This window comes from Oncorhynchus clarkii, chromosome 23 (assembly GCF_045791955.1).
Source record: "Oncorhynchus clarkii lewisi isolate Uvic-CL-2024 chromosome 23, UVic_Ocla_1.0, whole genome shotgun sequence".
In the NCBI taxonomy this organism is placed as follows: Eukaryota; Metazoa; Chordata; class Actinopteri; order Salmoniformes; family Salmonidae; genus Oncorhynchus; species Oncorhynchus clarkii.
The window spans coordinates 4,951,075-5,239,432 of record NC_092169.1 but is presented as its reverse complement, the minus strand read 5'-3'; the positions used below and the strand labels follow the sequence as shown (position 1 = coordinate 5,239,432).

General features: G+C 42.8%; 4 protein-coding genes and 1 long non-coding RNA gene across 8 annotated transcripts in view; 3 read left to right on the top strand and 2 right to left on the bottom strand.

Moving 5' to 3' along the window:
• Window positions 1–3,824, top strand: part of LOC139381881 (PWWP domain-containing protein 2B-like) — a 7,303-nt gene extending 3,479 nt beyond the window's left edge. The window contains exons 2-3 of one of the 2 annotated variants that reach the window (XM_071125715.1): window positions 1–835; window positions 2,127–3,824. The exon at window positions 1–835 is cut by the window's left edge and continues 887 nt beyond it. In XM_071125715.1, the coding sequence (XP_070981816.1) occupies window positions 1–835; window positions 2,127–2,133 (842 nt within the window). In that variant the 3' untranslated portion in view covers window positions 2,134–3,824. Of the gene's footprint in view, window positions 840–2,126 lie in introns of both variants that reach the window. The other variant, XM_071125716.1, reaches the window with a different exon arrangement.
• A 29,684-nt stretch (window positions 3,825–33,508) lies between these two features.
• Window positions 33,509–48,970, bottom strand: LOC139381207 (cysteine sulfinic acid decarboxylase-like). The gene is made up of 16 exons (XM_071124654.1): window positions 48,891–48,970; window positions 48,498–48,558; window positions 45,350–45,450; window positions 44,965–45,101; window positions 43,620–43,746; window positions 43,304–43,394; window positions 42,988–43,210; window positions 42,828–42,907; window positions 42,677–42,731; window positions 42,292–42,408; window positions 41,732–41,796; window positions 41,431–41,512; window positions 37,644–37,843; window positions 34,212–34,263; window positions 34,034–34,123; window positions 33,509–33,894 (listed from the first exon to the last, which is right to left on the bottom strand). The coding sequence occupies exons 3-16, from the start codon at window positions 45,432–45,434 to the stop codon at window positions 33,721–33,723; spliced, it is 1,578 nt and encodes a 525-aa protein (XP_070980755.1). The 5' UTR covers window positions 45,435–45,450; window positions 48,498–48,558; window positions 48,891–48,970; the 3' UTR covers window positions 33,509–33,720.
• Window positions 48,971–59,604: 10,634 nt separating this feature from the next.
• On the top strand, window positions 59,605–66,917 carry LOC139381072 (uncharacterized). The gene is made up of 3 exons (XR_011628521.1): window positions 59,605–59,639; window positions 59,745–59,833; window positions 66,893–66,917. It is a non-coding gene; the product is annotated as an uncharacterized lncRNA (long non-coding RNA).
• Window positions 66,918–100,345: 33,428 nt separating this feature from the next.
• LOC139381922 (inositol polyphosphate-5-phosphatase A-like) lies at window positions 100,346–282,098 on the top strand. 2 transcript variants are annotated; one of them, XM_071125783.1, is made up of 16 exons: window positions 100,346–100,824; window positions 166,983–167,024; window positions 177,384–177,484; window positions 178,783–178,870; window positions 212,392–212,455; window positions 214,183–214,286; window positions 221,156–221,208; window positions 222,095–222,214; window positions 230,137–230,221; window positions 251,723–251,818; window positions 252,211–252,285; window positions 267,755–267,828; window positions 276,249–276,360; window positions 279,346–279,414; window positions 280,216–280,303; window positions 280,466–282,098. In XM_071125783.1, exons 1-15 carry the CDS (start codon window positions 100,753–100,755, stop codon window positions 280,294–280,296), a joined length of 1,236 nt encoding a protein of 411 aa, XP_070981884.1. In that variant the 5' UTR covers window positions 100,346–100,752; the 3' UTR covers window positions 280,297–280,303; window positions 280,466–282,098. The 2 variants fall into 2 exon arrangements, with proteins under 2 accessions (XP_070981884.1, XP_070981885.1); XM_071125784.1 differs by having other exon boundaries at window positions 100,389–100,824; window positions 280,216–280,252; window positions 280,466–282,097.
• A 1,754-nt stretch (window positions 282,099–283,852) lies between these two features.
• LOC139381616 (NK6 homeobox 2) lies at window positions 283,853–286,355 on the bottom strand. Of its 2 annotated transcripts, none has more exons than XM_071125281.1 (3): window positions 285,571–286,355; window positions 285,034–285,206; window positions 283,853–284,646 (listed from the first exon to the last, which is right to left on the bottom strand). In XM_071125281.1, the coding sequence occupies exons 1-3, from the start codon at window positions 285,980–285,982 to the stop codon at window positions 284,398–284,400; spliced, it is 834 nt and encodes a 277-aa protein (XP_070981382.1). In that variant the 5' UTR covers window positions 285,983–286,355; the 3' UTR covers window positions 283,853–284,397. The 2 variants fall into 2 exon arrangements, with proteins under 2 accessions (XP_070981382.1, XP_070981381.1); XM_071125280.1 differs by having other exon boundaries at window positions 285,034–285,227; window positions 285,571–286,200.
• Between the last annotated feature and the right edge of the window lie 2,003 nt (window positions 286,356–288,358).

Below are 288,358 nucleotides of genomic sequence, written 5' to 3'. Positions count from 1 at the left end.
CCAAACTCAAGCTCCCCAGGCCCCTAACGGCCGGCCTGGACCTCCCCTCCCCAAAGATCCGTGTGACGACCCTGGGGGACGGAGAGGACAGCCTGACGGTGTACGAGGCGGAGCTGGTAGAGGGGTCGAGGAAGAAAGGCCCCAGGGTGCCGGTCCCTGGTCCCCTGCCCCACTCGGAGGACTCTGAGGAGAAGACTCCCATGGAGCTGTGGTCGGGGAGCTCTGGAGAGGAGGCCGACCGAGGCCACAGTGACCTCACGCTGCTCATCAACTTCCGTAAGAGGAAGGCGGACTCCTCCAGCCTGTCTGTGTGCAGCACCGATAGCCTGGACGAATCAAAATCCTTCACCTCAGACGGCACGCCCCCGGAGCTGTGCGACCTGGCTCCCGGAGAGCACATCTCCTCCGTGTCTTCCTCGTCGCTCTCGCGAGACGACAGCAAGACTGTGCCGCCACTCACCGTGCGCCTGCACACGCGCAGCATGACCAAGTGTGTGACGGAGGAGGGCCATGCGGTGGCCGTGGGAGACGTGGTGTGGGGGAAGATCCATGGGTTCCCCTGGTGGCCGGCAAGGGTGCTCAGCATCAGCGGCAGCCGCAAAGAGGAGTCCGTTAACTGCGAAGCCCAGTGGCCAGAGGCTAAGGTGGCCTGGTTTGGCTCACCCACTACCTCCCAGCTCTCCGTTGCCAAACTCTCTCCCTTCCGGGAGTTTTTCAGGTCGCGGTTCAACCGCAAGAAGAAAGGGATGTACCGACGAGCCATTGTGGAAGCTGCCAAGGCCGTGGGCCACATGAGCCCTGAGATCACCTCTCTACTCACCTCTCACTGCGAAACGTAGGTGAGTCCACAACACTCAGACAATTTGAGTTTGATCACTAAATACACAGTAGTCTGGTACCTTGGATTAATGCTACATGCTGGACAATGGTTTGGGCTCTGAGCTCATTCAAATCTTCACTCAGAATACATCCTCTCTTTTAATGCCTAAACTAAGTTGTTGCTCACCTCATTTTGGTTGACTGAACCCAGGAACTTATGATTTGGTCTCAGTCTGCCTAGCAATAGTTGTCATAAAACATTAGGCCTGATCATATAGATCGAAAGCACAAGCCCTTGTTCCCTTGGTATTCTTTTGTTGATAGGTGTGTGGAATCAGATCCCATGTAGCCAAGCACCAGGCCGTTCACCTACACCTAGGTTAAATATTGTCTTAGGGTGATATGACACTGCCAGACAGCTCCCATCCACTGTTTGCTGTGGTGAAGGCCCAGTAGCCATGTGAAGGTACACCTGTACTGAACTATGTTCATAATGCACACCAGACTCTTTTTGAGAATGCCATTCTTTCCGTAACTCATAAATATTTTTGCCACGTCAGCTGTCCAGAGATCTGGCTGTAAAGTGTCTGGAATACATTGTTTATTACTTGAGCAGTGGTGTAAAGTACTTACGTAAAAATACTTTTAAGTACTACTTAAGTTGTTTTTTTGGGGTATGTGTACTTTACTTTACTATTAATATTTTTGACTATTCTACTACATTCCAAAAGAAAATAATGTACTTTTTACTCCTTACATTTTCGACTCGTTACATTTTGAATGCTTAGCAGGACTCTGGCTCTGTTCTGGCGAACTCCCTACACACAACAGCTTCATTTGTAAATTATGTCTGTGAGTGTTGGAGCGTGCCCCTGGCTATCAAAAATCAAATTTAAAAAAACAAGGAAATCGAGACTGGTTTGCTTAATATATACGGATATGATTTATACTTTTACTTTTGATACTTGAGTAAATGTATTTGTTATTAAATGTACTTAAGTAGGATTTTACTTGGTGGCTTTTACTTGAGTGATTTTCTTTTAAGGTATCTTTACTTTTACTCAAGTATGAAAATTGGGTACTTTTTCCACCACTGCTCAAGAGTGACTTCTGAAACGGTTCAGTTAGAAATGTTGCATATCTTGAATGGTCAAGTGAGAATCCATCTTTTCTGTAAACATGCAGAACTCTTCCAGTGCAAAGTCTAGGCCTGTAGTTAGAATGTCCCTCCATTGGAAACCATACTGCCATTATTTGCCTAACCATTATTTGCTCTCTCTCCCATCTGTCTCTCTCTCTCTCTGTAGAGTCTGAAGACTGAAGAATAGTCTCCTTTCAAAGGCTTCACGGAAATCTGACTCCCCAGGAGAGAAAGGAAGCGTGTGCAGTTGCTAGGGTCACTATTTATACAGCGCCCCCCCCGCCCTCCCCTCCCACATGGCTGGAGGAAAATGGCCACCCAGGTGGAGTGTTGTTGACTGGATAAGGGAGCAAGAAATGCCAGTTTGAGGCATCTCATGGACTACAAGGAACAATTCTTCAATAATTGTTTATTTTTAACCATATCAGTAGAATCTGAATAGCAACACACAACAAATCAGAATGTATTTATTATCCATAACCATTTAAGTTTACCTTTCTACAATTCCTTAAGATCTCCATTACTGCTGCTTTTGTGAACGTCCTCTCGACCGATTGGTCGTGAAGTGGTTCATCGACAACCAGTCAGAGGGCCTCGTCAGGTCTGTTCAGTCCCAGTGCCATCCTCATTGGAAGCCCACCCACTTTCTTCCCGAACAGACCAGGAAATGTATATCTGCATTTCTGGTGAAAAGTCGTACACTAAGTTCTTTACTTTCCAAATATGAGAATGTGAAACTGTTCCATCTAGAGATAGTACTGTAGTTTATTCTATTATACAGTGATTCATCCTTGTAGCCTTCTTCAGCATTGCTAGTTGGACATGTCGACGTAATGTTATTTATACTTTTTTTCAAATTTGTCTCTTCCATTTTTGGTTTGATTACCTTTTAGAAGTGTGGTATGTATTGGTCGTTGTTGAGAGATCCCCAAAGTTAATTTCTACTCACTTTCATTATTTAATGTGTCATGTAAAGAAAAAGCACTTTATCTGTACCTTGGTGGCCTGCTGTAAGCTCATTGTCCTTTCACTAACTGGAGTTACAGCACTGCCAGGCAGCGGGAGTTCATATCACGGTTGACTATCCATGGCCTTGGAGAATAGTTTTTTTAAATTTAAGTTTTGGGACACCAGAGATTGAACCTTTTCAGGGGTGGTTGTGTACACTGTATTCTTGCATTTATGTCTCGGGTGTGTATTTGTACATTATTTCAACTCGCTCCATCAAATGTTTCCACTGGAGAAAATGATCAAATGTCAAACCCTATCCATCAATTAAAGCTTTATATTCACCCGAAAATGCTGTAAGAATACTGTGAATTCAACTCTTTGAGTGTGCTGGTGAAGGGGGGGGAGGGGGGCTACTCTGTATGCTCAATACTGGTTGCAGTCTGGAGAGGGAGAGACTGCAGGATCAACCTTTATTGACCTTGGAGTTGAAAGCATCACTGTTGGAAAGTAGGGGGAAGGGAGGGACCGCAGGAACCATGGGTTGTTCAGTAGGCACTAAAAAGAAAACGGGCAAGGACTAACTGGACTTGTCCAATAGAAATCCCTTATTTTAGTTTTCTGTTGCAAGCCCTAATGAACACTACCCAGAGCTCCTGTCGCATTTGTGTTCCGTTTTGAGTCCCTTTGGTTTTGATTGACTCTTTAGGAAGAATGGGGAAGGAGTGTGCCTAGCTCCCCCTTTCACCTGGTTTATGATTAAGATGGAAGCAGATGTCAGGAAATTCCTGTATTTGATGAGCTACATGGCTGTCTGCTGTTGCCCACATTGGTCAATGTTATTGGCTATTTTCAGTTTATTTTTTTTTATTTTTTTTTACATGTACATAAAATAAAATATACAGGCAATATGTGCGCTGGCTGGTTTGTGTATATTTCAATGTACTTTTATTAATTTTGACTAACTTGATGTAGTTTAGCTCTCACCTGTGTGTCAGCACCACTACTGTGATACAAGTCTGGTCCAGCCAGGTTTACCTTTATGTAACTTTATGCAACCATTCACCACCTCGCTTAACTCAGTTAAGTGAAGCACTGTCTGTTACCTAGTGTAACTCAACTACTCGTCCTCCACTAGCCACACTGGTCATATGATAGCCATACTCTCCTCATTATCACAGTGATTTGCTACCAGCTGACTTTGTAAATGGTGGAACTGTTCAACTCTCTTGCTTTTTCACGATTTTCAGTAGAAAACTGCTAATCGAATTGAAATCTGAACTCTCATCCACCCTAAAAATAAAAAAAAAGTCAAACTTCTACCTCGCTGCCCCTAATTTAAGTTGATATTAGCGTGCTGCTGTGTTGCTCTACTCTCCCCAGCCTCCTGGATGGCTCTCATTAATTTGAAGTCATGTCAGTGTTGATTTATTTGACCCCTGCCTGCTGTGCGTTGGGCTGTCATGAGCCGCCAGAACAGCTTCAATGCGCCTTGGCATAGATTCTACATGTGTCTAGAACACTATTGGAGGGATGCGACACCATTCTTCCATGAGAAAGTCCATAATTTGGTGTTTTGTTGTTGGTGGTGGAAAACACTGAGGCACCACTCCAGATTCTCCCAAATGTGTTCAATTGGGTTGAGATCTGGTGACTGAGACAGTCATGGCATATGGTTTACATCGTTTTCATGCTCATCAAACAATTGAACACTCGTGCCCTGTGGATAGAAATGATTCATTATAGGTTGAATGTGATAACTTAAAATGGCTGTGTATTGGTGTTACTTGCCCTCTAAGGGGTTGAGTGGACCTACAGTACCAGTCCACAAAGTTTGGCCACACCTACTCATTCAAGGGTTTTTCTTTATTTTGACTATTTTCTACATTGTAAAATAATAGTGAAGACATCACAACTATGAAATAACACATATGGAATCATGGAGTAACCAAAAAAGTGTTACATCAAAATGTATTTTATATTTGAGATTCTTCAAAGTAGCCACCCTTTGCCTTGAAGACAGCTTTGCACCCTCTTGGCATTCTATCAACCAGCTTCATGAGGTAGTTAGTTACCTGGAATGCATTTCAATTAACAGGTGTGCCTTGTAAAAAGGTAATTTGTGGAATTTCTTTCCTTCTTAATGCATTTGAGCCAATCAGTTGTGTTGTGACAAGGTAAGGGTGGTATACAGAAGAAGGCCCTATTTGGTAAAAGACTAAGTCCATATTATGGCAAGAACAACTCAAATAAGCAAAGAGAAACAACAGTCCATCATTATTTTAAGACATGAAGGTCAGTCAATCTGGATAATTTCAAGAACTTTGAAAGTTGCACATATACAAAAGTGCAGTCGCAAAAAACATAATGCGCTATGATGAAACTGGCAGAAGACCAAGAGTTACCTCTGCTGCAGAGGATACGTTTATTAGAGTTACCAGTTTCATTAATTGCAGCCCAAATAAATGCTTCACAGAGTTAAAGTACCAGACACATCTCAACATCAACTGTTCAGAGGAGATTGTGTGAATCAGGCCTTCATGGTTGAATTGCTGACAGAAAATACTACTAAAAGACACCAATAATAAGAAGAGACTTGCTTGGGCCAAGAAACACGAGTAATGGACATTAGAAAGGTGGAAATCTGTCCGGTCTGATGAGTCCAAATTGGTTTTGGTTCCGACCGCCGTGTCTTTGCGAGACGCAGAGTAGGTGAACAGATGATCTCGACATGTGTAGTTCCCACTGTGAAGCATGGAGGAGGAGGTGTGATGGTGTGGGGGTGCTTTGCTGGTGACACTGTCAATGATTTATTTAGAATTCAGGGCACACTTAACAAGCATGGCTACCACAGCATTCTTCAGCGATACGCCATCCCATCTGGTTTATTCTTAGTGGGACAATGACCCAACACACCAGCAGAGTGTGTAAGGGCTATTTGACCAAGAAGGAGAGTGATGGAGTGCTGCAGCAAATGACCTGGCCTCCACAATCACTCGACCTCAACCCAATTGAGATGGTTTGGGATGATTTGGACCGCAGTGTGAACGAAAAGCAGCCAACAAGTGCTCAGCATGTGGGAACTCCTTCAAGACTGTTGGAAAAGCATTCCAGGTGATGCTGGTTGAGAGAATGCCAAGAGGGTGCAAAGCTGTCATCAAAGCAAAGGGTGACTACTTTGAAGAATCTAAAATATAAAATCGATTTTGATTTGTTATTAAACACTTTTTAGGTTACTACACGATTCCATGTGTTATTTCACAGTTTTGATGTCTTCACTATTATTCTACAATGTAGAAATTAGTAAAAAATAAAGAAAAACCCTTGAATGAGTTGGTGTGTCTAAACCTTTGACTGGTACTGTAAATAATGCCAAGGAAATGCACCCCACACTGTATCCGAGCTGCCAGAATCCTCATTTACACATTTTCATAACCAGAGGACAGCAGCACGCCGGCCAATCCAGTGTTAGGTAACCCCCCTCCCATCTCCAAATCAGATCATCTTACCAGGAACTTCAGAAAGCTCAGCCCACCCCTCCCATACCCCTGACTCCTCTCAAACTACTGAACTGCTTTTCCTCACTGTTGCCAGATTTCATAGCTCTCATTCCAAGCCGTTTCCTTTGGCCCTTAACTTGTCCAAATATGATGCTGACCATCATGCTCAGAGCTGCGCTTGGCTCTGTGTTTGTTTCCTAGCATCCATTCTACTCCCAGACCCCATTCAAACGCAAGTGAGGGGAAGGAATGCAGGCTTGCAGCATTTTCGAAACCCTGCGGTGAGAGAGAGTGTGGTTGCACCATTGGTTCCAAGAATCTGTATCTTTATACTAGGTTGCGCACAGAGGGCCACACAACTTAAACAAAGATACAGTATTAGGAGCCTTGCATAATGATGGTAATGGTGAAAGGAGAAAAGGTATGTTCCACAGATAGTGATATCCAGTGAGGTGTAGCCTACATTCGTCACAATCTCACTAGCAGCCTACATTCCTGCTTCGATTTACTTTAGTGCAGTGGCCATTTTGTAACAAACACCAAAGATTGTCTGTTGCATTGACAATATAGTCAAGTGACCTCTCCAACAATTGAAATACATGTCCTCAAAGATATAGAGAAGGATGGAGGAGGCGTGATCAGGTGGGACCATTCTAGCCAATGAAAGGGCAGATACGTGTGTGAACAACAGGCTATAGAGATATATCGAGGACTCATATTTGTATCTGTGCAATTATAGTGTCTGTGAAAGCATGGTCAGCGCCATTGAGGCTATCTCCATTTTAAAGTTGAACCTTTTCTTCTTAATTGGCTGATTACTCCCAACTCATAGGAATCCCCACCCAGTTGACTACTTTAAAATGGTGAAGGGCAATGTCCATGCTAAAATGGGTTATAGCCATGATGAGTCCTCTATCTATCTCTGAAAACAGGCACACAAATAGTTTTTTGTTGCAAAGTTTTCTGAAATGCCATGTGGGTCCACTTATATCAATCAATCAATCAAATTTATTTATAAAGCCCTTCTTACATCAGCTGATGCCACAAAATGCTTTACAGAAACCCAGCCTAAACCCCAAACAGCAAGCAATGCAGGTGTAGAAGCACGGTGGCTAGAAAAAAAACTCTAGAAAGGCCAGAACCGAGGAAGAAACCTAGAGAGGAACCAGGCTGAGGGGTGGCCAGTCCTCTTCTGGCTGTGCCGGGTGGAGATTATAACAAAACATGGCCAAGATGTTCAAATGTTCATAGATGACCAGCAGGGTCAAATAATAATAATCGCAGTGGTTGACGAGGGTGCAACAGGTCAGCACCTCAGGAGTAAATGTCAGTTGGCTTTTCATAGCCGATCATTCAGAGTATCTCTACTACTCCTGCTGTCTCTAGAGAGTTGAAAACAGCAGGTCTGGGACAGGTAGCATGTCCGGTGAACAGGTCAGGGTTCCATAGCCGCAGGCAGAACAGTTGAAACTGGAGCAGCAGCACGGCCAGATGGACTGGGAACAGCAAGGAGTCATCAGGCCAGGTAGTCATAGGGCCCAGAAAGAAAGAGAGAAATAAAGAGAGAGAAAAATAGATAGAGAATTAGAGAGAGCATACTTAAATTCACACAGGACACCAGATAAGACAGGAGAAATACTCCAGATGTAACAGACTGACCCTAGCCCCCCGACACAAACTATTGCAGCATAAATACTGGAGGCTGAGACAGGAGGGGTCAGGAGACACTGTGACCCCATCTGATGAGACCCCGGACAGGGCCAAACAGGCAGGATATAACCCCACCCACTTTGCCAAAGCACAGCCCCCACAACACTACAGGGATATCTTCAACCACCAACTTACCATCCTGAGACAAGGCCGAGTATAGCCCACATAGATCTCCGCCATGGCACAACCCAAGGGGGGGCGCCAACCCGGACAGGAAGATCACGTCAGTGACTCAACCCACTCAAGTGACGCACCCCTCCTAGGGACAGGATGGAAGAGCACCAGTAAGCTAGTGACTCAGCCCCTGTAATAGGTTGAGGCAGAGAATCCCAGTGGAGAGAGGGGAACTGGCCAAGCAGAGACAGCAAGGGTGGTTCGTTGCTCCAGTGCCTTTCAGTTCACCTTCACACTCCTGGGCTGGACTACACTCAATCAAAGGACCTACTGAAGAGACGAGTCTTCAATAAAGACTTAAATGTTGAGACCGAGTTTGCGTCTCTCTTATATCAGTGCATTCATAACAACCTAACGATTACAAAACGTATATACTATCAAATAAGTCTTACGTAGGATTAGCAATAAAACATGTTGTTGACCAAATTCGACCCTGTCATTGACCTCAATACAAAAATTCCTCACTTCGTGGGCTTATTTTCGTGGACAGATTTTGGGCTGAGTAAAACTTCTTGCTTTGCTTTTTCCTCTCTGACAGCACTCATTTCAGAACCACCTCTGTTACCATAACCATAATCCAGTAGAAGGATAGGATACTGATTTCCTTTGTCTCAGCCAGAGGGTCTCTCCCTCCCTCTTGGTCTCTGCTGGTGCCCAGCCTAGTGGGACATCACAGTGGGCTTCATCGCTGCTGAGTGGGCCCCAACCATCTGCTCATGTAGAAAGGAGAGGGGAAACAGGGTAATTGTGATTAAATCAGAGAAGCCTGGTGGGAGGAGCTATAGGAGGACAGGTTCATTGTAATGGCTTAAATGGAATCAATGGAATGGTATCAAACACATCAAACACATGGAAACAATGTGTTTGACTCCGTTCCATTGATTCCATCCCAGTAAAATGAGCCCATCCTCCTATAGCTCCTCCCACCTGCCTCCACTGGTTTAAATCTACAGCTCCTTCTGGTCCTGCATGTCCCAACCTGTAGCAGGGAAACAAGCGCCATCAAGGTTGATATAAAAACACACATGCTCACACAAGCACACTCTGCTTCTTATTAATCTCCATACATTCTGACATTGTATTAAGGGCTCGTTCACATGTGCTATCAACTGCCACACATACATAAAGCCCACTCACATCCCAAGTACTGTATTTGATGTACTACCACGTAATAGGAGTATGTATGCAAGTAAGCACACATACACACATATGTATACTATACAGTGCCATCAGAAAGTATTCACACCCCTGGACTTTTTACACATTTTGTGGTGTTACAAAGTGGGATTAAAATGGATTTAATTGTAATATTTAGTCAACGATCTACATAACATACTCTAATGTCATAGTGTGGGAAAACATCTAACAATCTAACCAAAAGTATTCAACCCCCTGAGTTATTATATCACCTTTGGCAGCATAATCACCTTTGACAGCAATTACAGCAGTGAGTCTTTCTGGGTAAGTCTCTAAGAGCTTTCCACACCTGGATTGTGCAATATTTGCACATTATTATGTTCAAAAATCTTTAAGCTCTGTCAAATTGGTTGTTGATCATTGATAGACAACCATTTCCAGGTCTTGCCATATATTTTCAAGCAGATTTCAGTTAGAACTGTAACTTGGGCAATCTGGATCATTCACAGTCTTCTTGGTAAACAACTCCAGTGTAGATTTGGCCTCGTGTTTTACGTTATTGTCTTGCTGAAAGGTGAATTAATCTCCCAGTTTCTGGTAGAAAGCAGACTGAACCAGGTTCTCCTCTAGGATTTTCCCTGTGCTTAGCTCCATTCCATTCCATTTTTTATTCTGAAATACTCCCCAGTCCTTAATGATTACAATCACACCCATAACATGATGCAGCCACCACTATGCTTGAAAATATGGAGAGTGGTACTCAGTAATGTGTTGTATTGGATTTACCCCAAACATAACACTTAGTATTCAGGACAAAAAAGTGAATTACTTTGCCACATTTGCCTTGTTGAAAACAGGCTGTACAGGCTTCCTTCTTTTCACTCCATCAGTTAGGTTAGTATTATGGAGTAACTACAATGTTGTTGACCCATTCTATCACAGCCATTAAACTGTAGCTGTTTTAAAGTCGCCATTGGCCTCATGGTGAAATCGCTGAGCGGTTTCCTTCCTCTCCGGCAATTGAGTTGGGAAGGACACATGTATCTTTGTAGTGACTGGGTGTTTGAATACTTATTGACTCAAGACATTTCAGCTTTTCATTTTTTTATACATTTGTAAAAAAATAAAATACAAATGATAAACATAATTCCACTTTGACTTTATGGGGTATTGTGTGTAGGCCAGTGACAAAAAAAAAACTAAATGTAGTCCATTTTAAATTCAGCCTGAAACACAACAAAATGTGGAAAAAGTCAAGAGGTGTGAATACTTTCTGAAGTTACTGTATATTCCACCAGAAGTTAGACAACTGTTCACCTCAAGCAGCATGTGCGGGGTAATACAATGCTTTCGTGAATCACTGATACCGAAGTCTGGAATGAAAAGGGAGGCACATGGCAGTAGGCTAATGTGTGCAATTACTGCTAATGATATGCCTCCATGCAAGCTGTGGCCACGATCAACTTAGAATGAGCCAAGGCTGGGAACCAAACATTATTTAAAATATATTTTACCTAAACCATCCCTGAACGCTTGAAAAAATAAATAGTGACCCTTCCCCTATAGGCCTACCCAAAATAATCATTAATACAAAGTGGATAGCAGAGAACATGTCTACCACTTACCCTTACTTCTTGGACAGACCAGAACCTTTGATATGCAATTTTTACAAATCTGTTCTTCGTCCTGTAAGCATTATATGGCAATGCAGGCATTTTGAAAGCACACATGGCTGCGGGACAGATGGTTTTGGGTTCGCAGACCACCGTGGATAAAAGTAGGGGTGGAAAGATCTCCTTGATAGTAAAAGCATAGCATGAATCCATCATCGTCTTTTTAGGTTCGAGAAAAAAATGCCCCTTTTTATAAAAATTTCATGCAATTCTACGTGATTTTAGACATTAGCAGAATATTTTTTTAATACCACACAAATTACCGGAGTTATAAGCTAAGTATGGACAGAGAGATAGGCGTATGTGTTCATTTTATCACATTTCTCCAATGCCAAATCAGTGCGTCTTGTTCGCAACGAAACTGTCCCTGTTTGCAAATAATTTAATCTGAGACATCATTGGGAATATGTACTTTCAAAAGTTAGGCCTACCTTTCCACCCCAGATATAATAGGTCTACTGACAAGTGGCAGATCTGTGCTTTTGCCATTTTCTTTAATAAAAAGTAGGCCTAAGGTATACCCTCTCATACTCCCTCAATTCAAGTCTTGGTTTTAATTTAACAGCCCTTCACTGACAAAGAGGTAGGCTATTTAAAGAATGCATTGTGGGTGGAAGAATTGACAGAAAAATCTATGGATATATCAGACTATAGCCTAATTTCATCTGTCAAACAGGTAGGTCTACATCATTTAAAAAAATAAAAAAAGCTCAACACAAAGCCCTCGTTAATAAAGTCGAACAAAAATGATTTTGCCTGCTCTAAATTGCCTACTTTCAGCACCATAAGCTGTCCATTTCCGATTGATTGTGTCTCGGCTGCTGCTTCAAATTTCAGCACCACAATGTAAATTACTCAAATCAGGCGTATTGTGAGGTCAATAACTCTGAAAATAGGCCTACATTATGGCCAGAAACATATGGTTTTTAATCAAATAAATTATAGTAGGCTAGAAGCAAGCTATAAAAGTTGGCCTCCACAGTCCTCATCTTCACGCTCTTTTTCTCAAACTGAACATAACATAAAATGAACAATTGTGAATTGTTTTGGACTAGGCCTAATCTAAATGTATTTTAGGAAGAAGCCTTTGACTCTCCTCCTGAACGGCCTCTGTCGGCTTAGACAGCACAGCCATTGGTTAGGCAGCACACAAAAGTTCAGCAAGGGCCCGATCCCGATTTAAGAATTTATGCCTGTCCTTTTCAGTCATGTAACGCGCTCTGCGGGTGTGGCTACCTTGTGCGCTCGGGATAAATGTCATTCAACTGCTGAAAACCCTCCCACTTGCTAGCCAACATATTTTCTCGTGGAGTTCATTCAAATGGGGTTTTCAGTACATTTATCTTAAGTCATCCCTTTAAATATGGTTCACCTTTAATTAGAATACATACTGAATAAAATACATCCAGAAAACAGGGTCAGAATATAGAGATCAATTAAAGAAAGCCATATATGCATATTTGTCTCCGTTTCAGCACCAACTGGTAGATTTAAAAATACTCTGATTTTGTAGATTATTTAGGCACATTTTGGGGTTTGGCCAGACAAAATTGATTCAATGTTTAACAGATTTTCTCACCAGAAAAGTGAGGCGAGTGAACGAAATAAACTAACAAATACAAACTTAAGTGGATAAGGAATAACCGTACTTTACTACATTGTCCTAGGCACTTGTGCATGCTCGAGGCCTAATTCTTAAAAATAATGCATTTGTTACAATGTTGTTACGAACATGACAAATTAAACCCAATAGGAAGTATAACTTGTGACAGTTTCTTTATTCCTGTTTTTTTTTTTTTTAAATGTCTGATAAAAAAATCAAGAACAGCTTCACAAGACACCATAACTAAAGTTGGTCGTGTGCAGTAGATCACCTACTGGATGTCAACAAACATTGGTGATTCAACATGTATAATTGTCTCGAAATGAAAATGATGGCCAGTGTTCTGTAGTCCGAGGCAATAGTACAATCACCTGCTTCTTTTTACTGTTCAACAGCGCGACCTGTTCTGTCCTTTATTTGTTGTTTATTCTGGTCTCTAGGGTGTCCATTTATTTGTACGATTTATCTCTTCTTGCTTACACACGGGGCACATTGGCCTGACATGTTGGAATTGTTGTTTGAGCCTCACCACCTCTTCCCCCTCAAGATCATCTGGACATCCACAATGGACACGCACATCTGGGAATGACACTGTGATTGCTGAGTAATACCGCGTCTCCACTTGCATTCCGCAGGTTAGCCCCTTGAAAGCAACTATCAGCTCGTGATATGGGATTGTCTTCTTGGAAAAGCTCTGAACCACATGTAATGATGTTCTCACCCCAGATGCGTTGGACTGCTTTCTGTTCTTCTTTAGACAACTTGCTATTGGCATACAAGCACCTTGGTTTCTCACATTCAACACAGTTGATGGTTGCACTCACCTTTGCACTGACCATGGCAGCACTCCTCTTCACATGTTCTATATTTGATGTCAGAGAAGGCCTATCCTTGTCAGTGTTGTCCAAGCTGTACACATCATATGTCTGGTATTCACGTCTGTCTGCTGTAAATGTTGAATCGGGCACAAACCTTCATTTCTTAAAATTGTTCTTCTGGCAAGTGTGGAGGACTCATTAAGCAGTACCAGCATGGATCTTCTCCCTTGCATTTCTTGATCTGTACCATCTATTGTGACATCTCGGAATGTACTGTTCCTTGTCAAGGTATTTTCTGCTGAGGTCATGCATCATGTCAACTTCTGGATCAATGATGTTGAATTGTTGTGCAATATTTGCAATTTCTTCCTGTGTTGCAGGCTAATGTACTTCTATGGGTGTTCCTTTCCAGTTCAGACGCTCAAACCGGCCAATCACGAGCTACAACAGGATGCATACGCTTTTCAAAAAGCCTCTTTCAGCGCTGGTTGTTTGGTGGCTGTTTCACGTAGGCGTGTCATTGTGCTACACTCCTTCAAACGCTTCTCATTTGATTCTTCCATCTTCTCCCTTGCCAGGGCTCTCTTGGCAGGGTTGGCCCAGCTGTCATCTGGTGCTGTTCTACAGGCGATAAGCATGTCAAGATCCAGTTGAACAAACAGGAGTGTGTGGAATGCATGAACAGAGGCATATGTGGTTCTGTGTGGTCTGGCCCACCATCAGATTGAATGGTCAAGATTGTGGAAGGCCCTCCGAGTGGCGCAGTGTTCTTAGGCACTGCATCGCAGTGCTAGCTGTGCCACTAGAGATTCTGGGTTTGAGTCCGGGCACTGTCGCAGCCGGCAGTGACTGGGAGACTCGATTGGTCCAGCGTCGTCCGGATTAGGGAAGGGTTTGGCCGGCAGGGTTGTCCTTGTCCCATTGGGCACTATTGACTCCTGTGGCAGGCCGGGCGAAGTGCACGCTGATACAGTCGCCAGGTGTACGGCGTTTCCTCCGACACATTGGTGCGGCTGGCTTCCGGGTTAAGTGGGCATAGTGTCCAGAAGCAGTGCGGCTTGGTTGGGTTGTGTTTCGGAGGACGCACGGCTCTCAAACCTTCGCCTCTCCCGAGTCCGTACGGGAGTTGCAGCGATGAGACAAGACTAACTACCAATTGGATACCATGAAATTGGGGAGAAAAATAGGTATACATTTATTTTTTATTAAAAAATAATTTGTTGAGAGAGACATCTTCACTGTACTGTAGTTCTCTCCTCTGAGGATGCTGAGATTTTCAACTGTGTGTCGAAGGGGTCTGGATTGCTGGAAAACCTTGACAGTGACATGAACATGAAGTAGATGGAGATGCTGGGATCACATGACAGATGGTATATGTCCACTGATGTGGTAATCATAGTCGGCAGCTGCTAGAACTGGCCCACTCACAGGAGCAATGCTTGGATGTTACAGGTCCCTATAGGCTGGCCAGGTACTCCGACAGGGATGATTGCCTTATCATCCACACATAACATTTCACAGTCCTTCTGCCACATGCAGGCAAACTGTTTATTGTAGTTCCACTGTGCTGCAACAAACTGAGTCTTGATGTCCCTTTCTTATCACCCGAGACTGGACCATGAACCTGAGGTCAAACCTTCCTGTGTACTGGAGAGCAGACATGGACCATGGATTCTTGGGTGTAAACTGCAGTCGTAGCCACTGTATTGATGGGATTTTAGTTTCTGGTGGAAGCCACTTTTCCACTATTTTTTTTTTCACCTTCATTTAACCAGGTAGGCAAGTTGAGAACAAGTTCTCATTTACAATTGCGACCTGGCCAAGATAAAGCAAAGCAGTTAGACACATACAACAACACAGAGTTACACATGGAGTAAAACAAACATACAGTCAATAATACAGTAGAAAAATAAGTCTATATATGATGTGAGCAAATGAGGTGAGATAGCACCTTTTAAACAGCATTTAAATACATGATTTACAAAGTCCAAAACATAATTCCAGAGTGTTATTATTCTAGTACAAGACCAAAATAATATGTATGTAGTTTGCGAACAACTCCCCACATTTTCTCCAGCATTCACTGGTTGTTTCTGGTCTTATGTTCACCATTTTGTCTGGAGTTAGAAAGTACCTACTAATAATTTCCTATAGATATCCTCTCCATGTGGTTGAGTGTGTAATGGTATGAGCATTCCTACAGACTGCCTCCCGAGTTTCCTTTTCAATGTTCTCCCCAAGTTCAGATTCCCACTTGCACCTAGTTTGCAGAGTATTGTTCTGTGTCATGGCGGCAATAGATTGGAATAGATGTGTTATTTGTTTTACTATTTGTTGCACTTTTCTGAGTATTGATTAGGTGTGTTTCTATGGGAGAGGGCTCACTCTTCATTTTGACCCAGTTTGGGTGTTTCAGTAAATTGTCTCTTAGCTGTAAATAGCTAAATAAATCCGACTTTGGCAAATGGAAGTTTGAACTTAGTTCACCAATTTTTTTTATTTATTTCATCTTCATTTAACCAGGTAGGCAAGTTGAGAAAAAGTTATCATTTACAATTGCGACCTGCCCAAGATAAAGCAAAGCAGTTCGACACATACAACAGCACAGAGTTACACATGGAGTAAAACAAACATACAGTCAATAATGCAGTAGAAAAATAAGTCTATATACAATGTGAGCAAATGAGGTGAGATGAGGGAGGTAATGGCAAAAAAAGGCCATGGTGGCGAAGTAAATACAATATAGCAAGTAAAACACTGGAATTGTAGATTTGCAGTGGAAGAATGTGCAAAGTAGAGATAGAAATAATGGGGTGCAAAGGAGCAAAATAAATAAATACATTAGGGAGAGAGGTAGTTGTTTGGGCCAAATTATAGATGGGCTATGTACAGGTGCAGTAATCTGTGAGTTGCTCTGACAGCTGGTGCTTAAAGCTAGTGAGTGAGATAAGTGTTTCCAGTTTCCAGCAATAATTTTGTGCAATAAAATAACATCAAATTGATCAGAAATACAGTGTAGACATTGTTAATGTTGTACATGACTACTGTAGCTGGAAACGGCAGATTTTTTATGGAATATCTACATAGGCGTACAGAGGTCCATTATCAGCAACCATCACTGCTGTGTTCTAATGGCACATTGTGTTAGCTAATCCAAGTTTATCATTTTAAAAAGGCTAATTGATCATTAGAAAACCCTTTTGCAATTATGTTATCACAGCTGAAAACTGTTGTCCTGATTAAAGAAACAATAAAACGAGCCTTCTTTAGACTAGTTGAGTGGAAAATGTGCAATAAAAAAAAAAAAAAGTGCAATTCAATCTCGTAATTTAATGTGACGTGTAGGGTAATGGAGTAGACTACTTTTAAAAAATGATAATCGAGAATGATTGACAATAAATAATTGTAATCAAATTAAAATATTGATGTATAATGAGTTCATTCCCTGAATGCATCTCTATAACCGCTAACAAAATATTCATACACATATGAACTGAAGATAGGAAACACTGTCACCACTGATAAATCCACCATAATTGAGAATTTCAATAAGCATTTTTCTACGGCTGGCCATGCTTTCCACCTGGCTACTCCTACCCCGGTCAACAGCACTGCACCCCCCACAGCAACTCGCCCAAGCCTTCCCCCATTCTCCTTCTCCCAAATCCGTTCAGCTGATGTTCTGAATGAGCTGCAAAATCTGGACCCCTACAAATCAGCCGGGCTAGACAATCTGGACCCTTTCTTTCTAAAATTATCTGCCGAAATTGTTGCCACCCCTATTACTAGCCTGTTCAACCTCTCTTTCGTGTCGTCTGAGATTCCCAAAGATTGGAAAGCAGCTGTGGTCATCCCCCTCTTCAAAGGGGGGGACACTCTTGACCCAAACTGCTACAGACCTATATCTATCCTACCATGCCTTACTAAGGTCTTCGAAAGCCAAGTCAACAAACAGATTACCGACCATTTCGAATCTCACCATACCTTCTCTGCTATGCAATCTGGTTTCAGAGCTGGTCATGGGTGCACCTCAGCCACGCTCAAGGTCCTAAACGATATCTTAACCGCCATCGATAAGAAACATTACTGTGCAGCCGTATTCATTGATCTGGCCAAGGCTTTCGACTCTGTCAATCACCACATCCTCATCGGCAGACTCGACAGCCTTGGTTTCACAAATGATTGCCTCGCCTGGTTCACCAACTACTTCTCTGATAGAGTTCAGTGTGTCAAATCGGAGGGTCTGCTGTCCGGACCTCTGGCAGTCTCTATGGGGGTGCCACAGGGTTCAATTCTTGGACCGACTCTCTTCTGAGTCTCTGATCCACCTCTACGCAGACGACACCATTCTGTATACTTCTGGCCCTTCTTTGGACACTGTGTTAACAACCCTCCAGGCAAGCTTCAATGCCATACAACTCTCCTTCCGTGGCCTCCAATTGCTCTTAAATACAAGTAAAACTAAATGCATGCTCTTCAACCGATCTCTACATGCACCTACCCGCCTGTCCAACATCACTACTCTGGACGGCTCTGACTTAGAATACGTGGACTACAAATACTTAGGTGTCTGGTTAGACTGTAAACTCTCCTTCCAGACCCATATCAAACATATCCAATCCAAAGTTAAATCTAGAATTGGCTTCCTATTTCGCAACAAAGCATCCTTCACTCATGCTGCCAAACATACCCTTGTAAAACTGACCATCCTACCAATCCTCGACTTTGGCGATGTCATTTACAAAATAGCCTCCAATACCCTACTCAACAAATTGGATGCAGTCTATCACAGTGCAATCCGTTTTGTCACCAAAGCCCCATATACTACCCACCATTGCGACCTGTACGCGCTCGTTGGCTGGCCCTCGCTTCATACTCGTCGCCAAACCCACTGGCTCCATGTCATCTACAAGACCCTGCTAGGTAAAGTCCCCCCTCATCTCAGCTCGCTGGTCACCATAGCATCTCCCACCTGTAGCACACGCAGGTATATCTCTCTAGTCACCCCCAAAACCAATTCTTTCTTTGGCCGCCTCTCCTTCCAGTTCTCTGCTGCCAATGACTGGAACGAACTACAAAAATCTCTGAAACTGGAAACACTTATCTCCCTCACTAGCTTTAAGCAACAACTGTCAGAGCAGCTCACAGATTACTGCACCTGTACATAGCCCACCTATAATTAAGCCCAAACAACTACCTCTTTCCCTACTGTATTTAATTAATTTATTTATTTTGCTCCTTTGCACCCCATTATTTTTATTTCTAATTTGCACATTCTTCCATTGCAAATCTACCATTCCAGTGTTTTACTTGCTATATTGTATTTACTTTGCCACCATGGCCTTTACCTCCCTTCCCACCTCATTTGCTCACATCGTATATAGACTTGTTTATACTGTATTATTGACTGTATGTTTGTTTTACTCCATGTGTAACTCTGTGTCGTTGTATCTGTCGAACTGCTTTGCTTTATCTTGGCCAGGTCGCAATTGCAAATGAGAACTTGTTCTCAACTTGCCTACCTGGTTAAATAAAGGTGAAATAATAAAAAAATATATATATGATTAGGCCTCTCATAGACTAGGGTCAATCAAATTAAGGTCTGCCAAATTACTGTAGCATTGGAAAAAATACTTAAATCCAGCCATAGGCTTTTCTCTATCATCACCAAAATAAAAATGGCTAACATGCACAATTAGAAGCATCAATTTATATTGAGCAAGCTTGACTAAATTCGAGCCCAGTAACTTTGCTCACCACATCCTCCTTCGATTGTCTCGTCTGGCTGCCACAAAAAGCCCCCACTATGGGGGGTGATTAAGATACTTTATAAAGCCTCAACAACAGCACCTTACTAGCTGGCTTACTAACGGCTCCGTCGGGTGTTAATGAAAGTCATAACGTGCATAGTTTATATTTATTCAATCTCAACCATAAATGTTAGAAATGTTTCCTGTGCAAACAGACTTTCCGACGTAGCCACCTTGAAGGCTACGCTTGTGTATTTCTGGTTATCGCTAATGGCCTAGAAAATATTATGTCCAATCTTTAGGTAATCTGTATTTCCCTCAACACCTCATTCGAGCCCAGTAACTTTGCTCACCACATCCTCCTTCGATTGTCTCGTCTGGCTGCCACAAAAAGCCCCCACTATGGGGGGTGATTAAGATACTTTATAAAGCCTCAACAACAGCACCTTACTAGCTGGCTTACTAACGGCTCCGTCGGGTGTTAATGAAAGTCATAACGTGCATAGTTTATATTTATTCAATCTCAACCATAAATGTTAGAAATGTTTCCTGTGCAAACAGACTTTCCGACGTAGCCACCTTGAAGGCTACGCTTGTGTATTTCTGGTTATCGCTAATGGCCTAGAAAATATTATGTCCAATCTTTAGGTAATCTGTATTTCCCTCAACACCTCATGGTATGTTATATTATATCGCCCCAAATGTAGTTTTCCAGTCACAGTCGTGTCTTTTTTTTCATAGGCTTTCCCAGATGGTCCGTGCTATTTGGGATCCTTGGGATGTCCCTACCCCTATCAAGTATACATGTAAAATGGTTAAGTTTAGTGTTAGTTTAGGATTTAGGGTTCAGGGTAAGGACGTCCCAAGAAATACAGATAGCAGTGACCGTTCATAGAGTGAGAGACTGGCACGGTATTTCACACAGACATTAATTTGTGTTTTTTTTACAAGCGGCAGAAGCTATTTTCGAGCGTCTGCCACAGATAGTTTCCTTAGAGACAATGAAAATAATTACCAAGATGTCCTTGATCCAACTGAGAAATAAGTAGGCTATATTTATTTAAGTTGTGATATTGTTAGGAAATATTTAGGCCTACTCTGTTGATAAGGCAAATTTGGTTTATTTGAAAATAATTAATTTTTGTTGATAATGAGTTGATAACGTATTGTTGAAAGCACTTAGGCAATTTTATTTACTGTTTCGATAGGGGAGTAGGCTAGCAATAACGTAATTTGATGTTCTGGTATTATTTATTACATGGATTAATTAAATTGTAAATGAAAATATACACACGTGGTGCTATAGGATATATACATATTTTGCATTATAATACAATACCCCTACATGCCATTGTACTATAAGATATATACAGTTGAAGTCGGAAGTTTACATAGACTTAGGTTGGAGTCATTAAAAGTTGTTTTTCAACCACTCCACACATTTCTTGTTAACAAACTATAGTTTTTGCAAGTCGGCTAGGACATCTACTTTGTGCATAACACAAGTAATTTTTCCAACAATTGTTGACAGATTATTTCACTTATAATTCACTGTATCACAATTCCGGAGGGTCAGAGGTTTACATACACTAAGTTGACTGTGCCTTTAAACAGCTTGGAAAATTCCAGAAAATTATGTCATGATTTAGAAGCTTCTGATGGGCTAATTGACATAATTTGAGTTAATTGGAGGTGTACCTGTTGATGTATTTCAAGGTCTACTTTCAAACGCTGTGCCTCTTTGCTTGACATTATGGGAAAATCAAAAGAACTCAGCCATGACCTCAGAAAAACAATTGTAGACCTCCACTAGTCTGGTTAAAACTTGGAAGCAATTGCCAGACACCTGAAAGTACCACATTCATCTGTACAAACAATAGTACGCAAGTATAAACACCATGGGACCACGCAGCCATCATACTGCTCAGAAAGGTGACGCGTTCTGTCTCCTTGAGATGAATCATACTTTGGTGTGAAAAGTGCAAATCAATCCCAGAACAACAGCAAAGGACCTTGTGAAGATGCTAGAGGAAACAGGTACAAAAGTATCTATATCCACAGTAAAACGAGTCCTATGTCAACATAACCTGAAAGGCCGCTCAGCAAGGAAGAAGCCACTGCTCCGAAATCACCATAAAAAAGCCAGACTACGGTTTGCAACTGCACATGGGGACAAAGATGGTACTTTTTGGAGAAATGTCCTCTGGTCTGATGAAACAAAAATAGAACTGTTTGGCCATAATGACCATCATTATGTTGGAGGAAAAAGGGTGAGGCTTGCAAGTCGAAGAACACCGGCCCAACCGTGAAACACAGGGGTGGCAGCATCATGTTGTGGGGGTGCTTTTCTGCAGGAGGGACTGGTGCACTTCACAAAATAGATGGCATCATGAGGCAGGACGATTATGTGGATATATTGAAGCAACATCAGTCAGGAAGATCAAATTTGGTCGCAAATGGGTCTTCCAAATGGACAATGACCCCAAGCATACTTCCAAAGTTGTGGCAAAATGGCTTAAGGACAACAAAGTCAAGGTATTGGATTGGCCATCACAAAGCCCTGACCTCAATCCTATAGAATATTTGTGGGCAGAACTGAAAAAACGTGTGTGAGCAAGGAGGCCTACAAACCTGACTCAGTTACACCAGCTCTGTCAGGAGGAATGGGCCAAAATTCACCCTACTTATTGTGGGAAGCTTGTGGAAGGATACCTGAAATGTCTCGATACAACATTTTGAACAGAAATACAATGGTTCATTGGATCAGTCTAAAACTTTGCACATACACTGCTGCCATCTAGTGGACACAATCTAAATTGCACCTGGGCTGGAATAATACATTATGGCCTTTCTCTTACATTTCAAACATGGTACAAAAAATACAAATAAATTGTTTTTTTTCTTTGTATTATCTTTTACCAGAACTAATATTCTCCTAAATTCCTTTCACATTTCCACAAACGTCAAAGTGTTTCCTTTGAAATGGTACCAAGAATATGCATATCCTTGCCTCAGGGCCTGAGCTACAGGTAGTTAAATTTGGGTATGTCATTTTAGGTGAAAATTGAAAAAAAGGGTCTGATCCTTAGAAGTTAAAATCATGCCTGACAGGACCAATGAAATCAGAACAGTGTCCTAATATAGTGTGGATACAGGAATAGCGTATTCTACAATAATGTAACTATGTGCTTGTATTATTTGTTTAATTAATGAATTCAATTGGAAATGTGGATTGGTACGCTACTTCATTCAATGATTACGGTATTGTACAAGGTAGATACAATAGTAGCCTATAGTCTACAATAATGATGTCGTTGAATGTGCTATAGTATAATTTATTTCATTAATTTATTCAATTGTATACTTCATTCAGTGAATACTGAATGTCTTGCTATTTCTGGGAGTATGTTAATGAAAGCTTTTCAGCTGTTGAACTATGGCAAGGTTGAACAAATGTATAATTTCTTTAGGTCAAGAAGATGAGCCTGAGCAACCAATCAGTGTCACTCAAGCTGTTCTACCCACCACCCTCACTGTTTTCCCTCCACAAGCAACCACATCCTCTTCTCCTGTTCAATTCATTTGCCGCCACACTGAAAAGGACTGCACACACACACACACACACACACACACACACACACACACACACACACACACATCTGTGCCCATCTCATTGCAACATGATCCATCCAAGGCCAAAGCTGGACTCCTAAAATGTGAGAAATGTAAACAAGATGTTACAGTAGTATGTGTGTATGGATGGAGTTCCAAGAAAAACATGACAAGATGGCAATGGAGATAGTGATGAGAGTGAGAGCATGCGGTATGAAAATAAAGACCCCTTGGGATCTAAAATGAGTGTGCGGTTCCCTCTTGTGTCTCCTTTTTGTCCGTTTGAGGATACTACAGTCACCCATGGTGGAGGTTCTTGGAACACTGCTATTTAAGTCTGAGGAGAGTTTGACGAAAACCTTCAAAGGTGGTGGTGCTATGTTGCGCCTTTTCTTGAATACCAGGCAGATGTTTGAATACAGAATGAAATGGTGTAAACTTAACAGGCTGAACTTGTTGAGTACACTCTTTGAGTAGGGGTTCCAACAGGGTTCTTTGGCTGTCACCAAAGGAGAACACTTTTTGGTTTCAGGTAGAAGTATTTTTGGTTCCATGTAGAACCCTCTGTGGAATGGAGCCCAAAATGGTTCTACCCAGACCGAGAAGGGGTTCTACCTGGAACCAAAAAGGGTTCTCCTATGGGGACAGAGGTGGTTTCTGAAGGGAAAAAATGAATTGGTGGTGGGGAGTTAAGATAATCAGAAATACTATGAAACATCCCCACTTTTAGCACACATTTGCAAGCAGGAAAAGTAACCTGTGTGTGCTGAGGCATGTGTGATCACTTAACTTTGACAGGACCGACAAAAAAAGACATTCTCACATGCAAACAAAAGATAGCATGTGCCTAACTTGCACCGTTATGCAATTATTAGGAGACTAGATACAAATATTTAATCCTGGCTACTAATGTTCTAGCATTAATGTATTGAGGCAAGCAGATCCGAAATGTCAAGGTAGTACCCAAGCATATGCCATGTGTAAATGTGACACACACATTTGTATGGTCATATTTTTGATGTCTTTATTTGTTATTTTATGGAGCCATCCCTTTTTGGAGCCATTTTCTACACATCCCAGGTATTTACATTTGATATATGTACATGATTACTGCCGCTAGGGGGAGCTGTGACGTCAATGGAGTGCATTAGTGAGATTGAGGTCTTGGAGATTTCTTCTTCAATCTTGGAGAATTACTATTTCTCAAAACGAATGTTTCTCCGTCTCATAATTTAACCCTATTAATTCAGGTATGTAATGTGCAAAAGTGCAATATGACTCAAAATATTGAGGCAACATGTTTAATTACATAGTCTGGTGATATTTGAAGGCAATTGAAAGGAGTTTTAACCGAGTGAAAAACTCTGGTATTTTCCCCATTGTATGTAAGGGAGTTAGGTTTGGTTGCTAATGGTTTACATACATGTAAGAGAAAGGATTAAGATGGCGTCCAAACTTTCTGTACTTTTTTCAACAATGTTTTAAATCCAATTTGTTTTATTTTCTATGAACAAAGGCTCAGTTTACTTTAGGTAATATATGTAAATATGTGATGTCACAATAAAATGTGTTAGTGTTAATATTTGTACGAAAATTGCGTTTAACAGTTCGCAAGCTTGATGCTAACCAAATGTAGCTTGGCTAAGCACTAGTAAACTCTAGTCAATGCCAGCTTACATGTTAGTGGTTAATAATGAAATGGTTGTAGCACTGTTTCGCATAGGCGTCCAATAATTAAGAGTTTTTTTCTGAAATTGACACTGATAGTACAGTGAGTTATATACCATGTGAATGTGTATGGTGACTCCAAGTTTGGATGATCGGACCAACGTGACTGCCATGGGCAAGTCCCTTAACGGGTACCAGGAATGGTGGGAGGACAATCTGAAGGTAATTATCTTTGCACACAACAGCAGCTTCCAGGCCGCTAGAGTACTCACCCTATCGCCTGCTGTACTAACGGGAGCTGCAGCTGTTTACTGAGGTAAACAATGCAATTGTATATAAAATTATTGCCTATACTGTAGTATATACAATTTGTGATTGACTTAGTGTTTTTCTATTGCTATTTTTGTATAACGTACTTGAGATCACTGATACTCCACCTGATGTGGTGGAAGTTGTCGAACCAGATCAGAATGCCTTCCAGGACCACCATCAGGCACAGACTGAGAAGGATGTGAAGATTTTTGACCAGGTTGAAATTTATTGTCTGCTGTTCATTTATTTTCTGGCCTTCCAAGAGATTTAAGATATGCATTTGTAATAATATGAAATACAATTGCATTTAATTATATTATCAATCAGGGTGAGACTGAACATGGACAAGGCTCAGGAGAAACAGAAGGAGAGCCACCGGAGGAGAATCAAGGGGACCAAGTGCTTCGACAGCTGGTTGAATGACTTGGCTTTAGAAGAAGGATGAAAGGAAGGCAAGACCTGGGAAAGCTTGGTGCTCTTTCGCTCCTAGCTGGGGTCACCATCCGTTAAGGTGAATATAAAAATCTCAGATGATAACTACTTGCATTTGCCGGCACGTGATGCTGTCAGCAGTACCAACGCTGGCCCAGGGGTTTCTCCAAATAGTCAATCTCATGGCTAACCCTTTTGGGTCACGTTAAATAACCGCCGCTTCCAGGTAGGTCGTGTTAAGGTGCATGATTACAGTGGTCATAACACCACCCTGGAGTTTCTCTCACCACTCATCTCTCTATCTTTTCCAGGGAACGTACCTTACCTCCCTTATCAACCCCACTGACATAAAACATCTGACAAGCTAAGAAAGAGCAAGAAAACTATCATACTGGGCACATAATGTGAGATGCACAGATCCGCTTAAAACACTCAGAACAAAGAGGGCAGCAGCGTCTGGACTTTGCAGTTTCCCTCTTCGGGTCCACCTTCCAAGACTGACTACCTGTTGAAAACAAGTGCCAGGCAGAACCTCCCATCCACATAGCACCCACCTCCTCTCTGTTCCACACTACAGAATTCAGTATTTTAGTCTGATTGCCATGTGAGTGTACAAACAAATCTGAAAGTAAATCGACACACTTGTACCCCAGAAATATCAACGTTTATGTATTTAAATCTAAAATATTGCCAGATTGGTTATCACAGCTGTTTTATAAGGTGTTCAGTGTTGTCAATTGTAACATATCCCTTGGTGGTATTTGTTAGTTAAACATTATTAATTGTTGTATCATGTACTATAGATATATATATTCAACCACGAGGGTGTACTAATGAGCTATGATTTCTTTTTCATAGAGGACTATTGCTCGGCCTCCGACCTCAAGGCACTTCAGATGGTAGTGCGTACGGCCCAGTACATCACTAGGGCAAAGGTGCCTGCCAGGCGGTGTCAGAGGAAGGCCCTAAAAATTGTCAAAGACCCCAGCCACCCCAGTCATACTGTTCTCTCTACTACCGGAGTGCCAAGTCCAGGACAAAAGGCTTCTCAACAGTTTTTACCCCCAAGCCATAAGACTCCTGAACAGGTAACCAAATGGTTACCCAGACTATTTGCATTGTGTGCCCCCCCAACTCCTCTTTTACACTGCTGCTCCTCTCTGTTTATCTTATATGCATAGTCACTTTAACTATACAATCATGTACATACTACCTAAATTGGCCCGACCAACCAGTGCTCCCACACATTGGCTAACCGGGCTGTCTGCATTGTGTCCCACCACCCACCCAACCCCTCTTTTTACGCTTCTGCTACTCTGTTCATCATATATGCATAGTCATTATAACGATACCTACATGTACATACTACCTCAATAAGCCTGACTAACAGGTGTCTGTATATAGCCTTGCTACTCTTTTTTCACATGTCTTTTTACTGTTTTATTTCTTTACTTACCTACACACACATACCTTTTTTTCCCCCACACCATTGGTTATAGGCTGTAAGTACGCATTTCACTAAGGTAAAATTGATTTGACTACTACTGAAATAATATTATTTCAGTGTAGATAAGGAAAGGCCTGTTCAAAATGAAAACATGCCAGCCAGACAAGCCAGTGTATGAATCAAATGTATTTACATATGTTTGGAGTGAAAATTAGCTGACTTTGTGATCTGTAAGGTAAGTAACTGGGGAGTGGGGGCATTTAAATTATATAATTTTTTACCCTTGATGCCCGTTTATTAATAAAAGATGGTAAATATCATTAATTGCAAAGGTTAGCCTATGCAAATGAATAGGAAAACAAAAGCTTATTAACAGGAATACATTTAGCCTAATTGGTAGCAAATATGACGTGGTGGAAAGTCAGAATCCTAGTCAGGCATTTGTTTGTCAAATCTAGATTAAATAGAAGTCTTCATGTTTATCAAATCTGTATGCGATTGTGGACTAAATCAATGACAAACAGCTGAAACGTTCAGGCTTCATGATCTGTGATCAAAACAGGTTGGCGTGTTTTCGGTTCTGTTTAGGCTAAGGTTATGCATAAGAATGCAACTGCACTGAAATGAATAGCCTGATTCAATGGAATTCTCCTGAATAATAAATATTTTTCATCTGTTAAACTGTTTGGTCTATGCATAGACCCATACCGATTCAAACTTTCTGGTATTTTGCGGTAGGCAAAGCTCTAAATTGCAGAGCATTTAATACACCAACCACATTTTCCTGTGATGTTGAGTCTGAGTGAGACCTTCGATGGTCTACTAGCCTATTTGGAAATAATCGTGGAGTTAATAATTGTTATAGCCTAGATCACTTTATATAATCTGGACCGTTGTTTTTCCTAAGGCTAAGCAAACAAGTGGTAGCATATGCTTTTTGACCGTCTCTTTAACAAGGGTTAGGCCTATATCCTCATATACCCCTTCAATTCAAACGTTGCTTTTGACCATAAGGCATCTCCAAAACTAGGTCAAATCATGACATCAGTGATTTTCAGGTCAGAGTTTCTGAATTGGAATTGCGAGCTGGATGACTGTTAAAAAAAGATAAAAGCCCATCCGTAGTTTTCAGTGTTCACAGTTGTCTTGAACGCAGTGAAGTTGTTTTGAATGTGCCACTGGAGACCTAGATTACCTCTTAATTCTGAATAGGGACACCTACAAAAAAGAAGCCCTTGTGTCTGTATTGATGTGAGAATAGGCATATATACACAGTAATGGTGGCTGGCTGCGATATCAACTAGCCTAATAATTTTTGTATTGAGGTGATAGGCCTGTTATATTTTAAATGAAATTGATTACATGTACATGTAGACGTTTGTAAGGCGTTCATGGTGAGATCTTTAATAATAAACTAAACAGACACTTAAATCAACATGTGGCGCATAACACATGTAGATGTTTTTAAGGAGTTAATTGTAAGATTGTTCGTAATAAACTGACACATGATGTGTACGTGTGACGTGAACGCGTCGGCAATTAGACGCCTTTGAAAAAAAAACTTGTCTCCATTGACAGTCCATGTTAATTCATGGCGCTAGAAACACCTTAGGTGACTTCGTGAGACGAATCAGTAGCTTCACGAGGCTTCATTATGGCCCTTATCACCCCCCATACGCGTGTGTTTCACTGTCCGATCCGAGGCTCGAACATGATCCGAGCGTGTGATCTGAGGCCGTTTGGACTCTTGCGCATCAACTTGAGAAAGCATCAAGGTAGAGCGGACAGTGCATTATAAACAAAGCGCTGCATATATTGCCATAAAAATTTGGGAGAATTTCTCCCATTCTTCTTAAGCTCTGCGAGGTTGGATGGAGAGCATCGCTGCACAGCTATTTTCAGGTCTATCCAGATGTTCGTTCGGGCTCTGGCTGGGCCAATCATGGACATTCAGAGACTTGTACTGAAGCCACTCCTGCGTTGTCTTGGCTGTGTGCTTAAAGTCATTGTCCTGTTGAAAGGTGAACCTTCGCCCCAGTCTGAGGTCCTGAGCACTCTGGACCTCATCTTTCTCTCAACCCTGACTAGTCTCCCAGTCCCTGCCACTGAAAAAACATCTCCACAGCATGATGCTGCCACCACCATGCGACACCGTAGGGATGGTGCCAGGTTTCCTCCAGACGTGATGCTTGGCATTCAGGCAAAAATAATTCAATCTTGGTTTCACCAGACCAGAGAATCTTGTTTCTCATGGTCTGAGAGTCTTTAGGTACCTTTTGGCAAACTCCAAGCGGGCTGTCATGTGCCTTTTACCGAGGATTGGCTTCCATCTGGCCACTCTACAATAAAGGCCTGATTGATGGAGTGCTGCAGAGATGGTTGTCCTATCTCCACAGAAGAACTCTAGAACTCCGTCAGAGTGACCATCGGGTTCTTGGTCACCTTCCTGACCAAGGCCCTTTTCCCCCGATTGCGCCTGACCTCAATGTCAAATATCATAGTAAAGGGTCAGAATACTTATGTAAATGTTTTTTTTCAGTCTAGTTTTTCAAAATAAATTTGCAAACATTTCTAAAAACCTGTTTTTGCATTGTCGTTATGGGGTATTGTGTGTAGATTGATGAGGGGGGAAAATGGGGTCTGAATACACTGTTTGCTCTTTGCCAGCACCTGAAATTAAAGGGAGCTGATCCAGGTCTAGTGGCTGTTATTTGAAATATCCCACCTGGTCCTAGTATAGAGTTAGAGTGCTAGGCAAATGACCCTGCTATACAAACAGAGATTCTGGCACTTGTCCAGACCCTGATAGACAGAAATCTGTCTTCTGTCCTTAATGCTTTGGCTTACGTGTACCTTTCTTATATGGTTTGTATTGATTGATTGGCTTTCCCGTTCAGTTTTTTTTTGTCATTGTTTTTTAATCATATTTTATTAATTCAGGCTTATTGATCATTTGAGGTTTATTGCTGAAAGAGATTCTCACATTGAAATTCTTTGAAACCCGGCCGACCAATTCTGCTTCTACTGTGGTGGTTGATGCCGTTTAAGATGAGGAAGGACGCCCATTTTCTTGTGAGCATGGCCATATTTATATTACAGCATATTGGAGGACTTTCATTCATGTTCCATTCACCCATCTCAATGTAACAGCATTAGGTTTAGATTACTACATGAGGAGAATTTTCCCTATAAGGTTGTTACAACCTAGCCTATGAATGAAAGTTTACAATGTAGATGCACAGGTTGAGATAAATTTGAGTAATCAAGGCGACAGACATCGACACATTCAAAACCAACTTGCACAATCTTGCCTGCATCTAGCTGATTGCGCACCAATGTGTCGGAGGAAACACCGTGCACCTGGTTAGCGCGCACGCCAATTGTTACGAAAGAGCCTGGGCGCAAACCCAGGTGGAAATAAATTAACTAAACCTAAAGCTTACCTTGACTTGGAAGAGTTCCAATGCAGGGTAGCCAACTAGCTGCATTCCCTAGCTAAGTAAGTTAAAAACTACAAAATAGCTAGTTAGCTCTCTTTCTCGCTTCTCTGTCATTTTTTAACAAATGAATTTGTTAAACTGTTCAACTATGGTTTTTCTCTGAGTCAACTACTCACCACTTTTTATGCACTGAAGTGTTAGCTAGCTCTAGCTAGCTTATGCATTCAGTACTTGATTCCTCCTCTGATCCTTTGATTTGGAGCACAACCTGTCAGTTCATGCTGCAAGAGCTCTGATGGGTTGGAGGATGTCCCCCGGAAGTTGTCATAATTACTGTGTAAGTCTATGGAAAGGGGTGAGAACCACAAGCCTCCTAGGTTTTGTATTGAAGCAGTGGCAACAGTCATTCAGCAAAAATATATATATTTTTGTGCCTGTTTTGCATGTGTCATTTCAGTGTCACACATCACTTAGCAAACAATGTAAAAAAAAAAAAAAATCAATCAATCATTGACTTCATAAATTAAATGTTGCTTTCTTAAGTAAGGCAGCTCCAAAATGCAGGTGTTTCAGCCTAGCTCATTGCTTTCTGTGGTGGTGACGCAGCCAGTGGAAAATACAGAGTGTAGGGGTTGGTAATGTTCTGAAGTTGCACTGTGATTGGCTCAGTATTCTGTCACTCATGGGGACACTGTCACCACAAAATCTGTTATATCTACTGTAGTTTTGATTGGACTTATGTCAACATCATACTTCAAAATCTTAGCTTTTCAATCCTTGTCATATCAAGAGACATTATGAAGATAAATTACAGATAAAAAGTACCGGTGCTCATCGGCCAATGGGCATAAACATTATACCCAACAAGTTGGAAATCGCACATTCAACAATGAGTGGTTTGAAAGGAATCAGTGGCTAACTACAAGCATTGCAAAGCAATCACATAGCCTGCTATTCAGTGGAGTGGGTGTGTGGTCCAGGTCTGGGTTTAAGGGTCTCTTTTCAAAGCTTAAAAAGGATTAACATTCAACATTAGCCATGCTGTCAATCCAGTATAACTTCTGCCGCGTTCAAAACAACTGGAAACTCAGAATTGGGAAATGTCAGACTTCAGTGAGTGCAAGACAACTGGGAACTCGAGAGAGGAAAAAAAGAGCTCTCTGGGAAAATACGTTTTAAACGGTCATCCAACTCAGAATTCCAAGTCGGGAAAACTCAGGCCTCTTTCTAGATCACCGACCTGAAGATCACGGACGTCTTGATTTTACCTTGTCCGTCCGAAAATCGGGCCTGGAATTTCTAACACACCGGCTCTCTCTTTTCCTTGAAGCCCCCAGACTGATCCATTATTTTCCTTGAGTCCCCCATTATTAGCCAGATAATAATTTGCACAAAAAAATTATTTACTCAGACCCACTGGGCTAGAAATGGACCAGCCCATCTGGCATTTGTCCGAAATGCCATATGGCCAGTCTGCCCCTGCTCAGTTAAAATACATGGCGGCCCCTTAGAACACTTTTTCATGGACTTAACCCCAGCAGTGTTTGTGCATCACACCCATGTCAGCTGTAAAGCCTCACCTCCCTTCCCGCTGTACACACTCATATACAACTGCTCAAAAATTAACATATGCAGACAGATTTAATAAACATTCACCCTTCTCAGCTAAGGTCATCTTAAATCCAGGCACGTTGGGTCACGAAAGTTCACTTTTTATGGCTGTGCAGAGAAGACTATCACTCTATGAGGCCTCTAGTGGCCAAAAGCCCATATTAGCATGGGTAGTGCCATTGATGGCTTCCACCATTTTAAGGCAGTCAACTGGGTGGGACTTCCAACTTCATTGGCTGATCCCTCCTCATGGCCCAGTTGGAGTCATGTCCAACTGGGTCAGAGATCGCCTCATGGTGCTGCCTGTGCGCTCAAAGACGCCATAGAAACTATACTTAACAGAATGTAAAGTGTTGGTCCCATGTTTCATGAGCTGAAATAAAATATCCCAGGAATTTTCCATACACACAAAAAGCTTATTTCTCAATTATTTTACACGTGTTTACATCCCTGTTAGTGAGCATTTATCCTATGTCAAGATAACACATCCACCTGACAGGTGTGGCGTATCAAGAAGCTGATTAAACAGCATGATCATTACACAGTACACCTTGTGCTGGAAAAAAAGAGGCCACTCTAAATTGTGCAGTTTTGTCACAACACAACGCCACAGGTGTCTAGTTGAGGGAGCATGCAATTGTCATGCCGACTGCAGGAATGTCCACCAGAGCTGTTGCCAGAGAACTGAATGTTAATTTCTCTACCATAAGCCACCTCCAACGTCATTTTAGAGAATTTGACAGTATGTCCAACCGGGCTCACAACTGCAGAGCACATGTAACCACGCCAGACCAGGACCTCCACATACGGTGTCTTCACCTACAGGATCGTCTGAGACCAGCCACCCAGACAGCTTATGAAATTGGGTTTGCAAAAATGGTGGTTTTGCACAACCAAAGAATTTCTGCACAAACGGTCAAACTTTCTCAGGGAGGCTCATCTTCATCAGGGTCTTGACCTGACTGCAGTTTAGCATCGTAACCGATGTCAGTGGGCAAATGCTCACCTTCGATGGCCACTGGCACGCTGGAGAAATGTGCTCTTCACGAATGAATCCTGGTTTCAACTGTACAGGGCAAATGGCAGACAGCTTGTATGGAGGTGTGTGGGTGAGGTTTGCTAATGTCAACGTTGTGTATAAAGTGCCCCATGGTGGCGGTGGGGTTATGATATGGGCAGGCATAAGCTACAGACAACAATCAATGGCAATTTGAATGTACAGATAAAGTGACGAGATCCTGAGGCCCATTGTCATGCCATTCATCCTCCGCCATCACCCCATGTTTCAGCATGATATTGCAGGGCCCAATGTCACAAGGATCTGTACACAATTCCTGGAAGCTGAAAATGTCCCGGTTGCATACTCAAGACATGTCACCCAATGAGCATGTTCGGGATGCTCTGTGTTCCATCTCCCGCCAATATCCAGCAACTTCGCACAGCCTTTTAAGAGTGGGAAAACATCCCACAATCAACAGCATGATCAACTCTATGTAAAGGAGATCGTATGCTGTCGCACTGCTAAATTGTTGCGTTTAAATTTTTTGTTCAGTGTATATAGGGACGCTTTCTCTATGGAGTTCTGCTGCAGCCCATGGGCTCCTCTGTCTACACCAGGTATCATTGCAGTGATCAGGCTTCCGTCAGCATCTGTCATGGGCATTTCTTAGAATCTCCTACATCACGTTCTACAACCGAATAATACGTCAAGTATGCCATACAATAAGTCACTGGACTAGGTTTATTACTGTGTCACATACCACATTTCAAACACTTTGTTTGGCATCTTTGTCCACAATCAGTGCCATTAGACTAGTGAAATGAGCATTAGACTGATGAAAAATGTATCATATTGTTAAAAAAAACTAACATATCTGTTGAGAGTCATGACATAGATGGAGGTGCAAGACCATATTTAGGTATAATTACAGATCACTCCCAAGCCTCTCAATCTCATTCAGACAGAATGTCATATCTTGGTGGGAGAGCTGCGGTGAGATTACTATCATGCGGAAGAAGTTGACTCGTCCACCCTGAGGCTGGTAGCCCAACATCATAGTACCCTGCTTCATCATTCGCTCCTTAATCACTGGAGCCACCTGTTGATGAAGACACAAGATCACCCAAGAATTGTATCAGCCAGACAGACAAACTAACTGGATTAAAATGTAGATATCATAGCAATTGAGGTAAAACAAATAAATAACTGAAATCATAGTAAGCACTTCACACACCAACCTTTGACAATCTGTCATTGTAGTCTGGACTGTTCTCCTTTCCCCTCAGACTGGGTGGTATGAACCAGAAACACACGTTCACAAACAACGGCTGTTCAACAGAACAAAAGCGGAAGACATAGGTGAGATAAATGGGAGAAGAAAATGTTTTCTATGTATTTGCTAAAACAATGACTCACCTTCCCTATAAGTTCAAAGCCCTCTCTTCTCTTCATCTCCTCCACCAGATATCTATGGTTGGACGGTCAACACACAGATCAGTGTTCCACATCATTTGAACATCTTTCATTGACATACAGTACCAGTCAAAAGTTTGGACATGTACTTATGCAAGTTTTTTTTGTATTTTCCACATTGTAGAATAATAGTGAAGGCATCAACTATGAAATAACACATGAAATCATGCAGTAACCAAAAAAAAAAGTGTTCATGGTCAAATTGCTGCAAAGAAACCACCACTAAAAGACACCAATAATAAGAAGAGACTTACTTGGGCCAAGAAACACAAGCAATGGACACTAGACCGGTGGAAATCTGTCCTTTGGTCTGAAGAGTCCAAATTTGAGATTTTTGGTTCCAACTAAGAATACCGAAGAGTGAATTAAATTATTTTGAAAACGCAATTAAGGGAATTGACTGGAATGATATTTTGTCCTATACAGATGTGGAAGCTGATCGTCAGGTTTTTCTATCCACAATCCAGACTACAATAAATTGTTTCCTAAAGAAAACCAAATCCAAACCTGGCCAAAAGAGCACTCTTCCTTGGCTAAATGGAGAAATCTGGAAATTGATGAAAGAATGAGATTATGCTCCAAAAACAGCCCTAAAAATCCAAATTAGAGCATGACAGACGTAGGTTTATCATGTTGAGAAATAAGGTGATGAAAGAAATCAGACAGGCCAAGGCAAACTTTTTTATTAACATAATTGGTGAAGCAAAGGGAAATTCTAAATTGGTCTGGGAGAATCTAAAAAAGTTAACAGGGAAAGACCATAGTAACACTGCAAAAAGAAATCATGGTGAATAACAATCTAACACAGGATGCAGTCGAAATAGCAATAGCCTTCAATTCCTACTTTATTGACTCGGTCAGGGTACTGACACAGAACCCCTCCACTGGTTTCTTGGGCTCAGTGCTAGTAAATGATGCTCAACCTGTCTTTATCATAAGGGAGGTTTCTGAGTCAAAGTTGAGCAAGGTGATTAGCTCACTAAAGAACTCAAAAGCCAAATATGTGTTTGGGCTGGACTCTACCTTTCTTCAAAACTACAAAGAGTCACTCATTGGCCACATTACTAAAGGTCACCAACACATCTATTGGTCTGGGGGTGTTTCCAAGGGTATGGAAGTTGGCCATAATAACGGCCATCTTTAAATCGGGTGACCCTGCAGACGTGAGTAACTACAGGCCCATTAGTATACTACCTGTGGTGTTGACGGTTGCTGAAAAGTGTGTAGCAGAACAACTGATTGCCCACCTCAACAACAACCTCTTCACATTACACTCGACGCAGTTTGGCTTCAGAGCGAAACACTCCACAGAAATTTCCAACTGCTTTCTTCTGGAAAATGTGAAGTCCAAGATGGACAAAGGGGGCGATGTTGGGGCTGTGTTTCTGGACCTAAGGAAGGCTTTTGATACTGTTAACCATGAGATTCTCATCACAAAATTGTCCAAGTTCAACTTTTCCCTAGATGCCTTGATGGATGAAATCATACCTTGAAGGCAGAACTCAGTGTCAGAGAGAGCAATGAGCTGTCGCCCACTCTTAGCTATGTGCCCCAAGGGTCAATACTGAGGCCCCTCCTGTTCAGCTTGTGCATTAATGATCTGCCTTCTGTCTGTACTGGGACTGAAGTTCAAATGTATGCAGATGATACAGCGATATGTGCACACAGAGAGCAAACAGCAAGCTGCACAAGAACTCACTACGGTAATGGTCCAGGTTACAAAGTGGCTCAGTGACTCGTGTTTGCATCTCAATGTGAAAAAAACTGTGCATGTTCTTCACAAAGAGGGCAACAGATGCTACTGAGCCAGATGTCTATGTGTCAGGGGAGAAGCTCCAGCTGGTATCTGATTTTAAGTACCTTGGCATCATACTTAATTCCAACCTCTCTTTTAAAATCCATGTGAAAAAGGTCATTCAAATAACCAATTCAACCTAGCTAATTTCCGATTTATACGTAATTGTTTGATACAGAGGTAGCAAAACTGTACTTCAAATCTTTGATTCTCCCCCACTTAACATACTGCTTGACTAGTTGGGCCCAAGCTTGCTGTACAACATTAAAACCCATTCAGTCTGTCTACAAACAGGCTCTCAAAGTACTTGATAGGAAGCCCAATAGCCATCATCACTGTTACATCCTCAGAAAGCATGAGCTCCTGAGTTGGGAAAATCTTGTGCAATACACCGACACGTCTTCTATTCAAGATCCTAAATGGCCTGGCTCCCCCTCCACTCAGTATTTTTGTTAAACAGAAAACCCAAACATATGGCAGCAGATCCACAATGTCTGCCATGAGAGGTGACTGTATAGTTAGTTCCCTTAAGGAAAAGCACCTTTAGAAAATCTGCTTTCTCTTTGAGAGCTTCCCATGTCTGGAATACACTGCCATCAGACACACAACTGCACCACCTATCACACTTTCACAAAAAACATGAAGACATGGCTAAAGGTCAATCAGATGTGTGAACATAATCCCTAGCTGTGTATTGCCGCTTTCCCTGTTGTCTGTAGCTTGTGAGGTGTGGAAACACTGTTGCTTTTATGGATTTTGTCTTGTTGCTTTTTGTGCTATGTTTCTGTCTGTACGCTGTCTTGCTTGTCCTATGTTGCTCTGCGTGCTCATTGATTGTCTGTATTGTAATTGTTTTTAATAACCTGCCCAGGGATGGCGGATGAAAACTAGCCACCTGGCTAAAACCGGCACTTTTACTGAAACGTTGATTAATGTGCACTGTCCCTGCAAAAATAAAATAAACTCAAACCGCTGTATCTTTGTGAGACACAGAGTAGGTAAACAGATGATCTCTACATGTGTGGTTCACACCGTGAAGCATGGAGGTAGTGGTGTGATGGTCTGTGATTTACTGTCTGATTTATTTAGAATTCGAGGCACATTTAAGCATTCTGCAGCGATACGCCATCCCATCTGGTTTGCGCTTAGTGGGACTATCATTTGTTGCTTTTCAACAGGACAATGACCCAACACAGCTCCAGGATGTGTAAGAGCTATATGACCAAAGAGAGTGATGGAGTGCTGCATCAGATGACCTGGCCTCCACAATCACCCAACATTAACCTAATTGAGATAGGTTACTTTGAAAAATCTCAAATTAAATATATATTTGTATATAACACTTTTTTGGTTACTTCATGACTCCATGTGTGTTATTTCATAGTTTTGATGTCTTCACCATTATTCTACAATGTAGAAAATAGTAAAAATAAAGAAAAAACCTTGATTGAGTAGGTGTCCAAACTTTTGACTACTGTAGATTCGATACATTAAAAAAAAGACAACTCTTAGGTGTGTTAAGTAAGGAGCTTGACTAGTCAGACTTACAGCAGTAGGTTTGTGAATGTCTATGTTTGTACCTTGTATGGGTGAAAGCCCTGTCAACACGCTCTTCCAAGCCTTTTGACCCTACAGCTTTCCACATCAACCACAGCTTCAGGCAGTCAACCTTACGGCCACATTGTATCGACTTGTCCCCTGTGTCCAGACTCGTGTCATAGAACTTGTCCTGCTGGAAGAGGTACTTTGCATCCGCACTGTGGCAATGTTTCAATAGGTGCTGTGGAAAAGGGGAAGAGATCAAGAATAGCTGAGATTTAAAAAAAAAATAAAAAATGGCAACAGACCAACCATAACTGAAAAGACAAACAGGTATCAAACGGTCACGACAGGAAAGGAGAACTATAGAAAGCATGGTCTTTAAACCTGTGGTGCCCAGGCCCCTGCCCAACCCCACGGACCCGTGGTACTGGAACATTCCAGGAATTCCTTTGATTGGCAGAGAGCAGGTTTACTGGCATGCCAGACCCCACGAAACCTGGGTACTGGTAAAGTACCACAACAACAAGGGAACAATGTAACTCAGACACACATAGCAGTCTGTCTATGCGGGTCGCTACAACATCCTTACAATTTTTTCAATGTAATTTCCCTTTTTTTGGACACCAAATTATTGGGCTTTTTAGCTAACATTCCACTCTGTGTCACTTGGCACATAACATGGAGTGGAATGTTCGCTAAAAACACTAGCAACCAGGTTACCAAATTATAAATGGAATCTTCAAATTTATGACATGAAAGGATGTGATTAGCCATTTTCTTTAATATAGACCCCCTCCCCCGATTACAGTTGACTACTGGAGGGAATGCTCACAAAAGTATGTGGATACCCCTTCAAATTAGTGGATCCGACCATTTCAGCAACACCCGTTGCTGACGTGTATAACATTGACAAACATTGGCAGTAGAATGACCTTACTGAAGAGCCCAGTGACTTTCAACATGGCAGTCATAGGATGCCACCTTTCCAACAAGTCAGCTTGTCAACCTTCTGCCCAACTAAAGCTGCCCAGGTCAACTAGAAGTGATGTCATTGTGAAATGGAAACATCTAGGAGGAACGACACAGCCACGAAGTGGTAGGCCACATAAGCTCGAGAACAGGGTGGCAGGGTAGCCTAGTGGTTAGAGCGTTGGACTAGTAACAGAAAGGTTGCAAGTTCAAATCCCGAGCTAACAAGGTACAAATCTGTCGTTATGCCCCTGAACAGGCAGTTAACCCACTGTTCCTAGGCCGTCATTGAAAATAAGAACGTTTTCTTAACTGACTTGCCTAGTTAAATAAAGGTTAAAAAAAATACATATATTTTTAAAAAACAGGACCGCCGAGTGTTGAAGCATGTAAAAAACGTCTGTCCTCGGTTGCAACACTCACTACCGAGTTCCAAACTGTCTCTGGAAGCAACGTCAACACAAGAACTGTTCGTTGGGAGCTGCACACAAGCCTAAGATCACCATGCACAACGCCAGGCGTTGGCTGGAGTGGTGTAAAGCTCACCGCCATTGGACTCTGGAGCAGCGGAAACACATTCTCTGGAGTGATGAATCACGCTTAACCAATCTGGGTTTGGCGGACGCCAGGAGAACGCTACTGACCCAAAAGCAGTGCCAACTGTAAAGTTTGGCAGAGGAGGAATAATGGTTCGGGCTAGGCCCCTTAGTTCCAGTGAAGGGGAATAACGGAAATAATACAATGACATTCTAGACGATTCTGTGCTTCCAACTTTGTTGTAACAGTTTGGTGTTTCCTGTTTCAGCATGACAATGCTCCCGTGCACAAAGTGAGGTCCAAACAGAAATGGTTTGTCGAAATGTGGAAGAACATGACTGGCCTGCACAGAGCCCTGACCTCAACCCCATTCAACACCTTTGGGATGAATTGGAACGCCAACTGTGAGCCAGGCCTCATCACCCATCAGTGCCTGATCTCACTAATGTTCTTGTGGCTGAATGGAAACAAGTCCCTGCAGCAATGTTCCAACATCTAGTGAAAAGCCTGACCAGAAGAGAGGAGGCTGTTATAGCAGCAACATGGGGGGGACCAACTCCATATTAATGCTCATGATTTTGAAATTAGATGTTTGACGAGCAGGTGTCCACATACCTTTGGTAATGTAGTGCACCTTTGTAATGAGTGATTCTCAAGACGGCAACACCAATGACATACAACTGAGGGACATTTATCTTAGTAAAAAAATAAAATTATAATAATAATATCCTTTAATATCAGTGGTGTAAAGTACTAAAGTAAAAAAAATTGGGTAATCTGTACATTAATTTATATTTTTGACAACTTTACTTCACCTTTTTTTACCCCTTTTCGTTATATCCAAATTGGTAGTTACAATCTTGTCCCATCGCTGCAACTCCCGTACAGACTCAGGAGTGATAAAGGTCAAGAGCCATGCGTCCGCCGAAACACGACCCTGCCAAGCCGCACTGCTTCTTGACACACTGCCTGCTTAACCCGGAAGCCAGCCGCACCAATGTGTTGGAGGTAACACCATACAACTGGCGACCAAAGTCAGCGTGCATGCGCCCGGCCTGCCACAAGGAGTTGCTGGAGCGCAATGGGACAAAGACATCCCGGCCAGCCTAACCCTCCCCTAACCCGGACAACGATGGGCACCGCCTCATGCTTAGCAGGACAGGAAAATTGTCTAATTCACACACTTATCAAGAGAACATCCCATGTCATCCCAACTGCCCCTGATCTGGTAGACACATGCCTCATTTGTAAAAGTGTTGGAGCATGCCCCTGGCTATCTGTAAATGTTTGTAAAAAATAATTAAAAAATAAAACATTGCCATCTTGTTTACTTTATATAATAAACCAAAACATTTTGTTAAAATATTTTTTATACTATACTGGGTGACTTTCACTTAAGTCATTTATATTAAAGGCATCTTTACTTTTACGCAAGTATGACAAATGAGTACTTTTTCATCACTGTTATATATATATATATATATATATATATATATAGATCTTTACACACATGGTTGTCATCACCCTACCTTCACATTTCTCACTGTCAATCGTGAAATGTAATCGTGAATTATAAAGTTTTACTTGTGAAACAACCAACCTGCCAACCATTTGATCTCAATCAGTTTCATGGGAAAATGCATTTAGATGTTAGTTATGTAGTTTTTCAATTATGTACAGTGAGTGGATTTTTAGAGTTGATGGCATTAAACTGTGGCATAGCTGTGTTTTGTTTCAATCAAAATCACATTTTGCCTCGTGGCGGCGCGCACACGTGAGCTGTTTTCTTTTACATTAACGTTATACTATTTGGTTCTGTTATGTACAATAGGCCTACTATCATTATGTGATCTTGCAGACATTGATTCAGCTTTGCTCTGAATTTATTAAAACAAACACCATTCAGAGTAGCTTGTTCCGTACAAGTAGAGCAGAGACTGTGCGCAAGTAGAGAATCCCGCACATGCGCAGACGTGTTGAGACCATTAGACCCTGGGAATATGGATCAAGAAAAATGGGATCCGCAGCCAATACGTTCACTCCAAACTGCATGTCGACATATAAATTGTATCCAGCAGTTAATCTGACTATGGGTAAGTAGAACAAAACGGATTACTTGCCCAAATATCCCTTTAAACAAGTATAAAGGACTTGCATTTTATCATAGACAAACAGTTCAATACATTAAAAAAAACATGTATGATGTGTAAATATTTGTCATTTTAAAGTGAATTTTATGGTTGCAAAGGCAAGGGACGCAAACGTCATCGCATCTCAAGAACAACCCTTTGGTGTGGATCTCGTGAAGGGGTGTCTTACTGTGGTGTCCTTGAGCAGAATGGCTGAACACTGCAAGCCCGTCAGCATCATCTTGTGTGGATTCCAAGTCACTGAATCGGCTCTGATCACAAACACATCATTACACTCGAGTCAAAGTCCTATGTTGAGCCATTCAGAAGGCTTGCCCAGTCATGCGAGACATCAAGACACCTAATCTATACTTTGGTACACAAGCACACACAGGCTGAATTCATTTAAAATCTTTTTGCAGCAGCAGCACATTTAGATGTTTTGTGTACAACTTCAATCCAGTAACTGTATTCTGAGCATGCAGTCCTACCTCTCAACTCCTCTCATGAGGTGTTTGTGTTCCTTTGAGAAGAGAACACTCCCTCCCCAGGCTGCCTGTGCCAAACCACAAGAGAATGCCAGTCAGTACAGATGTAGGATCTTACATTTGATTACCCCGTTGCAGAACAACTTTTGTGCAACGCAGGAAACTTTCATTTGCATTTGAGGTTTAAAAAGGCTTCTGAAATTCATTAATTCAGACTTGATTTTCCCGTATGAGAAATGCATCAACCCCTTCAAAAACCCATGAATTCTAATCCAAATAATTTTCCTGCTATAGCAAACTGGCTCAAATTAAGATCCTACATCTGTATTCTTCAGGTCAAAATACATGGGAAAGCTGGTCAACTGTTGAAAAGGATGTAAATTAGCCACTGTCGATCTTTTACATTCTTTTGGGAATGGGGTATGAAGTTTTGATCAACATAATAGATGCCGTCAGGCATAATCTTGACAGAAGACTACTTTTGTGATCTGAAAACATTGGACAAAGTTGGATTCTGGAGTGAAAGATCACTTAATTAAAAAAAATAAAAATGTAAAACTCACATCAACATGCATCCACAACCCCTGTTTGTCACAGATGTCAGCGATGGGCTCCAGTGGGTCAAAGGCTCCTTGTACAGTCGTTCCTGATGTGGCATGGACAAAGAATGGCACTGCCCCCTGGTAGGTGAAGAGGGGTAATGAAAGATGCCCTTGCATCTCTACTTGCTGCCTTGTAGTGTGATATGTGCATTGCCGACAGACAACTAGGAATTGCAGATAAAATATTTTAAATGCTAATAGAGTACTAGGAATTCATCAGATCCTTGTGCAAGATATCACTGATTGTCTATTGGCAATTCCTACTGTTATCGATATAAATACTGAATATCACAGCACATAAAATTGAATTTACACAGTAAATTAAAAAGGTAAACAGTAAACTTGCTTGAGATTTCGCCAGCTCAATTGTCTCACCAAGGTCTTCTGGAATCATGCAACCCCTTCAGGACAACAGTGTTAAAATCTGTAAATCATGTATGCCTAAGAATGATGAGATGACTGACAAGAGTCACAAAGAAAGGTTCTGATCACTTTACCCGTCATCCACTTTGACCTTAAACACGTTCTCGGTCCCAATACCCTGAAATGCAGCCGCTTTCATCACAGAGTAGTGGCTCTGGAGGAAAGTTTGGGTATAATGAATGAATGGGAAGTTGAATAGTGTATTACTTCAACCATACAGTCCATTTTCCCCACCTGTTGAGATGTAAAGACAGCTAGTCGAGGGAGGGACCACATTCCCTTTAGTTTTACTTCTGGGAAGGCCCGGTAGCGTGCTACGTTCATGGCATACATGTTAGACATGGTACCGCCTGGGCAGAAGATGCCATCTCCCTCTGCCCACCCAACTAGAGAACGTAGCTTGGAGAGTACCTCGTCTTCCATCAGAACAAACACTGGAGCCACCTCATAGGTATACCTGTAAAAGAACAGTCCATCACAAGCATCTTCATACCAAAACATACTTTATGGTATGTATATGTGCAAATAAATATATATTGCTTTCTCCTACTGGCTAGTGTTAAGAGCCTCCGTAAGGAATCGTCCTGTCAAGGCATGGTAGTCCACCCCTGCAAAGAGCTGATTGAAGAACCGCGGATGATCTGGAAAGAGACATGCGCTTTACTGTAGTGCATGCATTCAGGACCGTCCCAAGCCATCGCATTTACCAAGAATCTAATGTAACCAAAAACCACACTCATCTCCGTCTGTCTAATGTTTCCCTGTGGGGTCGGGTTAGCTGGTCCTGGGCGCTAGTGCGGCTAGCAGCAAACCGCCCTAACAACCTGGACAGAGCTAGGGAAGGGGGGGAGGGGGGGGCAACTTACTGGTCTTGACACTGTACTTGGCCACATCCCGTATTCTCTGCAGCAGTTGGTGTTGCGGCTCCCCATTCTCTCGCAGCTCCAGATCTAGCAGAGCAGCTAACTCCTCTGGCTCGCGCCACTCACACACCTGTGACCAGGGGTAGAACAAGCACAGGCAACCCATCAAAATACAGCACTGAGTAGTGTGTACCTCCATGTTTGATTGTGATGCACACAGTCAGGTGTGAAGAAAATGTCAGTTAACTTACAGGCAATTCCACAGTAAGTGACAAAGATTCTGATTTTTCACTTTAAAATGTAAAAAAAAATAATGATTGCAAAGAAACTACTTATAACAAACGGAAAAAATCATCATTCTTTTACCAAACTTTGCATCTGCACTCTTCAAGTAAATGTGTTTTTGTAAAATTCTGTGGAAACTGTTAAAAGTAGTCCTTGTGTAGTATGGTCTGGTTAACTTTGCAATCATTGGTTTTTGTTTGCCATACGTTTTAAAGTGAAAACGGAGTCTGTGTCACTTACCGTGGAATTGCGTTTATTTTTATTCAACAAGGCACTTAAATAACACTGGAAAAAATGTTTTGCCAAAGAAATGAACTTTTTGTCCTGAATACAAAGCACTATGTTTGGGGCAAATCCAAAACAACACATCACCAAGTACCACTCTTCATATTTTCAAGCATAGTGATGGTTGCATCATGTTATGGGTATGATTATCATCGACAAGGACTAAGGAGTTCAGGATAAAAAGAAACGGAACACAGGTATAAGCACTGGCAAAATCCCAGAGAAAACCCTGGTTCAGTCTGCTCTCCAATATACACTGGGATCCTAATTCCCCTTTCAGCAGGACAATAACCTAAAACACAAGGACAACTATACACTGGAGTTGCTTAACAAGACATGGAACGTTCCCGAGTGCCATGGTTAGTTTTGGCAATGATCAACAATCAACTTGACAGACCGTGAATAATTATTTTAAGAATTAAGTACAAATATTGTACAATCCAGGTTTGCAAATCTCTTAAGAGACTTACTCAAAAAGCCACCAAAGCTGCTTCACCAAATATTGACTTAGGGGTGTGAACACTTATGCAAATGAAATATTTCTGTACTTAATTTTCAATAAATTTGCAACAACTTGTTTTCACTTTGTCATTATGGGGTATTGTGGGTAGATGGGTGATAAATAAAATATTGAATGCCATTATGAATTCAGGCTCTAACAACAAAATGTGGAATAAGGCAAAGGGTACAAACACTTTCTGAAGGCACTCTATATGGCACAATGCAGAGAACAGGCATGTTAGGCTAGAGATTAAGACAGTTAACAGGGATGTGAGACCTTCTCTTTGACGTCTGTGCCTTTACATAGCACCTCCTCAACGATGACTTTAAAAGCCTCGGTCAGGAAGAGCTGGCCTTCACTGTTGTCCAGGAGAGGTTCATTCATATCCTGCTGACCATACAGGGTAGAAGGTCCTGTAGTTGTCCCATCGTCCAACCAGGAAAAAGGAGAGAGGGTTGAATAGAGTTGTAGTAGTTTCATGATACTGCATTGTTGAGTCAGTAGTTAAAGTCAATCATTAGAACTACCAACAAGTTATTTGCATGTTTACGGTCTTTACACAATAGCAATTCATGGTATTGTAGATATCTAGTCACAGGCTCTAGAACCCTGGACAGTGCACCCTCCTCCCGTCAGATAACACACAAACATTCCAAATCACCTTGCTCTGAAACAACACTCTGATTACTCCACCAGTCAAGAAAGGAAGACCATCCCAGGTTCCAGAATCTAGGTAGGTGACTCATGACTTAAAACCACAGTCTGCAAATAAGACCAAACAGAAACAATTGAGCAAATGCATCCCTTGACATTCCACATTTCTAAGGGGTCATTTACACTACATACATTTATGGAAGCAAAACAAAAAAATATATACCCTGCATATTAGACGTCAACCGATTAATCGGAATGGCCGATTAATTAGGTCCGATTTCAAGTTTTCATAAATCGGTAATCTGCCTTTTTGGACACGATTATGGCTGATTACATTGCACTCCACAAGGAGACTGCGTGGCAGGCAGGCTGACTACATGTTATGTGAATGCAGTAAGGAGCCAAGATAAGTTTAATGCTAGCTAGCACCTTATCTTAGAAAAAAAACTATGAATCTTAAACATAATCACTAGTTAACTACACATGGTTGATGATATTACTAGTTTAGCTTGTCCTGCGTTGCATATAATCGATGCGGTGCCTGATAATTTATCATTAAATCACAGCCTACTTCGCTAAACAGGTGAATTAACAAGCGCATTTGTGAAAAAAAGCACTGTCGTTGCACCAATGTGTACCTAACCATAAACATCAATGCCTTTCTTAAAATCAATACACAGGTATATATTTTTAAACCTGCATATTTAGTTAACATTGCCTGCTAACATGAATTTCTTTTAACTAGGGAAATTGTGTCACTTCTCTTGCGTTCCGTGCAAGCAGAGTCAGGGTATATGCAGCAGCTTTTTTGGTCCTCCAATAATCGGCATCGGAGTTGAAAAATCATAATCCTCGACCTCTACTGCATATACACATAATTGTAGAGTAAAGATGCAAATCTCGTGCGTCCCCTTACCTAGTAGGTAGTGTGCGAGACAGCCCCTAGACTTGCTCCCATCCGAGCAGTAACATGCATAATTGGGCACATTCCTCTGTGTTGGACTCATGCCAGATCTCACAACGCCTGGATAGGTATTTGAAGTATCATCATATGTAAGAGCAATCTGTCAGTTGATGACATAGCACACAACCATTGGTGGATGCTTGCAACATCTGAGCAGGGGAACGCGATCAGAGTCTCCTCAAGCCAAATGCTCCTACAGTAATTGGTTGCGTTGCCCTGCTCAGACGTTGCATGCATCAACCAATGGTAGAGTGCCACGTCATCGACTGACAGATTGCTATAACATATGATGTGCTTAGCTGATACTTAAAATACCTATCCAGAGGTTGTAAGATCTGGCATGCAATCAGCACCCAAAATCTTAATAGCAGAGCAATCTTTTTAAAACAGCTGAAATATACAGAATAAAAATAAACACAACATGTAAAGTGTTGGTTCAATGAGCTGAAATAAAAGCTCCAAGAAATGTTCCAGACGCACAAAAAGCTTCTCTCAAATGTTGGGCACAAATTTATTTACATCCCTGTTAGTGGGCATTTATCCTTTGCCAAGATAATCCATCCATCTGACAGGTGTGGCATATCAAGAAGTTGATTAAACAGCATGATCATTACACAGGTGTACCTTCTGCTGGGGACAATAAAAGGCCACTCTAAAATGTGTTGTTTTGTTGCACAACAATGCCACAGATGTCTCAAGTTGAGGGAGAGTGCAATTGGCAAGCTGACTGCAGGAATGTCTAAAAATAGTTTTGAAAGGTCATCAAACAGGGAATTCCTTGTCGTGGAAACTGAGGCAACTTTCTAGAGATCAGACTTCATGATTTGACCTTGTTTTAAATCAGAATTCCCAGTTGTATTGAAAGCACCATATATCCAGAAATACTGTAAATAATTTAGAGATGGTCTTGTCTCCGCCCTATCAAATGGGAGTTGTTGTCCAGCAGACAGATTTAACTGGAGTGGACCCTGTTGCTTCGCCCCCTCCCCTCTGGTATATCTCTTTCGCCTGTGTGACTCGGACTGTGAAATCTGACACCACTTGAAGCTGGGATGTTTCACCTACCATTTCAGTCGCTCTTCTAACTGTCCAACTATTGGCTAAACGCGATGGTCACATTCCCAACGGTTGCGTGCTATGTCATTAACAGTGTCATCGACTGATAAATTGCTATAACATATGATGTGATTAGCTGATAGGTTAAATACCTATCCATGCATTGTAAGATCTGGCATGCAACAACAACGCCTGGTCAGAGGAACACACCCTAGGTCACAGCCACTAACAATGCACATGCCTGCAATCCTTAGATCCTAGCAAAGCAGGATGGATTCGTCGCTCTAGCACATTCAGAGATCGATTTATAGCAAACTTTATCAAAGTAATCAAAAAAATAATATATATATATATATATATATTTTTTTTTTTACAAATAACACTTTCAGTTATTCATAGTCAGACAATATTAATATGAGCTGAAAGGTCAGTTCCTAATATGTTCAGAAAGCCAAGCTAAAGCCCTGTCTGATGTTCAGAAGAGAGGGGCATAAGTTTTGATCAAGAGAGACCTTTAGAAAATATGCAAATGTTCTCCAAGACTAAACATACAAATATGTATTTTACAGTTATAAGCAAGGTAAAATCTTAGTGAGTCATTTAATAATTTGATTGTACTATATTTTGAAAACATACAAGTCACTTCAAGCCTTATATGTTTTGTTGAATAGGAAATACATAATTCAGATTTAATATTTTCATATTTGTACAGTGTACTTGAGCTTGTGTCCTCAAATGTGACTAACGTTATACCCCCGCAATTTATAAAATTTTTGGGAAAAAAATACCAGAACAGTATTGGAGTATGGAGCATTAATAGTTGTTTATCGCCCTCATGATAAATAATCACCTTTGGGATTACATAGATTAGCCTACATTTTATTTACGCTAAAATTCTAATGGTAAAATCAATTTAGTAAAGGTTCAGCTGCTAGCTAACGTTAACATTAAGCTAACTAGCTAATCATAAGCAGCACGTGTTTCAAGTTAGAAAAAAGAATAACGAAATAAAAATCACCTTTATGATTAAGTATTGCATGCATCATCGAATTTGCAGACTAATGTGAAATGACCTACTATTAATAATGTGATGAGTAGGTTGGATAGTCAGAAATGAGGCTAATAATATACTCACGTTCACCAAAGACAATTCTGCTTTTCTTCTTTCTTTGCACACATCCAGAGCCCAACCCCAGCTAGAGAGACATTTTTTAAGGATGGTCATTTTTAAAAGAGGACCCGAGAAAAACGTTCCCTTTTATAAACTAAATTCATGCAATTCTACAACTAATTACTTTTCATGACTAAATAGTCTTTCATACTATAACAATTACACAATAAGAAACTCTACTGACAAACTGAGATCAATAAAAACGATCTTGTATTGAATGCAAACATCTAATCGATGCCTTTGAAAAGGGGAGACATATTGTAGGCTATGACGTCCATCTAGATTAATTTATTGTCCTACAAAAAAACTTTCCAGAACCCTGGACTCCTACTATAAAGATAGAATATACGCACTCACCGAAAATATGGCTGATGCTCTCCACTATAGTGTCAAAACTTTAGTTTTTCTGGATCAAAATGGGGTTTAGGTGGTGGGCGTGGCCAAGTGCGTGGTCACTGGTGCTGTTTCCGACCGAACATTTTCGAGACTCGCCTGTTGGCCCCAGTGACACAATGTAGCTGTTTTAAAGCTAATTTCCTGCAATTCTACACATTTTTTCATGTGGTGGAGATGAAATGTTGCAGTTTTAAAACAAATTTGCTGCAACTTTACACATTTGGCCATGGTTTATGCTATCTGAGCGATTCAAGCATTATAACAAAATCAATGGCCCCCATGCCATGACAAAAATTCTTCTGAATGCAGTTTTGAAATTTTTTGATTCTCCTTTACTGTCTAGCTTTTACTTAGGTCATTGTTAATTCTCAAAGAGGATCTTATTGAAAAATGTACTGGTCCATTATCTTTTCTACATAGTTTATATCTGGTTTTAGTCATTCAAGTTTACTCTGAAAACGTTTTCCACACATTTTTTGTTTTTACTGTTTTTATTCATTTTATTTATTTTGCCTATTTAACCAGGTAGGCTAGTTAAGAACAAGTTCTAATTTACAACTGCGACCTGGCCAAGATAAAGCAAAGCAGTGCGACACAAACAACAACACAGAGTTACACATGGAATAAACAAAACATACAGTCAATAACACAATATCAAAAAAAGTCTATATACAGTGTGTGCAAATGAGGTAAGATAAGGGAGGTAATAAGGCAATAAATAGGCCACAGTGGCAAAATAATTACAATTTATCAATTAAACACTGGAGTGATAGAGACTGGAGTGATGTGTGCAGAAGATGAATGTGCAAGTAGAGATACTGGGGTGCAAAGGAGCAAAAAAATGTTTTAAATAACAGTATGGGGATGAGGTAGTTGGATGGGCTATTTACAGATGGGCTATGTATAGATGCAGTGATCTCTGACAGCTTGTGCTTAGGGAGATATGAGTCTCCAGCTTCAGTGATTTTTGCAATTCGTTCAAGTCATTGGCATCAGAGAATTGTAAGGAAAGGCGGCCAAAGGAGGAGTTGGCTTTGGGGATGACCAGTGAAATATATCTGCTGGAGCACGTGCTACGGGTGGGTGCTGCTATGGTGACCAGTGAGCTGAGATAAGGCGGGGCTTTACCTAGCAAAGACTTATAGATGACCTGGAGCCAGTGGGTTTGGCGACAATATGAAGCGAGGGCCAGCCTATGAGAGCATACAGGTCGCAGTGGTGGGTAGTATATGGGGTTTGGTGACAAAATGGATGGCACTGTGTGATAGACTGTATCCAATTTGCTGAGTAGAGTGTTGGAGGCTATTTTGTAAATGACATCGCCAAGTCAAGAATCGGTAGGATAGTCAGTTTTACGATGGTATGTTTGGTAGCATGATTGAAGGATGTTTTTTTGCGAAATAGGAAGCCGATTCTAGATTTCATTTTGGATTGGAGATGCTTAATGTGAGTCTGGAAGGAGAGTTTACAGTCTAACCAGACACCTAGGTATTTGTAGATGTCCACGTATTCTAAGTCAGAACCGTCCAGAGTACGGGCAGGCAGGTGCTGGTAGCGATCGGTTGAAGAGCATGCATTTAGTTTTACTTGCATTTAAGAGCAGTTGGAGGCCACGGAAGGAGTGTTGTATGGCATTGAAGCTCGTCTGGAGGTTAGTTAACACAGTGTCCAAAGAAGTGCCAGAAGTAATACAGAATGGTATAGTCTGTAGAGGTGTATCAGAGAATCACCAGCAGAAAGAGCGACATCATTGATGTATACAGAGAAAAGTGTCAGCCCGAGAGTTGAACCCTGTGGCACCTCCATAGAGACTGCCAGAGGTCCGGACCACAAGCCCTTCGATTTGACACACTGAACTCTATCTGAGAAGTAGTTGGTGAACCAGGCGAGGTAGTCATTTGAGAAACCAAGGCTGTTGAATCTGCCGATAAGAATGTGGTGATTGACAGAGTCAAAAGCCTTGGCCAGGTCTATGAATACAGCTGCACAGTATTGAACATAGGCAGCTCAACCAAAAAAAACAGTTAGGTGGCCCACCCAATACTTTTCTATGCAGACAAAAAACTGCATTAAGATAGGCTGTTTGCTCAATATTGGCAGTTGAGAATTTCGGTAGCCTAAGTCAAGACAGGTTGCATTTTTTTTTACATTTTCAAATATTGAAATGAGATGCTTTTCACTGACAACCGCAAATTTGTTATGCTATTTGTTATGCTGCATGCAGCTGCCCAAATTGCGAGCTTCCCATAGAGAATGATAGAGGCCTCTAGTGGCCAAAAGGCTGTCTTAGCATGGGCAAAGTCACTGAGGGATTCCACCATTTTAATGTGGTCAACAGGGTGGGACTTCCAACCACCGGAGGTTGGTGGCACCTTAATTGGGGAGGATGGGCTCATGGTAATGGCTGGAGCGGAATCAGTGGAATGATATCAAACACAACAAACAAAATGGTTTCCATGTGTTTGATGCCATTCCATTCCCAGCCATTATTGTGACCCATCAGCAGCCTCCACTGCTTCCAACTATATTGGCTGATCCCTTCTGATGACCCAGTTGGTCCGCGCATGCTCAGAGTACACGTCCTGGTAATCTGTCTGGCCCTGCGGCCTTGTGAATGTTGACCTGTTGATCGGCTGCGGCAAGCATGGTCACACAGTCGTCTGGAACATCTGACGCTCTCATGCATGTTTCAGTGTACTTACCTCGAATCGAGCATATAAGTTAATTAGCTCGTCCGGTAGGCTCGTGTCACTGGGCAGCTATTGGCTGTGCTTCCCTTTGTAGTCTGTAATAGTTTGCAAACCCTGCCACATCTGACGAGCATCTGAGCTGGTGTAGTGCGATTCGATCTTAGTCCTGTATTGATGTGTCACGTTCTGACCTTAGTTCCTTTATTTTGTCTTTGTGTTAGTATGGTCAAGGCGTGAGTTGGGGTGGTCAAGGCGTGAGTCGCCAGCACAGCCCAGTGTGGTCTGTTCTACCCCGCCGCACTGGCCGGGCTACGAGGAGTATCCAGCCAGGAAGGGTTGTGCAGGGGCGCCACTTATGTGGGCTGAGACTATGACGGAGTGGGGTCCACGTCCCACGCCAGAGCCGCCACCGCGTACAGACGCCCACCCAGACCCTCCCCTATAGGTTCAGGTTTTGCGGCCGGAGTCCGCACCTTTGGGGGTTACATGATGCTCTGCCTGTTTAATGGTTCATCGGAGGGCATAGAGGGATTTCTTTTAAGCTTCCGGGTTATAGTCCCGCTCCTCGAAAGTGGCAGCTCTACCCTTTAGCTCAGTGCGAATATTGCCTGAAATCCATGGCTTCTGGTTCGGGTATGTACGTACAGTCACTGTAGGGACGATGTCCTCAATGCACTTATTCATAAAGCCAGTGACTGATGTGGTGTACTCCTCAATGCCATCGGAAGAATCCCGGAACATATTCCAGTCTGTGCTAGCAAAACAGTCCTGTAGTTTAGCATTTGCTTCATCTGACCACTTTTTTATCGACCGAATCACTAGTGCTTTAATTTTTGCTTGTAAGCAGGAATCAGGAGGATATAATTGTGGTCAGGGGTGTGTGCTTAGTCCCCTTCTGTACTCCCTGTTCACCCACGACTGCTTGGCAACGCACGTCTCCAACACAATCAAGTTTGCTGACGACACAACGGCGGGAGGCCTGATAACCGACAGCAATAAGAGTCAACAGGAGGAGTTCATTGACCTGTATTTTGGAGTACCTGTTTGAGGCTGTTTGGGTGATTAGTTGGACCAAATGTTATGTGTACAACATCTAAAGACCTACATTACTTCCGAGAGCATTACCATTCCTAAAAGTATGTATTATGATGTTCTTGGAGCCTTTGTTTATGTTTATATCTCTGTCCCTTGAACTGCAGAACGAGCATTAGGAAGTCTATCGCTGGTGAGGTAAGTTTCTCAAAACCTAGTGAAATCTCAAAAAAAGTGTCTGGCCACCTCTACAACATGCCACTTCCAGCAAAAATAGAGATTTGGTAAAAAAAAATGTTAAATTGTCCTTTAATTGTCTGCACATGGTTGTGAATTGTTGCATTATTCAAAAGTGTAATATGGTTTAGATGAGATGTTGTTTGTTAAAAGCATGCTTACTGGCTACTGTGATAGTTATGCTAAATATTGCTGCCCAGCAAGAAGGGTGGCATTACCGAGTCACATCCAAAGGTAAGGCAATGATGTCATGTAAATGAAAAACTAGAACTCTGTTTGCGACACCTCTGCTATGTCTCTACTCCACCTCTCATCAGTCGGAATAAAGCTTTAAATTCCACGTGAGCAACATCCCTTTTTTAAACCTGATTTGAAGTACGGATGGACATTTGTAAGAATGCCTGTGCTTGAGTAATCTCATGAAAAAAAAATTGTACTCAAGTACTTGCATGTCAGTGTGAAATGGGGCTGAAGGCCAAAATGTTTTCAGGTATGTTATTGGTTGTTCCTACACTCTAAGAAAAAAGGGTTCCAAAAGGGTTATTCGGCTGTCCTCATTGGAGAGCCCTTGTTGGTTCTAGGTAGAACCCTTTTGTTTTCAAGTGGAACTGTTTTGGGTTCCATGTAGAACCCTTTCCACAGTGGGTTCTACATGGAACCTGAAATGGTACAACCTGGAATCAACAAGGGTTCTTCAAAGGGTTCTCCTATGGGGACAGCCGAAGAACGCTTTCAGATTCTCGATAGCACATTTTTTCCTAAGAGTATATTACTGGTATTTCTGATACACACCTGGAAACAAAATGTAGCATATTTTCACATACTCAAAACAATTAACATGTTTTTTTTGTTTAAAATTGTGTTAGTGCTGGTAAATAGTTATATTTCAAAATGTTTGAGTACTTTACTAATAATCAAATACGAACCTTGAATCTAGTACTCGAGAACTTGCGTCCATCCCTGATTTCAAGCTACATCATTTGTTTTCAGTTTGCCTGGAAACCCAAAGTTAGATTGCTTTGAATTCTACGTTGGGCAGAAATGAGTGTTTGAATCAGGAAAGTTTCCTCTCACGACCTCTACAAGCCAGAATGTTGAATACAATTATATTTTAACCCTCCTGTTGTGTTCGTTTCATGTTAATTAATTCTGTGTTCACGGTCCAAAATGACCGCCCGATTATAGCTGATTATAAATCCATAATAATAAATATATTATCACCTAATGTTGTGTTAGATATTTTCATCAACTCAAGTTCTTGTGAACATTACAAGTTTTGAACTTCTACTTTTTTTGAGTTTTTGAGTTTTAAAAAACATATTGTATGGATTACAGAATGAATTGTGAGCAAGGCCTCAAAAAAGCTTTATATACCAGAGTTGCGAGAAAAGTTCTATATATTATTGAAACAATGTTGCGTTTGTTTGTGAGAATGCCAACAGGTGTGGTTCCCGTGGGGGAAAGATTCTATTGGGGAAAGGTTCCTGTGGGGGTTGCCATGGAAGCCAAGAAGGGGAGTGAGGTGTTTGTGTGTGCGTGTGCTCAAACACACATGCATGTGGGAGTCTGGGAGAGGAAGTGTGTCTGGGCATGTGTCTGGGCATGAATGGGCATGTGCATGAACTCAATTTTATACACTAATTGTACATTCATTTCGAATGACTGGTCATTTTTGACCGGGAACACCACAGGTGTACAAAAGTTAAATAAAACACCCAAAATGTAATGAAAATCATTCAAATGTATTTTGTGTGTTCAGATGCCCTGTGTGGACAAAGTCATGGAACCTTATGACAATCAGATTAAATTAACTACATTTTTCAGAGAGAAATCTTGTAAATCGGTCCAATTCGACATATCCACAGTAAAGTATAATCACATACATTTTTCAAAGCACTAGTAGTGAGTTCAGATTTCTGCACGTGTTTACATGGTTCTGCCCGTGCTTCTGGCGATAGAAAAAGCATTTAAAACATACCTGGTAACAGAAAATATACAACACAGTATGTCGTAACTGTGCAAATCTCAGAAACAACATAGCATAGTTACATAACATAGTTAGCATCACCTTTAAGAGTATGAAAGACACGGTACTGTGCTGAAGCTGAAATTGCAGGGCCGAGGCCACCGAGGAAGACAGGGAGAAAATCTGGAACCAGATAAAATAAGGTTATTATATTTTGGGTTAGTATTGTTTTAGTTTCTCAAGCACATCTGTTAATTCTTTTTTAGACTGGATAAGAGCAACAGCTATGCTGGGATTTGGCAACAACAAAAAAACATGCTACAATGTGCAGCATGCTCTGTTCACAGAAGCGCAGTGGAGAGGGTGATCACGCCTAGAAACCAAGGTTATAATAGAAAACTGGCTAGATTTAGTCTGCGTTTTAGTTGCTTACTGTTGGCTTTGCATCTGCTATGCATCCAGCTCAGCAAGGTACACATGCTCAGACCCCCATGGGAGGGTCTCGTTGTCTGGGCAAGTCAAGTGTTTTTAAATGCAACATACAATGTTTTTGTGTAATGTCTGGGTCTTATTGTTTTGGCCTAGTCGTGGTTAATGTGTCTAGTTATTAAGTGAAGCTTTTTAAAATACAATGTGAGACAGGAGGGGAGTAGGCCTACAGTGCCTCTACTGTGGGCTCTTGTATTCAAGTGGCCGGGGTGCCTAACACAAATGCCTAACACAAATGCCTAACACAAATGTACATTGTTTGAAGCCATCTTAGTCACAAATGATGGTTCCCATAAGCCCCCTATGATTCGTTCACATTTCTTGTTCAGCGTTCGCTGGTAAGGGGTCCTGCGTGCTCTGGGCATTAATAAATGAAATGATTTGAAAGATTTGTTATTTTGACTGAACAAGTTGAACAGATCAGACAGAGTCAGTAAAAAAAAAGCAAAAACCTCCCATCACTAGGAGCTGTGGAGGTGGAAACACAAAAGTCTGAGGCTTTTAAGGTAAAGCAGTGAAAAATCCACAAGTGGAAAATCCCCAGTACAAAGTCTATATTCTTATCATGTAATGACAATGCAGTGTTGTGTTGAGCCTGACCATTCCATTTCTAGGCTTGTGGCTGAAGCGTGACATAAGGTAAAATGACCCCACTGGGGTCACATCACCACATCATTTCAACGTGGACAATTGGGTCATATTTGGTTGAGACCTATATTCACCCGCTCAAAAAAAGAGGACACAAGTTTGTTGAATTCCCAATGTGTTATCACTTTGCTTTCAACCATCTAAAAACACAACCAAATTCCAATGGATGTCTGATTTTTGGTTAAGTTGTCACCTAAATGTGTTATCACTGCACTCTAAACGATTTAAAAGCTCAACAAAGTTCAAATGGGAATACAATGGCAGATATTTTGTTTATATTTCTACACAACTTAATAATTTAGATTTTTGGTTGAGAGGGAGACGTGAATCCAACATATGAATTATTACCTCATAGATTAAATTGAAATCAACCCAAGCTTGAAACTCTAGGCCTATACATGCTTTTATTTCCTCATACCTGGATTACTGTAACTCTTTGTATGTCTCAGTCAGATATTGTCTCCATTCACTTCAAAATGCTGCAGTTCAGCTTTTAATAGGCACCAGAATATTTTAACATACCACACCTATTTTAGCTTTTTCTACACTGGCTACCAGTCACTTTTAGAATAGATTTGAACATGTTTATTAATCACGTTTAAGGCTAGGCTTAGTTAAGCCCCATCCTATGTCTTGGATCTTTTATCTCGGGCACGGCACTGTTGACCATTCCAAAGTCTAGGTTTGAAACAAAAAGACTTTGGAATGGTCTGCCAGATGAGATTAGCTGATTCAGTGCCTCTTTTTAAATCCCTAATGAAGACACACTTTTATAAAGATGCTTTCAATGTATGATTTCAATTAGCCATCTTTTCTAATTCTCCATCCTGCTGTCGTTGTTTCTTTGTTTGTACTTTTATTTCATTATGTTAGGATGTGAAGCACTTGTTTAATTGTATTAAAAAGCCCTATACAAATTAAGCTATTATTATTATTATTATTATTATTATTATTATTATTATTATTATTATTATTATTATATGTATACACTCAATGACCCCAGGTTACATCACTGATGATGTGTTCAAGAGCATGGTGAGATGTATTCTTCCATTCACTTTTCTGGCAAAACCAGTGATGACCAGGGACAGACTGGTTGACAAACAAGAATAGTGTGGTGACGACTGGAGAGACAGTGGACAGCTCGGAAAGACAGAACCCGGGCCGGGGCTGGTTGGCAACTCAAACCGCATCCCCTGTGAGATGGAGACACAAAATAAGCAGATCGACTCATGGAAACATACTCCCAGGAGAGCCCGAGAGGGGGGAGAATGTGACGGTCCAAAGGTTTATGATGCATTGAAATGGACAACCGACTATGAGCATGGAATGTGTTTGCGGGAAAGGTCTGCAAGAACGGCCTTAAAGTTCATCAGTCCCGGATGAAATGTTTGGAGGGAGAAGCAGGGGCACAACGCTCAGGTAGCGAACCTGGTGAGACGCAGGAGGAGCCAGGCCCAGGGTCACCCCACCTTACAGACCCTGGCGCCTCCACGTGTCTCTACTAGATCCGGCAGGCTACACTATCCTGCTAGTGCCATGTGAAATCATTTGGGTATTTTAAATGTGGTCACCATAATCCCAAACGAAGAATAGTCCAAGAGAATTGACCAGTTCGGGATCATCTTCTTACTAAGTGTCAAAGGGAAGATTTTCTTCAGCACTGTAGCTAGGTGGCTGGCAGACTTCCTCTCCAACAACAGCTACATTGACACTTCAGTGCAAAAATTAGGCATCCCAAAAATGTCTGGTTGTCTGGAGCACACAGGAGTGGTGACCTAGCTCATCAGCAATGCGTGAGAGAACAAGGGAGAACTGGCTGTGCTCTGGCTACGGATTGATGCCCCACAAGCTGGTGCAGTATACAATTACCAAACACCATGTCCCAGGCAAAGTGGCAGACCTCATTCTGGTCTACTACGGACGGTTCAGCATGAGAGTCTCATCAGGGTCAGTAACATCAGAGTGGCACAGACTGAAGGTGGGAATCACAGGCTACACCATCTCCGTTATCCTGTTTGCCCTGGCAATGAACATGATTGTGAAGTCTGCTGAAGCTGAGTGCCGGGGACCCTGAACCAAATCTGTGGTGCAACAACCACCCATCAGAGCCTTCATGGACAACCTGACAGTCACCACAGAGTCAGTGCCAGCTGATTGGATGGGAAAAATTAAGGTCGCTGGTGTTGAAGGGCAATGTCGTGGACAGATTCCGCTTCAACATCACAGGAACACCGATCCCGTCCATCTCAGAAAAGCCAGTGAACACCTTGCCTGAAAGATCCAGGCCACCTGTCAGGAGCTGGAGAGTTGGCTGAAAGTGGTTCGCTGGTCAGGACTGCCCGGCAAGTTCAAGGTGTGGATGTACCAGCATGGCATCCTCCTGAGGATACTCGGGTCTCTGTTCAGCTACTATCTACCCATCTCTACTGTTGAGAATGTGGCGCGGAAGGTTGTAAAAATGTTAAAATCTTCCCAGAGTGAAATCATTCCTAATCGTTCTGATTGTGTTCTGATTTTGACATCATGTTGTCAAATCATGTTTGTGTGGATGGTTGAGCGCTTGCAGATGACTCTCAGGATCCAAACAACCTGTTTTTTTTTACTGTTATTATAAATTTAGATGAGTATTTGCCTTTGATATATGTAATGTACTATGTTTTCTCATTCTATTTAAGGTTGAGGAGTGCCCAGAGTGTCAACTCTACGATCACATGAAAAAGCGGGCCCTTGTGATGCATTACATCGAAGTTAGACAGGCATGGTCTGCCCTGGGCATCAATCTAATAGGCCTTTTTGAGAAGAGAACCGCAGCTGGTAACCAGTATGCCCTAACCATGACTGACCTCTTCAGCAAATGGGCGATTGCTGAACCACTGGAGGGAAAATCAGGAACAAAGAACGCTTCAACAGTCATCAATAAACTTCTTGATTTTGGACCCGTGGGACAAGAAGTTTATTTCACCTTTATTTAACTAGGCAAGTCAGTTAAGAACAAATGATTATTTACAATGACAGCCTACACCGGCCAGACCCTGACCAGGACAACACAGGGCCAGTTGTGATACAGCCCGGGATCGAACCAGAGTCTGTAGTGACACCTCTCGCACTGTGATGCAGTGCCTTAGAATGCTGCGCCACTCAGGAGTATCATCACTGACCGGGGAGGAGAGTTGTAAACGATGTACCTAGTCTTACTGTCACTGATATCAGACATTGGCCATGAAAAGTCAAACACTTTCGAATCATAACCATGCAAGTGCTATGTTTGTCACTTTTTCATTTTCAGCTCAACAGATCCATAATAGACACAAGGTTTTCCCAGCTAGATGCCATAACGGAGATAGTAGCATAAATGGAGACCAAAGACGTGAGTATACACATATATTAGAAGTGTAGTAATTAAAGTAATGTCTGTAACACAAACATCTCCCCTGGTACACAACAGAGTAACACTTTCTGTCAATAGGTGAAAACACTTCCCGTGTGTACATTCATATTCTGATTGTGCAGTTGGACTAACAGCAGACATGTCCATGTCTTGTTACCTGAAGGTCTGAAATGCAGATTGACTGAACTGAATTACTTTACCTTCTTCCTCGGTGCGTGGGAGCTGATACTGAGAAAGGGGACCATTACATCCTTTAGGTGCGTGTCCACTTAAAATTTGCGACATATTGAAGACCTAAGACTAATTTCATGTCATGTTAATGTCATGTCATGAAATACGCATGTAGTTAATATATTCGACAGGTCTTTGATGGTGCGTCCAAGCAGATCAGAGTGTACAACTCAAAGGGCTCCCGCCAAGGCATCAGGTCAGAGGGTCTGGACTTGCTGAGGTACCTCAACCATCTCCATATTTCAATTCCAAAACACATGGGAAATTGTGGTTGTGGTATATTAACCCTTGACACTAGTGGGAATTGGCTGATATGGATAGGGCTAAATTGAAATGTTTCTTACAAAAGAAATATGAAATGCATATGCATAACCATGGTAGCAATTGAAAGGGAACAGTTTGGAAAAGTATTAGACAAAGATGAGGACACAACAGTAAGAGAAGCAGAAATATTTACCAAATCTGAAAATACTCTGGATATAATCAGTAACATAATAAGAATATTTCTTGGGTAGGTATGAGACAAAAAAAATGACAGACAACAAAACATTTGCTAAAGTTGCAGGGTACAAGTGTAAAGGGCTACATAACAAATTCTATATTTATTGCAGCAATGCCTTCAGGAACGTCTGGGATCTGAGTGAATCATAAAGGAACCGGATGGGATGGCTGCCGTTTTACGGGCTCCTAACCAACTGTGCTATTTTGTGTTTTTTTTTCATTGTTTGTAACTTATTTCATACATAAGGTTGCTGCTACCGTCTCTTATGACCGAAAAAAGCTTTTGGATATCAGAACAGCGATTACTCACCTCGAACTGGACAAAGATATTTTCTTTAATGAGTCTGACGCAAAGGATATACGTCTTCTCCGAGACCAGGCCAAAAATCCCTGTCATTCACGTGAAGAAAAGACAGAAATACAGGGGGCGGAGATCAGGTGCCTTGTGAGAATTCGTTGGCGAGTGGGTATCCCGCCTCTACAATCTCCATCCAAAACTATCCTACCAACGGGACATTAAAAATTGTAATTTCTTATGTTTTACTGAGTCGTGACTGAACGACGACACAGATAATATACAGTTGGCTGGGTTTTTCGTGCATCGGCAGGACAGAACAGCTACGTCTGGTAAGACGAGGGGTGGGGGTGTGTGTCTATTTGTCAATGACAGCTGGAGAGCAATGTCTAATATTAAGGAAGTGTCAAGGGATTGCTCGCCTGAGATAGAGTACCTCATGATAAGCTGTAGACCACACTATCTACCAAGATGCTGGCACTAAGACCGAACTCAACAAACTGGATAAGGCCATAAACCAACAAGAAAATGCTCCAGAAGCGGCGCTCAAGTGGCCGGAGACCATAATTCTATCCTCCTGATTCCTGCTTACAAGCAAAAACTAAAACAGGAAGTACCAGTGACTCGCTCAATATGGAAGTGGTAAGATGACACGGATGCTACGCTACAGGACTGTTTTGCTAGCACAGACAGCGATATGTTCTGGGATTCATCCAATGGCAGTATGCCAACTCAGTCACCGACTTCATCAATAAGTGCATAGATGACGTTGTCACCAGAGTGACCGTACGTACACTACCGTTCAAAGTTTGGGGATGACTTAGAAATGGCCTTGTTTTGAAATAATACATTTTTTGTCCATTAAAATAACATAACATTTATTATAAATACAGTGTAGACATTGTTAATGTTGTAAATGACTATCTTAGCTCGAAACGACAGATTTTTTTGGATTATCTATATAGGCGTACAAAGGCCCATTATCAGCAACCATCACTCCTGTGTTCCAATGGCACGTTGTGTTAGCTAATCCAAGTTTATAATTTTAAAAAGCAAATTGATAATTAGAAAACCCTTTTTGCAATTATGTTAGCTCAGCTGAAAACTGCGGTGCTAATAAAATAAGCAATAAAACTGGCCTTCTTTAGACTAGTATCTGGAGCATCAGCATTTGTGGGTTGGATTACAGGCTCAAAATGGCCCGAAACAAAGAACTTTCTTCTGAAACTTGTCAGTCTATTCTTGTTCTGAGAAATGGAGGCTATTCCATGCGAGAAATTGCCAAGAAACTGAAGATCTCATAGAGCAAACTGGCCCTAACCAAAATAGAAAGAGGAGTGGGAGGCCCCGTTGTACAACTGAGCAAGAGGACAAGTACATTAGAGTGTTAAGTTTGAGAAACAGACGCCTCACAAGTCCTCAACTGGCAGCTTCATTAAATAGTACCCGCAAAACACCATCTCAACGTCAACAGTGAAGAGCCAACTCCAGGATGCGGGCCTTCTAGGCATAATTCCTCTATCCAGTGTCTGTGTTCTTTTGCCCATCTTAATTATTTATTTTTATTGGCCAGTCTGAGATGTGGCTTTTTCTTTGCAACTCTGCCTAGATGGCCAGCATCCAGAAGTCACCTCTTCACTGTTGACTTTGAGACGGGTGTTTTGCGGGTACTATTTAATGAAGCTGCCAGTTGAGGACTTGTGAGGCTCAGTTATTTTAAATGGACAAAAAAAAATGGTTTTCTTTCAAAAACAAGGACATTTCTAAGTGACCCCAAACTTTTGAACGGTAGTGGTTATATCCCAACCAGAAGCCATGGATTGCAGGCAACATCCACACCGAGCTAAAGGCTAGAGCTACCACTTTCAAAGAGTGGGACACTAATCGGGACGCTTATAAGAAATCCCGCTATGCCCTCAGACGAACCATATTTTAGCCAAAAGGCTAAACGTCAATACAGGACTAAGATTGAATCCTACTACAGCGGCTCTGACGCTCGTCGGATGTGGCAGGGCTTGCAAACTATTACGGACTACAAAGGGGAGCCGCGAGCTGCCCAGTGGCGTGAGCCTACCAGATGAGCGAAATGCCTTTTATGCTCGCTTTCGAGGTAAGCAACGCTGAAGCATGCATGAGAGCACCAGCTGCCCAGGCAACCATGTGATCACGCTCTCCGTAGCCTATGTGAGCAAGACCTTTAAACATGTGTGGAAGGACCACCAGAGGGCAGGCTGGGCTCATGGATAGTAATTAAGCACAGCTGACGGTACTAATGACATACTCTCCTTCCCCTATAAGAGAGAGAATGGAACCAGCAGAGAGGGGGGAAAACTATCTCTGGAAGATGGCCACCGAGAGAGAGGAGCTATCCAGGAAGAACCACTAAGACGGTGACAATCCCGTGACTTTTTGTTGTAGTTTAAAGATAATCCTATTATGTTCTTGTTTCATCTGGAGAAGAAGATGTATGTTTTTCCTTGGAAGATTTTCATTGATTATGTTGGAGTGTTTGTGTTGACCCAATGCCCTCAATAGAGAACTGTGTTCAATCAAGAAAACTTACTCCTGACTCGTTTATTCCACCTTCCCGCTTTAGAGTGACGCCCAATTACTTGGTCCGCTCACATTGGTGGAGAATGCAGGTATTAGGTGGACGAGTGACACAAGGATAAGTGAGTAAATCAAGATTCTTCCAGTAGACCCGGAGGAACCATTCAAGAACGATGGATAACGCCCTACTACAACAATTGATCACGGCACAGCAGACAACCATAGAACTCCTGCAACAACAGCTGAGCCGACGAGAAGAACCTAGAGTTAAGCCAAGAGCGGCTGCTCACGCCATCTTACCTCGTCTCTCCAAGGAGGATGATATTGAGGCCTTCCTCATGACCTTCGAAAGGACGGCCACCTTGGAAGAGTGGCCGCCCACAGAATGGGCGAGCGCATTAGCCCCTCTTTGACCGGGGTGGCTCAGGAAGCCTATTTTGACCTGGATTCCCGCGAAGCTGCGGACTATGGGCGACTAAAAACCGAGATCCTGTCCCGGTACCAGCTGACTGCCAGAGATAGGGCTGTAAAATTCCATCAATGGACCTATACAGCTGATCAACCCGTCCTTGCCCAGATCTTCGCATTAATACGACTGACGAAACAGTGGCTAGAACCTGGAAAGGGAGTAGGACACGTGATAGAGACTCTCGTAGTGGACAAGATATTGAGAGAATTACCCAGTGACTTAAAAAGGGTTGTGGGGCAAGCCAACCCGTTGTCAGCCGACGACATAGCCCAGGCGGTGGAAACATATCGGTCTACAGGGGAGTTGTTAAAAAGTGACAAGGAGGAACGGAAGGAGTCTTCCAATCCCGTACCACGACTCACCCCGGCGCGCCCGCCACCGAAATGTCCAAACCCCCCCCGGAGGTGGGAGAAGTCAGCCACCACACAGCAGGGTCGGTGTTATAAATGTCAGTCTCCCAACCATTATGCCCCACAATGTCCTAGCAAGGATGAGCCCATGGTCACGGAGTCATCACTGCCTATCCCCACATATCCCGTTTTGAGGGGGCAGGATCAACACTGTTGGTTAGCAGAGATAGCCCCAGCCTCAGAGATTCCGGTGCGAGTCGAAGGACAAGATGTGGTAGCTATTCTCGACTCGGGAAGTATGGTTACGTTAGTAGAGGAGCGGATGGTGACCTCCGCAACACTGCTACCAGACAAAGTAGCCGTATCCTGTATCCATGGAGACACCCACTATTACCCCACTGTGAATCTGCCTATTCTCACTCCAAAAGGAAGGTGTACAGTCAGGGCAGGGAAAGTGCCCCAGCTGAAGGTGCCATTATTGATCGGGAGAGACTGTCCCCTATATAAGAAGCTTCGGCAGATGACGTTATGCACGGGAAGAAGAGGGACAGGAAAGAACAGAAAATCCAAGCCTGAGGTAGTAGTCCTACAAGGAGACGTAGCCGCGTCCTCGTCCTCTGCAGCAGAGGAAGAAATAGCGACCCAACGTTTACGACAGATATTCCAGGAAACCACAGATGAAGACACGTGAAGGGTTATACACAACGCAGGAAGAAAGGAGCAACCAGGCGCTAAGGGATATATTTGAAGCTCCATCCGAGGAGGGAACCTGGAAGGGATTCTCCTCGGTCACCCCTGATGGGGATGTGGAACATCCTCCACATCCCTCTACCGAGGTCGACCTGCCCCAGGAATTAAAGGGACAGTTCGGCACCTCGCAGCATAGAGACCCAAACCTAAGGGAGGCCATGAGGAAGGTGAAGGTGATCGACGGGAGGAACGTCGACGGATCAGGTGAGCCCCCTCTTCCTTACTATGCAATCAGGCGGGGTCTCTTATACTGGGTCGTACGACGAAGGGGGGAAAACCAGGAATTACTAATGGTGCCTAGGCCATACAGGGATACAGTTCTACAGTTAGCCCATTCCCACGTCCTAGGAGGACACCTGGCACGAGACAAGACTATTGACAGAATCATGCAGAGATTCTATTGGCCCCGGGTCACCCGGGATGTGGCCAGGTATTGTAGGACGTGTGATCAATGTCAACGTACAGCCCCACGGCCACACCTACGTAACCCTTTGATTCCTCTCCCCATCATAGAGACTCCCTTTGAACGCATAGCTATGGACCTCGTAGGACCCCTCCCAAAATCCGCCAGAGGACACGAGTACATCCTAGTGGTTATAGATTACGCTACCAAGTTCCCGGAGGCCATACCCCTGCGTAACATGTCGTCAAAGGGAATTGCCAAGGAGTTATTCCTGATGTTCTCTCGTGTGGGCCTCCCCAAGACTATATTAACCGATCAAGGAACCCCGTTCATGTCACGGTTGATGAAGGACTTGTGTCGGTTATATCAGGTTCAACAGATACAAGCATATTCCACCCTCAAACAGACGGGTTGTGTGAACGCTTGAACAAAACGATCAAAACCATGTTGAGAAGAGTGGTGTCCCGAGACGGGAAAAACTGGGACATGCTTCTCCCACACTTAATGTTTGCCCTGCGAGAAGTACCCCAGGCATCCACTGGATTCTCTCCGTTTGAATTGCTCTATGGCAGACCCTGTCGAGGGATCCTCGACTTAGCCAAGGAGACCTGGGAGACCCAACCATGCCCCTTTCGATCCACAATAGAACACGTTACCCTGATGAGAGACCGCCTGTCAGCAGTGTGGCCCATAGTCAAGGAGCATATGGAGAAGGCCCAAAGGACCCAAGGCCGGGCCTATGATAAGTCCGCGACCCCCCGTGAGTTCACCGTGGGAGAGAAAGTGATGGTGCTTGTGCCCACGGCGGAACATCGCTTGCTGGCGCAGTGGAGGGGGCCCTACGAGGTAATGAAAAGGGTCTCACCGGTCAATTACCTCATCAAGCAACCTGACAGGAGGAAGAAGGTCCAACTCTATCACATAAACCTGCTGAAGACGTACCATGGACGAGAGGAGGAGGTGGCTTTGATGGCCCTGGAGGGCAAAGGAAAAGAGGAGGCTCTACCACAGATGCGCCGTGGCCAAACTCTCCTACCGGAGCAGTCAAGACAGCTAGACAAGCTGATTATGAACTTCGGTCGAATATTCTCTCCATTCCCAGGACAAACAGATGTCCTGTTCCACCATATCCAGAATGAACCCGGCAAGAAGGTACATATCCGCCTTTACAGGATTCCTGAGGCTCGCCGAGTCATCGCTAAGAAAGAGGTGAGGGAAATGTTGAGGATGGGCGTGATCGAGCCCACGACGAGTGAGTGGTCCAGTCCCATAGTCCTGGTCCCCAAATCCGATGGTAGTATGAGACTCTGCAACGACTTTAGGGGCGTGAATGCCATCTCTACATTCGATGCGTATCCCATGCCCCGCGTGGATGAACTCTTGGAGCGCTTAGGAAAGGCCAAGTTCATCACTACCCTGGATTTGACGAAGGGATATTGGCAAGTGCCGGTGGCTCCGGAGGATCGCCCAAAGACTGCCTTCGCCACCCCAGAGGGGCTTTTCCAGTATGTGAGGATGCCCTTCGGACTGCACGGTGCCGCTGCAACTTTCCAACGCCTCATGGATGCCATTCTACGGCCCCATCAAGAGTATGCAGCGGCGTACATAGACGATGTGGTCATCCACAGTGAGGACTGGGATAGTCACCTCCTGCGATTACGGGCGGTGCTCGTGAGTTTGGAAGCCACAAGGTTGACAGCCAATCCAAATAAATGCTGCCTGGGCCTGTCCGAAGCGGAATACCTGGGGTACACTGTGGGGAATGGGAAAATACGCCCACAGGCAGAGAAGACCAGGGCAATTCGTGACTGGCCTCGACCCCGGACCAAGCGAGATGTTCGGGCCTTCTTAGGGATAACAGGATATTATCGCCGTTTTATCCCGGGATATGCAACCATTGCCAACAGAATAGCCAGATGGTTTTTGTCTTTACAACCGTTCTCTTTCCATGTCATCCACAGGGCCGGATCGAGGAACGGGAATGCAGACGCGCTGTCCCGACGCGACCAAGACAGCGCGTCTGGCGCCCGACCCTCCGGTTCGGTCCTGGGGGGGAAGGTATGTGGAAGGACCACCAGAGGGCAGGCTGGGCTCATGGATAGTAGCCCAACAAGGCATGGGAGACAAGGTAACCAGAGGCAATTAAGCACAGCTGACGGTACTAATGACATACTCTCCTTCCCCTATAAGAGAGAGAATGGAACCAGCAGAGAGGGGGGAAAACTATCTCTGGAAGATGGCCACCGAGAGAGAGGAGCTATCCAGGAAGAACCACTAAGACGGTGACAATCCCGTGACTTTTTGTTGTAGTTTAAAGATAATCCTATTATGTTCTTATTTCATCTGGAGAAGAAGATGTATGTTTTGCCTTGGAAGATTTTCATTGATTATGTTGGAGTGTTTGTGTTGACCCAATGCCCTCAATAGAGAACTGTGTTCAATCAAGAAAACTTACTCCTGACTCGTTTATTCCACCTTCCCGCTTTAGAGTGACGCCCAATTACTTGGTCCGCTCACACATGTCAACATTCACAAGGCTGGGGGGCCAGACTGATTACAAGAACTTGTACACAGAGCATGCGCGGACCAACTGGCAAGTGTCTTCACTGACATTTTAACCTCTTCCTGACCGAGTCTGTAATACCTACATGTTTCAAGCAGACCACCATAGTCCCTGTGCCCCAAAAAATTAAGGGAACCTGCCTAAATGACTACCGCCCCCTAGCACTCACGTCGGTAGTCATGAAGTGCTTTGAAAGCCTGGTCATGGCTCACATCAAAACCATCATCCCGGAAACCCTAGACCCACTCTAATTGGCATACCACCCCAACAGATCCACAGATGACACAATCGCACTCCACACTGCCCTTTCCCACCTGAACAAAAGGAACACCTATGGGAGAATCCTGTTCATTGACTTCAGCTCAGCGTAGTGCCCACAAAGCTCTTCACTAAGCTAAGGACCCTGCGACTAAACACCTCGCTCTGTAATTGGATCCAGGACTTTCTGACGGGCCACCCCAAGGTGGTAAGGGTAGGCAACAACACATCTGCCACACTACTCCTTAACATGGGGCCCCTCAGGGGTGCGTGCTTAGTCCCCTCCTGTACTCCCTATTTACCCACGACTGCATGGTCAAGCACGACTCCAACATCATCATTAAGTTTGCTGATGACACAACAGTGGTAGGCCTGATCACCGTCAATGATGAGACCTATAGGGAGGTCAGAGACCTGGCAGTATGGTGCCAGGACAAAAACCTCTACCTCAATGTGAACAAGACAAAGGATCTGATCGTTGACTACAGGAAAAGACGGGCCGAACAGGCCCCCATTGACGGGGCTGTAGTGGAGCGGGTCGAGAGTTTCAAATTCCTTGGTGTCCACATCACCAATGAACTATCATGGTCCAAACACAGTCCAAGGTGGGAGCAGGCAGTGGAGAGGAAAGTCATGTGGACTGACCTTTGGCAGGCAGAATCAAGTTCCTGATCCAGGCAGTGTACAATGTCCTTCACAGACCATTTAACCTGTTCTCCTAGGTGCAAAGTGGAGTCTTCTGCATGCTCGTTATGCTCCAAGAGATTAACATTGGAGCACATCCTGAGCTGCTGTCCAAAAGTTCTGGGAGTGGGCTGTTACCGCTGGTGCTATTACCAGGTTCTCCAGACTATCACAGAAGCAATCTGCACAGGAATTAGCAGCAAGTAAGTACGGCCCACCACTCACAAGATTGCTTTCATCAGAGCTGGAGAGCAACCAGGGTCCCGATCCAATCTACCAACAGGGATCCTAGTGACTACTCAGGCTGGCAGTTTACAGCCAATCTGGAGAAACAACATAAGTTCCCACAACACATTGTCAAGACAACTCTGAGACTAGACATTATCCAGGAGGCCCACAACAGGGGCTGTTGAGGTACACACTGTTCTCGGCCGAATTATCATCCATGCATTTAGATACCATCTGTGGTCACCTTCGTAACCGAGAGAGAGAGAGAGAGAGAGAGAGAGAGAGAGAGAGAGAGAGAGAGCGAGAGAGGACAGAACAGTTTCGTTTTGGGCATTTTCAAATTCAGGAAATCCAGACTTCTAAGACAAATGTCTTAAGAATAACAACACACAGTTTTAACCATTTTTATTTAACACTGCAGAGTTACAGACCAGGGAGTCAGAGGGCTAATCCTTAGGAAGAAATCCCGACCATCCAGCAGGCCCAATCTGGTGAGATGTGTTATTGCAATACACATATATCACTCAAGGTGGGGAAACGGGAGGTGGTTTATGACACCTCACGCCCATTCTAAATCTTAACGCAGCAGACGAATCCTTTGTCCTCTCAGTATGGAGGATTGGAATTTCTGAGCGGGCCCTATGCAGAACTTACCTCAGAACAGCAACATGCAATAAATGGACTTTGCGACAATATATTTCACCAGACAAAATGGTGGTTACAATGATAGATGGAATATGAAAACTAATGTCATTTTTGTTATGTTATTTAAAGTTAAATGACGATATTATAACGAAAACATTGTAACTTTAAGAGTTTTCATAAAATGTAGCTGATGTTTGCATACTGTGCATTGTGTGGAAAGTGTCCAGATCAAATAATGTTTTTATAAAGATGAAATGTGAAGTTAGTTGTCTAAAATAGATCTGAGTCAAATCCATACCGTGCCTCCTAACTAGATATGCCCAGAGAACTTTGCATAAAAACGGAAACTCCCCTTTGTGAGCCGGGGGTATAAACTTGTGAGTTAAGAAGTTACAATTGAGACTAGGTGACCACGCGCTGCAGCCAAGGTCCGAGTAGTCGCAGCCAAGGTTCGAGTAGTCGCAACCCCAAAACGCAACACGAGGTTGAAGATGACAAAAGAACCTCAACAATCTATGCTACAGATCAGTAGCTGTGTCTAAGAGGGTGAATTCAAGCATTCAAGAATTGTGTGTCTACACTGCTTTCACTCCCACGCTGGAACATCTATACACTGCTGATTAGCCATTCGGAGAAGACCCCTTTTCAGAACAAGGGTGAGGAAACAGACCACTAAGAGAAAGAACACTGACATTGTGTGGACAATCAGAGACTTACACCCGGTAATGAAAGAAGTGCCGCCATCAGAGGAAAAGAGACACCCCATCGGAGACCTTCAACAAGTAATTATATCATTATATTCTGACCCATAAGCGCGGCAGTTTGGGGCAAGGTGTTAGGGCTAAACTAAGTTTCGTTTACAAATGTATCCAAGTGTTCTTTTCTCTCGTGCACCCTCTCTTTCTAAAATCCCAATTTTGTGTAACACGGGTCATATTGCGTTGGCCCGCAAGGGACCTGTTTCATTGTACTAAGTTATAATCAATAATCAACTCAATTGGTGTGTTACGGAATGATTTAGTGAGAGACTCGGGTTTGTGCAGATTTACGAATTTGTAATGCGATGCTACTGGCGGCAGAGAAGTCAAGCCCAGGAGAGCGGAAACTGATTTACAACAGTTGTGTTTAATAACCATAAACCACCATCAACAGAATAATAATAATAAATGAGTCAAACAAAACCCGGTAAATACCAGCATATCGTGCACAAGCACTACAACAAACAATTACGGACAAGGACATCGGGGGAACAGAGGGTTAAATACACAACATGTAATTGATGGAATTGGAACCAGGTGTGATGGAAAACAAGACAAAACCGATAGAAAATGAAAAGTGGATCGGCGATAGCTAGAAGGTCGATGACTTCGATCGCCAAACGCCGCCCGAACAAGGAGAGGGACCAACTTCGGCAGAAGTCGTGACAGAATTATGCAATGTTCAGGATGAGACTAGAGGAAATTGATTAATTAGCGACTGCTGTAAAATCGATATTCTGATATTCGTTTAGTTAATTTGGGAAATGGAAACTCAATAAAAACAAAGTTTTCCCATGGTGCCCCAGGTTACGGAGTTAATAATTACCTGATTAATTGAATCACGTAATTGTAAACAGGTAATCATTCGATGAACAGCAGTCGTCACATTAATCAATACAATGTTAAGACATATTTATATGGTGGCCCGGGTGAGGAGTCTAAGATAAAACTAGGCCTCACTTTTGAATGAATTCCATACCAATTGTGTAGCAAGATACGTATACGCCAATAATAGCTATAGGCAGGATTATTGTTGAGAGGGGCGTGTGCGTGGTTTTTCCTTTTCACCACGATACTGGTAGGTAGAGAACCACTCATGTTGCATATCTGACGAAAATCAGTGTGTGGGGGGATTTACTGAATGCTACGAGCTAGGGCAAATGTACCAGCCAATGCAGGCATTCTGAGAGTAATCTTAGTTGGGCCCAACATAGTGTTATTTCTGTCGATCGCATTCAGAAGCAATTAGACTCGGTCATAAGTCATTTCTAGAGCAGAGGACATATGAGCCGGCCATTACGGAAATGTAGATATATTTGTGTCACCGAAACAAAGCATTATCTCTCTACCTCTCGCGTTTTGGTAACGTGAAGAGCTCAAGGGTTGAACGTGAGATGTCTCTTAGTAAGCCTGTTCCCTTGTTGGAGGGACATTTCCTTGTGCTGGGAAAAGGAAATCCCGCACAAGTGAAGCTAAGCATTGCACCAGATGCTAAGCTAACAAAGGGGGAGCATCCATTTTTGTTTTCCCCCTTTGTTCAAAGTGAAATCCCCCCTGGGCGGATCCCGTGTGATTTCAGCTTGTGCTATCAGTGACCTCTGGTGAAGAATTGGCAGTAATTGCTTTTAAATAATTTGGGTTACACTGTATGGTATCCAACAAATCTCAACTGATTGGATACCATTGTCTCATTCAATGTAATACATAAGTTAAATTGCCATACTACCTTTTCAGGTCGTTTATTGAGGTAATACACAAAGTGATGTGTTCCAACCTATGAGACATTGTTAAACTTTTCCACATGAACTTAGATAAAGTTTTCAGGTTAATTAAAGTTTAATTCCCAAATAGCCTAGACAGGTATGATTCATTAATAACATTGATTAATCGATTAAATTTGCATTTACCAGCTCATTGGTGTCTACGACCACATTACTAACAGTACTGTAAAATTCCACCTTTGCTGGTACCCTGTCGATTTCAGCTTGTGCTATCAATGACCTCTGGTGGTGAAGAATCACCAGTAATTGTTTTGAAATAGTACAGGTTACACTATATGGGAGGTATTCCCAAACTGGGGTACGCGTTTCCATCGGGGATACGCCAAATAAAAATGTGATTCACATTAAAAAAATATATAATTTTAAGTAACTTTTCTTGAACATTTTTCAAACAGTTAATTTACATTTTCCAACGGGGCTACACATTTGGGTGAGTTTTTTTTCTCGCCTGAGTAGCCTCATTTCACTGCCAAAAAGAAAATTAAAGCATCTATTGTTCAGCAAAATAACAACACAATGTCAAATACAGGTAGCCTAGTCAAATAATTAACATCCAATCACATTAACTGTTACTCTCTCACAGGAATTCTACTAACCGTATGTAGCCAAACGTAGCTGCTGCTCATGTTGGTATCTGTACTGATGGCGCAAAAGTGATGACAAGGTGACATAGTGGAGTGGTAACGCGCATGCAAGCAGTTGCTCTCGACGCCACTTGGGTACACTGCAGCATCCACCGAGAGGCTCTTGCTGCCAAGGGAATGCCTGACAGCTTGAAAGACGTTTTGGACACTACAGTGAAAACTTTGTTAAAGAAGGCTCCTGACCTCTCGTGTATTTTTTGCACTATGCAATGATATTGGCAGCAACCATGTAACGCTTTTACAACATACAGAAGTGTGCTGGTTATCAAGGGGCAAAGTATTGACACGTTTTTTTAGAATTGAGAGACAAGCTTAAAGTTTTCTTAGCTGACCATAATTTTCACTTGTCTGACCGCTTGCATGATGACGAGTTTCTCACACGACTGGCCTATCTGGGTGATGTTTCCTCTCGCCTGAATGATCTGAATCTAGGATTACAGGGACTCTCCGCAACTACTGGCAGCTTCATTAAATAGTACCCGCAAAACACCTGTCTCAACGTCAACAGTGAGGATGCTGGATGCTGGCCTTCTAGGCAGAGTTCCTCTGTCCAGTGTCTGTGTTCTTTTGCCCATCTTATTATTTTATTTTTATTGGCCAGTCTGAGATATGGCTTTTTCTTTGCAACCCTGCCTAGAAGGCCAGCATTCCGGAGTCGCCTCTTCACTGTTGACGTTGAGACTACCAGACGCTACCAGTTGAGGACCTGTGAGGCGTTTGTTTCTCAAACTAAACACGAATGTACTTGTTCTCTTGCTCAGTTGTGCACCGGGGCCTCCCACTCCTCTTTCTATTCTGGTTAGAGACAGTTTGCGCTGTTCTGTACACAATTTCTCGCATGGAATAGTCTTCATTTCTCAGAACAAGAATAGACTGACGAGTTTCAGAAGAACGTTATTTGTTTCTGGACATTTTGAGCCTGTAATTGAACCCACAATTGCTGATGCTCCAGATACTCAACTTCTCTAAAGAAGCCCAGTTTTATTGCTTCTTTAATCAGGACAACACTTTTCAGCTGTGCTAACATAATTCCAAAAGGGTTTCCAAATGATCAATTAGCCTTTAAAAATGATTAACTTGGATTGGCTAACACAACGTGCCATTCGAACACAGGAGTGTTGGTTGCTGATAATGGGCCTCTGTAAGCCTATGTAGACATTCCATAATATCCAGCTACAATAGTTACAATAGTCATATACAGCATTAACAATGTCTACGCTGTATTTCTGATCAATTTGATAATATTTTAATGAACAAAAAATTTGCTTTTATTTAAAAAACAAAGGACATTTCTGAGTCACCCCAAAATTTTGAACGGTAGTGTATATTCAATGTGCGGGACAAAATTGAGGCTATGATTAAGAAGTTGGAGCTCTTCTATGTCTGTATTAACAAGGTCAACACACAGGTCTTTCCATCATTGTATGATTTTTTGTGTGCAAATTAACCCAAGCATACAGTCAATGTCAAATGTGATATAGCGAAAACACCTGAATGATGTCGTGTCTTTGTTATGCCGGATTAAGTGAAATGACATGCTATTCTATAAAATAATTTCTCTGTAATTAATATTACCTGATTGAACTAATCATGTAAATGTAATTAACTAGAAAGTCGCGGCACTACAAAATAATGTTTATATAGCTGTTATCTTCCGAATAAACTCTTAAAGACCTGGTAATCTTTTACATCAATAGCAGCCAATTCTTAATCGTCACCTTATTCAGTCTCATCTGAAGTCGTAGAATTCTTGGTTATCTTTACGAACCCTGGCTAACAAGTTGAATCAGTAATACAAAATTTGGTTTAATTATTTATTTACTAAATACTTTGGTCCTCATCATGTTCTGGGTATGGACTGGGAAGTACAGGTTTCCTAGAGGAAACCTGGTTCAGTCTGCTTTCCACCCGACAGTGGGAGATTAATTCAACTTTTTCTTTGTTTTGACTATTTTCTACATTGTAGAATAATAGTGGAGACATCAACACTATGAAATAACATATGGAATCATGTAGTAACCAAAAAATATTTTAAATTGAGATCAGAATATATATATATATATATATATATATTTATATTGAGATCCTTCAAAGTAGCCACCCTTTGCCTTGATGACAGCTTTGCACACTCTTGGCATTCTCTCAACCAGCTTCACAAGGAATGGTTTTCCAACAGTCTTGAAGGATTTCCCACATATCAAATCAAATCAAATGTATTTATATAGCCCTTCGTACATCAGCTGATATCTCAAAGTGCTGTACAGAAACCCAGCCTAAAACCCCAAACAGCAAGCAATGCAGGTGTAGAAGCACGGTGGCTAGGAAAAACTCCCTAGAAAGGCCAAAACCTAGGAAGAAACCTAGAGAGGAATATGTGGGGTGGCCAGTCCTCTTCTGGCTGTGCCGGGTGGAGATTATAACAGAACATGGCCAAGATGTTCAAATGTTCATAAATGACCAGCATGGTCAAATAATAATAAGGCAGAACAGTTGAAACTGGAGCAGCAGCACGGCCAGGTGGACTGGGGACAGCAAGGAGTCATCATGTCAGGTAGTCCTGAGGCATGGTCCTAGGGCTCAGGTCCTCCGAGAGAGAGAAAGAAAGAGAGAAAGAGAGAATTAGAGAGAGCACACTTAAATTCACACAGGACACCGAATAGGACAGGAGAAGTACTCCAGATATAACAAACTGACCCTAGCCCCCCGACACATAAACTACTGCAGCATAAATACTGGAGGCTGAGACAGGAGGGGTCAGGAGACACTGTGGCCCCATCCGAGGACACCCCCGGACAGGGCCAAACAGGAAGGATATAACCCCACCCACTTTGCCAAAGCACAGCCCCCAAACCACTAGAGGGATATCTTCAACCACCAACTTACCATCCTGAGACAAGGCTGAGTATTGCCCAAAAAGATCTCCGCCACGGCACAACCAAAGAGGGGGTGCCAACCCGGACAGGAAGATCACGTCAGTGACTCAACCCACTCAGGTGACGCACCCCTCCCAGGGACGGTATGAGAGAGCCCCAGTAAGCCAGTGACTCAACCCCTGTAATAGGTTTTGAGGCAGAGAATCCCAGTGGAGAGAGGGGAACCGGCCAAGCAGAGACAGCAAGGGCGGTTCGTTGCTCCAGAGCCTTTCCGCTGTGCATATGCTGTGCATTCGTTGACTGCTGTCCAAACTTTTGACTTGTACTATATGTACATTTGATATTTCTGTATTTCATTTCAATACATTTACTAAAATGTCTAAATACATGTTTTCACTTTGTCATGATGTGGTATTGTGTGCAGATTGGTGAGAATATAAATCAATTTAATCCATTTTGAATTTGGGCTGTAACAATAAAACGTGGAATAAGTCACGGGGATTCATTATTTCTGAAGGCACTGTATGTACTGTATGTGTGTGTGAGAACCTATTACAGTAATTTACTGTAGCTCATTCAGCCACACTAGTTTGTCCGCTGTAGCCTGTGGGCTCTTGAAAATGTTCTAGAACCTGCATCCTCTGGCTAATCTGTACTCTTTTATCAAGGAATTTGACCGGAGCATTGTCCTAGATCAAACAGTCAAACACAATGGGAAACAAGCATAGCATACAAGTCAAGAGATACCACGGAAACTTCCCCATGAATCATATAGCCATAGCCAGCCAATCCTAATATTTGATAAAACCTGATATATGAGCGTTGCGCATGGGTGTGATGTTAACAGGATCCAGGGGATGGGGGTGTGTGTCCCTGAATGCGTGCATGGGTGTGGCAGTATGCATGATATTGGAAATGCCACTCCTTAAAGGGAAAAATGCTCTGTTTACTGTTTTGTAAATAGCATATATTATGAAATTACAGCGCTGGCCAATGCAATTTTAGTAAAGCATATCAAAAGTAATGTGAGAGAAGTTATAAGGAGAAGTAATGAAGCGGAAAGCAGAGGGAGAGGAGGTGGAGAAGGAGGAGGGGGTAATAACAGCTGTCACAAAGGCACAAACACCTCCCTCTGTGAGAGAGGACATTCAGAGGGGGCCAAACAGCTGTCCCAGACCTGTCAGATGTGACATTATCTTACATATCAACAACCTAATTTGATTTTACCCAGCACCCATTGTGATAAATTGATACCACCCTGTTTCAACCCAATACACCTGGGGTTAACCAGGTTTGGGAAGCCACTTTCATTGTGTAGGCTACTGTAGGCTAAATAATGTGAAATTCCAGTTTAGTATCTACATCTCTGTCCATCTGCTACTTTATTGAAACACAGCTAATTGTAATGCATGTTATAGGAATACACTTCATATGTTAGCATGGCAGAGGAAAACTCACAAAAACCGAAACAAACAACCCGTAATGCTTTATGGCTGTCGACTCACTGGGAGCACACAGGTTGAATCCACGTTGTTTCCAGGTCATTTCAATCAAATTACGTTGAACCAACGTGGAATAGATGTTGAATTGACATCTGTGCCCATGTGGGGAGTCTATGGCCTAATGTTATTTAGATTACCTCCTGATTACTCCGTTAGCCAAAGGTTTATTAGAGCCTGTGAAGAGACTGCCACCCAGTGGACATAAAGGTAAAGCGACGTCAAAAAGTAGTCTCGGAAATTGTCGAAAAACTTGTTCATGCGGAAGACATCCGGCATGCCTAGGAAGACGGCCTTTCTAGGGTTGCAAAATGTCATAAATGTTCCCAAAATGTCCAGGTTTTCCAGAAAACAGGGTTGGAAAATTCCAACAATCAGGAGGAAATAAGCAGGAAATCCGGAATACTCAAACCAGGATTTCTGGAGAGAAAACATTTTTTTTTGAGGAAAGTTGCCAGACTTTTGCAACGCTATGCCTGTCACTCACTACCACATAATTATCCTCCATTACTATTCCAGTCTTAAATAGATCATAAATCAATTGACTGATCAGATCAAGGGAGAGGGGGCTTTCTCTGATGCTGTCGGGGTATAGAGTTGTCTTGGCTATGATAAAGCACATAGGTGTGGAGTTGAATGGACCAAAATACAGAATGGACCAGTACAGTATAGGGCCTATGATTCTACGATAAATCCTGTGATATACCTAGGATTCCCCAGGTTCTTCCCTTCTCTTTAGGGGCAATATGCACCTCTGTGGCAACATAAGCAGCAACAGTATAATGTTTAGGTTGTATCCTTTTGTCTCTACCTCTTGTATTTGGTGAACAATTATAGTTGTAGTTGGTGGCCAACACTGTTGACTGTGTTGTGTGTGTTAATCATTACTGCCATCCCCTGGAACAGTAAGGTTATTGCAATGATAAAAATGCTCACTTACTTTGTCTGAAAGTCACAAGCTGTCAAATCTTTGCTTCCTCCATCCTTCATTCCTTAATACCTCTCAAAGCTCGGTGGAGGAGAGGATCAGAGAAGAATGGGATAAACTCTCAAAATACAGGTGTGCAAAGCTTGTAGCGTCATACCAAAGAAGACTCAATGCTGTAATCACTGCCAAAGGTGCGAAAACAAAGTACTGAGTAAAGGGTCTGAATAGCAAGAATGTACGTTTTTCAGACAAAGCCATTGAGTGTATTAATTGACACAAGTGGCACACTAATGTAATGGACATCTTTCACCAGTATTTGACATTTATGTCACACTGTCTTTCTATACAAATTCAGCTTGTTTATCGTAGCAGTGAAATGTATACCAATTCAATGATATAGACAGTGTCCTGTGAAAGGATGTTTATAACAGTAAAGACTAAAATCAAATGTTGTCCCTTTTATGATTATCCAGTTTGGTATTGTCTGTATGTAGTCATAATGCTTTATCTGCCAGAATCAGTTGACGGTTGACTAAAATGAGCTGCAGCGCAAACATCTGTCAGTCACAAGGTGGAACAAGCCCATACATTTGTATCTGGGCAAGGCCATAAGTTAATGTCAATGAAGACTAACTCTGTTGGGCATAAAGGGTCTGAGCAGAGCACAGAGAAGGGTTTGTTTCCAGTTTGGCAATGGTGGTTACCTAGCTACACAAGCCAGTTTTCAACACCTTCACGATCCCATAGCTAGACAAGCGACAAAAAGTCTAAATCCTGCAGAGTATATTTAGAACACACCTTCTCATTACCAGGATTCTGGATTGTGGAGGAGAAGGTCGCAAGTCATTTGACAATTGCCAGTTAAGGTTTTGAATGAGGCGGAAAATAAATAAGAGAGTGGGAAGGGGGTGGTCTTGGTCTGAATGCTACCTCTTCTCTGTTTCTTAGTAAGGGTGGCTATTTCTCTAGGGTGGGAATGAGAGTGTGAGATTGACTGTTTGCTAATGAAATATATTTTGTACAGTTATAGTTTTGAACAATTCCCACCCCAAATAGTTGTTTACACATTTCTTGCGGCCAAGAATTGGTATGGCAAGACAACAACAGGTCAAGCATGTTCTCTGTGCTCCCAATTACAGTGCATTCGGAAAGTAATCAGACCCCTTGACTTTTTCCACATTTTGTTACGTTAATATTTTGTTACGTTACAGCCCAAATCTAAAATTGATTAAATAAAGAATTGTCCTCCATCAATCGACACACAATATCCCATAATGACAAAGTGAAAACAGGTTTATAGAAATGTTTGAAAATGTACACTTTAAAAAAACCTGAAATAACTTATTTACATAAGTGTTCAGACCGTTTGTTATGAGACTCGAAATTGAGCTCAGGTGCATCATGTTTCCATTGATCATCCTTGAGATGTTTCTACAACTTGGAGTCCACTTGTGGTAAATTCAATTGATTGGACATGATTTATATTGACACCTGTATAATATATAAGTTCCCACAATTGACAATGCAGAGCAAAAACCAAGCCATGAGGTGGAAGGAATTGTCCGTAGAGCTCCGAGACAGGATTGAGTCGAGGCACAGATCTGGAGAAGGGTACCAAAATATTTCTGCAGCATTAAAGGTCCCCAAGAACACAGTGGCCGCCATCATTCTTAAATGGAAGAAGTTTGGAACCATCAAGACTCCAGCCGCCCGGCTAAACTGAGCAATCGGGGGAGAAGGAACTTGGCCAGGGAGGTGACCAAGAACCCGATGGTCACTCTGTGGGCACATGACAGCCCGCTTGGAGTTTGCCAAAAGTCCCCTAGACTCTTAGACCATGAGAAACAAGAATCTCTGGTCTGATGAAACCAAGATTGAACTCTTTGGCCTGAATGCCAAGGGTCACGTCTGGAGGAAACCTGGCACCATCCCTACGGTGAAGCATGGTGGTGGCAGAGTCATGCTGTGGTGATGCTTTTCAGCGGCAGGGACTGGGAGACTGAGATCCTTGATAAAAACCTGTTCCAGAGCGTTCAAGACCTCAGACTAGGTCGAAGGTTCACCTTCCAACAGGACAACAACCCTAAGCACACAGCCAAGACAATGCAGGAGTGACTTCGGGACAAGTCTCTGGATGTCATTGAGTGGCCCAGCCAGAGCCCGGACTTGAACCTGATCAAACATCTCTGGAGAGACCTGAAAATAGCTGTGCTGCAACGCTCCCCATCCAACCTGACAGCGCTTGAGAGGATCTGCAGAGAAGAATGGGATGAACTCTCAAAATACAGGTGTGCCAAGCTTGTAGCGTCATACCCAAGAAGGCTCGATGCTATAATCACTGCCAAAGGTGCGGAAAAAAAGTACTGAGTAAATGGTCTGAATACTTATGTAAATGTTATATTTCAGTATTGATTTTTTTTGCAAAAATGTTTTTAAAAAAAGTTTTGTTTTTATGGGATATTGTGTGTAGATTGATGAGGGGGAAAAACTATTTTTCCACATTTTGTTACATTACAGCCTTATTCTAAAATGGATTAAAGTCAATGGGTCTGAATCCTTTCTGAATGCACTGTATAAACTCTATAGCACAAATGAGGGAGTATCCATAATTTACAAGTGGAAACCAGAGGTTTACACAGGACACAAACTCATGATTTCAAGAGAGTTCAAACTTTCCAAATGTTCCTTCATTGGTTCAGATAATGTTCTGGTGAAAGCCATGTGGTGGAGCCCTTGCATTCATCTGTCAAACCATGCTGAATTTGTGAAATGATAAAATAAGTACAGTAGCCACTTTACAGAAGCAAGTACATCTCATTAGTCACAATCCCTCTCGAATTAACCTGATTTAGTCCACCAGCCTCTTTCAGAAAATAACTGACATTTATTTTGTCCCACTAGAATGCAGCGTTCCAAATTAATTGGTGAAAGAGGGTAAATTAGAAGGGGGGGATATTATAGACCTCTCCTAAGGGAGCACCAAAATAGGTCGGCCTCACAGTGGGATCCACCCAGGCCAAGAAAGGGAGTAGCAGAAATGTGTCATCAATTTAAGGGTACAGTTCAGGCAGAGAAGGCAGACTTTGTGAACTGCTCAAATTGAAATCATGGACGGGGTTAATTGCCGCCCCCAGCATCAGAAAATAGACTTTGTGGCTATGCTGTGTGGAGCGGGATGGGGGCTGTTTCCAGGTTCCAGATCAGTAGAGGGACCTCCCTAGTCACTCAGAGTACACGTGCTGAATTGTGTGCGTAGTGTGTAGGAAAAAGACATGAATAGCCTCAGTGTAGCCTAAGCCATAGATCTACTTCAACAACTATGCGGAGAGTGAGAGAGAGACCTAATTGTTTGCATGAGAAACACACCACATCACAGGCCTTTATTACCTACTACAGTTGAAGTCGGAATTTACATAAACTTAGGTTGGAGTAGTTAAAACTCATTTTTCAACCACTCCACAAATGTATTGTTAACAAACTATAGTTTTGGCAAGTCGGGTTAAGACATCTACTTTGTGCATGACACAAGTCATTTTTCCAACTATTATTTACTGACAGATAATTTCACTTATAATTCACTGTATCACAGTTCCAGTGGGTAAGAAGTTCACATACACTGAGTTGACTGTGCCTTTAAATAGCTTGGAAAATTCCAGAAAATTATGTCATGTCTTTAGAAGCTTCTCATAGGCTAATTGACATCATTTGAGTCAATTGGAGGTGTACCTGTGGATGTATTTGAAGGCCTACCTTCAAACTCATGGGAAAATCAAAAGAAATCAGCCAAGACCTCAAAAACAAAATTGTAGACCTCCACAAGTCTGGTTCATCCTTGGGAGCAATTTCCAAACGCCTGAAGGTACCACGTTCATCTGTACAAACAATAGTACGCAAGTATAAACACCATGGGACCACGCAGCCATCTACCGCACAGGAAGGAGACGCGTACTTTGGTGCGAAAAGTACAAATCAATCCTAGAACAAGAGCAAAGGAACTTGTGAAGATGCTGGAGGAAACAGGTACAGTAAGACGAGTCCGATATCGACATAACCTGAAAGGCCGCTCAGCAAGGAAGAAGGCACTGCTCCAAAACCGCCATAAAAATGCCAGACTACGGTTGGCAACTGCACATGAGGACAAAGATTGTAATTTTGTGAGAAATGTCCTCTGGTCTGTTTAAACAAAAAAAATAACTATTTGGCCATAATGACCATCGTTATGTTTGGAGGAAAAAGGGGGAGGCTTGCAAGCCAAAGAACACCATCCCAACCGTGAAGCATGGGTATGGCAGCTCATGTTGTGGGGGTGCTTTGCTGCAGGAGGGACTGGTGCACTTCACAAAATAGATGGCTTCATGAGGAGGAAAATTATGTGGATACATTGAAGCAACATCTCAAGACGTCAGTCAGGAAGTTAAAGCTCGGTCGCAAATGGGTCTTCCAAATGGACAATGACCCCAAGCATACTTCCAATGTTGTGGCAAAATGGCTTAAGGACAACAAAGTCAAGGTATTGGAGTGGCCATCACAAAGCCCTGACCTCAATCCTATAGAACATTTGTGGGCAGAACTGAAAATGTGTCTGCGAGCAAGGAGGCCTACAAACCTGACTCAGTTACACCAGCTCTGTCAGGAGGAATGGGCCAAAATTCACCCAACTTATTGTGGGAAGCTTGTGGAAGGTTACCTGAAACGATTGACCCAAGTTAAACAATTTAAAGGCAATGCTACCAAATACTAATTGAGTGTATGTAAACTTCTGACCCACTGGGAATGTAATGAAAGAAACTAAAGCTGCAATAAATAATTATCTCTACTATTATTCTGACATTTCACATTCTTAAAAAAAAGTGTTGATCCTAACTGACCTAAGACAGGGAATTTTTACTAGGATTAAATGTCAGGAATTGTGGAAAACTGAGTTTAAATGTATTTGGCGAAGGTGTATGTAAACTTCCAACTTCAACTGCCTCTTATTTACCCTCTTTGTAGTTAGGTGTCAGATGAAGATATAAAAGGAATATGCTGCTTATAACATCACATGTTTATGTAGATTTCCAAGTTGATAAATAATGAGGCACACTGTCTTTATCAGAGAGTTCAAATGATTTTATGCTGCAGGTCATTCCCACGCGATTGAAAAAGTTATGTCTTGAGACTGGGATTTGGGACTCTGAAGTATAGTGAATTCCAAAATAATATAAATGTACAGTTGAGACATTGTTGTCACAGTCTTAAAAGGGCTGAATCACAGCTCTTGAAACCTGAGAAAGTGTTATTATTTCCAGGTTTTTCTATTTTTAGGTGAGTGAATTTTAGCAGTGGAGGAATAGGGGTCAAAGTGCACATATTTGCTCTCAGACTGGAATCCCTACATAATTTTTTCCATTACCCAAGGTGGAGAGGGAGGGGCTGCCTTCAGCCAGTTGGAAGTTGGAGTCCGATATCAGCAAAAGGGACAAAAACACACACACCCACGCACACACAAACACGCAAATGCAAACAACAACCCTACTACCCCCCCACCCGTCATTCCCCTGTGGGATATCCTGTCCAGGGCTAACAATGTAGTATTTAGTGGGGCCCATGGAAAACATGACAGTACCTGAACCGTTATCACGTTCTACGCAAACCTCCTCACATATCTATACTGTTTTTTTAGGGCCATTTCCACTTGCTTTCCCCCCCTCTCTGTTTGAATAATAAAAGGAAAGGGGCAGAAGGCTATTATAAGCTTTGCAAAGACAACCCCCCTAGCCCCAGCTAATGTAAATGGCAAATCACCAACTTTATTTTCCTCTACTCCTTCTCTCTGCCTCACTCCCTCCTCTTTTCTTCTCCCTATTAAGGGCACTGTTAATGGTCTCTTTTCTACACAAAACTGTTAACTCTCAATCACCCGACCACAGCGCAATTGCAGTGAGTGTGCCGAATTGCTGACTAAATGTTGCTAACTTTATGAGAAACATCAGTCAGTTTGATTACGAACCCTTCGGTAGAGCATAACCAGTTTCAACAACTGGACTTGTACTTGGCTTCAAAGGAATAGAGATATCAATTTCATATAGTCAGAACTATGAAAGAACATAGGCTACTTTGTCATGTTCTGTACTGTTTACTGAGTAAAAAGTAGAAACATCTGGGGAATTAATCACTTGGAACAAATAGAAAAACAAATTAAATGAATAATGATTTGGCAATACTTAATAGGCTACAACACACCCACAACAACCAGCTCTGACTGAGAACAGCAGGATAGTAATGGAGTGTTATTACCCTCCTCATGTCTGTGGTTGAGAGGCCAGCTGCCGGTCACACCTGGTGTGCCATGCCAGCTCCAACACATGCAAAGTAGCTGGAGATCGTGTACACCGTCCCGTCTGCAGCGGCTGTTCTACAGTGTAAGGGCCTGGCACCCAATCTTCTCTCCCTCAACACACACACACACACACACACACCAGGGGAGAAGGACTGTCGGTAAGACGAGGGGTGGGGGTGTGTGTCTATTTGACAATAACAGCTGGTACGCAATGTCTAATATTAAGATAGGCTAGCAATACCTTGAGACTGAGGTAGAGTACCTCATGATAAGCTGTAAACCCCACTATTACCAAGAGAGTTATCTATATTTTTCGTAGCTGTCTCTTTACCACCACAAACCGACGCTGGCACTAAGACCGCACTCAACGAGCTGTACAAGGCCGTAAGCAAACAAGAAAATGCTCATCCAGAATCGGCACTCCTAGTGGCCAGGGACTTTAAAGCAGGCAAACTTAAATCTGTTTTACCTCATTTCTACCAGCATGTCACATGTGCAACCAGAGGGGGGAAAAAAACAACTCTAGACCACCTTTACTCCGCACAGAGAGACATGTACAAAGCTCTCCCTTGCCCTCCGACAATACTGGGAGCTGGGGTCCAGTGGTGGTCCACTTGTTGATACCTGGAGGTGGTCTTGAGAAGGGCCAATCGGGCTCTCTTCCAGGTACCACGACAGCGGCGGACAAACGTCTGGGTCGAAGGTATTCCAACATCATCCTCTTGCTAGGGGAAGATCGGGGGGGTTGATAACCCAGGGAACACTCAAAGGGCGAGAGACCCATGGCAGAGCAAGGAAGGGTGTTGCGGGTGTATTCAACCCACTTTGGTTGCTGGCTCTAGGTGGTGGGGTTGGAGGAGACCAGGCAGCGAAGAGTCGTCTCCAGGTCTTGGTTGGCTAACTCCGACTAGCCCTTGGACTGGGGCTGAAACCCGGAGCACAGGCTGGCCGACGACCCAATGAGTGTGCAGAACTCCTTCCAGAACCGGGACGAGAACTGAGGACACAGGTCGGAGACCATGTCCACTGGAAGTCCATGGATCCGTAAGACGTGCTGCACCACGAGTTAAATTAAAGGTTACACTTTTTTTAAATGAGCTGGGCTGTCTCTTTGCCAGAGGGTAGCTTGGGGAGAGGAATGAAGTGGGCGGCTTTGGAAAACCGGTCCACTATTGTCAGGATGGCGGTGTTGCCATCAGATGGGGGGAGACCCGTGACAGGGTTCCAGGGATATGCGAGACCAGGGGCGGTGAGGGACAGGCAGGGGTTGAAGGAGACCAGCCGGAGCTTGCCGAGGAGTCTTGTTCTGCTCACAGATCGTGCAAGCGGCGAGGAACGCAGAGACATCAGGAACGATAGTAGGCCACCAAAAGCGTTGTCGCACAAAGGCTAGGGTCCGACCGGGGACCGTATGGCAGGCAAGCCTGAAGGAGTGGGCCCACTCCAGGACCGAGGAGCGGACCATGTCAGGAGCAAAACATCCGGTTATCTGGGTCCCCCTCCGGGGTTTGGCTGGGAACCCTGCGCCTCACTAACCTGCTTCCCTATTCCCCAGCTGAGTGCCGTCGCCAGGCACGAGGTGAGAAGGATGGTCTCAGGTTCCGGGGTTGTAGCCGTGGGGCTATAGCGGCATGACAGCGCATCCGGCTTGACATTCTTGGATCCAGGTTGGTATGAGAGGGAGAAGTTGAACCGGGTGAAAAGCAGGGCCCACCTCGCTTGCCTGGAGTTGAGACGCTTGGCAGTGTGGAGATATTTCAGGTTCTTGTGGTCGGTCCACACAACAAACGGACGTTCCACCCCCTCCAGCCAGTGCCTCCACACCTTCAACGCCATCTTCAACACGAGAAGCTCAGAATTCCTCACATCGTAGTTCCTCTCCGTGGCATTGAGGTGATGGGAAAAGATGGCGCTGGGATGTAACTTGAGGTCCATGGCAGAAAGCTGGGACAGGACAGCCCCCATTCGGACATCCGAAGCACGGCCCCCACCACGAACTGGCAGGACGGGTCAGGATGAGCCAAGATGGGAGCTGTGGTGAAACGGTGTTTGAGATCCCGGAACGCCCGATCAGCAGCTGGGGACCACGTGAATGGAACCTTGGGAGAGGTGAATGCAGACAAGGGGAAGCCAGGGTGCTGTAACCCTGGATAAAGCAGCAATAAAAGTTGGAAAATCCCAGCAAACATTGCAACTGTAGCCTGGATGTAGGCTGGAGCCAATCCACCACCACTCTCACCTTCTCGGGATCCATCTGTACACTCACTGCAGCGATAATGTAACCCAGGAAGGGGATGGTGGAGAAATGGAATTTGCATTTCTGTGCTTTCACAAAAAGCTAGTTCTCCAGGATGTGTTGGATAGCACGTATAGCACGTGTTCTTGGGCGGAAGAGGAGAAGACGAGGATGTCGTCGAGGTAGACGAAGATGAACTGGTTCAACATGTCGCAGAGAACATCATTAACCAGAGCCTGGAACACAGCTGGGGCTTTGGGTTAGCCAAATAGTAGTGACCGCTGGCCGTGTTGAAGTCAGTCTTCCACTCGTCCCCTTCCGTATCATCACCAGGTGGTAGGCGTTCTGCAGGTCCAGCTTCGAGAACACAGTGATCCCTAGAGTGGAAGGCCGAGGAGATGAGTGGTAGTGGGTATCAGTTCTTCACCGTGATGTCGTTGAGGCCCCGGGAGTTAATGCACGGGCACAGGGTTTTGTCGTTCTTCTCCACAAAGAAGAACCCTGCGCCGGTGGGGGAGGCAGAAAGACGGATGAACCCTGCAGCTAGGGAGTCCTCAATGTAGAGTAGAGTCGTCCCGGGGGGGGGGGGGGGGGGGGGGGGGGTGGTGCCTGGGAGAAGGTCAATCCCGCAGTCATAGGGTCAGTGTGGTGGAAGCGGAGTGGCCCAGGCCTTACTGAACACGTCCCGGAGGTCCTGGTACTCTGCAGGAATGGTGGAGAGGTCCGGGGTAACTTCTGAGCCCCCAGGAAGATGCCCTCAGGCAATGAGCATGGCAGAACGGGCTCCAGCTCATGATGGAACCAGCAGACCAGTCAATAAAGGGATTGTGTTGCAGGCACCAGGAGAATCCCAATACCACGGGAACCTGAGGAGACTTAATGAGCAGGAATTGGATCGTCTTGCTGTGGTTGATGGGTTGATAGGTTGATGAGGGTGGTATTGTGGTTGACCCGGCCTATAAAGCACCCGTCCATCACTCTAACGTCAATGGGAATGGAAAAGGGCTGAGTGGGGATGACCAGCTCGGACCCAGGGTAACGTCCATAAAGCTCTCATCGTCCTCAGTTGATGAGTACCCGGAGAGATTGACTGGTTCCCCCACAGCAAAATGGTATGAAAAGGGGTGCGAGTAAGGGGAGAAGAAAAGTTATCCGTATGGCCCACCAGAGTACTCGCACCTACCGGTGAGGCTGGTCTATTAGTGGACAGGTAGAGATAAAATGACCAGTAGTCCTGCAATACAGGCAACTCTTATTGTGAAGCCTGTATAGCCGTTCGTCTGGAGACAGCCTAGCTCTGCCTCGTTGCATTGGCTCGGGAAGAGGTGAATTGGCAGACTTCAGAGACTCTCGGGGGAACTCTCGGCAACGGAGTCGTCAGGGACTTCCAGGATGCCTCGGAGGCGAGGTGGAATCCTTGGGCGGGCAAGTGAAATTGAATCTCCTCTCCTTCCTTCGTTCCCGTAGTTGCCCATCAATCTGAGTGTTCAAGGCGACGAGCGAGTCGAGATCCGTCGGTAGTTCCCGGGCTACAAATTTGTCCTTTACTTCCTCCGAAACTCCGTGCAGGAACATGTCGAACAGCGCTTCCGGGTTCCAGGCACTCTCAGCTACCAATGTGCAGATCAGGGTGTGACATTCATCAATAAATGCATTGACGACGTCGTCCCCACAATAACCGTATGTACATATCCCAACCAGAAGCCATGGATTACATGCAACACCGCCTACCACCTGGCACTGAGCTAAAGGCTAGATCTGCCGCTTTCAAGGAGTGGGACACTAATCTGGACGCTTATAAGAAATCCCACTTTGCCCTCAGACAAACCATCAAACAGGCAAAACCTCAATACAGGACTAAGATTGAATCCTACGACACCAGCACTGACACTTGTCGGATGTGGCAGGGCTTGCAAACAATTACGGACTACAAAGGGAAACCCAGCCACGAGCTGCCCAGTGAGGCAGGCCTACTAGACGGGCTTAATCCCTTTTGTTCTCCCTTTTGTGCTCGCACTGAGGTATGCAGGAGAGCACCAGCTGTTTCGGACGACTGTGTGATCATGCTCTCAGTGGCCGATGTGAGCAAGACCTTTAATAAACAGGTCAACATTCACAAGCCCGTGGGGCCAGACGGATTACCAGGCGTGAACTCAAAGCATGAGCGGACCAAATGGCAAGTGTCTTCGCTGACATTTTCAACCTCTCCCTGCCCGAGTCTGTAATACCTACAGTACCAGTCAAAAGTTTGGACACACCTACTCATCCAAGGGTTTTTCTTTATTTTGTACTATTTTCTACATTATAGCATAATGAAATAACACATCTAGAATCAGGTAGTACAGTGTACAAATTAAAATATATGTTCTATTTTAGATTCTTCAAAGTAGCCACCCTTTGCCTTGATGACAGTTTTTCCAAGGAGTTCCTACATGTGCTGAGCTCTTGTTGGTTGCTTTTCCTTCACTCTGTGCTCCAACTCATCCCAAACCATCTCAATTGAATGATTGTGGAGGCCTGGTCATCTGATGCAGCACTCCATCACTCTCCTTACTGGTCAAATAGCCCTTACACAGCCTGGAGGTGTGTTTTGGGTCATTGTCCTGTTGAAAAACAAATGATACTCCCACTAAGCGCAAACCACATGGGATGGCGTATTGCTGCAGAATGCTGGGGTAGCCATGCTGGTTAAGTGTGCTTAAATCACCAACAGTGTCACCAGCAAAGCACCCCCACACCTCCTTCATGCTTCACTGTGGGAACCACACATGTGGAGATCTGTTCACCTACTCTGTCTCACAAAGACAAGGCGGTTGGTACCAAAAGCCTAACATTTTGACTTTCCACCGGTCTAATGTCCATTGTTCGTGTTTCTTGGCCAGAGCAAGTCTCTTCTTATTGGTGTCCTTTGTGTGAATTGCTGCAAAGAATCCACTACTAGTCTCCTCTGAACAGTGTCACGAACCTGCTCGAAATTCGTAACAAAAAAGGAGACAACGTGGAGATAAGGAATAACAAAATATATTTATTAACTGAAATAACCTAAATACAATAAACAATGGTGTGTGTATTCATTAGTGTAAGTGAGTGTTTGTGTGCATAGATGTGATAATGAGGGGTGTTGAAAGGTGCCTAAACAAACAAAATGGACAAAAAAATGCCACAACCAAACTCTATCAGTGTGTCTGCATAGAGAGAGTCTCTTCAATGAATAGGGAAGAGGTGTATTTATCCCGGGAGACACCCGGACCAAGGTGTGTCCCATGTCGCTTACGACCCTCCCAGCTCTGCCCGCCGACACCCTAATTAGGAAAACAAGAGCAAAGAGAAAGTATATGGCAGACAGAGTGGGAGGGTCGTCAAAACAGTTCATGTTAAGATGTGTCTGTTATTTAAACTCTGTGAAGCATTTATTTGGGCTGCAATTTATGAGGCTGGTAACTCTAATGAACGTAGCCTCTGTAGCAGAGGTAACTCTGCGTCTTCCATTCCTGTGACAGTCGTCCTGACAACCAGTTTCATCATAGTGCTTGATGGTTTTTGCGACTGCACTTGAAGAAACTTTCAAAGCTCTTGAAATATTCCGCATTGACTGACCTTCATGTCTTAAAGTAATGATGGACTGTCGTTTCTCTTTGCTTATTTGAGCTGTTCTTGCCATAATATGAACTTGGTCTTTTACCAAATTGGGCTGTCTTCTGTATACCACCCCTACAACCCAACTGATTGGTTCAAACACATGAAGAAGGAAATAAATTGCTTTTAACAAGGCACACCTGTTAATTGAAATGCATTCCAGGTGACTACCTCATGATGATGGTTGAGAGAATGCCAAGAGTGTACAAAGCTGTCATCAAGGCAAAGGGTGGCTACTTTGAAGAATCTAAAATATGTTTTTATTTGTTTAACACTTTGCTGGTAACTACATGATTCCATATGTGTTATTCAATAGTTTTGATGTCTTCACTAATTATTCTACAATGTAGAACATTTTAAAAATAAAGATAAACTCTTGATTGAGTAGGAGTCCAAACTTTTGACTGGTACTGTACATGTTTCAAGAAGACCACCATAGTCCCGGTGCCCAAGAAAGTGAAGGAAACTTGCCTAAATGACTACCGCCCTATAGCACTCACGTCGGTAGCCATGAAGGGCTTTGAAAAGCTAGTCATGGCTCACATCAACACCATCATCCAGGAAACCCCAGACCCACTCCAATTCGCATACCAACACAGATAACGCAATATCAATCGCACTCAACACTGGTCTTTTCCCACCTGGAAAAAAGGATGTGAGAATGCTGTTCATTGACTACAGCTCAGCATTCAACACCATAGTGCCCACAAAGCTCATCACTAAGCTAAGGACCTTGGGACTAAACACCTCCCTCTGCAACTGGATCCTGGACTTCCTGACGGGCCACCCACAGGTGGTAAGGGTAAGCAACAACACATCTCCCTCAACGTGAGCAAGACAAAGGAGATAATCGTGGACTACAGAAAAAGGAGGGCCGAACACGCCCCCATTCACATCGACGGGGCTGTAGTGGAGCGGGTCTAGAGTTCATGGGGGCCACATCACCAACAAACAATCATGGTCCAAACAGACCAAGAAAGTTGTGAAGAGAGCACGACAATGCCTTTTTTCCCTCAGGAGACTGAAAAGATCCTCAAAAAGATCTACAGCTGCACCATCGAGAGCATCCTTACCGGTTGCCACCGCCTGGTATGGCAACTGCTTGGCATCCGACTGTAAGGCACTACATAGGGTGGTGCGTACGGCCCAGTACATCACTGAGGCCAAGCTTCCTGCCATCCAGGACCTATATTCTAGGCAGTGTCAGAGGAAGGCCCAAAAAATTGTCAAAGACTTCAGTCACCAAAGTCATAGACTGTTCTCTAGCTACCGCACGGCAAGCCGTGCCAGAGCTTTAAGTCTAGGTCCAAAAGGCTCCTTAACAGCTTCTACCCCTTCTAAGACTGCTGAAAAATCTATCAAATGGCCACCCGGACTGTTTGTATTGACAATCCCTCCCCCCTTTGTTTTTACACTGCTGCTACTCGCCATTTATTATCTATGCACAGTTACTTTACCCCTACCTACATGTACAAATTAACTCAACTAACCTGTACCCCCACACATTGACTCGGTACTGGTACCCTCTGACAATAGTTTCATTATTGTTATTTTATTGTGTTGCTTTTTTAACTTTATTTTATTTAGTAAATATTTTCTTTACTTTATTTCCTTAAAACTGCATTGTTGGTTAAGTAATCATTCCACGGTAAGGTATACATACACCTGTTGATTGATTTGCCCTCTCTCACTGAAGCCACGGAAGTTCAAGTCCGACCGCGGTACTGCAGGAATTGTTAGCAGGAAACAGGGGCTGTTTCAAAAATACCCCCCTCCACTTACTTACTTACTTCTCGCCTTATGCCCTTGGGGAAATCCCTTTGGCCATCTTTGCCATTGGTCCAAATGATTAGCCAAGCAAGGGAAGTTGGCAATGTAAGCCCCTCAGCTCTCGTTTTTTGATCGAGTTTGAGTGTGTACAATTATGTTCACTCCGGGCCTGAAATGTCCCATAATTCAATTCGTGATGATTGTTCATCCGCTAAGAAAAGTCAGCCAAAATTTAAAACCAACATTAATATGGAGAAGTCAACATACAAGTGTAAGTAAAAACGAATGTGACTAAGTTAGACATTGTGCTACTACATGACGGCTCAAACAAGTATCATAAAAATAATGATGTTTTTGTTTATTTAGCTTTTGGAAACGTTAACTTGTGCACATAACTTTTCCTGACATCACACTTATACATTGTAATTTTCGATTTACCTGATATAGTAGGATGGCTAACATTCAATGTCTCCGGATGCGTTGTCTTCTAGCCAAGATATGACATGCAATCATAATTGACTGTAGCGCATATAAGGCACACACAACAGTTCCATGATCACTGAAAACACAACCGTGGGATGAACGAGCCACAACTTTCCGGGCAAGAGTGGTCCATTTCAAATGAATGAATTCTTCCCTCGCCCTGCAAATGTCAACTCGTCAGACGTCATGATACATCATCAGAAGTGTTCACTAAATTTGAGGGCTGAGGGGAGAGGGTGCGTCTTTTAAGTGTTTGGAATCCAGACAGGATCCCCCATTATAATTAATGGAAAAATGTCGATCTTCGTGGTCAATCCTCATGAAAAAAACAAATCAATGAGAAGACAATCATGGTACTAATAATTGCTTCTAATACACCAGATGTTTGTCCTTGAACCAATGATGTTTTTATCGCACACAGAAGAAGTTATAAGGATACATTTAGTTGCTAATGGCAGCCTGCAGTACTCTGGTCGGCCTTCAATTTGAGTTACTAGCTGCATTTCAAACTCAAAGTAGACAGCCCTTGGCCCTTTTTATTTTTTATTTTATTTCACCTTTAACCAGGTAGGCTAGTTGAGAACAAGTTGTCATTTACAACTGCAACCTGGCCAAGATAAAGCAAAGCAGTGTGACACAAACAACAGCACAGAGTTACACATGGAATAAACAAACATACAGTCAATAACACAATAGAAAAGTCTATATACAGTGTGTACACATGAGGTAGGATAAGGGAGGTTAGGCAATAAATAGGCCATAGTGGCGAAATAATTACAATATAGCAATTAAACACTGGATTCATAGATTTGCAGAAGATGAGTGTGCAAGTAGAGAAACTGGGGTACAAAGGAGCAAAATAAATAAATAGCAGTATGGGGATGAGGTAGTTGAATGGGCTATTTACAGATGGGCTATGTACAGGTGCAGTGATCTGTGAGCTGCTCTGGCAGCTGGTGCTTAAAGTTAGTGAGGGAGATATGAGTTTCCAGCTTCTGTAATTTATGCAGTTCGTTCCAGTAATTGGCAGCAGAGAGCTGGAAGGAAAGGCAGCCAATGGAGGAATTGGTTTTGGGGTGACCAGTGAAATATACCTTCTGGAGCGCGTGCTACGGGTGGGTGCTGCTATTGTGAACAGTGAGCTGAGATAAGGCGGGGCTTTACCTAGCAAAGACTTATGGATGACCTGGAGCCAGTGGGTTTGGCGACGAATATGAAGCGAGGGTCTGCCAATGAGAGCATACAGGTCGCAGTGGTGGGTAGTATATGGGGCTTTGGTGACAAAACGGATGGCACTGTGATAGGCTGCATCCAATTTGCTGAGTAGAGTGTTGGAGGCTATTTTTTAAATGACATTGCCGAAGTCAAGAATCGGTAGGATAGTCAGTTTTACGAGGGTATGTTTGGCAGCATGAGTAAAGGATGCTTTGTTACGAAATAGGAAGCCGATTCTAGATTTAATTTGGATTGGAGATGCTTAATATGAGTCTGGAAGGAGAGTTTACAGTCTAACCAGACACCTAGGTATTTGTAGATGTCCACGTATTCTAAGTCAGAACCGTCCAGAATAGTGATGCTGGACGGGCGAGCAGGTGTGGGCAGCGATCGGTTGAAGAGCATGCATTTAGTTTTACTTGCATTTAATAGCAGTTGGAGGCCACAGAAGGAGAGTTGTATGGCATTGAAGCTTGTCTGGAGGATAGTTAACAAACTGGCCAAAGAAGGGCCAGAAGTATACAGAATGGTGTTGTCTGCACAGAGGTGGATCAGAGAATCACCAGCAGCAAGAGCAACATCATTGATGTATACAGCGAAAAGAGTCGGTCCGAGAATTGAACCCTGTGGCACCCCCATAGAGACTGCCAGAGGTCCGGACAACAGGCCCTCCGATTTGACACACTGAACTCTGTCTGAGAAGTAGTTGGTGAACCAGGCGAGGCAGTCATTTGAGAAACCAAGGCTGTATGACTGCCGATAAGAATGTGGTGATTGACAGAGTTGAAAGCTTTGGCCAGGTCGATGATTATCGTGGATTTATCGGTGGTGACAGTGTTTCCTAGCCTCAGTGCAGTGGGCATCTGGGTGCTCTTATTCTCCATGGACTTTACAGTGTCCCAGAACTTTTTAGAGTTTGTGCTACAGGATGCAAATTTCTGTTTGAAAAAGCTAGCCTTTGCTTTCCTAACTGCCTGTGTATATTGGTTCCCAACTTCCCTGAAAAGTTGCATATCGCGGGGGCTATTCAGTGCCAATGCAGAACGCCACAGGATGTTTTTGTGCTGGTCAAGGGCAGTCAGGTCTGGAGTGAACCAAGGGCTATATCTGTTCCTGACTCTACATTTTCTGAATGGGGCATGCTTATTTAAGATTGTGAGGAAAGCACTTTTAAAGAATAACCAGGCATCCTCTACTGTCGGAATGAGGTCAATATCCTTCCAGGATACCCGGGCCAGGTCGATTAGAAAGGCCTGCTCGCTGAAGTATTTTAGGGAGCGTTTGACAGTGATGAGGGGTGGTCGTTTGACCACAGACCCATTACAGACGCAGGCAATGAGGCAGTGATCGCTGAGAGGTGTATTTGGAGGGCAGGTTGGTTATGATGATATCTATGCGAGTGCCCGTGTTTACGGATTTGGGGTTGTACCTGGTAGGTTCATTGATCATTTGTGTGAGATTGAGGGCATCAAGCATAGATTGTAGGATGACCAGAGTGTTAAGCATGTCCCAGCTTAGGTCACCTAATAGCACTAGCTCTGAATATAAATGGGGGGCAATTAATTCACATATGGTGTCCAGGGCACAGCTGGAAAAACATCGAAACAAGGCAATAATCACTAACCAAAACAGCAATGGACAAGGCATATTGACATTAGGGAGAGGCATGCGTAGCCGAGTGATCATAGGGGTTCAGTGAGTAGCTCAGCGGGTGATTCAGACAGCTAGCGGGCCGTGGCTAGCAAGCTAGCAGAAGTGCCTTAGAGGGATATCACGATGGAAGAAGTCTGTTGAAGCCCCCTCGTGCTGTTACGTCGGCAGACCAGTCGTGATGGATCAGCAGGGCTCCGTGTGGTAAAAGGGTCCAGGCCAATTGACAAAATAGGTATAGTGGCCAAAGAATTGGTCCGATGGGCCTCTTCAGCTAACAGTCCGATAATCTCTAGACAGCTAGCAGGCTAGCAAATGGGCATTCAGGGAACGTCGTGACGGAGGAGCCATTTGAAAAAAACCCTCTGGCATATTACATCAGTAGTCCAGTCGTGATGGATCGGCGATGCTCCGTGTCGGCAGTAAAAGGTGTCCAGGCCAATTGGCAAAATAGGTATTGTAGCCCAAGGAGTGGCTGATGGACCTCTTCGGCTAGCCGGAGATGGGCCTAGCAAAGGCTAGCTCTAGGCTAATTGGTTATTTGCTATCGGGACAGAGACGTTAGCCAGGAGTGGCCACTCGGATAGCAACTAGCTAGCTGCGATGATCCAGGTGAGAAAGTTCAGAGCTTGTGGTAGGAATTCAGAGATATGGAGAAAAATAAGTCGGATTTGCTCTGGTTTGAATCGTGCTGTGCAGACTGGCTAGAGTTGTCCGGGCTAAAGGTTAGCTGATGACTGCTAGCAGTGGCTAGCTGACTACTAGCTAGTAGCTAGTTAGCTGGCTAGCTTCTGTTGGGGGTTCCGGTTAAAAAGTAAAGAAAATAGCGGATCCATACCACATTGGGTAAGGCGGATTGCAGGAGAGTATGTTGAAGTTGAGGTTAAGAAAAATATAAAAAAATACATGGGAAGAAAAAATATATACAAATAAATATACACGGGACATGGCAAGACGAAGACAAAGACGTCTGACTGCTACGCCATCTTGGAAACATCACGCCCTAAACCCTCAGTCCTTAGAATGACGTTTTACATCGTCACATCCGAGTGTATATTAAATGTCCCTTGCCCAAGCGAGGGAGAGCGATGATCGGAGAGGCAACGTCCTTGGTGGAAATCTTCAAGTTGAGCTTAAAAACAACCAACCTAAAGCTATTAAATGTACCAAGTAAGCTAACGTATCTAGCTAGCACTCCTGACAGGTAGCTAGCTACAGTTACCCATAGCTGGCTAGCTAGTTTTATAGTTTGGTAATTTATTCCAATGCATTTCAGAATTACTACAAATATATTTATGTATCTATCTAACGTTTTATAGGCTCCTCACTACGAGACTAAGCCAATTTGCCAACGCTAAAATCAATGTATATACACTACCGTTCAAAAGTTTGGGGTCACTTAGAAATGTCCTTGTTTTTGAACGAAAAGCTATTTTTTTGTCCATTAAAATAACATCAAATTGATCAGAAATACAGTGTAGGCATTGTTAATGTTGTAAATGACTATTGTAGCTGGAAACAGCAAATGTTTATGGAATATCAACATACATAGTTCCATTATCAGCAACCATCACTCCTGTGTTCCAATGGCACTTTGTGTTAGCTAATCCAAGTTTATAATTTTAAAAGGCTAATTGATCATTAGAAACCCCTTTTGCAATTATGTTAGCACAGCTGAAAACTGTTGTCCTGATTAAAGAAGCAATGAAACTAGCCTTCTTTAGACTAGTTGAGTATCTGGAGCAACAGCATTTGTGGGTTTGATTACAGACTCAAAATGGCCAGAAACAAAGCACTTTCTTCTGAAATTCGTCAGTCTATTCTTGTTCTGAGAAATGAAGGCTATTCCATGTAAGAAATTGCCAGGAAACTGAAGATCTCGTACAACGCTGTGTACTACTCCCTTCACAGAACAGCACAAACTTGCTCTAACCAGAATAGAAAGAGGAGTGGGAGGCCCCAGTGCACAACTGAGCAAGAGGACAAGTACATTAGAGTGTTTAGTTTGAGAAACAGATGCCTCACAAGTCCTCAGCTGGCAGCTTCCTTAAATAGTACCCGCAAAAACACAAGTCTCAACGTCAACAGTGAAGAGGCGACTCCGGGATGCTGGCCTTCTAGGCAGAGTTGCAAAGAAAAAGCCATATCTCAGACTGGCCAATAAAAATAAATGATTAAGATGGGCAAAAGAACACAGACACTGGACAGAGGAACTCTGCCTAGAAGGCCAGCAACCTACAGTTGAAGTCGGAAGTTTACATAAACTTAGGTTGGAGTCATTAAAACTCCTTTTTCCACCACTCCAAAAATGTCTTGTTAACAAACTATAGTTTTGGCAAGTCGGTTAGGAAATCTACTGTGTGCATGACACAAGTAAGTTTTACAACAATTGTTTACAGACAGATTATTTCACTTATAATTCACTGTATCACAATTCCAGTGAGTCAGAAGTTTACATACACTAAGTTGACTGTGCCTTTAAACAACTTGGACAATTCCAGTAAATGATGTCATGGTTTTAGAATCTTCTTATAGGCTAATTTACATAATTTGAGTCAATTGGAGGTGTACCTGTGGATGTATTTCAAGGCCTACCTTCAAACTCAGTGCCTCTTTGCTTGACATCATGGGAAAATCAGCCGAAGAACACCATCCCAACCGTGAATCACGGGGGTGGCAGCATCATGTTGTGGGGGTGCTTTGCTGCAGGAAGGACTGGTGTACTTTACAAAATAGATGGAATCATGAGGAGGAGATTTATGTGGATATATTGAAGCAACATCTCAAGACATCAGTCAGGAAGTTAAAGCTCGGTCGCAAATGGGTCTTCCAAATGGACAATGACCCCAAGCATACTTCCAATGTTGTGGCAAAATGGCTAAAGGACAACAAAATCAAGGTATTGGAATGGCCATCACAAAGCCCTGACCTCAATCCTATAGAACATTTGTGGGCAGAACTGAAAATGTGTCTGCGAGCAAGGAGGCCTACAAACCTGACTCAGTTACACCAGTTCTGTCAGGAGGAATGGGCCAAAATTCACCCAAGTTATTGTGGGAAGCTTGTGGAAGGTTACCTGAAACATTTGACCCAAGTTAAACAATTTAAAGGCAATGCTACCAAATACTAATTGAGTGTATGTAAACTTCTGACCCACTGGGAATGTGATGAAAGAAATGAAAGCTGGAATAAATCATTCTCTCTATTATTATTCTGACATTTTACATTCTTAAAATAAAGTGGTAATCCTAACTGACCTAAGACAGGGAATTTTTACTAGGATTAAATGTCAGGAATTGTGAAAAGCTGAGTTTAAATGTAATTGGCTAAGGTGTATGTAAACGTCCAACTTCAACTGTATGTAGATATTCCTTTAAAAATCAGCCATTTACAGCTACAATAGTCATTTAAAACATTAACAATATCGACACAGTATTTCTGATCAATTTAATGTTATTTTAATGGACAATTTATTTATTTTTCTTTCAAAAACAAGGACATTTCTAAGTGACCCCAATATTTTTTTAGCAAGCTAGCTTCATACTTTTTTTCTGACATGCTGAAATTGCAGCCTTGTTGATTACATTTGACACTTCACACCCACCAGAGTTTACATGTGACAACAGTTTGCATTGAATTGTGGGTAATATCAACCCCGCAAGTGACCAAAGTTGTTCAATCACTCCCGCGATTTCTAAATTGAGGGCCGAGGGAGCAACGTTAGTGAATTGGACTTCCACTTAAGATGGCAATCAAACTTCATCCGGTTTCGACGGGGATTCCCTCGAGGGAAAGTGGATAGCGCAAGGGCTGAGGGGGTGTTTGGACTGCAGCCACTCAATGAGAAGCAGCACTGAGCTAGCCTGCAACGTCACTTCCTGGATTAGCTCCATCTGTGCGAGTTCTGTCTCCATTAGACACCCTCTGGACAGTTTTAATTTGGCTTCAATGTGCTATTGAGTCTTCACCTAAAAATGAATGGTGTCATGTGATCAGTGGCTTTGTCCATTCATATACAGTCATTGACACACACACACACTGCCAGACACAGCTGTTGACGCTGAACAATTTATGGTGATAATCTTCTTGCTCTCTTCACAAAATCTCAATGAGCCATGTATCCTTCCCCACTATCCCACAACCGCCAAAGTTGGAAACATTCCAAAACATTAAGGAACTTCCACCGTGTCCCCGTTTGCTTATCTCCCCTCCCCTTTGGATCATGCCTCCACCATCTTGTCATCTCCTCACAAAATATGACCCTCTCTGATTGGTTTTTGTATGTTCTCATGTATCTAACCTCTTGCCAGCAGAGAACTATTTGAGCGAAGAGGCCAATTTGTGACCTCACTTGTTCCTCCAGACCATTAGGGGAGGTAATGGCGTGTAACAGGAAAGTCTTATTGGACTACAGCAAATCACTTTTATGTCATGGGCCATTTAGTAAGATGAAGGTTGCAAGGCCTTCACAAACTTGTTGTCTTTTAGGTACATTTTGAATGAGCATTGAGAAACCATCTTAAAACTGAATGACGATTAGAGATAAAAAAGGCCTCTAACCACTTTGATAACTTTTGAAGAAAATAAAAAAAGTCAGGTGGGCCCCACCAAATTCATACAATGAAATGGCATGGGAGGCACTGGTCTCTTAAAGAGGTAAACGTTTCTATTTCCCAGCTTGTAGATGTAGAAATGATGGTAGCCTATATACGCTACTCAATGCTATCTAGGCATATATGTAAATTGGAAAACAAACAATGTATCTATTATCAGGTCAACAATAACTACTGGTTTAGAAAAGAACATTAAAGATAGTGTAATCTGCAATAAAAATGTATGTAGGCCATTCATATCTCCTACACTGAATCAAGCACACTGCAGCTGCAACACCAATTGCTTGCAATTTCTAACAACCCCGTTTTTAAGTAAGGTGTTGACTATAGTGCTTTCATCTTGCTAATAAGCTTACCAGCAGAGTTTTCTATCATGTAGCTTCTGTGTCACTACAGCAGGTCAGTAATAACATGTATATGTTGTCTTTGTTATGATTGTCATGACAGAAGCTTCATACATAGGGCATTAAATTGTTTAGGTAGGACAGTTATATTCTTCCCATTTTAGGTGAATTGTTTTTATTGAGCAACAACAAGTCAAGTGGCCTATGCAAGAGCTCTGAAAGGCAATCTCTTGCTCGGCGTGTCTAGTGGTGCGTTGCCCTTTTAAAAAAGCTCCATCTTTCCATTCGCTTGGTGACGTCAGGACAGTGAAGGACTCTAGCCTATCCTCTCTAAACAATCAAGGCAATGGTCCTGACTGAGTCGCGGCTTACGAGTGAGACTTTTTCACTGCAAAAGCCAGGGAAAAACACTCCACGTTGAAATGAACCAGAAGCCAGCAGTCGCTATGGATTAAAACGGAAACTTTTACGATGGCTGTTAATGTGAAAAAGTAGGCAAAACATCAGCAGACCTTCAGCAAGCAACTAGATGCACGAGCCTTGCTAGTATGAGCGAGCAGAGCGGTCACAAACCTGGCTGCAGTATTTTCCTCTGTATTTTAACCGAATCAGCCTCCTTAAACCTTTAACGACTTGTGTTACTTTAAATTTTAAAACAGTCAAAGTCCGGTACACTTTTGATTCTGAAAGAGTTATGGCGGGGAAGGTGACAGCAGGCTCGGGAATACTGCTCGTGACAGCCAACGTTGGATCGCTCTTTGAAGATGTGAGTTGCTGCGCCTGCGACAGCTTGAAACATGGTGTCTGCTGCACTATTTCTTTGTAACTAATGTGAATGTTGTCCTCATTTGTTGATTACAATGTATTCAACAATGCCGCTTTCAATTTGTCTTCCCTGGGCCCTCGATATGTCAGGTAGTCTTTATTATAGCGTCGTAAGTAACCTACCTTACTTCACGTATGAGCACAACCACAGCGTGGGCCTCTTTAGCCATCAAGATTGATCATGTTTGTAGCCTCTATCATTGCAGTAACAGTGATTTGGGGAAACCACGATTTGTTCATTCTGTCTTGCAGCTTGCTGTAAAACGGTAGAAGTAGTCTACCATCATGGCCTAGACTACTTGAAAACATTATTGTGACATAGCTAAGGAGTGGAGGCGGAGATTTAGCGTGCCTGTTTTGACTTTCACCTAGGGGCTTTAAATTCTCATAGAAGTCCACTATTTTGTAAAAAAAAATATATATATATATATATATATATATATATATATATATATATATATTTAATACAGATATATATATATATATATATTTAATACAGATATAGGTCTGTTTTTTGTTGTTGTAAATGTTTCTCCATAGATAATACATTTTTCTCATGCATTCAGATGGGCAACATATACATTGCCTTCAAAGTATTCACACCCATTTTTAGTTTTTCCAAATTGTTACAGTCTGAATTAAAAATGTATTAAATTTATATTTTGTGTCACTGGTCTACACACAATAACCCATAATGTCAAATAATGAAGTTTTTAGAAGTGTTCACAAATGAATTAAATGAAAAGCTTAGATGTCTTGAGTCAATAACTATTCAACCCCTTTTGTTAAGACAAACCTAAATACCTTCAGGAGTAAAATTGTGCTTAACAAATCACATAAGTGTGCAATAATAGTATCTAACATTCGTTTTTTAATGACTACCTCATCTGTAGCCCACACATATAATGTAAGGTTCTTCAGTCGAGCAGTGATTTTAAAACACAGGTTTAACCACAAAGACCAGGGAGGTTTTCCAATACCTTGCAAAAACGGCACCTATTGGTAGATGGGTAAAAATAATTAAAGCATTGAATATCCCTTTTAGCATGGTGAAGTTGTTATTAATTACACTTTGGATGGTGTATCAATACACCCAGTCACTACAAAGATACAGGCATCCTTCCTAACTCGGTTGCCGGTGAAGAAGGAAACCGCTCGGGGATTTCACCATGAGGCCAATAGTGACCTTGAAATAGAGTTTAATATCTGTGATAGGAGAGACCTGAAAATAGATCAACAACATTATAGTTACTCCACAATAAAATAATTCCAACATATGCATCCTGTTTGCAAAAAATGTGGCAAAGAAATTAACTTGAATACAAAGCGTTATGTTTGGGGCAAATCCAACACATCGCAGAGTACCACTTCATAGGACTAGTTTATACTTGTTCAGTCTGCTTTCCAACAGACACTGGGAGACAAATCACCTTTCAGCAGGCTAATAACCTAAAACACAAGGAGAAATATACACTGGAGTAAGTTACCAAGAAGACATTGAATGTTCCTGAGGGAATGTTCCTGAGTTTTGAATTAAATCGTCTTGAAAATCTTTAAAAAGACTTAAATGGCTGTCTAGCAATGATCAACAACCAACTTGACAGAGCTTGAAGAATTAAAACAATGAATAAAGTGCAAATATTGTACAATCCAGGTGTGCAAAGCTCTTGGACTTACCCAGAAAGATTCACAGCTGTAATTGCTGCCAAAGGAGATTCTAACATATTGACTCAGGGGTGTGAATACCTATATAAATTACATTTCTGTGTTTCATTTTCAATACATTTGCAAATACATTTGTCCAACAGAGCTGTTGCCAAAGAATTGAATGTTAATTTCTCTACCATAAGCTGCCTCCAACATCGTTTTTGAGAATACAACCGCAGACCACGTGTAACTGCAGAATTGTTTGAGACCAGCCACCCAGACAGCTGATGAAACAGTGGGTTTGCAGAACCAAATAGTTTATGACAGTTTGTAGAAATTGTCTCAGGGAATTTCATCTGCTTGCCATTCTCACCAGGGTCTTGACTTGACTGCAGTTCGGTGTCGTAACCGACTTCAGTGGGCAAATGTTCACCTTCGATGGCCGCTGGCATGTCAAATAAGTGTGCTCTTCACGGATGAATCCCGGTTTCAACTGTACCGGGCATATGGCTTCGTGTGGGTGTGCGGTTTGCTGATGTCAATGTTGTGAACAGAGTGCCCCATGGTGGGGTTATGGTATGGGCAGGCATAAGCTATGGACAATGAACACACACATTATCAACACATTATCAAGGACATTTTGAATGCACAGAGATACTGTGACGAGATCCTGAGGCCCATTGACGTGCCATTCATGCGCCGCCATCACCTCCTCTTTCAACATAACGCATGGCCCCATGTCGCAAGGATCTGTAAAATATTTGGAAGCTGATAATGTCCCAGTTCTTCCATGGCCTGCATACTCAACAGACATGTCACCTGTTGAACATGTTTGGGATGCTCTGGATCAATGTGTACGACAGCGTGTTCCAGTTCAAGCCAATATCCAGCAACTTTGCACAGCCGTTGAAGAGGAGTGGGACAACATTCGACAGGCCACAATCAACAGCCTGATCAACTCTATGCGAGGGAGATGTGTTGTGCTGCATGAGTAAAATTGTCACACCAGATACTGACTGGTTTTCTGAGCCACTCCCCTACTTTTTTATAATTTTTTGAAGGAATCTGACCAACGGATGCATAGCTGTATTCTCAGTCATGTGAAATCCATAGATTACAGCCTAATGCATTTATTTATATTGACTGATTTCATTATATGAAATTGTTACGTTTTACATTTGTTGTTCATTTTTATATTTCTTCCATTTTGAATTCCGGCTGTAACACCACAAAATGTGGAATATGTCAAGGGCTATGAATACTTTCTGAAGGCACTGTATCTGCTATTCTGTATGGGTCCAGTGAGAAGGATTTGGAATCCTTTTCTTGACAGGTATAGCCTGCAGGCAAATCATAGTAATGATGTACAAAGTGAAACCGACATGTTGTTGGAGTAGACTGTAGATTATTTGAATTCGAGTTTTGTTGAAGTTTCTCATGCTGTGTTCAATAAACCGGTTTCTATCCTAGTTCCCTTCTAATAGCTGCTGGTTCATCATTTTCACCACCATTTGATGATCATAGAGGCATATTTGGCAAACGACTTGTTGTTATGGTCTTTGCTTCGGCTGCTCCTACAACTTCAGCATCCAGTATAATTTTTGATAACACTTTTTACATTACCATGTTCTTATTACTGTGTATTTCCTTTTAGTAAATTGCAATAGCTATGGAGTACCCTAAGTGCAGTGCAATGACAATTGGATGGGTTGGAACAGAATTGCAAAGTAAGCCCAGTTAGGAATAAGAGCTGTATTTAAAAAAAATCTACTGGCATAATTACTGTGTTAATACTGACCTTTTTATATGAGCGCTTCATCTCCAAACACCTTGTATCACTTTCAGTGTTGTGTCAACATTTTTAAGAGCCTCTCTCCCTCTAAGGGTTTTTTCACTCTGGCTATTATTAGACTGCCTGTCATGACTGCTGAGTTATGGGTGACTTATGGATACTAGGCTATTGTTTTAAGAACATACTTTTAATGTGAGCCATAATGTACATTCAACTAGTAAACACTGGGCATGTTTTTAGTGGGCGTGCAGTTGTGTGCAGTGACATGGAAACGTTAAATGTTTTTCCAGACTCCAGACGTTGAATTTGGGCATTTGGATGGACTCTTTGACTGTAAGTTGTTCGTGCTGTTTAAAAAAAAATGACACACATGAAACAAATACAGGCTTTGTGTTGAGATCACAAGTTATGGTGTTTTGTGACCTATTTGGCAGAATTGTAACATTAGGGGATCAGCTGATGTTAAGGCGATACTGGTGTCAAAAGCGCACTCTTTTGAAATTTAGACGTATAAAATCCAGCGCCCTGCTTTTTTCCAACCCTGGTGACAGGATTGGTAATTTACCTGCCTTAGATCAGCTCGCTTGCGCTGAGGGGTGGAAATATTTGAGGTGTGTCCTTAATGTGTGCCAATTTCAAGCAGCGCTACTGGTGATATTTAAGACACACCAAAAGCTTGTCTTAGCAGTAACGTAATTGGTTATGGCATCGATTTTTACCAGCGGAGGCGCACGGTAGCCTAATTGGTATTGTTTTATTAAAATAGGAAAATCAGCAAAACTGTCAAGACATTCCTCTTTTTTTTATTATCTTTATTGGACACTATTTTTGTCCATGCAGCTTCTGTGAAAAGTTTGGACTCAGTAGGCCTAGGTACGATTCCCATTGAAAGAAAGGTGTCGGTGACTGTAGGAAGTATGTTCATTGATCATTTTGTAAAATAATAGCATCTTACACTTTCATCTGTTGGACCTAACTGTCAAATCGCAGGAATTCCGATTGCTGTCCTTGGTGCTGAATCCGGCCCGGGCCTAGTCTACACAAGAAAAGTAAAGTAGACCATCAATGTAGGGTGTTCCAGCAAGAGTGGACATCGAAATGTTTCTTTATTGAGCATCGCTGTCTTGAAAGACTACAACTTGTCCCGACACTTCCAGACGAAGCATGCAGAGAAATATAGGAATATGTCTTCTGAGCAGAGGGCAAGCGCATCGAAATAGTTGCTTTCTCAGTTGCAAAAGCATGGAATTGCAAGAGGTAGCTATGTACTGTCCAATAAAATTGCTGAACATAGCAAACCATTCGCTAATTCATGAATGAATACTTAATTGACTCCAGAAACAAGAAAGAGCTGTTTGAAAATGTTTCCCTGTCAAGATGAACAATGACACGGCGTGTTGAGGACATTGCAGAGAATATGGAACAACAGTTGAAAGACCAGGTAAAGGATTTCACATATTTCTCCTTGGCCCTGGATGAGGGCAGTGATGCACTTGACATGGCACAGTTGTTGATATTCTTACGAGGCATAACCCCAGACTTTGAAATTACAGAGGAGCTTGCTTCAGTGCAGTCAATGAAGATCACAACCACAGGGAAAGCTTTATTGGAGGAGGTTAATAAGAGTGTGGCAAGCTGGGACTGAGTTTTGAAAAGTTTATCCAGTGTGACCACTGATGGGTGCCCAAACTTGACAGGAAAAAACGTTGGCCTTTTGCAAAGGATGCAAGATCAAGTAGCTGAGCTGAACATAGATAGGGATGTTTTCCTGCATTGCATTATTGATCTGTAGGTGTTCTGTAAAGGTGTTCTGAAAATGAGCCATGTTGTGGATACAGTCACTAAAGTGGTGAACTTCCTAAGAGCAAAATCTTTAAACCACAGGCAGTTTGTCTCACCTTTTGAAGAGACAGAGTTGGGTCATGTAGATCTCCCCATCTACACAAACAAGAGATGGCTGAGTTTCGGAAAGGTGCTTAAAAGGGTGTGTGACCTGGAGTCGGAGATTGGTGAGTTTTTACAAGTGAAAGGAAAATATGTGGATTCCCCTCAACAGCAAGATAAAGAATGGTTGGCAGATTTTTGCCTTCACCGTGGACATCTTGGCCTCATGAATGAACTGAATTCCAAACTACAAGGGAAGGGCCTTTTTGCACATCAGATGTACAGCCTTGTCAAAGCCTTCAAGGGAAAATTACTCCTCCTGACCCGCCAAGTAGAAGCCAATTATCCCACACACCTTCTGACACTACTAGTCTGTTCCCTATCAGATGACCAGTGGGAGAAGTATACATCGCTTCTGTGTGTTCATTTTGAGGATTTCAAAGTGTTAGAAAATGACATGCTGTTGGTTTCCTCTCCTTTCACCTTCAATGTGGATAACACTCCCACTGACCTGCAACGTGAGCTTATCCATCTTCAGTCTGATGCAGTGATTGTTTTGAATAGTTCTCCAATGTCACTGACAAGGTTTAATGCATCTCTCGATGAACAGAACAAAGATTAGGAGTCATGCTCCGATGTTTGTACTGTTTGGGTCAACCTTTGTATGTGAACAGACATTTTCAGTGATGAAATATAACAAGTCAAGGCACAGATAATCTCTTACTGACTCACCTCTCAGCAGTCCTGCGCAAGGCGACATCAGAAACTATACCTGACTTCACTGCTCTAGTCAATGCCCATCAGAGGCTTCACTCCTCACACTGATTGAGTAGTTTAAATGGAATGTTGAGCTCTCTTTCTTGTGCTGAATTCAGTGTACTTTTCCCTCCGTGTAGTTCATTGCATGTTTAATAATGAAAATACCAATCAAAAGGAGAACATGGATGAGGTTAATTTCTGTGAATGTTAAATAAAAGTTAAATAGGTAGCATATCTGGATGTGATTTACAGTAGATATACCTGCCAACACAGTCATACACATGGCCCGCGATGGCTAGAATATATACTAATGTGGCCCTCCATGGAAAATAATTGCCCAGGCCTGGTGTAGATGTTGTTGACATTTGATTGGCTACATGTTTGTTATAACTAGGCCTATTGTAGGGTTAGTGTATACTTTTTAAAATAACTATATGGGCAATTCCACAGTAACGGATTTGCGTTGAGACTCAGATTTTTCACTTGAAATGTATGCCAAACAACCATTGATTTCAACGTTTAACAAACCATACAACTCTATGCACAAGGACTACATTAAACTATTTAGGCAGATTTATTTTTTACAAAGACACATTTGTTGGAGGAACTTTGCAGCTGCGAAGTTTGGTAACAGAATTTTGGTAAAATCTCTCAATTTGTGACCACGCTTCCAAAACTGTGTTAAAAATCTGCTCCGAATTAGGATTAAATATGTCTGCTGAAAGAATGGGATGTCGGCTATGACGTGACACCTTGAGTTTGAATTTTTTTACATTTTCGTTATTGTAAGTGAAGGGGATTTACTCTCAACAGAAATGCGGTAACAATTTCATCATGGGTCCCTGATCTGTACTACACAGAAATTGCAATTCTCACATTTCTATATGTATTGTGATTTGAGGGTCGAAACATATTGCTCACCATATGTCTGCTGCAGAGGAGCAAGAGAGAGCCATGAGAAAATTCATTTTGATCAGTCATGGAAATAAAAGTGCTGAAAACATATTACCTACCTAATTTGAAAAGAAGGGAAAATACTGGTATTTTGGTTTAGGTGAAGGCCAACTAATGCATAATATTGCGATATTGTCAAAATGATACAATATGATATTGTCAAGATAATACCCCGACTTCTAACTGTATCAACCCCCCCATTTATAGTGTACTCAACTCTAGTATGATCTGTGTACTGTACTGAACTATACTCTAGCATGCTATATACTACTGTTCTTTACTGTACTCAACTGGGATCGACTGTACTGCAATGTACTGATCTGAACTATCATACATTTTCTTTACTGTGCTCTATAGTACTGTCCAAGCTTGTGAAACATATGATTGGTTCAGATGATCCGGCCAAATGAAGGCCTGTCCAGACATCTGTGGTCCAGGTGTCTGTGCGTCTGCGGACTGACCAAATTTCAATGTCCACGGACGTCCGGTGCCGGTCAGTCCACAATGAGCAAGAGAATGGTTGCCTAAAGAAGTGTTAAACAAATTCAAATATATTTTAGATTTTAGATTCTTCAAAGTAGCCACCCTTTGCCTTGATGAAAGCTTTGCACACTCTTGGCCTTCTCTCAACCAGCTTCACATGGAATGCTTTTCCAACAGTCTTGAAGGAATTCCCACATGCTGAGCACTTGATGGCTGCTTTTCCTTTGCTCTGCGGTCCAACTCATCCCAAACCATCTCAATTTGGTTGAGGTCGGGATTGTGGATGCCGGTTCATCTGATGCAGCAATCCATCACTCTCCTTCTTGGTCCAACACTCTCCTTCTTACACAGCCTGGAGGTGTGTTGGGTCATTGTCCAGCTGAAAAATTATAGTCCCGCTAAGCGCAAACCAGAAGGGATGGCGTATCACTGCAGAATGCTGTGGTAGCCATGCTGGTTAAGTGTGTCTTGAATTAAATAAATACATCACAGACAGTGTTACCAGCAAAGCACCACCATAACATCAACTCCTCCATGCTTTACGGTGGGAAATACACATTTAGAGATTATCCGTTAAACCACACCGTGTCTCGCAAAGACGCGGTGGTTGGAACCAAAAATCTCCAATTTGGACTCCAGACCAAAGGACAAATTTCCACCGATCTAATGTCCATTGCTCGTGTTTCTTGGCCCAAGCAAGTCTCTTCTTCTTATTGGTGTCCTTTTAGTAGTGGGTTCTTTACAGCAATGGACCATGAAGGCCTGATTCACGCAGTGTCCTCTGAACAGTTGATGTTGAGATTAGAGGTCGACCGATTTATGATTTTTCAACGCCGATACCGATTATTGGAGGACCAAAGAAAGCCAATACCGATTAATCGGCCTATTTATTTGTAATAATGACAATTGCAACCATACTGAATGAACACTTATTTTAACTTAATATAAACAATTTAGCCTCGAATAAATAATGACATGTTCAATTTGGTTTAAATAATGCAAAAACAAAGTGTTGGAGAAGAAAGTAAAAGTGCAATATGTGCCATGTAAGAAAGCTAACACTTAAGTTCCTTGCTCAGAACATGAGAACATAGGAAAGCTGGTGGTTCCTTTTAACATGAGTCTTCAATATTCCCAGGTAAGACGTTTTAGGTTGTAGTTATTATAGGACTATTTCCCTCTATACCATTTGTATTTCATTAACCTTTGACTATTGGATGTTCTTATAGGCACTTTAGTATTGCCAGTGTAACAGTATAGCTTCCGCCCCTGTCCTCGCTCCTACCTGGGCAAGAACCGGGAACACAAAGACAACAGCCACCCTCGAAGCAGCGTTACCCATCGCTCCACAAAAGCCGTGGCCCGAACAACCACTCAAAGTTTCAGAGCGAGTGGCGTTTGAAACGCTATTAGCGCTCACCCCGCTAACTGGCTAGCCATTTCACATCGGTTACACCAGCCTAATCTCAGGAGTTGATAGGCTTGAAGTCATAAACAGCTTCTGGCAAACGCACGAAAGTGCTGTTTGAATGAATGCTTACGAGCCTGTTGCTGCCTACCATTGCTCAGTCAGACTGCTCTATCAAATCATAGACTTAGTTATAACACGATAACACACAGAAATACGAGCCTTAGGTCATTAATATGGCCGAATCCGGAAACAATCACCTCGAAAACAAGACGTTTATTCTTTCAGTGAAATACGGAACCGTTCCTGGTGGCATCCATAAGTCTAAATATTCCTGTTACATTGCACAACCTTCAATGTTATGTCATAATTACGTAAAATTCTGGCAAATTATGTGGCCCAAACTGTTGCATATACACTTACTCTGCGTGCAATGAACAGAAGAGAAGTGACACAATTTTACCTGGTTAATATTACCTGCTAACCTGGATTTCTTTTAGCTAATTATGCAGGTTTAAACATATATACTTCTGTGTATTGATTTTAAGAAAGGCATTGATGTTTATGGTTAGGTACACATTGGAGCAACGATACACACCGCATCGATTATATGCAGCGCAGGACACGCTAGATAAACTAATATCATCAACCATGTGTAGTTTTACTAGTGATTATGATTGATTGTTTTTTATAAGTTTAATGCTAGCTAGCAACTTACCTTGGCTTACTGCATTCGCGTAACAGGCAGTCTCCTCGTGGAGTGCAATGAGCGGCAGGTGGTTAGAGCGTTGGACTAGTTAACTGTAAGGTTGCAAGATTGAATCCCCCGAGCTGACAAGGTAAAAATCTGTCGTTCTGCCCCTGAAGGAGGCAATTAACCCACCGTTCGTTCCTAGGCCGTCATTGAAAATAAGAATGTGTTCTTAACTGACTTTCCTAGTTAAATAAAGATTAAATAAAGGTGTAATTATTATTATTTTTTTAATCGGCCAAGTCGGTGTCCAAAAATACCGATTTCCGATTGTTATGAAAACTTGAAATCAGCCCTAATTAATCGGCCATTCCGATTAATCGGTCAACCTCTAGTTGAGATGTCTGTTAATTGAACTCTACTGAACTTGTCCTCTGCAGCAGAGGTAACTGGTTCTTCCATTCCTGTAGCAGTCCTCATGAGTGCCAGGTTCATCATAGCGCTCGATGGTTTTTGCGACTGCACTTGAAGAAACTTTTAAAATTCTTGAAATGTTCCATATTGACTGACCTTCATATCTTAAGGTAATGATGGACTGACATTTCTCTTTGCTTATTTGAGCTGTTCTTGCTATAATATGGACTTGGTCTTTTACCAAATAGGGCTTTCTTCTGTATTCCACGCCTACCCTGTCACAACATAGTTGATTGGCTCAAACGCATTAAGAAGGAAAGAAATTCCACAAATGAACTTTTAAGAAGGCACACCTGTTAATTGAAATGCATTCCAGGTGACTACCTCATGAAGCTGGTTGAGAGAATACCAATAGTGTGCAAAGCTGTCTTCAAGGCAAAGGGTGGCTACTTTGAAGAATCTAAAATTTAGATTTGTTTAACTTTTTTTATGTTGGTTTCTATGTGATTTCATGCGTAAAATAATAAAAGATTTGAGCTAATCTAGGTTTATAATTCATCAGATGTGTTGCACCACTTAATCATTGATCCAGATTTAAAATTAACTGTTTTAAACTATGATTGGTGACCTGTTACACCAATATGAGGTATTTTATGAGTTGAAATGAAGTAACTAGCCTACTTGACAAATGAGGCCACAAATTGCTGTTCGTTGATAAGATAATAACAATGTAACGTTAGAACTACTGCATCTCCATTTTGAAAGGTTGTCATGGGTTGGCTGATTTGAAATAAAATCTGTTATTTGCCAGTACTAGAAATAACTAATTATTTAGCCAACATTAGCTACTGTAGCTAGCTAGTTTCTAAACCAAGCTAGCTAGCATACAATGTTATTTATTATTGTCATTACTTAACGTTTTTTAGCCATTATTTGCCCGCTAGCCACCTGATCATGGCACGCCAAAGCAGTTCAGATTTCTGGGCTGATGGAAGTATTTTGTAACGTACTGGAGGATAAAAAGACAGACAACACGACCGTCAAAAAGAAGACCGACACCTGGGCCATTTTATGCAACAAATATAATAGATCAACACAGAATTTAAAGAGAAGAGGGACCCAAATCAGATGAAACAGTGCTGGAAAAAAATGACAAGCGAAAGCCAAAAACGATGCGGCAGAGGAGAAGCATGGGCTATTTCTGACCGGAGCCGGAGGGGGGCCTCCGTCCAAGGGAATTGATCCTATCACCCAGAATAGATGCGAGATTTCCCAGCAGTTTGCTCCTCTCTATAACCCCTATGACGATGACCGACAACTTGACCCACCATTATTTAGTAAGCATAAATAACTGGTAAATATCAATGCCTATAATGCACGTTAAAACTAATGTTAATGCTACTTCACTACAATGTTATCAGGCCCTTTACAGCATGTTGCTTAACATCATAATTCGTACCAAGGCTGGGCATATCATAAGCCCCAATTCAATTGTTTACAAAATGGGCACGTAAATAGCCAACTGATAATTAGTTAATTATCAGAAAACTCAACATGATTCAACTTGTCTAATTATTCCCTTAGGAATTAGTTTTGGTCTCTCCACAGTAAATATTATCAGTTAAACCACCTCAGTTTAGAATTTAATCTCCAATCTACATTTATATATTTTTAATTCATTGAGCAACAGGCTTAAATTTAATCTAGGTTTAACGTGAAAACTAAATTTAGATTAGAGGAAGGATTTTTTGCTACATTTCAGGCTTCAAACATAAAGATATAAAACTGTTTTTTTGTGAAGAATCAACAACAAGTGGGACACAATCATGAAGTGGAACAACATTTATTGGATATTTCAAACTTTTTTAACAAATCAAAAACTGAAAAATTGGGCGTGCAAAATTATTCAGCCCCCCTAAGTTAATACTTTGTAGCGCCACCTTTTGCTGCGATTACAGCTGTAAGTCGCTTGGGGTATATGTCTATCAGTTTTGCACATCGAGAGACTGAATTTTTTTCCCATTCCTCCTTGCAAAACAGCTCGAGCTCAGTGAGGTTGGATGGAGAGCATTTGTGAACAGCAGTTTTCAGTTCTTTCCACAGATTCTCGATTGGATTCAGGTCTGGACTTTGACTTGGCCATTCTAACACCTGGATATGTTTATTTTTGAACCATTCCATTGTACATTTTGCTTTATGTTTTGGATCATTGTCTTGTTGGAAGACAAATCTTCGTCCCAGTCTCAGGTCTTTTGCAGACTCCATCAGGTTTTCTTCCAGAATGGTCCTGTATTTGGCTCCATCCATCTTCCCATCAATTTTAACCATCTTCCCTGTCCCTGCTGAAGAAAAGTAGGCCCAAACCATGATGCTGCCACCACCATGTTTGACAGTGGGGATGGTGTGTTCAGGGTGATGAGCTGTGTTGCTTTTACGCCAAACATAACGTTTTGCATTGTTGCCAAAAAGTTCCATTTTGGTCTCATCTGACCAGAGCACCTTCTTCCACATGTTTGGTGTGTCTCCCAGGTGGCTTGTGGCAAACTTTTTAAAACAACACTTTTTATGGATATCTTTAAGAAATGGCTTTCTTCTTGCCACTCTTCCATAAAGGCCAGATTTGTGCAATATACGACTGATTGTTGTCCTATGGACAGAGTCTCCCACCTCAGCTGTAGATCTCTGCAGTTCATCCAGAGTGATCATGGGCCTCTTGGCTGCATCTCTGATCAGTCTTCTCCTTGTATGAGCTGAAAGTTTGAGGGACGGCCAGGTCTTGGTAGATTTGCAGTGGTCTGATACTCCTTCCATTTCAATATTATCGCTTGCACAGTGCTCCTTGGGATGTTTAAAGCTTGGGAAATCTTTTTGTATCCAAATCCGGCTTTAAACTTCTTCACAACAGTATCTCGGACCTGTCTGGTGTGTTCCTTGTTCTTCATGATGCTCTCTGCGCTTTTAACGGACCTCTGAGACCATCACAGTGCAGGTGCATTTATACGGAGACTTGATTACACACAGGTGGATTGTATTTATCATTAGTCATTTAGGTCAACATTGGATCATTCAGAGATTCTCACTGAACTTCTGGTGAGAGTTTGCTGCACTGAAAGTAAAGGGTCTGAGTAATTTTGCACGCCCAATTTTTCAGTTTTTGATTTGTTAAAAAAGTTTGAAATATCCAATAAATGTCGTTCCACTTCATGATTGTGTCCCACTTGTTGTTGATTCTTCACAAAAAAATTGTTTTATATCTTTATGTTTGAAGCCTGAAATGTGGCAAAAGGTCGCAAAGTTCAAGGGGGCTGAATACTTTCGCAAGGCACTGTACAATGAATGAACATGCACCTGTGGAACGGTCGTTAATAATATCCTCTTAAGTCTACCCCTTCCTTTTTCGAACATTCTGTTAAAAATCGCGCAACTTTTCAGCGTCCTGCTACTCATGCCAGGAATATAGTATATGCATATGATTAGTATGTGTGGATAGAAAACACTCTGAAGTTTATAAAACTGGTTAAATCACGGCTGTGACTATAACAGATCGTGTGTTTCATTGAAAAACGCAAGAAAAACTGCTCTCTGAAAGCTAAAAATAATTTCCATAAGTCACTTCCACGAATTGTTAAAAGAGAACAGAATTTAATATCGACATGCCTGCAATTCATACAAATTCCACACGATGTCGCCATTGTCGTCATTTTCAATTGAATTAATTGTTGGAAAATCCATCTATCTGGCATCCATTTTCCCAGTCTTCACCCGGATGTTGTTAATGAAGACATTAGCAGCCATTGATTTGCAAGCGAAGACCTATTGAATATACATCGCCCTGTAATCATTTTGATAGATTATAAACGTTTACTAATACCTAAAGTTGGATTACAAAAGGATTTCGAAGTGTTTTGTGAAAGTTTATCGTCGACTTTTTTAATTTAAAAAAATGACGCAGCGTTTAAAAACAATGTTTTTTTCTGAATGACACAGCTTCCATACAAAGCTATTTTGGGTATATATGGACCGATTTAAACGAAAAAAAGACCCAATAGTGATGTTTATGGGGCATATAGGAGTGCCAAGAAAGAAGCTCGTCAAAGGTAATGAATGTTTTATATTTTATTTCTGCGTTTTGGGTAGCGCCGGCTACCGCAAAATCTGTTGTTTACGTGTCGTGCTGGCATTTTGGGGGGTGCATGCTATCAGATAATAGCTTCTCATGCTTTCGCCGAAAAGCATTTTAAAAATCTGACTTGCTGGCTAGGTTCACAACGAGTGTAGCTTTAATTCAATACCCTGCTTGTGAATTTTGATCAAGGATTGAGTTGTAACGAGTACATTTAGCATTTAGCGTAGCGCATTTGCATTTCCAGGTGCATACTTGAGACGTCTTGAGACGACGTACAGAAGGTAGGCCTTTCTACTGACTATGAAAAACACCAAAAGAAAGATCCCCAAGGTCCCTGCTCATCTGTGTGAACATGCCTTAGGCATGCTGCAAGGAGGCATGAGGATTGCAGATGTGGCCAGGGCAATAAATTGCAATGTCCGTATTGTAAGATGCCTATGACAGCACTACAGGGAAACAGGACAGACAGCTGATCGTCCTCGCAGTGGCACCTGCACAGGATCTGCATATCCGAACATCACACCTGCAGGACAGGATGGCAACAACTGCCCGAGTTACACCAGGAATGCTCAATCCCTCCATCAGTGCTCAGACTGTCCTCAATAGGCTGAGGAAGGCTGGACTGAGGGCTTGTAGGCCTGTTGTAAGGTAGGTCCTCACCAGACATCACCGGCAACAACGTTGCCTATGGGCACAAACCCACCGTCGCTGGACCAGACAGGACTAGCAAAAAGTGCTCTTCACTGACCAGTCACGGTTTTGTCTCACCAGGGGTGATGGTCGGATTCGCGTTTATCGTTGAAGCAATGAGCGTTCCACCGAGGACTGTACTCTGTAGCGGGATTGATTTGGAGGTGGAGGGACCGTCATGGTCTGGGGCGGTGTGTCACAGCATCATCGGACTGAGCTTGTTGTCATTGCAGGCAATCTCAACGCTGTTCGTTACAGGGAAGACATCCTCCTCCCTTATGTGGTACCCTTCCTGCAGGCTCATCCTGACATGACCATCCAGCATGACAATGCCACCAGCCATCCCGCTCGTTCTGTGCGTGATTTCCTGCAAGACAGGAATGTCAGTGTTCTGCCACGGCCAGCGGAGAGCCCAGATCTCTATCCCATTTAGCACGTCTGGGACCTGTTGGATCGGAGGGTGAGGGCTAGGTGCCTTGGTGGAAGAGTGGGGTAACATCTCACAGCAAGAACTGGCAAAACTGGTTTAGTCCACGAGGAGGAGATGCACTGCAGTACTTAATGCAGCTGGTGGCCACACCAGATACTGACGGTTACTTTTGATTTTGACCCCCCCTTTGTTCAGGGACACATTATTCCATTTCTATTAGCCACATGTCTGTGGAACTTGTTCAGTTTGTCTCAGTTATTGAAACATATTGTACATACAAATATTTACACATGTTAAGTTTGCTGAAAATAAACACAGTTGACAGTGAGAGAATGTTTATTTTTTTTGCAGAGTTTACATACAGTGCCTTCGGAAAGTATTCAGCCCCCTTGACTTTTTCCACATTTTGTTGTGTTACATCCTTATTCTTAAATTGATTAAATTAAATGTTTTATTACAAATAAAAAATCTGAAATAAGTTATTTCCATAATTGTTCAGTCCCTTTGATAGGAGACTCGAAATTGAGCTCAGGATCATTCTGTTTCCATTGATCATCATTGAGATGTTTCTACAAATTAATTCAAGGGGACTTTCAATGCTGCAGAAATTTTTTGGTACCTTTCCCCAGATCTGTGCCTCTCGTCTCAGAGATCTACAGACAATTCCTTCAACCTCATGGCTTGTTTTTTTTAGCCTGAAATGCACTGTCAACTGCGGGACCTTTTATATAGACAGGTGTGCCTTTCCAAATCATATCCACTCAGTTGAATTTGCCACAGGTGGACTCCCAAGTTGTAGAAACATCTCAAGCATGATCATTGGAAACAAGATGCATCCGAGCACAGTTTCGAGTGTCATAGAAAAGGGTCTGAATACTTAAGATATTTATTTTATTTGTATTTTTTTTGTAACAATTTCTAAAAACCGGTTTACGTTTTTTCATTATGGGGTATTGTATGTAGATTGATGTAGAGAATTATTTAATCCATTTTAGAATAAGGCTGTAACGTAACAAAATCTGAAAATATCGTAAGGGGACTGAATACTTTCCGAATGCACTCTAGGCCTAGCTGCTGGTCCTGCTGGATTGGAACCCTGAATGACTCCATAATCAAGCACAGCGTGTGTATTTGGAGGTTAAGAGGATTTTTCATGTTGCTACCTACCGTAAGTGGGCCCACTGCTAACACTTTGTTAACAATCGGAGAGGAGGGCCTGTGGCAAGAATTGTGCTTTTCTGTTAAACATAAAAGAATGTTATAGTTTAATCTCAGATGGAACTTAGTTTGTGGAAAATCTGTGTTTATATTTAATCCCAGATCACATGGTTGATGCTAGGTAATGGTGCAGGCTAAGTGAATAATATGATATAATAGTCTGCAGTAAGTCTTTAGAGTGGTGGAGGGGTATTAGACTGCAATATGTGTGTTTGGATTATGGTGCTGAGCATTAAATCTGTTGTGAGCATGATTAGAATTTTTGTTTGTTTGTTTCGTCACATTGTCTAGAAGGGCTGGGCGATATGGCCTAAAAATGATGTCAATTTTCTTCTTCAAACTTGTGTGATTCACGATATACAGTATTTTCTCTAAATAAGCATTGTTGTACAATTAAAGATCAAATCTGCATTTCAGACAGACAGAAGTAATGTAATGAATTCAGGGCTTGTGAAATTATACCTAGGCAAAATATAAGCCTCCAACAAACTTTAAGACCCACTAATTTAATTGATTAAAAAACATGTTAACCTGCTTTTTTTTGCAATTATCATTGATTTTGCTTTCAAGTCTGAAAATTCCAGTTTTGTTAAACATTTTACCAGAATGCATGCAGAATGCACATTCACCAATAATGATTAACTTCTTCTTGTTGCAGTCGTTATAAAAAATTAACACAGGTCTCATACACTCGCTCAAGCACAAGCCTACATGCTAGTGTGTAGCCAGCTAATCTTATTTTCCATGTTTAGCAAACCTTTTTGCTAACTAACAATTTTAGAACAGTTGAATTGTTTTGAACACACCCTTCTGTCTCCAACTGTTTGAACAGCATGCTAGCCTGTCCACTTTGTTCAGATGTTGAAATCAAGTGGCTTAACTTATTTCTCAGAATGAGAATGAGTTGCCAATTCCTTATGTAATTGTGTTTTTATGCTTATTGAACATTTATGAAACAGACTAGACAGCTAGTATAACCGTATTTGGCTAAATTGCTGCTAGCCGTGCGTGGTACTGCTTGACAAACTAAACCTACATTTTCCAGAATCAATGTTCATTGATTCTCCCGTTTTAGTAGTGTCTGCTCTGCCCACAATTTGAGTTGAGACATAAAAAGTGTATCGTTAGAAAGGTTAACTTCTCTATAACACTAAAATAATGTCTCAATGCTTTTCGGTGTCCATATGACCGATTTTCTGTTGAACCAAAGCTCAAATGCAAATATCGAGTTGAAACCACTTGTCAGAGAGGAAGAAGTGATCTCTCGTCTTTGTTGTGAGTGGCAGAGGGAGGAGCTTGGTGTGTGTAAGTGGGAAGGTGCACACAGCCTACAGTCATTGTAAACAGCACAGAACTAGCGAAAGAAACGAGACCAAAGACAACATACACGCTTGTAAAAAGGAGCCAGCCCTAGTGTCTAGCCCAAAGTTCAGTCAGATTGAAGAGATTTCAAGGCTAGCTAGATATGTTTAATAGTGTATTTGCAGCGAGGAGGTTGACAATGAAAAGTTTTGACAAAAGGGTAGCTAATAATGAACTCTATAATGGGTGAAGAGCTTCATGTGTCCTGACCAATTGACTTCAAATGACTAGGCTAGCTGAATCACTGACCTTACCAGCCAATGGTTGACTTTCCACATTGCAGAGTTCCTGAAAGTTGAGACTTTAAACAATTGCTTTTGATGACACCACCATCTCCTTGTGTTTTCAGTCTTAGAGTTCCAGTATGTGTTTAGATGTTGGAATGGAAGGTTTCTGAAAGAAATATCAGATGGTGCTATTTTGGTGCGCATTTCAGCAGCATTCAACAAACTGAGCGTTGTTATTGAGGAGTCCACCATTCAATAGAAACATGAATACATTTTTATTTCAGGTGGTTCTGCTCTGTATCTGCATGGGAGGTATTCCCTTTCTGTATCACTTAGTGCTTTCCTGTCATTTCCATGTAGTATGACCCATGAGCACCAATGTGAAGTTCATAGGAGTGTATCAAAATGGGTGTCAAATGAATGCTAAGAGTCTATATTTTGGAGAAATGATGGCACAAACAAGGTTTCCATCCAACCATTTCATGCGGATGAATTATTTGACACATGAAAAAGTCACGACCGGGCTCAGGGAAACGTTTGGTAGACTCGGTGTATATACAGACAGTTTGTGGGCCTGGTAACAGATAAAGACTGACTCTGATGCTGTTGAAATACAGTTCTTGAGGAGAAACGACCACACAGGATGTGTGTACATCTTGCCAGCCAAGGATGACAAGGCTTGGGTAGCTGTAGGTCAAGTTGTCCAGTCCCTGTGTCCTTTTGTGGACAACGGGGAGGAGGTACCATTTCATAGAGCCTGTACTGGCAGATTAAAAGGTGTGAGATTAATACAAAGCATGAGTTTATAGAAATACTTTCAATTGAGTTTGCATGTTTATTCTGTTACTCAGTAGGTGATTGATAATAACATTTAATATTGAAATAAGACATTTGTCATTAATCTAGAATATCATTTTTATGTTTGTGCTTTTCTGTAAACCAATTTCTGTGTTCATGCAAGTGACTGACTGAACACCTCACTTTAGTATCTGCAATTTGGCAGTACGCTCAGACCCTTGTTTTGAGAACAATATCTCAGTTTCAAGGTCTCACCTTGGCGAGAAGAAGCCTTGTGAGGTATTGGTCTGCCACATGCATGAACCAGTATTGGCCGGTCATATGAATGAAGCAAATGTTAGTTAATTCTGAATGATGAATAAGCTTAATCATGCAAATATGACTTGTCTGCAGTATGTAAGAGAACTGCCTGAGAGAGCTCCTGACAGACATTCACTGGTGCGTTGAATTTGTTGGAACCTCTCCAGAGCGCTGATAATAAACAATGATTCATTTACTGTTGACTGAGTGTCCCTGGGTAGTATTTCCACGACATTTTGTTGAAGCACCTTTGGCAGCGATTTCAGCCTTGAGTCTTCTTGGGTATGACGCTACAAGCTTGGTACACCTGTATTTGGGCAGTTTCTCCCATTCTTCTCTGCAGATCCTCTCAAGCTCTCAGGTTGGATGGGGAGCGTCGCTGCTCCGCTATTTTCAGGTCTCTCCAGAGAGGTTCAATCGGGTTCAAGTCCGGGCTCTGGTTGGGCCACTCAAGGACATTGAGACTTGTCCCGAAGCCACTCCTGCGTTGTTTTGGCTGTGTGCGTAGGGTTGTTGTCTTGTTGGAATGTGAACCTTCACCCCAGTCTGAGGTCCTGAGCACTCTGGAGCAGGTTTTCATCAAGGATCTATCTGTACTCTTCTCCGTTCATCTTTGCCTCGATCCTGACTAGTCTCCCAGTCCCCGCCGCTCAAAAACATCTCCACAGCATGATGCTGCCACCATGCTTCACCGTAGGGATGGTGCCAGGTTTCCTCCGCACGTGACTCTTGGCATTCAGGCCAAAGAGTTCAATCATGGTTTTGTCAGCCAAGAGAACCTTGTTTCTCATGGTCTGAGAGTCTTTAGGTGCCTTTTGGCAAACTCCAAGCGGGCTGTTGTGCCTGTAACTGAGGAGTGGCTTCTGTCTGGCCACTCTACAATAAAGGCCTGATAGGTGGGGTGCTGCAGAGATGGTTGTCCTTCTGGAAGGTTCTCCCATCTCCACAGAGGATCTCCGAAGCTCTGTCAGTCACCATCAGGTTCTTGGTAACCTCCTTGACCGAGGCCCTTCTCCCCTGATTGCTCAGTTAGGCCGGTTGTCCAGCTCTAGGAAGAGTCTTGGTGGTTCCAAACTTCTTCCATTTAAGAATGATGGAGGCCACTGTGTTCTTGTGGATCTTCAATACGGCAGACATATTTTGTTACCCTAACCAAGATCTGTGCCTCAAAACAATCCTGTCTCGGAGCTCTACGGACAATTTGCAATAATGTCTAAACCTATTTTTTCTTTGTCATTATGGGATGTTGAGTGTAGATTGCTTAGATTTGTTTTATTTAATCCTTTTTATAATAAGGCTGTAACGTAACAAAATACTGAATACTTTTCAAAGGCACTGTACCTAATTGAAAGGTAGGCCAAAGTGATGGTATTAAGACTAAACAGGATGTGCTCTTTGTCCTACAGCTTGATGTTTGTTATACAAGGCTGCTATACTAAGCCTGCCAATTATACTGACATTACTTATTATAATGTGGATCAGTATAAAAATAGTCATAATGAGATCAAGAAAAAGGACAATTATTATTATACATATTATTTTTTTGGACAATTTGGAACAGCGTAAACAACACTAAATAAATGATAGACAAACTGTACAAAAATAGTAAGTAAGTAAAACATGCAACAATTTGAAAGATTTTGCTGAGTTACAGTTCATATAATGAAATCAGTCAATTGAAATGAATTCATTAGTCCCTAATCTATGGATTTCACAGGGGTGCAGCCATGGGTGGGCCTTGGAGGGCATAGGCCGATCAGAATGAGTTTTTCTCCACGAAATGGCTTTATTACAGACAAATACTCACTTGGTAGATCATGGCCCTTGCGGCGCCAAGGTTGTCCGTTCGATTCCCATGGGGGACCAGTAAAAAAACAAATGATACACTCACTACTGTAAGTCGCTCTAGATAAGAGTGTAAAATGTAAATCTTTTTTTTTGCTAAATCTCGGTCGACCAACAGTCTACAGACCAAACAATTGACCAGTCGACTAAATTGGGTCAACCCTACTGAAGTCCAAATCACCTGCTGGGTGATACTTCATGTCATTTTTTTCTTTACTTTTGCAAATGTTTTGTCTGTCTTGGTGTGTGTATGTGTATGGTGCATTTTTAACAGATGTCAAATCTACATGTTGGAAAAGGTGATGTGTGTGTGCTGCTGCCGTGTCTGGTTTCCCTCACTAATGAGCAGAACCATAATCTAGTTGAACATTATCTCATTGTTTTGCTATATACAGGTGCCCATTTAAGGAAGAATATACACTTACGTGGCAATACATCTACGCTTGTCTGTGACCACACACACATGACGCATGCTCAAACTTACGCACACAGACACACACACTGTTTGTACTCCATCTTATACGTTCTATGATTTTATTTTGATTTCACCTTTATTTAACCAGGTAGGCTAGTTGAGAACAAGTTCTCATTTGCAACTGCGATCTGGCCAAGATAAAGCAAAGCGGTGTGACATAGACAATGACAGAGTTACACATGGAGTAAACAATAAACAAGCCAATAACACAACAAACAAGTCAATGACGTAGTAGAAAAATTAAGTCTATATACAGTGTGTGCAAAAGGCTTGAGGAGGTAGGCAATAAATAGGCCATAGGAGCGAATATTTACAATTTAGCAGATTAACACTGGAGTGATAAATGAGCAGATGATGATGTGCAAGTAGAGATACTGGTGTGCAAAAGAGCAGAAAAGTAAATAAAATAAAAACAGTATGGAGGTGAGGTAGGTAGATTGGGTCTGCTATTTACAGATGGACTATGTACAGCTGCAGCGATCGGTTAGCTGCTCAGATAGTTGGTGAGGGAAATAAAAGTCTCCAACATCAGCGATTTTTGCAATTCGTTCCAGTCACTGGCAGCAGAGAACTGGAAGGAAAGGCAGCCAAATGAGGTGTTGGCTTTGGGGATGATCAGTGAGATATACCTGCTGGAACGTGTGCTACGGGTGGGTGTTATCGTGACCAGTGAACTGAGATAAGGCGGAGCTTTACTTAGCATAGACTTATAGATCACCTGGAGCCAGTGGGTCTGGCGACGAATATGTAGCGAGGGCCAGCCGACTAGAGCATAAAGGTCGCAGTGGTGGGTGGTATAAGGTGATTTGGTAACAAAACGGATGGCACTGTGATAGACTGCATCCAGTTTGCGGAGTAGAGTGTTGGAAGCTATTTTGTAGATGACATCGCTGAAGTCGAGGATCGGTAGGATAGTCAGTTTTACTAGGGTAAGTTTGGCGGCGTGAGTGAAGGAGGCATTGTTGCGAAATAGAAAGCCGATTTTTAGATTTGATTTTGGATTGGAGAAGTTTAATATGAGTCTGGAAGGAGTTTACAGTCTAGCCAGACACCTAGCTATTTATAGGTGTCCACATATTCTAGGTCGGAACCGTCCAGGGTGGTGATGCTAGTCGGGGGGCGGGTGCGGCAGCAAACGGTTGAAAAGCATGCATTTGGGTTTACTAGCGTTTAAGAGCAGTTGGAGGTCACGGAAGGAGTGTTGTATGGCATTGAAGCTCATTTGAAGCTCATATTAATGCCTAGCTGCTGTTTTTGTGTCACATACCTGTTTACAAAGTTTGGCAGAGTCTGTTGTGCTCAAGAAAGAAAATTGTGTGTTTTGTATGCGTGCAGGTGTTTGTGTGTTGATTGTTTGGTGGGGGTTGCCAGTCCTCCTGCTGTATCTAATCTGCCAACGCTGTGGCTTTATTCAGGAGTGACACAAATAGAAGGCCAGCTGCAGGAAGAAGGAGGGAGAGAGGCGAGAGAGAAGCAGGGGACAACTAATGGTTCTCTCTATAGTATTACTCACCATGGACGTGGGGCTGTTGTATCCTGGCGCCACGCTTAATTACTGCATCATTACTCCTCCCACTGAATCCTGCAGTCCCTTGTTAAGGCCCCTCCTAAGTGATGTGAATGTGTGTTGTCCATGTACTCAGTCATGAGAGGGCAAATGAAATAACAGGATGTCTAACTGTAAACCATTCTATGTGCTGATGACTGCGCCCGCACTGCGCCCGGCCCGCCACAGGAGTTGCTGGTGCGCGATGAGACAAGTATATCCCTACCGGCCAAACCCTCCCTAACCCGGATGACGCTAGGCCAATTGTGCGTCGCCCCACGGACCTCCCGGTCGCGGTCGGTTACGACAGAGCCTGGGCGCAAACCCAGAGTCAAAATCGCTATCAAACAATTTGGCTACTCCGATCAGAATTGTATTGAAAGTGTCCTTCGGATGCGATGTGTTACGTACGCACTTAACACCCAATCTCTGCAGACCACATTGGAGTCTGAGTATTTGAGCAGAGCTGGAGCAGAACAAACCAAATTATGCCTGGAGACCCCAGCGAGATTTCCAAAGGCTGGAGCATCTGCCTTTTCGCCCGCTCCAATAGCGCTCACTTCATGAGCTCAGGGCATGCCTGGCCCAGCATGCATTTGTAGTCTACTTTTGTAGTCTGCTGCTATAGCCCCTTGCTTTAGCTACTGTCATGGAGTTCGTTAAATATTTTCATAAAGAAACTGATAAAACCCACAGGTGCGAAATCAAGGTGACTGACAATGTCTTGTCTAAAAACCTTGAGGCCTACACACACACTACTGGTCTCGCGCTCTCTCTCTCACTCACTCACTCACTCACTCACTCACTCACTCACTCACTCACTCACTCACTACTGGTCAAAAGTTTTAGAACACCTACTCATTCAATGTTTTTTCTTTATTTTGACACTTGGCATTCTCTCAACCAGCTTCATGAGGTTGTCACCTGGAATGCATTTCAATTAACAGGTGTGCCTTACCTCTAGGGTATGTGGGACGCTAGCCATCTGTCCAACATCCAGTGAGGTTGCAGAGCGCCAAATTCAATTACAGAAATGCTCATTATAAAAATTCAGAAAACAAAAAAAACATATTTTACATAATCTTTAAACCTAACTTCTTGTTAAACCAACCACAGTGTCATATTTATAAAATGCTTTTCGGCGAAAACATACCTAGCCCAGAACATACCTAGCCCAAAACATAGCCCAGTTGACAAATTATTACAAACAGTAACCAGCCAAGCAAAAACGTTACAAAACTCAGAAATAGAGATAAAATGAATCCCTTACCTTTGATGATCTTCATATGGTGGCAATCAGAAGACATTAATTTACTCAATAAATGTTCCTTTTGTTCGATGAAGTCTCTTTATATCCAAAAACCTCTGTTTTGTTAGCGCGTTTTCTTCAGTAATCCACAGGCTCAAACTCAGTCAAAACAATCAGACAAAAAAATCCAAATTGTATCCGTAAAGTTCATAGAAACATGTCAAATAATGTTTATATTCAATCCTCAGGTTGTTTTTTAGCCTAAATGATCTATAATATTTCAACCGGACCGTAACGTCGTCAATATAAAAGGTAAACAAGAAATGCACATGAAAACTCTGCGTTACGTTCGGGTCCACTCGTTCAGACTGGTCTTACTCCCTCATTTCTAAGAACTCTGCAAATGGAGTCCTAAGTCAATGGATACTGTAATGGCATTGAATAGAAAACTACAAAACAAAAACTACTTCCTGAATGGATTTTTCTCAGGTTTTCGCCTGCTAAATCAGTTCTGTTATACTCACAGACACTATTCTAACAGTTTTGGAAACTAGTTTTCTATCCAAATCTACCAGTTATATGCATATCATATCTTCTGGGCCCGAGTAGCAGGTTGTTTAATTTGGGCATGCGTTTCATCCAAAATTCCGAATGCTGCCCCCTACCATAGAGAGGTTAAAAGTTAATTTGTGGATTTTCTTTCTTTCCTTAATAATCTTAGGGCTGCAATCCCGTTAACGGGATCGATATGACAACAGCCAGTGAAAGTGCAGTGTGCCAAATTCAAAACAACAGAAATCTCATAATTAAAATTCCTCAAACATACATGTATTTGATACCGTTTTAAAGGTAATCTTTTTGTTAATCCCACCACTGTGTCCGATTTCAAATAGGCTTTACAGCGAAAGCACCACAAACTATTATGTTAGGTCACCACCAACTCACAGAAAAACCCAGCCATTTTTCCAGCCAAAGAGAGGAGTCACAAAAAGCAGAGACATAAAATTAATCACTAACCTTTGATGATCTTGATCCGATGACACTCATAGGACTTCATGTTACACAATACATGTATGTTTTGTTTGATAAAGTTCATATTTATATAAAAAAATGTCAGAACATTGGCGCGTTACGTTCACTAGTTCCAAAAACATCTGATGATATTTCAGAGAGCCACATCATTTTACAGAAATATTCATTATAAATGTCGATGAAAATACAATTGTTAGACATGGAAATAAAGATATACCTCTCCTTAATGCAACCGCTGTGTCAGACTTCAATTTTTTTAACGGAAATAGCAAACCATGCAATAATCTGAGACGGCGCTCAGAAAAAAATAATATCCGCCAGAAATCAGAAATAACATAAATATTCCCTTTGATGATCTACATCAGAATGCACTCCCAGGAATCCTAGTTCCACAATAAATGTTTGATTTGTTCAATAATGTCCATTATTTATGTCCAAGTAGCTACTTTTGTTAGAGCGTTTTAGTACACAAATCCAAATGCTCATGCAGGTCCAGCCGAACGTCGGACGAAAAGTTCAAAAAGTTTTATATTACAGGTCGAAGAAACTTGTCAAACTGCAAGACACATCCGGCCCACATCACAGTAGAAGCCTCATTCAAGTTTCTAAAGGCGGTTGACATCTAGTGGAAGCCTTAGGAAGTGCAACATAACCAATATCCCACTGTGTATTCAATAGGGGCTGGGTTGAAAATCGACCAACCTCAGATTTCCCACTTCCTGTTTGGATTTCTTTTCAGGTTTTGCCTGCCATATGAGTTCTGTTATACTCACAGACATCATTCAAACAGTTTTAGAAACTTCAGTGTTTTCTATCCAATACTAATAATACTATGCAAATATTAGCAACTGGGACTGAGGAGCAGGCCGTTTACTCTGCGCACCTTTCATCCAAGCTACTCAATACTGCCCCTGAAGCCATAAGATGTTAATGCGTTTGAGCCAATCAGTTGTGTTGTGACAAGGTAGGTAGGGTATACAGAAGATAGCCCTATTTGGTAAAAGACCAAGTCCATATTAAGCAAAGAGAAATTACAGCCCGTTATTACTTTAAGACCGGTCCGTCAATACGGAACATTTCTAAAACTTTGAAAGTTTCTTCAAGCGCAGTCGCAAAAACCACGAAGCGCTATGATGAAACTAGCTCTCATGAGGACCGCCACAGGAATGGAAGACCAAGTGTTACCTCTGCTGCAGAGGATAAGTTCATTAGTTAACAGCCTCCTAAATTGCAGCCCAAATAAATGCTTCACAGAGTTCAAGTAACAGACACATCTGAACATCAACTGTTCAGAGGAGACTGTGAATCAGGCCTTCATAGTCGATTTTCTTCAAAGTAACCACTACTAAAGGACACCAATAATAAGAAGAGACTTGCTGAGGCTAAGAAACACGAGCAATGGACATTAGACCGGTGGAAATCGGTCCTTTGATCTGATAAGTTCAAATTTGAGATTTTTGGTTCCTACCGCCATGTCTTTGTGAGACGCAGAGTAGGTGAATGGATGATCTCCATGTGTGGTTACCACCGTGAAGCATGTGGTGGTGTGGGGGTGCTTTGCTGGTGACACAGTCAGTGATTTATTTAGAATTCAAAGCACACTTAACCAGCATGGCTACCACAGCATTCTGTAGCATACGCCATCCCATCTGGTTTGGGCTTAGTGGGACCTTTGTTTTTCAACAGGACAATGAATCAACACACCTCTAGGCTGTGTAAGGGCTATTTAATCAGGAAGCAGAGTGATGGAGTGCTGAATCAGATGACCTGGATTCCACAATCACCCGACCTCAATCCAATTGAGATGGTTTGGGATGAGTTGGACCACAGAGTGAAGGAAAAGCAGCCAACAAGTTGTTTGAGAGAATGCCAAGAATGTGCAAAGATGTCATCAAGGCAAAGGGTGGCTACTTTGAAGAACCTCCAAATATAAAATAGATTTAGATTTGTTTCAACCTTTTTTGGTTACATGATTCTGTATGTGTTATTTCATAATTTGTAGTAAAAATATAGTAAAAATAAAGTAGGTGAGTAGGTGTGTCCAAACTTTTTCCTGGCACTGTATATTATCTATGTCCTTGCTCAGCCACGACTCTGTTCTTCAGGTCAGGTTGATAGGATATTCTCAAACGGAGCTCATCCAGTTTGTTCTCCATTGACTGTACTTGCCAACATAGTTTCGTCAGCGTACCTGCAAGTTGACCTCTTACACATCCGGTGTGAGCAGTATGTCCTTGAAGAAGAAATCTTCATCCAAAACAAGGTTAAATCTCTTCTCGGTCATAGGAAACTCTGGCGGAAACATGTACAAAAAATTAAATAATTTGCAGAATTTGTCAGGAGCCTGTAAAACAGCTGCTGTGTATGTGTATCCGTGTGCATGTGAATGAGCGTGCGTGTGTAGTTTGTCCCCCTCCTGCCCCCTGGCCTGAGGGAGCAGGTAGCTGCCTGGTGTTGGCTATTCAGCAGCCTTATGGCCTAGGGGTAGAAGCTATTGGCCAGTCTGACAGCTTTTGCCATGATGCTCCTATAGTGCACGCGTCTGAGTAATGGAAGCAGGGAGAACGGGCAGTGGCTCGTAATTCTGAGGTCCTTGATGATCTTCTTGGCTTTCCTGCGACACCTGGTGTTGGTGTCATGGAGGGCATGCAGTGCGCACCCAATGGTGTGTTCGGGATGAACGTACCACCCTCTGTAGAGCCTTGTGGCACTGGAGTTGCCGTAGCAGACTGTGATGCAGCCGATAGTATGCTCTTGATTGTGCTCCTGTAGAACTCTGTCACGGCACTCGGGGATAAGGCCAAATTTCACTGTCATGCTTTCCTCACCACTGTTAGTGTGGTTTGCCACGTTCAACTTCTCGGAGATGTGTTCACCGAGGAACTTGGAGGTTTTTGATTGTCTCCATGGGATGGGAGGGTGTTCCCGAGGCTGGTTCCTCCTGAAGTCCACAATCAGCCCGTTTTTTGGGGGGGCTGACGTTGAGGGAGAGGTTGTTTACCTGGCGCCATGGCGTCAGAGTTTCTTTGTTTTCTCTGTAGGTCGTCTAGTCGTTGTTGGTGATCAAGCCAACTATTGTTGTGTTGTCAGTGAACTTGATGGCGCTGAAACTGCGTGAGACCCTCTCTCCCGCCTATATCTCCTCAGCTTTTTGGCCCAGAGGGCTTATCCCTTTACTGTTTCACCCAGCCCTGTTTAGTCTGCACGCCAATGTTTCCACTCTGGACCACTCAAACAATACACGACCCCCTCTGAAACTTTTTATCCCCCACCCTTCCTCTCTCTCTCTCCCTCCCTCCCCCCTTCTCCTTTGGGTCTATTTAAAGCTTCCACAAGTGTATCTTTGTTGAAGACGTCCTTTTATTGGGCGTTGGCGGCGGCAGACAAGGTCCCTTGGCCTTGCCCTGGGAAAATTGACTGACAGTGAAGAATTAGTCCCTAATTTCCTCTCGTAGTGAGAGGAGAAAAAATAGAAGTTTTGGGGTCATCTGCATTTAGCTGAGATTTGGATTGTACAAAATGTAGCTTCCTTGTTCTCTCTCTTTGTTGGATTTCCCTCTTATACTGTGATATGTTTCCCCCCTTGTGCGTCATGGAGCACAGATGAGCACTTCCTCACAGCTTGGTAGAGTGAGAAGGCCCCGTGTGCATTTTTGTTGTCGCTACACAGAATACGGTTACATGCACACAATAATGCGATTATTGTGCATAGTCTGATAATAGTTTGATTAAAACATTTACATGCTTTGCAAGAAGACTGATTTCCCTTATAATCCCGTTTACATGGACACATCTGAAATCAGGCTACCTGATGGCACTCTGATTAATGCAGAAAATCGGCAATCAAAAAAAACGTTCTGCCACAGCAACATTGATTCTGATTCCGAGTTCGGACGTAGTTCACATGCAAACTTTCTATTTCTAAGACGCATGCATTTAGTTGTTCCGAACTCACTTCACTCGTGCTAAAGAGTGAGGCTCGCTTGGATGGTGCTAGCAAATGCGCAGATGAAATACATAGCTGGAATTCGGATTCAGGTGTTTTACAGGTCCTAATAATTCGCAAGATTGCAGAGTAAGGTGTTTTTTTAATGACTATTGCATAATCTGCCTACTGCCATGATCAGTTTAATATCAAATTATTATTGTGCGTGTAAACATGCTCACTGAGTGGTTCTAAGCAGGACTGTTCCCTCTCTGTGACTTAGTTTAGGGCTAATATATTGTCCTTTTTTATGGTGTACTGGTATGGATTTTTTAAAATACTGTTTATGAAGTTATTTTGATACAGTGCTAAATAAATGAAACGTTGTGCAAATTGGACTACTTCACTGTCAGTTTTGTCCTAGTTTGGTTGAGTATTAAACAATCATAATGGAGAGGAGCCCATTAAAACCACTTACAATTCATTGGTTGTCATCCAAGGGTGATGCTCTACTCATGAAACATATTTAGAACTTTACTATTCAGAAAAAAGAATACTCAAATACAGCCATACCGCCTAGAATTAAACATTTTGTGATATATTTTGGTTATATCTCTCAGCCCTAGCTCAGTTGTCTCATGTAACTTGAGACCTGTCATTGTTGTTTATGTTATATGTAGACCTTTAGTTAATTGGTGTCTGTGAGTGTATAGGCTAGCATCTGTGGTTTGTGAGATGTCTAAGTATGGATTTATGAAAAAAAAAAAATCTATTTTGGTTATTTAGCTACTGTGAGTAAAGTGGATTTACACCCGGTAACGGAATTGCGTCATGGGTCCCTGATCTGTACTACACGGAAATCCATATATTATGGATATGAATGTCATTCTCTTCATGGTGATGTGTACCTATTCAAGACAGAAAGGTAGAAATATGCAATATCATCCTTTGCTGAATATGGACATTAGTCTACACCAGTGGTTAGGCAACCCTGTTCCTGGAGTGCCATAGTTACTGCAGGATTTTGTTCCAACTAGGCACCACACCTGGCCAACTGAGCTAGTTCAGTGATTGCCTGAATTCAACACACCTGGTCTTCCAGGTCGGTTAAATCAAAAACCTGCAGCAATTTTCAGACCAGGGTTGCCTACCCCTGTTCTACACACTGACTTTTTTTAATGAGCTCTGACCCCAAACAAGGCCTAATTTGGTTGGTCCAAAAACCAAATATGAACCAATCATAGACGTCTAGGTTTCACAAGTTTGGACAGCACAGCAGAGTTCTGTACAGTACATTAGACAGAACTTTACTCTAGTGTGCTCTTGCCCAGGGACACCTGACCAGGCAAACCGGCGACCTAGGGAGCCCCATCATATATTAGCAAAAAATAATACTAATATCACATTGTCTTATCAGGTGAATAATAATGGCAAGTAGAAGTAATCAACATTTAAAAAAATAATAGATTTGTTAGACAGTTTTATTATTTTGACCTCCCCACAGTTTATTGGAAGAGGAAGTGTAAACTAACATAGCCTATTAGCTAGAAAGGTAAAGGTATCTTGGTAACAAAAACAATTCCGATGAGCGGAGAGAAAATGTTTTAGTTTTGAAGCTAATTTCTACCAATTATACAGTTTGGCATGGAGCTGAGAGACAATTTTGCCATTTAAAGCTAATTTCCTGCAGTTCTATGCATTTTGCCATGGTTAATGCTGTACTCCTCTGCTCAAACATTATAACTAAATCAATGAGCATGTGCCCTGAATGGGTAATTCTGATTAAACCAGTTGTTTGAAAGTCTGTAGCAAATTGAGTTGACGCATCCTGCAAAAATTAACTATCATTCTGAGGACTAAGATGTCTAGTTTTTTGTCAAAGTGTCTTATTTTAAATACACTTAAAAAATGTGCCTGACTTTGGTACATTTTAAATTCTTGGGTCATTTTATACAATTGTATTTTTGAAAAATTGATCTTATTTGAACAAAACACATGTTGCTGTGGTTTGTCCATAAATCATAAAAATGGTATACTAGTTGAAGTTGACATTTTAACTACAGTATTGATTACGTACAATTTTTTCAAGTTCCAGTAAAAACTCAAATTTTTTACATAGTTTTATTCACCCATCATGGAGAGGAGTAGTTAATTTATTTGCTTATATACCATCAGAATTAGGTTTTTATTCTTTAAAACCCCCTTTACCCCACGTGGCCTTCACATTAACAAAATGGCTAAAAAAGGTCAAATTGGGGAAAAGTCTGGTAAAATGTTTTAATAATTTATTTTCAAAGTTATATTTAACTCAGGCCTTTTCATTAGGGGAGCAATGTTCAGTAATGAGAGTGGACACTGTTGTAAAAGTCACAATAGAAAGAGAACAGTTATGAGCTGAACATAACAGTATGCCAGTGGAAGGGAGGACAGTAAGCAGCTGACCCAACAATGGTTTGTGACTATTATGATTTCCCATTGTAGCCAATTCAATTGCAGTAATTCCGTTAAAGATTTTTCATTAGTTCTGTCCCCAATTTAGTAAACAGAATTAAGTTTTAATAACTTCATAAACAAATTGATATCAGTAAAAACACTAACTAATTGGTAGGTTTTCCTTTACTTGTTACTTCTGGGAACTCTCATTATCCTCCTTCCTCATGAGCGAGAGAAATGAGAAAATATCTTAAAGGTATGTGGGTTTTTTGTAACGGAATTACAAGGCAAATAACTTGTCAGGGGTTGTTATTTCAACATTACTGTGTTTTGATGCATTTCTAATACCTTTAACACTTTTACTGGTGGATGTTTTCTAAGACCCCTTTTCCACCTGTTTGACCAGAAATCGAAGCCATTACATATGCCTTGTTTTTAAGATTTGAAAATGGTAGAAACACGTGTCTCTGACTTTATCTTCCAAAAATGTGGACTCCTCGCTTTTGATATGCTCCTATGAACTTCACGTTGGTGCCCGTGGGTCCTTTTACATGGAAATGCCTATTCTGGTTTCTCTTGTTGGAAGAGGCAAAGCAGGTGAAATTCCTCTAGTCCTACTCACCAGCTGCACCAATTAATTTTGACTCTGTGTATGGCTGAAATGGTTTTACTCAGGAAACCTATATAAACCTATATACAGCTGCTTTGTTGTACATTTATATAAGCTAATGTAAATAATACGTCAGTGAAGCAAGGCAGCCCTGGGCTTTGAGTTTCCACCTCACTGAGGTGTTGGTGACAGACCTAGTCTTCATGTAGCGACTATTAGGGCAGGCTACTGAAGCAATAACACAGGAGAGGCTTCCATAAGGCTCTCATAAGACCTGGGTCCTATTCATTAGGCACCGATTATAAGAGAACTGACTGAAACAGGGAAGGGACTCCCTGGCCTAGTCTAAGAATCACTCATTTTTGTTTTCCGTTTGCGAAATGTTTTAGACCGTTTTCCATTGCGTGCTCTTATGAATATATTTTTTTATTGAACCTTTTATTTAACTAGGCAAGTCCGTTAAGAACAAATTCTTATTTACAATAATTGCCTACCAAAAGGCAAAAGGCCTCCTGCGGGGACGAGGTCCTGGGATTAAAAAAATAAATACAACAAATAAATATAGGACAAAACACTACATAAAGAGAGACCTAAGACAACATAACAAGGCATCAAAACATGACAACACAGCATGGTAGCAACACAACATGGTAGTAGCACAAAAACATGGTACAAACAGTATTGGGCAAAGTCAACAGCACAAAGGTCAAGAAGGTAGAGACAACAATACATCATACAAAGCAGCCACAACTGTCCGTAAGTGTCCATGATTTGAGTCTGAGTGTTTGTTGCAGCTCGTTCCAGTCGCTAGCTGCAGCGAACTGAAAAGAAGAGCGACGCAGGGATGTGTGTGCTTTGGGGACCTTTAACAGAATGTGACTGGCAGAATGGGTGTTGTATGTGGAGGATGAGGGCTGCAGTAGATATCGCCGATAGGGAAAGTGAGGCCTAAGAGGGTTTTATAAATAAGCATCACCAGTGGGTCTTGCGACGGGTATACAGAGATGACCAGTTTTACAGAGGAGTATAGAGTGCAGTGATGCATTGGTGGCAAATCTGATGGCCGAATGGTAAAGAACATCTGGGCCGCTCGAGAGCACCCTTACCTGCCCATCTATAAATGATGATCAGGGATGCATACTGGTGAGGGCCCAAAAAGGTGACACATGTTGTTGTTGCACTGAAACTGGTCAAAAAAATCCCCGCTGGGGAAATGCAGATTTTAACGAATTAAACAATGAGTATGATCTAAATGATCAGCTTCTGGGTGTAAAATTAAAAAGTGGTTAATGCGAAGCTAACTCACAGCTATACAAATGTAAAGAAAGCAATCCAATGTCATTTGTTGCCTAGACTTTACTGCAAATGACACAAGTCTTGAGAAAAAAACGATACTAATATTGCAGTTAGCCATGACAGCCTTTTATAATAGAATGCTTGTGACCACACACATCTAAATATTGCACTTGGAGAAAAAAAGTAGAAATAGAATGAAACAAACTGGCATTCTATTTTTGCTCTATTATGGTGGCCACTATAGTAGACATCGATCAAGTGCACATGTGTTCAAAAATAAAATTCACTGAGTAAAAAAATGTAAGCCCCCCTCACTCACACACGTGTTACTGTCAAGTTCAACACAACAAAAGCAATATATTTGGGCAACACTGCGTTGTATACTTTCTGGCTGTGGACATCTGTTCTACAATGTGCCAGCTGAACATGATACCCTTTTGTTGACATTATTGATCTCGTTCAGGTACACCCTTTTTATCCACTGTATTGAAAAGGTTTTGAAGAGGTTTTGAAGAGGGAAAGTGTTTGTTCCTTTCACCTAGTGGCATCCAGCTTAAGCCAGGCCCAGCTCCAACTACACTTGTTTAACCTTTCCGGCGCAGGCATTCCGCTAACAACCCACCTCAACAACATCCGGTGAAATTGCAGAGCGCCCAATTCAAAATACAGAAATAGTCATAATAAACATTGATAAAAAATTCAAGTGTTATACATCAGTTTAAAGATTAACTTCTTGTTAATCCAGCCGCTTTGTCAGATTTCCAAAAAGCTTTACGGCGAAAGCATACCATGCGATTATCTGAGGACAGCGCCCCGCTTACAAAAGCATACAAACATTTTACAACCAAGTAAAGGCATTACAAAAGTCAGAAATAGCGATTAAAATTAATCACTTACCTTTGAATATCTTCATCTGGTTGCAGTCACAAGAGGCCCAGCTACACAATAAATGTTTGTTTTGTTCGATAAATTCCCTCTTTATATCCCACTGGGTCGAAGGCGGTCAAAACATGCAGACGAATAAATCTTAATAGTACCGGTGATGTTTGTCGAAACAACATGTCAAACGATGTTTATAATTAATGCTCAGGTTGTCAATTGTCTAAATAATCGATAATATTTCAACCGGACAATAGCGTATTCAATAGAAAGAAAAAACAACGAAGGGCGCGCACTCGGTCACTCGCGCAAACCAGCTCTGCATTCTTCCTCAGTCCACTGACAGAAAGGTCTCATTCTTCTTCATTTTTCAGAAAGAAAGCCTGAAACAATGTCTAAAGACTGTTGACATCTAGTGGAAGCCATAGGAGTTGCAATCTGTGTCCTAACCCATTAGATACTTTATAAGCATTCAATTGAAAATACCCACATAAATATCAACTCAGGTTTTCGCCTGCCATATCAGTTCTGTTATACTCCGACATTATTATTATAACAGTTTTGGAAACTTTAGAGCATTTTCTATCCAAATCTATAAATGATATGCATATCCTAGCTTCTGGGCCTGAGTAACAGGCAGGTTACTTTGGGCATGCTTCTCATCCAGACGTCAAAATACTGCCCCCAAGAAATAAGAAGTTTTAACAAGCAACATCTCATTTTCACCTAATTCTCTCATTCTGAAAATTAACCACATACTGTATAGGGAAAATATTAGTTCACAGATAGTTCGTTAGCTAGTTAACATGTCACACAGATGGCCAGGGTCCAGTAAGCAACTAGCACGTTATAACTTGAGGAACGGCAAGGAGTCGTACAAAGTTACCAGTTAATATTATACTGAATTGGTTAGCTAGCTAATATTAGCTGTCTGACTTTATTAGCCAGCTAATTTTCACACCATGAACTCAATTCTTTGATCAGTAAAGTTGGCTAATGTTTGTTGGCTCTGACGATCAGTATTTGTTTACACAGGCATCTGGAAGACGAGCCGCTTGCCGCCCGGCTCTCCAATCGACCGTGTCATGTTTGTGATAGTTGGGATAAGTGTGTGGAGCGATAGGCTAGCTACTTGAGACAGCCTTGACTGAGCTGTGATGTGAGGAGAGCAGCTCACCGTGATGAGAAAATACTCTCTTCTGTGTGTGCTTTCACAGCTCGATAGACTGTAGCCATTTTTTAATTGTTGAAGAGTTCGGCTGAAGTAATAAACAAGGTTAAACCATGCAGTGGTCCTGCTGTGTCAGAAATAGTCTGCCTGCCCATCTGGGTTCTGTGTGTGTGTGTGTGTGTGTGTGTGTGTGTGTGTGTGTGTGTGTGTGTGTGTGTGTGTGTGTGTGTGTGTGTGTGTGTGTGTGTTTTTTTAGTACCTCTAGGAACCAGAAACCCTTCTCCCAGCTGTCCCCCTCTCTCTGTCGCCTGGCCTCAGTCAGCACAATGTGTGATACACACCGTAGTGGAGGTTTAGGTGCTCTGAGATTTACATCTGTCGAAATGACTTTATTTGCTTCGTGTGTGTGTACACTTGTGCATCTGGAACCCAGAGATTAGACAACACTTTGTCTCTCAGTTCCTGTTTACGACTCTCTCATGATATTAAGTGTGTACTCCACATCCTGTGTGTGTTTTCCATTTCATTCTGTTTTATTCCTGGTCTAGATGTTGGGATGTCAGTGGAGACGGAGAGGGCTGTCAGTGGTGTGGTTAGAGCAGATGAAAGATGGGAGCAGACATCTGCGGTGAATAGGTGGCCGTCTGGCTGGACCTGTGAAATTGATTAGGCTGAATGTGAGCGAAGGCCCACGGCACTGAGCTGAGATGCGAGGTGACCGTCACAAATAGCGTGAAGATGGTTTTGCTAGATCCTGAAGCACAGTTGTAGGGCAGGGATAGAAATGAGCTTCCCCCTAGTCCATTCTGTCACATATCTCAAGTGACCAACGGCTGGCTATATGATCCTGTATTTCTAAATGACACGAAACGCCTAGCTCCAAAATAATCCTTTAATTGATGGTCTTGTCTGAGACACTTTACGTTTCCACAGAAACTTAGACCGCCTAACACTTTCATGACTGGCTTTCCTGTGATGACAGAGTTGTGACTTGGAATTGCAACATTGCTAAGTTGTGTGTCATCATACACCATTTCATTAAAAGTGGAAGCGCACCTTCAAAATATATTTGAAATTGTACTATAAGATTAGGGGTTGTGTTCGACAAGAGGGAGTTCCTCGAGACTCATATCAGTCCATTTGCGTACACTCTGAACCACAGCGTAGTTCAGATAAACAACAGCTTACACAACTCCCGCAGATGGGAATTCTCAATATCAAAGAACGGGGCTCACCCCTCTTTTCTAAGTTTGGGCTTCTGAAGCAGTTCAATGTTTTTTTTTCCAAATATATTTTATAGGAAATGTCTGAAAATAGCCTGGGAGGGGCCAGTGGGAATGAGTGTAAGAGGAAAGACGGGAATGGGGGGGAGAGGGAGGGAGGGCTAGCTAAGTTCAGTGACAGGGCACAGGCCATGGGAAATAACCAGCAGACATGGACACACGCACAGCAGAGTGAGAATAGAGAGTAGACGCAGCTCACAAGTTCCTTTCCCCTAGCCTCAGTAGCCTGGGCTATACTGAGAACCACAGCTGCTAGACCCATCCATGATCCAGCATGCAGACATCCACACCATAACCACTCCCATCACAGTGGGGGATAGACCCAAGCTGTCTGTCCGTGTCTTGGCCCAGGTCCCGAGCCCTCTACTGTGGTGGTGTCTTGAGGGCATGACTCGTATAAGGGGCGGCAGGGTAGCCTAGTGGTTAGAGCGTTGGACTAGTAACCGAAAGGCTGCAAGTTCAAATCCCCAAGCTGACAAGGTACAAATCTGTAGTTCTGCCCCTGAACAGGCAGTTAACCCACTGTTCCTAGGCCGTCATTGTTCTTAACTGACTTGCCTAGTTAAATAAACGTAAAATAAATAAAAAAAGATATACAGTGACATCGGAAAGTATTCAGACGCCTTGACTTTATGCACAATTTGTTACCTTACAGCCTTATTCTAAAATGTTTTTTCCCTCAATCTATACACAACACCCCATAATGACAAAGCAAAAACAGGTTTTTAGATATTTTTTTTTTGCTAATGTATAAAATATAAACTGAGCACATTTACATACAGTAAGTATTCAGACCCTTTACTCAGTACTTTGTTGATGCACCTTTGGTAGCGATTAGGCCTCAAGTCTTGGATATGATGCTACAAGCTTGGCACACCTGGGGAGTTTCTACATTGTAGAATAATAGTGAAGGCATCTCAACTGTGAAATAACACATGGAATCATTTAGTAACCAAAAAAGTGTTAAACAAATATATATTTGAGATTCTTCAAAGTAGCCACCCTTTGCTTTGATGACAGCTCTGCACACTCTTGGCATTCTCTCAACCTGCTTCAGGATGTAGTCACCTGGAATGCATTTCAATTAACAGGTGTGCCTTGTTAAAAGTTGATTTGTGGAATTTATTTCCTCAATACATTTGAGCCAATCAGTAGGGTTGGTATACAGAAGATAGCCCTATTGGGTAAAAAAAAACAGGTGCATATTATGGAAAGAACTAATAAAGGACACCAATGAGAAGAAGAGACTTGCTTGGGCCAAGAAACACAAGCAATGGACATTAGACCGGTGGACATTTTTGGTTCCAACCGCCGTGTCTTTGTAGGTTGCAGAGTAGGTGAATGGATGATCTCCCAATGTGTAGTTCCCACCGTGCAGCATGGAGGTGTGATGGGGTGGGTGTGCTTTGCTTGTGACACGGTCTGATTTATTTATAATTCAAGGCACACTTAACCAGCATGGCTACCACAGCGATACGCCATCCCATCTGGTTTGGCCACCTCCAGGCTGTGTAAGGGCCATTTGACCAAGAAGGAGAGTGATGGAGTGCTGCATCAGATGACCTGGCCTCCACAATCACCTGACCTCAACCCAATTAGTATGGTTTTGGTTGAGTTGGACCGCAGTGTGAAGGAAAAGCAGCCATCAAGTGCTCAGCAAATGTGGGAACTCCTTCAAAACTGTTGGAAAAGCATTTCAGGTGAAGCTGGTTGAGAGAATGCCAAGAGTGTTCAAAGCTGTAATCAAGGCAGAGGGTGACTACTTTGAAGAAACTCTAATATGAAATATATTTGGATTTGTTTTAACCTTTTTTGGTTACTACATGATTCCATATGTGTTACTTCATAGTTATGTCTTCACTATTATTCTACAAAGTCTACATTTGTAAAAATAAAGAAAAACCCTTAAATGAGTAGGTGTGGCAAACTTTTGACTGGTACAGTGTGTGTGTGTGTGTGGTTACCTAGCCTAGCTCTGGGTGAGGTCTACTAAACCCACTGATTTCTGGTGTTTATTTTGGAAGGCCCTTTATGGCAGGATGTGCCCAGGAGGGTATGAGAGAGATTTGTGGGGGATTTGGACCAGATTTTGACATATTTTGGACATGCATGTAGATGGGCTTATTCTTTTCTGTGCCGGTCTTAGGCTCCTCGGGGGGGGGGGGGGGTGTAGACGTAGCTATTACCTTATATAATGATATGGAAACAATGTTGATTTTCGTGAGGGTAAGGCAGTGTGTGATGATGGAAAGACTTGTGGAAAATTAATGTCCTTGTCTCCATTTCTGTCCCTCTTCACTCACTCTTTCACACTCTCTCTCATACCCCCCCCCCCCCCCCGGCCAGCAGGAAGGGCCCAATTATAGAGATATCAGGCCAATGCAGAAAACCTGATACCCTGTGAAATGTCTTCCGCGCCACAGAGACGATGTTTGTCCTGCTCCAGTGCAAACAGGATACAGTGTGCAGGAGAGCAACACCAGATAAGAACAACGGACAGTCAACTTAAGGCAGGAAAAAGGGAGGAGAGGGCGGAATGGGACAGACAGAAAAAGTAGTGGAAAACAGGGCTAGTGACAGATAGCTGAATCCACTAATTTGAAGGGGTGCCCTCTCGCTTTAATGCTATTCCAGCCACACCCGTTGGTGATGGATGTATAAAATCGAGCACACAGCCATGCAATCTCATAGATAAACATTGGCAGGAGAATGGCCTTACTAAAGAGCTCAGTGACTTTCAACATAGCGCCGTCATATGATGCCACCATTTCCAATAAGTCAGTTCATCAAATTTCTGCCCTGCTACAGCTGCCCCGTCAACTGTAAGTGCTGTTATTGTGAAATTGACATTTCTAGGAGCAACAACGGCTCAGCGGTGAAGTGGTAGGCCACACAAGCTCACAGAACGGGGACCGCCCGAGTCCCCGGTTGCAACACACAATACCGAGTTCCAAACTGCTTCTGGAAGCAACGTTGGCACAAGGGAACTTCATGAAATGTGTTAACATGGCCTTACAGCCACACACAAAGGCCAGGCCCCTTAGTTCCAGTGAAGGGAAATCTTAGCGCTACAGTATACAATGACTATTAGTTTTGTGTGTACAGCAAACTGAGTAGCATTTTTGAGTTACTTGTATAGTTTGTCAGAAACTGTACCCCAAGGTCCAAACAGAAATTACTGTTGAGATCAGTGTGGAAGAACTTGACTGGCCTGCACAGAGTCCTGACCTCAACCCCATCAAACACCTTTGGGATGAATTGGAGTGCCGACTGTGAGCCAGGCCTAATCGCCCAACATCAGTGCCTGACCTCACTAATGCTCTTGTAGCTGAATGTAAGCAAGTCCCTGCATTAATGTTCCAACATCTAGTGGAAAGCCTAACCAGAAGAGTGGAGGCTGTTATCGCAGCAAAGGGGGGGACCAACTCCATATTAATGCCCATGATTTTGGAATGAGATGTATGACAAACAGGCGTCCGCATACTTTTGGTCATGTAGTGTATCTCCCATCTATGAATTATGCATGGACTGCTAAGTATAGCCATGTTTGAAACAATTTCCACTTTGAACATAAAGGACTACTTTTGGTAGAATCTGGATTTGTCACTTACTGCACCACATGGATTTTGGAGACTGTGAAGTGCCTTCTTGAGAGAAGTTTTTTGATGGGCCTTGTATTTTGAGGACATTGGAGGTCAGATTGTTTCTGTCCTGACCTGGGGTTACTAGAGGTAAAATTATTAGGGAGTGAAGGCCCTGTACTCTCCAAATGCATTTTAAAAATACAATGACCTGGTTGTGGCTTAGGTAATAAGACTCCTACAGGTAATTCCATTTGAATTCAAGCACTTTTTGCCAGCACCCCTTTTTGATTTGAACTAAACATACATATTTGCACATTGTAGAAAACGTTGAAGAGATAAAGGCGCTCAAAGACTACCCATTTTTCATATCCCACCATACCATGAGACATCCCTGTCTTCATCACTGAAAAAGGTAAATGGTTTGAGATTGATATCATTTAAAAGCTTACAAACAGTTATATGAAATGGGGGCAAATTTGTACTCACTAAATATGATGATTTTTATTTTATAGTTTATTAAAACCTCAGCAATTTATTAAAAAAATTACTAGAAAGGTGATTTCCAGATCTTTTTAGAATTATGCTTGCTGGTCATTGTTCATGGCCATCTCAGGAAAAATAAAGCCGGCTGTAAAGCTTGGCTTGCGTGGTTACTTACACGTGGTCTGCAGTTGTGAGGCCGGTTGGACGTACTGCCAAATTCTCTAAAACGATGTTGGAGGTGGCTTATGGTAGACAAATGAACATTAAAACCACGGTGTCAGATTCCCACCTCGCCAACAGCCAGTGAAAGTGCAGGGCGCCAAATTCAAAACAACAAAAATCTCATAATTAAAATTCCTCAAGAATTCAAGTATTTTACAACATTTTAAAGATAAAATTCTTGTTAATCCAGCCACAGTGTCTGATTTCAGAAATGCTTTACAGCGAAAGCACCACAAACGATTATGTTAGGTCACCACCAACTCACAGAAAAACCCAGCCATTTTTCCAGCCAAAGAGAGGAGTCACAAAAAGCACAAATAGATATATAATTAATCACTAACATTTGATGATCTTCATCAGAGGACACTCATAGGACTTCATGTTACACAATACATGTATGTTTTATTCTATTAAGTGCATATTTATATCAAATCTCATTTTACATTGGCTCGTTATGTTCAGTAGTTCTAAAACATGCGGTGATTGTGCAGAGAGCCACATCAATTCACAGAAATACTCATCATAAATGTTGATGAAAATACAAGTGTTATACATGGAATTAGAGATATTCTTCTCCTTAATGCAGTCAGATTTAAAAAAAACTTTACCGAAAAAGCAAACCATGCAATCTGAGTACAGCGTTCAGACAACAAAGGAGCCAAAAAGATATCCGCCATATTGTGTAGTCAACAACAGTCAGAAATTGCATTATAAATATTCACTTACCTTTGATCTTCATCAGAATGCACTCCCAGGTATCCCAGTTCCACAATAAATGTTTGATTTGTTCGATAAAGTTCATCATTTATGTTAACAAATACAAACGCGCGGTCAGGTCCCGCCGAACGTCGGACGAAGCGTTCAAAAAGTTATATTACAGCCCGTAGAAATTTGTCAAACTAAGTATATAATCAATATTTAGGATGTTTTTATCATAAATGTTCAATAATGTTCCAACCGGAGAATTCCTATGTCTGTAGAAAAGCAATGGAACAAGAGCTAACTCTCTTCAGATCCTGTGGCACTCTGCCAGACACCTGGCTCAATCAGCTCTCATTCTCTCCCCCTTCATAGTAGAAGCCTGAAACAAAGTTCTAAAGACTGTTGACATCTAGTGGAAGCCTTAGGAAGTGCAATATGACCCAATTTACACTATATTGGAATGGCAAAGAGGTGAAAATCTACAAACCTCAGATTTCCCACTTCCTGTTAGGATTTTTCTCAGGTTTTTGCCTGCCATATGAGTTCTGTTTATACTCACAGACATCATTCAAACAGTTTTAGAAACAGTGTTTCCTATCCAATACTACTAATAATATGCATATATTAGCATCTGGGACAGAGTAGCAGGCAGTTTACTCTGGGCACCTTATTCATCCAAGCTACTCAATTATTGCCCCCTGTCACCAAGAAGTTGCCCCCCTGTCACACTAAGAAAGCTTTGTTGTGGAGCATTTAACACAAAATCCGGGGAGGGGCTAGCAGAGTATAAGACTGTATCTGCATACAAACGGATGAGAGAGCTTCCTTCTGCCTGAGCTATGTTGTTGATGTAAATTGAGAAGAGCGTTGGGCCTAGGATTGAGCCTTGGGGTACTCCCTTGGTGACTGAGTGGCTGAGACGGCAGATTTTGTGAATTTTTTACACTGCACTCTTTGAGAGGGGTAGTTAGCAAACCAGCCCAAAGACCCCTCAGAGACACCAATACTCCTTAGCCGGCCCACAAGAATGGAATGGTCTACCGTATCAAAAGCTTTGGCCAAGTCAATAAAAATAGCAGCACAACATTTCCTAGATTCAACGGCAATGGTGACATCATTACCAGATTGCATACCAGAGAGAATACTATAGACATCAAGAAAGCCAAGTTGATTATTATCAAGTTTTTTACAACACTTGATAAACATGGCAAAATAGAAATAGGCCTACAACAGTTAGGATCAGCTTGATCTCTCCCTTTAACTAAAGGACGAACCGTGGCTGCCTTCCAAGCAATGGGAACCTCCCCAGAATGGAGAGACAGGTTAAAAAGGTTGGCGATAGGTTTGGCGATGATAGGGGCAGCAACCTTAAGACTCAAATTGCACTTCCTATGCCTTCCACTAGATGTCAACAGTCATTAGAAATAGTTTCAGGGTTGTATTCTGAAAAATAAGGGAGTAAGAGCACTCTGAATGAGTGGACCCTACAGTGTCCCAGAGCTTTTTCATGCGCGAGACCGAGAGCGCGCCTTTCTTGTTTACCTTTTATATTGACAACATTATTGTCCGGTTGGAAAATTATTGATTATTTTGGCTAAAAACGACCTTAGGATTAATTATAAACATCGTTTGACATGTTACTAAGATTTTTCGTCTGCCTGTTGTGACTGTGTTTGAGCCTGTGGATTACTGAAGAAAACGCACAAACGAAAGGGAGGTTTTTGGATATAGAGACACTTTATCGACCAAAACAAACATTTATTGAGTAAATTAAGGTCTTCTGAGTGCAATCATATGAAGATCATCACAAGTAAGTGACTGACTTGTGTAACTCCTCTACTTGTCTGGTTACTGTTTGTAATGATTTGTCTGCTGGGCGCTGTTCTCAGATAATCGCATGGTATGCTTTCACCGTAAAGCCTTTTTGAAATCTGACACCGTGGTTGGATTAACAAGAAGTTTTTTTAAACCCGTGTATAACACTTGTATGCTTCATTCATTTTTATAATGAGTATTTCTGTTTTTGAATTTGGCGCTCTGCAATTTCACTGGATGTTGGCCAGGTGGGACGCTACCGTCCCACGTCCCCTAGTGAGGTTAAGTCAATAGATACTTTAAAGGCATTCAATAGAAAAAAAAAAAAAAAAAAAGATGGATTTTTCTCCGGTTTTTGCCTGCCAAATCAGTTCTGTTATACTCAGACATTATTTTAACCGTTTTGGAAACTTTGGAGTGTTTTCTATCCAACTCTACCATTTATATGCATATCCTAGCTTCTGGGCCTGAGTAGCAGACTTTTCATCCAAAATTCAGAATGCTGCCCCCTACCCTAGAGAAGTTAAAGAAGAAGGGGTCTAAACCATCTGACCCAGATGTTTTTTTGGGGTCAAGTTTCCAGAGCTCCTTTTAGCACCTCGGACTCAGTGACCGCCTGCAGGGAGAAACTTTGTTGTGGGGCAGGGGAAAAAGAGGGAGAAGCTTCGGGGATAGTCACATTAGAAGGGGTGGGTGATGAGGAAATGTTGGACGGGCAAGGAAGCATGGCTGAGTCAAATAAGAATCCTGACTTATTGAAGTGGTGATTAGAGCTCAGCCATGTACTTCTTGTCTGCTACCATAAGCTACATAATAATGTGACAGGTGAAATGAAGAATGCAATGTTCTTTGTCTCCTAACATATTGCACAATTTCACTGCAGGTATTTACTTAAACATTAACTACAAATATTCACATTTATTTAAACTTCAAAGAAATAGTTTCAACATCCTGTGGCTTTTTCCAAATACCCTGGTATACGGTATACCGCCCAAGCTTAAACCACACCTTTGTTTTAAGATGCTTACTTTTTTTTTACCAGGACATTTAACTGATAATGATCATGGACTGGTTCGGTTGGGCAATGCTTGCAGGAGAACTATTTCAAGATGGACCCTCTTAAGAATGTAGGCCTATTTGTTGTTGAGCCCTGAACCCTATCTCTCAAGCATAGTTAATAGGAAAAGACAAGAGGGGATTCTAAAAACAAATGGGCCGGGAAGACTTAAGAATAATGGGTAAATTTAGTAAAGACAAGTGTAATCCAATTTTGTTACATTAGACACAGCTTGCTAAAGAATGAGTCACCTAAGCATGCCGCCTTCTGAATGGTTTTATTGATGTATTGTTTTATTCGGCTCCCTGGGGTTCACACAAAAACATAGAACACGACAAGTAACAAAACCTTGATAGACGAGAACAGTCACTCAAATTTAAAATACGATATACAAACAACACAACTAAAGAACGTTCGTGTAGATTGTGTGCATGTTTGAGTGTCATTTCAGTCCCTGTTGCTCTTGAGCAGTGTGCGGGTTTCTTCTAATTTCTCATCTTATTCAACTGTTACCATGCATCCGCAAAGAAGATAAGCACTCGCATATCTGAGCTTTTTGAATTACATTCCCTGTTGTGCCATGGAATGTTTAATCCATTTTCTTTAAAGGTAATTTTGCTGTTTGCTCGAGTAATTGAAGATGGGAGTTCCATGCGATCATGGTACTGTATAAAAGTGTGCATTTTTGGGGGGACTTGGACCGCGGAGAGACCTCTGGTGGGTTTTGTGGGGTATGTATGGGTGTCTGAGCTATTTGATTTGAGCTTAGTCAGTAAAGTTCTCTACTTTTTATAGATTTAAACAAACACTATTTAAATCACCATGGTCACAACCATAAAATGTCAACTCCATCTGCTAGATTAAGATGTAACATATTTGAACCAAAAGGCATATTCTATTTAATTAGGATTTAAGTTCATGAACAAAACAAAATTGCTACTTTGTACAACACTTGAATTAAGAAGAAAACTCAGTAAAATGTAAACTGTGTCAAATTTTTGTGGAACGTCAACTCCGTCAGTGCTGAAAGTTCTATTAGAATGGTTGTTTTTATTGCTTATTTTCAAATTAATACTTTTCCATATGTTTGTCTTGTAATTAAAAAAATTAATAAATTGGATGCCAAAATATGTCTGTTCTGAGTATCTGTTGTTGACTCTGTCAGTGGCTTGTCAACTCCGTCACTGATGGCTAACCCTTTGAATATAGATGTTTTGTCAGTATTAAGAAAACACTTTTTTTTATCACTTGTTTGAAGTATTTTCTCTTGACTTGAGGGATAATGTTTTCTTTATACATTTTTTTATGTTCTAAAACTACATGGAGTTGACAAATCGAGTTAGTTTCATTTTATGACAGAGGCCTGTGAAATGGTGTGATAGCTGATACTTTGGTCTAACAAAATATATATTTCAAATTTGCTAATATTAAGAAAAATGTTTGTGGAAAAAAACTGAGATTGTTCTGTTTTTCACGAGTCCCTGTAAGAGCAGATCTAAAAACCAAGCAGCTCTCCTGTCAGCTGTACAGTCTGTCGCAGTGACACCCTTTAATTACACAATCCTGCCATACATTGTGTGTATAGGATAATGAATGGGCTTGTGAGCTTCCAGACACTGCGGAGACCTCGACTGACCTCACATCCTCAGTACTTTCTCACAGTCTCTTGTCTTATGTGCTATCTATGGTCGTCTTAGACCCTCCTAGGAGACAGACCTGGGTTCAAATACTATTTGAAATCACTTCAAATACTTTAGCTGTGCTCGATTTAAGCATGCCTGTTGCATTGGGACCAATTGACAAGTCCCAAAATTGCAAACCCCGCCCACCGGGCACTCCAGTTAGGCTAAAGCAAACACTCAATGTATTTAAAGGATTTTAAGTTGTTTGAACCCAGGTCTTTTGGAAGAGTTGTGGTTATTCTTTAGATGTCTCTTGTGCCCAGAGCTGAGTGGTATGCACATGCCTGCTCCTCGAGCTCTCATAAGCTAAATTACACACACCATTCATTTGGACATTCACAGGCCTCTGTCATATTTTTAAACTCATGGGTCTCCATGTGTAAAGCTTCTGATTGAAGCATTTATTTACTGTAAGACTAAATGCATGTCTGATAGATGCTGTATGACAGGGTTTCCTGTTGCTTGTTTGTTTAATGTGGGCATAGAGAGTGAAACTACTGACATTTCAGCCACTTATTTACTGTGAGGAAAAAATGCTCATTGATGCCTTGTATGTCTTTAAATCTTTGTTTTGACGTCTTCGTTTCCACCTTACTGTGGTAGGCAGAGGTGATTTCTTAGATACAGTAGCTGCAGCATATTGATTGTGGGAGACCTAGCATCTGTGTTGAAGCACAAGTGGCTAGCAGTGTCATTCTCTGGTCTAGTGTGTTTTTTTTGTGCTGTGATGGCTATTGTATTCATTTTTGGCAAAAATAAACAGGGGAAGTCTTACTGCGGCAGAACAGTCATGTGTGCTGCTGTAGAGACGATGTTGTGAGACTGAGCCTGTATCCGCCTTCACCAGTCACCACACAGCTGTTGTTGTTCTCTTTGCTGTAATTTCCTGTTCGCATGACACTCACCTACTCAGCCTAGCTAATTGCACTATTGATTCTCTCTGAGGTCTACAGTGGGAGTCTCTCTACTGAAAGGATGTACACTAGTCCTCCACCTCCCGGGATACAGTACAGGGGCCAAGGGCTCTTTCTCAATTAACAAAAATCTATTCTCTTCTACAATGCGCTGATATTTAAAGAACTGACCAGATGAAAGCCAGCCTAATGATGAGTTTATACCATCACTTGTCTGTCTTTTTTCAATAAGCGCAGATGAAGGGGTTGAGACGACGAGACCATTTGAGCTAGACCCATGCTCTACCCTCTTCCATACTGTCTACCTCCAGACCCCTAGTCCCCCACCCTGTCAGTTGGGTGGGGAGACCCCAGAGGAGGCGGGCTCATTGAGGTTAATTCCGAATGGTCTCCGAGTGGGTCTGTTCTAATTAATTCTATAATGAGCTGCTCTATAACGATAGCAAATGATTATGCAACATTGTGAAGGAAACCCCTAGTCACTCGGCCTTTACGGTTACATTAGAACCGCTAAAGCACTGATTTGGACTGCTCCTAACATTTTCATTATCTGACATTTTTAAAGTTATGCCCCCATCCGTCAGAACTGTAAGTCTAACCAATTTTAGGAGGGCATGGCATTTTTTGGAATGGTTTTCCCCTCCTCCCGACAGTAGGGCCTGATCCTCTCCTTCTCCTGACAGCTGGAGGTACCCTGCCCAGTTTATAATCATCCCGATAATTGCCTCAACTGAACATAAACTATTCCAAAACTAATTTCACAAATATAACGGATGACGTAAAGTATGATGAGGGGGAATGGGTGAGTTGATGAACGAGGGAAAGCGAACAATGCATAATTATGTAATCACCAATTGTGAATGATGAGCAGGGCGGGCCATTCTGTTGCTTTGATGTATTCCTATTCCAGTCCACCGAATCCAAGCAGTCTTATAAGTCTACTCTCACAGTGAGAGTGTCTGTCTAATTTACAATGGCAAGAAGACGAATGGATGCACATGCTGCGTTAGCGTTGCTACAAAATCTGAATGAAAATGTTTCAGATGGTGGGAAGAAATTAATCATGACATTTCTGATTATTCTTCTGTTTCTGAGCCTCTGTCTGAACCTACACCTCTGTGATCTAAGCAACAAAAAAAAGCCAGAACGATGCGTACTAAGCAGGTGCCCACGCCACCAAATTCAACGAAGAGACCGGAGAGAGGAAGGGACCGCCCCATTTGGATAGAACAAGCTGGTACCTATACTACGTACCTATTATCGCTTTAAATTATGTTTAGGTTTCATAATTTGACGCAAGTCTTGCTGACCATCCGTCTTGGTGGTAGGGGTATTTTATTTTGTTGTTATTAAAAAGCAGTTACCGTGTTCCAACAAATATGCTTTCTGTTTAATAGTTGTAACAAAGGCACTCCACGAAGAAAGCTGAATGAACACTGACATTTTTTGTTTTGTTTTTACATACAGTTGAACTCGGAAGTTTACATACACCTTAGCTAAATACATTTAAACTCAGTTTTCACAATTCCTGACATTTAATCCTAGTAAAAATGCCCTGTCTTTGGTCAGTTAGGATCACCACTTTATTTTAAGAATGTGAAATGTCAGAATAATAGTGGAGTGATTTATTTCATCACATTCCCAGTGGGTCAGAAGTTTACATACTCTCAATTAATATTTGGTAGCATTGCCTTAAACAATTTAAACTTGGGTCAAACGTTTCAGGTAGCCTTCCACAAGCTTCCCACAATAAGTTGGGTGAATTTTTGCCCATTCCACCTGACAGAGCTGGTGTAACTGAGTCAGGTTTGTTGGCCTCCTTGCTCGCAGACACTTTTTCAGTTCTGCCCACAAATGTTCTATAGGATTGAGGTCGGGGCTTTGTGATGGCCACTCCAATACCTTGACTTTGTTGTCCTTAAGCCATTTTGCCACAACATTGGAAGTATGCTTGGGGTCATTGTCTAATTGGAAGACTCATTTGCGACCAAGCTTTAACTTCCTGACGTCTTGAGATGTTGCTTCAATATATCCACCTAAATTTCCCCCTCATGGTGCCAACTATTTTGTGAAGTGCACCAGTCCCTCTTGCAGCAAAGCACCCCCACAACATGATGCTGCCACCCCTGTGCTTCATGTTTGGGATGGTGTTCTTCTACCTGCAAGCCTCCCCCTTTTTCCTCCAAACATAACGATGGTCATTATGGCCAAACAGTTCTATTTTTGTTTCATCAGACCAGAGGACATTTCTCCAAAAAGTACGATCTTTGTGGCGGTTTTGGAGCAGTGGCTTCTTCCTTGCTGAGCGGCCTTTGAGGTTATGTCGACATAGGACTCATTTTACTGTGGATTTAGATACTTTTGTACCTGTCTCCTCCAGCGTCTTCACAAGTTCCTTTTGCTGCTGCGGATTGATTTGAACTTTTCGCACCAAAGTACGTTCATCTCTAGGAGACAGAACGCGTCTCCTTCCTGAGCGGTATGACGGCTGCGTGGTTCCATGGTGTTTATACTTGCTTACTGTTGTTTGTACAGACGAACGTGGTCCCTTCAGGTGTTTGGAAATTGCTCCCAAGGATGAACCAGACTTGTGGAGGTCTTGACTGATTTCTTTTGATTTTCCCATAATGTCAAGCAAAGAGGCACTGAGTTTGAAGGTAGGCCTTGAAATACATCCACAGGTACACCTCCAATTGACTCAAATTATGTAAATTAGCCTATCAGAAGCTTCTAAAGCCATGACATCATTTTCTGGAATTTTCCAAGCTGTTTCAAGGCACAGTCAACTTAGTGTATGTAAACTTCTGACCCACTGGAATTGTGATACAGTGAATTATAAGTGAAATAATCTGTCTGTAAATAATTGTTGGAAAAATTACGTGTCATGCACAAAGTAGATGTCCTAACCGACTTGTCAAAACTATAGTTTGTTAGCAAGATATTTTTGGAGTGGTTGAAAAAGGAGTTTTAATGACTCCAACCTAAGTGTATGTAAACTTCCGACTTCAACTGTATGTGACCCGTTTCAAGAAGCTAGGCGTATGTCGCATGTCACTATTTCACAGGAGAGATATTTGAACGTTATTTAATTAAAAATTAAAAATCAAAATGCTTTTTTTTTCTCGCAGAAATGACTTCTCGAACATGTGACCTTTCATGTGCCTTAATAATGAACTTGTATGCCATCTGTAAATATGAATTCAATTGTTAAATTATGAGCCTAGTTGGTTTAGCCATGGAAGAAGGCAGGAACCTTCCCACAAGCTATGATTGGCTGACATAATGGATGTGCTGGACATGCCGAGAGATGAGTTCGGATTGGTCTGCCATGTAGTATGCTTCTGTCTATAACGTGAGCTGCTCAGTATGTGTTGATGATCCTTGCTCCCGTGGCTTTTTGGAAAGATATAAGGTTAGCCATGGAGAACTGCAAAAGTGTTGCTGCTGCTCTCAATAACATTGCTGCCCAGATTAAGCAGGCGCTATCGACAAAGATCCGTAGGAAGAAGTTAACTTTCTGCACATGGTCAGTGTGAACCGGAGTGACTTCACATAATGGCTAAACAAGCTGTAGCTTGCTACGAACCAAACGTAAAAGACACGCTGCCGTGAAGCGGTCATCCATGTATACGGATGAGAGTCTAGCTAAATGTTCAGATATTATACGTTACAAATTTAGTTTTCATTACAAGTTAAAGTGTACTGTTAGCTCGCTAGCTACCATTATGATCTGTGTAGTAATATTATTTGTATCTCAGAAAGCCGTTTGGATTGCTAGTTATAGCCTAATGTTTGCTAGCTAGATAACATTGACCCTAGTTGGTTAGCTTTAGCTTCCTGCAGATTCATAGCCACCATGCATGAAATGCTGTACTAACTATGACAATCTGTTTGTACTGTAGTTATGGGTTAGTATTATAATACATTTTTTAGCTACCAGTCTAAACAAAAGACTCCACTTCGCTCAATGTTAGTCAGGTGTGATATAGGGCTTCAGATATATATTTTTTTCAATAGACATAAATTTCCCTTCATCTTTATTTGCGCTAATATTCTATTTAGGCCTGTATCAATTTGTGCTAATTCGACACCTGAGGAAGTGGAAACTCAAAACACATTAGCTAAATCTCAAACTTTAAATATAACCTACTGCTAGTAGGCATTTATTAATATAATAGTACATGTAATGTTGCTATGAGGCCTAGTGCACTTGCAATGGCCGATGCGCAATTTCGCACACTGACCAACCCCCTTGATGCGATCTTATGTAGCAAAATTTGAAATGTTTTTTTCCCATTGGATAAAGAGACACAGACTTACAAAATTGTATGTCATACACTGCATTTGAGGAACAATGGGAAAATAATTCTGCTTTGAAAGTTGATGAACTTGTAACCTCACTTTTGAGAAAATGGCCTTTGAATGTTTTGGTACCGACTGGAGAGCTCTTTGTCAAAACCCATTCAGCATCGTTCCTACCCTCTTAAACTTTAGCCCCAACAATCTCTTTAAGGGTTCATCTGAGCGTTCTGTCCCAACAGCAGTCAAGCACCCAAGCTAACTGGCTAAGGTTGGCTAGCTTGTTAGCTACTTCCTGAGACACAAATGAGAGAACTGCTCACTGACCATTTTACTCACCCTAGCAGAGTTGGTTCGGCTGTTTTTATGTTATCCAGAGCGTTGGTACACTAACTGTGCTGCTGGCAACAATTAACATTGTTTGCCAACATTTCCTGACACAGGCTATATACAGTGCCTTGCGAAAGTATTCGGCCCCCTTGAACTTTGCGACCTTTTGCCACATTTCAGGCTTCAAACATAAAGATATAAAACTGTATTTTTTTGTGAAGAATCAACAACAAGTGGGACACAATCATGAAGTGGAATGACATTTATTGGATATTTCAAACTTTTTTAACAAATCAAAAACTGAAAAATTGGGCGTGCAAAATTATTCAGCCCCTTTACTTTCAGTGCAGCAAACTCTCTCCAGAAGTTCAGTGAGGATCTCTGAATGATCCAATGTTGACCTAAATGACTAATGATGATAAATACAATCCACCTGTGTGTAATCAAGTCTTCGTATAAATGCACCTGCACTGTGATAGTCTCAGAGGTCCGTTAAAAGCGCAGAGAGCATCATGAAGAACAAGGAACACACCAGGCAGGTCCGAGATACTGTTGTGAAGAAGTTTAAAGCCGGATTTGGATACAAAAAGATTTCCCAAGCTTTAAACATCCCAAGGAGCACTGTGCAAGCGATAATATTGAAATGGAAGGAGTATCAGACCACTGCAAATCTACCAAGACCTGGCCGTCCCTCTAAACTTTCAGCTCATACAAGGAGAAGACTGATCAGAGATGCAGCCAAGAGGCCCATGATCACTCTGGATGAACTGCAGAGATCTACAGCTGAGGTGGGAGACTCTGTCCATAGGACAACAATCAGTTGTATATTGCACAAATCTGGCCTTTATGGAAGAGTGGCAAGAAGAAAGCCATATCTTAAAGATAGCTATATAAAGTGTTGTTTAAAGTTTGCCTCAAGCCACCTGGGAGACACACCAAACATGTGGAAGAAGGTGCTTTGGTCAGATGAAACCAAAATTGAACTTTTTGGCAACAATGCAAAACGTTATGTTTGGCGTAAAAGCACACAGCTCATCACCCTGAACACACCATCCCCACTGTCAAACATGGTGGTGGCAGCATCATGGTTTGGGCCTGCTTTTCTTCAGCAGGGACAGGGAAGATGGTTAAAATTGATGGGAAGATGGATGGAGCCAAATACAGGACCATTCTGGAAGAAAACCTGATGGAGTCTGCAAAAGACCTGAGACTGGGACGGAGATTTGTCTTCCAACAAGACAATGATCCAAAACATAAAGCAAAATCTACAATGGAATGGTTCAAAAATAAACATATCCAGGTGTTAGAATGGCCAAGTCAAAGTCCAGACCTGAATCCAATCGAGAATCTGTGGAAAGAACTGAAAACTGCTGTTCACAAATGCTCTCCATCCAACCTCACTGAGCTCGAGCTGTTTTGCAAGGAGGAATGGGAAAAAATGTCAGTCTCTCGATGTGCAAAACTGATAGAGACATACCCCAAGCGACTTACAGCTGTAATCGCAGCAAAAGGTGGCGCTACAAAGTATTAACTTAAGGGGGCTGAATAATTTTGCACGCCCAATTTTTCAGTTTTTGATTTGTTAAAAAAGTTTTAAATATCCAATAAATGTCGTTCCACTTCATGATTGTGTCCCACTTGTTGTTGATTCTTCACCAAAAAATACAGTTTTATATCTTTATGTTTGAAGCCTGAAATGTGGCAAAAGGTCGCAAAGTTCAAGGGGGCCGAATACTTTCGCAAGGCACTGTACAACGGCTGTTGAGTGTTCGTAACTCGTCAGATCTTCTTTGCTCTGGCACACACAGATGAGAGTGCTCTGAAATTGGAGTAGACAGCCAGAGCAAATTTACCAGCCACGTCTATCAACAGTTGTCGAAGTGACATTCTATTGAAATGGATACTTGCATAGTGGAGTCTTTTTTTAAAGACATATGGCTAGCTTTCTGTCAAAATTCTAAATGTGTAATATCTTAAAATGTAGCTAGCTAGACTATTGATGGATGCTTCTCGCTGTCACGGGTGCCATGGTTGCCCTTAGTTTGAAGATGTAATCCGGAGACAGGTGTTTTCTCAATCTCCATAGCTAAGCTTAGCTCTAATTCCGCTGATTTCAAAGCTCGGTCCTCCAGAAAGTGGATTTCAAAACTCAGTCCTCCAGAAAGTGGAGAGCAACACCTATGCAGTTCTGCTACGCAATATATTTTTTTATTTAAAGCCTCGTTCGACAGGATTACCTACACATATTATATTATAGACCGATGTGTGCTACATGGCAGACCAATCCAAGTTCATCTCTCAACATTTCCAGCCCACTCATTATCTCAGCCAATCTTGACAAAGAGGGAAGATTGCTGACTTTTTCCAACTAGGCTCGTAATTTAACAATTGTATTTGTATTTACAGATGGCATACAACTGTGTTATTAAGGCATATGAAAGTTCACGTGCCAGAAGGCATTTCTGCCAATAAAATGCATTTTGAGAAGAAAACAAAAGTTTATGTTCAAATGGCTTTCCTGTGCAGTAGTGACCCACGACATAAGCCTAGTTTCCTGAAACAAGTCACATCAGATATCTTGATTGTAAAACAGTGTGCTTTGAGCTCAATAATTATTGTTCAAAAATAGAAATTATACCAACAAAGTTAAGACCATCCTCTCTTTAGTATGGACAACTTGTCTTCCAAAATTGTGTATCCAAGCAGCTGTGGCCTATTGCTTGGATTCCTGTACTGTACTTCTATCCCATTGCTGTGGTTGTATTCTACAGTGGTTGATGCAAAGGGGTGAATGCGCTGGCTACGGGTGTCGGGGTAGGGGGGGGCAAGGATTGGGGAGTCGTGAAAGGATTTGAGACTCAAAGATTATGGCCTTGTCGAGCCTGTACTCTTTTATAGCGGAAAGTGCAAAAATAACTCCAGTCATGGTTTTATTGCATGTCTCTCACCTCTTCCTGACACATGGACGTAAACAACTCCTCCGACCCTCACGTTCTCACTCGGTGACGTGAAGAAAAGAGGAAAGAACACAGAGAGCAAGAGTGATGGGAATAAGAGAGTTAGATGATTATCAAGAAAGAAGGCGCAAAGTACGGGGGAAGAAGTAGAGGGATCGTCAACATGCCCAGATTTGACAAAAGTGATAACAGAGGCGAGAAATGGAGTGAGGGAGAGGAAAATAGGAAAATAAACCTGGGAGAAAGGATTATTGAGTGACCTATGAGGCTCATGTGGTGACCATGTGTTCCCAGCTGATCAGCGGGTCGGTCTTTGATGGGCAGAACCATGCCGTAATTTCTCATCTCCACAAATCTCAAATTACATGCTTTATGTCTGAGCCAGGCACGCCATGCCATGGAAACAGAGAGGAGGGCCTCGGAGGGAAGCAGCATGAGGAGGCTCTGTTATACCTGGAACAGGGGGTCATGACCTCTGGTTTACTTGTTGGGCTCAAAATGTCATGGTCAAGTTTATTATTTATTATATACAGTATAAGTTACGTGCGGTGACGAGCTCGTATAGATGACCTCTTGACTTGTTTAATAATGAAGCTTTAGATAGCTACTCCGTGGAAAAGATCAGCGAAAACCCAAGAAAGTTATCTTTGTCTCAATTTTTTTTTTAAAGTATGCTTTCGCTTACTGTAGCCTCTGATGTTATTTGTGGACTGAACCCTATAAGTTCCTACAAACTTGCTTATATTCTGCTGAATTATGTACTCGTCTTTTGCGTCACCATTGTGCTGCTGAGCTCAGTTCAAGGTTGCCTGTCAGTGCTCTTGACCACTGCCTCTCTCTCTCTCTCTGTGAGGATACTTTCACGCTTGACAACACTGAGCATCTAGTACTTTTATAGTCGCTTTAAGAATTTACCACTTTGACAGCAACCAAAGTAGATTTTCACTAAAACCAGAGTGGAATATTTAATTGCCCGTGCTGTCTTGGAGGCAGGCCATCGGCCGAGAGAACGGAAGAGATGGGCAAAGAAAGAAAGGGAGAAGGTAGGAGAAAGAGAGGGGGTGTAAAAAAAGATAAATAAAAATAGATCTTCCTTTTCCTCTGTCTGCCAGTGTAGCCCGTCTCTAATTAACTGCCAATTAACTTTTGATAAGCTGTGGGAGGGTACCGAGGTGCAGGGCTCACATTTATATCACCTAGGAGAAGCCCAAAATGTTCCTACTTTAGCCCTGTTCTCTTTCTTTCACATTGCAGAGGGCCTGGGGGAGGGAGGGGGGTGGGCTGTCTCTCCTTAGGGCCAACATGCCAAGGTCATTGTCTGTTCCTCAGGACCATCACAGCCATCCGAGATGGTTCATCATCCTAGTTGCCTCAAGCTAGGAAAGAGTTCCTGCCCGGCCACCTGAAATTAGTTGGGCTTTGTTTTCTCTTTCCTCTAGATCTCTAGAATGGGTACTTTCAAGTCCTGATTTACTCTAGGGTTTGTTTGGAGGACTGTCAACAGTTGAGGTTTTATTGTCTCATTAGTGTGTTACGCCAGAGCTGGCTCATTGTGAACACACTGCAGATGTACCAAGTGGGACGGCTCATGCAAGGTTTTTTTAAGCTGTAGAGTTTTAATAGACAGACTCGCATTGATTAGCCCAGTATAACTACTGCGGTGGACTATTTGTGTGTACATGGTTGTTATACACAGATGGAACCCTTTGAAATGGCAGAGCGGTCCACTATCACAGATCCTAGAGGGAACTAAACAATAGAAAGACCTATAAATAGAGAATAAGCCCTAGTTAGTAATGGACCGGATGACCATGGTGTACACACAATGGATGGTGGTATTAGGGGAGATGAAGAGAAGAGAGGGGTGACTTTGTTAAAACCAGTCAAACATGTAACTACACACACACACACACACACACACGTGCGAACACACACACACACGTGCGAACACACACACACACACACGTGCGAACACACACGTGCGAACACACACACACACACGAACACACACACACACACACGTGCGAACACACACACACACACGTGCGAACACACACACACACGTGCGAACACACTACTGTACACGGGTGACAATTGGTCCACCTGACCTGTCCACACACAGGGGTCACTGCGTTTAACACCATAAACAGACAGTCAGGTGGCTTTAGACACTTGTTCACTGTGAGACCCCCACTACCTCTGTGTTTCTATGTTTTTCTCTTTTTTTCTTTCTTTCTCTCTCCTTCTTTTTCTCATTCTCTTCCTGTGTGACTAATGACAGGGTCCAGTGCTCATGTCCTTATATAGCCCTATGTTGTGATCTGGCTGGGTCCGGGACCACGTCTCTCACCCTGGCACCTGTGGGACACAGATGGCGCTCTGGCTCTCTCCAAACACACACACACACCAAACATACGGCCCTATAGTGGCCATGATGCTGATGCTAGCTTGCCAGGCCACTTTCTCTCCCTCAGTGGCCAGTGTACTCTGTCAGGCTCTGGAGAGGCTCAGGTACTCCCTGAAACATCAACAGACCGACGGACCCCCTAGTGACGGTCCGCTAGAGCACATGTGGGGAAATGCTAGCCTCCGATCAAATTTGACAGTAGGTTCAAGGATAAGCAAAGTGTGTTTTTAACAGGAAAACAAAGGCCTCATGGATGGTTACAGTGGGCCGATGTTGCATAAGATAACGTTTTTGATTTAAGATGGTTGCCATGGTGACATTTTTGTTGTCTTTAAGATTTAAGAATGTAAAGGTATGCTTTCTCCCCTGTTGATGTTTTCCAGGGGTATTGCACCGCAGCCTACTACTTACTGTACAGTACTCTGAAGTCACCAGTTGCAGGGCTTGACTTTTCTCCAGCATTCTTAATATAGTCTCTCTGCTGCAGAATGAACTCACAACACACCAGTTCATCAGAGCCCAGTTATCGACATGGGGAGATCTTTCCTTAAATGGTAGACTGCCCTGGGCTTTATTTCCACCACAGCACAAATGAAATGAAGTCCAGGTTCCCTGGGAATGGCCTTTTAGAGTGGAGAGGCAGAGTGAATGGGAATCTGTTTGAAAGATGGACAGTAGAGCCAGAGCAGCAGACTGCATGGATATTGCCTTCCCATGGAGAAAGGCAGTTGATTGGATGTGGGGCGGCTCTGTTAAAACAGATTATAGGTCTAATAGATTTATACTGTGTATGGGTGATTTCCGGCATTATGCACATCATATATGCACGTACAATTCCAACTTTAATGTCTCTCAAAATGGACAAACAAAATATAAATTAAACTGTTGGTGTGTGTCTGTGTGTGTGTGTGTGTGTGGGGGGGGTTATACCCGAAAGAGCAGACTTAAAAATAGTGACATGTTTGAAACATAAAGCAAATAAGAAGCATTATGGATGTTACATCAAAACTCTTGAGTTTGTAGTTTAAGTCTTAGGTCAACACATGGATAGCCATTTCAAAGGAAATGTGTATTTACAGATGGCATACAAGTTTGTTATCAAGGCACATGAATGTTCACATGTTTCAGAAGGAATTTCTGCCCCAAACCTTATTTTGATCAAATGAAAATAATGACATTCAAATGCCTTTCCTGTAAAGTAGTGACGTGCGACATACGCCTAGCTTCCTGAAACAAGTCACAAATGTCTTGGTAAAGTTCAAGATGCTGGTAACCGTAACAATGGTCCCAGGACCGGAGGAAGCAAAATACCACAATAACATCAAAGATTTGTCACCATAATATACATTAGGGATGAGGTATTTTCTGCATATGCATTGCTCTTTTAAAGGCCTAATCCACCCCTGGTGTGCATGTCCAAATACCTCTCTTTTCGTGTCATATGACCATAAAGTATTACTTGTTAAGCAAAATCTCATGTGTGTGTATGTGTGCATGTGTGCATGTGTGCATGTGTGCATGTGTGCATGTGTGCATGTGTGTATGTCTGTATGTATGTGTGCGTGTGTTTTTATTTAAAGCACACAATATAGCTCAGTATTAGAATTATTTATTTTATACTGTCGTTTTTGCTCATCTTTTCAAGGGTGTCAATCATTTTGGACCCCACTGTGTGTTCTAAGATGATCTTAGCTATAGGAACATAAACATTTTCAAGATATCAACAATTGCTTCAGTTAGTCTGAAAAATAAATCTCAGAGCAAGTACACAAAATTTGGTCAATGCACAAGCTTCTGAAGCTAAGATATGATACATCAATATCTCTCACATTGACGACCGTTACGGATTTAACTGATATCATGATGCTGAAAACAATACTGACAATGAAAAGAGAAACAATTATAGACCGTATTAAACTTGGATGAAAATTAGCTTTACGTGAGAGAGTTTTAATATGCTCCAGTGGAAGGTCTATGTTTTACAACAAAAAAATATTTTAAAAAGTATGTACAGTATGTTACATTGCCTGTCCTGGTCACCACCTATACTCCAGAGAAATGTAGAACTCACAAACAAAAGCACTTTAATTTTGTCTGTGTTGCTTCATTAACATCTCAACTTCATAACTAACATGACAGTTGTGAATGGAAAAAAAAGCTCTGTGAGCCATTTCTAAAAGCCATGAAATTTGATTGACTGAAAAGTATTTTTTTAGACTTGGCGTCCTGCTCTGTAATGGTTAAAAGTCATACAATTTCCTATTTAAACTTTTCAAATAAAGTCTACACGCCAACATATGTGACTCGTTTCAGGAAACTATGCGTATGTCGCGTGTCACTACAAATTGCGTTTTTTGCCAGATATGCCTTCTAGAACGTGAACTACCATGTACCTTAATAACAAACTTGTATTCCATCTGTAAATATGAACACAAAATGTACATTTCGAGCCTAGTTGGTTTAGCCATAGAAAAAAAGAGCAACCTTCCTGCTAGCCATGATTGGCTGAGATAATGAGTGGGCTGGACATGCCGAGAGATTACTGGATTGGTCTGCCATGTAGCACTCTTCTGTCTAATTGAGCTGGTCAGTATGTGTAGGTAATCCTTTCTAACACAACTTCTTTTTGAAAAATATCACGTAGTAGAAATGCAGAAGTGTTGCTCTCCACATTCTGGAGGTCCGAGTTTTGAAATAAGTGGAATTATAGTATGATAGCTAAGGGGATGGAGAATATGATTTCAAATATGCAAACGGAGTTGAAAGAGAACACACAGAAGGCTGTTGTATAAAACACCCGGATTACATCTTCAAACTAGGGGCAACCATGGCATCCGTATCAGAGGGGGAGAAGTGTCCATCCAAGTGAGATTAGTCTAGCTAACTAATATTTTCAGATATTACACGTTTCCGATTTTGTCAGAATGTTGTTTTTATTTTGAGTTAATGCGTACTGTTAGGCAGTTAGCTAATGTTACGTGCATGATATGTGTAGTAATATTATTCGTATTTCAGAGCCATTTGCTATTGCTAGTTATAGTCTAATGCTAGCTAACATTGAACCTGGTTGATTAACTACCTGCAGATTCATGCAGGGTAGTAACGTAATGAGTTGGGATTATGGTTCATTGTTTAGCTAGCTAGCTACATGACTTAACAAAACTCCACTATGCAAGTAACCATTTCGATAGAATGTTCATGATGTCACTGTGACAACTGTTGAATTCGTTCTCAGAATAACTGACACATTTATGAACGCTCAACACCTGTTGAATATGGCCGGTGTCAGTAAACGTTGGCAAAAAGCATAATTACATTTTTGCCTGCATCACAGTTGCAGTCACCAACACCCTGGATAACATAGAAAAAGCCTAACCATCTCTGCTAGGGAAAGTACAATGGTCAGTGAGCTGTTCTCTCATTTGTCTCTGAAAGTAGCTAGCCAGCGTTAGCCAACGGTGCTGCTGTTAGGACAGAACGCTTGGATCAACCCTACTCCTCTGCCAGAGCGTCCAGTGAACACTTCAAGAGTGAAACACTCAATTTACAAACAGACAATCTGACAGCGCACTGAGTTTTCGAATGCCCAGAGAACACCTTTAAATTTACAAAAACACCCATAGTATATACCAGCGTTTAGACTTGAAGTCTTTGGTTGTTTAGTACATGGCCTCGCGTGCAAATCCTTAAAGAGATGAGTGGGGCTAAAGCATAAGAGGGTGTGAATGATGCTGAATGGGTATAGACATAGAAGAGCTCTCTAGTAGGTGAACCAAAACATTCAAAAGCAGAATTACTTTCCCATTGTTCCTCAACTGTAGTGTATGAATATACACTTTTCTAGCTCTGAGTCTCTACTTTTATCCAATGTAAAACACACAATTTCAAATTTTGCTACATAAAACCAAATCGAGTTGGTCGGTACATATAGACCTTCAGGATGATTATGAACATGGTTTTATTTGGAAATGACTCACTTTATTTGGACATGCTCAGGTTGACTTTTCCATGGAATCGGCCGCATGCCACTAGGCTATTTTCCTGTGTAGTACCATGATATGACTGAATGCTAAGCGTCCCCTCATTTGTTAGACGTGTGTGTGTCAAGAAAAATAAAATATATGTTTTATTATCACATACACCATATAGGTGCAGTGAAATGTGTTGTTTTACAGGGTCAGCCATAATACTATGGCGCCCCTGGAGCAAATTAGGGTTAAGTGCTTTGCTCAAAGGCACATTGACATGTTTTCCCGCCTTGTCTGCTGGGGTATTCGAACCAGCGACCTTTTGGTTACTGGTTCAATGCTCTAAGCGCTAGGCTACCTGCCTCCCGCCCGTCTTGTGTGAGAGAAGTATATGAGAGTGTATTTGCAACAGTGAGAAAAAGGGAGGAGAACAGAACGTTTCTCAACAATGTGTCATTTAACCCTATTCTCAACCAGCTGGTAGAGCATGTTTTCAAATGGATTTTGAAAAACATTTTCACTTGACCTTGATTGGTCAACTCCTCCAGCCCTCCTGCATCAATTAGCATAATTTGTACCCGATCGGTTGCTGCAGTTCTGTGTCATGGCACTTTAACTTTGCCCACTCAGAGGGCAGTAAGAAATCTCAATCATCACCAATGGGATAAAAAGGCAGGAATTCAGTTGGTGAGGGATTAATATTGCACCATTCCTGTTAGTAGTGACCTTGAAGAGTAGGAATATTACAATAAATAGTTAATGTAAAAATATGTGACTGACGATTTGGTCTTATGTAGCAAAATTTGAAATGGTGTGTTTTTACATTGGATAAAAGTAGAGACTCGGCTAGAAAATTGTATATCATACACTGCAGTTGAGGAACAATGGGAAAGTAATTCTGCTTTGGAAGTTGATAAACTTGTAACCCCACTTTTGAGAAAATGGCTCTTGAATGTTTTGGTACACCTACTGGAGAGCTCTTCTTTGTCTACACCCATTCCGCATGGTTCACACCCTCTTAAGCGTTATCCCCACCCATCTCTTTAAGGATTCACATGTGAGGCCATGTGCTAAACAGAGTGTGTATGGTAGTGTACTAAACAACCAAAGATTTCAAAACTAAAGACTGTTTAATACTACGTCTATCTACATGTCTGTAGACAGTTGTCGCAGGGACATCGTGAACATTCTACTGTCTACGTCAAACTTGTCGTTGTCGTTATGAAAAAGCATAAACACAAAAACAAAATAGCATACCTGGTGTATTTTAACACCAATAAACCCATCAGTTTAAAAATGAATTTACTATGTCAATCTAACAAACCAGTCAACTAAAAGCAACTTTCTAAACAATGTTTAGGTTCGTTTATAGTTTAAGTTAGCGGATTAGCCAGTTCAAATAATGACCATACCATATAGCTGACATCGTCTTAACTCTAGCTCATTTTGATTCATTATTACATTAAAATGAACTCACAAGATCATTACTTTCAAGTTAATGGCGAGCTAATTACAGAAAATATCTTACCGTTCTGAGTGTGACGAAATAAAAGCAGAGCATTCTACCGGAGAATCTTAGAACTTGGACACTATCGTTGGCCTAACGTTATATCCTTATTTGACTTTGGTGCAGGTCATGTTGTTATTCACATTACCCTCTCTGGTAAACACACACTGTATCAACATTTATTTTTCACGTGCACAGGATACAGAAAGTGTAAACGGTACAGTGAAATGGTTACTTGCATTAGTGGAGACTTTTGTTTAGACAGCTAGCTAGCTAAAGATTAAACCATATACCTATCTCATGACGTTACTACCCTGCAGGTAGCTAACGCTATCCAACTAGGTTCAATGTTAGTTAGCTAGCTAACATTAGACTATAACTAGCAATGCAAATGGCTCTGAGAAATGAATAATATTACTACACAGTTTATACATGTAACTTTAGCTAGCTAGCTATCAGTATGCTTTAACTTACAACAAAACAACTTTCTGACAATTAGAAACTTATAATAAAAGTAAAATTTTGCTATCTAGACTCTCTTACCTGTTTACATGGATGAACTCATCTCCCTCTCTGTCACGGAGGCCATGGTTGCCCTTAGTTTGAAGATGTAATCCGGAGACATGTTTTATACAACAGCCTGTCTGTTCTCTTTTCGTCTCCCTCCACACATTTGCAATCAAATGCCAGAATTGTCTTTACTATCATACTCTGCTTCCACCGGACGTTCCACTGATTTCAAAACTCGGTCTTCCAGAAAGTGGAGAATAGAAGTGGGATGCCCCGGTGCACAACTGAGCAAGAGGACAAGTACATTAGAATGTCTAGTTTGAGAAACAGACACCTCACAAGTCCTCAACTAGCAGCTTCATTCATTACTACCCACAAAACACCAGTCTCAATGTCAACAGTGAAGAGGCGACTCCAGGATGCTGGCCTTCTAGGCAGAGTTGCAAAGCCAAAGCCATGTCTCAGACTAGCCAATATAAAGAAAAGTTTAAGATGGGCAAAAGAACACTGGACAGAGGATGATTGAAAAAAGTGTTATGGACAGACAAATCTAAGTTTGAGGTGTTCGGATCACAAAGAAGAACATTTGTGAGATGCAGAAAAAAGGAGGAGCGCTTGATACCATTTCTCAAGCATGGTGGAAGCAATGTGATGGTGTGGGGGTGGTAAAGTGGGAGATTTGTACAGGGTAAAAGGGACCTTGAAGAAGGAAGGCTGTCACTCCATTTTGCAACGCCATGCCATACCCTGGCTTAATTAGAGCCAATTTCCTCCTACAACAGGACAATGACCCAAAGCACAGCTCCAAACTATGCAATAACTATTTAGGGAAGAAGCAGTCAGCTGGTATTCGATCTATAATGGAGTGGCAAGCACAGTCACCGGATCTCAACCCTATTGAGCTGTTGTGGGAGCAGCTTGACTGTATGGTACGTAAGAAGTGCCCATCAAGCCAATCCAACTCGTGGGAGGTGCTTCAGGAAGCATAGGGTGAAATCTCTTCAGATTACCTCAACAAAATTGAAACTAGAATGCCAAAGGTCTGCAAGGCTGTAATTGCTGCAAATGGCGAATTCTTTGACGAAAGCAAAGTTTTAAGGACACTATTATTATTTCAATTCAAAATCATTATTTATAACCTCAACGTCTTGACTATATTTCCTATTCATTTTGCAACTCATTTCATGTATGTTTTCATGGAATCAAGGACATTTCTAAGTGACCCCAAACTTTTGAATGTTAGTGTATGCCAGTAAAAAGTATGGGTTAAATCTGGTGAAAAATATCATTTGAATTGTTGACAACACACTATATTAATAACAAATTGGTTAAACCACATTTCATGACCCATGTGGTCAATTAATCAATATTCAGATGAAAAGAGGCCTATAAAATAATGCCTATAATAGTAAAAAAAAAAAAACATCACTGTCATGTATTGTCTGAAAATGTAGAAACATGGTGGAAGAACCTCAATCATTTGAAAGTTAACTTTTTATGGCTGCATGGGCAGTATTGAGTAGCTTGGATGAAAAGGTGCCCATTGTAAACGGCCAGCTCCTCAGTCTCAGTTGCTAATATATGCTAATATATTATTATTAGTATTTGATAGAAAACACTCTAAAGTTTCCAAAACTGTCAAAATATTGTCTGTGAGTATAACAGAACTGATATTGCAGGCGAAACCCTGAGGAAAATCAAAACAGGAAGTGGCTTCTATTTTGAAAACTCCATGTTCCATAGCCTCCCTTTGCTGGATTTAAAGGGATATGAACCAGATTCCTTTTCCAATCGCTTCCTCAAGGTGTCAACAGTCTTCAGACATAGTTTCAGGCTTATTTTGAAAAATTTGCCAGAACGATAACATCGCGTCAAGTGGTCACATGAGTTTTGCTCGCGCAACAGCGTTCGGATAGGTATTGCTTTTCCCTCCTACTGTGAAGGACATTTGCGGTTGATATATTATCGATTATATATTTTAAAAACAACCTGAGGATTGATTATAAAAAACATTTGACATGTTTCTGTGGACATTATTGAAACTATTTGGAATTTTCGTCTGCGTTGTCGTGACCACTCTTTCCTGTGGATTTCTGAACATAACGCGCCAAACAAACTGAGGTATTTTGGATATAAAAATTATCTTTATGGAACAAAAGGAACATTTGTTGTGTAACTGGGAGTCTCGTGAGTGAAAACATCCAAAGATCATCAAAGGTAAACGATTAATTTGATTGCTTTTCTGATTTGTGACCAAGCTACCTAATGCTAAGTGTACTTAATGTTTTGTCGTGCGATCAATAAACTTACACAAACGCTTGGATTGCTTTCGCTGTAAAGCATCATTTCAAAATCTGACACAACAGGTGGATTAACAAAAGGCTTCTGATTTGATGTTTGGACATACCACATTTGCATAATATGTTACAATTTGAAATCAGTTCTCATTTAACAATACTTACCTACCTGTAAAAGCTGTTGAAGCAGACCCAAAGTCATTTTTGTAATATTGTTGAGATCTATTCTATTATGGCATTGCTGGTATGACCCTCTTTTGATCAAGAGGAATTCTTTTTTTTATACTGGAAGTTCTTATTTAAGTCGCTAGTAATAGGAATTTAAGGTTGAAATCATGTTTTTCAAGAATAGACAAAGTAATTTTTTTCTACAGTCATATAAAATATAAAATACATGTCAAAATGACCTGACTGACAGAGTTTATCTTGTGTTTTCAGCCTGATAACCTACAGAAGACATGGCTGCGGGAATTCTACCAGGTACGTTGAACCTATCCTCTTCATATTGACACAGTGCTGAATACAGACATGTACAACTCTTCTCTAGGCCCATCTGCTCTTTGCATTTCTAGCACTCTATCGTAGTCATGTGGCTGTGTTTGACTCATTGAGTGATAGTTGCTTTGAGGAGAAAAGAGCACAGGCTGTGTCATATCTTACCTTTGATCTACATAGGAACATCTGAAAAACCACAACTTTTTCCACTCTAGCAGGGGAAGTCAATTCAGATAGATAGATAGACAGGCAGACAGCTGTTGCACCAGCCTGGTCTCATAGACTATACGTAACATAGTATAAGTCAATTCGGGGCACGCAAATTAGTATGATATGTTATGGTTGGTATGGTTACATAAGACCGATGGTTACTTAAGGCAAAAAACAAAAGTAGGGTGGTCAGTCGTGGTGGATGGGAACCCAAAGGTTGCAAGTTGGAATCTCACCATGGGCAACTTTAGCATTTCAGCTAATTAGCAACTTTTCAACAACTTACAACTTTTTAGCTACTTTGCAACTACTTAGCATGTTAGGTAATCCTTCTCCTAACCCGAACCTTAACACTTTTAGCTACCGTAACCCTAACCCCTAGCCTAGTTAACATTACCCAACTAGCTAATGTTAGCCACCTAGCTAGTTACCATACAAAACTTAACATATACTAAATGGAATGTCTTGGATTTACATTTTTCTCGTATATTTTCTTTACATATTTTCCTCACCAGCACCATTCCAGCAACTGTAGCAGATGCGTAACCAAGCGAATGCAGTACAGCTCAGCTTGATCTGGCTTAATTTGGCTCAGTAGTGTGAAGAGGGTACTCCTGTTCTGTATTCCATTAGGAAGATGGACCATTGCCTTATATGCCAATAAGAGTAGCATGAGCTTAGTTGTCAAGTGTGTATTAGAATGATGCATGTTTGTGCCTACTGGTTATGTGCCAAGCCAAGGTTGTGGAAGCACAGAGAGCAGCTACAGGTCAGCTGTTTAATGGTAAGAGGATTAGACCTAGGCTTAATTCAGGTTAACTGCACACACACACTCACAAACTACACTGCATTACACCAAATACCTTGCCATGTAACTTACAGTAGTACGCCACAGGTTAATGTCTTGGAACAGTGCACTTCAAGGTGTGCGATTTCTCCCTTAGCACTGTGTTTAAACTTAGACACAGCTTGGCTGTAGTATCACTATGACCGACACATCGGAGAAGTCATGGTGGCGATGAGTGAGTAGAGATGGTGTACTCTACAGTGGTGTGCAGTGAGGGGTGACTCTGACTAGAAAGGGAGGGCTTCAGTCGGCCCATGTCTCTCCTAGCTTGTGGAACGGAATCACTGCGGTAGCAAGTGGCAGTGAGCGAGTAGAGATGGTATCCATGCGCAGTGGTGTGCAGTGCGCGTATCCAATGAGTGATTCAGTGGGCTCGCGTCTCTCTTGATCTCCTATCTGGTGGAAGTAAGGGATTAGAGGCTGCATGCTGCCTCTCCTTATCGTCCCTGGTCGCCATCTGGCCATGGTGTGTGTGATAGTTATGTCTCTGGGCTGCTGAGGGCCCTGCTGCTGCCTCGCATCTATGGATACATACGCAGTCACACACAGCCAGAGAGAAACGTTGATAGTGCTACCCGTACGATCACTGAGTCATGAGACGCTGATACACACGTTCACAGACAACCGTAGAAACGCGTTGATAATGATATGCATCCATTCGCACAGAGCCATAGAGACGTGGATACAAGCACAGCCGTAGACACAAGGATAAGCACACAGTCACATTCACAGTGAGAGATGTGGATTTACACAGAGCCAGAAAGACCAGGATATATATATATATATATATATATAGTTACACATGCAGACAAACAGCCCGAGAGAGACACTGATACACGTGGAAGGTTAGACGTCACACACCGTATACATGTTTTATACAGGAAACCTGTGTGTAATGGCTGGCGATGCATTTTTATCAGCCTTTTTGAAATCCTTTTAGAACACGCGAGCATAGATGGTCTGCCATCGGATCAGCCTCATTTTAAAATTATTATTATTATTTTTTAAATACACTGTTGCCTGCTTTAAACAGGTGTTTGTGCTGACAGAAGTATTTTCTACCTAATGCTTTCTGTAGTCATCATTCAAGTCACCTGTTCTTTGATTTAAACTGAGTAGGTCAAAAAAAGAGGTTACTGTATGGCTTATTTAAGACTTAGGTAAATTAACTTTTTGTTGGTTCAACACACATATATACAGTGGGGCAAAAAAGTATTTAGTCAACCACCAATTGTGCAAGTTCTCTCACTTAAAAAGATGAGAGAGGCCTGTAATTTTCATTATAGGTACACTTCAACTATGACAGACAAAATTAGAAGAAGAAAAATACAGAAAATCACATTGTAGGATTTTTAATACATTTATTTGTAAATTATGGTGGAAAATAAGTATTTGGTCAATAACAAAAGTTTATCTCAATACTTTGTTATATACCCTTTGTTGGCAATGACAGAGGTCAAATGTTTTCTGTAAGTCTTCACACACTGTTGCTGGTATTTTGGCCCCTTCCTCCATGCAGATCTCCTCTAGAGCAGTGATGTTTTGGGGCTGTTGCTGGGCAACACGAACTTTCAACTCCCTCCAAAGATTTTCTATGGGGTTGAGATCTGGAGACTGTCTAGGCCACTCCAGGACCTTGAAATGCTTCTTACGAAGCCACTCCTTCGTTGCCCGGGCGGTGTGTTTGGGATCATTGTCATGCTGAAAGACCCAGCCACGTTTCATCTTCAATGCCCTTGCTGATGGAAGGAGGTTTTCACTCAAAATCTCACGATACATGGCCCCATTCATTCTTTCCTTTACACGGATCAGTCGTCCTGGTCCCTTTGCAGAAAAACAGCACAAAGCACGATGTTTCCACCCCCATGCTTCACAGTAGGTATGGTGTTCTTTGGATGCAACTCAGCATTCATTGGAGGACAAACACGACGAGTTGAGTTTTTACCAAAAAGTTATATTTTGGTTTCATCTGACCATATGACATTCTCCCAATCTTCTTCTGGATCATCCAAATAGTCTCTAGCAAACTTCAGACGGGCCTGGACATGTACTGGCTTAAGCAGGGGGACACGTCTGGCACTGCAGGATTTGAGTCCCTGGCGGCGTAGTGTGTTGCTGATGATAGGCTTTGTTACTTTGGTCCCAGCTTTCTGCAGGTCATTCACTAGGTCCCCCGTGTGGTTCTGGGATTTTTTTTCTCTCACGGTTCTTGTGATCATTTTGACCCCACGGGGTGAGATCTTGCGTGGAGCCCCAGATCGAGGGAGATTATCAGTGGTCTTGTATGTCTTCCATTTCCTAATAATTGCTCCCACAGTTGATTTCTTCGTACCAAGCTGCTTACCTATTGCAGATTCAGTCTTCCCAGGCTGGTGCAGGTCTACAATTTTGTTTCTGGTGTCCTTTGACAGCTCTTTGGTCTTGGCCATAGTGGAGTTTGGAGTGTGACTGTTTGAGGTTGTGGACAGGTGTCTTTTTATACTGATAACAATTTCAAACATGTGCCATTAATACAGGTAACAAGTGGAGGACAGAGGAGCCTCTTAAAGAAGAAGTTACAGGTCTGTGAGAGCCAGAAATCTTGCTTGTTTGTAGTTGACCAAATACTTATTTTCCACCATAATTAGCAAATAAATTCATTAAAAATCCTACAATGTGATTTTCTGGATTTTTTTCCCTCATTTTGCCTGTCATAGTTGAAGTGTACCTATGATTTCATCTTTTTAAGTGGGAGAACTTGTACAATTGAACACTCTTTGACAGTCAACACATTTTCGTTTTACTTTCAGATGCACAAAAACACAGCCAAAATCAAATGTGAAAATTTGCACATTGTTCTCAATTTGCATATTATTTTCTTTACTATTTTTCGCGGTTTGGTTTCGAAGTGACTCAAATGCACATGAGCTCAAGATGATCACAAACACAGAATTTCCTATTGGTCTCTCCCCTTCATACATTAGATATAGTAGTCGAGAAGTCATGGAGTCAGCTGGGTTCTTCATTTGCGCCTTAGTTTGTCAGTTGTTCACCATGCTCTCGCTGTGTGCGATTATGACAGTGAATTAACCCTGAGGCATGCGTGGACAGGTTGATTGCCTCAGGATTTAAGTGTTTTTCTGTGTGTGTTTTTCTCTGTGTGTGTGTGTGGGGGGTGTCTTGTGTGTGTGTCTGTGCGTGAGAGAGTGAGAGAAAGGAAGAATGAATGAGATAGAAAGAGGTGTGCCCCTGCTGTGTGAGCTAGGCAGGCCTGCAGGCTCATGCCAGCTATGTGGTGTGCTGCTGGGTGACGTCATGGAAAGCAGCACCATACTGTGTACTCCTAGGGCAACTGGGACAGAACAGCACCAGTGTATGCTAGAGCTCATAGTGTAGCGTTGCAAGGCTCACGACTATGTTAGCCTGCCCCTACTCACACGGCTCTCTAAGTTACTTATATATCAGCTTAGCACACATATTGTAATCTCTCTCATTCACACACACTATCAACAGATGAGAGAAGACCGGTGTCGGTTGTAAGGAAGTTTGTGTGGTAAGGAATAGATGATGCAAGCAATTTTTGAATTGCAGCATCAATATCATCAACAAGTGATCTTTGCCCCGTTGGTATACATTCTTTAAAACAGTTGACTTTGTGGTTGGAAGTGGTACAGTTTAGACAGTGGGTCAAAAAGAGTTCATATTGAGAAATAGTCCAATGTCTCACTATACTTGATAGTGTTGGAATGCAACTCGCACTGCAACAAACCACATCTGGAATGACTATTTTGTTCAGATTGCTTATGTTTTTATGGAGGGTAGTTTGAAGGTCCTTGTGAAATCGGGCCATCAGATACAGAAAGGTGGCAACGGCAACATCCTGAACAAAGCTGTTTAACTGCTTTTTCGGTTGTTACAATCGAAAGGACATCCTGCAAGTTTGCCCTGCTGTGTCTGTGGGTGTGTGTGTGTGGGTGTGTGTGTGTGTGTCCCACTCAAGGAACTAGCTTACTGTTGATACAAGCCCTTGCTTCAGGGTGTTCCTCGAAAGGCAGCTTCAGGAAATAAAATGTGGTCTTTGGACAACGCTTGATTAGTATCAGAGACATACATTCTGTTCAAACACTCCCAAAGCAGGCATGCGGTCACACTCCCTGCCTGCAGATGAGACCAGAGTATACAAATGACAAGTGTATACCATCATGCAAGGCTAGGCATTAATAATTGTAATAATATGAAGGATTTAATAATGTGTGTTACTGTTTGTTCAGTAAGCGTGGATCTGATGGGCATCCAGGCAGATTTCACTAGTCCACTGGGCTGGCACACAGCAGAGTGGCACCGACTGACTGGAGTAATCTTCAGGCAAAGCAGGGCATTTGCCTGCTCCACATGTGCAATGAAGTGAAATGGTATCCCGGCACTAGAGTGCAGTATAAACAATGCTTTGAATTGCGTTATGCTGAGTTGATTGATCCCTCAATCTATTTGCATTGGAAACCTTACCCGGCTGTCACGGGCCACTGGCATCACAGGATACTCCCGGGCTCATCCAAACACGTGACTTGTTAGATCTATTAAATAGGAGTTATTTCTAGGGTAATTAGTACATGGCTAATTTATTCTAAGTTATAACAATATAATTAATACTTCAACATAATGTGTTTCTTCTGATTTACTGTGTGTGTGTGTGTGTGTGTGTGTGCACTTTCTCACATGTGAGGGGAGAGTGACTCAAAATGTATTAAAAGACTCTCTGTCTGTGAGCGATTGTGAGTGTGAGTTGTAGATAGAATCAGTGTTGTAAAGACTGTTGATTGAATGTACAGCAACAGGTGGACAGAGTTCAGTGTCTAGGAAAGACTTCTCATCACATCACGTGCCCGTTCAGAAGCCCATTTTATCCCCCCTCCGCACACTGTGTCACACTCTCCAGCCACGTTATTTTCCCCCTCCTAATCAGTACCATGAAGTAGTACTCAGCCTCCCTAGATTACAACCCATCAAAGGCCCACTGTGAGAAGATCCAGATAAAAGTGGGCTTTTTTTTGTTGCCATATGCATCGTGAGTCTTTAAAAAACATCTGGCATGGAATTCACTTGTAAAAACATTCAATGGTGTGTGTGTCTTGTGCCATAATTGATAGGATACACACTACATGACAAAAGTATGTGGACACCTGCTAGTCGTACATCCCCTTTGCTACTATAACAGTGAAGACACTTGCCAGTCGGTCAGCGCATGCTAGGAGTACATGTCCTGGTAATCCGTCTGGGACTGCGACTTTGTGAATGTTGACCTGTTTAAAGGTCTTGCGTTGGCTGCGGAAAGCGTGATTACGCAGTTTCCCCAGAACAGCTGGTGCTTTAATGCATGTTTCAGTGTTTTATGCCTCGAAGCGAGCATGGAAGTAGTTTAGCTCGTCTGGTAGGCTTGTGTCACTGGGCAGCTCTCGGCTGTGCTTCCCTTTGAGGTCTGTAATGGTTTGCAAGCTCTGCCACATCCGACGAGCGTCAGAGCCGGTGTAGTACGATTCAATCTTAGTCCTGTATTGACGCTTTGCCTGTTTGATGGTTCATCGGAGGGCATAGCGGGATTTCTTATAAGCTTCCGTGTTAGTCCCTCTCCTTGAAAGCGCATCTCTAGCCTTTAACTCAGTGCAGATGATGCCTGTAATCCATGGCTTCTGGTTGGGGTATGTACGTGCAGTCACTGTGGGGGTGACGTCATCGATGCACTTATTGATGAAGCCAATGACTGATCTGGTGTACTCCTCAATGCCATCGGAGGAATCCCGGAACATATTCCAGTCTGTGCTAGCAAAACAGTCCTGTAGCTTAGCATCTGCTGCAACTGACCACATTTTTATTGATCTAGTCACTGGTGTGTTCTGCTTTAATTTTTGCTTGTAAGCAGGAATCAGGAGGTTAGAATTGTGGTCAGATTTACCAAATGGAGGGCGAGAGAGAACTTTGTACGCATCTCTGTGTGTGGAGTGAAGATGGTCTAGAGATTTTTTTCCCTCTGGTTGCACATTTAACATGCTGATAGAAATGTGGTAAAATGGATTTAAGTTACCCTGCATTAAAGTCCCCGGCCACTAGGAGCGCCGCCTCTGCCTGAGCGTTTTCCTGTTTGCTTAGGGTGGAATACAGCTCATTGAGTGCGGTCTTAGTGCCAGCATCAGTCTGTGGTGGTATGTTGACAGCTACGAAAAATACAGATGAAAACACCCTAGGTAGATAGTGTGGTCTACAGCTTATCATGAGATAAGTGTGTAATTGCACTTCTGATGTCTAGCAACATTATGTACAAAATAAGTTACAAACAACGCAAAGAAGCGAACAAAGAAACCACAATTGGATAAGGACACGTAAAACATCAGCCTTATGCAGAACCCAGGCTCCTGTGGCGACACACATTGGACAATTTGGTCTGATAGCAGCCAAGTTAGGCTATCTGTGGACGTGGTGTGTTTGAAACGTTGAGCCAGTGTTCACTTAAGTTATACCCTTTTTACACTGCTAAGCCAAAACTGTGCCAAGCCACTGAGCCAAGCTGTACTGGGCTTGCAAAGAAAATATCAGACCCAATAAACGGCGCTTCGTTCAACCCCGTAGTGTGAATCGGCGTGAGCTTAGATGTAGGCACTGGTGTGGATTTGGACTGGTGGAGGTCAATGATGTGTGTTGTGTTCCAGTTAGGTATTGGTCGAAATGTAAAATGTTTCCAAACTGAGAACCAGAATTATGGGCTAAAGCCTAATGATTATTTTATATTGTGCTCAATGGTAATGGCATATATGACATTGTTTGGCCGTCAAAGAAATCCAGTGCTTTCCGTGGTTTGCAATTTTAGATGATGGTGATATGTTATTGCCATTATTAAGGGAACCTCCGAGGAATCAGGATGGAGGGGGAGAGAGGACGACTGGACGCACCCATTTGACAAACAAGATGGATAGATTATCCCCGTTTTGGTACCTGTGTCCATCACCACTGTGTGGTCTAAAGGCATCACCATATAGCAACTGTCTCGCTACCAAGGGAGTTCCTTGCATCTGATCGATCTTTACTGCTCTTAAAGGGATGGTTCACCCAAATTACATATTAGTTTCCTCACCCTGTAAGCAGTCTATGGACAAGGTATGCAATCCATGATTTGGTTTAGTTTCCCTGGCATTGTTTCAACATGCTAACATTTTAGCATTTGGCACAAATCCTGTTCAAATCATGGGACCAATATTTGAATTTTTCACGCACCATGTTTAATAGTCTATAATTGACTTAGTTGAGCTTCAAAATACATTTTAAGTACTTTTGGATGACTTGGACATGATGTGCGAAAAAGTGCTAATATCAGTCCCCATGACTCGAATGGGATTTGTGCCACAAAAGCCAAAACATTAGCATGGGGAAACCGTACCAGGGGAACTTAACCTAAAGCATTAATTGCTGTCATACCTTTTTCCATAGACTGCTTGCAGAGTAAACCAATGTATAATTTTGTAATTTGGAGGAACTATCCCTTTAAGGCTGACCAGACTGTACACAAAGTGTGTTTTATTGCCCTCATATTGAAAATCAATCTGTCAACTATAACTCTTAGTCTGAAATCAAAATGAACCGATAGAGTAAAAAGTGCTGCTGAGGGTTGTTTGGTTGGCCTTCAGAAAGATGGAGGAAACTTGAATAGTTGTTCTTGTTTGACCTTTTCTATCAATAGCATTTCTGATTAAAGTAGTAGGATTAAATTAGTCTTCAGGATTATGAGTCTGCATGGGAATCGAGAGCTGGAGTTACACTGCCTGGAAAAACAAACAGAAAACCCACACTTGGACAGATGCAAAACACAAAATACACACAGTCTTGCATTCTCCCTCTCACATGCCCACAGGCTCACACACAATGTAACTTCTAGCTAAAGCTCCTTGAGAGTCTGACCTTTTCAGTGGGAGCTGATAGGTCCACTAATCTTTCTAAGTTTGAGAATCCTGGTTCTTAGGGGCCCAGTCTCTGGGTCATCCAGCTAAGTGACAAGCCATAGGTGGATGGAAAATCCATAGTGTTATTGCCATACATTACTTTTATTAGATTTTGCATTTAGTGAGAATAATGCAGGCGGGGGAGTGAAGTAGGGCCCAGAGTAGGCCTCCAGGCCTGGAGCTGTCCCAGGCTTAACGCTGTCCCAGGCCACACATCCTGGGTGACGGTGATCTATGGCCTGCCCACCATCCATAGCTCGACCCTGTGAGTGCCTCTGAGCACTGTAATTCACTCAGCAATGGATTTTCCGTTACGGGTCAGCACCCCTGAACACTCTGGGCTTGGTGGCAGTGCACTCACAAACACCTCTTAGTGTTAGGGGAGGGGGAGGGGAGGGGGGGGGGGGGGGGCACGGGAGAGGTCATGTGACTGGAGTGGAAATGACTGTGTAACGTCTCTCCCTCTGCTCTGAGTGCTCTCCTTCTCTGACCAGGTATTTGTTAGCCTGATCCCAGATCTGTTTGTGCTGTTTACCAATGACTATAGATATTGCCGAGACGACCCCAACAGATCCGGGACAAGGCGTTTGTGTAGCGCAGTGTAGATCGCCAACATCTCTTCGTTCATGTACCTTATATTTTATGACAGGGCTATGTTCTGGAACATGTATTTTCTGTAGTGTTTCCTGTATTCTGACATAACATTTCCCAATGGCGAGAGACTCGTTATTGATCTAGTGAGACGTCTAAAACTCCCGACGTTGTCTGTCACACCCTGCACACAGACACATCTGTCTGATACTCTACTGTACAGTAGCTGGGATGATTTTTCCCTGTTGGCTGTAATGTATCTTGGCCTCTGCTAGTTGTTTGTCCCCCAGTCTTGGGTGTTACCCAGCTTCTGTCAAACTCCAAAACCACCAGACCTTATTATAGGGTTCCTATGTGCTGTAAATGGGTGCTTTTGGGTTTTTTGGTTAGGCTTGTTGCCTGGTTGTGACTTTAAAATCCCTTAATTCAGCTATTTGTGGAGATCTGACTCTGTAGAATGTTTAGAGAACAGTGTTCTCTTGAGGAAGGCAGTATCATTTCTGTTCGCAAACTTAAGTTCAGAATGATAGATCATTTGGGTGGGAAGTTCCTTGTGTTGTAAATGATTATCAAATCCAAGTTTATTTGTCACGTGAGTCGAATACCTTACAGTGAAATGCTTACTTAACAGGCTTTAACCAATAGTGCATGAAATGATCTTTTTCATACTGAAACCATCACGTAGTGGATCTAGACAGTTGTTAACTCCATGCCTTGTTCTCTTCTTTGCAGACGGTTCAATCACACAGGCCCCACTTCATCGCAGTGCACTGTCAAGAGGTGGGTGGGAAGAACTACGAAGCGTCCATGTCACACGTGGATTGTTTTGTCAAGTAAGTGTCCTCGCAACCTCAACACTCAATGGTCCCACTTCAAATTGCCCTTCACTGAAGAGGTGCAGCCAACTCTAGTGTTCATACCCCATAATCATCACTAAAGTTGGCTATTTTTCTGTCAAGGAAACACCCACTACCTTGGTCCACTGGAAAACTATGTCCAAAAACTCTGTGAAAATGAGTGAACAACTCCACCTTCTGGTGACATACCTTATTTGGTTTAATTTTTGGTGGTTCTTTAAAAACAAACATTTTTTAAGGTCAGAAGGTTATGAATTTAATATAATTAAACGGATGTACTAGAATACCATTAGCTTATTTGCATGGCCTGTTTATGTAGTCTATCTTGTTTATTCATAGGATGGAATAACAAAGTTTTATGTCAATGGGGATTTGGAAAGATTCTTTTGATGAATCTTTTTTCAACCAATTTAGGGTGTCCAGGTGTACACTGCATCTCAATGCTAGAGGTGTCACTACAGACCCTGGTTCGATTCCAGGCTGTATCACAACTTGCTGTGATTGGGAGTCCCATATGGTGGTGCAGCGTCCAGCGTCGTTAGAGTTTGGCCAGGTAGCCGGTCATGGTAAATAAGAATTTGGTCATGGTAAATTTGGTCATGGTAAATAAGAATTTGGTCATGGTAAATAAGAATTTGGTCATGGTAAATAAGAATTTGGTCATGGTAAATAAGAATTTGGTCATGGTAAATAAGAATTTGGTCATGGTAAATTTGGTCATGGTAAATAAGAATTTGGTCATGGTAAATTTGGTCATGGTAAATAAGAATTTGGTCATGGTAAATTTGGTCATGGTAAATAAGAATTTGGTCATGGTAAATTTGGTCATGGTAAATAAGAATTTGGTCATGGTAAATTTGGTCATGGTAAATAAGAATTTGGTCATGGTAAATTTGGTCATGGTAAATTTGGTCATGGTAAATAAGAATTTGTTCCTAACTGGCTTGCCTGGTTAAATAAAAACATCTTTAAAATAAGACTGTCTGAGGCCTCAACAGATTTAGCAGAATATCCCAATACTCTCAAAATATCCTCTTCCTCATCTCTTCTCCCTCAAAGGGATAGTGTGAGATTTTGTCAATTAAGCCCTGCCCAGAGTCAGAGGAAGTCATGGACACCATTTGTATTTCTCTGCGTGCCGTTTGAAGGAAGTTGAAGGTAGTTTCGTGAGCCATTGCTAACTAGTGTTAGCGCAATGACTGGAAGTCTACCGGAAACAACGAACACGAAATAACTACATTTTCATATTGTGACGTGTGTCCTCTGTCTTCTAGAGAGCTGCTGTCCAGTGATGCCATGAAGGAGTACAACAGAGTCCGTGTCTACCTCGACGAGAACTACAAATCCCAGGAGCATTTCACAGTAAGTGCGGCTGGTCCATTTGCCCTTGCTAAGTGGTCCTCTTCCTTTCAGTCTCAGGAAAGCTTTGTTTACTGCACACAGTCTTGACTCGCTACAGAGGTGCTGTATTCTCCTGGGTGTTGCACAGCAGCCATTTCCATCAGAACGCTCTACACACATCGGTGACATTTAGTTAAGATGGCAGAGGAAAGATGGAAGCTGAAGCTGGGGAAGCTCAGATGGTAGTAAGACATGAATTAGGAAATTCAATCAAGTAATTATTTGAGGGACTTCAACCCTCAGACTCATTTTCCTCAGCTTTGTGGACCCCAGTATTTTATTAGAATGCGCAATAATGGTAGACCGCCACAAGGCGGTGCTAGATGGTATGGAATGTCTTGTGGATCTGCAAACCAGCTGCAACTTTTCAAGTGTTATCAAATTGTGTTTGTCACATGCTTCGTAAACAGGTGTAGGCTTACTTACGGGCCCTTCCCAACAGTTCAGAGAGAAAAATATTCAGAAAAATTGTAACACAAGGAGTGAGTAACAATAACTTGGCTACATACACAGGGTACCAGTACCGAGTCAATGTACACAGGGGTACGAAGTAATTGAGGTAGATATGTACATATAGGTCGGGATAAAGTGACTAGGCAACAGGGTGGATAGTAAACAGTAGCAGCAGCGTATGTGATGAGTCAGAGTTAGTGCAAAAGGGGTCAAAATGCAGATTGTCCATGCAGCTATTTGGTTCACTATTTAGCAGTCTTAGCTTGGGGGTAGAAGCTGTTCGGGGTCTTTTTGGTACCAGACTTGATGCATCGGTAGCAGAGAGAACAGTCTATGACTTGGGTGGCTGGAGTCTGACACTGCCTGCCATAGAGGTCCTGGATGGCAGGGAACCTCGGGCCCCAGTGATGTAATTATCACAAAGATGTGCAACGCTTGGGCCAAATTGTTGCTCGGTTAATTTTGTGGCCTGTTCCCTCTATAGATTATGCGCAACTACACGTCAGTTGCATTGCATGGCCACTAGGTGGAGCCAGATACTCAGTGTTGACGATACCAGTTGAAAGTTTCATCCTGACACCGTGGCCCTTTCCCCCACGTTGGACACACACACATTTAATGCTGCTAACGTTGCACTCCCAACAGTACATTTGGAAGAAGTGAAGTGATGGTTCATTCTCTGGCTCTGGAGCCCATAAAGAGAAGGGAATAGATGTGGTTTAAGGAACCCGCTAACAATCAGTGTGGCCTTGACTGCTGAGCCGTGTCTGTCGTGATTTTCCTTTCTATCCTAGGAGGTATTATTACCACGGTACACTGCTCTCCCTCCCTAACAGCAAACAGTGGTAAATCACACCACCACCACCAGTCAAAAATGCTATTTTCATAAACCTATTATGAACGTATTGGAACCATTTGCCCTATTGCTAAAATAATTAACTGCCATTTCGGTTAGGTGATGATGATTTTATCCACTTGTTTTTGATTTTATTTCTCCCAAGTTTATTTAAGGCTCCGACACGCCAATAGCGTTTGCCGGGTCGAGAGTACTTAGCATTTCTGAACGGAGTGCCGGCTGTAATTTGCGAACCAGGTGCAAAGCAATTTTGAAGGTTGAATCGCATGAAGATGTTGGCAGTCAGACATCCACCAGCGGGTGGTCCTTAAAACACAGCGTGCTGAACGGTCGGCAGACGAACCGAAGATCAACATTCGGTGTGCTGTGTGTGGTCCTTTTTAGACTCTCACACTTATTCAAGATATATGTATGTATGTATGTATGTATGTATGCATGTATACAAACCACAAAATAAATATGTTTATAGATATTCAAATCGGGGCGACGGTAAGGATACAGACTCTCTCCAGTGCGCTTCACACAGGGCTTGCCATTTAGTCCGGATGACATCACTCCTATTTGTTACTCAAACTTCGATTTCTGCTCGTGGGTAATTGTTAGTTGTCCGCTCTGCCTGTCAATTTCCAGATAATGTAAGTGGCAACCCCGGTGTGGCTCCCTGAGCCTACCAGTAATGGCAGCCGGTGTGTGTTTTCCTTCGGGGATATCTATGTGAGTGCGGCAGCGAGCAGGTGTGCTATAATGTAGTGAAAGTGTATGGTAATGACCTGAGGGAGTGTTTACTTGACCTGTCTGTCTCTTTCGGGTACACTGGCTGGATGGCGGTGCCATATGCTTCCCTCTCGCCACAGCCAGCCTCACCATACCTAATGAAGCACACGGCTGAGTGTGTGCGAGCTGTGTCAGTGAGGTGTATCTCTGTTTGGGTCATTTGAGCACACCTCTTAATTTACCAAGAAAGCACTGGCTGATTCTTCTGATTTGTGATGAGACGAATATGTCAACAGGCTAATATGGTCAAAGAGGCGGCTGGTTTTTGAGGGGAGGGTTTTGGTTAGTATGACAGGCTATACTGTAGGACCTAGTAGGACACTGTATAATATAACATTTTTTATTTTTTTCCCCCCTGTGTGATAACCTGGACTAAGATTTATGTCCAATTTAGCACACGGTGGTCCTAACTCCATACCAGAGTAAGTCCGTCAATCAGGCATTGAGGCCGTGTTGGATGCAGACCGACAGTGAGGGATGCAGGCCAGCCTTAACCTCCACATCTTTCCTGTGTGTGTGCTGTGCAGTGATGAGGGGGGGGGGGGGTCTTGAGTGACACATCTTCCTCAGGCCGAGGCCTGGTGTTTTACGGGGCTGTTAAGGTATACAGCAGGTAAAATGTCAATTAGGAAAGCCCGCCCTGATAACTCAACTCCCAATCCACTTGTTCCAGGCCATTAATATTTATCACGGGCCCGGCCCTTTGGGCTGCTGGGGTGTCATGTGGAATGATGTTCACTAATGCCTTGCCTTTATTACCTAGGCTAGCGTTCCTCACAGACTGACTGGGGTGTGTGTGTGTGTGTGTGTGTGTGTGTGTTTCTGTCACAGCACTCACTCTGTTTTTATATGCGTCATCGCAGAATTATGAAAAAAGTATAACAGTATTTACTACAAACACACACACCTTCTGCGTCGAGTCAATGGCTACAAGTGACCTACAAATGAACACACACACACACACCAACACACACAGCCCTCCGTTGTTGCAGAGCATTTTAATGGGAAATTAAAGGCGTCCTTCCCTGCTCTGGTCCACAAGACGGGAGTGAGAGGCCAGAGGATAAATCAGGCTCTTTGCTCTGACAAGAATCGCACTCCGTTCCTGCGCCCGCGTCTGTTCTCAACCCAGCTGTCACATTGGCTTAATCTGTTTAGCTGCTATTTGTGCTGGGTGCCATCTTTTTGACACCTCCTCTGGATGTTTTTGATTGGATTGCCCCTGTGGTGTCCTTTGGTGTGGAGACTAGAGTGTTGTCACCCTGAGAGACACTAGGAGCACTCCCATCAGCTTCCTGTTCCGTCTATCCAGTTAGCTCTGTCTGTGCTGTGTGTGCACGTACATGCAGCTACGTTCTGTATACACACTGAGACCCACATACAGACTCAACGGAAGGTACGCATTCCTAAGCTTTCAAATTAGGAAGTTCAATCTAAGGTTTTTGTTTTCTTCCTATCAAGGTTTCGCCTACTTTGAGACTTTAGTCGGTTCACATGATTATTTCCCAGCTCTTTTCTTTTCAAACCTAATGGTGCCTCCCTGAGTAGCTCAGCTCTGTCTCCGTGGTTGGGATGAGGGAAAAGCTGCTGAGGGCTGGGCCCCATTTAGAGGCATGTCAGAAACTGCCAGCAGCACCCTAGCCTGCTCCAGCTGTGAGACCTTAAAGGTGCAATATGCAGAAATCGCTCCGCCATTTCCTGGTTGCTAAAATTCGAATAGTTTGTCTAATTTCAGTTTATGTGATAAAACAAGTGGTCATTGTGTCGAGAATCATTGTACCACCTAAACCGCTGCAAAATATATTTTCCATAATCAATCATATTGTATTTTCAGCTGTTTTGAAGCTGGTGTTCAAAACCAAAAGTTTTTTTTAAAAAACGGCTAAAACGTAAGAACGGGAATCAAATCAAATCAAATGTATTTATATAGCCCTTCGTACATCAGCTGATATCTCAAAGTGCTGTACAGAAACCCAACCTAAAACCCCAAACAGCAAGCAATGCAGGTGTAGAAGCACGGTGGCTAGGAAAAACTCCCTAGAAAGGCCAAAACCTAGGAAGAAACCTAGAGAGGAACCAGGCTATGTGGGGTGGCCAGTCTTCTTCTGGCTGTGCCGGGTGGAGATTATAACAGAACATGGCCAAGATGTTCAAATGTTCATAAATGACCAGCATGGTCGAATAATAATAAGGCAGAACAGTTGAAACTGGAGCAGCAGCACGGTCAGGTGGACTGGGGACAGCAAGGAGTCATCATGTCAGGTAGTCCTGGGGCATGGTCCTAGGGCTCAGGTCAGTTGAAACTGGAGCAGCAGCATGGCCAGGTGGACTGGGGACAGCAAGGAGTCATCATGTCAGGTAGTCCTGGGGCATGGTCCTAGGGCTCAGGTCCTCCGAGAGAGAGAAAGAAAGAGAGAAGGAGAGAATTAGAGAACGCACACTTAGATTCACACAGGACACCGAATAGGACAGGAGAAGTACTCCAGATATAACAAACTGACCCTAGCCCCTCGACACATAAACTACTGCAGCATAAATACTGGAGGCTGAGACAGGAGGGGTCAGGAGACACTGTGGCCCCATCCGAGGACAACCCCGGACAGGCCAAACAGGAAGGATATAACCCCACCCACTTTGCCAAAGCACAGCCCCCACACCACTAGAGGGATATCTTCAACCACCAACTTACCATCCTGAGACAAGGCTGAGTATAGCCCACAAAGACCTCCGCCACGGCACAACCCAAGGGGGGGGGGCGCCGCCAACCCAGACAGGATGACCACATCATTGAATCAACCCACTCAGGTGACACACCCCCTCCAGGGACGGCATGAGAGAGCCCCAGTAAGCCAGTGACTCAGCCCCTGTAATAGGGTTAGAGGCAGAGAATCCCAGTGGAAAGAGGGGAACCGGCCAGGCAGAGACAGCAAGGGCGGTTCGTTGCTCCAGAGCCTTTCCGTTCACCTTCCCACACCTGGGCCAGACTACACTCGATCATATGACCCACTGAAGAGATGAGTCTTCAGTAAAGACTTAAAGGTTGAGACCGAGTTTGCGTCTTTGACATGGGTAGGCAGACCGTTCCTTAAAAATGGAGCTCTATAGGAGAAAGCCCTGCCTCCAGCTGTTTGCTTAGAAATTCTTGGGACAATTAGGAGGCCTGCGTCTTGTGACCGTAGCGTACGTGTAGGTATGTACGGCAGGACCAAATCAGAGAGAGAGGTAGGAGAAAGCCCATGTAATGCTTTGTAGGTTAGCAGTAAAACCTTGAAATCAGCCCTTGCCTTAACAGGAAGTCAGTGTAGAGAGGCTAGCACTGGAGTAATATGATAAAAAATGTTGGTTCTAGTCAGGATTCTAGCAGCCGTATTTAGCACTAACTGAAGTTTATTTAGTGCTTTATCCGGGTAGCCGGAAAGTAGAGCATTGCAGTAGTCTAACCTAGAAGTGACAAAAGCATGGATTACTTTTTCTGCATCATTTTTGGACAGAAAGTTTCTGATTTTTGCAATGTTACGTAGATGGAAAAAAGCTGTCCTTGAAATTGTCTTGATATGTTCTTCAAAAGAGAGATCAGGGTCCAGAGTAACGCCTAGGTCCTTCACAGTTTTATTTGAGACGACTGTACAACCATTAAGATTAATTGTCAGGTTCAACAGAAGATCTCTTTGTTTCTTGGGACCTAGAACAAGCATCTCTGTTTTGTCCAAGTTTAAAAGTAGAAAGTCTGCAGCCATCCACTTCCTTATGTCTGAAACACATGCTTCTAGCAAGGGCAATTTTGGGGCTTCACCATGTTTCATTGAAATGTACAGCTGTGTGTCATCCGCATAGCAGTGAAAGTTAACATTATGCTTTCGAATAACATCCCCAAGAGGTAAAATATATAGTGAAAACAATAGTGGTCATAGAAATAGTGCACACAGAACATATATACCACTTCTTAGACTTGCTTTCAATGAGAATTACAGATCTATATCTCACATTTCTATGTGAATTTGGTCGGGTCGCCCAAAATGTGACACATTGCATCTTTAACGGCTGCCTCCAGCAGGCCACAGTAATGCAATCATCCAAACTGCACCCAGGAATTTATGAACAAGGCCCACTGCGGTGACGGGGGTTGGGACTGTGTGTGTTCACTTGCGTTGTACTCATCACCTATTTTCACGGTGCACCACCATCTCCCCTCCCCCTTTAAGGCCAGATGATGGGGGATCGTTTCATCCTTTACCCCTTAAGCATCCCCTGCTCTGCATTTACAGAGCGAGAGAGAACGACAGGGTGGTCGCTACGCTGGCTTACACACACACAGGTTCAACAAGGAGGACCAACCCCCACCTACACACAAACCCCTCCACCCTCATGGTCAGGGAGATGGCATTGTGAGGATAAGCAGGTTAAAATATTGAAAACTAAATCTCTGGGCTCTTATTTCGATATGGTGAGAAGTACAGTGCAGGTGAGGCAATTTGAATGGAGTAGATGTCATCATTGTTGTGCCGTAACTCTCCTTGACCATCAGTCATGCACTCAGGGCATTCAAGTAAGCGCATACTGTACACACACACACACACACACACACACACACACACACACACACACACATATATACAGGACGTGTTGAGCGACAATCAATGAATCTGCCATCAGAAGTGAATTATGAGGGAGAGAAAGCAGGCTGTGCCTTCCTGGAAAAATGTAGGTTGAACATGTGTATATAATTAATTGAAAGGAGATGCCGAAAAATGTATGCATTTAATACAAGGAGCCTAATCTATGGAACTTGGTCTATGCCCTCCTCTGGACCAGCACAAAAATGAGCATCTGACACAAGCACACATTCAAGCGCACGTACACACAGTCCGTCCCCTTCACCCTCATAAACAGAGCTCTGATTAAGTGTTTGTGTGTGGTGGGATTGGTTTAGTGGGGGCTGCAGGCAGGACCTGGGTGGGGAGTAAATCAGGACTGTCTGGGGGGTGGTGGGGTGGGGGGTGGGGTGGGGGATCGCCAGCACAGATAATGATGTGATTCCAGCATGTGGCGGCCAGGTGCACCTTGCCACCATACATTATGATGTGCGGACCCCAGCCGGCGAGGGGCAGAGTGAAGGTGAGCCTGTCATATCGATCTTTTTAGCGCTAAAATATGAGCCACTTTACTCAGCTCCCCGGCGCAGTGATGTGAAAAATAATAACTCGGACCCAAATTAAAAATATTGATCGCTTAGGAGGTGTTGAGCGCAAATAAACATCCCCCTCACTCCCCCTTCCTACACCCCGACTCCCACTTCTCTCCCACCCTTACGCCAGCAGCAGGGTTGGGTCAGGGATGTTGGTGTGCTGGACTGTAAATATATCTGGCCGTCTCTACTCCTCTACCAGCAAATTACAGTATTATACTGCATTGCCAGGTTGTGGTCTGTGTATGTCTTCGACCCAAATGAACAGGCCTAGGAAGTTGCTCTGTCCCCATTCAGTCTGGCATTGATAGATCTGGTCTTAACTCCATAATCTGGCATTAGCCATGCTTTATTGATGGCCCTTTAGTCATCATTTTTTGCACATTGGAGCTTGACTTTTTTTAAAATTTCCTGGCCCGTAACGGATGAGCTGACACCCGGCTATCAAATGTGTGGTAAAACAATTGCCACAAGGTTAATTTTATTGGCTGCTCCATGCATTTGTGAGTAGGCAGGCAAGTGTCCTCTGCCCGGGTCCTGATGAATGGTTGTGCCAAGTGGGTGGGAATGAAAATGAGAGGGGAGAGGCCATGCATGGGGGAACAGCGTTAGACCGCCTGCCGCAAATCTAAATTAAAAACCTCTGACGTTCAAAAAAAAAAAAAAAACTCTGATGCGAGTGAAATGATGTTCCATTGCTTTCATGATGAGGCCGGTCAAGTATCCTCATACTCCGGATGTTTCCCCGCCTCATCTCATATTGAATCAGGGTTAAACTATGTCCCTAACACACAACATACAATATGTCACAAGTCAAAAACAAATGTAAACCACTTAACATCCAAAACCTCATACTTGAAGTTGATAAATTGTGAAATTCCCCTTAATCTCCAGCACCATACCCAGCATATGTGAAAATTGCACATTTCTACATTTTGTAATAAAACATTTAGAGGAGGATGTGTTTCACATGTGATTTTTAACCAATAATGAGTTGGCATAGCCTACTAATTGGTTGATATCATTGGGAAACACTTATCTTCAAAACATAGAAATGTGCCATTTTCACATGTGTTGATGTTGTGGTGGTGCTGGAGATTACTATTCTTTATGCAACCTTACTTTAACTAGGCAATATTCTTATTTACAATGACTGCCTACCCCGGCCAAACCTGGACAACGCTGGGCCAATTGTACGCCGCCCTATGGGACTCCAAATCACGGCCAGATGTGATACAGCCTGGATTCGAACCAGGGACTCTAGTGGCACCTCTTGCACTGAGATGCAGTGCCTATGACCGCTGTGCCACTCGGGAGCCCGAGTGAAGTTCAAAAAAATTACCCTTTAACTTTCCTACCCGACAACTGCTATCGATTGAATACAAGGACATTTGTTTCCTGTATCCTACAAGCGAGAGTGAATGAATAGAGATTTTATGAGCAGGGAGAGATAGAGTGGGTCGGTGTTTCAGTGGAGACGAGGCATTGGGATTACATGCTGAGTGTTGACGTCAATGAGGGCACTATCTGGCGACGTCTCCTCTGCTCCATTGCTCTCCTCTCCACTCCTGGTGAAAGCTGCCCTCTGTGCCTGGCGTCAGTCCGTGGCCCTGCCCCATAGCTACTAGCTGATCTGATTCCCATGGGTATTAATTCTCCCATGCAGCAGCACTTGATTTGCATGGCCCAGTTGACCCAGCCATTACTTCCCCATTAGCTAATCTCTCTGGTTTGATTTCCATAATCCTCCAGCAATTGAGGGCCCTCACAAGCCCATAATCCCCCCCCCCCCCCCCCCCCATGCACACACAGACACACACGTATTCCCATGTACTAATGAGTTCTTACAACACACTAAGCTCTGAAACAATTCTCATTAGAACAAAAGTACATCAAATACACAAATGTGTACTGAGTGAACAAAACATTAAGAACACCTGCTCTGAAAGCTATCATCCCTTATTGATGTCACTGGTTAAATCCACTTTAATCCGTGTAGATGAAAGGGAGGAGGCAGGTTAAGAAAGGATTTGTTTTTTTTAAAGCCTTGAGACAATTGAGACATGGATTGTGTATTTGTGCCATTCCGAGGATGAGTGGGCAAGACAAAATATTTCAGTGCCTTTTGAACGGGGTATGGTAGTAGGTGCCAGGCGCACCGTTTTGAGTGTCAACCGCTTCCCGTGTGAATCAAGAATGGTCCACCACCCATAGGACATCAAGCCGACTTGACACAATTGTGGGAAGGATTGGAGTCAACATGGGCCAGCATCTCTGTGGAACGCTTTTGACACCTTGTGGAGTCCATGCCCGGACAAATTGAGTCTGTTCTGAGGGCAAAGGAGGGCGCAACTCGATATTAGGATCGGGTTCCTGATGTTTTGTGCTCTGTGTAGGCATGCCACATCACTCTCTAAGAGATATTTCTCCCGTAATAAACTACAAATCATAGCAAATGTCTCCACCCTAGTCAAAACTGCTACTATCCTCATCAGAACCATTAGGTGAATACAGTGGGATGGTGGCATGACATCCCTGTAAGTGGCACTTGCCGCTGAGAGTGTGTGCTGTTAAGATTTGTGGCGTATGTGTGTGTGTTGGGGTGTCAGGGGAGGCGTTGCTAAATTGCTCCCGGCGTCTCTTGAAAACCCCCTTTATTAACATGAGTGTCAGAGCGATGCTTATCTGTCTATGCAACAGATAAAGCCCCCAGGAACATGATCGTATTTGAGCTCCACTCCAGTCCCTCTCAAGTGCTCCCTTTTCCTCACAGAGCAGAGAGGCCTTCACGAGATAATGTTGAGGGTATTATCATTGACCAAAGACAGGGGTTATATGGAGACATGTTTACCCGTCTAACCCTATTTATCGTTTGCGTTAAGACTTCAATATGCTGTAGATGTTTGATCAAATAGAATCGGTGGTCTTTTTTTTCCAAATCTGGATGTCCTCAGTCTGTGTACTTCTATACCGATCCTATACATATCACTCAAGACAGTGCATTTTAAATGTTTAGTTTTTTCCCCCTGTCAATTCCTACCATGCAATCCTGTATGGTATATTCTGTACAGCAAGTATGCATTCTCTGTGTATGTGTGCTATAGACCGCTTGCGTTCTCTAAGAGGTTTGCTTTAATGACATGAAACTGACTTTGGTTACCCTTGATTTGGGAGCTTGTCTGTGTGTGAGGGCGCCGGTATCTAGGTCATGTATGTACGAGTACTTGAATACTGAGACTGAGTCGTTACTTCTGCCTGTGTGTAGATGGCTTGCATCTGTTTATTGGCTTACTCATGTTTTGCTGATGTCTACTACTTAGACTTACTAATAGTTTGTTGATATTATTCCAGGTGGGACAATTTTTAGATCTGCTAATGATGTAATTTCTGGACCCCTTTTGGCTCAAGAGCACCCCCAGAGGCAAAAGTTATATGTAGCTTCTTATACTCTAATACACCAGAGGAAACAGTGATATGGATTATCTATCTATAAAGACAAGATCCACCACCTTCCACAGCTCTATCCCAGGAGCTTTCCCACTTGTCCTGTCGTGTTCGGAGGGGAAAAGACCCATCATGTCAGCCCAGTCCGATTGATCTTAATCGCCTTCCGCAGGAATTCTCATGGAGCGACAGTTTGCATTGATTGCAGAGGAGCTCTTACCACCCCCACCGCTCCAAACGAGCTGATAATTAATAAGGCCAGGTTCCACAAACAGCCAGTCAACAGGCGACGTGATGGATCGGACTGCCTGGAAGCTGACCAACGCAACGCCCCCTTCGGGAAGAGTGGGTCCTCAGCTGCCAGGTGTCCATTACCATGGCCTGATCAGAAATGCAGAGCAACACCCACTGCTAATTAAACACCCAGAGGTTGCCTTTGTTTTTCAGCCCACTGTTGTCTATCTATTCGTTATTGGCATGCATTTAATAATTCATGAAGCAGTGGCATTGAGGGTTTGTGGGGAGGGGCAGGCAGCCCTCAGCAGTGGACACAGATTAGTTCTGAGCCGGAACAAAGAGACACAGGTCACTATGGTAATGGGGACTGGGGCACAAATATACACTGGGTACAAAGTAACAACCAAATAACTCAAATTAGAAACCACTGAGAAAGCTGTTATTCAATGTGCTAATGCTTGGTTAGTGTATCTACCTGCCTATTACGTTTTGCTTAAATCCATGATTTTTATTTTATTTAAATATTCAAAATATTCCTGCTGTCTCTTTTTAATATTGACCTGTGGAACATTCCCCATGTAACTAATCATTATATACTTTTGATCAGTAAGAAGAGGCCTTTTGGTATAGTTCATGACAATAATTGTTGTATTTTTTAAATTGTAACATGTAAATTCTATGGTGTTTTACAAGGTATTTATACATATACACCGTAATGAATATATGTGTCTAAATATAACTCTGCCAGTACAACTAAGATGATACCTTTAAAAGTCATGCTTGAATGCTTAAAGTATCTTCTAATAAAATATATACCTTTTGGCTACTCTGTTTTTGGTCGTTATGATATGCCTAAAAGATATGAAAATATTTTTGGACAATTTAGTGTATCTTCATCGAAATATTGGTTTCAAATCAGAACATTTTCCAATTACCCCTATTTTTTACCATTGAAAACACTGTTACATTTAACCCCGCAGCCTGTTCCAATTAACCCTGCCTACTTCCGCCACTTTCTGAACATGTATGTAATGCTAGCTGATGTATATATGTATGTTTGTATAAAAATGTTCTTTAATCTACTGGAACTCAAATAATCTTTTCATAAATAATTGAGAGACTGAATGTGCTGCTTTGTGCTCCGGTCTCCCCTAGTCGGTTGCTTTTTTTATGTCTTAATAATGACACGTTATTGAAACGTTATTGTGACTAATTTAAATGGCAACACATTTTTACTGCTCCGTAAGGTTGTGTGTCAATGCAATTATTTTGATTCCTGTTTTTAATTTATTAATTGAACTTCCATGTTTTCTTTAGTAGCGTACCATTTGTCAGTGAACAAAAATATGAACGCAATATGTAAAGTGTTGGTTCCATGTTTCATGAGCTGAAGAAAAAATCCCCAAAATGTGTCAATTTTGTGGACAAATTTGTTTACGTCCCTGTTAGTGGGCATTTCTCCTTTGCCAATATAATCCATCCACCTGACAGGTGTTGCATATCAAGAAGCTGATTAAACATTATTACACAGGTGCACCTTGTGCTGGGGACAATAAAAGGCCACTCTAAAATGTGCTACAGATGTCTCAGGTTTTGAAGGAGTGTGCAGGAATGTCCAGCAGAGCTGTTGCCAAAGAATTTGTTAATTTCTCTGTACGTCCAACTGGCGTCACAAACGTAGACCACATGACCACATGCCAGCCCATGACCTCCACATCCGGTTTCTTCACCTGTGGGACCATCTGAGACCAGCCACACGGACAGCTGATGAAACTGTGGGTTGGCACAACCGAAGAATTTCTGCACAAACTCTCAGAAACCGTCTCGGGGAAGCTCAAATGCGTTCTCATCGTCCTCACCAGGGACTTAACCTGACTAGTTCGGCATCATAACCAATTTCAGTGGGCAAATGCTCACCTTCGATGGCCACTAGTACACTGGAGAAGTGTGCTCTTCATGGATACATCCTGGTTTCAACTGTACCGGGCAGATGACAGACAGCGTAGCGTGTATGGCGTTGTGGGCGAGGGGTTTGCTGATGTCAACGTTGTGAACAGAGTGCCTAATGGTGGTGGTGGGGTTATGGTATGGGCAGGCAGGCATAAGCTAAGAACAATGAACACAATTGCATTTGATCGTTGGCAATTTGAATGCACAGAGATACCGTGACAAAAACCTGAGACTTATTTTCATGCCATTCATCTGCTACCATCACATGTTTCAGCATGATAATGCACGGCCCCACGTTGCAAGGAGCTGTACACAATTCCTGGAAGCTGAAAATGTCCCAGTTCTTCCATGGCCTGCATACTCACCAGACGTGTCTCCCGTTGACCATGATTGGGATGCTCTGGATCAACCTGTACGACAGTGTGTTCCAGTTCTTGCCAATATCCAGCAAATTCGCACAGCCATTTAAAGAGGAGTGGGACAACATTCCACAGGCCACAGTCAACAGCTTGATAACTCTATGCGAATAAGATGTATTGTGCTGCAGGAGGCAAATGGTGATCACACCAGATACTGACTGGTTTTCTGATCCACGCCACTAACTTTTTTTCCCTTTTAAGTTATCTGTATTCCCAGTCATGTGAAATCCATAGATTAGGGCCAAATGACTGATTTCCCTACGAACTCAGTAAAATCTTTGAAATGGTTGCATTTTTATGTAGTTGGGCATTAATATTTTGACTTTTATCCGTTATTTTACCAGGTAAGTTGACTGAGAACATGTTCTCATTTGCAGTAACGACCTGGGGAATAGTTACAGGGGATGAATGAGCCAATTGTAAACTGGGGACTATTAGGTGACCGTGATGGTTTGAGGGGCAGATTGGGAATTTAGCCAGGACACCGGGGTTAACACCCCTACTCTTACCATAAGTGCCATGGGATCTTTAATGATCTCAGAGAGTCAGGACACCCGTTTAACTTCCCATCCGAAAGGCCGCACCCTACACAGGGCAGTGTCCCCAATCATGCCGTGGGGCATTGGGATATTTTTTTATTTATTTTTTAGACCACAGGAAAGAGTGCCTCCTCCTGGCTCTCCAACACCACTTCCAGCAGCATCTGGTCTCCCATCCAGGGACTGACCAGGACCAACCCTGCTTAGCTTCAGAAGCAAGCCAGCAGTGGTATGCAGGGTGGTATGCTGCTGGCAATTTAAATGGCAACACATTTTTACTGCTCCATAAGGTCGTGTGTGTCAATGCAATTGTTTTGATTCCTGTTTCGAATGTATTCTTACTTACTCTGTTAAATTACACAAATGTTTACACATTTCACCAAAAAATGTAATTTTGAGAAACGGGAGGTATAGAAAAGGACTGGATTAACAGTTGAGCAGTACAGAACCTTTTTTTATTTCTAGATTATTTGACATTTATGTAGTTCTTTCCTTGAGCTGCTCTTGTTTATTATTGTGATGTATTATGCCATGTTTTGTGTGGACCACAGGAAGAATCGTTGCTGCTTTTGCAACTGCTAGTGGGGATTTTAATCAAATAACAAATTATACCAACCACTGTATGTCCAGGACACTGGTCTTATCGTCTAACACAGACAGGTCAGATGTACGACACGGTTTCCATGGCAATGGTATCGCTGAGCAACAGTGGACTGGACTGATCCCCGAGTGATCCATGGGCCTTCAGGAACAAATGGCCTCTCTTAATCAGGACATCCCTCCCCTGTTTGTCAGCACATGCCTCGTTGGCAACTAATTGTGAGATATGGACGTGTCCCGAGAAGCAGGGAAATTCTGTTAGCCACTAGCATCCAGCTATCCATAGGACTCTCTCTACAGGTTGACACTGTATGGGTATTTGGAGAATGGAGACGGCTATGACCTCAGTGTGTGTTGGTTGCAGCGCCACTCCAGTGGGAGTAATGATGCCTGTGTGTGTCATAAGGAAGGTAAATAAATAAAAAAACGCAGATCCATGGTTCTAATGGCATTAGAGTCCGTCAGGGCGTGTCAGCCGTAGCAGGAGTGTGTTTGGTGGTCTCCGTGTGGCCCCTAACCGGTCTGATTGGGGTAATTGGTAGATCCGCTGGTCTCCGTGGCTGTCAGCTTTGTTGGTTAATAAGACCCAACAATGTGATCATCTCATTTCCGTCCTCACTTACACAGCACCTCACATGGGATAGGATGGCTGCTTTAGACAGTCCTCCAACCGCACACACACCAGGTTAACGTAGGAGCCCATTTATTTCACTCCAACCATCACAATGACTCTAAATGGCCTTTCAAAATCAGAGAGAGGAGGGGGACCAAAATAATCTAATAACACAATTACTGCTGGGCTTCATTCTGGAGTTAAGTGCATTTTTATTGTGTAACTTTTCTCTTTTCTCTTCTACTCTCTTAGCCTACAACCCTTTATTTTTTTTTATTATTCTTCAGCAAACGCTCCCTCCCTGCCACTTCTCATCTAATATCGCCATAATTGGGTTTGGTTCTACAAATCAAATTTCTCCAATTGGGTTATCGTGCTCTGAAATTGGAGAGGTCCCTTGGCCGGTATGGGCGGGGAGTTAATCTGCTTTTGTTAAGCCTCCTCGGTGGCAGTGCCGGCAACAGGGGCCACCGCACCAGTTAAAGCATTCGCCTGTCACTGTGGACACGCTCATAATTCACCCACCCCACCACACCCACCCTGCGCCCCCCCCCCACACACACACACACACACACACCGCCATACCCTGATTCCCCCTGTGCAAATAATGACATTTTGAATCGAGCATTAACAGGCTTAATTACTTTAAAATTGTCATTTTAATTTACACTGATATAGTATTGATCACACAAGCAGAGATTAAGGCCCTCACTGGAGCGGATGATGTGGAATTAAACAGGGCCGGGTCCTCCTGGGGCCCGCCTGGCCTGTCCCGCCGCAGCCAGAAGAGGAATGATATTTCTCCGTAATGAACTGGCAGCATGCGCAGACATGAATCTCTGGCCCGCTGGAAAAGGAGGGAAATGATGGGGTTTGGGGAGCCATGGAGGGTTATTCATTCACTGCCATGCACCAATTCTCCTGTGATTCATCCGAGGGGGCCCGGTGCTTCGTGTTTGCCTGCCAAGGTCTGGCTGACCTTTCCGGGCTAAGTGTATATATATCCCCCTCCGTAGGGAGACGCCCAGGGCCAGGCAGGTGCCACGCCACGGCCGGGGGGTGCGGGGGTGAGGAGGGGGAGGGAGCATCTTCAGGGAGCCATCAGCCTCTAATCCAAACATCCGCAACAGGGAAAGTGTCTGTCCGTGATCCCCCCTCTCATCCTCACTCATCAGCCCTGTCGGAAAACAGGACACTTCCCTGGTGGAATTGATCTGGGCTCTCCAGCCATGTGTCACGTACAGCTGGTTAATATCAGAGAGAAATCGTTACTTCAAATCCAAGCAATTTCTCTCCAGGACAAAAAAAGGTTTCTCTTCTAAACCGGCCTATTTTGGCGTAATTATAGCTGTGGAACTTACCGTATTGACACCTGTCTCTGAAGCGACGACTCAAACAATCTCTCCACACACAAGTGCATTTTAGGTCAAGGTAGCACTTAAACCAATAGATCTGACAGGAATTAAACCATAGTTGTCTGTAAATATATCAAGAAGGACTGATTATATTGCAACGGCTATCTCAGAAGCTGATCCCCCACAGTCTTGATATGTGTAGTCTTGCTCCAATAAAGCTGTTGATGTATGTTTTGTAAAACAACGATTATCTTAAAATGTTTGTGCTTGAGAAACACAATCCTGAACTGAATAATATCCTTGTGTGACTGCACTTGAACATTCTGTTTTGTTTTATGTTTATTTACAATTAATTGAACTGTGGGGGGGGGGGCAGCAAAGTCAAAACGTCCTTGAGCCAGCGTAGGTTCTTAAAACAGTCCAAAAGCACCAAAGCAGATTGAAAAAGGTTGTGAAGGTCCCAGGCTCTCTGCTCATTGCATTACCAACACCTAGATGTCGTGGGGTGGAAGCCATTCCAGCGATGAGGCACTTGTTGTGCAACACCTTTTACCCCTGCCTGGCAAATCTCCCCATGCTGGATCCCCATGGATGTCTCCAATACACATAATGGACTTGGCAAGGCCTGGGGTGGCCCAGCTTAGGCCTTTACTCCACACTGTCATCCAATCACCTTATTCTTATGCTCTTGGATTGTTTAGTCACACAGCCGTCCATTTACATCAACCAATAACCAAACCGCCACACCACCTCACACACCGCATCCACCACAGAGGCACCTCTCTCACCACAGGCACTTAAAAGAATTAGCAGGTATTGTGCGGCACATTTTAAACACAGAAAACCGACTGCGCTCTCCCTCACTCCCTCCCCTACTCCCTCTCTGCATATAGCAGTCCAGTCCTCTTACTTCCGTAGTCCTTCTTGGTGGTGCAGTCTCTTTCTACTGTTTTTGGTCCTTTTTGTTGCCTCCTGTACTGGTTATATACTGTAGGTGTGTACCTCGCTCTCCTCTCTGACAATTATAGATCTATTTTTTTTTATTTTAATGGGGTGGTCTTCCTGGCTTTGTTGTGACACAGATGTGTGTTTATGGTTGATAAAATCACATCTGGCATTTGTGCCGCAATTGTACCTAGGCCCAATGTCTTTTACTCTACACTGAAATAGAATCGGTTCATTCTTATCACACACACAGTTTCCTAATCTGATTTTGGATAATGTTTTAGTAGAGCATAAATAGACCAATTTGAACAAATTGAAACATCCACATGCTTGAAATGTGCAGTCATATGCCTCCCCCATCTCGACACTTCAATACTATCTTTTAAAAACAAGATCAGCCTCATATGCTTTGCCCCTTGTGATTGTCAGAAGATGACTCACCCTAAATGGTTTTAGCCCCTCATTTTCTAACCGTATTGAAACATACATAGGGCAATCAATTTGGAATGGCTCTTAGTGGGTGTTCAGGAAAATGAACAATCCCTTTGTCCCCTATTGGCATGGTCCCTCAGATCCTCAAAGTGATTTAGATGCACCATCAAGAGCATATTGACTGGCTGCATCATATTGACTGGCTGGTATGGCAACTGCTCGGTATTCGACCGCAAGGCGCTACAGAGGGTACTGCGTACAGCCCCAGTACATCACTGAGGCCGAGCTCCCTTCCATCCTGGACCTCTATACCAGGCGGTGTCAAAGGAGGAAGGCCCCCCAAAATTGTACGACTCCAGCCAACCAAGCCACAGACTGTTTTTCTTGCTACCACATTGCAAGCGGAACCAACAGGACCCTGAACAACATCTACCCCCAGGCCATAAGACTTCTAAAGAAGACTGCTCAGTAGCTTATCAAATGATTACCCGGACGACCTGCATTGAACCTTTTTTTTGCACCAACTCTCTTGCACAGACTCTATATGCACACACTGACACATACTTACACACTCATCACATATGCTGCTGCTAGTCACTTTGACCAATTTGTACAGTACATTACCATTACCTCGTACCCCTGCACATCGACTCGGTACTGGTACTCCCTGTATATAGCCATGTTATTTTCTACTCCCTATATATTCTATAGCCATGTTATTTTTGACTCATTCTGTTTTATTCGTTATTCACTGTCACTATTTATTTAAATCTTTAACTCTGCATTATTGGAAAAGTAAGTGAGCATTTTTTTACTGTTAGTCTACAACTGTTGTCTATGAAGTATGTGACAAATAAAATGGGATGATTATTTTGATATATCTTTTTATGGTCCATAAAAGGGTTACTTCTCCTTCTGCGGGTCCAATAATGAGCCCTTTCTTCCCCGTTCCCAACCTTCTCCAATTGATTTTTGTCAGGAAAATGAATACAGTCTCCAAGTTTCTGGTGGTCAGAGGCAGAGCGCATCCCTGCAGAAGAGGGGCGGCGCTGGGTAGAAATGAACAGCGGTAGCCCTAACCATGGGACCTCTGGAGCTCCCTGATGAAAGCTGCTATTGGCTCCCGAGGAGGGCGGATGCCGCTGCTTTATGATCCATTGTCAGTTTGTTTTTGTCGAACACCAAACATCGGGGAAGATATTTGATGTTCACCATGCCAGACCGTGTGACTCGCATCAAATAGGTCTGCCTGGGCAAAGTAGGGATTTTACATGCGGTCGGGGAATTGGTTGAAATTAATAATCTGGCTATAACGATGTAAAACTTGATTTGAACCCCTCGAGGACACAGAATTTGTCTTTTTATAAAGGCATAAAGTAACCGTAACCATATTTCTGTAAGTAATTTTCTCCAAGTGGGGTTTAATCAGTCTTCCCCAGTCAGCAGGGGCTGCTGCACACGTTCAAGCCCACAATGGCATCCTGTGTGTGAGGCACTCCTCCGCTAATGACTAACTCATTAAAGAGCTGGCTAATTAGATTGGATGTGATGCTCTTTTAAACAGATTCAACCTCCTTCATTTTAACGGACGAATTGCACTTCTACGCTTTTTTTGCGGGGAACACCTTTCAAAGCCATCCCGTTTGGCCCTGAGATTGAGGGTTTCCACAGTGGTCGCGGAGCATGGAGGTCTCGTGTCCTGGAACCCTCAGCTGTATGCCTCACTTTGTTCCTCTGTGGAAGATATATCTGTGGAACTCTGTGGAAACCGTGGGTTTAACGAATATATCACGCGCACAATTACAGGAGTGTTTTGTGACTTGGACAAACTTTTGGGCCAAACGACGAGGAAATGCGGGGATCTTTCGAACGTGGACGACCAGAGTCCAATCAAGGCCACATTTATATCCAGATGATGTGAAACGTGGCTTGTTGATTTTGAGTAGTTCTAAGGACATTCTGATCTTACTGAACAGAGCCTCTTTTTTTTTTTTTTTTTTCTTTTTCGGTCCTCTACTCTTCTCACATGACCTAATGATATACAGTGCCTCTCTGTCATTTGGAGAGCTTTGAAAGGAGCACACAGAGGGCCCAGGAGACAGCTTACAGGCTTACGTGGGCCCAAAAATCCCATTTTTCCCTGGGTGTTGTATTTACAGGACCACTGGTCCTCGGCTCACTTACATCTCAATGCTTCCTTTTAAGGGGGCTAGTAAAGGGTCTGATTGATGCGGCGATTGTACGCATAAGAAAGGACATCTGAAAAGTCCCCCTCACTCTGTTCCGGTTTTATATTTATTATTATTAAAGCATGCCATAATTTCTGTTATCTGAGAGGCCGAGGCTCCCATTTACATTTGGCTTTTCATGCTGCAGCCATGTGCTCTTGGGTCGATGCACTGGAGTATAACTAAGCTAGCATGGAGGATATCCAACCATTTAAATAAAGCCCGGGAATTTTACATAACACATCATCGGCAAGCATTGGTTTTTTACATAAAGACAAAGAGGCCACAAAGAAGAACCCAACCCGGGTGTTAGCCGAGCCAACCGACTGCGTGTGTTTCGCCGGGTCCTCTAAAGCTTCACGGTCCTGTGCTCACTGTTTGTGCGCTGAGAACGCCTCTGCCAGTACCAAGGAGAAAGCTGCTTATTTTTTTACCCTGAGAAATCATTTTTTGTCTCTGCCCTCAAAACTGAAACCTGTCCTCCAACGTTTTTGTGCCCCTCGGCTGTCCTGGCTCGGAGAGGGACAAGACCTCATGTCCAAGGAGTTGACACACACGGCCGCCATATTAAAGTCCATGAATTGTCCCTTTGACGTGTCACCCTCAACCACCATATGAATGGTTTATGAAGAGTTGTGTCCGTATGGAAGGAGTAGGAGAGGTTGTTGATGCAGAGATATGGAGTACATTCTGATCAATCCCTCTCGGAGCGGACTGACGGATTCCGCAAAGATGCCCCAAAGTAATATATTTAATTGTGGGCCCTGGCAATAAAGCTGTATCTCATTGGACAGCCAAGGAGGCCACTTCGTCAATGCAAGGCCACATCCTGTAGCCACTGGCAGCATGGGACAGGGACAAAATCAAAGTTGCTGCCTATGGCCCCGTGCTGACTGACTGACCTGCCATCACGTCACTGATAATTATTGACATGGAGAGCTGCCACTGTCAGTGGTTGCTCTGCCATGGTGATGTGGACGTGAATTAACCTACATATTGTTAAAAAGTGCAAGTGCAACATAGCTAAGTCATTGCAAACTTCCAGCCTCTGTTGAACACACTTAAAATGAGATTTGTTCCCTTCTCTGCCTGTATGATTCTAATCCAATTAGGAATAACACAAATGAACCAATAGGAATAGGCTAGATATTAAATCAGATAACAATCTAGATTGATGAACAGTCCATGACAACATTAGCGGCCTTCTCCCAAAGCTGAGGGAAAATCAATAGGCTCAAAGACCTTGCATTTGCATGAGCGTATAACCCCCCCCTAATGGGACTACTTTCTGATGAGAAAAAATTACAAGTTGAAACATTATTTTTGATTATTGGACATCCATAGCAAAATATGATTTACATTAATGAGAAGAAGTATATTAAAGGCATTTTATCCCCAGCTTCCATAACTATTGAATAATGGCCTTGGCAGCCATGTATGGGTTCGAACGCAAGAGAGGAGGAGGTAATGTCATATTAATTACTAATGGATGCCTCCATTGTTCAACCTTTTTTTAGGCCAATCTAATAATGCAGATAATATTCATCATCTGCGTATCTTAAAAAAATATTTAATCTCGTTAGCCCCTTAACCGCATATTTACTTAAAGAAAGTGGTTATTCACCACACTGGCCTTTTTAAATCACCGGTTTATTTGAAGATAGGTTTCAAAGGAAGATTAGATTTCGGAGAAAGACGTCCTTTCATGTCGCCGTACAAATGTCTGTCTGCTGCAGTTAGAAACTAGGACTTTGACCTCGTCTGGGCAACAGATATCGAGCAATTTCCTCGAAGCCATGTCATGTTGTCTGAGTTACTATGCTATTCAGTTTGTCACCAAATTAGTGTTGCATCCTGTTGCTGTTGTCATATAGCTATATAGGTTATGCGATCTTCTTAATTAGTATGTCCTGTGCTCTGTCGTGTCATGAATGATGTAGTGTTCACATTCTAGCGAGTGGTACAGCTGCTAAGGAGTTGTCTGGCCTCAGCAAACCTTTTTATAGCGCACTCTGCTACTTCATGGCCAGGTAAAATAATTTTAAAGGCCCCACATATCCTCAGCATTAAGTTTAGTTCCCAACATTTGAATCCAAAACAGTATGATGCGAAAAGTACTGCACCGTTACAGGCTGTTCATGGCCCCACTCCAAAACAAGCCACATTGCCCGGCGCTACACGCTCTTAGCCAGCCCTTTTCATTTTGAGGTGAATAACTCAACCCAGCTTGATCACTTACACATGCTTTGTGTATTTAGATGCTACAATACAAACAAGAACTGCAATTGTAAGACTGAAGTGATTTGCACCTTAGCATAGCAGTTTAGAACTTGATTATGTCGTTGTTTTAACATTTTTAATAAAGTAGCTCACCCAAATGTTTCCATCTGCTGTTGAGCTTGGCTTGCACACTCCACAACCATTAAGCAGGTCAGCGGCATAACAGGCACCACAGGTGTAATTTTCATTTGCTTTGATGTCCTGATTTTATACCCTCGTTAAAATGTGCTGAAGTCGCAGCACAGTATTAGCAAATATGCAGTTGGGATATACAAACATGAATCATTCGTTCCTTTTTAACGGGCTTCTGCTCCTGCACTGAAAATTGGGCTTCTTCTAAAACCAATTTATTGAGTGCAATTTGGAGATCTAATATTCTAATTGATATTTGTGTTATAGGTACCTTGAATACCTTTTGGTATGCCTTGGGTTCAAGGATACAGCAAGGGGTTTCATAGAAAATGTCAATTCATTAAAATAGCTACGGATGTACTATCTTAATTTGAACATTTTCTCACAGCAGGGAAAATAAACCTACAGCAAGCGGTAATGTGAATTATTATGTGGATTATAATTAATGGACATTATTGTAGGAGTTGAGATATTTTTCGTTAGGGTAAATCAAGTCTGACGTTTTAAGTTGAAATGAAACACTTTATAAGCCTTTTTAACCTTGAATACACTAGAAGTTTGCATTTCCTAATTATCTGTGACAACAGAGTGATCAAATGAAGATAGTGTGTCACGTTTCAGGTATATCTTTAGCTCCCTGTGAATTCTTCTTTATTTCGCCGAATTAAAATGTATTAAAAGAACCTCCTTTGAAAATGGAACCTGCTATTATGTACTCTATATCGAACCTTTTTAATGAAGTTATTCAACTCTTCAATCTATATCACCCGAAGAAACCGAAGAAACCAGTGATATTATACAGAGCAAAATCCCAAGGCATTAGAAGGCCTCTTTTTAAAGTCTGAATCATATTAGGTAGAGACAACATATTCTGCTTTCTTGTTTTTTTGTTGAACGTCATTGCCGTGATGGTTTTATTGCTTTAGAGCCCCCCGGCGGGCAGGTTAGGGGAGCGACTGCTACGACTGATGAGCGTGGCAGGAAATTGGCAGATGGAAGCATCCATTTCAGCGCTAATTAGAGGGTCCACCAGCCCGAGGACTGACAAGGTTCAACTGGCCAATGTAGTGCCTGCCAGCTCCCATCCCTTGCGTTTTATAAAATGCTCTTTAATTCCCAGGCACAATATCATTAACTTTGGAAGTGGATGAACACAATGGACAAGCAATTGAATTAACTTCAACCATTGGATGTTGGAGGGGAGACTAAATGAAATGAATGCACAATATTTCCTAGGGAGGCAGCCAACCTTGGGATCGGGGCCTGATTGTTGGCAGGTCAGGCCGCTGCTGTGGGTTTGGCCCAATTACGTCCTTGTTTAGACCCATCCAGAATATTTTCTTCAAAAGAAAATAAAATCAGTGGATTTGGAGATCAATCATGTGTGCATGTCACTCCAATTTCCGGGTTGGATCTTAGAATAATGAGCAGGAGCTGCTTTCTGCTTTCCAGAAGTTACCCAGCTCAGTTCCCTTCAAAGCATAGGGGGCTAGACTCTTGCCTTATAAGAATGGCACCCTTGTATTTCTTTGCTAGATCCCCCTGTGCGGTGTGTGTGCACGCACCACGTGCCCAATACCTATGGCACCACCGTCTTCTGAACGCCCCCCCCCCCCCCCATTGACAAGGGCTCCTTGATCGATGGCTAAACATTCAGCCTGTTTTTCAAGTAAGAGGAAGTGACAGAATAACTTTTAATGAGAGTTTTGTCTGTGTATCCAGTCGGCCCTTCCACCAGACGATGAATAATAGACACTGTCGGTTCAATACTCTGAATACTCAATCAATTGGACTGTGAGTGGTGCTTCGCAAACACGTATGGCAGCGGCGGGTGGGGAGGGAGGGGGGTAAAAGTACTAAAGCGCTCTCGATCTGTATTTCTCTGCTGAAAAGCAAGCCTTCTCCTGCCCGGGGTGTTTTCATTGCAGAGGATGACAAACAGCTTGTTTGTGCAGTATTGGAGATTTGTGCAGAGCTTCCCCTCACACAAGGCGCACAAGTAAGCCTGGTCCTTGAATATCAAGTGGTCTAGCTCTCTCATTGCGCCCTGTCTGGTCGGGATAACCGTTGAAGTAACCCCATAGAATGTATTTCTTGTTCACAGTGGGACTTACGTGTAAAATGCGACACTAAGTCTTCATTATAGACATGATGCATTGAGTAACTATCGTTGTGGTGCAATCTTGTTTAATTTACAGTGTCTTTGGGGTGTTGGATAATGTAGTGTGAGGTTGGTTGAAGACTGTCTGCATGGCAACCAATGAGGGAATTGTGTACCCATTAGATTAGTATGAGTGACTGTGGCTTGCCTGTGCTTTTGATGCATGGCAACACCGTTCCATCATGACAGCATATCTCACTGACCTTTTACATTTAAAGAGTCTATTTATGTGTACGTGTTGTCGTTGTGCGTGCACATGTATGTGCGTAAGCTACAGTTGAAGTCAGAAGTTTACATACACTTAGGTTGGAGTCATTAAAACTTGTTTTTCAACCACTCCACAAAGTTCTTGTTAACAAAATATTGTTTTGGCAAGTTGGTTAGGACATCTACTTTGTACATGACACAAGTCATTTTTCCAACAATTGTTTACAGACAGATTATTTCACTTATAATTCACTGTATCACAATTCCAGTGCGTCAGAAGTTTACATACACTAAGTTGACTGTGCCTTGAAACAGCTTGGAAAATTCCCCAAAATGATATCATGGCTTTAGAAGCTTCTGATAGGCTAATTGACATCATTTGAGTCAATTGGAGGTGTACCTGTGGATGTATTTCAAGGCCTACCTTCAAACTCAGTGCCTCTTTGCTTGACATCATGGGAAAATCAAAAGAAATGAGCCAAGACCTCAGAAGAAAAATTGTAGACCTCCAAGTCTGGTTCATCCTTGGGAGCAATTTCCAAACGCCTGAAGGTACCACGTTAATCTGTACAAACAATAGTACGTATAAAAAAGTATAAACACCATGGGACCACACAGCCGTCATACCGTTCAGGAAGAAGACGCGTTCTGCTCCTAGAGTTGAATGTACTTTGGTGTGAAAAGTGCAAATCAATCCCAGAACAACAGCAACGGACCCTGTGAAGATGCTGGAGGAAACAGGTACAAAGTATCTGTATCCACAGTAAAACAAGTCCTATATTGACATAACCTGAAAGACCGCTCAGCAAGGAAGAAGCCACTGCTCCAAACCCGCCATAAAAAAAGCCAGACTACGGTTTGCAACTGCAAATGGGGACAAAGATCGTACTTTTTGGAGAAATGTCCTCTGCTCTGATGAAACAAAAATAGAACTATTTGGCCATAATGACCATCGTTATGTTTGGAGGAGAAAGGGGATGCTTGCAAGCCGAAGAACACCATCCCAACCTTGAAGCTGGTGCACTTCACAAAATAGATCTGCATCATGAGGTAGGAAAATGATGTGCACATGTTGAAGCAAAATCTCAAGATATCAGTCAGGAAGTTAAAGCTTGGTCGCAAATGGGTCTTCCAAATGGACAATGACCCCAAGCATACTTCCAAAGTTGTGGCAAAATGGTTTAAGGACAACAAATTCAAGATATTGAAGTGGCCATCACAAAGCCCTGACCTCAATCCTATAGAACATTTGTGGGCAGAACTGAGAAAGTGTGTGCGAGCAAGGAGACCTACAAACCTGACTCAGTTACACCAACTCTATCAGGAGGAATGGGCCAAAATTCACCCAACTTATTGTGGGAAGCTTGTGGAAGGCTACCCGAAATGTTTGACCCAGGCTAAACAATTTAAAGGCAATGCTACCAAATACTAATTGAGTGTATGTAAACTTCTGACCCACTGGGATGTGATGAAACAAATCAAGTCTGAAATAAATAATTCTCTCTACTATTATTCTGACATTTCTCATTCTTAAAATAAAGGTGTGATCCTAACTGACCTAAGACAGGGAATTTTTTACTAGGATTAAATGTCAGGAATTGTGAAAAACTGAGTTTAAATGTATTTGGCTAAGGTGTATGTAAACTTCCGACTTCAACTGTATATGATGTGAGTGTGTGTGTGTATTCACGTGACTTGACAGATAAGGGGACTCCAGGGATTTATTTGCGAGGAGACTGACACAGCTGCTGTTGGGTAGCTGAATAGCCCATTTCCACATTTAATTTGGCCCTGCCTGGACCGAGAGGGCACAATATTTTAGACGGGAAAAATAAAATATAATAGAAAGCCCATGGAGATAAGCCATCCTTAGCTCCCAGAGCAGGTACACTACAGCCATCCACTGCCATAGATAACACTGGTCCCATTTTAACTGTCCCTCTGACGGTAGTGAGCACTATCCATGCTGTCCCTGTTTGGAACTCTCCTTATCTGTCTTACTTTATAACGGGCTCCTGAAATAGTTGTGTGTGTGTGTGTCTCTCTCTCTGTCACTGTCTCAAAATGCTCCTCAGGATATTCAGTGCATTGCATCGCTGGTGGCTTGAGGATAGTATGGTATTTGCCCCCCAGAAGTGCACAGTGACACTGGTGACACGGGAGTGTGTTGAGGCTACTCTCTTGGGACAGACTGTGCTCCTCAGGGCGGAATGGAGAAAAATTATTACTTTTATGTTTGCTTTATGGCTCATTTTTCACATTAAATGCAGAAAATCCATTAGAGGTCACTGATTCCGTACTACTTTTCATCTCCTATAACTAATTTCTGCAGCACAGTATCGATATAACACTCAGTGAAACAGACTATGCAGGCTTCTGGATCTCTCAACTCTCCAGCCCTTATCTACTGGGGTTTTTGGAAATGTCAACTGTCTGTGTACTGCGCTCTCGCTCTCTTTCTCTCTGTCATACACACAGGGCCGTGACTACATATGTGACCGACCGGCTCCATTTAGTCTTATGTAGCAAACTTTTTTACATTGGATAAAAGTAGACTCTGAGATTGAAAATTGTGTATCATACACTACAGTTGAGGAACAAAGGGAAAGTAATTCTGCTTTAACTGGTTGTGTGTGTGTGTGTGTGTGTGTGTGTGTGTGTGTGTGTGTGTGTGTGTGTGTGTGTGTGTGTGTGTGTGTGTGTGTGTGTGTGTGTGTACACACCAACTCATTCCAGGGTTTTTCTTGATTTTTTACAACTATTTTCTACATTGTAGAATAATAGCGTCGACATCAAAACTATGAAATAACACATATGGAATCATGTAGTAACCAAAAAAAGTGTTAAACAAATCACCCTTTGCCTTGATGACAGCTTGGCATTCTCTTTTTTTATATATTCTGAAATACTCCCCAGTCCTTAATGATTACAATCACACCCATAAACATGATGCAGCCACCACTATGCTTGGAAATATGGAGAGTGGTACTCAGTAATGTGTTGTATTGGATTTGCCCCAAACATAACGCTTTGTATTCAGGACAAAAAGTGAATTGCTTTGCCACATTTGTTACAGTATTACTTTAGTGCCTTGTTGCAAACAGGATATATATTTTGGGGATATTTTATTCTGTACAGGTTTTCCTTTTCACTCTGTCAATTAGGTTCGTATTGTGGAGTAACTTCAATGTTATCCATCCTCAGTTTCTCCTATCACAGCCATTAAACTCTGTAACTGTTTTAAAGTCACCATTGGCCTCATGGTGAAATCCCTGAGTGGTTTCCTTCCTCTCCGGCAACTGGATTAGGAAGGACACCTGTTTCTTTGTAGTGACTGGGTGTATTGATACACCATCCAAAGTAGAATAACTTCACCATGCTCAAAGGGATATTCAAAAGGATAGCAAAACATTCACTACTAAGTTCTCATAACTTTGCTTTACAGAGAGGAGGCTACTGAGATAGACAGGGATGTGGAGCACAGCGGTGAGGCTGAGGTAGGCTGCAATGTATGCAGGAGGAAGCAGAGGAGTACAGTGGTTCCCAAACTTGTGGTTGGGCCCCATGTGCGGTCCCCTGAGAAAGTCAGCACTAATCTTATCAAACACGTTAGGAACTGAGAAAAAAGGTATGTTTCAATATGTTTCCACATGTCCTATCTTCCCTATAGGCCTACATTGAAATGCAATCAAAATACAAATAATAAAATGTCATGTTTTCATTTATATTGATGGTTGTTCGTCTCATCTCAATCGCCCACTGGAGTCTTAATGGGCCATGTGTTTGTATATTGACTGAGGTGAATTAACCTACAACCGCCAAGGTGATAATGGCTGGGGTCATTTTTGTTCATTTTTGCTGTTCTTCAAATTAGTATATAATTTTAAAAAAATTGAATAGAAATGCAGTAAATGAGCTTCGACTTAAAAAAAAAAAAATGGTTCGGAGATGCCCCCCCCCGCTCTTCCGGACCTCACTAAAACCCTGTTTATGTCCCTGCACACACATACACACACACACACCGATACCGCTTCCGTTGTGTAAGTGTGCTTATCTAGTCACAGCGGTGTGGCCTATACGACTCCCGATAAGAGAGAGCATTGCCAGTTTGGGCAATAAAACCTGGCTTTTATGGAGCGGTCATTGTCTTTCTGTCTACAATTATGGCGATTACTCTTTTCCCCGAGCTCCCCCTGGCCCTCGCCAGTCACACTTAGAGTACATTTTACTAATGGAAAATTAAGTAGCGGTCGTGACAGTGGGGTTTATAAATATGTAAAATATACTTTTAATTATTTCAAGTGAATCTGGCAGCTAATCAATGAAGTGGGACCTGACAAACGTACGCTTGACACAGGCCATTGTAAAGCCACTGGTAAAAGATAAGCATATCCTGTCGGCGCAGTCGGTCTCTAATTAATATTTTCAGCCTGTCATGTCCAGAGACAAATGGATTAATTGCAGCCCACTAATAATAGGTTCTTCATGAAGAGTGCCTGAGGCTGGGGGGAGCATTAAACCAGCCTGTCGGTGTTCTGAACCCTGATGCCAAATAAATATTTATTAGGCTAGAGGTTAAGTAGATTTTTCGTGATTACACAGATAGCCACTTAGGCACAATTGTTTATCATTTATTTGAAGTTTGATTCATTGCGATTTGTTTAAAGTCATCATATCAATTCTATTTTGGACGGTCGCATTCGCTGAGTTTTGTGGAGTAATCGATGTCCACTGAGCATTTATGAGCGTGCAGCAACCCATGGCTGCAACTAGTTGGCCTATGAGTTATTATGTTGCTTAGGCCCGTACCTGTGCAGTAAACAAGCAAATCCAGTCCTTTTTCGATTCCATTTTGATTCTCTGTTGACGATAGGCTAGACTACATAATGTTATAATGTTTGCGTATTTGAACATAAATCGGGTGGTTTAGAAATTGCAAGAATTTTACTGAGTTTAATTGAGTGGAAGTCATATATTTTAGACTAGTCTTTTTCTGTTTTAGCTTAATTACTAGGGTGGTGTGGAATCCAGGTCATACCGTTTCTGTACCGTACCGGGATATACGCTATTACCTCATGTGCACACAAGGGCCGCTATTTCAAAAATATATGTACAGTGGGGCAAAAAAGTATTTAGTCAGCCACCAATTGTGCAAGTTCTCCCACTTAAAAAGATGAGAGAGGCCTGTAATTTTCATCATAGGTACACTTCAACTATGACAGACAAAATGAGAAAAAAATCCAGAAAATCATATTGTAGGATTTTTTATGAATTTATTTGCAAATTATGGTGGAAAATAAGTATTTGGTCACCTACAAACAAGCAAGATTTCTGGCTCTCACAGACCTGTAACTTCTTCTTTAAGAGGCTCCTCTGTCCTTCACTCGTTACCTGTATTAATGGCACCTGTTTGAACTTGTTATCAGTACAAAAGACACCTGTCCACAACCTCAAACAGTCACACTCCAAACTCCACTATGGCCAAGACCAAAGAGCTGTCAAAGGACACCAGAAACAAAATTGTAGACCTGCACCAGGCTGGGAAGACTGAATCTGCAATAGGTAAGCAGCTTGGTTTGAAGAAATCAACTGTGGGAGCAATTATTAGGAAATGGAAGACATACAAGACCACTGATAATCTCCCTCGATCTGGGGCTCCACGCAAGATCTCACCCCGTGGGGTCAAAATGATCACAAGAACGGTGAGCAAAAATCCCAGAACCTAGTGAATGACCTACAGAGAGCTGGGACCAAAGTAACAAAGCCTACCATCAGTAACACACTACGCCGCCAGGGACTCAAATCCTGCAGTGCCAGACGTGTCCCCCTGCTTAAGCCAGTACATGTCCAGGCCCGTCTGAAGTTTGCTAGAGAGCATTTGGATGATCCAGAAGAAGATTGGGAGAATGTCATATGGTCAGATGAAACCAAAATATAACTTTTTGGTAAAAACTCAACTCGTTGTGTTTGGAGGACAAAGAATGCTGAGTTGCATCCAAAGAACACCATACATACTGTGAAGCATGGGGGTGGAAACATCATGCTTTGGGGCTGTTTTTCTGCAAAGGGACCAGGACGACTGATCGGTGTAAAGGAAAGAATGAATGGGGCCATGTATCGTGAGATTTTGAGTGAAAACCCCCTTCCATCAGCAAGGGCATTGAAGATGAAACGTGGCCGGGTCTTTCAGCATGACAATGATCCCAAACACACTGCCCGGGCAACGAAGGAGTGGCTTCGTAAGAAGCATTTCAAGGTCCTGGAGTGGCCTAGCCAGTCTCCAGATCTCAACCCCACAGAAAATCTTTGCAAGGAGTTGAAAGTCCGTGTTGCCCAGCAACAGCTCCAAAACATCACTGCTCTAGAGGAGATCTGCATGGAGGAATGGGCCAAAATACCAGCAACAGTGTGTGAAAACCTTGTGAAGACTTACAGAAAACGTTTCATCTCTGTCATTGCCAACAAAGGGTAAATAACAAGTATTGAGAAACTTTTGTTATTGACCAAATACTTATTTTCCACCATAATTTGCAAATAAATTCATAAAAAATCCTACAATGTGATTTTCCTGAATTTTTTTCTAATTTTGTCTGTCATAGTTGAAGTGTACCTATGATGAAAATTACAGGCCTCTCATCTTTTTAAGTGGGAGAACTTGCACAATTGGTGGCTGACTAAATACTTTTTTGCCCCACTGTATATGTTGACGCACAAAACAATTTAGGTACAGGGATCTTCCTCCAGGAGGGGATTGAATTTCTCTGCTGTAAGCAAGAAGCTTGATCTGGACATCTAGCCACAGTTAGCAAGCTAGGAAACCAAATGCATAGCTGGACTCGTTAGCTGGATATAATTGATTTGACACATCTTTGATTTCTTATAGTTATACTTAACTTATGGTTGTAAGCAGTGGCATAGCACGTGAGACGGGGGTGACGCCAACACCCCTAAAATGTAATAAAACCCAAATATTTTTGGGGAACGGTATTGAAAATCGGACCGTCTGTGTTATGAATTACCCCAGTGTACGGTATATCGCCCGAGCCTATTTATTACTATTTATTCTGGGTCGATACCAAATAAAAAATAAGCAGCAGCAACAACAAAAACAATAGCAGAAGTATCATTTTGACTTCTAGCACAGTTTCTCCCCCTCATGTCCCCCCCCCCCCCCCCCACTCTGTCAGTGGCAGTTTGAGGTGAAAAATAACAAAGAAAAGCGAAGACAAATAAACGTCATGGAAGTCGTCCTGCTGCTGTGGGGAAAGTTGACCTCGAGTCCACCCGCTTTTCCTCCATCCCTCACTTTTCTGTCCTTCAGAAAAAGGAGGGAGGAAGATGGAAGGAGCAGTGTGCAGCGGTGGGCCTGGGTCACCGGCCACTGTTCTCGTCAGTTAAATGTGCGACAGTGTTTTCCGTTGGATGTTCCTCCGTGTCAAGGAGATGGGCAGGACCTCATGTTTGTGCTTTTGACAAATCAGCCTATGTTTAATCTCAAGATGTCCCGGCGCTCATAAATAATGCAGGGCCGGCCCGGCGAGCCCCCAAACTCTCCCCCCTGCCAGAGAGGGCGTCTGCTCCGCGCCTCAAAGGACAACGGCACAAAATCGGACTATCCTCGCTCTCTCTCTCTCCCGCTGGTGTCCGTCTTCTCCCCTCTAGGGAGACGTATGCCTCTCTCTTTTCCCTCTCTCTCTCTGCATCTCATGCGTCCTTCCTTGTCCCACCACTACCCAGTCCACTACCTGCACATGACTTAACTGGTCTACTGCAGTATTTTGGGAGTTTCTCCGCGCTCTCTCTCTGACACACACACACTCTCGCTCTCACCCGTTTGTGTTGTCATTCAGCCTCTCTCCTTCTCTCCCTAATATCTCTTTCTAACCTCTCTTTTCCTCTCTGTGCTTTGTGTGCTGCAATGTAGGAAGAGAAAGGAGGGTTGTGGGCAGCAGGAACAATGACTAAATAACCCTCAAGCAAGGGCTGAGGGCTCACTATCTCAAAGACCCAGAGGACCAAGAGCAGTCTTTTCCTCTACTGCATGGATGTGAAGGGGACAGTAAAAAGCACGGAGAAAGCATGTCGTGGTGTAGTGGACTGTGAACTGCATCAAATCCCCTGCATTGTATTTTTTTCCCCTCAGTGAGTTTGTTTGGGTTGTCTACAGACTGGGGAAGCTTTTGTGTTTTGATTGTTCTTTTCAGAAATTACTATTTGAATCCTATTGAAGTAGGTCTTTGGATGTTCCAAAGTCCCTCTGAATGTGTCCTTTGATCAACTGGCATGATTTATTCTTCACATCAGGAGGACTTGTACCAAGTGTAGGGTCTGAGGACTCTGTATTGAATGCACTGCACTGTGCTGATAGTTCCCTACACTGATAGTATACAACACACTACTTATATTGCTTGTATATTCCATTGACGGGATTTTCATTCGATATCTGCTGTGGGGAATAGTGGTGTGATCTGTTGCCTGGGATGGTTAGTGTTATACCTTGTTGCTCTCCACATCAAAACTCTACAAATGAATGGTTCCAGGGAGTACGAAGCTCCAATCTTTATTTCTATTGCGCAGTAACATTTTGTGGTTCGTTATTTTCCAATCATCTCTGACTGAATGGTGGGGGAACAATTCTCCCACATCTCACACCCTCTCTTTTTCTTTTCCAGGCACTAGGAAGTTGCTACTTCCTTCACGAATCATTGAAAAACATCCAGCAGTTTGATTTCAAAGGTGAGTCGCCCCCCCCCCCCCCCCCCCCTCCCCCAATGAAATCTCCACTCCTGCTCTCTCACAGTCCCCCCTCCGTATAACACCCTACACGGCCCATCACCACTTCCATCAAAACCAGTACAGTTGACATTGACTGGGGAAGATAACGTAAAGTGAGCGATAGAATGGTAATGCTTGTTAATATTAGGATTTAATTCATGAGATTTCGGGCTCCACGGTAATTGTGTACAGAGGTTATTGGACAGTTACGGCGCTCTCATCAGCCCGGGGTGTCAGAGGGCCAGGGGCCCGGCGGCCAGGCTAATTAAAAGAGGGGATATAGATGTGGAGCCACAACGTCGTTCCCATTACACCAGAGTCAGCATTAGCACCATGCACTCACCCCCAGTGAAGGACGGGGCGAGGGGGGGGAACGCGAGAGGACACACACATGCATGCGGACATGGATACACACACGCACACACACATCAGCAGGCATATACGCTCGCACCCTCAACCTTCACCCGTCAAACCCCCTCGGAAAACAACATGCTTCTCTTACATGGGATTAGGACAATATATTACTGGACTGAATAAAAATGTTCACTTTGTAGCCTACATCAATCGTTTCACCTGCTTCCTTGGTAAAGAACTATGCCGCATTTGCCAGGATCCATATTAATCCATTAAGCGTCTCAGAGTAGGATTGCTGATCAGGTACCCTCTGTCCATTCATTATAATCTAGTCCAAACGGATCCTAGATCAGCCCTGCTACTCTGAGACTCTTCATGGAAACGGTTCCAGGTGTCACGTGACTGTGGAAGTTGTTTTTAGGCTCTGACCCCAGTTCAGGTTATGTTTTGCACTTACGCAGAGGCCATGACCCATGACTCATAGGATCAGTGTCAGATCTCTGCCATGCCAAACCGTTTTGACCTCTGAGATATTTTCCGCCTTTTGAATGTTTGTAACTTCGTGTGACTGAAGGGCATAGCGCCATGTAAAACATACTCCCCTTTGATCCGAGAGGAAGACCCTTTAGTTCTAGGAACCTTCATTTAGTTCAAGATCTCTGACACTGATCTTATGAGTATAGGTCACGGCATCACGCTGTTTCATGGATTGGGGGGGCCCCCCGTTTTTTAGGCCCGCGGATCAATCTCCCACAGAAAACATTTTTTTTATTTTTTATATATATCTCAACTTCCTGTTGTTAGAATATACAGAATACACAAGGTGCAATTTCCACAGCAAATTGCCCCAACAAAATATAACGTAGGGCCCCCAAAAGTCTGGTGCCTGCTCTGGCTGCGTGTTTGGGTATGGATGTGGGTACACAGACCCGCGAGCCACTGCTGCCCCTCATGATGAGTTCAGTTTTGTGGTCCCCCCCCACACACACCCATCAAAGTTGCCCATCCCAGTGCTATTTGGATCGCCTCAACAACGGATCGTCTAAGGCCTCCGTGGAAGAACAACACGCAACCTGATCTTAGACAGGGTAGACGTGGATAATCTGTGCAGGAGAACCTCTATAGATACTTCCACTTACAACCAGCAGGTGGAGTAGTAGCCTGATGAAGCCCTAGATTTATGCACGCATGACTACATCTATATCTACAAAACTGCTTAGTAGGTTAAACTACATTAGTAGGTTTGGACTGCGAATCATAGCCTCTTAAACGGCTAGCTTGTCTTGTATTAATACGTCCTCTTTGGCTTTCTTTGTCTGTGTTCTTCCCCTTAGCCAAGAAATTCAAGAAGGTGGTTGGGAAAGAGATCTACTCAGACACACTAGAGAGCACACCCATGTTGGAGAAGGAGAAGTTTCCTCAAGACTACTTCCCTGAGGTGTGTATCACTTCACTGTTGCTGTGGTGACTGAGTGGGACTGTCTCTCGGCCTCTACTGCATCCTGAAGTGCTGGGACTTTGATTGATATACAGTAGTGCCGTCAGTAATGTACACTACACAGCAATGTGACATGACTTCGCAATCTTAAAAAAAGATAACTTATGACTTAGGCAAGGCATGGAGCTTGACAATACATTTTGGGTGGTTGCATTTAGTCCCCATAATGCAATAGGTATTGCAAGAGCTGAAAACATATTGCTGATAGCTTAAACTTAAAAAAAAAAAAAAAAAAAAACATTTACTTTCTAAATTTCACAATGCACAATTGTTGGGACTTGCAACACTTTTTGCGTAGCATAGTTTTTGACATTTTTTCATATCAAAATTATTTATGTTGCATAATATTTAAAAAAATAGGTACAGTTGAAGTCGGAAGTTTACATACACTTAGGTTGGAGTCATTAAAACTCGTTTTTCAACCACTCCACACATTTCTTGTTAACAAACTATAGTTTTGGCAAGTCGGTTAGGACATCTACTTTGTGCATCACACAAGTAATTTTTCCAACAATTGTTTACAGACACATAGATTATTTAACTTATAACTCAATCACAATTCAAGTGGGCCAGACGTTTACATACACTAAGTTGACTGTGCCTCTAAACAGCTAGGAAAATTCCAGAAAATGATGCCATGGCAATAAGAAGCTTCTGATAGGCTAACTTACAGAATTTGAATCAATTGGAGGTGTACTTGTGGATGTATTTCAAGGCCTACCTTCAAACTCAGTGCCTCTTTGCTTGACATCATGGGAAAATCAAAAGAAATCAGCCAACACCTCAGAAAAAAAATTGTAGACCTCCACAAGTCTGGTTCATCCTTGGGAACAATTTCCAAATGCCTGAAGGTACCACGTTCATCTGTACAAACAATAGTACACAAGTATAAACACCATGGGACCACGCAGCCGTAATACCGCTCAGGAAGGAGATGTGTTCTGTCTCCTAGAAGTGAACATTCTTTGGTGTGAAAAGTGCAAATCAATCCCAGAACAACAGCAAAGGACCTTGTGAAGATGCTGGAGGAAACAGGTACAAAAGTATCTATATCCACAGTCAAATGAGTCCTATATCAACATAACCTGAAAGGCCGCTCAGCAAGGATGAAGCCACTGCTCCAAACCCGCCATAAAAATGACTACGGTTTGCAACTGCACATGGGGACAAAGATCGTATATTTTGAAGAAATGTCCTCTGGATGTCCTCTCAAAAATAATGTTTGGCCATAATGACCATCGTTATGTTTGGAGGAGGGGGAGGCTTGCAAGCCAACTGTGAAGCACAGGGGTGGCAGCATCATGTTGTGGGGGTGCTTTGCTGCAGGAGGGACTGGCATCATGAGGTAGGAAAATTATGTGGATATATTGAAGCAACATCTCAAGACATCAGTCAGGAAGTTAAAGCTCGGTCGCAAATGGATCTTCCAAATGAACAATGACCCCAAGCAAACTTCCAAAGTTGTGGCAAAATGGCTCAAGGACAACAAAGTCAAGGTATTGGAGTGGCCATCACAAAGCCCTGACCTCAATCCTGTAGAAAGTATGTGGGCAGAACTGAGAAAGTGTGTGTTCCGAGCAAGGAGGCTCAGTTACACCAGCTCTGTCAGGAGGAATGGGCCAAAATTCACCCAACTTATTGTGGGAAGCTTGTGGAAGGCTACCCGAAACGTTTGACCCAAGTTAAACAATTTAAAGGCAATGATACCAAATACTAATTGAGTGTATGTAAACGTCTGACCCACTGTGAATGTGATGAAAGAAATAAAAGCTGAAATAAATAATTCTCTCTACTATTATTCTGACATTTCGCATTCTTAAAATAAAAGATGTGATCCTACCTGACAGGGAATTTTTACTAGGATTAAATGTCAGGATTTGTGACAAACTGAGTTTAAATGTACTTGGCTAAGGTGTATGTAAACTTCTGACTTCAACTCTTCAACAACTATATGTTTTATAAAATAAGTAAAACATGACTATTGGTACCATTACACATTTATGGCAGTGTATTTCATCTATGGAGTACTTTCCTTTACTATTTAGCATTTTCACAAAAGACAGTTATTTCGGTTTCAGAATTTTTTCTTTAGTTTACGTTCCCTCAAAAAGCTAATTAATTACAAGGCTCAGTTGAACAGTGAAAGATTGAGATGGCAGCAATTGCAAAGTCTTTCATTTGGTTGCTCGCCATGCTTTGTAATGCAGCCTGTGTCTGTCTGTTCGTTCTGTGGGTTCCTCTGCTTGGTCCACATCATAAGGTAGCGTCGCGCTGTGCTGATATAGTAATAAAGAGCGTGACCGCCCGCGTGTCATCCCCATACTCCCCGCTCATCTGTCAACCGCGCTCCACCGGCCGCCTCCTCAAATATATGCAAAGGAGATGGATACGGCCTTTCACAGACGCAGTCTCCCAATTTCTGCCTCTTTCTCACACACACACACACACACACACACACACTCACTCTCTTTCTCTTCCACCCCACCTTGGAGTTCCCCAGTTTGCCATTTTCGCAGATGATCTAAAACCAATTACGTCGATTGAGGCGTGAAGTCGTTTACAATTATGACAAGAAAGCGGTGTTCGGTGAGTTACGAAGACGAGTGGCAAAACCAAACAACACCGGGAGCGAAGCTAAAAGCGAGATGGAAGAGAAAAGTTTGCTCCCTGATTTATTCCTCTTTATTCCTCTCTATTCCTCTTTCGCGGCTGGGTTATGAATCTTGGATGATGCTTCCGAGAGCAGCACTCCAGATAATGTTAGCCCATTTAAAAAGAGCAGATTTGTGTAGTCTATCAGGGCTCACTATTTTTTTCCTTGTCCCCCCCACGCCCGGCTAGTGAGAAATTGGTTGTTATCATAGATCACAAATACTGCTCAAACCTCTTATGAAAGATGAATTAATTTCACTAATGGTTTAATGCAGAGATCTCATGAGGAAGTCAGGCGCGCGATAACCCCTGCCTCGTCCCCGCTTCTTCCCATGGTGATTTATGCTGTCTTTTAGTAGATGAAACCGCCTAGATTTGCCATCCATCTACAGCCTTAAGGAATCCTATTAACATGGGATCTGGGACAAGAAGGACCGCCACAGGCCCCGCAATGTGGTCCCAACTGGGTTCTGCAGGGTACCGCTCTGGGTCTGAGTGTTGTGTAGCCAAATTCTAAGACATGCATACACACATGGATCGTGATAAACAAGAAAAAAGGCCTCGCCAGGAGCTTAGAATATGTGCGTTACAGAGAGCATGGGTTAAGACACGTTATTTTCCATTGGATTCTATATGATTTACTTTTTTATTTTATTTTTTTACATCCCATAGAGGTGATGCAGTAGAATGTAGCAGCAGGCAGTTTAGGCGGCTTGTCGGAGACGTAACACCTCTCTTTCTCCACTTGAGCATTACCTTTACAGTCCACCATTAATAAACTGTCACTAGATGGCCTGCTGACATCGTGGTGGGAGGGGCTTGGTCGGTACAGTCCCTGTTTGAGTGGCAGAGCTGGTTAAATACCAGCAATGCAACCGAGACAAAATGACATTTCCTGGCTTCTCTTAGATTTGAGTGCACTTGGGTTGGTCGGTGTGGGTGGGTGTGTCGGACCTTGTGTCACACACATACCCTCCCTTGCTGTCCCATGTAGACCTCCATGTCCCCAATTGAGGTGAACAGGACCCTACTGTGACCCCAAGTCCCTTAGGTTGAGTCTGTTTAAATGACAACCTCTCCCTCACTGTATGCAAAACACACTGCCTTCATACTCCCCAGACTGTGAGTTATTCCACCATAATTTGCAAATAAATTCATAAAAAATCCTACAATGTGATTTTCTGGATTTTGTTTTCTCATTTTGTCTGTCATAGTTGAAGTGTACCTATGATGAAACCTATGATTACAGGCCTCTCTCATCTTTTTAAGTGGGAGAACTTGCACAATTGGTGGCTGACTAAATACTTTTTTGCCCCACTGTATGTATTTTTTGTTTGGTGCAGTAATGCATGCTTCCCCCCCAAAAATGCCATCATAAGGATTTGTCATTTGCTTATACAAATAAAGTACACGACCGAGACCTTAAGGTCCCCTTCCCATTGGACGGAAGTGATCATTGTCCATATAAGTTTGTATTTCTTGTTCTCTATCACACATCGGCTCATAAAAGCATTGGTTGTGGACTACAGTCAGACACCCTTTTAGTACCCTTTTGTAAACTCTTATATTATGGTTATGTGGCAGCCATGGAATTCCAATTTTCATGGCAAGTCACCGTCCCTTTAAATGGGAAAGTGGTATTGTTTCTGTCCGTGGTCCAGAGACAATCCAAGACTTAGCTGCTAGGATCCATTTTGAGAGAAATAGGTGGGCTAGAGAATCCAGCTATATTTGTCCCATTGGCTACCTATCCCTTTCCCAAGCCCCTGTTATGTCCCCCCCCCCTCAGTCTCCACTGTCTCTATAAAGGACTTGTCCTTCCCTTCACCCTCTACACAGCACTGGTTTGGGACATTTTAATCAGAGACCCCCCTCAATCCCACCACACACACACACACACACAGTCTTGTTTTACTAACACAATTGATTCCCATACAAAATGTCCCTTGCCTTTAACCGCTAAACCTAAATCTAACACTAATTCTAACCCGAAAAAGCTTTTTTCCTTGTGGGGACTGGCAAAATGTCCCCAGTTGGTCAGATTATTTTTCCCATTTACATCTCTCTTATCTTTCCAGTCCTGTAAAACCCACCCTAGTCTAAAGACCCCTCTTTCTTATTTGATGGGATCCCTGTCTGAGTGGGGATGCGTGGGGGGGGGGTCTCAGCTGAGATATAGGAAAGGTCAACAAATACATTTAAAGAAGGACTGGGGAGATGGGAGTGTGTGTGTGCCACCGTGACACGCGTGACATTTGATAGTGGAACTGAAAACTTCCAATGGACACAAGTGGGGAGTTTTATAGTGCCGCTTCCTGTAATGGGGAATCCATTTGATGGCCCCATAGCCCGCTCTCCACTACTCGCCTCTCCGTCCCGTGTCGGCTGGGAGCCTGGCTGTCATGGCTGACCCCCACTCTACAGCCGTTCATCACTGTCACAGTCTGGGGACCCCATCACTGGCCATGGAAGGTCAGCCTCAATCCTTTACTGCCTTCACCCTCAGCCTGTGTCACCCCCCCCCAGCTTTTCAACTTGTCTTACCTAGAGCAATAGGGCATGTACATTTTAATCACTAGGACCCAGGTGTTTTCCTGGCCCTGTAACACATACTGTAGTCATTTAGGCAGACATTACACTCTTGTATTTGATTGGGTACATGGTAGTTGGTTGTCACTCTGTCTGTGAATTTCCCAGGCCCGTGTGACAACACTGTGTGTTGATGAATGGAGGGGTGTGTGTGCGTGTGTGCGCGGTGCCATAGCCAAACAAGGCGACAAGGGTCAATCAGTCATAGGAGGAGGAAGCGGGGCAATCTGAGGTTGCACGACAGGAAGTGATGGATTTAAATGTTATGATTGTAGTTAATGGCTCTTTAAATTACATTTTAGATGAAATGTATTTCGCGCTGCATTAAGAGTGCAGGTTTGGAGCCCATCCTCTCCTCGCCTCCTCACTCCCCTCCCCGCCATCCTCTTCCTCCTCTTCCGCATCCTCTCTTTATTAAAGTCATCACACATCACATATATCACAGTGAACATGAATCTCCCTCAGGAAGTCGGGTTAATATGATGCATAAAAACCTCTTCTTACCACCTAAATGTCACAATGTGATTACTGAATCAATATCCTTGAAACATCTGTGTTTGTTTTGTTGAAGGTAGAAGTACTTCCTCGTGTATTTTATTTTTGACGACAACATCGTGTAAACTATTCGTTTTATTATTTGTCTTTTTAAAATGATCACAAAATATTTGAGTGCACTCCGTTCATGGGAAAACGATTTAGATTTACCTCAAACACACACAATATTGGACAGTGGGGTATAATTGGGCCAGGCGGTATAGATTAATTCAAGTATGCTAATGTAATTCAATTTGATACAGTTCATCTTGTACTAATGCAGATTGAAGGATGTGAGATGCAATCAAATACCTCTCAGGCCTTTAAAATTGCATCTAAGTTTTTAAATAAAATGAGTCAATTTGTAATTATGTGACCTGGGCCATAATTAGTTTATTCATCACCACGGTTAACTCCCCATTAGGATGCTCAGAAAGCCCCTGGAATATTTATTTATTTATGCGTTCAAAATTAGGACGGTTGCAAGCGTCAATTTTTCTCTCGTTCAATAACGAGCTTCATGGTAAATCATATGCTGTGTGAGAGCCGGGACTCCTGACCGGGTAATTCCCTCAGTTAGTAGCACTATGGGGTGAGGCTATAGGAGGTTGACCAGGTGGCTTTAGGTCAGGCCACTAGAACACTTTGGAAGTCATACTGTTTTCCCATTGTCATGACAGTGCTGGTCCTCTGTAGCTCAGCTGGTAGAGCATGGTACTTGCAACCACGGTATAGTGGGCTAAATTCCCGTGACCACCCATACATAAATGACTGTAAGTCGCTTAGGATCATTTAGTCTGCTAAATGGCTTATGTTATATATTATGAGGCTCAGGTTAGACAAATATGTAAATACAGGGGAAATTGATATGCTGTATAGTAATGATTAGAATCATAGTGAAATGATTCTATGCGTTTGTAAGCCCACACTGGCTATGTATGCCAGTTGAGATTGTTGGTGCACTGCAGTACGTTTCAATTCCATGCTATCAATGCTAACGTTCAGTCTGCATGTGTATCCTCCCTATGTTGCAGTGCAAGTGGTCCAGAAAAGGCTTTATCAGGACTCGATGGGCTCTGGCTGACTGGTGAGTTTCTAGCACATCTCATGTTACACCTCACGCTACACTTAGGATCAAATTGAATATCAGCTTTTCATCCAGGTGCATTTCAGCGTCACGTCCAACTGCGACTACCTGTAAAGCCTAGCAGTATCACTCGCAGTACCTGTCACTTTGGCTTTACCCCTCTATCCATAGGGTATATCCCATGGGGCTTTGCAGGTCCGTTCTTCATAGACAGATAGAGTCAGTCTTCCCTAGAGAGAGAGACTTTACTTCGCTCCCTCTCTCCCAACCGACAGCGAGCTAGGAACGGGCCAGGATTGGATTAGGCCTAATCGCGTTAGTCAGCAGTTGCATATGACAGATGACAGAAAACATTACATACAATTGAACCTGTGCGAGATGAATACAAACGTTTGGGCGGGGCGGGGGGGGGGGGGGGGGGGTCGTAATCTAATAGAAGGATGACGTGAGAACAAAAGGGCTGAAACGGTAACATTCTAAATGAGGCAGGCATGACTCGAGACAGGCACTTGGAGGAAGAGACAGAGAGAGAGAGAGAGGGGGACAGGGATGACCGAGAGGGACACGGGTGAGGGGGACATTTTGCGTATTTATTTAGAAGTTTGTCAACAGCATAAGCGTCTTGAGGTGAGACGTTCTGAGAAAAACAGTTACAGAGATTGATATAGTAGATCGATGAGACGGGCTTAGCAACAGTAGCACTACCAGGAGGGAAATGGACATGTCAGTCTGCCTGTAGTGCGGCGAGACAAATTCATCTCACTGCTCCATTCACACAACCATACCCGTGGTCCACAGGCCAAGAGGTCAGTCATGTAGTTCAGGGGTCTCAAACTGAAATTACCTGGGGTCCAACTAACATAAGTCTCTCTCTGTCCCCTCCCAGTGCTTTTGACCTGGTCAACATCCACTTGTTCCACGATGCCTCCAACATACTGGCTTGGGAGAAGAGCCCCTCAGTCTACTCCGGGACGAGACAGAAGGCCCTGGGCTTCGTCTTAGATAGGTGACTGGCACGCTCCTCCTTATTCTCGCCATCTCATCTCTGCAACTATTTTCTCTGTCCCTTCTCCATCTAGCCTCTCGCCGTTATTTCCATCTCTCCACCCACTCCTCTTTCCACATCTCATCTCCCTATATTCTCTCCACCTAAATCAAATCAAATGTATTTATATAGCCCTTCGTACATCAGCTGATATCTCAAAGTGCTGTACAGAAACCCAGCCTAAAACCCCAAACAGCAAGCAATGCAGGTGTAGAAGCACAGTGGCTAGGAAAAACTCCCTAGAAAGGCCAAAACCTAGGAAGAAACCTAGAGAGGAACCAGGCTATGTGGGGTGGCCAGTCATCTTCTGGCTGTGCCGGGTGGAGATTATAACGGAACATGGCCAAGATGTTCAAATGTTCATAAATGACCAGCATGGTCAAATAATAATAATCACAGGCAGAACAGTTGAAACTGGAGCAGCAGCACGGCCAGGTGGACTGGGGACAGCAAGGAGTCATCATGTCAGGTAGTCCTGAGGCATGGTCCTAGGGCTCAGGTCCTCCGAGAGAAAGAAAGAGAGAATTAGAGAGAGCATACTTAAATTCACACAGGACACCGGATAGGACAGGAGAAGTACTCCAGATATAACAAACTGACCCTAGCCCCCCCGACACATAAACTACTGCAGCATAAATACTGGAGGCTGAGACAGGAGGGGTCAGGAGACACTGTGGCCCCATCCGATGACACCCCCGGACAGGGCCAAACAGGAAGGATATAACCTATAACCTCTCCACCAATTATCTTCATCTTTCCTCTCAGTATCCTCTCCATCTCTGCGTTCACCATTCTCTCAATATCGCCTCTCACCGTCCTCTCCTCCTTTCCATTCGACCCCGAGCAACACGCTCACCTCTCTACCAGCAGAGAATCCTTCGTCCTGCACCCAAAGACCCCTCTAAGAAAACATGAGAGCCGTTCCCACTAATGTGATTTATGTGACGTCCATTGACAGTGGAGAGGGATGATGTAGTGTTCTAGTGGCCCTTTGCTCTTTACCTGGTCATGCTAACACCAAATAAAAGCTACGTGGCAGCCCTGCATTACGCCCCCCCCCCCACCACCATTTGAAATGGTGTCTGAATGCACAGCGTCTTTCATCTCCTTCCACTTTGAATAACTGCATGCATATGGCCTCCATGTATTATCAAGGGTTTTGGCACCTCGTGAATTAGCGTTTTATGTAGTGTTTTATGTATTTCCAAGATAATAATTTCCCCCCTCCTTCATGCTTTCGTTTTGATGAAAGAATGCTTTGCGTTTAATGGACAGGGAAGTGGGGGGTGTTTTGGGAAAATGGTTAGCTTTTAAAAAAAAAAATATATATATATATATATATATATATATAAAAATATGAACCATAATTTACCTGGATTTATGGGCATAATGAAGTAGCTTGTTGTTTACATTGAGGGTTTTGACCGTATTTTCTACGCTTTCGTCATGTTCTTGAAGTTGATTTATTTGTAAAAGTCGCCTCATAAATACGGCTAAATGGCGCGTTTTCTGGTGGAGAGTGAATAGCACTGGGCTGGTGAGTGGCAGTTTCCACGCTCCCCTCCTCTAAGTCCTCTTGTGCTCAGAAGGTGTCCTTCACTGTTAATTCCTGGGACATATCATTAAAAGGTGACAATGGCAGGGGATTTTTGCCCTTTTTCGGGAGGTGGGAGGAGTAACCTAAGGGGTATGGGAGGTGTAGGCCTATGTTCGGACTAGGCTGGTATCCCATGCAGGGGGTGAAGGGGGGCATCGCGCCTCAATCGCTCACTTTGGGGAAACACTTGGGCACAGATCCGGCCTGCCTGAGAGTGAAAAAGCTGGCTGGGCCGGGGGAGGGGGGGGAGACAAAAGACCCTGGGCTCTGTTAGGGGCAGTGCATAATGGGCTGCTCCTTTCACAGGAGCTGCTAACCTTTTGGCAGCCACCAGCGAACTCCATTCTCCTCCGCCGATCGGGGAGGACAATGTGCCCAGGCCGGCTTTGAATGAAGCGCTACCTCCAACAGTGTTCCCATTCAGCGGCCGGTTGGGAACCGTCATTTTGGCCATTGTCCTAACTCTGACTCCTACCCCAGAAAGAGAGGAGGAAAAGGGAGAGGGTGAATATCTATAGCCAAAGCCTCCTCTCCCCCCCTTCTCTCTCTTTCTGAGCTCTAATCTCTCATTGTGGGGAGGGGGGAAGGAGGGGAAGTGGACACCACCAGCTGAGATCCAGAGGGGCTGCTGGTGCAGGAGCCTGGTCAGTGAGACAGTCTAGGGAGTGAGCTCCGTGGCTGGGCCCAACCTCAGCCCCTTCCCTTATCTAGCGCCCTGGCTAATAATGCAGCTTACGGCCCTTTGAGAACACATCTGATAAGCCCCTTCCTCTGTGGCCCTTTTAACTGCTAAGCAGTGTTTATTTCCAAAGCGCTTCAAGGCCTCCAGGGAACAATACTGAGAAGGAACAGCGTTTAGCCAGCCAAACCTCTCCATTGAGTCACATCAAAAAAGCACTTCTCCGGTCTCTGGCTGATGTGTGGCCGGCAGCTTCATGAGAGAAGGGAAAGTCCTGTTTGAAATGTATACCCTCCTTGCCTGTTTTTATTCCCCTATGCCTTCCCCTCACTGAGATGTGAGCCTCAAACGGCATCTAAAGTTATTAACCCTTTATATTAATATTTCCCTTGACGTCATTGCTTCATAATATAAGACATTTGTTTTTGAAGAATATACAAAAATGATGCTATGTTCTTAATATGGGAAATATACATTTGATTTATGATCCTGAAATTGGTTTGGGAATTGTGTTTTTGATAACAACCACTGCATTAGAACATTTTATCTGTAGATATCAATGCTTCCTTATGACACTCGTTACAGACCCTTTTTCCTGTAAGGAAGCATTGATATATATGACTCTGTATCTAGTAAAATGTCCTCTAGTTTGCTTAGTTCCGCCAAGGACTGGTGATGTGAGGAGGACGCCGAGTCTGTGCTAATTCAGAATTCAGGGCTCTGGCCAAGAGGATGGGAAAGCAGGCTGCCAAGAACCATGTGAAATGATAGCTATGAGATCAAATCAACACCATTTTTTTTCCTTTAGCTAAAAATCTTTTGTTTATTGGAGTTGTGTTCCTTTTTATTCTCTCCCTTTGAGTGGCTGGTCCGGTTCAGGAGAGAACAGTTTTACATTACAACCGTGAAATCTTGTAAAGAACCCCTTTGTCCCCCGCCGTTATTTTCACACAAATATAGTCCATTGTCACACAGCTGAAGTTAATTTGATCAACATTGGAGACATTTAACTGTTTTGTTCGCTGAAAAGGCTCGTTTCATGCTCATTTTCGAGGCATTGAAAAGCAATGATTGGCCCCCAAAAAAATGATGTTGCCGTTAACAATTCGGGGCAATTAGTTTCCCAGGGGGAAGCAGTGGGCCGCACTGGCCACCATACAGCAATTCTTTGTCATTTTATGGACGGTCATCAGTCAACTGTCAGAGCAGCTCAAAGAGCCCTCCAATCTAAACGTTTCCTTTAAGGCTTTTCCCAGAACAACAGGCTGAAAGAGAAGAGAAAGGAGAGCCTGTTTCCAGGCAATAGACATGTTCAGCTGGAAGAAGGACTGAATAATTGCAGAGAGATCCTCAATAAAAGCCGGATAAATTGATTAGACAGGGTAGTAGTAGTGTGGTGCGCGTACGTGTTTATACACTTAGTGTTTTAGTGGAGGTGTGGTGAATAATGTGATAGTAGAATAGTTTATTTTTTTAAGAGCATCGGATTGACTCAATGTGCTTATGCTTATTTGGGTTTGCATGCAAGCTCCTGCTATGACCTATGTGTTTGTGTGGCACAGGGAATACTGTGGTTGCTGCCTTATGGCATTCAGTAGTAGGGTTGAAACATTTCAGGAACTTTCGATACGTCTTTCCCAAATCCCAGTTGGCTGATTACCTAAATCAGGAGGGAATAAGCAGGAACCAGATTTTTTTTTTTGAAGGTTCCTGGAATTTTGCAACACAATTCATTAGAGGCTGAAGGGGAGCATAGGCTTTAGGTGGCTAGTTGTGTTTAGGGGCTAGTGGGCAGTGCTAGCTCAGCCAGGGACCAAATACAGTATAGCCCTTCATGGAGGTAGTGGTGTGCAGAGGGGTGTCAGTGCGTGACTGTGAACTGCCTCCTCACCCTGGGAGGCCTGGGGGCAGCAGGGGGTTAGTCTCTACTGTATAGAATCAGTTCATTAGCAAGTAGCCACCATTCACTCTTAGCTCTGCAGCCATGGGGATTGAAGAACCGTAAATGAGTATATTGTACTGTATATTGTCTACAACCATTTTACCTAGTTATGTATCTGCGGAATAGAGATCTGCCAAAATGAGTCGATATGATGGGTTCACAGGCTGTAAGATGTGGCTCCCATGCATGTTGGATTTGGCAGATGGGAGTTACTGCTGAGAAGAGGTTGGACCGGCTTGCATCGCCACCTATACCAGTCCACCCAACACCACCAGATCCAGTGGCTGACATCCTTCCTCCCTGGGTTTGTTTGCGTCCCTATTAGAAATGCTGTGGGATTTGACCAGTCGTTGGGTTTGACGTTGTTGGGTTGGTTTATCCTCTAACCTCTGTGTGACCGCGACACCCCACAACCACCCTTTTGGCATGACTCAACTGGGAGAGCTGGGTAGGTTGGGAGAAGGGGGTTCTGGGTGGGATGGGCGCTGGTAGCGGGTGGCCAACCCTGGGTGTCACAGGTCACATCAGGGTTCCTCCCCTGGCCCATTGAGCCAGACGTCAAGAAGCACATTCTTCACGATGTTAACATTCTCCAAAATTCTTAAAATCACACTCCCAATGGATGACTCTGCATTGGCTTTTGTAGTGTGCCGCAGAGTTGAATTTGAATGACGCATTCATTTTTGATAGGCTAGCGTAACGTTACTTGATGAAGGCGTGTTAGCGTTAGCTAGCAGTAACTGCTTTTGTCTTGAAGCTAAAATGTAATGAGAGTACGGAAGAGAAAATAAACCCCTTAATTGTCTGCACACGTTTGTGAATTGTTGAATAATGCAAGAGTGTAATATGGTTAAGACGAAAAGTTCCTTGCATGGTTGAACCGCTTTTTGTAAGCACGATTACTGGCTAGTGGATGTACTATAGGCTAATGTGACTGGGATATTTAAGCTGCAGTGCAAGAATGTCTGTTGCCAAGCCCACAAATTCTCTCTTGGCACATGGCAGTCCGTTGCTAATGTAAACTGAAAAGTTTATGTACATATTATGTCAGTTGAAGTCTCGTCGCGGTGCTTCTGCTGCAACTCTCTTCAATCTGAATAAGCCCGAAGCCATTTATGTGTGTGAGCAGTGAATGTGTCAGGAATGTGCTCCCTGTGCTTTGTGCGGCTGCGGTAGGGGGCCTGGGAGCAGAGTTGGGGGGCCATGTTATAAATTAGCGGCTGACCCTGTCTTTGTGTGGCCCCAGGAAGGCCTGACTGATAGCCCCCCTCAGTGAGAACGGCCCCTGTAAAGGGCCTCTTTCAGAGGTGTCACCGTGCGATGAATTGGCCAGGGGGGGAAGCATGTTTATAGACTGTGTAAAGAAGTGCGTCTTTGTGTGGAAATATCGCTGACACTGTTACAGTTTGCTTGAATGAACTGTGATGACGCGACTAATGGGGCCCTCGCTGGGGGGCCTGCAGGGGGCCCTCAGGACCCCCCACCACCGCCCCATTCACAACCAGTCCGCTGTGGCTAATGTCAATTCTTAGGGATGCCATAAAGGCCAAGCAAAAGTCAACTTTCACACCAGCGGGTCACCACAAGTGCTTTAGGAAATGACAATGTAAACAGAGCGTTACCTTCTGACCTGCGGCTGATACCTTAGCCCTACAGACAGAACATCCTGGGCTACGGCATTAGACATGGCTATTAGAGGGATGAAGCTGGGAACAGGCTCGGCCCTGGGGAAACGCACACGCTCTCCGGGGAGAGTGGCATGGTCTGAATCGTCCCTTTGTTTTCTCTCTTGTCCCTTTCGCCTCTCCTCGCTCTCTCTGCTCTCTCCCTCCACACTCACTCTCTCCTCTATTTTAGCCCGCCCCCCCCCCCCATCCCCTCCTTTTTTCACTCTCATTCTCCACTCTCTCTGTTCTCCCCATCTCTCCTCTATGCAAATGTACTTTATTCGCTTTTTGGAGTGAGCTCATTTCTTTTTTTAAAGAATGAAGCCACCTTAAAGCTGTCTGTCTACAAATGTTCATAATGTTTCATGTCGGCAAGCCTCCGTTGTACATGTTACATGCTCAGCATACACAGATAATATCCTTATTTGAAAAGGCAATACCATTATTTGAATACTCTTCTCATCCTAATCGTCACTATAACCTTGAACTTTTATTAGGCCTATATTTATTTTTACAGAGAACTTGGTCCATTTAACCCCGGGACACTGAGGAATGTGTTGAAGTGGCCGTTCCATCGGCCACTTGCACATTTACATTTGAGTCATTTAGCAGATGCTCTCATCCAGAAGGACTTACATGAGCAATTAGGGTGAAGGGCCTTGCTCAAGGGCACATTGGCAGATTTTTTTCCACCTAGTCTGCTCTGGGATTTGAACCAGCGACCTTTTCGGTTGCTGGCCCAACACTCTTAACTGCTAGGCTACCTGCCGCCAGGCTACAGCAAGTGTGAACTGTCCTTGTATTTGAATAGAGTGCTCTTCCAGTCCCCATGGCTGGGGAAGGTCAGTGATGACATCACCCAGTCTGTGTGTTACCCCCATCCCGACCCCGAGCACCCATGACTGGTAGTCTGAGGTGCAGGTGTCCGCCAGTCTCCCCACAACAAGCCCCCCCTCCCCCCTCCCCTCCTCCTTAAAGAAACACTGGCTGGGCTGTGGTGATACTTTACGACACAGGTCCAGGAATGGACCCACCACAGAGTGCCTTCTCTTTTTATGGCCTCATAAATATATTGTTATCAGGGTGCCGGGAGAGAGTCCGCCCTCCGCCCGGCGATTTATCCCCCCCGCGATTAGCAAAGCGCTAGCATTCTGAATCATTAATTACACAAGTAGGCTAGCAGCGCTAACTCTGTCGTCTTAATTTCTTATCTCTCCCCTGTAAGAGGGAGCCTCTTTTTAAGTCAATGATTAGGTATAGGAAGTTAATTATACGTCGCTTAGGTGCGTTTTAAATGCGCTCAGATGCCAGTGCTGCTGTAGATCTGGAAGCATTCCATGAACCTGGTTCCTGGACTCCATGAATCCTCCCTACCTCACACAGTTCTATATATTGGATTGAATTAGATACTGTGGGTGATTTCTCTCTCTGTTACTGTTCAATGATCATGTCCCTATATTTATTTCACCTTTTATTCCATGGCTAGATGGTCAACACATACTAGGTAGTATTCAAGTGTGGATATTGGGACAGAGTTCATGACTGATTACCTTCCATGCAAAGTATAGCAGCTTCCCATAGAATGGAGATCATACTGTCCACACAGACTCAATCTAATTTGCTCATACAAGATTTGGAACAGCATGTTCAAGTCAGCTCAGTCACATTACTAGAACATCATTTGAAACTTGCACAGCTAATTTCACTTTATACTAGAGGTGAACAATATTTCAAGGGCCCCGATTTTACTCAAACCAATTCATGTTAACTGCTTTACAATTCTGTTTGGGATTTTGTCATGTTGAATATTATTCTCCACAAGGGTGAAACACTTCTGACCAATGTGTTTGTGCCACCAGGTGGTGCTGTGCACCTCGTAAATTAAATGCCCTAAGGCAACCAACCACCAAGGCCCACCTGAGAGGCCCATCAACAGTGTAGGCCTACTCCACTTGAAGCAATTCACTGTTGATGGCAAATTGTTTTCATGTTTTTCAGGATCACTGACCAGAGGTTTGAAAAGGTGCCATATTTTGTCTTCGGAGACTTCAACTTCAGGTTGGATACAAGGCAGGTTGTTGAGGTAAGCACTGATGCATGTATTGCAAGCATATCAGTTACAGAGTCTACAATGGTGTGTGTGTGTGTGTGTGTGTGTGTGTGTGTGTGTGTGTGTGTGTGTGGGGGGGTTCATGAACATAGTTTGCCAGGGTTTACGGGGGACACCAAACACCAGCCCCTCACAGTTATGGCTCATTATCACCCCTCTACTGTGGCTGGCCCAGCTGTGTTTGCCAACCAACCCTCCAAGTGCATTGTTAGGTTCCCCTCTCTATCTCTTCCTCCCTCTCTCCCTCCCCTTCTCTTGGTGCAAATAAGGCTACACTGGAGAGTCAGTGTAGAGTAGTCATTCAGCAATCCTCATCAGGAGATGGGGGGGGGTTGTTGGATAACAAGCCATAAAGTTCCACACAGACCGTGGAGCTCCATGATAACAGAGACTAGACACTTGTGGGGCAAACCCTGCTCTCACCACACAATGGCCCCTCAAATCAGTGGCTCTGTTCAAGGTGTGGGCATTGTTCATTTAGGAGAAGCCCCTCTCTCTCTCAAAAGGGAAGGGGAATAGGAGTGGGGAGGAGGGAGGTGGGCGGTTGTTGAATGGAGGGGTTTTGCTCAAATGGTTCAGGAAAGACTTCATCCTGTGAGGTAAAGTGAGAATTGCCTTTTGAGTGGGGAATGTGGTTTAACCATCCAACCACTAGGGGAGGAATTAAATAGAATACTTTATTGAGTGCAGCAACCAACTAGTCCTGTGCCAATGGGACTGGGAGAGCTCATGTTTTTCCTCAAGAGATTCATTGAATGAGGATGTGGTTTCAGACTGCTGAGTTGTGTGTGACCATATGATGTACTGTATATATCACATTGATATATTGCATTTTCTAATTCTCCGGTGGTACATTGGATTCCACAGAAGTAATTGGTGCACATTAGAGCTGCTGATCATGTGAGAATATTATAAGTTGCTTTGGAGATAATACAGTAAGCCAAGGTCCCAAGTCCACAGCAGCCACAGCCTGAGAGGGAGGAGGGAAGAGCAGATGCCTGAATAATTATCAGAGAACACTGAGACTATTGAGAAAAACTGTTCTAGTCTAGTTTACCTCAAATGAGGAATATGATGTGGTTAGCATGACTGTGATCATGAAATTCAAATAGCGGGCGTTAGTTTGATATTACAGCTACCGCTGAGACATAGTCATTGTTTAAATTTACTTTTAATTTTTTAGGCAGGTCAGTTAAGAACAAAGTTTTATTTACAATGACGGCCTACCCCAGCCAAACCCGGACGACGCTGGGCCAATTGTGCGCCAACCTACGGGACTCCCAATCACGTCCGGATGTGATACAGCCCGGATTCGAAGCAGGGACTGTAGTGATGCCTCTTGCCTTAGACCACTGCACCACTCGGGAGCCCATTGTGACCATAGGTCCACACAAAAAGTGACGTTTTCAACGAAAATCACAAAAGTGGGATACGGAAGCAATCTTTCCACATTGAAAGCAGTTCAGCCAAGTCTAAATTCAAGCATCAACGACACACGTAGTTGACTTTTTTTTTATTGTAACTGTCCAATTGTTGTGTCCAAGCTATAGGAGGACGGGTTCATTGTAATGGCTGGAATGGAATAGATGGAGCGGTATCAAACACATCATACATATGGAAACCACATGTTTGACTCCGTTCCATTGATTACATTCCAGACATTGTAATGAGCTGGTCCTCCTATAGTTCCTCCCACCAGCCTCCTCTGATTAATGTCATAAACCATGTTTCCATCTGACATTTTTATGCGAGGTAAAGTACGTTGGGTGAAGAATGTCACAACAGTCCAGATGGAAACAGCTATTTTGTTGACAAAACAAAATACACTAGACAAGGTGGGATATGTTTGTGTCTAATTATGAGAGAAATGCCGCTGGACACCCTTTTATGCGCAAATATAATAATCATCCGATCGAAGTGAACTTGGAGTCTCGAGATTATATGTTGTGTGGTCCACCCACTATGACTTCGGGAAAGCAATGCAGTTTATTAGGCTACAGATGAAATAAGTTACGATGAACGTGCACGGTGATGAGTTTCATCACACCCTGCACACCGAAATGTATATTTTTAACTAGTATGCAGTAGGTTGATAATGATTTCACCAAAGTATGTTGTATCAGACATTTCAAACAACATTCCCAGCTAATGAGAAAACAGTCACGGTATTTAATTTAAGGGAATGAACAAGATTTAACAATGCAACCGTGAGGCTAATTTTAAGTGTTTAAAAATAAATAAATAATTACATCTATACCCCAGTACGACCTACGTGACCGCAGTGAAATGGGGGGGGGGGGGGGGGGGGTCTAAAGTACAAAGAGTACCTCAGGAAGTCAGATCTGTGGTCCGTGAAGTCCCTTCCACCACCACTCTCTATACACACACACACACACACACACACACACACACACACACACACACACACACACACACACACTTTCTCCTCGCACACACTAACTCATAAGCCCCTCTACTTTATTTTACTCCTTCCTAAGAGGTCCTCATACTCACCCTTTTAACGGGACAACACCAAATGCTGATGACATCATCCAAGGGGCTCGGCTTGTTAAAGAGGCAGCATTCTACTCATATAAACCCGTCCAGTGCGGAGCTCACCGGTTTGATTTAATGGTGACCTGTACTATATTTGGTTGTGGAGGGCCGCTGTGATGTCACCAGTAAACAGATGAGTGTAGTCTCCATGTGGCTCTCTAACTCCCAGCCAGCGGCTATGTCAACCCTATAATGACAATTAATGTCAGCCGGACAATTAGTGCACATTGGGACTATGCTTTACTGTAGATTGGCCCTGGTGGATCGATCGGCCCTGCTTATCTGGAGATTGATTCAGATGTAGGCTCTCTCTCTCTAACACACACGCATGCACTCACATATACACTACCGGTCCAAAGTTTTAGAACACCTACTCATTCAAGGGTTTTTCTTTATTTTGACTATTTTCTACATTGTAGAATAATAGTGAAGACAAAATAACTACGAAATAACAATAACCAAAAAAGTGTTAAACAAATCAAAATATTGTTTATATTTGAGATTCTTCAAATAGCCACCCTTTACCTTGATGACAGTTTTGCACACTGTTGGCATTCTCTCAACCAGCTTCACCTGGAATGCTTTTCCAAGAGTCTTGAAGGAGTTCCCACATACGCTGAACACTTGTTGGCTGCTTTTCCTTCACTCTGCGGTTCGACTCATCCCAAACCATCTCAATTTGGTTGAGGACCTGGCCTCCACAATCACCCAACATCTGATGCAGCACTTCATCACTCCCCTTCTTGGTAAAATAGCTCTTACACAGCCTGGATGTCTGTTGGGTCATTGTCCTTTTGAAAAACAAATGATAGCCCGAACCGGATGGTGTATCACTGCAGAATACTGAGGTAGCCATGATGGTAAAGTGTGCCTTCAATTCTAAATAAATCACAGATTGTGTCACCAGCGAAGAACCATCACAACTCCTCGTCCATGCTTTACGGTGGGTAATACACATGCGGAGATCCTCCGTTCACCCACAATGCGTCTCACGGCGTTTTTTGTGGACTCATCAGACCAAATGACAAATTTCCACCGGTCTAATGTCCATTGCTAATGTTTCTTGCCACGAGCAAGTCTCTTCTTCTTATTGGTGTCCTTTATTAGTGGTTTCTTTGCAACAATTCGACCATGAAGGCCTGATTCTCCTCTGAATAGTTGATGTTGTCTGTTACTTAAACTCTGTAAAGCATTTATTTGGGTTGCAATTTCTGATGCTGGTAACTCTAATGACCTTATCCTCTGCAGCAGAGGTAATTCTGGGTCTTCCATTCCTGTAGCGGTCCTCATGAGAGCCAGTTTCATCATAGCGCTTGATGGTTTTTGCGACATCTCAACATCAACAGTTCAGAGGAGACTTTCTGCAAAGAATCCACTACTGAAGGACACCAATAAGAAGAGACTTGCTTGGACCAAGATACGCGAGCAGTTGATATTAGACTGGTGGAAATTGTCCTTTTGGTCTGATGAGTCCAAATTTGAGATTTTTGGCTCCAACCGCTGTGTGTTTGTGAGACGCAGATATGATGAACGGATTATCTCCGCATGTGTGGCTTCCACCGTGAAGCATGGAGGAGGAGGTGTGGGGTTGCTTTGCTGGTGACACTGTCAGTGATTTATTTAGAATTCAAGGCACACTTAACCAGTATGGCTACCACAGCATTCTGCAGCGATACGCCATCCCATCTGGTTTGCGCTTAGTGGGAGTATAATTTGTTTTTCAACAGGACAATGACCTAACACACCTCCAGGCTGTGTAAGTGCTATTTGACCAAGAAGGAGAGTGATGGAGTGCTGTGTCAGATGACCTGGCCTCCACAATCACCCGACCTCAACCCAGTTGAGATGGTTTGGGTTGAGTTGGACCGCAGAGTGAAGGAAAAGCAGCCAACAAGTGCTCAACAAATATATTTGTTTATTACTTTTTTGGTTACTATATGATTCCATATGTGTTATTTCATGGTTTTGATGTCTTCAGTATTATTCTACAAGGTAGAAAAACCCTTGAATTAATAGGTTTGTCCAATCTTTTGACTGTTACTGTATTTCTCTCTAGTTGCAATACACGGCTACACTGCTTCGCTCTGTCTGAGTGTAATCATGGACACCCGCTGCAATGAGAATAGCCACCAGACCCACCCCTTTACCCATCATGCCCTGCGGGTGGTTGTGGTTGAGTCTCCTGTGTCTGTGTGTGTGGTGTTCTACACTCCAGGCCCAATGTCCTATACCCCATTGTCCCAGGGTTGGACACAGGTGCCGGATTCCTGTCATGCTTGTGCGGCAGGATCAGTAACCAGAGGCTGTTGCCAGCTCCCCTCCCAACTGGGCTCTCCATGAATTGTGTCCGACAGAGGGAATTGGCTTCAATTGACCTCCATTCACTGGGCCTTTCACTGGGGGACAAAGGACACAGCCAAGTGGAGACTAATGCTGGGGTTGAGCTCCCTGGAGGTGGTCTCCCCAGTGTCATCGCTCTGTCCCTGGTCCTTTTCTCCTGCTCTGACTGGCCAGGAGAGGTGCAGGGAGAGGTGGGCCCAGCCAGGGAGATGTGAAGGAATGAGGCTGCCCAAGCACTCGTGGGTGGATGGGGCAGTGGGTGCCCATTTTCCAATTGTATGCCATTTCACTCTGTTTACTGCTTGAAGTCTAACCACTGCATTCTTAATGGTGCACTGGGTTTTATGTTTTATTTTACCTTCATTTAACTAGGCAAGTCAGGTAAGAACAAATACTTATTTACAATGACTGCCTACCCCGGCCAAACCCTAACCCGGACGACGCTGGGCCAATTGTGCGCTGCCCTATGGGACTCCCAATCGCTGCCGGTTGTGATACAGCCTTGAATCGAACCAGGGTCTGTAGTAAGGCCTCAGCACTGTGATGCGTCACTCGGGAGCTCAAAGTTGTCATGGTTCCAAGGAGAAAAGTGCCTATGTTCCTATATTACTGCTGTTTTAAGTAGATACTGTCCTGAGTGTGTACAGTATGTTTGAGAGAAGGTATTTGGAGCAGAGGAACCACCTGTGTGTTGAGACGGTCCGGCAGAGACGAGGAAGAAGAGATGCATGGGATGTCCGGGACCCCTGGGGACCAGTGGCGGTGAATCACAGAGGCTCAGTGACAGGCCCAGGCTCCGTGCCTGGACTCTCAGTATATTTAAAATCCCTTCTAATTAAACTTTATAGAATGTAAATTTAATATCTGCAGAAATTGTGCGCTTCTGGCCGGCCCCTCCAATTTAAGGATTGATGGAGGTCAGCGCGGAGGTTAATTGCTGACTTGATCTACTGTCCCCATGACATAGCTTGTGCCTGTTTTTAATTGGAGTTTATCTGGCCGCTACATGGGCAGATTTCATTAGGCTTGCGGCCTCTCACCGTGCCACAGCTCCCTCTGTGAGGGAGATCCAGGTTGGAGGATGTGTGGAAGTGTTCGGTAGAGCCCCCTGTCTGTGGCTAGAGAGAAGAGCAGGAGGGTGGCAGGGGTCGGCTCAGGCATAAATCTTCCTGCTTTGTCCTGGGCCTTTCTCTCACTTGAGCAGCGTGACATTTAAGTTGGGTCTGTTGACTAGGACCCACTCCAAATGAATGTTGTAAAATTCTCATTAATGACAAGCAGGGTAATACATTTTACATTTTTTTCGTGGTGCTTTACAGCATATGGCCCATGCCAGGGAAAAGTGTGACGGGTGTGTGATTGTATGTGTGATTCTGTTTTGCATATTCTAAACATATTCTCAATACAGTGTGCCTCTACACTAGCCTATGTTGAGGTGTGTGTGTGTGTGTGTGTGTGTGTGTGTGTGTGTGTGTGTGTGTGTGTGTGTGCGCATACATGGGTGTGTGTGTGTGTGTGTGCGCATACATGGGTGTGTGTGTTAGTGATGCGCGGGTCAGCTGTTTGTACACCTGTACCCAATTGCTCATAACCAATCCGCATGGACTCGAGTCGGACTCCAGTCGCAAATTTGATGATGTGGGACTGGACTTGATAGAAAAGAACTTGACACTGATGACTTGAAATGATCTGGTCAGATTTTGTAACGTTTTGTCACTCATTTGAATTATGAATTACTCTCCATGCAGTCATAGATAGTAGCAGCAGCACACTCGGCCCTCTGATTGGACCAGCAAACTGCCATTCAACACTTCGGGAGAGCTAGCGCAGTGTTTCTCAGTTGGGAGAAGGTTTTGTGGGGTCGCAACTCACCAGTGTGAAACTGAATGGGAAAATATATTTTTTATAAATATTTTAATAGGCTACAAATAGTCTACAATTTGTAGTTTATACAGTTGAAGTGGGAAGTTTACACACACTTAGGTTGGGGTCATTGAAACTCGTTTTTCAACCACTCCTCACATTTCTTGTTAACAAACTATAGTTTTGGCAAGTCGGTTAGGACATCTACTTTGTGCATAACACAAGTAATTTTTCCAACAATTGTTTACAGACAGATTATTTAATTTATAATTCACAATTCCAGTGCGTCAGAAGTTTACATACACTAAGTTGACTGTGCCTTGAAACAGCTTGGCAAATTCCAGAAAATGTTGTTATGGCTTTAGAAGCTTCTGATAGGCTAATTGACATCATTTGAGTCAATTAGAGTTGTACCTGTGGATGTATTTCAAGGCCTACCTTCAAACTCAGTGCCTCTTTGCTTGACATCATGGGAAAATCAAAAGAAATCAGCCAAGACCTCAGAAAAACAATTGTAGACCTCCACAAGTCTGGTTCATCCTTGGGAGCAATTTCCAAATGCCTGAAGGTACCACGTTCATCTGTACAAACAATAGTACGCAAGAATAAACATCATGGGACCATGCAGCCATCAATCCGCTCAGGAAGGAGACGCATTCAGTCTCCTAGAGATGAACGTACTTTAGTGCGAAAAGTGCAAATCAATCCCAGAACAACAGCAAAAAACCTTGTGAAGATGCTGGAGGAAACCGGTACAAAATATTTTGACCCCTGTGAATGTGATGAAAGTAAAAGCTGAAATAAAAAATTCTCGCTACTATTCCTGACATTGCATTCTTACAATAAAGTGGTGATCCTAACTCACCTAAGACAGGGAATTTTTACTAGGATGAAATGTCAGGAATTGTGAAAACTGAGTTTGAATGTATTTGGCTAAGGTGTATGTAAACTTCCAACTTCAACTGTAGCAAGCTTGCAGTCATCAAGAATCAAGTCGACAATCTACTTGCAAATCTACTAGCTCAGATTGGGAAAATACGTTTTGAATGGTCATCCAACTCGGAATTCCAAGTCGGGAACTCTGCCTCTTTCTAGAGCTACGACCTGAAGAACACTAACGTCATGATTCAACCTTTTGCCGAGTTCCCAGTTGTCTTGAAAGCACCATAAATCCAGGGGATGCCAGACTTTGACAAAATTTGCCAACGAAGGACCTGTTCAAGTGAGCACAGCACACCAAGGTGAGTCCAAATATGTATTGTATGCTGCGGCGTAAATTATGTAATATGCCAGGGAGATATTAATACTGTTGCTAAGAAAGTAATACTATGTTGTGTAGTAAGCTGTTAGTAGCCCATGTGCCTCACCCTAATAATTTGGTCCCTTTTCCACTCATAATTTAGCCTACTGTTCTGACTTGGTGGTGCACATGTAGCCTATAGCCTGTTTTAGAGAGATGTCATCAAATATTGTAAGAGCTTTCATTGTCTGCTTATATGCCCCCTTTATTTATCCTACGGTTCTGACTTTGTGTACAGGTAGAATACGGTAAGAACGGCCCATGTTCTGAATTCTGTCGCTGTACATTTCAAAAGCGCTGAACAACTAGTAAAATTGACTGCATCCGTCCTAGCCAGCCATTTCAACTATGTTTTTTTTTAAAGGTAGTAAATGAGGCTGAATGAACTGTTTCGCTGCCAGACAAAGGCTCTGCTGATCGCCAGGTGTAACAGTGGTAAAGTGTTGGGACTCTGCTGTAGAGACAGCTTTATGTAGACCCTAACATTTTGTGGGCACCATTTGTCACCATTATAGTCCAATTAATGTATTGTTTAGTGTTGTGTTGTGGCTTTGCTGACATGCATCTAAAATATTTTTTTGGAGAGTGCTCCACCAAGATTTACACGCTAAAATCGCCACTTGATCGGCCTAGATTTATATTATCCATATAAAATACAGTTTAGAAATCTACTATAGAGGCATCTTTGCCCGAACAATAATAGACTACCTGGCATTTTTATTGATGATTTTCATATTTTTAATAGGCCTAGTTTAGGTGGCTACTGGCCATATAAGATAGCTGTAACATCGCGCTGCCTTCAATATTATGGGATGAAGATCTTACACATTCTGACGAATTAAATACAGTATTTGTGAGGAAGAACTTGGCAACGAGTGTTCCGCGGACATGTAGCCCTCCATGGTGATAGTGTGTGGTGCAGAAAGACCATGCTTTCCATCCCATCCTCTGCTGCATACAGGTTGGTAGGCCATATGATTCTGCTTGCTCTGGAATCCAAAGAAGTGCCATTGTATCCCTACCTGATATTGGCTGCTAACATGAATGACTTTCTGCTCAAAATGCAGGTGTAAAACGCAGTTTATTTCTGTATCTGAAGTTTTGAAAATGCGTTGCCGTTTATGGCTGTAATGATAGGCTACATTTGCGCAGCCGCTGCTTTTTGGGGTTTGTGTGTCAAGAAGTTCAAGAACCACTGAGTTAGCGAACAGATTGCTGATCTGCTTGTGCATCTATTGGATCCGGTGCAGCTCAAATGTCAAATTGTTGGGATAAAGGATTGCCATACTCCTAAAATGGTTTGCTCCTATTGCTCCTAAAATGGTTTGCTCCTAAAATTGTTTGCTCCTAAAATGGTTTGGTGATCAAGAATATTAACTGTTTACTTTGCCCCAAGCTCACCAGCAATGGGGCATCAAGCACCAATTACTAGCATTGGCCTACTTGTCTTTTGTTATGTCAAAATAGCTTGAAGTGTATCATTTCGTTATGAAGCTTGCATTTGGAATTTGTTCAAATGAATTATTACTTAATACAAAAATAATGAAAAGGGCAGTCTGGTAGACTCGATAAATATACAAATATTTGTAGTTGAACAAATCATAGCATTTTTTTTTTTACTTGTAACTCGACTTTATCTTGGAATGCACGACTTGGATTTGACTCAACCCATTCGTTCTACTTGGGGCTCAGACTTAAGAGTCGGACCTTGTGACTTGAGACTTGCTTGTGGCTTGATTAATAGGGACTTGATCCCACGTCTGATATGTGGTAAATGAAAATTAGGCCTCAAGAAAATGTGCTGTACAGTCAGATGACTGAATGATTTTTTGACAGGCCTTTTTAGATAGGCCTATGTTTCTGCTTAGAATTTCCAACATTTTGTTTGGCTATTTGTTAGTCAACTCGTCTATAATTAGATACATGCAGCATCTCTTCCGTCATTACTTGTTGCATTAGAAGACTAAGTAAACCCTTGCTCACCAGAATGTCATAAATCGATTGAACGAATGCTTCAATGTAGTTAACATCGGTAAAGTTTGTTTTCTCTTTCTGCTTTAAATTAAAAGCTGTTAAAATGACCCAAAATGGGGTTTTCTTTTCAGTTCGGCTTGGATGCATATTTTATGTGGTTGAAATACTATCCGTTTTTATGATGCTGATAAAGATAGCACCGCCACCTTTACAGATGGCCTGGAACTGCACATTAATTCTCTCAAGATGCTGAAAGAAAGAAATCATATTTCTCAACTCCTGTTCCCAAGTCAGAATTTTTGGTATATCATTTTACGGCAAAAAATGCTTAATTCTGCAGTAGTTAATATTGTATTAGGATATGTCAGAGGTAAGTTACAGGTTTTAACTGCACAAGTACAGTTAAATGCCTTACTTGCAATAGACCTACAGTCAGTGTCCAGATTTCAGTTAGGCTACTATTCCATTTTACCCATCTGAACAGTAAGTACAATTCCCTTGACGTGCCATTTTGAAGTCCCCACCTTGTGACTGTCACATTTTTATAACACATAGCCAGCACTGCTATCCTCCCCATTTACCACATAGCCAGCACTGCTATCCTCCCCATTTACCACATAGCCAGCACTGCTATCCTCCCCATTTACCACATAGCCAGCACTGCTATCCTCCCCATTTACCACATAGCCAGCACTGCTATCCTCCCCATTTACCACATAGCCAGCACTGCTATCCTCCCCATTTACCACATAGCCAGCACTGCTATCCTCCCCATTTACCACATAGCCAGCACTGCTATCCTCCCCATTTACCACATAGCCAGCACTGCTATCCTCCCCATTTACCACATAGCCAGCACTGCTATCCTCCCCATTTACCACATAGCCAGCACTGCTATCCTCCCCATTTACCACATAGCCAAATCTTTCCCCAACATTACCACTACTGTTCTGGCCTTCCCTTCTATTTATTTTTAACTCTCCATTTCACTTCTTTTCTCTTATTGAATTAAACTTGTCCTTTTTTTTATCCTCAGTGCATTGATAACTTTTTCTGCTCGAGTTACCAAAAGCATTTTAAGCGTTTGCCAATTGGCGTGTATTTCACACGCTACGGTTAGGCCCTAAAGCTTAGGCTTGCTACGCACTGACAGCAGTAAAATAATGAAAGAAAAACCTCAAATGTATGTAGCCTATAGATATGAATTGCACAAGCATTCTCTTCATTCAACCCGCCCGCCAACACCCACCCTCCCACAATATTTCATGACCCTAAACCCGCCCGCCCCGCGGATATGACCGCAGGGACTATGGGTTATAAGTCAACCCGCGCATCACTAGTGTTTGTGTGATTGCTTGCATGTGTTCTTCCATGACTGTAATAATGTATTTATGCCTTCGTGTGATACATACACATTACTCTTCAAATTGGCTGGAAAGAGTCATTTAGGGTTGTTGATACATACCGTCTTTTGATGCATACTGCCTGTTTCTGGGTAAATAATATTCACTGCCTCGTCCCTTTTTGCCACTGCCTTTGATTAGCGTGTGTGCTAACGTGGGCCCTGCTATTAATCAAAACCGAGGGAGTGTAATTAAGTGTACACTACATTAGTCAGGCTAATTAATTTTGGGGGCCATCCATCCGTTAGCCACTGGGCTAGCACTGATTGGGCCTCTGTTCCAGGGGACCCTGGACACCAGGGACTGTGGGGACTGTGACCCTCCTTGGCTGCCGTCACACACATGCACATGTGCACCCACACACATGCATATTTACATGATTGAGCACACACACGCATATTCACGTCTTTGATCACACACACACACTACTGCCTACTATGTCCCCAAATCCCACAGCAGGTGGGAGTTTCCTACTTAACCAAACTTAACAAAATCTCTATCACATACACGATGTTGTGATACATTGAGAATCTCATTGTATCTTTTAGCAGCACCATCTTAGGTTTTTAAACCCATGTTATCACTGACAATGAGGACTGCAGTAATCCAAAAATAGGGATTATGAGTTAAATTTGTGAGGTCGTCTTGATACAGCCTCACCTTGTCACGTGACTAAATGTTGATTCTCGATCAAATTTTATCAGCTCGTATCTCAGACAAAGATGTGTCTATATGAAGATAAACCTTCATGATCTGGGTAATTCATCACAGAGGCCCCATTATATGAGAGAGAGCCCATCTGGATAGAGTGAGATTATTCCCCCTGGGACAAAAGAGCCTGTTTTCTCCTCTCCTTCTTATTCCTCTGTTTGCTTGCCATGCTAATGGAAACACAGAGCGAGAGTTCAGTGACGAGGGAGGAACTTGAGCGATGTCACTTTGATCAGGACGCCATTCTGCAATAAAACACTCTGAAAATGAAGAACAAGCAGTGGCTTCTGTTGGTCCTCCTCATCAACAACAGCCTCATCATCAACAAGAGCTGCAGCCATTGTGTTACTGGCTGGAGCTGCTGGCAGCTGGGCCGGCCATGCCAGGGGTAAATGACATGGTGTGACAGGGGGTGAGGGCAGAGCCTGGCACCAGTGGTCACCCACCGCACCCCTCAGACCGTAGCGTCGTGGCCTCTCTGGTCCTTGGTTGGCCTGGGCCGTAGCCCCATTGAACCCTCAGTCAATGATGCCACACCTGCTAGTCACTCTGGCTACCCCACCTTCTTAGTCTCTAGTGGGGCTTTAGTTCTCTCATTCGCATTTGATCATTTATGTCCTCACACACTTCTCTCACACTTTTTTTTTTCTCTCATCCCAAGTTTCTTTCAGCTGGCTCGCTCACTCACCCTCTTTCACTCTCTGCCTGTCTTTCTCGATCATCTCCCTGTCACCCCCCCCCCCCCCCCCCCCACACACCAATCTCCATCTCGCTCTCTTTCTGAATGCAGGACTTTTTTTGTCCTCATTCTTGGACTTTTTTTCTCCATCCTCCTCTCCTTTCTCCTGACAAGGCCCCCAACATTCCGGAGCACTGATCATTCGTCTTTAACGGCTCAGGAAAGCTTTTCACTCTGGGGGGGGGGGGTGCGAAGAAAAGGAACAAGCCGATTTGTCTAGCGGAGGGGACTCTAGTCTCACTGAAAGGTTTGGTGTTAAATTGGGTCAGGAAGGCAGGTTACGCCACAATGGGGATATGAGGATATTAGCTAAACGCACATGGCCAGGCAGACAGACAAGCATGTTCTAATATAGTCTTGTCATATGAGCTTAGAGCTGCCTAGCTGCCACCCCCCAGGATGTGTGTGTGTGTGTGGCGATATTAGGCTGTCCGAGTGTACATGGTTGTAGACAAGATGAGCGCTATTATGTTGAATTATGAGATGAATGCTGGAGTTTGAGTTTCCCTATGGATCTTATCGGTTTTATCTCGTCTCCCAACGCACTAGATAGTCATCCTCGCCTCTATCATAGTCAAAAATGGAGCCCGTCCATGCAGCCCAGCAACTGCTAACAGTGGGTTTTTATTTAGTCCCAAATTAAATGTGGCATAAACTGTTGAGGATAAGGTCGTCTTTGTGCCTGGTTCATAGTGCCTTGCTTGTATGATGTCAATCTATGTTTGACTAATGCAATGCTGGAGGGGGTTACACACACACACACAGATAGAGAGACACACACACAGCCATTCCATTTCCTCCACCCTGTGATGGAGTTTACATAAGGTTCTACCCCCCCCCCCCCCCCCCCCCCGGGAAAGTTCTCCAAGTCATCTCTGTTCCAGCTCAAAATAAGTCAAACGGAATTTGCGAGTTAACGTTGTTAACATTTATACCATTCTATTTTATATCAATCATATCAAGCAAGTCCTACTTTCATGGGCAGTTTCTCGATAGCACAACGTATTCATTACGTATCAACATCTGGGAAAGATATCCAATTAGAAGTTAATGCTGTTTGAACGGAGAATGTAAAGAATGCAGTATCCATCCAAAGGAGATGGAGAGATCTGATTCATGGGGTTGGATAGGCTATAGATACTGTCAGTCACAGAGAGGTGGTCCCACAGAGTGTCTCTTTGTAGCACAGCTGTAAACCCAGCGTTGGCACCTCGGGCTTTTAAACAACTCTGCTCAGTGACATGAGGAGTCTCTCAGCTCTTTTCACAGCCCTCCGACAAATACCCCATATTTAAGAGGCCCCATTTTTAAGTGGCACAGTGAGAAATCACGGGCCTCTTTCTACAATTCCCCTCCCCCCAGTGATTTATCTATGACGGCCATATTGGCCTGGCTCTTTGAGGAGGTGCTCGTCTTTGTCTTAGAGGAGGCCCGAGACAATCCATTTCAGGCCCATTTCACCTACAAGACTTTCCTTTCAGGGGACTGTTAGGCTGAGAGGCACTGGGCTGTCCTAACATCTGTTTGTGTCCAGATCCAGGCGGGGCCCGGAGCACAGTGCGCCTCGGCCGGCCCCCTTCTCCTCTCCCTGGGGGTCTTTGTTCCCTGATTTCATGCTATCAGAGAAGCAGCATGTTTTCCTGCGCAGAGCTGTCAGGGGCATAAAGGGACCCCGAGTGGGGTCACATCTAGAGGGATGGTCATGAAAAATGTGTAAAATGTATCACAAAGCCCACCCACAAGATGGTTGCCTAGCGCGTCGCGGGGTAGCAGGGGCTACTCTGTATACCTTTCTTTCCCCTTCGCCGGGCTGAATTACACCACAGGGCTCCCCTGTCGCCCTGCCGGACAAGCCGCATCGTTTAGATGCCCCTAAACAAATGAAAGGGTGGCGCTAGCTTCCAAATGAATCCTTGTTCTTTGTCTCCGGGGAGGCATTGTGACGGGGTCCTTTTTAAAATACATAAATACATTTAAAAAAAGATTGAATACAGTATTATAAACTCTTACGTTTCTTTACTTACGTGCAGGTCTCATTTAGTTTCCTGACTGCATTACTTAGTACCTACTTAGATAAACCCAGGGCCCTACTTATAATCCTGTATTAAGTTTTAGTTAAAGCCTAATAGTAATTCTCTGGGCCCTAATTATGTGCATGAAATGTGTTTGTTGGACTTATCCTTCATGCTGAAGGATAAAGCCCTGCCCTCTTCATTAGGGTATGCAACGGAAAACATTTGAAACATTGTTTTGTTTTTTGCACCGGAAAACATAAAGGAGTGTTTCCTTTTGGACAATTTCAGCTTAGTCCTTCCCTGTGTCAGTCGGTTTTCATTGCGTTTGATGCCTACTGAACACAGCCCAGGTCTCACCCTCCAGAAGGGACAGGAGGATTAGAGCTTCATTAATTGTTCAGCCAGGATCGCTATTGATCAGTGCGGTAATGAACTCCATGCAGAGCCTCTGGTCTCTTTTTAATAGAGCACCAGTTGATCACCTCTCCAATATTCTCTAATTGAACCTTCCAACAACAAACCCCTTCCACACACACAGCCTCACTCTCTAGGCTAACTTAAATTAGTCACTAGCTAGTGTGGAATGAGCAAAACGTTTTTGGATTATATGTGATTAAATACAACTCCCAACAGTGCTAAGTGAGTGTGTAAGATCTGCAACGGCCACAAAGCTGCGTCTTTGTTGTTTTTTGTTGTTGTTGTTTTTTTACGTTGTACCACACAGTAATCATCACCTGATGTTTCAATTTCCCTTTCATGTTGTATTTTTCATTGGGAGGATAGGTTTTCTTGCACAAACACTGACGTTCATTCCAAAACGTGTATCGAACAACGTTCAAATGAGGCATTATCCCAATAAGGGAGGCGAGCTGTTGGGAGGAAGGGTTTGACTGTAGGACTGACTATAGGCCTATTGCGTTTCGGAGAGTAACTCCTGTGCGTTAAACAGCCCTGCAGACATCTGCCGTGATTGGTTTCAAACTGCTGACTTAAAGTGTCAGAGGGGAGGTGGGCCGGCCGAGGTTTTCAGATGATGAAATCTTTCATTAGGCTTTCTTTGTACAGGTGGCAGTAACGTGGCAGTAGCCAGGCCTGAGACAATGACTCCTCTTACTTTGCCTAATACGCTGAGGAGTTCCCAACCTCCTTTACTGCCACCACTTTATACACACACACAATAAAGCATCTGGTGGCTTTTTCCTGTTGAGAAGTCTATCGTCAGCCATTGTGGTGGTAAAATGTGCGTGATTGGGGAGGTTTTGTCTGTTTCATTGCTTTCGCAAGTGTGTATGAGATAAAGTTGAGTGTGGAATGAGTGTATGTTTGGAAGGTTGGTGAAGTTGGCTATATTAACAATTTGTGTGTTGGTGTGATGGGGGGGGGGAGTACTGCTGTGTGCCTGCTCCCAGCTCCAGGGGTGAGTCTACTCTGGAACCCCCAGAAGGGTGAGGTCGTGGGGTCAAAGTGATGAATTTTTATGGGGCTGTTCCCTGTGTTTCAGCCCTGTCCCTTTCTCTACGCGCTGCACTGCCTCTCAAAGACAACTAAGCAGGGCAATTTGTCCTGCGGGGGCCCCTGGAGAATGGGCGTGCAGAGGAGTTAAATACCAGGGGGGGCGAACACACACACAGTCACACACACACACACACACCCCACCCCTCCATCCTGTTGTCCTGAATGATTTGTGGCCTGTCCATTATGCTTCGGAAAAGACAAATACATTTGGCAGGGCCCTGAAGGAAGGACAGGGGCAAGAATGGCACCCCTCATAATGCCACCCGTTGTTTTAGAGAAGTTTCCCAGATGTTATAATGCACAAGATAAATAGGGCACATTATCATTACCTCGCGCACCCCTTTTACCTCACCTCGTTTGAGAGGGGGTGTTTTGCCCTTGGAGACCCCCCAGTGCGGCTTGCTATCACCGTACCTCAGCTCTCACACTCTGTGGCTCATGGGAAGCAATGAGAGTGTATTTATGTATCAGTGTATGTTTTGGGGGATTCTCAGGCGAGACAGTGAGGAGGGTCGACCATTCTTTCGACCAGAAAGACGCCCGTGCATGGTCCCTGCTGAGTTACCTCTAGCCTAGTGTGAGTCTAGGTCAGAAATAGGGTAACGCGCTAACTGTGAGGGTAGCAGGATAAAACCACAGTCAGGCAGGGTCCATAATAAATAGTCTCAGGGTAGGACTGCTGATCTCTGATCAGGTCCACCTGTCCTGTCCATATAATTGTATCCATAATGATATAAAAGGCAAAACTGATCCTAGATCAGCACTTCTACTCCTACTGAGATGGTTTTGTGTACTATTCCTTCAAATCCCCCCTCCTAGTTCTTCATCCATGGCATTGATGAATCCACTGTGTTTAGTGGGATTAATTAGCAACCCGCAGGGAGAGTGTGTGGAGCTCTCTGGCTGGTCTCCAGGCAGGCTGGGTGGGGAGGGTCAGCCCTGATTTAAAGGCTCCCTGGGTAATGGGTGGCAGGTGGGGAGGACATTTGTTTTTGCCCACTTTGGATCTGAGTGCCTCACCGGTAGGGCAGATGTCTCAATCATGCATGTAGTTCAGGCTGATTAGGAGAGGGAAGAGAGGAGGAGCGCGCTAAGCCAAACCTGCCAACCGTTGGCACCACTCAGGAGGGGGTTGGCAAGTCTCCTCACGCAGCGGTGGGAAAATAATGGCACGCCGTGACAATGACACCCTCCCCACCCCCACCCGGTGACACAAAGGCCAGCCCTGCCCCGTCCCCCCTCGGCGTAATGGAGAATGATCTCTTTAAGCAACAGCGGCCCGAGGGCCATATTCCAACTCATTGTCGCTTCTCTCTCTCTCACTCTCTCCTCAACAATCGAGATTTAATCGCACTCAATGGGTTATTATATTGGGCGGAATGGGGGTGGTGGGAGAGTGAACAGTAAGCATGGGAAATTATTGGATGGGAATCACCCAGTGGTGGGGTTGAGTGTCCAGGCTCTTTGGCGTAAATCCGATAAAACCACCATTGTGCATTGCTATGCCAGGGCAGTCACCTGGCACACTGTCATGCCCGTGGACCCCTGGGACGTTACAAGCCTTGGACTGGGCCGTGGTGGAGAGGACGAGACATATTACCTCAGATACAGGGGGATGTGCTACTTGAAACCAATCAGCAGTGTTTCCCAAACCTCTCCGTGAGCACCCCCAGTTGTTCCACCTAATTGACGTAATCCAGAAACAGTTTTAATGAAGGGCTTGGCGATTAGTTGGATCGGGTGTGCTTGTATGGCAATATGTCTGTGCATTTGGAGGGGTTGGTCGAGAAGAGGTTTGGGAAACACTGCCATATCCGCATGCACAGAGATTTGTTATGCATGTCTACACGCGGTATTGGATGTGCTGAATGGAAGGTATATGGGGCAAGAGGGGGGATACTGGCTTTGAGTATACAGTAGGTTGTCTTAGGTGTGGGAATGGCGTGTCAGATGGGTTGTGGCTAGGTTGAATGGGGGTTGCGGCATGGTTTTGTTGGTTGTGTCAGTGTTGTGTTTGCGTTGGGCTCAGCAGAGCTCCTCCATCTGTTTGAGGGGCTGGATCAGGAGCAGAAGGGGAGAGACGGTCGGTGTGCCTGTGCTTTGAAGTGGGACAGATTGCTTTAACCTTGTCTCTTAAAAAGAGCAGCTGGAATAGAGAGGTCTTTTCACCACCCATTTCCTTCTCGGACACTGATGAGATTATTCCATTGAAGCCCAAAGCAAGCGCCATCCCCCAAGATTCACCGGGGCAACCTCTTATCTAACCCCTCCACAAACAGGCCCTCTGTCTCCTGTGTTGACCTGTGACCCACGATGCGAAGCTTTGCCGGGCCGGGTACTCTCTTTCTATGGGCTGTTGTAGATTATTGGCGTTCCGAAGCAGTGAAGACATCCCACTGTACATACTTGTTTACCTTCCAAACTTCTCATCCCTGACAGCTGTCCTGTCTATTTTTCTTCTTTTCCCCCACATCCTCATGTATCAAATTAAAAGCCTATTGCTTAACTCAAATTAGTTACGTTAATATCATTTGGGGAGTCAATGAGAGCATGTTTAGATGTAATATGTTTAAAAGACAGGCGCTTTGATCGGCCAAGCCACCGGCCCTACTTGAAGAGAGAGCTCTGTTCAGGAGCCTCACTCTTGCTCTCTCGTCGCTTACCCAGGGTGCCTATTACCAGATGCATGATCCACAATTAGCGGCAGTGAGCTTGGGTTAACTCGTGGTCAACATCTGTCCTCCTTTTCTTCGCTTGAGGATATTTTTTTCCATTGAATTTCTTATATCTGAGAACACCTGGTCTCTCCTTTCAGTCCCGTCCTGCATTTATCTATAAGACTTAAGCGACGGCATGGCGTTCCCATTTACCCTGCCTCTTCGTTAGGTTGGGGGGGGGGGGATCTCATGACTAAGGTCCCTAAAATGGTCAAAGGGCTGGTGGGTCGGTAGGCTGATCTAAATTAGGGAGGAGTTATAGAGAGTATGTAGGAGGTGTAGGAGAGGGAGGTTGTTGTTCTCCGAGGCCAAAGCACTGTGATCAATGGCGTACAATCAGCCGCCTCAGACTCCCATGACTCACTGATCAGTCATAGTCAATGAACACATAAATGAATCAATCAATAACGTCAGGCCTGGCCACGGAACTGCTTAACCTGAACCACTGTGAGGACAGACCACCACCAAACTGCTGGGTGTGTAGGGGACGCAGATTGTAGACTAAACAAGTTGCATAATTTGTTCTGCATAATTAGGCAGATTTTCACTGTAGGCGCACTATTCTGAAAAACGTATTTGTTTCTCAAAAACACTTCCTCTCAGATGAACTGGTTTTCTCTAAAATGGTATAGTTTCACCCAGAGAAATGTAAGCCAAGTGAAATAATTTCCCCTCGATACATGACACTGTGTCAATTGTTGATTTTTCTTGTTGTACCTTCGGTTGAGAGTCAAACAGTTTGCGAAAGGTGTGATAGAAAAGCTACAGCATTGTGGACCTATGATCTCATGACGCTACGCTCTCAGAAGAAATTAGTACAAAAAACTGTGCACAGGTGTGCTTTTCACTTGCGATGGGGACATATTCATATATAGTGATAAGCAACATTGACCCTTTCTTGGTCGAGGCCAACGCTCACTGGATTACAGAAATAATGTGAACGTGAATGGAGAGGCCATTTCTGTCCTTCAAATATCTTTTTTTTTTTTGTTGTTTTTTGTCCAATAAGCTGTGTGGGTTTCTGGCAGTGCTGCTGGCCCTGAAGTGACCAGGGATTTCTGCTTGGCTGGGTTTTGGATTTGCAAAGCTGACAGAAGGACTTCGGTTGGGAAGAAGGAGAGCCAAACATTGCTACCAAGTCACTAACTTGAAAGGCTCATTTGAATAAGATACCTTTTTCCCCAAAAATAAATACGCATATTTGCTTAAATGTCCTGAGGTTCACTTAATGGCTCCATTTTGTTTTCTGATTCGCTTGATTTGTCGTTCTAAGTAAACAATGAAAGATGCCAAAAGAGACCCGTTTTGGTCAGTTTTTTTGTAATAATCGTAGAAGTGCATGAAAAATGACATTTGCGGATTGTCTTTTGCTGGTGTGGCTACAATTACTTTTTAACAGGGAAAGTATCTCTGCCTTGCCCTTCTCCAGCTTCTTTGGCCTATTCATTGAACAAAGCTGCTTAAGCGCACTTAAGCGCATTAGCATTTGGATGACAGGGGACCATATTGACCCTGCATTTGGAGGGCCTAAATGAGTGAAAGATGGAGCGATTTGTTAGGGCTTTAGAAACCAGCTTTGGGGGGGGGGGGGACCGGGAACTTCACTTACTGCTCTGTGTTTGTTCTAATCTGGTGTGCCGTTTCGAGCAAGCAAGACTGATTTGTGACATTTCAGTCTAAAGGCCCTTTTTCTGCCCGTTATATTGGCTTGACCTGATTAACTAATCTGTGCTTTGAATTTCAATCAGGCTGCTGTCCCTGCAGTGTGGTATGGGAACCACTGGCTGAGGGATTACCTCATTCAACTGTCTTCAAACACAGATGGTCGAATGTTTAACTAATTGTTAAAAGAGTCCACAAAGGGGAATTTAACCATGCACACGGTCCACAGGGTCAATACATACGAGGGGGGACAGTAAAATTGAGCTTTTTTTTGGTTTTGGGGGGGGGGGGGGTGTCTTAAAAAATAATTCAAATGCGTAGTGGTGTGCATGTGTTCTGTGTGTGGAATATAGAATGGGCATCAGTAATGTGATACAGTATAGCCTTCTGTACTGTAGGCTGTACCTCTTTTCAAGTGTGTGTGTGTGTGTGTGTGTGTGTGTGTGTGTACGCGGGCGCGCATATGTGTGTGAGAGATGGACTGTTTTGTCGTCTTTTGTTGCTGTACCTTGATAAATTGCCATCCTTTGACACCACACCACACAATACACATTTACATTTGTTTTGTCCAAGCCTATCTTAATCTACCTCCGTATGATATTTTGCTCCATCCTATGAGAAGTAGTGAATCCTGCCACTAACCCCCCCCCCCCCCCTTCCTTCCTCTCTCCCACTACAGAGTCTGTGCTCCACTGCCACCATGCAGACGGTCAGACTAGGTGACACCAATGAAGTTGACAAGCTAATATTCAGAGAATCTGAGAACGATCGCAAGGTATGCTACATTATTGAACATGCACTGTATCTGACATTTCAACGTTTTATCAGAATTACTCATGTGTAGCATCTCACCTGAACATAGAATAGCTTCTTTGTAAGAGAAAAATGACACAACCTTTCCCATACGTTAGAATCTACAGGCCTTTGCGTGACAAGGCCAGCCTAGTACAGCTTTACAAGGCTTTGCTCAGTTTGGCCCTATGGTGAGAATTAAGCATAAGTGAACAGGTGGTGTTTATATTACACTTCTGACCGAATGAATGCTGCCCCTAACATCACAGCACATTACCCTTCATGAAATTAGTTGAAGCTCTAATTAGAGCTGGTTCAGATGAGGATCACTATTAATCGGCCCTATATTCTGCTCCCCTCCTCTGCCCCTTTTAGGTTGTACTTCAACTTGAAAAGAAGCTTTTCAATTATATTAACCAGGATGTTTTCCGGGAAAACAATGGGACCCTGGTAAGTTATTCATTTTGTTTTGTAACTCTGGGAGGTTTATTCAATTTGGGTTTTTTTTGCGGACGTTATGATAGTCAAAGTAACAGGAATGTGCTACATTTACAAAATGTCAAAATTCACTGCAAAAACAAGTGAATTAAAGACATTGATGTGATGCAGAATTTGATTTGAGGCTTTGAGGGTTTTTTGGGACGTGGGGTTAGGTAAAACGATTAGGCCACACAGTGGGTGTCATTGTGACAGGACAGAAGCGAGTGGTGCAGATGTTCTGACGGAGGCCCTCACGCCTTCCTGCCTCATATGAACACTGATTTCAAACATCCTCGCCGTCCTACCTGAGAGGTCAAACACCTCATGAATGCCTCCAGAATTGACAATCTCCTTGCCTCAGCTCCACCCCTCCCTTTTCCCTCCTCATCCCTCTCCTCCTCCACCCTCTCCTCCTCTGCCCCTTCCTCACTCCTCCTCCACCCCTCCCTCACGCCTCATCCCTCTCCTCCTCCACCCCTCCCTCACGCCTCTTCCCTCTCCTCCTCCACCCCTCCCTCACGCCTCATCCCTCTCCTCCTCCACCCCTCCCTCACGCCTCTTCCCTCTCCTCCTCCACCCCTCCCTCACGCCTCATCCCTCTCCTCCTCCACCCCTCCCTCACGCCTCTTCCCTCTCCTCCTCCACCCCTCCCTCGCGCCTCTTCCCTCTCCTCCTCCACCCCTCCCTCACGCCTCGTCCCTCTCCTCCTCCACCCCTCCCTCACGCCTCGTCCCTCTCCTCCTCCACCCCTCCCTCACTCCTCTTCCCTCTCTTCCTCCACCACTCCCTCATCCCTCTCCTCCTCCACCCCTCCCTCACGCCTCATCCCTCTCCTCCATTCATTCATGATTATCTGTAATCATGGTAGCATCCACATTAATGTAGAAGTGTTCAGAAATGTATTCTATTCTTATTCCCGAAAAAAGTAAATATCAAATACTGTACGTAGGGGAGTGTATGTCCTCTTTAATAAGTGATTCAGAAATATTCCCATAGAGGTGAGGAGACACACATAGTACATACCAACTTATGGTGCTTCAATCCTTGGACATATTCATTGGGCACCAAATGGAAGAAAACAGATTGAATCGCAGAGGGACTACCCAGATCTGGTCCAATAATAAAATAATTTTTGTTTTCCATTGCAAAACATGTTTTCTGTTGTGTGTGTGTGTGTGCCCTAATGAATACAACCATGATTCTTAGCATCCTGACCCATCTTCTTAGGACACAATACTCTGAGTGTATGTACAGTGGCAAGAAAAAGTACCCTTGCAATTAGCTGGACTTCTGCATAAATTGGTCATAAAATTTGATCAGATCGTCATCTAAGTCACAACAATAGACAAACAGTCTGCTTAAACTAATAACACACAAACAATTATACGCTTTCATGTCTTTATTGATCACACTGTGTAAACATTCACAGTGGAGGGTGTAAAAAGTATGTGAACCCTTGGATTTAATAACTGGTTGATCCCTCTTTGGCAGCAATAACCTCAACCAAACGTTTTCTGTAGATGCGGATCAGACCTGCACAACGGTCAGGAGGAATTTTGGACCATTCCTCTTCACAAAACTGTTTCAGTTCAGCAATATTCTTGGGATGTCTGGTGTGAACCCCTCTCTTGAGATCATGCCACAGCATCTCAATCTGGTTGAGGTCAGGACTCTGACTGGTCCACTCCAGAAGGTGTATTTTTTTCTGTTGAAGCCATTCTGTTGTTGATTTACTTCTGCGTTTTGGGTCATTGTGCTGATGCATCACCCATCTTCTGTTGAGCTTCAATTGGAGGACAGATAGCCTTACATTCTCCTGCAAAATGTCTTGATAAACTTGGGAATTAATTTTTCCATCGATGATAGCAAGCTGTCCAGTCCCTGAGACAGCGAAGCAGCTCCAAACCATTATGCTACATCCACCATACTTTACAGTTGGGATGAGGTTGTGTTGGTGTGCTGTGCCTTTTTTCTCTCCACACATAGTGTTGTGTGTTCTTTCCAAACAACTCAACTTTGCTTTTCATCTGTCCACAGAATGTTTTGCCAGTAGTGCTGTGGAACATCCAGATGCTATTTTGCGAACTTCAGACGTGCAGCAATGTTTTTTTGGACAGCAGTGGCTTCTTTCGTGGTGTCCTCCCATGAACCCCATTCTTGTTTAGTGTTTTACGTGTTATAGACTCTTCAACAGAGATGATAGCATGTTCCAGAGACTTCTGTAAATCTTTAGCTGACACTCCAGGATTCTTCTTAACCTCATTGAGCATTCTGCGCTGTGATCTTGCAGTCATCTTTGCAGGACGGCCACTCCTAAGGAGAGTAGCAACAGTGCTGAACTTTCTTCATTTATAAACAATTTGTCTTACCATGGACTGATGAACATCAAGGCTTTTAGACATACTTTTGTAAACCTTTCCAGCTTTATGCAAGTCAACCATTCTTAATCTTGGGTCTTCCGAGATCTATTTTGTTCGAGGAATGGTTAACATCAGGCAACGCTTCTTGTGAATAGCAAACTCACATTTTGTGAGTGTTTTTTATAGAGCAGGGCAGCTCTAACAAACGTCTCCAATCCGACTCCAGGTTAGCTGATTCCTGACTCCAATTAGCTTTTGGAGAAGTCATTAGCCTAGGGGTTCACATACTTTTTCCAACCTACACCGTGAATGTTGAAATAACATATTCGATATAGACAACACACAAATTATTTGTGTTTTTCTTATTAGTTTAAGCACACTGTGTTTGTCTGTTGTGACTTAGATGAAGATCAGATCTAATTTTATGACCAATTTATGCAGAAATCCAGATAATTCCAAAGGGTTCACATACTTTTTCTTGCCACTGTATGTTCAAGCAATTGGACGTATATTGCATTCGGGAAGTATTCAGACCCCTTGACTTTTTCCACATTTATCATGGTTTGAACAATGTGCGTAATTCCAGTCCACATAATACAGTACAATACAATAGTTATACAGTTCACACCAAAAAAGATTAGCCTACTGGAGCTAGTTAAATGTATTTACCCAAGACAGCATATACTGTAGCTAGCTACATCTATGGCCTTTTATGTTTTTCTGTTGTGCGTAATGTGCAGTAACCTATATAATTTATTGGATAACGGCACAATCATTTGGGCTTTTTTGGACTTGGGCTCATTAAATGTATGGCTCATCAGGCTCTGGTATCATCAGACTTGAATTTTCGACCAAATCTCAAATAAAATCCAGACATAGGCATATTTATATGCTTTATAATGCTTTTGAATAACATCTGGTTTTGGCGGGAAATACCGGGTTACCCGTGTGAGAACTGATATACTCTCGGTATGGAACATTTGTCAAATATCGGGAAAATATTAAACCCTTGGCTGTGTTGTTTCGGAGGACACACGACTCGCGACCTTCGCCTCTCCCGAGTTCGTACGGGAGTTGCAGCAATGAGACAAGACTGTAACTACCAATTGGATGCTAGGACATTTGGGAGAAAAAGGGATAAAAGTCAAATACAAAATAAGAGTTGGTTTCATCAGACCAGAGAATCTTGTTTCTCATTGTTTGAGAGTCTTTTGACAAACTCCAAGTGGGCTGTCATGTGCCTTTTACTGAGGAGTGGCTTCCGTCTGGCCAATCTACCAAAAAGGCCTGTTTTGGTGGAGTGCTGCAGAGATGGTTGTCCTTCTGGAAGGTTCTCCCATCTCCACAGAGGAACTCTGTCAGAGTGACCATCAGGTTCTTGGTCACCTCCCTGACCAAGGCCCTTCTCCCCCCGATTGCTCAGTTTGGCCGGGCGGCCAGCTCTAGGAAGAGTCTTGGGGGTTCCAAACTTCTTCCATTTAAGAATGATGAAGGCCACTGTGTTCTCGGGGACCTTCAATGTTGCAGAAATGTTTTGCTACCCTTCCCCAGATCTGTGCCTTGACACAATCCTCTCTCGGAGCTCTACGGACAATTCCTTCGACCTGAAGGCTGGTTTTGTGCTCTAACATGCACTGTCAACTGTGGGACCTTATATAGACAGGTGTGAGCCTTTCAGAATCATGTCCAATCAATTGAATTGACCACAGGTAGACGCCAATCTAGTTGTAGAAACATCTCAAGGGTGATCAATGGAAACAGGATGCCAATTTGAGAGAGATCACCTACACTGATTTAAAGCAGCAATATTTGAGTGATAGGTTTTAAAACTCTGCAGCTGCAATTAGAAAAAATTATAATCTGTGCAATAAAAAAATAAGGAGATCCCCGAAAACCAGATGGAGATGGGTAAATTAGATGCGCATTCTGTCTTTATATTACTATAGCATAGGCTATGCTGCAGCAAATGCAGGTCTACCTGTCACAATAAAAAAAGTTACCATGATGAGATGATAGGTCTACATGCATTGTGAACTGCGCTCCATACTGAGATGGACTGTCTCTCCCCACCCTGAGTGTTGATGATTCATCATGCAGAGGCCGTAGAGAAGCCACATTTAGACATCGCATTCAATTTCACTCCATGCTGTTCATATAAATAATTTATTATAGTTTACCGGTTTCTCAGTTATTTATCCTGGGAAAAGGGAGTGGTTTTGGGCGGTAAATCTTCTTTCCCACCATTCAACACTAGTAGGTGCACAGGTCAAGAGACAAATTGGCGTAATCGGGGAAAGGCGGACACCTAGTCAGTTGTACAACTGAATGCCTTCAACTGAAATGTGTCTTCTGCATTTCACCCAACCCCTCTGAATCAGAGAGGTGCGGGGGGCTGCCATTATCGACATCCACATCTTCGGCGCACGGCGAACAATAGGTTAACTGCCTTGCTCGGGGGCAGAATGACAGATTTTTACCTTGTCAGCTCGGGGATTCGATCCAGCAACCTTTCGGTTACTGGCCCAACGCTCTAACCAATCAAGGTGAAATACAGTGCCAAATTCAATATCGCCTTACCTGGGGTGTGTAATCATTAGTCCAAACAGTTATTATTAAGAACAGTTTCTATTGTAAGACCAGAGTTTATTTTGGACAAATTCAGGTAGGTCCCTCACAATTTGGTTTACTTCCGTTTTTGTAACAGAATTGGTGGAATGAATACACCCGTGATCACCCGCACACACAGTTCACTTTCATAGCAGCCACATACATCACTTTGCTCATTGTATAATTCCTTCTCGCATCTACACGTTCTCCTCCTCTCACCTTTTTCTTCACTTGTGGACTTCAGTGCAGAACACAACAGCTGTCTGTGACCAGGTGCAAAGACCCCTCCAAATAAAGCGTTCATACCATAACCGCTAACCCCCACACATCGTTGTCAAGATATTAACGTTACAGTCAACATACTGGAACTAACGACTTAGTAAACCCACAATCCAAACCATGTGTACATCACGTAGTAGTGTACAGCAAGCAGTTTAACAGTTACACCGATGGGCCCCGGTGGCAATAAATGAATCAAATCAAAAGCTTACCTTGACTTAAAAGAGTTGCGGTGTTGGATAGCCTTATCCAGCTAGCTAACATACATAGCATTCGTCTTTGTTTGAGTCAGGTTGTTGAGCATGCTAAATTAGCTGTATTAGCTAAGTAAGCCAAATGTAAACTAAGAAGAAGAAGAACAATAATCCAATAATTCATGTGACACGTATGACTCTTCAAGTGGTGTCTGTCTGTGTGTATCTACTGTAAGTGTATGTGGGGCTGTATGTCTGTGTCTCTTTTAGTATTGGTGTGCGTGTTTATGTGGTGTGTGTGTTGGGCCTCAGGAGGCCCCCACTTCCTTCTTTCCCTCTCCCGTGCAGAGCCCAGCAAGATAAATGGCGTAATGGGGGATCAGAGATAATCTGATGGTCATGGTCTAGTTAAACACACCGTGTTATGATCCTTATAAAACAAACTACCTTCCCAAAAGGATAAATGTTCCCCCCTGCAACCCTCGGAGGAGGAAAAAAAATCCATTGCATCTTTCATCAACTACTAGACTTGTACCAGCTTGACAGAAATTTAATTCGAGGCAGCTCTCAAAAATAATTATTGTATTTTGAGGAGTAATCATTGGTCGGGACATGATTGAATGTGTCCATGCCTATTGACTTTTGCTATGATTAATAGGATTGTTTAATCAATATTCCCATCGAAATTGTATAATTAATTATCCCGAACGCTGTCAGGCCGGGACGATGGAGAGCCCTGATGAGTATTTGGGAAGATTACATTTTCCGGGAGTGGTGGCGTCGAGCGGCACAGGGGCTTGCTCCTCAGCGGCGGGGCAGAGGTAAAGGGGGCGGGCGGTGAGGGGATATATGTCCCTGTGGACACGGATTCTGTGGAGACGCGTGCCCCCCTCTACCTCCTATTTATCCAGTAGTGCATCCTCCATCCAGCCGCCTCCCTCCCCTCTCCATCATTGATTTTGTTTCAGTATCTTTTTATTCTAACTTTATCAGTTGTGGTATCAGCTGACGTCCGGGGGAAAGAGGGGGATGTTTTTGGAGTCCTGTTGCGAGTGATGAACTTTTCTGTCAGGGCCGCTCTTCTTTGTCATGCTCCCTGCGTACTCGCGACATTACTCAAGCCGGAAGAGTTTTCCAAATGAACTAAATAAATATATAAATAAGGATCAATCACCTTCCCGGCTAAACTTCTTTCATATTTTACCTGTCAGTTTCCTTGAGTGGTAATACAGCAGAATGCTAAATAATGTGTGACCTTAGCTGGGAAGATAAACATGGAAGGCCAGGGAGAATGGGCTCTTGTGCTGTCTCTTATACCTGAATGCCTTGCTACACTGAAAGGCTCATTGTGCTTTTACTAGTATTGATCTGTTCCTCAGTCTGATCATGAGGTATACAGCATATATATTACTGTATGTTGATGTCCATGTATGGCTTGCCCTACGAGCTAAATGTGGATTATAGGAAAAGGCACTTTTGTGTTTTTTGCCCTTGACACAAGTCTGGGAATACGCACTTGGCGTATGTGGACACCTGCTCGTCGAACATCTCATTCCAAAATCATGGGCATTAAGGTGGAGTTGGTTCCGCCTTTGCTGCTATAACAGCCTCTACTCTTCTGTTTCCGCTAGATGTTGGAATATTACTGCGGGGACTTGCTTCCATTTAGCCACAAGAGCATTAGTGAGGTCGAGCACGAATGTTGGGCGATTAGGCCTGGCTCACAGTCAGTGTTCCAATTAATCCCGAAGGTGTACGATGCGGTTAAGGTCAGGGCTCTGTGCAGGCCAGTCAAGTTCTTCCACACCGATCTCGACAAACCATTTCTGTATGTACCTCACTTTTTGCACAGGGGCATTGTCAGGCTGAAACAGGAAAGGGACTTCCCCAAACTGTTGCCACAGTTGGAAGCACAGAATCGTCTAAAATGTCATTGTATGCTGTCGTCTGGCCCGAACCATGAAAAACAACCCCAGACCATTATTCCTTCTCCACATAACTTTACAATTGGCACAATGCTTTTGGGCAGGTAGCTTTCTCCTGGCATCCGCCAAACCCAGATTCGTCCGTTGGACTGCCAGATGGTGAAGCTGGATTCATCACTCGAGAGAACGCGTTTCCACTGCTCCAGAGTCCAATGGGGGTGAGCTTTACACCACTTCAGCCGAACGCTTGTCATTGCACATAGTGATCGTAGGCTTGTGCGCGGCTGCTCGGGCCATGGAAACCCATTTCATGAAGCCCCTGAAGAACAGTTCTTGTGCTTCCAGAGGCAGTTTGGATCTTGGTAGGGAGTGCAACACTACCACTCACTACCAAGGACAGATGATTTTTACGTACTTCAGCACTCGGCGGTCCCGTTCTGTGAACTTGTGTGGCATACCACTTCGCGGCTGAGCCTTAGACGTTTCCACTTCACAGTAACAGCACTTACAGTTGACCGGGGCAGCTCTAGCAGGGCCGACATTTGGCGAACTGACTTGTTGAAAAGGTGGCATCCTATGACGGTGCCACGTTGAAAGTCACTAAGCTCTTCAGTAAGGCCAGTCTACTGACAATGTTTGTCTATGGAGATTGAATGGATGTGTGCTCGATTTTATACACCGAATAGGCGAATCCACTATTTTGAAGGAGTTTCCACATACTTTATTGTCTATAGTGTGAGTAAATGAATGAATTAACAATCCCCCTAGAGATTTTAAGGTATTATGCAATTGATATAACCTTAACTATGATAAGAGAGAGCATAATAGGACTGTAGCCTCTAGCCGGCTGGCTGTTTAGGTTGACCATCTCAAGGCGCTCGGCCATTCCCTATCAGCGACAGTTTATTGATTCCACACCAAGTAATGAAGATTTCATAAAACTAAGAAAAAATATGGCCTGGCAATATAAGCCAAATGTGTGCCGTAAAAATAAAATTAAATGACCTTTCACCTCTGTGTGTACTGATGTCTTTTAATGGCAGCAGGTGTTGTCAGAGGGATAGTTTGACACGTGTAAATCAAAGCACAATTATGAGCTTGGACAACCACTGGCCGGGTTGGAGGGACAGTCAGCCCAGAGACCTTTATTTCCCTCTGTTCCTGCAACTTCTCCCTCTTATAACAATCACAGCTAGCGTGATTTAGGTGTGTGTTGCCTGAGCCGTATTGGCTAGCAGCCCTCTCCAACAACTCCAAGGTCATTTCGGTCTGACAAACTACTGGGCCAGCTTTATAATGCAACGAGGCCTTGAACCAATATAAACTGGGATTTTTTTTTACTGCTGACCTACCAGACCAGCAAATCATTATGCTTAATTGACCCGGGATGAAATGTAGTGTGAAATTTCAGCCCTTGGGTTTTCCAGTCAACCTAAATGAATTACTCAACATTCACTTAAAAGCTCTGTGCACACATACACACACATCATGGAAACACAATGTGCTTCATCACCCCCAACATTGCTCATCTGCTGCCTTTTAAAGGTGTCACTTCTCATCTCGGCTGCACTAACTCTCCATGGAGACAAGAACACCTGTCCACACACACTCACAGAAACAGACCCGTGTACACATACACAGGTACTCTATTAGGGTAAGAATAACAAAGATCTGAGGCACTATAACGCACACAGGGACAATTACGCACTGCACCTCTATAAACTTATATGCTGGCACACTCTTCCACACAAGGTCTCTCTGCACACACACACACACACACCCTTGGAGCAATGCGTGTCATTGGGAGAACGGTGGTGGTGGTGGTGCACAGTGAAGCGAATCCTCTGGGCTCTATTCCTCATTCAGTGTGTGAGCTCTCCTGTGACCCTGTCTCTGTGAGTTTGATGAATGCCGCACATCTGCCCTCCTGAACCACAGAGACTGTCTGAGGGCCCCACTGCCTGGAAAGTAATGGCCACTGTTCTACACCACTGGCGCACACACACACACAGAAATGCACAGATGCTCACACTTTACACATAAGCATGCATAAAGTATGGATTAGGCTACTCGCGCTTACCCACAAGCAGTCGCTCATACACACTTGCACAGGCTCCAGGCATACACACACGCATGTACATTTATCCCACATACAGCATGTATGTAAAAATGCCAATAAAGTTTTAATCTGGTTTACAAGCGTGTTGGGTTTGTGAATTGATGGCTGTTATTGTACTCCACGGATGTGGTTAACGCTGCTCTTCTGCCTGTCTTGGCCTCCGCTTGGTTAGATGTTTTCCTCTAAATATTAATGCTGTTGTCATTTCACCTAGATGGAGGGTGCATTATCATGTAGGTGGAGAGGACAATATCATCTAGGTGGCGATTACATTCCATTCACTCCATTTTTACATGTCGTACAGCAATGTAATGTCATTATTGTTTGAACTAGCGTTAAATGTACTTGACAGCCTTACACAGGCAGTGTATAGGAACTCATCAGACACTGAGATCTATTTTTGGCTGGCGTTAAGCTAGCGCAATTGTCAAACGCATGCTCGTTTGCAATTTTTGTTTTCAAACCCTAGTTGCAGGATTGGTAATTTACCTGTTTTACATGAGGTCGCTTGCTCTGAGGTGGGACGGGTGGCAAAATGACCATTTCAGTAAGTCTAACCAAAAGTTGGTGTTAGCGGTAATGTGGTTGGTTATGGCATGGAATTTGACAGCGGAAGTGCAACCTATCCAGCCATGACGAACAGTGCCCATATACACATGGAACAAGAGATGTGTGCTTTTTGTGCCCGTAAATTTCGTGTTTAGAAACGTCAATCTCCCCCCCCCCCCCCCAGTACATTCGCCAAGTAGTCAAGACTATAAAGGGTTTGGCTCGTGAGACCACTTTGAAATCAATCTTAAACCAAAGCCTAAAAGATCACGTAGGCTATATGCCCATCATGGAATGAGAGATGAGGTAATCCGGTGACACTCGTATTTTGAAACGTTTAAGTTATTTTCCTGTAACAACTGCTTGTTTTTCGTCTTATTAAAAAACAAGCCCTTATAGTATATCCCTTTGAGCATGGTGAAGTTATTAATTACACTTTGGATGGTGTATCAATACACCCAGTCACTACAAAGATACAAGCGTCCCAAAGATACAGGCGTCCTTCCTAACTGTAGTTGCTCAGGGATTTCACCATTGGTGACTTTAAAAAAAGAGTTTTATGCCTGTGAAATTGAGAAAACTGAGGATGAATCAACAACATTGTAGTTACTCCACAATACTAACCTAAATGACAGAGTGAAAAGAAGGAAGCCTGTACAGAATAACAAATATTCCAGAACATGCATCAAATCAAAGCAAATGTATTTATGAAGCCCTTTTTACATTGGCAGGTGTCACAAAGTGCTTATACAGAAACTCAACCTAAAACAGCAATCAATGCCGATGTCGAAGCACGGTGGCTAGGGAAAAACTCCTTAGAAAGGCAGGAACCCTGCAACAAACACAGAGAGGAACCAAGCAAATGCGTCCTGTTTGCAGTAAGGCCCTAAAGTAATACTGAAAATAAATGTTGCAAAGAAATGAACTATGTCCTGAAATCGAAGCGTTATGTTTCGGGCAAATCAAACACAACACATCGCTGAGTGCCACTGCATATTTTCAAGGATATTGGTGGCTGCATCATGTTATGGGTACGCTTGTCATCGCAAAGACTGATGAGTTTTTGGGGATTGAAAGAAATGCAATAGAGCTACGAGGAAAACCTGGTTTAGTCTGCTTTCCAACAGACACTGGGAGACAATTCCACCTTTCAGCAGGACAAATTTTATTTTTTACCTTTAGTTAACTAGGCAAGTCAGTTAAGAACAAATTCTTATTTTCAATGAAGGCAGGGGCAGTTCAGGGGCAAAATGACAGATTTTTGCCTTGTCAGCTCGGGGGTTTGATCTTGCAACCTTCCGGTTACTAGTTCAACGCTCTAACTACTAGGCTAGCTGCCGCCCCAATAACCCAAAACACAAGGCCAAATTTACACTGGAGTTGCTTACCATGTTCCTGAGTACCTACTTACAGTTTTGACTTAAATCAGCTTGAAAATCTATGGCAAGACTTGAAAATGGCTGTCTAGCAATGATCAACAAGATAGTGTTTTACTTTATTATAATTTTTTACAAATGCTAGTTTTTTCCACACTTTGACATTACAGTATTTGGTTTAGATCGTTGACAAAAAATGAAAAATGTATTTTAATCCCACCATGTAGCACAACAGAATGTGGATAAAGGGTGTGAATACTTTCTGAAGGCACAGTATAAAGTGATCTGTGCATCAGAATAACAGCATAAAAAAATGATTTAAATTTTACATATCAAAGTACTTAAGTAAAATTACTTTGAACTATGGGAGTAAAAAGTACTACAATGTTTTAAACCAGATACTTTTAGACTTTTACTGTGTATTATTTTACTGGGTGACTTTCACCTTTTACTTGAGTCATTTTCTATTAAGGTATTTTTACTTTTACTCAAGTATAACAATTAAATACTTTTCCCACCACTGACAAAACTGAATGACCACTTCTGCACAAGCTGCCACTGTTTTGAACAGATTCGATTATACTATTTAGAATGAGTAGAACGCAACACGCATGCAAATGCAATAAGTGAAAACACATTATCTAACTGGGGATAGCTAGCTAACATAATGTTACAAAGTGTGGTGCGCTAGTCAGTTAACTTTAATTCTGAAATAACTTCATATTTCCAAGTTAGTCAGATATTAGTTTAGAAAGACGTGAAACTGGCATGGGAGCTAGCAAGCTACCAGCTAGCTATAGCTGCTTGCCAAAGGTAGAAAACGGTTTGATTTGACCCAAAAATCGACCAAACTGTTTCTCAAAATTACTGTTGCTGGCTAAATAATTTCATCATGCTTTGTGATGGACCCTTTTTTATGCTGTTTTGGTCCACACAACATGTCTGTCACCTACAGTAGAACCTGATGATCAATATGGGGGGAAACAATAGGCCACTGTCATGCTTTTTGTCCTACCAGATCCACGGTGAGAAGGTTCCAGCTATTGTATCCCTCTGTCCTTCAACTCTTGTTGGATGTTGATGTCTGGTTTATCAGGTCCCAGGCTCCCATGACTGTTATGATAAATTTTGACAAGTTAATTACAATTAGCTTTTTGCTTTAGCGCCATCTGTACCTGATAGAGCAGATCTAGTCGCACGTGCGGAAGTAAGCCATCTAGCGCGAGAAACATATTGGGAGGGAGAATAGAGCAGACCCAGAAGTTCTGACTGAACACACATTTGAGCGGCCCAGGACGGTCCATTTACTTTGTGCTGTTGCCATTTATGCTTTGATATCCTGCGATTTTCATTGGAGCAGTTCCCCCCTCATAGCATATCTGGCAAAACAATCCAAGCAATGTTCACACGGCCTATGCGCCCGTGGAGGCAGAGCTGCTGCTGCTGGCAGTCACTGAAGGGCCGAGTAGTAACAATATATTTTTCAAACAGGAAAACATACACATTTAGCTCACTTTTATGAGCATTTAAAACATAATACATGAATTATATTTTTAAAGTAATGTTTTGACCAATCACATGTGTTTCTTCTTTTTTTTTACCAATTACAAGTGGGGTGCCGCCCCTAACGTCTTAATGGGCGGTCCGCTGCCCAGCCGAATTGGAGTTGATGACAATGCAAAGACTGTCAATAACCGACAGAACTTGAGAGAAACGCATGCACTATTAAGCCATGGAACGCCTTGATTGGCCACTGAGTGGCCAAGCCCTCGTCACACCTACAACTTGTTTATTAATCAAAACCCAGCCCTTTCGCACTAACGTCAGCTATTGCGTTCATAATAAAAAATTGTGAAAATAGCAAAAATATCTCTGATACACCTCCAGTCCTACAGCGCTACTGTCAGTGCTTAGATTTACCATTGCATTAGATTTGTTAAAATGGAGCCCACTATCACAGGGGTTGCCAGATATCTGTCCGCCGCTCAGGGAGTCAGCAATTTAGGTGCCCCTGCTACCTGCTGATCTCCCAGATAATTAGTGTGTATAAGGAGCTGCTAATTGCACTTCTCACTAATGATTTATGGGATTTGGAAAGAGGGGGAGATGGTGGGGGGGGGGGGGGGGGTTGTAAGTCGGTGCTGGTGCAGTCAGAGGTTGTGCGGCTGGGGGAGGGGACATGATTGATGAAGACTGTTTGGGATCCACTGTCAGCTTAGAGAGACAGACCTCCACCATCAGCAGCAGACTGGGGGCTGTGGTAGGACAGGACAGGTATGGCTCTGGAACAGCCAGGCCAGGGACACACACATCAACACTGGTCAGCTGTTCTCACACACATGCCTTTATGTATCACCACAGTGTTCATGACACTTATATAGTATGGTGGTAAAGGGGCAAATCCACACGTCAAAAAAGAAGAGAAAGGAAGCTAACACAATTATCTGACACTTACTCTTGCACGCAGGAGCCACACACTCATAGTTATTCACTCAGCGAGTGATGACTGACACAGAGGATATTACGTGCTGTAATACATTTTTCTTTTACCCTTTCTGAAGGCACTGTAGTTATAAATAAATGATTCATACCCATTGACTTATTCCACATTTTGTTATAACCTGAATAAATAAAAATGTATTACATTTGGGATTTTTCTTACCCATCTACACACAATACCCCATCATGACAAAGTGAAAACGTGTTTTTAGAAATGTTTGCAGATGTATTGAAAATGATATACAGAAATATAAGTATTCACAAGTAGTCAATACATGTTAGTCACCTTTGGCAGCGATTACAGCTGTGAGTCTTTCTGGTTAAGTCTCTAAGAGCTTTGCACACCTGGATTGTACAATATTTGCCCATTATTCTTTTAAAAATTCTTCAGTCTGTTAAATTGGTTGTTGATCATTGCGAGGCAACCATGTTGTCAAGTCAAAACTGTAACCCGGACACACAGGAACATTGACTGTCTTCTTGGTAAGCAACTCCAGTGTCGATTTGGCCTTTTAGGTAATTGTCCTGCTGAAAGTTTAATTCATATCCCAGTGTCTGTGCTTAGCTCCATTCTATTTATTTTTTTTATCCTGAAAAACTCCCCAGTCCTTAACAATTACATGCATACCCATAACATGATTCAGCCACCACTATGCTTGAAAATATGGGATAGTGGTACTCAGTAATGTGTTGTATTGGATTTGCCCCAAATATAACACTTTGTATTCAGGACAGAAAGTTAATTATTTTGCCACATCTTTGGCAGTTTTACTTTAGTGCCTTGTGGAGTAGCTACAAGTAACTACAACTTCATCCATCCTCAGTTTTCTCCTATCAGAGCCAATAAACTTTTTTAAAGTCACTATTGGCCTCATGGTAAAATCCCTGAGCGGTTTCCTTCCTCTCCGGCAACTGAGTTAGGAAGAACACCTGTATCTTTGTAGTGACTGGGTGTATTGATACACCATCCAAAGTGTAATTAATAACTTCACCATGCTCAAAGGAATATTCACGGTCGGCTTTTTGACATTTTATAACCATCTACCAATAGGTGCCCTTCTTTGCGAAGCATTGGAAAACCTTCCTAGTCTTTGTGGTTGAATCTGTGTTTGAAATTCACTACTCGACTGAGGGACCTTACAGATAATTTATATGTGTAAGGTACAGATATGAGGTAGTCATTCAAAAACTATGTTAAGCACTATTGCACACAGAGTGAGTCCATGCAACTTGTGACTTTTTAAGCACATTTTTACTCCTGAACCTGTTTAGGCCTGCCATAACAAAGAATTTGAATACTTATTGAGTCAAGACATTTCAGCTTTTCATTTTTTATTAATTAGTATAAAAAATTTAACATAAAAGGCTGACATTATGGAGTGTATAGGCCAGTGACACAAAATCTCAATTTTAAATTCAGGCTGTAATACAACAAAGTTTTGAAAAAGTCAAGGGGTGTGAATACTTCCTGTGTGCACTGTATCTCTTTCTTCCTCCTTTCACCCCCCTCCTCCCCTCTCTCTCTTCACAGTTTTTACAGTTTGACAGTGAGCTGTCCTGTTTCAAGGAACGGCTGCACGAGCTGGAGATCTCCTTTCCTCCCAGGTATGGAATCCTCTGTGTTTCCTTGTGAATCAATGTCTAAATGAACCATACCTATTCAACTCAAGTCACTCCTGTTATTTAGGAAAATACTTGTATATTATATTGTGCGTTTCTTCCATATTGGTATGGTACAAGGCACAATCAACACCAATTAAAACGATTGATGTCCTCCAGAACTGAAACCATCTATTACCCTGGACATTAATTGGTATCTGTATTGGTACCTACCTGTAACTATCTAAACTCAGCTAAAAAATGAGCGCCCCTTTTTCAAGACCCTGTCTTTCAAAGATAATTCGTACAAATCCAAATAACTTCACAGATCTTCATTGTAAAAGGTTTAAACACTGTTTCCCATGCTTGTTCAATGAACCATAAACAATTCATGAACATGCACCTGTGGAACGGTCGTTAAGACACTGACAGCTTACAGACGGTAGGCAATTAAGGTCACAGTCATGAAAACGTAGGACACTAAAGAGGCCTTTCTACTGACTCTGAAAAACACCAAAAGAAAGATGCTCAAGGTCCCTGCTCATCTGTTTGAACGTGCCTTAGGCATGCTGCAAGGAGGCATGAGGACTGCAGATGTGGCCAGGGCAATAAATTGCTATGTCCGTACTGTGAGACGCCTAAGACAGCGCTACAGGGAGACAGGATGGACAGCTGATCATCCTCGCAGGAATGTCAGTATTCTGCCATGGCCAGCGAAGAGCCCGGATTTCTATCCCATTGAGCACGTCTGGGACCTGTTGGATCGGAGGGTGAGGGCTAGGGCCATTCCCCCCAGAAATGTCCGGGAACGTGCAGGTGCCTTGGTGGAAGAGTGGGGTAACATCTTGCAGCAAGAACGGGCAAATCTGGTGCAGTCCACGAGGAGGAGATGCACTACAGTACTTAATGCAGCTGGTGGCCACACCAGATACTGACTGTTACTTTTGACCCCCCCCCCCCCCCCTTTGTTCAGGGACACATTATTAAATTTCTGTTAGTCGCATGTCTGTGGAACTTGTTCAGTTTATGTCTCAGTTGTTGAATCTTATGTTTATACAAATATTGACATTAAGTTTGCTGAAAATACATGCAGTTGACAGTGAGAGGACGTTTCTTTTTTTTTGCTGAGTTTATTACCCTGCACATTAATCGGTACCTGTATTGGTACCTACTAGTAACTATCTATTGTCCTGTATATTACCTACTACCCCTGTCTATTACCCCATAAAGGGCCTACTCTCTGCCCTTCACGATCATTGGCCATGAAATGGTGTGCCTACCCCTCATACCCTTCATCTTGCATTCTAACCATGTGTTTAGTCACAGTAGGTATTCACTTAGTTATCCAGGATTCAGTTAACGGTGTACAAATCATTACTTTTTGGAAGGACTCATTCTATCCATTGGTAAGAATGTGTTGTAAAAAGAAGTGGACCTTACTACTAACCTTACTAAAGCACCACGTCACTGACGAGCAGAGTAAAACAGCAGTGCACAAACAGGCTGATGTTTTGCTCCATTAATGGTATGGGGCCTTAACATTACTCAATCAACCCTCTTGGGCCAAATGGCTTTGTTTGTGCCAAATATATGTTTGATGGTTATCAATTGTTTAGTATGATTGGATGTGCTTCTAAACTGCTCCCCTGGGTAGGTAGGTGGGTGTGTGTGTGTGTGCGCGTGTGCGTGTGTATGTGTGTGTCTGTTGTTGCTTGTGTGTGTGAAGAGCACTGCATTGATATTCCGTCGCGGTGGGAGTTGGGGGACCATGGAGAGGGGGGTCCTTCTCGTCTCCTCTTCCTCAAACAAATGCATTTGCAATTAGCCCTTTTCAGAGCAGAGGGAGGGCAAGCACACACACCGGCCTGTGTGGGAATATGTTTTGGCGGTGGCGCGATAATGGCGCTTGACCTTTCACTCGTGACTCAATCAGTGCAGATAATGAAATGCTGTAATCAAACAATAATTACTTGATAAACTGCTCTGGTGGCGGGTGTGGAGCCGGTCCGGTGGAGAGTGTGTGTGTGTGTGTCAAGGTCCTGCCAGTCACTGTTTTTAAATTACTCCGTGTCTTAATCAGGGACCCCATTTACATCGCTTTGCATAAGTGACATCTGGATTTATTGTCCTTTTACACTCTGTGACTTTTGCACCTATCTATCCATAATATAATATTGAATCATCGTCTCCCTGCCGAGTGAATGAACAGGCTTGCTGTGAAAGAATACGAATGATGTTCACCTAATGGGGACATGATGAATCAAATTGCTAAAACCTGGGCATAGCGAATGAAATTTGATTCAATCCACTCAGCGTCTGATACAAGCCACTTCCTTGTCAGCGGTTAATGAGTGGAAATGGCCTAGTTAAACTTAAACAACCTTCTCCCATTCACATAACACACACTTGCACTAACACATACACACTCCGCATACATACTTGTCCCCCTCCCCCTGTCAGATCATCCTTGTGCTCCATGAGCAATCAAGCACACAATGATTGTTCTCCATCACATAGCCTGCTCCGGAACAGCCCCTCACCATCTGTGAGGTTATTACTCCCCTTATCACAAGCCGTAGAGGCCCCCTGCACGCACGCACATACACACATGCTTGCTTACATTCAATCTAGAAATCAATACTGTTCAATATGGTTTATTCTATGAATTAATCCTGCATGTGGAAGTCTTTGTCCACTTATGTAATTGGATAACCATAGCCTAGTTGCTGTAGGTCAGTTAGCATGTTGTCGGGGATAAAGATGTCATCAAACCCTCACTTATTTTAGTTTTGGGATCAGGGTCGGTATTCTCAACGCGTCTCAGCGGAGGAGTGCTGGTACAGGATCAGTTTTGCCTGTTCAGATAATAATGAGTGCGATTGTATGGACAGCGGGGGACTGAGCTAAGATCAGCACTACTACTCTGAGACCGCTTATGAATACAGGGCCAGAGCTGTGTGTATGAGGTTGTGAAAATATGTAGCAGCGAGAGAGAGAAAAAAAATGATGATCCTCTTTCACCTCCACCAGGCTGCAGTAAAAGCTCAACCACCCCAAAACTGGAGGTTCCATTCCATTTTTAGAATAAGACACTATAGTGTTATTGAGACTGTACATTATTTCAGTGTCTGTCCCGCACGTTCTCGTGCATCATGTTTGCATTTCTGGAATGTGCTACAAGCTGTAGATATAATATCGCTCCAGCTTCAAGAAGCCGTCTGTCAAAGTTGGCCCGTGACATGTCTAAGCACTCGGCCACCGGGGTGTGGAATTTAGCCGTAGCCCGCGAGAGTTGTACCTGGTGCCAGCCGGCTGCCGCACGCTGATAGGCTGAAGCACACACACTCAGAAGCACACACACTCATACACACAAGTATGCTCAAATGCGATATCGGTTGGAGTTCAGTAGTTGGGAGGGGGGCGCAGTCTTTCAAGGCGGGTTTATCAATTGGAAACAAACCTTGTGATAAAAATAGTTAGAGCCACCCCCCCCCCCCCCCCCCCCCTTACAAAGACTATCATCTTTGTAACAAACGACAGCATGGACCCAAGACTCAAAATAACTGAATGGTGTACTTGAAATGGTACAATTCTGATTATGTTTGCTGGAATAGCATAACTAAGGTAATCTCCCCAAAACATCTGAGGAGGCTGAGTAACTTATGTTATTCATATATTTTGATTGATTTTAGGAGAATGCTTTTAGTACTGCCCATTATCTGATTTATTTGCTTTTTTTTTGGTCTAAGATCGATGCAAAAATGTCATCTAAACCTGGAACGGGGGGAAATTCAGTGAACAATGAGAGAGTAGGGGAAGAATGTATTCCTGCTTTAACCAGATTACCCTGAATGGGCTCGGAGGGAGCTTTTGAGCGACATCAGACAGACTGGCGTTCTAACTCTATCAGTGTACAGCCCCAATGAGTCGACTACTCCGAGAGGGAGGAGGAAAGAGGGATAGTGAGAGTGGAACAAGAGAAGGAGGGGAAGACACTTGAGCTAGGAAGGATGGCTCCAGTCCCATGAGTCTGTGTTTGCCAAGTCTAGACAGGCCAGGGGCGAGAGGGGCGAGAGGAGCAAAGTGGCCAGGGGGTTGCGAGGTGAGGAGGGCCAGGGTGTGTGAGGAGGAGGGCTGATAAACAGTTGTCTCTTCACCGTTTGGTGTTTAAGAGGAAGCCGGGAGCGCCCCGGGACCAACCTTGGCATGTTAGCATACATTTTCCAAACATGGCGGGTCTATGACGATGGGCCGAAGAGTGTGTGTGTGTGTGTGTGTGTGTGTGTGTGTGTGTGTGTGTGTGTGTGTGTGTGTGTGTGTGTGTGTGTGTGTGTGTGTGTGTGTGTGTGTGTGTGTGTGTGTGCCCTTGTGCATCTGATGGCCAGTGCAAACCAAGTGAAGTCCTGTCCTCTGAAAGGTCCTCCTATACTGCGGTGGAGGCGCTTGACTGTTTATGGGGTACCAGAGATGTCCGTTAGCCACTGTTTCCTTTAGCGCCGCAAAAGAGAGATTCTAAGGCACGCACACAGCTGATATTGTTTGCTGGAGTGTCAATGAGATCGTGCGTTATCACACACAATCCGCTGAAGAGGAACATTGTTTCACACTCTCAACACATCCATCGTTCTAACTGCTGGGGATCCATTGAAAATGTGGAAGGGGCTATTGTAGGATATATATGTACAATGGCCGTGTGTCTGTGTGCTTCTTCCCTGGGCTGATGCTTCGCTGGGATGAGAGGGAGCCTTTTGTTTAAATGGCTCTGGTACAGAGAGGGTTAAACAGACGCTCAAGACTTCCTCCTGAGTGGAAAGGGGGCTGCTGAATAGTTGCAGCTCTTCACCGATACAGAAACTCTTGCACAGAGTGTAGCAGTCTGTCCAACACACACACCACCTCTGAGCAACCTGTGGCATTTGACACTGTGTTTGTATTGGGCCAATGTTGTGACGGAGAGCTCTCCAACCCTGAAATGTGGAGCAAACATTCAGGGAGTTTTATTGATAGCCGTTTGTGCGGCTGATCTTTGTGAACGAAAATTGAGGTGTGTCGCTCCTCGTTTCCGTCTTTGCTTTGCCAAGCCTCCCCTGATAACGGTAAACAAATATGGCGGAGCGGGAGAGGTGAGTCATTTGGGAGGGAAAAAAGTTTACTTTACCGTAAAAAGAAAATAACCTGACGGCTAAGCCAATCCCTGCGTCCGTACAGCCCCATCGACACTGAGTCATGTGACATTAGCCCCATGATGCCCCTCCTTACCTCTGCCCGTGTGTCATTCATACTGTAACCAATCTTATCTCTGGCTCCCTGCCCTGCCCATATTCACTAGTTTATATTCCCTTCGTTAAATACGGGCACACTCAATTGGCCCCTGTTTGACTTGTCACTTATTTGTCATTATGTAAAACAAGATAACGGAATTTGGCCAGGAGATAGGAAATGTTGGACACAACAGAACGGGGATGGTGCTCGACAGTGCTGGGTGACTGCAGCTTGGGGACAAGAGCTCCCAACTGGCCTGGCCCGGCCCATTTCCGCTCTCTCTCTCTGGATGGTGAGGCTGAGTGATACCAGACCTGGGTTCAAATAATTGAACTTCCTTGTGCAATGGAACCAGTAGGATAGCTGCAAAAGGGCAAATGCAAACCCCACCCATCTGGCACGTTTAGAGCCAACTCTAAAAGTTTTTGAACCCAGGTCTGACTGACACACAGTAGGGCTGGGTTTCACGTCGCCGATGCTTGGTACTGCTCAAACACACGACTGACCAGGCTTTTCACACTCACCAGAAAAAAATCCTATGAGTAATGTTGCAGCAGGAAGTCGAACATTAAAAACCCACATGAAGAATGAGTAATGGTGTGGTGTCTTTGAGAGACATGTTGGATATGTGGAAGTTCCCCGTGTTGAAGTCTGTGAACTTTACACTAGAGGTTATAACCCAACAAAAGAGGACGTTTTCAATTGTGTGCAGGTGCACATTTTGACTTCCTCATTTCCGATGCTTCCTGTCATCCCATAGTGATTCTTGATTGCAATATAAGCATTGGCAACAGCTCACGGCTCCTTATAACCACCTTTAGGAATGCATGTGAATATATTCACAGTGCACTATGCATTACCTACAGGTGGTTCATAGAAGCTGTTAGCAGATCTGCTGGTGAACCTCTGGTCTAGGTAGTTAAGCCAGTTGCAGCAGCACCACCACAGTAGCCTACCTGAGGGACCGAAGTTGGGCCAGCCGAGTGTGTGTGTGGGTCTCCGTCTCACAGCGAACATGGCAGACTCATACACACAGGTGGGCGATTGTTGAGTTTATCAGCTCGGCCCCATTTAATTAGTGTAATTAGTCTTGCTGCGGGCAATAAGAGACCGATAGGAGCTGACGGGCTCCGGCCGCACACACCCACTAGCCCCGTTTGCTTTCAGATACGTTTGTATCTGCGCTAATCGGACACATTAATCACACAGGGCTCCCCAAAGCCTCCACTGATGTTTGCTGTTGCATTAGGACCTGTTATCTCAATTGGAGCCATTGGAGGGTGCGGTGAGAAGGGGAGGAGGAGTGTAGGGTAAGACTGCCTGCAGATAGACATTATCGTTCAATTGCCATTGTTGAGTATCGCTAATCCCCTTATACGGTGATTAATAACCTTTTTCCCGATTTGTTATTTCATTATCAAAAACAGTTGGGTAATAGTGGTTTTGTTTTTTGTTAATGTGCTCCACAGCAATTTGCTACGACAGGTTGATACTCCCTTCCCTTACGATAGAGAGATCGCGTAGTCATTTAGGGCCAGTTCACTGTATGGACTGGAGAGTCTGTAGCTAGGCCAGCCACTGAAGATCGAGCCACTTTGATGACGCTGCTCTTTTCCTCCCGCACTCTCGCTTTACTGTCTGAGCCCTCTCTATCCCCTCTCCTCTCTCTGCCGCCCGGCATCCCTCGTCCTATTCTTCCTCTCGTCTTTGAAAGACTTTCATCCGGAGGATCCCTCCATCAACCCTTCTTTAGCATACCAAAACCTGCTGCATTTCCACATGCTTTAACGTGCCGTTAATGCTAAATGGAGGCTCTGTAAAGGAGCCCTCTCTGCAGGCCTGTTTGTTCACCCAGCAGGGGGGTGCTGTGCGCTGGCCGGATGTGGGTACCTCTCGTCCCCTATCCCCCCCCCCCTCCGCCCCGCCCCGGTTCGCACTCCCGTAGTCCCCAGTCTGTGGTCGTACTGGTCACCATGGCACAACTGTAGCATCCCCCCTTGTGCTGTGGCAGCTGTGTGTGTGCGTGCGTGTGTGTGTACGTGCGCGTACGTGCGCACCTCTGGAGGTGTTTACCAGGCCTCTGTTTGCGTAGTTGGTTTCCTGCCTGGCTGCCTGAGAGTGACACAATCACCCTTCATGGCTTCAATGTGACAGTGTATGGCCTGCCCTGCACAGCATGGCTGGTTGGTTGGCCTAAAGAGGTGCCTGTGTGTGTCGTAGCAGCCACTAGTTAGCTGGGTGAATGTATCCGATAGCTGTGTGCTAGCAGCCTCTCATTCGGACCTATGGACCCATCTGACTGACTGGAGAATACTGGGAGTGTGGGGGGGGGGGGGGGGTCACGTCACATTATGGTGTAAAACACACGTGCATACACAGGAAGATGTATGCGCACACAAACATACACACACGGAAACATAATAATCGCACTGTTACTTTCAAGTCTTCTAACGTCGTCACCTGAGCGTCTCGACAATGGAGAATAATATCGGACGGCTGGGGTTATTTTGTCATTCGTTTATTACTGGCCCCGGGGGGAAACGTGTGTTGCGTTACGCCACGGTGAGCCCTGTGTGTAGCACTGAAGGAGCAAATTGGATTGGTATTACAGTATGTAAACCCGGTCCTATCCTGATGAGCCGCACAAACAAATTGGATTGGTGGCATGTAAATCTAATGCAGTTTGATGAGCTGTAGGGCTAAATTGAATTCTCAACAATGTAAATCTGCATCGGCTCGATGCGGTTCCCGGCGGGCCCGGGCTACTTAAATCATCCGATTGTTCCTCCTGTTACCAGATACAATCTCACTTGGCCATTTGCCACAGCCCTAATCTCTTTTTGATGGCTGCATAGGGATGTAGAGGGGGAGGAGGGGGGAGAGAGTGGGGGAGATCCACTGAGCCTGTAAACATTTCTCTGATTGAGCCATCCATGTGTGTTTAATCAAAAGATGATTTCCAGACAGTCAAAGCTGTGTATCTGATTTAGATTCAGTGTTCTCTCCTTTTCTGTGCTCTAGCCCCTAACTAAGAATCCCTTTAACAATCGAATTTAGAATACACAGAATTGTGTTTTTGTATTTCTTCCTCTTTAGTAACACAGAAGTCTTGATTATTGTATGATGATGGTGTGTTTTTTTTGGGGGGGGGTTTGTTTCCACAGTTATCCGTACAGTGAAGACAGCAGTCAGGGAAAGCAGTACATGAACACTAGATGCCCTGCCTGGTGTGACCGCGTCCTTATGTCTGCCACAGCTAAAGACCTGGTCTTAAAGGTGAGTTTTTAAGAAGCCTAAGACACATACACACGGCAAAAACAGTCATTAGCAGACCATCACCCTGTGGTGGATCCCAGATTCATGTAGAATCTTGGATTGCCAATCGGGGATAGCGTCACACCCTTGGTCTATGGCATCTGCTCTTCCTCCATCCCTCTTTCCTTCACATTCCATCTCAACTTCTTCACCTCTCCTCCATTCTCTCTCTTTTTTCAACCGGCTCTGTTACTCTCACTTCTTCTTCTCTCTCTCTGCTCTGCTCTGCCAGCCTCCCAGATGGAGGGATTTACTGTGTGTGAATATTCATACGGTGAGTTTAAGCCCAGGGTCCACACAGACAGTATATATGTCCCCTATCTTCTAGCTTGCCAGCGAGCCATAATGGCCCTGTAAAGACAGAGATCTTGTGCTCCCTCTGTCTGCTCTTTCTCAGAGTCAACACAGTGGCAGAACCCAAAGCTGTGGCCCACCACCCTGCCTAAATCCAGAAGAGGCATTGTAAACTCTCAACCAATCTGCCACCACTCCCCTCCCTCCCCGTCAGCACGGCACCAGTTTGGGCTCCAGACTGTTGTCTTTCCCCTGTTGTTTGCTGGATTACTTGAAATATCTACCATGCTAGTCTCTCAAAGTTGTTCACGTCTGACTGTGATGTTTAGCGAACAAGGCGGATCTGAGGTTGGATAATGCAAAACTGTTTCTAAGACCTCTTCAGCACTTGGCATCTTTGCAAAGTGCACCTCTTAACATGTTTACGGTCAGCCTAACTTACCATTTTCCATGTAACCACAACTTTAAGAACTGCATCCTTTTTTAGTAAGTTTTCCCTGTTGGTGGCGACTGTTGTCGTAAAAAAAAAAGTTTGTGTAAATCTGTAATTTCAGTTTACACGGAGGTGTCCCATTTTTTTGTTGTTGCTTTAATCAGACCAATGAATAGATTGAGTTTGTCCACCTATTTGATTACTATGCTTTTTAAGGTGACAAGAGGAGAAATGTATTGTGTCTGAAAGTGCACACTCACACTTGATTAAGCTGGAGATGGTCCATGACAATAGAGCTGTTGGAAGGCATCTGGTGTGATAAATGAGACTAGATTACACCGGCGAGGCCAGCTGTAAATTTAAGTGAAGGCAGCCACCTTGACATGGCATGGCAGATGTTCAGTAGGCACAAAATTGTCCGAAATGGGGTGAAACCGAGAGAAACAGTCTGAACATGTCCACTGCATAACGTTTTGCTACGGTGTGCCCTATTGAACATGTCCCTGTACGGGGAGGAACTTGCCGTCCATGGCGACGAGAGAATCTTTAATGAACACAACACCAGAGCATCCCTTCCTCCACAGGAGCACCTCTCTTCTGTACTACTGTAGTTGTGCCTGCCGTTTATCTGATGGTCTGGGGGTGTGCAGGAGTCTCTAGGATAAAAGCCCGGTCCACTTCACAGTGGGAGTCTGCACACAACCACACTCACATCTCTGAGCTCCAGAACACAGAAGGGAGGAGAGGAAGGAAGTTGGCTTTATACAATATAACAATTCCATACTAGCCTTTCTTCTCATCTGCTGTGGCTTTACAAGAAGGTTTGGCTAATCCCCCTTTCCAAAACACTTGCCCTCATCATTAGTTTTAAAAAAGAGACAAAAAGGCTATAAATTGTCCATAAATAGTAGTTCTACAATTATTTATTTTCTCAATTACAGGTTAATTGCTTGTAATGTAGGGGAGCCTAACGTTAAAATGTTCACAGATTGGCTGATGATGCACTGAGCATACGCACGTGTGCGCACACACACACACACACACACACACACACACACACACCACAGACACACACACACACACACACCACAGACAAACACACACACACTCAGTCACTCCAAGACAGCGTTACAGATTGTAGAGACATGGGCCTGAAAAACAGGCGTCCACGTGGCATCGTCTATCATGGCATGGTCGGTTAACTCGCCGCCATGTTATTTTCTGCTTGCCGAGCCCTAACACACCAAAGGTTGCCCGCTGCCTGCGCGGCACAGCGCCGGAGGGTGGATGTGCGGTAATGAATGCTCAGCGGAGCGAGCGCTCTGTTTCTGCCGGAGGGCCCCCGGTAATTTGTTTATCTGTCTAAAGATTATGCAGCTCGAAAATCCACAATTTGACGCTGTCTTTGTAAATGATCAAGTCTCTATGTGATGAATGTATCCCGGGCTCCAGGAGTCAGCGACTTATGCGTTTGGCAGGCGGTTGGGGAAAGTGCTGGTGCGTGGCCCTATAGAAAGGTAGAGTGAGGTACCCGGTGCACGCCAGCGCACCAGTGACCTTAGACTAGCAGGATAGGTTTGAAGTTAATTTGGATTTAAGTTTCTGGCCCATTCTGAAGCTACTCGTTGTTTCTTCTCAAGTGGAAGCGCTGCGCTCACCTAGTCACAACTGACGGCTCTCAGGCTCTTTAAAAAGTCTTCAGTTCTACCAGAGAAATGATTTATTATAGTCTAGGCCTGAGGTTTATGTCTGTGTTTTGACACTTCCTTTGTGTGAAATATGAAAACATGATTCATTCATATGCTGTATGAGCTCATTTGTTTGGGAGGTAAATATGGTCTTGGTAACTGGTTTCCTTACAGTTCCTGTCCATTCACTGTATTCAATCTTCAAGTAAAATGTGCAATATTGACTTTCTGAAGTTGTATTAACTCTGTTAAAACTCTGCTGTTAGTTATAAATCAGTCATATGCAATCAACTGTAGGCTCCTTCAGGATCAGGTTTAATGACACCGCTTGAAATGTCTAAGATAAGAATTTTCTTGTAATAACATTGTTAAAATGAAATCCGAATAATGCTCGAAATGGCAACAAATAACATTATTTGGCACACTGGGAGGAACATTTTTCTCTTTCGATTATGTTTTAGGTATTTGTTTACATTTTTATACTACTGTTAATATAATTATTTTCATGCATTTTCTTTTTTTTTTTCTCAGCCTGAAAATGAGGAGAAGAACTTGGTCTATGACAATATAGGGCCCAACGTCTGCATGGGGGACCATAAGGTAACATCACAGGCCTATCCCACTTCTGGGTTGTGTTGGGTTGTTTTGCCTGTTTGCGGGTATGGGTGGTTGTCTGTCTGTGTATGGATTTGTATGTGTGAAATTGAGTACATTATTTCATCATGTTCTATTGTTTCAATTGAAAACTAAGTTTGCACTTTGTTGGAATTTGGGATTTCCAGACATTTTCAATGAATGGAATTCAGTATAGTCCTTGATTTGAAAGAATATGACTAGTACCAACTACCTTACCTTATCATAACCAAAAACTAGTACTCCACTGACCTATTACTGCAATTGCCTATGCATGTGCCTATAATGAAACCAAAAGTTGATCAATATTGTGATCAGAGGCTATTTTTGTCATGCTGACTTTATGGATAGTATTTAACACAGTCCCTCGAGTCTGTAGTGTCAGACAGTGGCTGTTAGGCTGACAGAGAGAGAGGCGCCTTAAAGCTGAACTCCTCAGTCTTTCATCATTACTTACTGTGGACTGGACAGTAGTGTATGTGTGTGTGTGAGGGGACCTGGGTACAGAGAGATACTCCACCAGACCTAGGCCAAGAACCACATGCACCCGCTAAAATCACATTCTGCTATGTTTACATTTTTTCCAATGTAGTTAGCACGCAGGTGAAAATATGTGACCCCCCCTGGTATGTGAGTTTAGGGTGTGTGTCTTTGTGCGTGTTTGAGAGCTTTAAACTTGTATTGGCCCCATTTGCCTTTGACCCTTCACACTCAGGGCAGGACTGCTGCTAACTGGCTCATTTGTCTCTGTGTCCCTCTGTCTGGCAGCCTGTCTACCTGTCCTTTCGTTTAACAACCGGGGCAGGTAAAGCTAATGCAAATAAGCACAAGTGTTGTAACGTGCAGTGATGTCTTGGTAAATATTTTTATTTATTATTAATAAATTATAGATTTTTACCGTCATTATTAATTAATTAGGCTTTGGCTTCCTACATTTTTTTAGTTGTTTGTATAATACATGCCTGACGCTGAGGAATAATTCTCATTGCGTCTGTTTTTTTCTTCTTTATTTTGTCAGGGAAGTGGTGCCAAAGGGTGGAAAAGATATCTGCGTGAAGCGCCTCTGTGAGAAGAACACGAGAGTTGGACACAGGATACACACACACACACACACACTGAAGACCCTATACAGACTGTTCAGCAGTGCTGACCAGTTGCAGTCGTTCTAACACCTCATTCATACAAGCTGTTTTTCCACACAACACGTCAGTATCTGGACTACCCACCCGAGACATGTTTGCGATAAGACACATCTTACTGACCTCACATTTGCGACGCACCCTATTCCCCTAGAGAAAGGAAGGACAACTATTTTCCATGTCACAGCCTTGTTGCCAAAACTCTAATAGAAATTAGTCAAAACTACATTATTTTAGATACCATATTTGCAATTTTAGGTACGCCTCTAACATAGAAGCTACTTCCATACAGTATGTAAGATGTTTTTAAAAAGTGCAATGCAAAACAAATTGTATATCTATATTGGTAGGCTTATTTGTACATTGGACAGTATAACATAGAGTTGTTGATGGTTTTAGTGCTGTTCTCTCTCTTCTGACCAAACTTTGTGGTCCCACTGTTTTAGAATAGATAAATATTTTCACTTAATTTCATTTTTATTTTATTTTCTTGTTGTTTTTTTTATTTGTCATTGCTGACTTGTGTGCATAACACTGCCATGCCTCACATCAGCTGAATCTCATTTTATATACTGTACTTTTTAAAGAGATAATTTATCATTCTTACCACAATTGTTATGCTGAAGTATATGGAGACAATATGGCTGCTGGGTGTTTCATCAGCCACGACCTTTGAATCTAACATTACAATGGACAGAGGAAGAAAAGAAAAAAAACTTTTCAGCCAACATGATTTATATAGCCTATCCAAGGATATTTTAAGCAGTGCCATAGACCATGTAAGTATATAAGATATTGTTTCATATATAGCAGTCCCACATTATTTCATTATTATTATTCTAACTTATTTCTATGTAATAATATTATGGTTCTGAATGTGATGTTTTTAGATAGGCTTGGGTATCTATTTTTGTTACTGCATTATGGTGCCAAGTATTGTACAAAGAAATTAATTGCGTAAGAGTTAACATAAAATAGTTAAGTACCAACTGATAGATAAAGGTATTGATTATACATTGTAAAAAAAAAAAAATACAACAACAACAAAAAAACGCTAAAGTCGGTAAAGACCAGGAAGAATTGCTTTTGTATGTAGCCTTCAACAGCCTTCACAGCAATGTTGCAAATTAAGGTCCTCTCATCGCTCGTTCGAGCGTTAAAAAGCGATTAGGGGAGGCTGTTGATGAAACGCGAAGGTTTCCTTTTATTGATTTAATTTACTACACTACAGAGTTCAGACTGTGTGAAGCCGTTAGATTGATCCAGGATTTTATTTGTTTTCTTCATCTAAATCACCGCAAGTGGAAATGATTTTGTGACTGCCGCTGAATTTTTGTCGTCTTAGCAGTGTGATTTGATTCGTAGGCAAAAACTGCTTGTTTTTCCCGCTGGTCACGTGATGAGAAGCTGCAGTTCACTTCTTTCAGCAGATAGAGATTCTATACCCCATTGACGTCATGGCCTCTAGTGTTGGTTATGCGGTTCTCAAGCAATAAAACCATTAGAACTCAGTGGGTGTTTTGTCATCATTCCACCGCATCTATCACTTCAGCATTGCCTACCGCACAACAAGATTTATTAGATCTTGTTATTTGTAAAAACTTGCTCAACATGCATGCGTGGCCACAATCGTACAGAGGCTAGGTGCACGTAGAGATGACCGTTTTCAAAGATGTTCGTGGTATCACATCAAGTTAAACCATGCAGCTTTAACGCCTCGATCACACCTACAGAGTCATCGCGCAAAATGAACGCAGCATCATCTGGACATGTGTGCAACAAAATTTCAACGTTCACCTTCTGCTACCATTTCTGTCAAGCCGTTCGATGCATCCAATTTGTGCTCCACAGAACGAACTGCATCTGTAATACAATGGTGCAAGGCAAACGCGGCGTTCCATTGGAAATGGGTGTAATTATTTTTTTTTAAACCAAAATGCTATGACATTATCGGTGTGATCGAGATGTAAGTCTCCACTTTGGTAATTCTAGTCCTATGGATATTGCAGCTAGACTGGCCTTCTAGGCCTATTATGCTGCGTTTACACAGGCAGACCAATTCTGATAATTTTTCGGTCTTTTGACCAATCACATCAGATCTTTTTCAGAGCTGATCTGATTGGCCAAAAATACCAATTAGTGGAGGAAAGAAGGTCAGAATTGGGCTGACGGTGTGGACGCCGAAAACATTTTCCCGTGTTAGACATATATAGAAAACAGTTATGGATTAATGAAAAATTGCCAATTTCTATATTTCAAGTACGTTAGAACCAGTGCATTTATATAATAACCAATTATAATAGGGCAATAGGGCAATAGTGAAATGTGGTATCAGATATCTGAAATGCATACAAAATACAGTACAATATGCAGTTTAATTAATTAGCCTGTAGGGGCATAGCACTATGGACATTTTATATATGTTTCCTGAAAATGTGTTGATTTGTGCTTTAAATATAGCCTACATTGTAGAGTAGTCATTCTCTCTCCTATTTAAGCATGAATGAGCGCGAATCAATCAATATGACCAAAAGTCCAAACTACACTTCAGAGCGTTAGGTCCAAAGAAAATCACTATTTCAAAATAAACTGTTCTGAGATGTGTGAAGTCTATATACTTTAAAAGGGATAACGTAGTCTACACACTTCAAACTCTAATAATTGCAAACATAAAGTAGGCTATAATTTGGGGTTGTAACGCAAACACATGGAGGCTATAACCTATAAACAACCCTCCATTCCAATGACCATATCTGGGTTTGTGAAGGTAGACAATTTCCTTTTTGAAATGTTGAGAAAATTGGGAAAAAAATACCGATTTTATATGTAGCCTGTATATTCATGGAACTCCCTGTATAGACATTGCATTGTTTAGGCCTAATCAACACCATCATTCACAACACCGTTGTAAAAAAACAAAAGTATAATATTGAGATTACCATTACAAGTAGTCTAATGTCAAGTGTAATTTATAGTTTGTCCTTGTTGGCCAATTTCACAAGACCTAGGCCTATTAGTTTAGTATAGGCCTATACTTTCATCAACGCATCTAACATTGAGCTATTCCATCTTGCGTAAGCAAGGTTTACAAAAGTGATCCAAAACATCTCAGACTGTCTTGGATAGAAGAAGCAAACAGGTTTCCGTTAATTATAATTTATTAGACCCGTCTTTCTCAGTATTTGAGTGGGTCCGGATCAATGTCAAAATACGTGGTTATTCAATGAAGAGTAATTTCAGTGAAGATAAACTGTTCAAAAACAAAAGCTTGTTAAATAATTTATTCATAATACGTTTTTTTTCTTCCATCTTCGCAGAAGTAATAATACTCTCTTATTCCAACATAAACGATGGTCCAGTTCTCTATCTTTGTTTGATGAGGTAAAACATAAATTCCTTCAAATTATAGAACGGAGTTGAAATCGTTAAAACAAGCTTTTTACATTATAATTTACAACATTTGCATTCATACATTGTGTACCTGTATTGAATTTAGAATGGTAAAAGGTGGAGAGATGGGTAACATTATTCGGCAATAATATAACAAAATGAAGCTATAATATTGCGAGGGTATATGCTTATCGGGATTTGCGGGAAAGGCTGCCATGTCTTGTTTACATTGGTTTAATAACATAACTTACTCAGTAAAAAATATATACATCTCACTTACATTTTCGTTTGTACAACATAAATCATTCACACCACCCATCAGCGCCCTTTCTTTCCATTTGAACAATTTATACCCTGGTTAAATTAGCTTTAGAAGCACCATGGAGTGTTTCAGTCTCTTCACGACAAGTCGTCACTGTCATCACAAGGTGTCCGAGCTATTGCTGCATGGACTGATCAGGGAAAGGTTTGTAGCCTTGTGCTTTTTCAGAAGTCTTGTGATTTTTTCGTCGTCTGAATTAGGGTCCAGAGGTTTGTTGTACTCGTCATCATCCTCATTGTCCGAGCTTTCCTTCATCTTCTCAGTTTCAGAATCATGTTTCTTTTTGGCTGTTGCCATTTCCGCTGCGTGTCTCTTTCGCCATTTGGTTCTCCTGTTTTGAAACCATACCTATTGGGAGAAGCAATAACATACAATTAAACACGTAATAAATACAATTATAAGGCATACGTAGTGGGTAGTAATTATTCTTCTAACATAAAAAAGTTATTACTATCTGAGTTGGAGCCAAAAAAAACATGCTGTTACGAATAGCTCCAATTGCATAATAATGAAAACATAACAGCATAGGCAAATACCACCAATGTTAACAATATTGGCAATAATAATAATAATAATAAGCCTGCTAATAATAATAATAATAATAACTGAGAAAAACACACATTACACACAGAACTGCCACATACCAATTTTAATTTTAAAACGATTAACATTTAGGCTTATAAATGAATTCATGTAAAAAAAAGATTTTAAAAAGACTCAAGTAATGATACACACCTTGACTTGACTTTCAGTCATTCCTAAAGAGTAAGCCAGTCGAGCTCTCTCTGGGCCAGCAAGGTATTTCGTCTGTTCAAAGGTTTTCTCCAATGCAAAAATTTGCTGTCCAGAAAAAGTTGGTCTGGAGTGTTTTTTCTTTCCATCCTTGTCGAGCATCATGTTTGCTTGCGCTACAAAAAAGATTGAAGAGTCTAGTCAAAAATATGTAAACACAACAGTGATTAGTATTTCATCATCAGTAGTAAACAGTTGTCACGAGTTTACTCCTGGAGAGAGACATCGTGTTGACTATCATAGCTAGGCTTAGAATATGAATTAAAACGGAAAACAATATAAATGGATAGCCCATCGAATTCGTTATGTATAGGTAGTTATTATACGTTATTTACAAGGAGAACCAAAACATAGGTTACCGAACAAGTAAACAAGTATCCTAGGCTATTCAAGAGATGTCATTCAAAAAGTAAAACATAAAGATTTGTATAGCTGCATTTAAACATTTTTGCACTATACACAGCCAGATAACAAGCGTACCAGGACAGGGCACTCGTGGATCCCTCCAAGGGGAGCTCTGCATCACTCCAGGCCAGAATATGGGTGCTCTTCCTGGGAGATCCGTCAGGGGCTTCGGGTACCGAGAAACGGCTGCTGGGTTAAAGTACATTCCTGCGGTGGCCAAGCCGTTTATCCTTGGAAAGCCCGAGAGCAGCTGTCCAGCTGAGTTGATAGGTCTACCCAAGATATCGCTAATTCCATGTGGTGTCCCCAGGGCAAGCTGTGTGTTCAAATTATTGAGAGAAGGCGCCTTGAAGCCCGCATGATTCTGCAAAGTGTAGGGAAATAAAGACGTCTTCATCTCGGTCATGTTGTGCAATGCTGCCAGCGGTGTACTGCCTAGGACGAAAGCACTCTGCCTGTTAGCATCCATCTGCCCAACAGCTAACATTTGGGAGCATGAACCACCAAATTTGCTCGAGTAAATATAATAATAAACCGGAGAAAGTAATAAATATAAAGGCGCTGAACTGGTCGATAAGCAAAGGCCACTACAGGAGCTTCTGAAGTATATCCTGGATACCGCAGCCACTGAAGGTCGAAACTTCAGAAAACAAAAACACTTCTTTAGGAGAGAAATTATCTTGCGTTGTCAGACAAGAGTTAGATTTTTTTTGTAAATGTCTCTCCGGTTCAGACTGTCAATAGTGAGTTTGCCGCATGCGTCCACATCGAGAATCCTCTAGCAAGTCGAAGGATCTGATGATGTTTTTTAGTGGTTTTGATGGTGACCATAAGGGTCGGCTTTCTTCGTAAATTGACTCGAACTATGGCGTGAGTGAAGCGGGATGCACTGATAACCGTGCAACAACCTGCATGCACATATTTCCCATTGGATAATGTTGAGGGAGAGAGCGCTCTGATTGGAGGGAACACACTCGGGTACTTTGCATGTGCGTCCCTTGGACAAAGCCACACTCTATCAAGATCGTCTTGTACTGCTATTAATGATGCATCATAAGGTAGAAATCATTGTTTCAAGATTTGACAAATACGATTTATTTACAATATAACCCATTACCGATGACAATGTAAGTACATTAAACTCAATACAACTATGCTGTATGGTGATTTCATTGTTACCAGTGATTTGCAGGAGGTTCAAGATGCGATTATAGCCTTTGCATTTCTAGAAGAGGCATCCAGTATTTATTGAAAAGCATTCTTTATGTTTTTGGATTGTGGATGTATAACAAGCATATAGACGAGGCATACTTCACTAAGGTTTACATTTTAGAAAAGTATTAATCAAATCTATTTCAGCGCAAGATAAAATTAACTGACCACAATAATGGATTATTTTGCAGCCAAGTATCATCTTAACTTTACACTAAATTCCTATTTTTGCTATTATTCGTAGCTTACATGGTCTGTTTTAGAAGTCGAAATTAATAACGGATTCATTGGGCTGTTTTGTTGTTGTGGGGTTATCTTGATATGGTCTGTAAATGCTGTAAACAAATATTTTAGATCTATATAGAATTGTTATATACATTTTTTTTATATATAGAAATTACCATTATTTTGGTTTCGTGTTATGTTGTAAATCTTTTTTTTTTATAGTACGGGTCAAGACAAACATAGTGAGTCTTAAAGATGGTATCACTTGGCCCACTCAATAGAAAATCAGATAAGCGATTGTATCTGTATCACTGTCACTGGTCAGAGGCACCGATATCTTTACCCTGGTAGCCTTCATCGTGTCCAAACTGACAACTAAACCGTGTAACAGGTAGACCTGTCTTTTTTTTTTCATTACTCAAATTATCATTGTTGTTTTTGCATTATTTCCGTCATGAGATAGGACCTGGACTGAGGAAACCGCGTGGCTCTAGACGTCATCAAATGGAGTGCTGCTTCAAGCCTCCGCGCTAATATTTTATGGAGATGTATGAATGTTGTTAGAGTGGAATATGGCCACGTTAGCATTTGAAGGGTTCAGCAAATGCACCTTGGACCTTTAATAAACACAGTATGTTCATTCTAAAGGGTTTGAAAAAGTAAAGGTTTTCCAATTTTGCACAGCATTTCTTTAGGCAATTTAGTTAACAATAGGCCTATAAATTATATAGGGGCAGAGAGATAAAACGAGTCTATAGTTAAGTGACATTTTCAAACGCGTTAAAAACATGAATGATACTATAAATGGATTTCACATATTTGTTTGTTCATTGTCATTATTTTAGGTCATATTATCCACAGTCAATATAATGTTATTGACGACCTGTTATGTAACTATTTAATCGGAAAGGACAGGTGATGAAAACAATATTCATCCGTCAATTCACTCATTCGTTTTCACAGTCATTGGAAAGTTCAATACACCAGACACTGTTTGACTATTAGGCAATAATCAATCCGAAAAAAAACACGTTAATGTCACCTGAAACCACTGGATAACTGCAATTGCACAGAGAATAATGTAAGAAAAGACAATCTACTTAAAAAAAAAAACATATTGTGAAATGATCAATACTTTGTGATTGAATAATCCTTTGCCCACTGGTAGCCTATGCATGTTCCGTCTTGATGCATCAGCCTATGCCACATAGTGGCACATTTACAGGCCATAACTAAAATGGGGCTATAGTTTCGTTTAAATTCCTCATTAACAAATGTTTTGTATCTATTATTTATCAACCAACTTTTTGGAATGCATTCTCCACCCCAGTATTTCTATTACTAGCGTGCACATCAGTCTGTGCATTTGTAGGCCTACTAAGCAGCACGGTCGATTCTAAATCTGCTCAAACTATCTATATCTTGA

Coding starts and splice junctions, on each gene's coding strand:
- LOC139381616 (XM_071125280.1), bottom strand. CDS start 285,982: ATGTTAGCTGTTGGGCAGATGGATGCTAACAGGCAGAGTGCTTTCGTC. Junction 285,228..285,570: donor TCCACGAGTGCCCTGTCCTG/GTACGCTTGTTA, acceptor ATTTTTGACTAG/ACTCTTCAATCTTTTTTGTA. Junction 284,647..285,033: donor TGACTGAAAGTCAAGTCAAG/GTGTGTATCATT, acceptor TTCTCCCAATAG/GTATGGTTTCAAAACAGGAG.
- LOC139381207 (XM_071124654.1), bottom strand. CDS start 45,434: ATGAGTCACCTACCTAGATTCTGGAACCTGGGATGGTCTTCCTTTCTT. Junction 43,395..43,619: donor CAAGTACAGTGTCAAGACCA/GTAAGTTGCCCC, acceptor GTCTCTTTCCAG/ATCATCCGCGGTTCTTCAAT. Junction 41,513..41,731: donor CTCATGAGAGGAGTTGAGAG/GTAGGACTGCAT, acceptor GTTTGTGATCAG/AGCCGATTCAGTGACTTGGA.
- LOC139381922 (XM_071125783.1), top strand. CDS start 100,753: ATGGCGGGGAAGGTGACAGCAGGCTCGGGAATACTGCTCGTGACAGCC. Junction 276,361..279,345: donor CTAAAGACCTGGTCTTAAAG/GTGAGTTTTTAA, acceptor TTTTTTTCTCAG/CCTGAAAATGAGGAGAAGAA. Junction 279,415..280,215: donor TCTGCATGGGGGACCATAAG/GTAACATCACAG, acceptor TCTGTCTGGCAG/CCTGTCTACCTGTCCTTTCG.